A 274,892-nucleotide genomic window follows, 5' to 3' on the forward strand; every position below is an offset into this window, starting at 1 on the left:
ACGGTGCCGGTGCTTAAAGAATGAAGAACACAAACTTTGTCCAAAAACCTCTCATGTTTAGCTGTTTTCCACTTTTTCTTTGGTCATTTTAGCCTTTTTGGCCAGGGTGAAGGGAGTATCTGCCATCAAACAAGAAGACAGCCGCATGTAACTACGACGTGCTTGCTAGTTCACCTTACATGCATTATTGTAATAACGTGGTTAGCCTACTCAGTGTAAATTACACACGAACAACATTAAGGTACTCACCCAGAAAAGAACGGCTGCTGCTGCCATCATCGTCCGTCATCATTTCTGCTACACTGGCAGGGCTAGGGGCCAGGACTCTCCTCTTTGGGTTTTTGGGGGATGTTGCTAACTCCGGGTCCGATAACAGGCACCACACCCGCAGTAGATGTGCTCGGTGTGAGGTCTCGCAGCAAGCTATCAAATACGGTGCATTTCTCGGCTTTTAAAAAAGCGCTATGCGCCGCCAGGTGTTTCATCAGATTCGAGGTGTTACCTCCTTTGCACACCATCAGCTTAAAGCACTTGTTGCAGGCTGCTGAGTTTGCATCTTTTGCTGTGAAGTACAGAGTTTGACCGCTTCGCTTTGGGCGTTTTTAATCTGTAGCTCTGCTCTCAAAGAACGTTCGTACCTGGGCCCGCCTACTACGCTTGCAAAGGTAAAATGATTGGCTAAAATCCAAAGTGTATGACATCTCAGGAAAAAAAAGCACCGAAATAAAGCACCGAAATGTGCGCTGCTTTTCAGTCTGGTTACTACCGTTTATGTCAGAACTGGTGCCATAATGGCACCGGATACCAGTACCCATCCCTATTTATGACATACTTTAAATCTTGGATCCAGGTCAGGCATCTTTGTATTTTGTATATGGTTGGAGTATCTCATCACTCTAAAATAATAGCCCTTCTGCTGTATACCAAATGTCAGCTGTGCTACATTACAGCAGAACCAGTGCAATATGCTAGCAGCCCCCGGGTTCATGAGAGGCTGCTTATCGAGTTTATTAGGAGCAACACTAGCAGCCTGATGATGTGTGACATTCAAACAAACTTCCCAGAGTTTAGATATCTTTAGAAACACCTCTGAGTCTAAGATGTGATAATGCAGGGAAACTAGGATATGACTGACTGGGTGGAAGTTAGTGAAGTGAAGACAGGATGGGAAAACATGGGGAAATGGCAGAGATGGAATAACAAATGAAATGCGGGAGGCAGTGAGAAAGAGACAAAATGAAAGGAAATGCAGACTGATGGAAAAAACATAAAGGCTGATGGTAAAAAGAAGTATGATGAAGAAGCAGAGAATATGGTAGCTGGAATTTGGGTGTGTGTCTGTGCACTATTATTTATAGCTTCATTTCTACATTGTTTTTATCAGTGGAAAGAAGGGGGGGGGGGGGGGGGTAATCCTCCAGATCAACGGCAAAGAGTAAAACTGAAAGAGATGTCCTCACTTCCCATTAAGAAGACACCACATTAGTTTCTTGCTGGTTCTGAGATTAAAACTAAACATAGCAGGGTAGTTGCTTAATAGGCAACCATTCACTCTGGTCTAAAAGAAACATCGTCCAAACAAAATGTCTTGAAAGAGAAGTTAGAGAGGAAAAAAAAGACTTCTTGCACGTCTTTGGTCTTTTCTTGCTCCGGCTTTCAGTGTCTCCATCTTACAGCTTTTCCAGTCTTATCTTCTGTGTTACTTTCACAAGTGAACTGATGATAATTTTCTCCACTAGACTAAGCTGTCACTTCATACATTGACAGACGGCCAGTACTAGAAGAAAAAAGTGATTACGCATAAAATATATATGAGAAACTGTAGAATCAGATCTCAGCACAAGGCTGTTTTCTAGACTCCTCTGACAAACACAATAACAACAAACCAACGAACGGCCCTGTGAAAAACACGTTTTTTAATACTTCTTAGCTTTTGACTGTCGTCCATGACTTTACTAAGGTTTACACATTCAGACAGAAGTTCTGACAACTATAGTTTTCACGCTGCATTAATGACTATATTCCAATGAGGCTAACAGTAAAACTCAAAGATCGGTGACATCTTCAGGAAACACAGTGTTTAATAAACAATTTAAAAAACTGTACTATGAGTCCTTTTACACAGGAATGCACAGCTTCTAATTCTTTTGCTAAAGCTGTAGTTAAGGAATGCTGATTAAACGTGTGTTGTAATGTATTTTGAATGAAGTCTTAAACATCATTGAGCTTCAGCTACTTCAGAAAATTAATTAGGATAAAATGAACTGTCAGATCTTTAGCATTTAAATTATATGCTGCAAAATAAAAGAGATAATATTATTATTTAACAAAACAGGACAAAACCATTCACTAGTTCTTTGATTTGATTTTTAACCTGATGTTTGGTGTGCACGTGTCGTGTTGCTCCCCTGCAATGAACATGGTGCATGAAAAATCATAAAATCATAAACAAATCACCTCTCGTCCCAGTGGGCAGTCTTTTTCCTTCAAGCTCGGGTCCTCTACCAGAGGCCTGGGAGCTTGAGGGTCCTGCGCAGTAGCTTAACTAGGACTTTTCCCAGGACTGCGCTCTTCTGGACAGAGATCTCAGATGTTGTTCCTGGGATCTGCTGTAGCCACTCGCCTAGCTTGGGAGTCACTGCACCGTGCTCTGATTACCACTAGGACCACCGTCACCTTCACCCTCAACATCTTCTCGAGCTCTTCTCTGAGCCCTTGGTATTTCTCCAGCTTCTCGTGTTCCTTCTTTCTGCTGTTGTTGTCATTCGGTATCGCTACATCGATCACTACGGCCGTCTTCTTCTGTTTGTCCACTACCGCTGTGTCTGGTTGGTTAGCCACCACCATTTTGTCTGTCTGTATCTGGAAGTCCCACAGGATCTTAGCTCGGTCATTCGTCTCCCATTTTGACCTCAGGACTTCCAGGCCATATTCTGCACAGATGTTTCTGTACACTATGCTGGCCACCTGGTTCCATGTATGCCCTGGCTGCTAGCACCTTACACCCTTCTGTTATGTGCTGGATTGTCCCAGGGTCATCTTCACACAGCCTGCACCTGGGGTCTTGCCTGGTATAATAGACCCCAGCCTCTATGGATCTTGTACTTAGAGCTTGTTCCTGTGCTGCCATCAGAGTCAGTTCCTCTCGCAGTCAGTGATCCTTCCATCGCACTTGGGACTTGGTACCCAATCTCAGGTGGGGGTGATGATATCTCCCCCCTGACCTGTCATCTTGGCTCCCCCTTGCCGTAGCACTTATGTTGTACCTCGTCAACCTCTAGCCGTGAGAGCAGTTCCTTCTTCTGAACGTTGGGACACTAAGCTGGTAGTTGTTTTGCGACCAATCAGGATGCTGGGTATCGAAGATCCCATAGGTCCCTCGTCCTATTCATGTAACCTCTTCTGCTGGGGTTACTTGTGTAGTAGCATTCCGACAGCGCCCTGTTTTCGTCTCTTGCTGACCGATGCTGTCTTGTTCCAGTAGCCCACTTCTCATCAGGGTGTCCTGGTTCCTCAACACCTGATGCGGATCTTGTTAATCCGGGCGATGAATTAACATTCTTGTTAATCGTTTTCAAAATTCCAGTTATTTCTTTTTTGTTTTGTTTATTAATTACTTTAGTTTTCCATAACTGCAGTGGCATGTTGTTAATTTAAATTTAATTAAAACACAAATTAACATTTAAGCACAAAAAGCTGTTTTCAAATATTACATATTATGACTTACTAGATGTCTTACATTTAGATGTGCAGCCTGCTTTTGTTTTATTTTTGAGCTCCTTTCTCTGTTGACTTTCTGAGCACTATCAGTTGAGAAGGGGAGGATGAGTCCGTGTAACTCTGCTGAAATGGGTGAGAACTGAAAAGTCGAGCTTCTGCAGTCGAGCGAACTGCAATGACCTGTGAGGAAAATCTAAGACCTCTGCAACGAAATCAAGAAGAGCAACTTGAAAGAAGAGTTCAAGCTGAATAGCTAGTAGCAGGAAAGAATGGAAGTGTGGTTTGAAAAGAGGTCTGAAGAGAAAGAAATCGGCCCAGAGTCAGGAGGAAAGAAGGAATTTGTGTTATCGGGGCTTAAGGAGTTCTGTGCCGACTGCTGGCTCAGCTCCCTTCCGTTCTAATTCCCTCTCTGTCTCAATCACTCTTCTTCACCCTTTCCCTTCTAGACATTTAGTCATTTGTAGTTTTCATTGTCAAATCATATTGCTGAGGTAGAGGGGGCCTGTCAGTGCAGCATAGTGGGATAGTTAGAAGTCAACATTAAAGAGGAATGCCTCGGGCAATAAGCTGTAATAGACAGATCAAAATTTTGTCGCTCTACACTTATTCCAAATTGCTGTTGGACATGCTTTTTTCCCGCTTACCTCTTGTCTTTCATTTGCACATCACTTTTTTTTGTTTTTTACTGTAGCTAGTAGGCTTTTGTGTTACTCACTGGCTCGTTTTAGTATGACTGCCGGGGTCTTTTTCTCTGTCTGTGGTAATGCAAACCCAAAATATCCATTTGCCCTTGTGAGGAAAGAAAGATAAAAGGATAAAAGAGCCTGACAGCATTTTTTTTTAAAGAGCAGTTGTACAGAAAGTGAATATTGCTGAATAAAAATGAAATTAGTGTTATTAGTATTTCAATGAGGACAGACAAAAACAACACAAAACCCCACATCATTAGCTAAATTAGCACCGGTCCAACAAAAAGTGAAATGACAGACAAAACAGCTTTTATGCAAACAGGATTTATTGATTATTGTGCTAAACAATGCATCCATTTTGCATTCTTTGGTTTAAAATTTTGATGCAGTTTTTCTTATTCATGAAGAAAACTGCATTATACATTCATACTGTAAAGAATATAAATATCCAACAACATTTCTGTTGTGTTTTGTATGCCCATGACATTTTAAGTTCACACACGTTTAAACCAGTGATGTAACCGTGCTCTACTCTGGCATAAGATACCTGTCTGTGTCATAATACGCTATGTGGCAGGCAGGTTAGGACCCAATATGCAGGACTCTGGAGACAATAGGTCAACTCAAAAACAGCTTTAGTTCTGGAACTCATGGAGCAAAAACAGAATGAAAAACTCCAAACCCAATAACTGAAACTAAGAACTCAGAGAGTTCGAAAACTAGACACGGCAAAAACAAAGAACAGCACGGAGACATAATGACCTAAGGAGTACTCTGGAAACTAAAGACTAGTGAAAAGACTAACTCAGACTTTACCAAGAAACTAGAACTGATAACTCAGGTCTGAACCTATAAAAATAGAAGTAGAGAAACAGTCAAATCTTCAGATGCATTTACACAGAAGTAAACTTCTGATAGAGGCCCATTTTGCTAAGTCAGCTCATAAAATTAAGATGCTGCACAATGTAGCTACAGCAACCTTCCTTGATAATGGAATAATCAAAGAATATCACTGAAATAAAGCTTTTCAGTGGCCTAAAAACCTTTTTGTTTGGATATTTTTGAACTGAAGTGACTCTTTTTAATGTGGAAACTGCTAGTTTTGCTGCTCTCGCTGCTCTCAGCTTGGCTTCAGTTCTCCTGTTTTACATCAGCTAATAATGGGTATAAACAAACACTGGTTTGTTCTATGCTGAAAGTATGTCAGAACTAATAGACAGGTAATCCTGATTTCTTTAAAGACAATACATGTCAATGACTTAATATACATAAAGTCACACAAATTTCACTTAGAGAAAGACAGTGTAGAATTTTCGACTTGGTTGTGGGTTATCTGCACTATTACCAAACCTTTGAGCACTGAAGGGGATTATTTGATTCATTAATAAAACATTGAAATCTGCTCACTGGATGATCTGACTGAAGGAAGAGCAGTAATAATGAAACTGTTGTAAGAGGAAAAAAGACCCAACTGACTCTTTTAGACACATTTTTATGCAGTTATTCACTTGGTTACAACAAAGTCATGATTTGACTGATTTTTAAAGATATTACTACCCAAAGCTATTCAGCCCTGCTGTATTATGCTGGAAGTGGTGGTTGGAATGAAAACTCATTTTTACAGAACCAAAGAACGAGGACAAAATACTTCAGCTGGAACTTTTCTTGTTCCACACTGTATAACATATTCAAAAGTGAGGTGCTGCCAGCAGTCTTACTATCCTGTGAAATTGCTATTTGTTGCTAAATTGTACATTTTCCATGCCGAATAGACTGCAGAGTTTCATAAGAAATGAAACATGTCACGCTCCGTGGTTTCTCTTTCCTACTTTTTACAACAAAGCTGTATCCATCGGGGAGCACTGCCATTGTATCCACATCTGTGTGATTTCACTGATGCTGGGCTCAAAGTGGGAATACAGCTGAGTGGAGAGCAGTGAATGTTTGTGTTAACCAGCTCTCAGGCAGAGAACTATCAGGTTTATTCACACAGAGAGGGAATAATCAGAGCAGCATCAGAAGAGCAAATGACTGAGATAATTTCAAAGAGTTGGACAATGTTACCTACATGTAAGTTCATGTTGCCGAACTGGAAAAGAGGAAGGACATGAGGGCATTTGAGAAAGGCAGAGAGAAGCGCAAAGCAGGCTGCATGAAGAGAAACAGAGCGTGCGGACTCAATATACATTCTGCTCCAAACCAACTCTGAAAGGAGGGGACGGTCAGATTAATAGTTTCCAATTCGTTTTCAATCTCCTCTGGACCAACACATGTGGCTCTCTTTGCCACTGGCATAACTGCAGATGCGCACACGCTTTTACACAATTCATAGAAGTTACAGATTTATACACACACACACACACACACACACACACACACACACACACACACACACACACACACAACAATACTGAGTATGTGCGAGGAGGGGGAAAAAAGGCCTCTGTTTGACATCTTGCTTACCTGTTTGACTGGTCTGACCTACATACATCGGCTCCTAGTGATTTTCAATGATCACGTGATACGGCATATGTAGCTGCAGTAATAGGCACTAGAATTATAGAAGTTTTAAGTATGGCATGCATACATTAAGATAACTACATTTTAATTAATAAGCAGGGCTGTATCAGCTTGTGTAGTGGATATTCTCTCACGCCGGCTTCGTCCTGTGCCCTCTGTGTAGACATGAGTTTCAGCTAAATCTAATGCAAATTGACCGTTCTGGGATAGCTGTGAATTATCCTTTGGGTGACTGAATAATTACTGGATTAATGCAGCTAAACTGGACTATTTTGTACAAGATTGTCTGCTCAACTAAATCAGTGTACTGTAATTGCCAAGTTAATTCCCTGGCAGTGGCTGCAGGTGTGGTTTTTAATGATAATTTAATGGTATATTTTTGCTGAATAATGCTTGGTAGAGTATTTTGCCAACCTGTGTGCTCCCTCCAGCAAAATTCACTGATAAAACATATATTTTGGTTTAAGTGACAAATGTATAAATTAAAGATGGACCGATCCGATATTACGTATCGGTATCTGTCCGATACTGACCTAAATTACTGGATCGGATATCGGAGAGAAATAAAAAATGTAATTGATCCATTAAATATCAAAAAAGCACCTCACAAAACTTGCGACACGCCGTAACTCGGTTCATAACCGTAGCACGTGGGAGCAGTATGCGTCATGTGACAGAGCAGCTGTGTGTATTTGTAGCCTCGCTACCAACCCGGCATTTCATCTCCGAGGAAGTTATCCGAGAGAGAAGTAAAGTAAGTGTGTAAGTCCATCTCTGAATGTTTGTAAAGCATTCCCGTGTTAAGCTCAACAACCGATATATGGAGCGAAACTACAAAACTACATAGCATATTTATTATTGATTGAGCTGCATGCACACGTTATTAGTCAGGGAAGATTTTAACTATTATTCAGCCATGAGCTCTTTTTTTCTAAACTGTGGGAGTTTCTTTTTTTCATATCTTGTATTAAAAGCCTGGCTGAGTCATTGAGAATGCTGTTTACCAATGCTAACCTTTAAGAGAGAAGGAACAAGGCCATTCTGTACTCCTAACAGAGTAGCCTTGTAAGGATCACATCAACATTTGCAAGTATCTAACATTAAGGTTGTGGATAGACCTCTTCAAGGCAATTTTAATTATAGAGCCTGCAAATTCACCAAAATTCTCAAGCCTTTTAACCACTATACCAATTGGATGGCCATCAACATAAAGGGTTTTGTTTTTTGCAGGAGACAGCAAAATATAATCCAATATAAAAGCCTGTATCAGTGAGCATTAGAGCTCCATTAAGAGGAATTATATAACCAGTCCAGTTCCAAAACATTTCAGCTAACAGCACAACAGCATCATGTTTTCCTTTCCGCAGAGTTGGTCCAGTTGGTGGCAATGACAGTTTCATCAGAAAGAAGAGGGAATCATTTTTGTCTCAGAAGTTTACTTTCAAGATAGATGAGTGGGGACTCCTGTTTGGGTTTGAGCTATTTAACAGCTTTTATTTATATAGTGTGAAATATTGAATTTTGTTCTTCTTTTGTTCAACTTTTCTAATGTATTTTGTGTTAGCGTTTACATTAGTTATATGGCCTTAAAATGTTTTTAAAGTCAGCCATATTAAGCTGGATCAATTGTGCCTAAGTAAGACCAAATAATAATGGATTGCATTTATATAGCGCTTTTCTAGGCACCCAAAGCGCTTTACAGTTCCACTATTCACTCACTCTCACATTCACACACTGGTGGAGGCAGCTACAGTTGTAGCCACAGCTGCCCTGGGGCAGACTGACAGAGGCGAGGCTGCCATATCATGCCATCGGCCCCTCTGGCCATCACCAGTAGGCTGTATGGTAAAGTGTCTTGCCCAAGGCACAACGATCAGGAAAGAGAGAGCAGGGGGATCGAGCCGGCAACCTTCCGGTTACAGATGAGCTTCCCAATCCCCTGAGCCACAGTCCCCCCAAATGATACCAAATCATCGATGCTAGTGAATACGTGCATTCGATCTAATTTATCTTCCACTTTCTCCCTTTTTCTTCATTCACCTTAATACATACAAACTTGTGCCAGACATTTCTACTTATTTCTATATTTACATCTTAACAGTAAAGTGGAATACAAACCCACCCCCCCTGTAATAACTCCACGGCCGAGCCGTCCATGGTTTCATGCTTTTTAGCATCTTTATTATCACGGTTGCTGTTCTACAATCGGCTGCAGCTTTCCACCTCGCAGTCACACACACTAACAACAACAACATCAGGACCTAGTTCAATCTACTTAAGTGGTTGAGGTGTGATCGCCCATACCGTCCAGGTCTCTTTGGGGTTGTGTGAGGACAAACAAAACCTCCCAAATCAAACACATGGAGCTTCTTGGTGTGGTGACTAGGGCTGCTCGATTATGGCAAAAATGATAATCACGATTATTTTCACTGAAATTGAGATCTCGATTATTTGACGATATTTATTTAACCCTTAAAGACGTACCATAGAACCAAGTCCGCCAGAGCTTATATATATATTTTTTTTACATGTTGTAGTGCCATTTTTGGGAGCATTTCAAGTTGCTATACATCAATACAACTGTTATAGCCCATATTTTAATAATATGTATGCATTAAGTCCATAGTAATTACATTAATTACAAAAAAGTGCAATAAACTACAAAAAAATTGAAAATCATTTTTGTTTTTTTACATATATTTCTACTTGGAGAAATTTAAGAGGTTTATCCCTCAAAACTTTAAATACAAAAAAGTTGCAAAAAATAGTTTCCCACCACAGGAAATTTATTTTGAGTGTCTTCATAGTTTTATTTTGGAGATACAGCAATTTTTATATACTGCAGGAAAAACAAAAAACAATCCTATGATGCAAATTTGCAAAGAAAACAGCATGTGCATCAAAATAAACTATTTCCAGCAGTGCAATTCGAGTTCTAAGCATCCCAGAAACTATTCAGAAAAGTCAAACATGACCAGTATAGGCTTTTAAGGCCTACAAGTAAAAAACTACATTTTCCGTGAAAATGACATAACTTCCGGTTTCGGACAGGAAATGGCAGACATGCGATAGTTCGCGTTGTCGTCGTTTTCATTGTGGGAAGTGTTACGAACAGCTGATCGGATCGGCAAAGCATGTTTCTGGAATATTATGTTTTTGTTCCCGCAAGCGCTTTTTATGCAATTTTTGCAAAGCTTTATGTGGAAGGAAACCGTGACCGAGGACAAGCTGATGCCATAAGATGTAAGTACAACTCCTCTGGTTTCATATGCAAAACAAATTATTGCGCTAGCTTACGCGGTTCCGGTTCTACAGGGATTTAAAGGGTTAACAACAACAATGTATTGAATAATGACTTTAAAAAATAATATAAAATAGTGTGCAAATACTGATAACAGTGCAAATGTTTTGCAATATAAAAAATAAATGAAAAATGTAAACATCTATGTTTAGTGAACTTTGCAGTGTTGCTCTGTGGTGCAGCTATGACACCATAGCAAAGTTTACACACTATGTCTAATTGAGCCCAGTTCTAACTCCACGAACCCATAATGTTTCCACACCACTGAAGTTTTTTTTTACCTCTCTTTTCAACCAACGGCAGTCACTCTCCTCTCCAAATAACTTCTGCTTAGCTTTCCGAACTTCCCTTGGGTCCTCTAGTCTTAATTGTTGTGATGCGTGTTCGAAATGCAGAGAAGTGCGCTCGATTTGCCACACAGAGCAGCGCGAGAGTAAAGCATGAGGGAGGGGCTAATAATCGGCTCAGTCATTTGTAATGATCATTGAAAGCCCAGATCGTAATCGTGATTAAAATTCGATTAATTGAGCAGCCCTAGTGGTAACCCCTGGTGAAGAAGGGAGCAGCTTCTTTTAGTGTCTTTCTAACTAAAGCAAACAGTAGAGCTGGAGACTGTCTTGTCAGAGGGAACAAAAATGAGTTATATTCTTCCTGTTTGGGACACGCTACACTTGTTTTTAAAAAATCATTGGGATGACGGTGCTGAAGCTGCCCACGGTTGTGATAATTTAACGTTGTGATAATTTAAAAGAAAACAACAACAACATCATTATCTTTCTTTATCCCTGTTGTTTCTTCTACATAATTACTGCTTTTTCTTGTTGTGCCCCACATTATTTTTTTTCCTCTCTCTTTCACTTGCTGTCTTACCATGTGTCTCTTTGGCTCTCCCCCTTGCTCTCACAGCCGCAGCTCTTATGCTAATGCCAGTATTAATTATTATGCTAATGTGTCTGTTAATCACTATGCTAATGTCACTGTACCTACCTGTCAAACTGGTGCTAACGCTGCATGCAAGGGTCTGTCTTTTCCTGCTTTCTCCAACTCCCTCCATCGCCTTGAATCTTCTTTTACCTGTTTTATGTATTTAATCAGTCTTTAAATGTCTTTGAATTTGGTGGAAGTAGTTCATATTTCATATAGTTAGATTATGTGTCTCACCTTCGCTGCTTTTTGATTTCCCACTGAGCTTTTAAATGCTACTCTTTCTCCACTTTTCCTCCTTCTCTCACTGTTGTTTTCAGTTTCTTAGACACAACATTGCTGATGCTGTCCACAGACTAAAAAATGCGTTCCTCCATACTCCATCTCATCAGACTTACACACATTATATATCACTTCTTTGTTTCTTGCTTATTTATCCCCCATTCATTTATTTGTGCTGCCAGATGCTCGTGGAGTGCAGTCAGCTTCTTCAGCCAGTAGGCGTGAACCATATCAGGGCCTGGTGCTGTCCAACTTTTCATACTGGTAAACCTTTCTTTGATGTCTGCCACTGTGATGGTTACTGGACCCTGTTCAGGGGGGTTGCTGTGGTCTGCCCTCAGATCCACTAGCGTCCTTTTCCCGTATGCTCTTCCAGTATTGTTCCGTCTCCAGCCTTGGTGTTGCTGTTCTCATATTGTTCCCCTGTTTCCAAGGCCTCAGGTATGGACAGCTTGCTGTACATCGTACCTTCTTCATTGTACCTTTCTGCAACTCCGATAGTTGGCTAACCTCCCTCCGTGCTACCTTGATCTTAGCCTCTAGCCTCCTTCTTCATGGAGAGTACTGCCCCTTGTGGCTGTTCAACTTGTAGCCAAGCATCTCACTGATCACTGCTGCCGTATTGTAGATCAGCTTGTTAGTCTCAGTAATGGTGGCTGTGGGTATCGTATAGTACTGCATTAACATCATCTAGCAGACCTTCTGAGGGTACTTCACGTAGTCTTGGTAACGAGACCCTCACTGGATACAGACACCCCAGGTGGGAATCCAACTTGCGATCCTCTGCTCCAAAGGCGTGTAGTCTAACCACTACGCTATCCAGCTGCATATAATTTTGGAAACGGTTTCAAAGCTATATATACAGTGGGGCAAAAAAGTATTTAGTCAGCCACCGATTGTGCAAGTTCCCCCACCTAAAATGATGACAGAGGTCAGTAATTTGCATCAGAGGTACACTTCAACTGTGAGAGACAGAATGTGAAAAAAAAATCCATGAATCCACATGGTAGGATTTGTAAAGAATTTATTCGTAAATCAGGGTGGAAAATAAGTATTTGGTCAATAACAAAAATACAACTCAATACTTTGTAACTAGGGGTGCAACGATATTCGTATCGATATTGAACCGTTCGATACAGTGCTTTCGGTTCGGTACGCATATGTATCGAACAATACAACATTTGTAATTTATTTTATCAACTTTCCTTCTGACGATGCTGTCTGTGTTGAGCGCTCAGTGAATCTGCGTTCGACTACTCCGCCTAGGCTGCACTGTCGAGCGCAGATCCACTGAGCGCTCAAAACAGACAGCATAGTCAGAAGGAAGAGCGCAGGGCACCTCCCCCACCCTCATTCAGATCTGGCGTTTGGAATTATTTTGGTTTTCATGTGACGTATGACCCTGAAGGTAAGCGAGTCATGGACTAAAGTAAAACAGTATGTTGGATGTGCCATGCAATGCTCAATTACATGGGTGGGAACTAGTGTGTTAGCGCAGTTAGCTCGTTAACGTGTTGGCCGTCTAGCCCCATGCACGGGGCGATCGGCGGTAGCTCGTTAACGGAGATTTGCCGTGTTGTGGTGTTAAGGTCATTTCAACGAGATTAACCTGAAAGCACTAGTGGGAACACAACGAATATGACTGCACATTTACGCCGACATCATCCTAGTGCAAAGACAAAAACAACAAGCATGCTACTAACTTTAGCCGAGTCATTTAGACAGCTGTTAGCACATGATTCTCCTTATGCTGCTGAGAATATAGCCCAGAAGAAGCGGATAGTATAGCTTTTATTTTGGAAAGAGACATTTCTCTGTAATAAACTCTCTTTTCCAAAGATGCATGATTCCTCAATCAGATACAGGGCTTGCAATATCGCTAGCCTGACGTCCTGGGGCTAGCGATTTTTTCAGTCGGGCTACCAAAATCTATCTCTTCCCTGCCCGTCGGGCTATTGTAGGAAGGAAAAATATATGTCAATGCTTTTGCATTCTTTCAGAAATGTAGCTGGGTAATTATGTCATTGGCATCGGTGAGCCACTGTCAATATGTGACATATTGAAATCGCGTTTGAATTTGCGCTTGTTTTTTTGCTTTCACTTTGCAATCGTGAGAACTGTGTATAGAGAGCGACAGCACTGATCTGTGAGTGATGATAATTTGTGCACCAATTCCTCTGACATCGTCTTATTAATCGTTAGCTTACTATGCAAACATGACAAGTGAAATCTCCCGCAGCAAGCTTAAACATGTGAGAGGTTGATCACGCAGAGAATCGCTGAGCTTATGTGAGTGCGTGTGTAAAAGCAGCAGGATATATATTTGACTACGATGACCTGGATGACTGAGAACCTTCACAGACAGATATATATTTTAGTTCTGCTGAGCCAAATAAGACAGGTCAGGGTGAAGAAGTGACAGCCAAAGAAAAGCTTACCACAAAACGGAGAAGTTATGACAAATCAGACTATAAGGCAAAAAGAAGGTGCAGCTTTATGGTTTCATGGACAAAATAATTTCTGTGGCTGCAATATGACGAGCTAAATAACCAGGGCTGCACATAAGTGGTCCGCAGGTGCGCATTCGCTGTCAAAATAAAAAACACGCACAAGGGTTAGGGTTAAATTTAAAAACTGTATTTTTGAGTTAAAATATATATTTATAATTTTAATAAATGACAAATTAAAAAGGCATGAACATTTTTTTTGTATCGAAAAAATATCGAACCGTGACACCAAAGTATCGAACCGAACCGAACCGTGAATTTTGTGTATCGTTGCACCCCTATTTGTAACATAACCTTTGTTGGCAATAACAGAGGTCAAACGTTTACTATAGGTCTTTACCAGGTTTGCACACACAGTAGCTGGTATTTTGGCCCATTCCTCCATGCAGATCTTCTCGAGAGCAGTGATGTTTTGGGGCTGTCGCCGAGCAACACGGACTTTCAACTCCCGCCACAGATTTTCTATGGGGTTGAGGTCTGGAGACTGGCTAGGCCACTCCAGGACTTTCAAATGCTTCTTACGGAGCCACTCCTTTGTTGCCCGGGCGGTGTGTTTTGGATCATTGTCATGTTGGAAGACCCAGCCTCGTTTCATCTTCAAAGTTCTCACTGATGGAAGGAGGTTTTGGCTCAAAATCTCACGATACATGGCCCCATTCATTCTGTCCTTAACACGGATCAGTCGTCCTGTCCCCTTGGCAGAAAAACAGCCCCATAGCATGATGTTTCCACCCCCATGCTTCACAGTAGGTATGGTGTTCTTGGGATGCAACTCAGTATTCGTTTTCCTCCAAACACGACGAGTTGAGTTTATACCAAAAAGTTCTACTTTGGTTTCATCTGACCACATGACATTCTCCCAATCCTCTGCTGTATCATCCATGTGCTCTCTGGCAAACTTCAGACGGGCCTGGACATGCACTGGCTTCAGCAGCGGAACACGTCTGGCACTGCGGGATTTGATTCCCTGCCGTTGTAGTGTGTTACTGATGGTGACCTTTGTTACTTTGGTCCCAGCTCTCTGTAGGTCATTCACCAGGTCCCCCCGTGTGGTTCTGGGATCTTTGCTCACCATTCTCATGATCATTTTGACCCCACGGGATGAGATCTTGCGTGGAGCCCCAGATCGAGGGAGATTATCAGTGGTCTTGTATGTCTTCCATTTTCTGATGATTGCTCCCACAGTTGGTTTTTTCACACCAAGCTGCTTGCCTATTGTAGATTCACTCTTCCCAGTCTGGTGCAGGGCTACAATACTTTTCCTGGTGTCCTTCGAAAGCTCTTTGGTCTTGGCCATGGCGGAGTTTGGAGTGTGACTGTTTGAGGCTGTGGACAGGTGTCTTTGATACAGATGATGAGTTCAAACAGGTGCCATTCATACAGGTGCCATTCATACAGGTAACGAGTGGGGGACAGAAAAGCTTCTTACAGAAGACGTTACAGGTCTGTGAGAGCCAGAGATTTTCCTTGTTTGAGGTGACCAAATACTTATTTTCCACCCTGATTTACAAATAAATTCTTTACAAATCCTACCATGTGAATTCATGTTTTTTTTTTCACATTCTGTCTCTCACAGTTGAAGTGTACCTCTGATGCAAATTACTGACCTCTGTCATCATTTTAAGTGGGGGAACTTGCACAATCGGTGGCTGACTAAATACTTTTTTGCCCCACTGTATATAGCTTTGAAACCTTTTCCCAAATTCATATTCTGCACCATCTTTCAGCTCTGGCAGATCTCCTTTCATTCACAAGACAATTTGTGCTTTGGCAGAAGCTACAATCCATTGAATGGTTAACCTTTTCATAGTTAACCATACTGTTACATAAGTATAACTTAGTTCAAGCCAGCACTGGCAATGACATGGACAAATGAGATGGCTTAATGAAATGTCTAAAGGGCCAAAGAACAGAGCAACAGTATTCTTTAGTTTAATGAACTTGATTCTCAGTGGTGTGAGTAGAGGATAAAATGTGGGAGTGGGCCAGAGAGAGACAGAGAGATATAAAATTCGTTTGAAATTGGTAACTCTGAGCAGAAGCTTTTTCACACTGTCTAATTGACTTTAAATTAATGGCACTAAGTTTAGCATTTCGATCATTACTGTAACTGTGATGGCAGCCCTTTGGTTTTTATAGTGCATGCCACTGGGATGGGTATACTGAGATGTCAGTTTGGTTGTTTGATGAACTGCACTCTACATTACCACTGTTCTTTGAGCATAAATTAATACAAAGGGTAACTTTGTTACAGAGGGTGGCAAAGTAGAAAATGTAAATGTATCTCAAATGAATGCCTTCATGGTTACAGGATTTTGGTGAGAGAACACTGGACTCCTTGTCTGTGATGGATATATAGAAAGATGGCGAGCTCAAATTAGTAATGATACAGATGAAAATTAGAATCATTATAACACATTGGACAGTTATAAATCTGTTGCAAATACAGACATATTAAAAAAATGTTAAGAGATAAGATAGCCATCACTGAATTGTACCTGCTTGGTAATTAGGAGTTGATTCAATACCTTTTGCTGATATTTTCAAGCTAGTTTTCTTCAGTCTCACAGGCGTTAGAATATCAGCGTGTAGCCTTCATTGGGTAGGAGCTCAGAAACCTTGGGTAGACAAGGACAGTACAGGGAACAGGATAAATCATTTAAGATATACCTGAATCAACCCTGCGCCTGATTTGGCAATAAATCATACCAATTAAGTGAAGCATCTTGAAGGACCAATATACAACTAATCTGCAGTGTTTAAACTTGTTCGTATCAATTTACTGCAACATTTGAATTAATTCCCTGTCATTTGTTCTCTGCAGGCCACACAGTTCCTTTATCACGCTTGGCCCCTGTATTCTCATAGGTGAAGGAGAGCTGAGCAAAAACAGTTCTGTTCATCCCCATTTACTTTTCTTGGCTTGAGATTTCACCTACCTCAGCACCATTCCATGGATCAATTTTATGCTATTTTGGGCATGGCCTCTTTGAGATCAAGGGTCCTCTGTGGTGTAGCCTAGCAAATTCAATGCTGGACACCATGCTGTGTTTCGGCTGCTTGTTCAGAGGTGATCAATAATTCTACAGTCACACTGAGTTCTCTCTGACCTTGATTAAACATAAATCTTGATCTTATTCTTTTGATCACTATCCGCAAGTTAGTATATCGGCATCCATATTACTGCAAAATGCACTTTTCTTCACCAAATTTGGTGATACTCTCAAAAAGACAGTGTTATCCATTGTCGGGCTTTTTATACTGATTTCATAGCAAAGATAACTTAAATAAATATTTGTCGATATTGCATAGATATGTATCAAAGTTGAACTAAACATAGAACTTTAACTTCTAACAGTCGCATCATGCTGAGATATTGAGCCCCACAGATTTACTCATAGATCCTCACTGTGTGTTTTAATCCTCTTTGCATTTACCCCCTCTGCTCCAGACAGCCCCTTGCTGTTGATGCAATGTATTGCTGCACTGCTGTCATGCTGGTAGCTGCCAATATGCATTACTGTCAGAACAGCATCATCTGCTGAGCTCACAGACACTGAATTAACACACTTGCTCCTGTAGAGAGATGCCTAGGGGGTGTGCCACAGTTTTTGTGTGTGAGTGTGTGTGTGTGTTGACAGGTGTGGGATCATTCAAGGTGAGCTGAGGCCTTCAAAGTAACACAAAACCAGTGATTAGCACTCCAGGGTTTGTATGTAATGCTAGCTGAATATGTATGTGGGTGCCTATATCAGTGTTTCAGTATTACTATTATCACCTCTGTTGTTTTCCATTTTGTTTCCTCCTCCTCCTCCATCCTTTCATCCCTCGCTTTTGCTTTCCCGCACCTCACAGCCATCTGTGTCGCCATGGTGATGTATAGAAGTCAGGTGGTTTGACCTGTGCTGGTTATGAGATCCCTCAGACTTGTGTGTGTGTGTGTGTGTGTGTGTGTGTGTGTGTACATTATATTTATTTAGAACAGCCAGTCTGTCTATTATCAGAGGGAAAAAATAATCTGAAATTGAGCTTTAAGATAACATAAGTTTATCAAAAAGCTGGTTTTGAGTGTTTTTCTATGCGTGTTGCATAATGTAGTACTTGCAGCACCACAACCCCCAGAAAACAAGAAAAACAAACACAAAGTATTAAAACAAACAAAACATAGTTGTCTAGAACTCAGTACTCTTAGGCCGCTTTTGCTTCAGATTCGATGTTCAGAGCCACCTTCATCAGCAACTTGAAGTAATCATTTTCTGTATGACTTCATTAGTTTCTCACATTATTATGAAATTTTGGCCCAGTCTTCTTCTGATCATTGACGTTTGGTATTTAGTTATGTACAGCTTCCTTCCACACCCTTTCCATCTGGACTTTGGGCCACTGTAACACCTTGCTTCTTTTCTTCTTCAGGCATTCTGTTGAAGATCTGCTGCTGTGCTTGGACTCATTGTCCTGTTGCATGACACAATTTGAGTCAAGCTTTAGCTGTTGGACAGATTGGCTCACATTTGACTTTGGAATACTTTGGTATACAGAGAAGGTTGACTCGATGACTACATGGTGCCCAAGTCCTCTTGGTCCAAAACAAATCCAAATTATCAGCTGTTGGGTCTGTGCTTCAGCAGGCCCACTAGTTCAGACTTATTCCCGTGAAGAAAGCACGATAGAACAGCGATCGATCGGTTTTACTTGCTAGCAAGGGAAGCCTGGATGGAAACTTTAGAACAGCACTCTGACCTCGACCTCAGAAGACTCCGACCTCAACTCCCTCTGCAGCCTTTTTATTGAACACAGTTACAGTTTACACAAGCACCACCCATCCGAAAACCCCATGTGGTGTGTCAGGCACTGTATTTGTGTGTATGCATGTGCGAGAATGTGTGTGTGTGTATATGCACGTGAGTGAGTGTGTGTGGATGGGGGTGCGTTTGTGTGACTTCCTGCTGAGAATGTGCCTACAGTCACACTATAGCCCCCCTCACCATTCAACAGGCTGGGGAGGGGAACAGAAGAATGTCTTTGATCCTACAGTTTAAGGCAAGGCTTACAAATTTAAGTACAATAATGGCAACATTTAACAATTTCAACCTAACATCACCCCTCAACCACCGTGCTTGGTAGCTGGTATGAGGTGATTATGCTGATAATTTGGATTTGGTTGTTGTCAAATGTGGTTCTCATGTTTAGAGGTCATTGTTCCAGAAGTGGAAATAGAAAAAAGGCTCTTGGGCTTTTTTTTTTCTAGTATATTTGTCACCACTGACATGCTTTTCAGGGATATGATATTCAGAATGCTAAAATGAGTCGCCAAACTTACTCAGCCTGCGTAAGTGAACTCTATGTGGGAAACACTGAGGTTGCCTTCTTGTGCAGTCCTGTCATTGCTTCCAGGACTGCTGGTGCAGTATATGCGTGGAGCCCTTCCTACAACTCCAGTTCTGACCACGTGAAGCTTGGACATGCTGGATCTCCTCCACACTGTCAAAATAACAATACTTTAATATAAAACAACAAGCAGGGTCTGTGACATTTACAGAGTGTTGTTCCTCATTCTCCTGATGCCTCAGGATATTACAGAAGTTGGCAGTGTTGACAGTCCCAGGAGATGGATTCACACTGCTCTAACCTTGTCAATATCACAAAAATGATGAGGATGCTCCTGTTTTTGCTCCTGACCTGATGCAATTTCTTCTAGCTTGCATTCTGTGGCCTCTTTCACTTGAAAGTAGTTTTTTGTCTCTACTTCTGACTCACTACAGAATCTCCAGACTTAGGATCTGAGGCAGTATTTTATTACTAGACAAGGGAAGACAACCAAATAAAAATCAGGTACTTCACTTATTGGATGTTCTGCTTGTCAGAAAAATGATACCTTTGGGTTATTGTCAGCAACCAGACTGAAGTTCATCTAGTTCATCTAACTTGGGCCAATCAAGTTTTTTCTCTCTAACATTGATCCATCCCTCAGCTGCCTGTTCTATTGTGGTTTGAGAAGAAAGCACTTGCTATTGCATTAAAAAATCTGGCGTTCCATCAGGTGCCTTGTGAGCAATTATATTGTATGACTTGCCAAAAAAAGTAAAAAGTTTCTAAATATTTCATATATAATAATAATAATTGCTAACAAACACCAATAAGGAGGAGCAATTAACAAATACAGGGTTTTCTAGTATCATCATTGAAACCACTGCATGAAAATCATTTTTCACCGTCACACAAGTATTTTAACATATATGCTGCAAAATGCTCCTAATGAAGGCTGTCAACACTTTAGAGGGTTGCCATTTCGGTTGCTTTACTTCAGCCACCACCACGCCAGTGAATATTCACCAGTCTGCCATGAGGGCTTTATTAAATATGAACACAGCTTTGTAGGACTGTGACCACACATGTCACAGACCCTGCTCCCAACTTGGGAGTCATTTACGACAAACCCTGCAACATGTAGATTAAAATAGCAAATTTAGGCGCTATTATGTTTTCCACCAAACATATCAAGCAAATGTTATACAGTGACACAAGAACATTATTGTGGAGAAACAAGAATACAGGGAACTTAAACAAGGCAGTTACTTAGTACTAGTTAGGAAGTACTGAACAGACAGGACACACAGCGTAGAGGGAGAGCTCAACAAAGGACAGAAGGAAATGTAGACAATATATGCAGTGGAAGGAGATTAAGGGAAGGGGAGACACATGAACACTAAACTAAACTAAATCACAACCAGTGTTGGGAAAGTTACTTTTAAAATGTATTCCACTACAGATTACAGAATACATGCTCCAAAACGTATTTTGTAATGTATTCCGTTACGTTACTCAACGAGAGCACTGTATTCTAAATACTTTGGATTACTTAATATATTATCATGCTTTTTGCAACTACACGAGTGTGCTATTGCTGTGTGATTTATTACTATTTATTACTATTACTGAAGGTTACCAATACCCACTAGATTTTTAAATCTTAATATAAAATGAGTAATACGTATATAAAACAGGTCCGCGGCTCCGAACCGTAGTAAAGGGACCTCTGGCTAATACGTCGGGTTCCGTGTCGGGCTCGTAGCCGAAAACTAGCTTTACTTTGTTGTGTGGGTCAACTTTGCTAGCGAGAGACAGAGAGAGGCGTTGAAAGGCTGCTGCAACAGAACTTACTGTTTCGGAGGAAAACACGAACATACACCAAAATACCACCGTGTAATCCATTTATTTCAACAAAGTAACTCTATTATGAACACCACCTTTTTAAATGGTAACTGTAACGGAATACAGTTACTCATATTTTGTATTTTAAGTACGTAAAGCCAGTACATGTATTCTATTACTCCCCAACACTGATCACAACTAACAAAACTGAATATTGCACACACAAGACAGGAGACTATCAAAATAAAATAGGCTGTAACACACACACCGAGAATTTGTCGATGAGATTGGGGATAACTAGACATGGAGACATGGAGAGAGAACAGGAGTAAACACAGAAGATTACGGGAATAGGAAAGGGGTAAATACAGGGACAGGACTGCAGACATATTAACTAGATAAGACAGGGAAAGCAGACAGCAAACACGGAACATAGAGAGAACATAAAGAGATGAGACAGACACAGGGACATGACCAGGGAGACAGAAAGGATAACAAAACACGTAGGCAAGACTAGGACAGACTGGACATGAAACGGAACAAACATAAACAAACCTGAAATCAGCTATTATAAGTAGCAAACTCAGAAAGTGTAGAAATTAATATATTCGGAAACTAAAACAAACTTATACTTTCAAAGCGACAAATAGCAAATCCAGAACCAAAACTCAAAATACTGTGTCAAAACCCAGGGATCCTAACATTTTTGTAGACAAAATAAGATGGTGTGGTTTATTTTCTGAACATTAGTTTTTAATTTATGAAAAATGTATTAGGTAAAGTTGATATACTGCCAAATAAGCACAGAGTCAAAAACTGAGACACACTCAAATGAAACAGCTCTTCCAAGTTTGGTAAATAGCAGTCATTAGCCCATCATTAACACTGTCCTCCAATGATTGCTATCTGCACGCTGCTATATTGGAAACTGTTGACTGGCATGTCTGTGAAGGTTCTCAGTCATCCAGGTCATCGTAGTCAAAGGAGCTTGCAAAGGAAAGCGTCTGGACTTCTTAAGTTGCTTGAAGACGTTTCACCTCTCATCCGAGAAGCTTCTTCAGTTCTAAGGTCAAATGGTGGAGAGTCCCAGATATAAACCCAGTGGGAGTAACCCCCCACAGAGGGACAAAAGGACCCCCTGATGATCCTCTAATCGCCTGAGGCAAGGTGTGAAACTGGGTGTGGGTCCCAGTCAGCCAGAGTTTCGGGTGTGTTCATTGTGAAACCTGGCCCCACCTTATCATGCGAATACCTGAGGTCAGATGGCCCAGGATGTGAGTGGGCATTAAGGCGTCTGGGAAGGGATCTCAAAACTGGATTATAGATGGCAGAGAGTTGGTGTCGTAAACCCCCGCCTCTGTTCTGTTGACTGGCATGTGCTAATGTGTTAATGTGTTGCATTTGTGTGCACACGTGTATGTTTGTGTTGTGCTGTGGACTGAAATAGAAAGCCTCTTTACCCCACTCAAAGTGACACTTGTCCCTACAGACAGCACACTTTGTTCCTCTTGTTAAGATAATGAATATTAATGTGTCACCTTGTTATGTCTCAGCCAAATTATGATGATGGCAAACAAAAGCAAAATGCAGAGCGTTTTCAAGCACTCATTCTGACGCCCTACAGCTAATTGATCTCCATACATAAGCTGATGTTAGAGTGATGCTCGCAGACAGAGACGGCGAGAAAATACACCACTCGAAAAAAAAATGAAGTGAACACTTGAACCGCTTTAGGTTTGATTTTTGATTTTTTAAATTTTGAATGCAGCTGTCAGGCGATGGTTTTTATTTCCACTGACTCTGTTTATGTTACGTTCTGTCTCCATCTTCCAATCTATATCAGTAGATATTTTCAACTTGAATATTTCATTTATCAATATGTGATGTGTTCCCATAATTCTTTTGAGACTGCATACGTATGTATATCTAAAGGGCCAAGGAGGACAAGATGTTTAGTGAATATTAATGAAGAAATGTGGGTTGTAGGCAGTGTGGGCGAGATGAGTTATGTTAAACACTAATTAAAAAATGAAATGACAATCTATTCAACTTGGATATGGCAATAAAAGCAGACATCATACTCCTGTTAAAAATAATTTATAAGATCATTTGTAGATACGATTATTAGTCAATCTTTGCAGTGACATTTTGGCATCTTATTTTAACCACATGTTTTCCGTTAATGGATTCACCACCGAGCACTAAACTCTGTGGTTTGTTTAAGGGCTTTCTTATTGTGTTGTGTCTGATTCTGTTGTCTTTGAAGTTGTTAGACTGAACAAGCGTGCCTTGTTTGGAACTGTTGCCATTAAAAAGACTCTTCTATGTAAAACCAACTTTGCAGCACAGTTCAGACTTGCAAAGTTGCATCTGAACAAAACACAAGACGAATGAGATGAAAATGAGATGTTTGGTCATAATGCACAGCACCCAAAAACTGGGAACTCCTCTGGATTCCAAAGGATTCTAGAGCAGCGGTCCCCAAACTGTTTTGCGCCACGGACCAGTTTGATGTCAGACAGTATTTTCACAGACCGGCCTTTAAAGTGTCGTGGATAAATACAACAAAACTGTCCTCCTGAAATGCCCCAACAACATTGAGAGTAACATCCTCCTCTCTGCCCCTTAATACTCTCTGGTCGCTATGGTAATGCATAAATATTTATTTCAACATAAGACACCAGGGAAACCAGTTAATGCTAAAAACCCTGAAAACCATAAATTTCACACCCGAGCCTCAACTCTCGTGGCCCAGTACCAAACTACTCACGGACTGGTACCGGTTGGGGACCGCTGTTCTAGAGTCAAATATGAGGCCATTTGCCCGACAATTAAAGCTTAGCCCAATTTGTTTAATGCAACTTAACAATGCAAAATTGACAAATGCCGAAAAAGGAAAACGATCAGAGTACTGCAATTAACCAGCCATAGTCCAGACCTCAACGCAACTGAAATGCTGCAGCATATCCTTAGGAGAGCTGTGAATCAACACGTAGACCCAGACCTCAAAGAACTGAAGGATGGGGGTTGGGATGGGATTGGGGGGGTGGGATGGGGGGTCGTGGCTCCTACTGTGTTTCAGCTGGGCTCTAGGGCCATACACTGGGCCTGCAGAGGGGGAAACCTGACGGTTGTCGAAGTCCTGAAGAGCCACGGGGCTGATCTTAATGTTAGAGATAAGTTGCATAGCACACCTCTGCATGTTGCCACGAGAACAGGCCACACCTCCATTGTGGAATACCTGCTGTCTTGTGGGGCCTTAATCAACTCCAGGGACAGGGAAGGTGACACAGCCCTGCACGATGCAGTGCGTCTCAACAGATACAAGATAGTGAAGCTGCTCATAGTTGCAGGAGCTGACACAAAAATAAAAAATCATGAAGGACTGACAGCAGTGCAGCAGGTAAAACAATGGCAGTTTGACATCGTGGAGACCCTGCAGAGGCTTGAGAAACTAAGGAAGGTGGGAGTACTGTCGCCTTCTAACAACTCAGGGGAGGAGTGAACAGTGCAGCACAAAGCTGTGCATCTGTGCAAGGATCACCTCAGTTTACATTGCAACTGAGTGGTTTAAGTTCTGCCGCATTGAACTTAAAGCCAGCAAATATCCTGGGATTGTTGAGGCTCTCAGTGAGCTAAAATCCACCTGGTTGACGGTCCACCCTTGATTCATATTGTATATTCTTTCTATATCACTTTCTATGAGCATCTGCCTCAGGTTCTCTCTATATAAATATATTCTCTACTTCTATGTAGTGCTGTGTAAATGATATTTGCATCTGCGTTTCCAGGACGTTACTGTAAAACCTCTAAATCAGTCTGAAAATATCAGTTGGGAATTAACATTAATATTAAAAAGTATCTGCTTATTTAAAACAGTAAGAAAACAACTCACAAGTGAAAAAAACAAAGGCAGCCTCGTGATTTTGAAACGAGGTTTAAAAGTGCTTAATATTGTTACGAACACTGAATATTTCACATCTGATTTGGGATGCTTTTGAAAGTTAAATAAATCTGACAGAGATGGGGAAAAAAAAAAAGAACTGAAGGAATGTTGGAGAAAAAACAGTGTGTGCACCAATTCTCCCACCATGATGAGGGAGACTGAAAGTCATATATAACATGATTAATCCAAGTTATCACTACTAAAGATGGTTCTACAAGCTAGGTGTGCTTAGTTTTTCACTGGTCCGCCCTCGGAGAACTTTATTTTTCCACCGGACTGTAGATGACAAAACGAACAGAAAGCATGTTAATAACTGGATTATAGTAAACCAGTGGACTTCTGTCAGGGCAATGCAGGCAAGCAGTACCCAGTTATAAAACGGCACTAAAATTCTGTCATCTTAAACATGCATTCTTTACATTACTGCCATCCTGTGGCCACGATTCGCTATTGTCTGTGGAAGCAGGCTAACTCTGCTTGACTACCTATCCAAATGCTATCTGTGCATAGATTTTGATAGGTGTGTCTGTTTCTCATTAACATCGGCTGTAGCTGTGAAGCCTTGACTGTAGCATGCGCACTGGAGATCAGCTGACAGATACCTAATGGAAGAGAAGTATAGCTCCGCTTTCACTGTAGAAACAGATCTAGTACAAGCAAATAAACAAGCCTTGTGTAATTTATAATTTTGAATGATACGTTTTTTTCTTGCTAAATAACTTTTTTTTGATTAAATCTACTGGTCTTAACCACCTTTTTTGCTAATATACTGCCATCATTTTGATACATACAGTTAACCATGTCACACTGCTCAAGCGTTTTAATAGCGCTGTGATTTAAAAAAAAAAAATGTGATAAATATATTTAATTTACTTTTTTACATCAAGGTGTAGCCTTTTTCTCCTGAGCTCATGTAAAGCTATTTTCAGAGAAGGTGTTCCCCACAGGCCAGACACTTGAATCATAGTTATATAAAATATGATGCATTACAGTAGATTAAACAGAATGTAAAATAGTCCATTTAAAATGAACTCATCCAGCAGCAATATTCATCCATATAACACTGATAGTGAACATTTTTCTGCAATATAATTACTTTTACTTTTGATCCTTTATGTAGACTTTGGCCATAATACAGTTTTATGTATAGTGACGTGTTGTCATAATGTTTTATTACTGCTTTTGCTAAAGTATTAATCCTAAAAACAAATTCTTTAAGCACTCATAGCCATCAGCTAAAGATACTTCTGGCTTCTCCCTTGCCTGAAGGGTCGCCATAGCAAGTGTTTCATTTGCCAGTGTTTTACCCTGTATGCCATCTCTGAGACAACTCCAAAGTGAGTGTGTGTCTCTACCTGGAATTGAACCAACAACCCTTGGTTTGCCCAGCAAATATGTTAATACCATACGACACCACATAGAGTGCAGTAACCTGCAGGAGGCTGTCGGCACGTATAAAAGACAGGAAAAACAGTATTTTCATTCTGGTCTTATTTGTCCTTTTAAACAGTGATGTCATCAACTCAAAACTTAAAACACTTCAAAGTCACTGCATGCCACTTTGCTAAACCCGTAATGCCATTATTCAGCCACATATTCAGTAATGCGCATACATTCTTATATTTGTATATATATCTATTTATTCTTAGAAATCTCACATTCCTATTCTTATATTTTGCTTTGTTCTTATGTTTCTTGTGTTTTGCACACCTCTGTTGCTTTTGAAGCTTGCACACAAGAATATCACTCACATGTCCTGTACCAGTGTGCCAGCACATGTGATGTGACAATAAAAGTGATTTGATTTGATCAATCAAAGTTTCAACAATTTAATAACAAAAATTGGGGAATTGTTTCATATTTTTAATATTTTATTGATATCCTGATTTTAGTGAACTAGCCGTGCTGAGTTACTTGGTAGAAAGTATACCAGCCTTGCTACTGTTCTCTGTTCATTTCACATTCGCTATGAGAGAGTGTGTGTCTGTTATTTCCTTTAACTGGTAGACATCTCCAGTATTTTTAGCTCAATCAGTAGTTGCATTACGTAGTTGAGGGTCAGATTTTTTTCCCATTAGTTACACAAGCCTGGCAACACTGGAGGACGGAAATAGCATGCAACAGTGGTTGTGGGCAGAAGAGGAAACCTACCTACACACTTAACACCCATATCATATTACCATCATACTACACCAGAAGAAAGAGTGGATGGGAGGAGGAACAAAAAGGAAAGCACAGAAAATCCCACCGCATGGTCCCAGTCAGAAACTGTGTGTGCTTGTTTGTGTCTCCCTGTTTTACAAGCAGGCTTCTAACTGTAACTGTACACTGAGTATTTTCTTGTTGCTTCCATTCCCCATATCTGGCCATCGCTGCAGAACGATACATTATCTGGCAGCTGTTAAAAACCAGTAGAACTTCACCTGTCTCTCTCCATCCAATCAGTCCTCCATACTGCTGAAGTTTATTGACCTCCACCCCTTTCCAGCTAAATGACTCACAGTAGACTGACAATTTTGCCACACTATAGATTCTGTGTGGACAAAGTTTTAGACCTGTCATATAAAGTGTGTTCAGTCTTAAGTGGTATCTTCTCACACAAGCAAGACTGATAACACCTCATTAAGCCAAACCGTAGTCTTGTCAGATGAAATGCAACTAACTTAGACTTCCATTAACAAACTTTGGATCCTCAATTAAGATGTCAAATAATGGAACAAGGATTTAATTGGCCAGAGATCGTGTTATTCATGATATAAACGCATACGCACAAACCCACACACGACATGCAAATATACGCACACAACAGAGGGTTCCTAATATTTTTGTAGGCGCTGGTTGCCACAGCAACAGGGCAGAGCTTATCTTAAGGAATCGTATGGCAGCTGTGCATTGGACAGAGGGGAGGGAAAAAAAGTGGGAGGCACAGACAGAAAGAGAAGTCAGATATTTCTGAAGGTGTAAAGTTCAAGTATACTTCTTTTAATCTTTTTATCGGTCTGTTAGTAGAAGAAAGTTGGCCTCACAAAGGTTACTCCTAATTTGGAAGAAAACAGTTTCTATTTTCTCAGCTCCCACTGAGCTAGAGATGAAAGGAGAAAGTTATGACACTTACAAATGCATGATAATTCAGCAATATCAATTACTTGGAGTAATATGATTTCGTACTCTTAGGGTTTACCATGTAACCTTCAATAATTCCAGCAATGTTCTATTACTTATCACGTATTTTTAATTTTTTTATTATATACTTCATAATTATATAATGAGAATTTTGATGCTTTTTCCAGGGTGGAATGACTGTACAGCAAACATCGTTAATCACTTTAAAAAAGTACCAAAAATAATTGGTTAAATGTTCCTTAACAAGTTGCACCTTGATCAGATTGCATTCATAGCCATCAAGCTTCTAGCATACTCTTGGCTGGGTGTTTGACCTCTCTTCTCGGCACAATAGGGTTGAGGTCCTGGCTTTGGGAAAGCCACTTTCCGAAGCTTAATGTTAGCCTGCTTTATCATTTCTACAACCAGGTTTATGTGTGACGGTCATCAACTGGCTCCTGGAACCCAGTTGTTAGTTATTTTCAAACATGTAGCTGTTGATTTGACTTAAAGATGAAGAATTTAGAGGAAGTCCTTCTTCTTCATTATTCCATTCACTTTGTGAATTTATCACTAGTAAAACGCATGATTCTACCATCACCACACAGCTCAATCTTTCTCTTGTCTGACCATAAAACCTTTCTTCTGAAGGCATTTGGCTTGTCTATATGGACAGCTGTTAATTTCAGTGGAACTTGAAGGTGTTGATTTTGGAGGAGGGGCTTCTTAACCTGTCAGTCCTGCCTGACTGATGCTTTTACGTAAACTCGGTAAATGTAATAACCATAGTCACCAACAGAATCCATAGTTTTTAGTTGGGGATCTCCCATTTGTCCCACAGGGTGGTTGTCTCAGCTGTGATTCACTGATTCACAGTATGTGAATCATTCTATTTCAAAGCTTACTGAAGCAATGCAAAAAAAAAAAACCACATGAACAAATAGTAGCCTCCTGAACTATTAATGTTCAAAACTGTACAGATCTACTCTTGTCATGAATACTTAAAAATTCAAACCTATAATCGACAGAAGGTACGGGCAGAATCAGTGCTGTGTGTTGGCATGAACAGCTCGTATATCACACCTTAGTCAGACATCTCACTGAAATATTATGTTTACAGCAACATAATACAATAACTGTTTGTCATCCAAGTTCCAATCTCATCATATATAAAGGTTTCACAGTAATAAGTACGTATCCCCCAGAGTCTACAAGTGGATGGGGTGGCGAAGTCATCGAAACAGCATGCGCTGAATCCAGATAAGATTCCAAGTCTGACAAAAGTAGTGAATACAATGCTTTGTGAGACATTAGGTACCTGTTGTCATATCTGCAACTTGCTTTCAGCTTACACAGTGTTGTGTTTAATAGAATGAATCAGGATCTCTTTATTCTTTTATCAAGGCATCATGAATCCACCATGTCATTCACTATATCACTGATTCAGTCTCTCTGGCCACAGGGCAGAATGTTAATGAGCAATAAGAGCTTCACTGAATTAACTGATTAGTAAATATTGTGCCTTTATGTGTCTATGTTTCTGTGTGGAAACGCTCACTCCTCTGACCTGACAGCTGAAGGAAAAGAGAAGCTGACATGAGATGCTGTGAAGCATTACCATGTGATATCCCATGACATTTACTGCTGTCCAGCACACACACTGATATACCATCACACACAAACACACTTCGTTCTTCCTCTTTCCAGCCAGCTGTACTAGATCGAGGAACCCCAGATGGAAAATTCCAGGAAAGAAGAGACCTGCCAATGTCTGTGAATATTATGCAGTGAAAGAGGAGCACATGTGGAGAGTAAAAGGAGGAAGGGATGCGGAGAGTGAGTGAGTGAATGAAAAGGTGAGATGTAAAACTAGGAACAAAAGAGCCACAAACAAGCTTGTGAAAATGTTTCTACAGTTGTAGAATAAGTGGCTGTTCTGTATGTGCTCTATAAACACCTAGTGTTTACACACTTTCTGCTTTAAATCATTACTTTTTTTTCCAGTCTATAGCTCCGTTGTCTTTTGTCCTGTTTTTCTCCCCTCACCACTTACTGTAGCATTGCATATGGCTACCCCTCCCTAAGCCTGGATTTGTTGGAGGTTTCTTGTTAAAAGACAGTTTTTCCTTCCCACTGTCACCAAGTGCATGCTAACAGGAGGTCTGATTGTTGGGGTTTCTCTGTATTATTGTAGGTTGACAGTTATTGTGTTTTAGCGCTACAGTTGACCCCGGGGGGTTACCTTCCTCAGAGTGCCCGCGAATTCTGAAAAAACATACATTTTAGATGAGGTGAAAAAAGAACCTATAAATGCCCATTTTTATAGTTTTAACTTTTTTTTAAAAAAATATGTCTTAGGGCTTTAAGAAGAACAAAATGAAAATCAATGACAACACTCAGGAAAACACTAAACATAGCTATGCGCAGCAAACTTTCATGATGTGCTCTTGGATTGGTTGCTTTCAAACCGTGACCTCTGAGTACAGGGATATTTCACCATCCCAAGCTGTGCTTTCCTTTAAAAAAATTGCAGAGAATAGTTACGGTTCCTGTGAAATTGCTGGTTTACTGCAAGCAATTATTAGTGAGGTTCTAAAGTAAAAAAACAACTGAGACTGAGAAATCTTGCGGGGGTGTACTAATATAAATAAAATTGAATTGAACTGAACTGTATCCCAAATGTAATGAGAGCAGCACAGTTTGCATTACATAAGCATTTTAAGCAACAGGATTTCCCTTTTTGAGCCTACTAAACAGAGATGGGCAGTAACGCGTTAACGCGTTACTTGCGTTACAGTAACGCGTAACGCGTAATCTGATTACTTTTTTCAAGTAACGAGTAAGGGATTATTATTGCAAAAACGGTAATTAGATTACCGTTACTTTCCCGTAGGAACGCTGCGTTACTGCGTTACTAAAACCGTGATTTTTTTTTTTTGCGAGAATGTCTCACGGCGAGTGCGCCGTTAGTGACAACAGCTGTCTGCAGATCAACAATGGATCACATATCGATTGTGGGAGAGAGTATGAGCGTGCAGCGTTTAAAGCGTGGAAGTACTGACCTTACTTTGAGTTTGATTCCATAAAAAGTGACAAAAACATTAGCGTCCATTGTGCGTGGGAAGAAAACTTCTTTTTACAGCGAAAAAAAACCCTAAACTTCCAAGCAAGCACCGAGTGCGCAACGACGTGATGGGAAACTCACAGAGAAAGTCGCGGATTCTTCCACTGACCGCAGCACACCTGCACCAGGGTAAACCTCTGCCTACCGCAGTCCTGCTTTACAGGTGAAAATAGAGCAACAGGACCGCTGAGTCTTTGACTTTATTTATTTTCTGCTGTGTTTTACTTGCATCTATTTGAAAGACTGAGTGTAAAAACAAAAAATATTTTATTTTATGTGCTGGAATGTGTAGAAAATAGCTTTAAATGTTAAACTAATTTATTCAAGTCAGAGAATGTTGCATATAATTAAATTTTTGCTTGATGCATAAAGTTAAAAGATTAAAACTGATAAAACAAGTTAAAAAAGAGGGACTTTTCCATTTGATTACATTTTGTATGATGGATTATGTAGAAAAAGTAGAATTGGGCTGAAAGATCTATCGCTTTATCACCTATTCAGGTTGTAAATCGTGTTTTTAAAAAGTAACTAAGTAACTAAGTAATTAATTACTTTTGAAAATAAGTAATCAGTAAAGTAACGGGATTACTCTTTTGGGGAAGTAATCAGTAATTAGTTACTGATTACTTTTTTCAAGTAACTTGACCAACACTGCTACTAAACAACTTGGCAGATATCAGACTTTTTTTAATAAAAAAAATCAGGAGGTGATATCAATCTAGAATAAAAGATTTAAAAAAGAGAAAAAAAACATGTAGGGGAATGTAGACCTGTGTGGACGGGATTTCATGACAAATTAACTTTTACCAACCTGTCAGCACCTGTTTGGCTTTAGTGAGAAATGGCTAAGGAGAACTCCCACAGTTTTGCATGACTGTCTAGTTACAGGACTTAAAGTTACAGCAAGCTTTTTGCAACTCTGTTGTGTGCATTGTTCAGGGCTTAATAGTACACAGTGGAATATGTGAAGATAGACTAAAACAAACTTTTCTGACATTCAAAAATAAGATCTGTGCTATTGTTGTGAATATATTAATGATGAACATACTGTCCTTCACGCAGCGTCACGTAACTATATCGCCGCTCTGTTTCTCAGAAGTTGTTGAACTAATCCACTATTTTAAACTTCACACCTCCAGAACCTCCAGAGATTCTTGTTTAGTGTCAGTTTTTCCATGAATCTAAATATCACGCCTCTGTTTTAAAGCACAATCGTTCTGTATTGAAGCTTTTTTAATGAGGCAGAACATTTTATGTGGAAAGTGATGTTTCCAGCATATGAAAGAAAACCAGCTTAAAGACACCAAGTTACAAAATGAAATAACCTCCCCATAAACCCACCTCTTTCTCCTCTTTATTTCCCCGTTTCTCTCCATCCTTTTGTGCCAGTTTACTTCATTTGATAGTCGATTGGTTTCCATGGAAACCAGAGGTCGTTTGCCTCCTGCGTGTCTCTTTGGGAACAATAAAAACAAGGGAGGAAAGCAAGAGAGAGAGAAGGCAGAGAGACACTGAGGAATGGGTAGACAGAGTGACGCCATGCAGTGAGGTATTAAGAATTCATTTATCCCCCGCTGCCGCACACTTTCAGCCTCTAAGCTCTTTCCAGCTCTGTCACGCTGATGCTTTTGGCACATCCAAATCTTCTCGGTAGTGGTCTCCAGTGCCACTGCATTTTTATCTGGCCTTTTAAAAGAATCTTAGATTTGTTTCCTCCTGGCTGTATGATGTACTCTGTGAGGCTGGAAGAATGTAAAAAGGTTTAAGGAGCTGAAGACAGTCGATTTAATCAGTCAGTCTCAGAAGGACTATTTTGCAAGTGTTTCAAAATGAACTGATCAAGGATGCCTGTAATTTATAGGCTTAAATGTTTCCATCCTTTTAACAGTAAACATGAAAGCATCTTCAAGTAGGGCCGGGCCATATGAGGAAAATTCTATTTCACTTTTGTTTGTTTTTTTTAGTTTTTGCGATATCACGATGCGCAATATATATTGCAATATGTTTAAATAACCTGTTTAACCATTAGTGTTATATTTAACCACACGGAGAATATTCAATATATCGCCCACCCCTGTCTTCGAGCCAGTCAGTTGACAAGCACTGGGTAAGCATGTTAGTGTAATCACCTACTGTACAGTGCACATAATTGTGCTGTGTAATTGTACCTCCAGATCTTTTAATGGTGCTGTTTAGTGACCTGCATTGAATTACTGAAGGTGTTATAAGGAGCTTCTACTAGTGAGTGACAGCCGCTGGATGAATGCGAAGCAGACCGTGCTGAAAACAGCAGACGCTACTTTACAATTACTCCTGGAGAACAAAAAAAAATATGAAGGTTAAAAAATTCAGAAGGTGAAAGAGTTCTATGAAACTATTTCAGAGTTAATCTTCGAGCACCCGGTCTGTAATAGAGCTTTGCGCTTTGAATTTCACCTCATTTTCCTTCCAGTGTTGATGTGAGGTGCGTGTGCATGTCTGTGTGAGAGAGTAAAAAAAGATGGAGCCTCCTCCAAGGCACCTACACTAATTGACTCATTTTTCAGAAGTGGCGAGAGATAGACAGACACTTGCACATTGTTAAAGGCAGCTCATGTATAGGCGGAGTGAATTAGAAGGTAACTGGAAAGCTGGGCACTCCAGCAACACGCTAAAGAATGCATTTAGGAGTGAAAATGACCCCAGGATAATCCTAATAGTATTAGTCCAAAAGCTGTCATCATTACTTAGTGCGAGGAAAGAAGAAATGCTGACCTGCAATTTTGTCCAGCTATGCCTGGAAAGGCATTCGTGTTTTAGGGGGTGGATTCACAGACACTGCCTGGAGGTTCTCACATAGGCTCAGTGACACCTGAGGATGATATCTCTGTCCTCATTAGGAAGGGCTAGCTACACAAAAAGCTGAAGTGGTAAAAGTGTGTGTGTCTCTGTATGTGTGCGTGTGCGTGCGCTTGTAGAATGGTGATATAACTGGATTATTTGTTCCGTTACTGCATTTCCAATTGATTTTGCTACACCTCATCAATTATATTGATCCAAATATCAATAGCATCAATACCAACGCTGATATTATTATTGGATCGTGATATGATTAATACTTTATTTCTGTATTAATCTGTCGTCTAACTTCAGGATGCAGCTCACAGAGTTGTGTTAAATTCCAGATGTCAAAACACAGGAAAAGCTGAAAGGTGTGTTTTGCTGTGTTAACTCATCACAGTGATTTACTGGTCATTAAAATGTGTTCAGAATTTGAAAATTGATAATAATTCATCCCATAACTCCTGACACACTGCTCTCCCCTACACACGCTGCCTACATGTTAAGCGTATTGATGCTGTTATCATACTGATCATCATACAGCAAAAGTTACAAAGCTCTATACAGAAAAAGGAAAAAAGTAAATGGAATAAGAAAACACAGAGGGTCCATTAATCAGAGATATAATTATTAGTTCATGTTCAGAAGTAATCAGAATTCTAAAATCAATACTTAACAAGTCGTCTCTGTTTACCCTGCAATGACCTGGAATTTCAAGGATGGATGGATGGATTTCCAGTTAAAAATGTGAAATCTATTGTTGAAAAAAAATTGTAAAAGGATGAAGTTTGTTTTTTTAAATCCCTTTGACTTTTGACAATAATCTCATTATATTTGTTATATTTGTTAAATTGTAAGAAGAGAAGGATTAAATTAGATTATCTTCAAAACGATCAAAGAAAATATTTCAGTTAATACGGGAGTATGTGTTTGATTTATGAAAATTGAGAAAATGTCAAACATCCACATACACTGTGAAGATCATCAAGTATTTTTTATGTGTTTTCAAGCAAGTAGTGCATAAAGAGTGATTGAATCACAAAAGACCTAACCTATCACTGTGCCATTCTAATTGGTAGACACAGTACAAAGTTTGTATGTAATACTTGCCATCATGTTGGAACGTATAATTTCAAATGTTTCTATTTTTTTCCATATTAACAATGTAAAAATGACACATGCACATGTTAAGTGCCTATTTGTTACGCTGTTGTTGCTTTCAACCCTGGCTATGCATATAATACTCAGAACTTTGCATACAGTTATTTAAATATCATTTTTTCTGTGTAACTGTTTAAAAAGCTGTCATGCAGTTAATTGATCCATGCATTTGATGGTCTATGACAGATCTTTCCTCTTAACCATGTGTCATGTCTGCTTTGCAGCTGTTAGCCTGTTGGATGTCGATAATAAACATGCCACCCTGCGGTGAAAATTTCTCTTTACATGATCCCTGTCAGCTGACGCGTATTGACTTAATGTTTGATTTAATGTGAAACCTAATGTGCCCATGTGTGTGTGTGTGTACATGAATCTGTGCTAAAGTGTGGGCGGGTGATTTGAGTGTTATGTGTTTGAACCTGTTGGTTATTTTGCACGTGCATATGTGTGCGGCTTTCCGCTCATATGTGTTTGGAGAAGTGGGTGTTTGTGTGTGGCTCTCTGTCTTTGTGTTTATGTGTATGCATGTGCTTTGCCCACTCAAAGCCTATCTTTATCCATCCTGCGATATCTAAAGTGGTCCATCTTCTTGTGGGAAGGTTCAGGCAGGGCCAAGACGAGCGTGTTGAGAAGTTAATGTTTTCAGGAGACTCTCTGTGTGTCTTGCTGAAGCTGCACCTGTCCTGCTGACTGTGTATGTCAAGCTGCTCGGGGAGTGTTTCAGCTTCCTGTTCTGTATAGCCTCCAGGAGGGATTGGACCTCCTGGGCTATTACAGCACATCGTCCTTCTCATACTTGTTAGCTGAGCATTGCATTCCCTCCACGAACACATGGTGAATGAATTTTGAATCACTTCCTCTTGCTCTTTCTTTGCCAATACTGTTTGATTTTTCCTCTTCAGTCTGCTCCATTTAACTTTTCTCAGAACAAGTGTTGTTCAGTTTTTGGTTCACTCACAATATTCAGCATCGTCACACATTTTCTGACATTTGCTATGCAGGATTTTGATTACTCACGTCATAGAGGATTTTCCTATTAGAAACCACTGAAACAGTAGGGCTCCAGCATCTTGCTGGCAGACAGTAGATGGTGCCGTTCAGTTCTATGAATTGTCTCTGCAGCATCTGATGCATCTCATTTGTCTTTATGATTTAGATGGCTTTGGGGTGCATAAGTGAGTGTCAGCAGAGTGATGAAGTTAAATAAGAAAAGTGCATTTTTCATAGAGTATGTCATAGATATCGCGCATTACACTTTCTAATACTACCGCAGTCTCCTGTGTCGGTGAGGATTAACTTTTATGGAGCAATCAAAGAAAAGCTATGGCAGGTTTTTAAAATTGGATTTTCTTCTTCTTCTGTTATTGCCATAGTTTTCATAGCAGTTATAAAAAATAATGCTGACTCTGAGAACCCATCATAGAATATAAAAGCAATCTGCAGATATAAGAGTGTTGCTTAAAAAAAAAGAAACACTAAAAACACTATGGTAGGAATTGACTGCTGTTCTGTAGCAGAAGATGGACTGAATTATAAATTATACTATATTTGCACATTTTGCATCTTGCACGTCTTCGTCCTGTCTCGTCTACAATATCCTGACAAAAACTTGAACCTGGTATTCAATACCTACTGCACTATACATTTTGTATTGTTTCTGTCCTGTCTTTGTTTATTGTACAGTTATTGTACAGTTAACATTATAGTATTTCATAGCATTGTATAGTTAGTAATTAGTACCATTTTATCCCTTAATTTTACCGAAATTTAGCACATTATTTATTTGTAATTCCTAGTTTTAAATCATAAATCACATAAAGATATGTTTTTTATATTCTTATGATTACACCAAGGGGTGCTTGGGTGAAGCAGCATTTTTATTACGCTGTAAACTGTTGTATTGACAATAAAGCTCTTGTTCAGTTTAGACCATATACCTCCTTTCCAGTCAGAAGCTGAACATGCTATTAGCCATTTAAAGCCCGAACCATGAAATGATTGCCGGAAAAATCTATTTTTTTAAACGGAGTGTTTATTAAACCTTTTGGCATTTTAAAAAATGTTTGGCTTTTCTGGACAATTTGTTGGTTAAAGATTTATTCTGCAATTTATTTGTGTTTTTTTAGGGGGGGGGGGGGAATCACACATGTAAAAGTAAAAAAAAGTCATGTATGTACATGACACACTTGGCGTTAAGAGGTTAGTAGCTGGAGAACTGAGTTAGCAGAAAGGGTTACTTTTGTTATTTGTTTCTATTCTCTCATCATTTTTTAAATGAGGTGTCTTCATAGAGTTTCTTTTGTTTAAAGTACGAATGACCCATTTTCCCTTCACCGGAACATAAAGTCTTGGCTTTCCCTTTGTGAGGAGTTCTCCTTAACCAGATGTGTCTCTACATGGTTCGAACGTGTGAGTATGATGGTGATCCTTTTGAACTGTGTTACCCTGGGAATGTACCAGCCCTGTGAGAACATCGACTGCTCCTCAGACCGATGCCAGATACTACAGGTACAACGCAAACGTGCACGAAATCCACCCCTAGCTTGTAGCAACATCCCATATAGTCTCAAAGGAAACTGTATGTGTGCTCTTAACAGTGCCTTGTGTGTGTGTGTGTGTGTGTGTGTGTGTGTGTGTGTGTGTGTGTGTGTGTGTGTGTGTGTGTGTGTGCTATTTTGTTTTTATGCAATCATTTCATATGAATTCTACTTCCTATGGACACATGAACATGTGGTTCTGATAAAAATATGTTTGATCCCATAGACGTCTGTTAAGTAAAGCAATACAGACTCTTTTCTTTTGCTGCTTGGAGACGAGTTGTGTTTAGATGCATAGTCTCTCTCATGAGGTCCATTCTGAGCCAGGAAAATCCCTCTGATAACATAAATATTCCTTTTAAAGTGATGTATGAGCTACAGGTGTTGAGGGACCTCTTTAAAGGGTCCTAAAAGTCAAAGGGACCAGTTAGACTGGTTTATGTTCTGTATATTTGATTCGAATCGCACGGTCATATTGCAGAAAAGAAGATAGAAACACACACTGATACATCCAAACTCAGCTTTATCCCAACCTTACCTCATTTGCCCATCATGCTCTTCTTCCCCCCATGCTGGGCACTGTACCTGCTTGCACTGACTCACTGCTAGCTTGCGGTCTTTATGCTGCAGCGAGCATGACTCTGTCATGTATGGCACCTCTGCAGCTTCACTTATCATTTGGCAGGACACCGAATCTCTTCTCACTTATGTCAAAGGTGGCTCGAGTGGGTATAACATCTGTGCTAGAGCCTGCGCGCATATGCCTTCCGTCTGCTGGGGCAAAGAGCTTGCTGAATCACACGCAATGCACACGAGGCGCTGCACACATCATATAGCATAGCAGCAAACGTAGACGCACACAGTAGATTGATTCAAGTGTCTGTGGGGGGGGTGGGGGGGTTGTTGAGTTGGATCTAATAGAATTTCTCCTCCAAGTATCTATAGACCCTATTCAGTATGAGCATGGATTTAGTGGGCTACAGCCCCACAGTCAATACGCTGCTCTCAGAAAATCTACTGTTCAATAACATGATCTCCATGCTGGCTCAGCAGCGAAATCTATAAGCTCTAACAAATGTGGGCTGAGAGACCTTTGGAGGCTTAGGTGGCCACTAGCAGGCATTGTTGGATGATGGATGAGTGCAAGTCCATTGTTGTGCAAAAGTGTTGAGCTACCCCTCCTCTCTTTGGAATTTTTTGAAAACGCAGATTTTTCTATTTGTTTGGGCCTTTCATCCACACGTAAACGGCGTTATCGATCACTGAAAATGGAGATTTTTAAAAACTCCGTTTTTGCGTTTAAGTGTGGACGAGGAAAATGGGGATTTACTCATGCAGCATCAAAGTCGTCTTCACTCAGGATAGAGACAAAATGCTGTTGCTGTTAATCTGACTATCTGCAGTTTTTACACACTTACATAAACACACGCAGTTACTGTCCCTCCATTTAGAAAGACAGAGGTGTGACATAGCAAACTTCTACACTGGGGGTTCGGGGAGGGGAATGAAAAAATAAAGTCAGATGTTTTAGAGAGTTGCAGAAATGGCACGAGACATAAGTGCTTTTCACCATTTGCTAAAGTCTCCCTTGGGTTAGCAAACATTACCGAAGGTAGCACCACATCCATCTTTCCAGCAAAGGTCAAGGTTGGAAAGTCTGACCACTCCTCATTAGTAAGCTGGTCTGGCATACCTGCACTAAATAGGATGCATGTTTTCAGCAGCAAACAAGTCAGGAAACAAAGATCCACCTTAATGGTTCAGATTTGGATCACGTCGCTTGCAGTACGTCGCTCTGAAAATCAAATTACAGGCAACACTGAGCGTGTCAGTTTGTCTCTAATCCCCCAGTATGAACAGAAAGGAGCTCCAGCTAATCTAGGCTTTTTGCACACAACAGCATCGACGAGCTGAATTCTTGGATTTGTTTAAGTGTGTTTTTCTTTTCTTTTTTTATTAGATGCTTGATAAAAGATATGTGAGGTGTGAGGATTTCGACGTGAGGCTTACCTCTGATTACTGCGCAGAATAATCGTTTTCCATTACTTCACCTTTTAAGGAAACCTGTTGATTTGAGCTTGACGGCATTTGGATGATGTCATGGAAGAAGCGTCTTTGCTGCCATCAGTTTGCTTTTCACACACAACATCATCAAAAGTCTTACTGTGTGCAGACAAACAGTCTGTCTCATTCATCAGGAAATCTGTTAAATTTGTGCTTGTACATTAGGCATGTTACATTTAGAGGAAATATGTACTGTATAATGGATCTTTAGAGCTGTTGCTAAAGCAAACCAAAATACAACAAAATTCATTGATATTGAGTTTTACTGCCTGTTATGGTAAAAGTTATGGACCTGGAACCAATTAATGGAGGATTGTAGAAGAAGTGATAAATCATTTAGCACAAAATGAATAGATGAGTTTATTCAATTGTAGACATAAAGCCTAAAAGGGCCTACGGCCACTCAGAGGATCTAAAAACTGTGTTTATAATTTGTGTCAAAATAAATCTAGTTGGAACCTTAACTTCAATTTTTCTACATGTAGTGTTGATATACTGTATTTTCCACACTATAAGGCGCACTTAAGATCCTTAAATTTTCTCAAAAAACGACAGTGCGCCTTATGTATGAATTCTGGTTGTGCTTGCTGACCTCGAACCGATTTTATGTGGTACACGGCGCTCAAACATCTGTCAAAACATGTTTTAGTGTGACTTTGGTAAGCAAGAAGCTGCACCGCTTGATGGATTGTGGGAGCATTACGGCTACTGTAGTCAGGAGACTCGCGGAGTGATCTGGGTCCTAAACTCCGTCTGTTCAGGTCTCAAAGTCAAACGAACACTGCACACTAGGGTTGCCAACCGTCCCTTAAAATACGGAATCGTCCCGTATTTCGAAACAAAAGTACACGTCCCGTATTGAGCTAATAAGGGACGCACTTTGTCCCGTAATACAGTGAGAATCAAAAGTAGTCTATAAATGTTTATGGAATTAACGCTTTGTTTGAAAACATAATTCCCAGCCCCTCTCCTGCTTTGTGACCAATGAGCTGACAGCACACTTACGAGTATGACAATTCAGATTACCACTCATCTCATTGGTCGAGGAAAGGTCGCTTACGGAGAAAATACCGGAAGACAACAAATGACCACAACAAGAAGCATGGCCAACAGGGAAACAAACGCAGACACTGCGGTGCAAGTCTCGGACGACAGTAAACCTAAAGCTGGGCAGACACTGTGTGATTTTTTCAGTCACGTTATTCAGCTCCTGCTCAAACTGCACGATTGACTCGCAGGGGTTAGAAGTTGGTAGGTCACGATGCAGGGTCTCACACTATACCACCCGATGCTCTGATGCGACCTGAGTGCTCACACTGTGCCTCCATAACATGAAGGTTATAACAGAAAATCTGTCGCTCTCTCTCTCTCCGTCTTACACTCACACAGACACACACACCACCACCATCAACTTTGCTAAATTGCTAATGAAAAACATTGATCGGGCAGCTGTGATTGAGCAGCAGTGTAAATCCAACTGTTTTCACGGTTGTTGTGGTCGTGATAATTTTGTGATGCCACATCGAAAAGGCTCGGATGAGCTTTCCAAAGTTCTCCAAGTTGTGCCTCCGTCGCTTGTGTCCAGATCACACGCTGCACAGCCGTGCTGCTCCGTCTTTTTCACGGCGTTTACGTGTTTGCGCGCGAGCAGTGTGAGCGGCTCACGAGCGATTGATGATCGGGAGCTGGTCGTGAGGTGTTAATCACTTCTCGTTACCCCACGTATACTACACGACGCACGATGAAGGCCAAAATCGGTCCGATCACTCAAAAATCGGCTCAAAATGGGCCTAAAACCGCACAGTGTGAGCCCAGCATTAGAGCAGCAATGTTTGTTCCCCTCAGAGAAAGGGAAGAATGGGAAAAGGAAAACACCTGGCTGGAAAAAGTTAATATGGGCATGTGCAGTGAATATCAGCGCTATGTGGCCAGAAGTGTGATAATATAATTTATTTTGTGTAATAAACAACTGCAAGAATAGATGATTACAACAAATAGATGACTAATACATAAAAGTAATACATAGATGAATAATGATGATGAGTTATGATGCGTAATCATGGGAGCAAGTGGGTTTACAAACAGGAGCAGCTGATTAGCATTAGAAAAGCTGAAATAATACCTCAACTGAAGCCAATTGTACTAAATGCACTAAATGTGCACTGTTACAAGAATGTTTTTCTTTCTATTGTTTTCTATTATTTTAAGTTAAGCAGGACAGAGTTCTTTTAAAGAAAGATTTACTTATATTCTCAAAAGTTAAGCATGACAGGCTTCTGTTTAAGAAGGAGACCTGTTTTACTGTGTTAATGTTGTCATTTTGAGCTAAAAATAAATGGCTAAATGATCATTTGTTTCACATGTGTTCATATCACAAAGAATACACATCTACTTAAATCAAATTCAAGTCAAATGGTTAAAAAAATAATTTCACACACAAAAAAAGAGCTAGAAAATTCACCACACTGGGAAGGGTGAAGACAATTGGGTCGCCCGGCCCTGGCCACGAGGTGTCCCTTATTTATTTTTCAGGGAGTTGGCAACCCTACTGCACACTGTGAGTTAAAAACTGCCTAAATTCTTTCATCTTTAATAAAATGATCAGAGTTGCTGCTTCACCAGGTGTAACAAATAAGTTTAACATCCATGAAAACAGAATCTATTAAATTTAGCAGAGTTAGAAGTTAGCAGGAAGTTAGCTCGCTAGTTTCCACCTAAACATGATATACCATGTTCTGACTGAGGGATTTCTGAAAAAATTAAAATGTACAGCTCTGCTATCACTTCCAACATAAATGAAGACAGAAAACTAAACAGGCATTTGCCAAGTGGTTTTATTTATTTATCCGTGCATGTGTGTGTGTGTGTGTGTACATTTGCATCTGCTTGTCTATGAGATGCAAGGCCTTTTCACACACATGCATTATTTATTTAATGTAATCCGTTTTTCAGTGTTAAACCTATAAAGAAATGACGATTCTCCTGGTCACCGTTTCCATGAAACTTAAAAAAACAAGCAAAAAAAAAATAAATTGTGAGTTCAAACGATGATTAAAGTCAGTTAGTTTCACTTTTGCACGCTAAATTTAACAGACGTCTCTCTCTGTGATCTTTTTGTTTCCATCCCAACAATGATTCATCATTCCTGCTGCCAAAAGCAGCCAGAAATGACGTTTTTCCTTATGTTTTCCCTTATGTTTTCCCTTATTAACACCTCGTATCTCTGTTTCTTTTCTGTCAGGCCTTCGATGCGTTCATCTACATCTTCTTTGCTATGGAGATGGTTGTAAAAATGATCGCTCTGGGGATCTTTGGTCGACGCTGTTACCTCGGGGACACGTGGAACAGGCTGGATTTCTTTATCGTCATGGCAGGGTGAGGACCTTCTGTTCCATTTATCTGACTCCTCTTTCCACATCAGGAGACTCACACGGGTGGGAGCGCTGAAGGGTTTTCTCTCAAACACATGTCTTGACAGCTATAACATCAACAACAAAAACAAATAAATAAAATGTAAAAAAATAATAAAGGGAAAGTATGAACTCGTGCATTGTGGGTCAGTGTAATGCTAATTAAATACACCCAAAGGGCTACACTTAAACATTAGCTGATTCTTTTTCAGTAATTTTCACTGTTCCTCTTCGGTCTGCTAATATAACTTGTAAATGTTTCATTCCACATTTAAACTGGAGCTCTCACACAGAGAGTGTTTGAATTATTCGAAAGTTCAAATATTTAATTATGGTCAATTCTGTTTCGCTTCTGTTTAAAGGCCAGGTTCCAAATCCCTTTTTGGCTCATCCTTTTTTGTCTTCCTCTACAATTCACAATCCACTGTGCTGCGATGCGTAGCCAATCAAGTCGGTGTTACAAATGTAACATGGCAGTGGGTATTAACGTGTGGATAGTAGCTGGCTCTCACTTGGGACGTGACTGGCAGTAACACAGTGATGATGCGACTCAGCTGAGCTAATCATCTTAATGGAACCTATTGAATGAGCTGAAATTACCCAGCCACAAATTCTGTCAGGGTTACTGATGTCTCGAAGGGATACCTTTAAATGGTAAAAAAAAAAAAAGGTATGAAATATTTTTCTTTGGACAAAGTCAGCCATTAAATGTGTGTGTGCTTTTTTTGTTAACTCTACTGAGCTTTTGTGCAACTAAGGGATTACCGACTCCTGATGCTAATCCTAACCCACTCCAGTGTACCAAGTATAATTTTGTTCACTTGTCTCATTAGTAGTGATTTCCCACTCTCTGCAGCTTAGTTAAATCCCTTGTTATGACCATCTATAATGTTTCTCTTTTAATCGCAGTGAATTGCTCAGTTTCTTGGAGCACTGGTGGTAGAGGTGGGCCAGTCGATCCAGTAGTATTGATACCAACACTGATACTGGTATCGGATCGATACTAACGTGACAGGATCGATACTTTGTGTCTGTCCTCTAAGTTCATGATGTGCTGCACCCTGGTGAACCTTTTTGGATGTATACCCTGTAGCACATTTCAGTAACAGAAGTTGACCCAAAGTGCTTTAGAGACAGGAACATTTATATTTTACATCTCCAAAAAAATCCCAGTTTAAAATATACATGAGAAGTTGAAAAGTTTTGTTTGTGATTGTGTTCAGAATTTGCAAATTGATGATGATGAATCACGAATGACACATTGTTCTCTCCTACATAAGCTGCCTTTACAGGTTAAAAATGTTGGTATTTCTATTGGCAATACAGGCTCTGCATTTACTTGGTAACAGACTTATACCAAAATTTGCAGTGTCGCACAGCACTAGTAGGTTGTGGTTGGGGGCGTTTTGTTTTGTTTTTCTAATTATGTAATGTCTTTTTTATTAATATGATCTGACTGAAATGCCAATTTTAGAATAGATGTTTGCATTTGAAAGGACATGACGAGGACACTGCCTGTCTGAAAGTTACAGTTTGTAATGTTAACATTGTCGCCTCTTTCAAAAATATTAAGGATGTTTTTAAAATCTGGTTCATTTAGTTAATTTGGTCTAGAACTGTGGAAGGGCTGTTGCATTTTACCTCTCGTCCGCTTCACACCAAACATTTAAGTTTGGTTATTTTTTTCACCTATTAAAGGGTAATGAACAGCTGATTTGCTAGTCAGTGCTGTCGTATCATGAACAGAGTCAGAGCACATGGTACAACAGCAGGAAATACAATGTTGCTGTACTTTACCTTTTATGGTTTTAGAATTTAGCCATAAAGAGCTCATAATGTCTACACTGCACGTGCAGCTCATATTTAGAGAACAATGGTTGACGGAGACCAAATAGTAGGGCTGGGCGATATGACCCAAAATTCATATCTCGATATTTTTTAGCTGGATGGCGATATAAGATATATATCTCGATATATTTTATTAAATAATAATGCTCCATAAATAAAAGAAAACAATGTTGTTTTTGTGCATAACAAAAAGCTCACAATTGTGCAGTCAAAATGTAAACTAAAAGACGCTGAGCACAATAACAAAGACAGATTTCACAGCTGCTCTGTTCCCAACTTGTACTGTGTGACTGACAGCCTGGAGTTTGAAATCCGCTTCGCAACCACGTCTCTTAACAGGTGCCATTTATGGTCCTTATACACAGTAGGGTAATATTACGTTGAAGCACAGTACGTATCACTCCGCGAGGCTCAGCCGTAATCCTCCGACAATCCATCAAGCGGTGCAGCTCCGTAGCTTACCAAAGTCGTACTAAAACATTTTTGACAGATTGCTGAGCGCCGTGTTCCGCATAAAATCGGTTCGCGGCCATCAAGCACAACCAGAATTCATACATTAGGCGCGCTGTCAACTTTTGAGAAAATGAAAGGATTTTAGTCCGTGCAGCACCTCTGGGCTGCATGGCGTTAGCGTGGTTAGCTCGTTAGCGTGGTTAGCTAGCTAACACATTGACGCCGTCCAGCCCCACGCACGGGGCGATGCGCAGTAACTCGTTAACGGAGATTTGCCGTGTCCATCTTGTCGCTTCCTGCAGGTGAAGCGATGGGGGAGGAGGGGGAGTTGTGTTCAGTGAAGGAGAGGCGAGGCCGAGTAACGTTGCGTAGAGACGGAAGTGGACGAAAGAGAGGCAAACTTGCGGCTCCACAAGTATAATTATAACGTAACATAGACTATATCGATATAAAGGATATTGTCAGATCTTATATCTCGTATAAAAATATATCGATATTTTTTTAAAAACTCGATATATCGCCCAGCTCTACCAAATAGTGACATCTGTTGTTAAAGACGGATACGATAACGGCCAAAATGAAAATTATGATTATTTTGGACATTAGTGAGATCATGATTATTTATCTCAGTTATTGGTTGATTTGTTGAATTGTGCGTAAACATTTTTTCAGCCCTGCTTTTTCACCTAAAGTCGGTGAAACTCATACAATAAAAATAAAGGCAAATACAAAAACTGTACCAAGATTTTACTCAAAATTAATTTTCTGTATTACTTTCACTTTCTACATTATGCTACACTCCTGTTAATAAAACCATCTCTCCACACAGAAGGCCTGATCACCTGGTCTCTTAGAAGCAAAATATAAAATCTCTCTCTATTCCCCTCTTTGTCATGTTGTATACAGCACAGCTATTGGAAAAGTAATTGCTTGAGGGGATAATATGGCTTTTGTCCAGTGACTATTTTTCCTGAAGCCTTTGCTACTGAGAGTATTTAGTGTATACTTATCTTTGGCCATTATGTTGGTGATTTCAGTACATCTTTGTGAGATGGATCAATATGCGGACGTGCCACACGGGCTCGCATTTGTGGAGTTCTGTGCTGATGTTGGGTGATTCCTGTTAGCAGCCATTGCGTTGGTTTTCTTGGACGTGTGTTTGTAGTGTGCTTTCAGGTGGTAGGATAGCTCCAAACAATGAACGGTATTCCGAAGGACAAGCTCTTCACCTTCAGCTGTATCTGTCTTTTAATTTAGCATTAGTAGGACAGACTACAGCAACAAACATGGTGCATAGTGCAGGTAACAGCTGTGATTGGCACATATAGTGCATGCTCATTGTCAGGCAGTGACTTAGGAACCAACTTGATGTGATGAAGCACGCATTGTCACTATTGGTCTATTGCGTTCATTTAATCATGGGAAGCCAAAATTTGATTAATATCTGCTTATCTCCTGACACAGTGGGACATAATGGTTTCTAAGTGACTGATGCTGGGATACATATTAAAAAATTATGATAGCTTTTAATAAACAGCTGTAGCTCAGGAGGTGAAACGTGGTTGTATACTAGCTAAAAGGTTGGTGGTTCAATCCCTGTTTTCTTGGGCAAGATATTGAAGCTAAAGATGCTCCCGGTATGAGTGTGAGTGCGTGTATGAAGGTTAGGAAGCACTTCGATAAAGAAACAGTCCTTGTATTAATACGTGTGTGTGTGTGTGTGTGTGTGTGTGTGTGTGTGTGTGTGTGTGTAAATGAAGCATGTAGTAGAAAACCCTTTGAGTGCTCAGTCAGTTTACCATTTAATAACACGCTCAGATTTAATAGCTGTTACGCTATTCCATTTATGCTAAGCTTACATCAGCTCTTGCACCTAAAGTTCCTATTGAGCAAAGCCAGATCTTTGTTTTCAGGTCAGCAGTTATAAGGCTCCGGCTCACATTTGACTTTATCAGTTCAAGTTACCATCAGTTAATTATGGGTTTTCTTACATTATTTCAGACAGTACAAAGTTAGACATTTGTTTCTGTATACACACAGAAAGACAAGTAGCAGTTTATTTTTTTTACTGCATCTTGTCATCTGCTCTGATTAAGGCAGCCAATAGTGTTTTATTACATCAGAAGCTGGAGGCCGGGCTACGAAAACATACTATTACAAAATTGAGAAAAATCAAAACTCAGACAACATCAAAGCAACCAAGCAAACAAGGAAATTGACATAACACAAAATCCACTTGAGAGAATATTTACAAGGACAACTTCAAAGTTTCATAAAAATACATGTTATGTACATGTATGTTATTAAGGTTAATTCACAACCAAAAAGAGGAGAAATGTGTCCTGGCCTGGGTACCCTGTAATGCAGCTATCCAAAGGAAAGAACAGCTGTTCCTGAGTGACAGGAGATTACAGTGGTAAATACAGAGTTTACCCAGCATGGCTTAGTATTTAAAAAAAATACATTAAAATAAAAACTAGGCCAGGAAACTATACTAAAAATCGATAAATACTGGACATTTTATCACAAAAAGGAAACAAAAGACACGACATACGATGTTTATTAGTGCATCATTCTCCCAGATTTCAGGAATAATAATATTGGAGCCTAACATTGGAGTCTCTCAGACTCGCAGTTTCACTGGCAGTGCGAGTGGAAGGCAAGAAATTAGAGTTCATGGCAGAATAAGGAGTAAAATAAGCTTTGGCTAGAAGAACGTTTCCAAAGCTGGAGTGCCACGCTATCACTTAGCACGTAAGAATTAAAGTAATTAACATGGTTTGAAGCAATTAAGTTGTATCCTATTATTTTTATGTTCTCAGGATTTGTAAATATACCATTAGTTTGCTGCATACTGCCTCCATGATCATTCCCATTCAAAAACAGAAACAGGTTTTCTGGTGACACCTGTGTAAAAACATCTTGCATCCACAAACCTTAAGCTTTTGACAGATGCCTTAAGGATGGAGAATGTCCAAACATCAAAACTAGATTTGACATCCTTGTTGCTGACCAACAAAAACACAATCACGTATCTGGGTGACCAATGTTTTTAGGGAGTGGAATGAATAGAAACACAACACTCACAGTGCTGAAATATGTTAAAATCAATGACTTTGTAGACATTGACAGATTGTATTAACATTAGTCTGTGTTCTTGTTCCAAAAACCAAGAACTTAGCGTTTATACTAACCGGTTAAATTAGCTGGAACCGTGCTGTTGTCTGTAAGTTAGGGCCACTGCGTTTAGAGGCAATCAACAAAGGAGCTCTGAAACATCTGCTTCCTGCTGAATTTCACTGTGTAATCCACAAAGAGCAGCAGTCACATTAGAAATGATTGTGAGTTGTGATTCTTTTCTCCACGATTAGTCGTAGGGATTCCCCAACTGCAGAGTCTAATCCTAACCCTCTACAATGTAGGTATAGACTTGTACTTCAATGAGTACTTTTTAGTTTCTTACTAAGATTACATTTCATAGCCTGTACTTTTTAACATTTACTTGAGTAAAGACACTGCATTAGCACTTCAACTTTTAGTTGAGTATTTCAAACACAGGTATCTGCACTTCTACTTAAATGAAGCCACATCATTTCCTTAAAGATTAATAAAGTAGCATTCTGATTCTGATAAAGAATGTCTGTATTTTTGGCACCACTGGCCACAGAACATTGAAGTATGCTTAATTACACTTTCCTGTCCACAGGGTGGTACATTCTAAATTACAGTATTCACACGGTGCCAATGCTATATAATTAAGGATGCAGACTCAAAACTCTAAAAGTCCTAACTTCAGTAGATCCAGTCACTAAATAGGAAGTTTTCACAAAGGTATATAACAGCTAGGTGCCCCTAACAGCTGCACGTGATTAAGTGTGATCAGAAATCTTGGCACTTTGCTGATCTGAAGCATTCAGGCCTCACAATGCACCCTGGTGCCGAATGTGACGAAACAGCAAACAAACAACAAACTGTTTGAAACAAAAAAGGAAGAATCAAGGTTCCTGTGACCCAGTCAAAGTACAAATCTCAGCTGGACTAAAATGATTTGGTGGGACCTTAAGAGATCTGCGAATAAATGAATGGCCGCCAGTGGGCCATAATTCTTGCATAACGATGTGAGAGACTTACAAAGTCTTACAGGGCAGGATTATTTCAACTTATTGCTGAGGAAGTGCTTCTACAAGTTACTGAATCATGGGCTGTACTTGGTTTTTCCCAGGACCGCATGGAGTCCTGTTAAAAGTTTCTGCTTCACATCACTTTTGTAAAATGGGTTCCATCAGTTTGTCAGCTCCATTATGAGTAACTGTACCTGTTAGTCATACTTTGACAAGCTTCTCAAAATGTTACAATGAGTACAGACCAGCTTGAAAACAATAGTTCACGTTTAAAACTAAATAACCTGTACCTATACCCACTGCCTTTATTATATTTTTGTGTTTCTGTGGGTCCCAAATTATTTTTTGTGTGACCGTCTTTATTTTTTAATAGTCTTTCTCAAAAAATTAATAATCCAAAGAGCAAATAATCCAAAATACAAAAGATTTGTACAAAACAACAAAAAAGTTGATTCTCTTTGTGTTGGAATCCATGCTTATATCGTTGAAAGTTCCTATTACTAATGCATGCCAGTCTTCCTACTTACTTAATGTACTTTAGTTACACTATTATAGGAATTGTAAGTATTTTTTTTACAAATAATTGAAGATATCATGCTCACTAATACTTTAAATTGCTAAATTCAGTCAAATTGTAGCTTTCTGCCATAAAGTTTCCTTTTGTGGCTTTTTAATTTCCTCTGCATTCATCCTCTCCTTTTTTGATTTTCACTTTCAGAGAATGGGGCCAATTTTTCATTCGGTTTCACTGAAATAGTTTCTCCAGATTTTCCAGCTTTACAGTCACTGGCCCTGAGGCTACAGAAGATTCTGCTTCCACCATTGAGCTTCCTTTTAATATTTGATCTAGTCCTTTTTTCCTCAAATCCAAAAAATCAGCACACAATGCCTCATCATCATTTCTTTGCATCAGCCCGCAATGTTCATGCATGCATGGTATGGAAGAGATACTGCCATCATCACCAATTACTCCCTAGTCGTGCGTCCACCACATGCAGCGTGCTTAGCGACAAGGAGGAGGGGGGACATGATAAAACGTTGCACCCCTGGGAACTAGTTTACTGCAAACACAAACAGTAGGCGAGCTGCAGGGAAGGGATTAGGAGCAGTGTGAGGCTCACACCAGGCTCAGCTTAGCTTGCCTGTAGAGCTGAACCCTGCACACAGTTAGTGAGGGAATATTGTTCGAACTGCATGTTTTTGTGTGTTGACTGCTCTTGGATTTGGTAGATGCCAAAATTAGTCCAAAAGTTGCCTTTTTATAAACTCTCTTTAATAACCCCTTGCTCCAACTACATGCCTCCATTAGTGATGTGAAAGGCTGCAGGCAATCATCTTGTGTAAAAGATGTATTTTTATGAGGAAATGTTCTGTACATTGATATAAAGCTAAAGAATAAGCTCCTCAAACACAAAATCGACTCTTAAAAGTGTCTAAAGTTAAGCTTGCAAACCTTTCTTCACTTGTGAAAACCAGTTGGCAGGCTTTGAAGGGCAAATTGATAATAGATTGATTTGTGCACATGCATGCAGTGATGCCTCTTCTTTCACTCCTACTATGTCACATTTAAAACCTATTACTGTATATAATAGTGCTGAATACAGTGAAGTTTATGAAGCTAGCGTTGGTTTTTAGTCATTTTTCCATTCATCCTTATTCTTTGAGGCCTGGCAGAGCTGAAGTGGTGATGGAAGTCTGCGTATTAAGAGCACTGTATTTTATTTTTCAGTCTATCTGCTGAGAGACAGGAGAAGAAAATTAGCTAGTAGCTAAATCTGGCACATTGTGTTTATTCTGATTAGGCTTGCTGATTAGAGGAATGGTTTATTTGAAGAGTTTTAGCCAGGACAGTGCAGAAATAGTACTGGTGAAGGTTATGATGTCGTGGCCTGATAGATTTGTGGGAGTGGGAGTCTTTTTCACACATAAACGTTAGTCATGGATTATCGAATACATACTTCCCTTAGGCAGTAGTTTTCATTTTCATTGCTATGCAGATGAAACCTAAATTTATCTCTGAAACCAGAAAAAATAAATCAATTGCCATCATGGAGATTTTTGTTCTCTGCTGTTAAATTCTGAGTTTATTGGAGTTTATTTGGCACTTTTTCTTCTTCATGTATGCTGTATAGTGTTTTATAGTTTATACCTGACAGGTTTTGTTGTTCAGTGTTCTTGTTTCTTGTTTTTCTGCTACTGTGTAATGTGAGTTTAGTGTTTCTATTTTGATCCCTTGCGTTGTAGTCTAGCTTTCCCAGCATCCTTTTGTGTTTTGTCAAGTCCCCAACTCTGTCAGTTACTTGCATTAGGTTATCTTTTTCCATCTTTTTTGTCTTGTGTTTGGTTTCAATTCCTTTAAAAGTTAATTTATTAGTTTCGGCTCCGTCTTTCCACTCTAGTGTGTCATCTATACCTAATTACTTTCTATATCTATTTAAAGCCTCAAGTCGTCTTTGTTCCTTGTTGAGTTGTACTGTGTTCTCGCTTTGCTCATGTCAAGTGTGGTTCCCTGCATTGTTTTTACTCAAATCTCAGATCTTAAGTTTGGTGATAAAACATAGCTTGGCTCTTGGTGGCAGTAATAAAATTTCTTCCAATGAGTGACGCTGATCCTAATTCGTTGCAACGCTGCATTATTCCATTTGCCTAAAGCAGAGTGGACAGTGAGCGTTTGAGAGAATAAAAGAAATACACACTAAAGCAAATGAATGCATTAGCATTGGCATTATACAAGGTTGTCTTTACTGACTTAATGGCATCTGTCTCGTGTCTATTGTTCAGCATTAAAGCTTTTTTTCACTCACATGAGGAATGTGTTTGTCTGTAGAAAACTAAAGCTGGGTGCACACCTCACAAATGTCAGACTGATCATGATTGTGATTTGAGTGTATTGACTGATTCGGCTGAGCTAGATTGGGTCCTTTCCAGGTTTAGTTGATGTTAGCAGTTGACAGGTTAAGGAATTGAGTGTGTGGTTTAAGTGTAAAATAATTTCTCTCCTCCTCAACCTAGCCCTCATTAATCAAGCTGGAGTTTCTAACCAAAATTGTTTAGATTTCTGCTTTAAATGTAACTGGATTACTAAAGCTGTAATTTTCTCCATCGCGGCCCATGTAAGAGGTGAAGTGTATGCTTCAGTGTGAGCGTATCCTTCTGCGATAATGTGTTTTTAGGGATAATGTTAGAGAGGTTATCGGTGAACGCAGGCTGAGCTTTGTACCTCCTCTCTCAGGATACATTTAGTCTCTCAGCCCCATGTCCTCTATCTGTCTCTAGCAGTCAGCCAAGGAAGCATGACAGGAGGTAAAAACATGCTGTGTTTTGAGGATACGACAAGGGAAAAAGAAGAGATATCAAAGCTAAATGTCAGGGTTCATAAATTTACACATTTTACACTTTAAAAGCATTTCTTTAAAACCCATCAGAGGAATGACAACAAGGAATGTACATTATGTTTCTCAGGCTCTTGCAGGTTTACTTGACTGTTGTTCCAAACTTAGTTGAAATGCTCCTGTCAAGTCATCAGTTTGCTAATTGCTTAGTAGTGTGACTGTTGCTCAAGCTACAGATGTTTGCATGATTATCTCCTGATGTAAAAAGCTGCACACTTTCACTTGCTAAGACATTAGCCCCAGAAGTTTTAATGAGCCTATGTTCCAACTGACTGCCAAACTGCTTAGAGTTTGTCTGGTCTTTAAGGTAGAACTGGAAGATTAGTTTCTATAACTTTATGTGGTCTGATGCTTCACTTACACTGGACTTTTCCTGAGTTGTGGTGGTTCCTTGCCAATAGCACCACTAACAGTTAATGGTGGAATATCTAACGGGGAAGAATTTTCACAACCTGAGTTGCATCCTAATATACTACCAGTCAAATTCGGTAGACCCTTTCCTGGCACGGTGCATGGCTATGTGCTTGATTTTATGCAGTTATGCAATTGGATGAAAACACCTAAATTCAAAGATTAGGAGGTGTGGCACAATACTTTTGTCCATATAGTGGACAAACCGAGCTGAATGAGCTTGTGAGGCCCCAAGGCTGGATTTTGTGTTTCCTACCTGTTGCAGTTTAGAGACGTCTCATAACCACCATACTGTGAAAGGAATCTGTACAACATAGCTATTTCATATAGTCAATAAAATGTATGTCTGTCTAACATAATAACACTTACATCTAGGCAACATATTTGCTGTTGTTTGTATGGTTTAGTGGTTGGTTTTAGTTGAAGGAGCTCCTGAGATACTTGCATCAGCCTCCATCTACAGTGACAGCTGTGTCACGATGGTCAGATTATACTTGTCTAAACAAAGTTTCCCATTCTTTGGTCTTGCCATCTGTTTCTCACACTTCACATATTACAAATATGTAAAGCTTTGTTTTGTACGCAGTAGATTTAGAAACTGTGTAACAAGCGTATGTTTGCATTATACATCAGCCGTCTCCCCCGTGACATACACTGAAAGGTGGCAAACCGTACACTGGTAAGCACAGCAGATGGGAGGCCATAATTGATTCTTATTTACATTGACATGACTATATTTATACATATAGTCATGCCATATATATCACATGTTCGCCCTCTCGTTTGACTGAAATATGAGCTGTCCACTGTTAACTTTTCTCTCTTAAAAATGACTTAGCTTTTTTTTTTCCTGGGTTTACAGTTACATAAACACAATAAAAACTTTATGATGTGATGGAACATCATGTCACCCAAGGAAGCAAGCATCTATTCTTCTAGTACAACAATCCATCAGTAAATCTAAAGACTGGCAAAGGTATAGCGTTCAGTGTTGTTGAAAGAATTTCAAAGTGAAAGTGCTGCAGAGAGATACTCATTCATCTATTTGTGCTTTTTGTTGTTGTTCATTTCTTCTCACAAGGATATTTCTATTGATGCAAACATGAGTCAGGTGGCTTAGTAATAGAAAAACCAGCAAGTATAAAGAAAAAAGCTGTTGGGTTGTGAGGTTCCATTAATCAGATAAAACTCATTGCAGACATCTACCAGTCTGGGATATGTTGAGTTTGGAAGATGGGTCTATGCTTTAAACTTTATGCCATGTCTCTTTTGAGACATTGTGAGTGATTTTGCCAGTGCACTGTTATTTATTTATGTTTTAGTGTTGATACAGCTCACACCGATGGAAAGAGATTCACGATAATCATTAAAACTCAAATCACTTTTATCTGTATTATCAATATGTTTGCTTCCTACATTATATTTACCCGATACAGTGTGCAAGCTTGAGCAGCTTTAGATGTTTAGATTCTTTTCCACCACACAGTATCATCAGGGAGGCGTCTAATCCCAAATCCTTTCTGCAGCATGACCCCAAACATAGAGCTAGAGTCATGAAGAACTTTGTTCAGCATCAAGAAGTGCTGCGACAGATGGCCTGTCCCCCGCAGAGGCCTTATCTCCACATCATGGAGTCAGTCTGGGATTACATGAAGTGACGCAGGAACAGTTTTGCCAATGAACTGTCGCAATAAACAAGACCAGTTGATTGTTATTATTATTGTTGTTGTTGCTGTATTCATGCAGGTAAGCTAACTGAAAGTTTTACTTTGGTGATGGTTGTTCTAATTAACATTAATATAACTAAGTTCAAAATCAATCATTTCTCTTTGATATCAGTTTGATTTCAGGGTAATCAGAATGTTTCTATTTCTAAATTGAAGGCTGCTGAGGAGCAAAAATAATCTAGTTACTCTGTTCATGCTCATGAACATATGATAATATAATCAAGGCTTTGCCAAACCTGTGAAACAGTCTATTCCTCTTTACTGAATCTGTCTTCATGCTCTGCAGAGAAATAACTAGTATTTCTATGGTGGGACTCAAACATGGGGTGAACAGTCACTTGTTACAGAAACTATACATTCATTTATTTAGCATCTTTAGCTTGCTTCGCTAAGATATAGCTAGTATAAGGAGGTATGTAATGTATAATGTATGATCTTGCTTTAAACTTGACCTTCTGAAAACTATCAAGGACTAGGTGGGACTTTGATGAGACACCCCAAAGCCAAAGGGGTGAAGGCGAACAGCTGAATGAGAGACTTAAACACCCAAAAGGATTTCAGGCACCAAAAACTAGTTCATAAAGTTTAGACACCATAAATGACTTGGTTAGCTTTAGGTACCAACAGTATTAGAGTTGGTCCCTGAAACTACTCAGAATGTTGTAAAATGATTGTTTTGTGAATTTTCTAAACCCATATTTTATTCACAGTAGAACATGGAAATCTTTTTCGAGCCGTGCTTTATTGTTTCCTAGAATTGAACATTTTCTCAGTTTAAGGATTTTATTTAGTTCTGTGTTCTGTTGTGAAGAAAATGTTTTTTCTGTTTTTATTGACACAACATTTTTTTTTTTTTTTGAAATATGGTTGGAATTTTCATTCGAAATGCTCTTACTCTGAGTAAAAACTGTATCACTGTTGCCACAGACCCAGCATATCATAGCATGAATTCCAAATATCCCATAGAATGAGAATGTACTGGAAAAAACCCACAGCATGGTCCTATAACTTAAGAGTCAAAGCTCTCATTTACTTAGCACTATTACCTAGTTGCAGCCATTAGTCAATAAAAGTGTTTTTTTTAAAGAATTAAGAAACAAAAGCAGCTATTTCTTATTTATTTTTTAACACAAAGTATACATTGCAGCTTCTATTTTGTACCAATCATATAATAGACTAAGAAAAGCGCACAAAGAGAATGACACAAGCTCAAATTAACATCAAATAATGTCATATGATGTGACCTGACATACTAATTCAGTACATGTGCAATCTTTTCAGTGTACAAACAGGGGTACTGCTCTATACGTATTTTAATCAGGCACTTTCACATTAACACTGCACAGCTGGTGCTACAGGTGTCGTCAGATCAGTATACTGTAATTAGTTTAATTTGGAAATGACTCATGTGATTAGTGAGCTAATGATCCTCAATAGCTTTTGACACAAAGAGTACAGTAAATGAATCGTGTGAATCTTGTATCACAGAGCATCAACTCTCTAAACAGACATATGTATGTTCAGAGCTGATAGCATATCATTAATATATTTGTAGTTTATGCTTTACAGTTGACTTTACTTCCATATTACTGCTTCTGGACTGACATATTTAAATCCATAAGTATCATATATTTCATGCATTTCGAGTGACCCATGTTTGCACAAGTCTTTGTGGGGTTGAGTGTAAAGTGAGAACAAACCTGTGCACAGCTTTTCAGTCAACTGGTACTAAGAAGCAAAATATACAGAACCAGGTCAATGACTCTGTGCACATTGACAGTAGTTTTGCCTCTGTGCAGCACCACAGTGGATTTTAAATCAAACAAGATGTAACTGAGGTGCAAACCTTAAGCTTTAATCCAAGGGGTTTAACAAAAGTGTTGCATTAATCGTTTCACAGTTCTAATGATTTCAACACAAAATCCTCCATTTTCACAGGTTGAATTGTAATTGGACAAATTAACTTAATTTTAAGTATAAGGATTTTTTTTTTTTCTGCCTGTCCCATTTGGTTCTTTAGCCATCAGAATTGTTGTCTGAAGACCAACAAGGATACCCAATGGATTTACTTTGCCAAATGGATCATCGTGGCATTGCCATATTGGTCCATTTGGTCGATCTTTGTTTTTATTATTTATTATATTTTATTTTCAGATGTTACAGACGGGACAGACATGAGTGAGGGATAGGAAAGGGAGAAAGAAAGAGGAAGGAAAGGGAAAACAGAAGGGGAGAGGGACAGTGAGAAAGGGGGGGAGAAAAGAAATAAAAATCTCCTGGATCACCTGTTGAGAGAGGAATAGAAAACAAGCAAAAAAGACAAAAAAAACAAAAACAAAGCAACATACTAAACACAACACCATCGCATTAATCTAGCTAAGTGTAAACAGCAGTAAATACTAAATATTCAATGTTGTTGTGCAGCACGCAGGATAGATGTGCTTCGAAGTAGCAGCCAAGAAAGGTGTAATTTGGGTCTACGAGCAGTGAACACCCGTGTGCATACCTGTGTGGATCAGCGCGCTTGTATTCCAAAGGTTTCTCCATGTAACGATCTGCTAGGGAGTGTGGGGGGGCCACAGCCCTATCCTATAAGGATTATTTTTAATACTTGGATGAATATTTTTGTAATCAATAGAGTCTAGGTCACCCGATTTCACCCGATGTTGTGTTTCCTTCCTTGAGATACTCTGCCAGGCCTTCAGTTGTTGCTTGTTTGTGGCTCTCCCTGCCTTCAGTTTTCTCTTCAGTAACTGAAAAGCAAGCTCTACACGGTAGAGATCAGATGGCTGATTTAAGAAAAAAACATTTCTTTGCCTTGAGAAACTCGTGGGCTGCTTTTGCAGCATGCTTTGGGTCATTATATATTTCCACTGTGACGTGCTGTCTGATCGGCTTTGCAGCATTTGGATGAATCTGAGCAGAGAGTGTCAGTCTGTACACTTCAGACAGCATCCTGCCGTCAATAAACTCTAATGACCTGCTTACATGGGCAGCCATACACTGAAAAAAAGGCCATGTTGGATTTACTTGATTCAATAGTGGACATTGGTTGCACACAAATGTTTTGCTTTGGCAGAAACTCAACACAACTTTTTCATATTCAGTAAACCTGTGCATTTTGTGTTCATAAAACGCGATTGAAACATGTTTAGATGAAGTAAGTTGAGCTCTTGGAATATTTTAATCCTTCACAATTTTGTCATTTTATTTCAACACTATTCAATAACTTTTACCCCAATACTACTTGGTGTCTTCATATTACATAATGTTCAACAAAGTCTAGAGTCTGGTTACCATAAAAATTGAATGGATCTACAACAACTAACGTCGCCCTATCTTTATCCTGGTTGCTGGGAAATAACCCTGAAGTGATAGGTTACAAGGCAGGGTACACCCTGGAAAGCTCACAAGTCTATCACAAACAACCATTTGCACTTACATTGACAGGTAATTTAGAATCACCAATTAACCCTAACTGTAACAACTGCATGACTTTTAACTGTGGGAAGAAAGCAGAACGCCCAGAGAGAACCAAGTGCAAACTAGCCAGACAGTGGATTTGAACTCAGAATCTTCTTACTGTGAAGCAACAGCACTAACCACCACACCACCAATCCAGACTTAACAAAAGTAGGAAAGCTATGATTTCAAGGCTGAATTTTTTTGTACGTTTTTGTACGTTTTTGTTCTTGACAGGTTAAACCACAATAAATAGCGATAGCATACGCCTGGTGTGTGTGTAGTTGTCTGCCTCTTATAACTCCATTGATTTTCCTGCAGTTTGAAATCTCGTGCGATCTTGTGAATTTCATGAGTTCAGCAACTAACCACTCTTACTAGATTGTATCAGGTCATCTCAACAAGAACAAATTAAGTTGTTGAATTTCGTACAGATTCTTCATGATTTAACTACGTTCATAGAAACATGAAATTATTGTGTTTAAATTACAAGTTAGACTTTTTTAATGTAACAACCACCCAATTTACTTTTTTCTGTATACCAAACAAAGTAGAGGCGGCTGCTCGACTTGACTGAGATGGATGCCTTCCTGAAACCACGATCCAAAGCACGTGAGACTGAAATCCCGTGCAGTGTCGCAGAAAGTTATTGACTTACTTCACTCGAACATGATATGAACAATTTAATCTAGCCTCTCTGCATATCATGTAGTTTCTACATTATATAGTTACACTTAACTTTAAAGCATGGGGCACTTATGTTAAATACACGCAAGATTCTTACGTAAATCCAAGAGTTGACCAATCCCTTTTTGTCAGTGTACATGACCATGCCATATCATTGCCTTCACCCTGCTGTCTTTTATGCTTCAGATCATGATCCATTCCTTTTAAAGACTCTTTTTGAAAGTCTTTGGACAGTTTTTGGCTCTAGGTGTTTTCTGACAAACTCTAATATGAACCTCCTGCCTACCTGCCTAAACCCTCTATATTTAAATTCTTGATGGTGCTTATTAATTGAAGGACTTGACAGTGATACATCACCTACTCAGGACTTTTCTTGACTTGACTACATGTTGTGAAGTTGTTGTTTGTTTGTTTTTTTTGCACAAATCCATTTTATGCATTTGTTATGGTTTCATTTGCTTTGCAAAAGTAATATAAAATGCAAGTCCACCACTTAATGCCAGATTTAGTGAGTGAACAGGCCTCACTAAATGCAACACTTTTGTTGAACTAAAGCTGACGGTTGACACTTTAGTCGCACCTTGTTTGCCCAATTTAACATCTACCGATTTAACAGGCAACTCTACAAAAGAAGTACAAATGATCCAAAAACATATGTAAAGCTAACTGTATCCTGAAGTGTAAGAGGGTGTTAAACTTGGTTGAGTCAACACATGCTAACTTGTGCTAAACGAAGACATTAGCTTCTAATTTTAGATTTGCCAACTAAGTGTTTTTGCCCGAAATGTAACGTGTGAGACGTCTAACTGGAAGAAACAAGGAAAAACCAGTGAGAAATGGGTAATGTGTCCGCAAACAGCTTCAGCAGACAGCTGGCTTTTATCTTTGACAAGATATTCACATGTCTGAGCATATAACACACACATACGGACATGTGCGTGAGCATCTGTACTCTGCTTGAGATGTAACAGTAGCTTATTAGAGCTCTGACGCCACATGGCACACTGTGGGAATGTGAGAAAGGAAAATAACGTGCGCACCGAGAAAGTGCACATACACACACACTGACGATGGAACAAAACTGATGAAGAGCAAACAAAGAGGAGTGGAGAGACAAACTAAGTGACACAAGAGGAAGAGACTGAGGAGAGACTTCACAAGGTGGATTGTTAGCAGAAAGGATCAAAGTAAAGGGCAGGAGGGAAAAGGTAAAGAGAGTGGAGTAAATTACAGCATTTGTAAATGGCCGTGTCTGTTTTGTGCTCACGTCTGTGCGCTCCTCTATCTTTTTTGACTTGCAAACCACTTCTGGGACTGAAAATCTACTGCATCCATTAATCTCATTTTAATAATTGATGCCATCTTACCCAGAAGGAGTTTGGCCTGGACTGTTGGCATAAAATGAGACATTTAGCATGTTCCGGTAATTGCCATATTAGTTTATCCTTGCCTATTAGACCACATTTTAAGCCATTCAGTGAAATGGCTTAAAATGTACAATTTCTGTTGAGCTGCGTTGTTGCTGTCCAAGGCTATCTACTGCCTGAATCACCAATTATAGTTAATTATAGAGTTCTGCTTATACATGTTTCTTATGAGTGTAACGCGGGGAAAAAGAACTGTTGCTGAACAGCTGTTGATGCTGGTGTGCTGTAATATATGTCCATGAAGGAAACAGCTCTGAAACATAGTTGCTATACTACATGTGACTCGTGCAGGGTTACCTGCATGTACACGATATATTGCAGACTTTGACAAAATGCAGCAACTCATACAGAATTCAGTCAGTCTTAAGAGCTTTTTTCACACCTTGGCTCATCGGATTCAATTCATGTGAGTTAGCTTTGAGACACAATAGCTAACCCAAAAGATTGGCACTTACAAGATGCATACAGACAAGCAATGCTTGACAAAATGCTCTCAAAGAACAGAATGCTTAAATTTCACTTAGCAAGCATGTGTTGGCTTACTTGTCCTGTCAGAACACCCAAGTGTACAACTTGTCTTATTTGACGTGAAACACAAAACTAAGCTGTTAAAATCCAAATACTATGCAATTAAATATAGTAGATAACAATATACAGAAGTATTGAGTGGAGAAACCCTGACCCTTTTAGGTTTCATATCTTGGGACTCTAAATATTGATGAATGAACTCTGTACTGTTGTTACGGTCAGTCCTGTTTTTAAAGACTTGTTACTTAACACCACAAAATTACCCTAAAATCATCCTTGATTGCTGTGTAGCGTTCTAACGTGTGCTTCTTAAATTATCTCCAATATTCACACTTCCCCTCCAACCGAGAGGGAAAGCCTGAAGAAAATCACTCCCACTGTTCCACTCTGATGCCTCCTGAGAGAGTATTCCCCAATGCTAACTTAAACAGCAGAGACAGAGCAAGTTTCTGAAGAGAAGAGAGACACCAAAAAAACACAGAAAAATGGAATAAGAAATGTGTTTAAGATTCAGTTAAAAAAAATCCACATTCCCCCATCCAAGGCCACTTTGGAACAAAAGTAATCTAGTTACTCCACTGAAATATTCATGAAGCTATTTGGTTGGCGAGCGGTCCTAACTCAAACACAGACAGACACTAAATTTAGTTTGACTTGTGTGAGTGTATGCAAAGGTTTTGTGTGTCAGAGAGTGACGGCCAGTGTGTGTGTGTGTGTGTGTGTGTGTGTGTGTGTGTGTGTGTGTGTGTGTGCTACGAATAAGAGTGCATGTGGATTCACAGCTTATGTAACTACATACTTCAGGAGTGTGCATGCGTGAGTGTGTTTCATTGTGCAAATGAAGTGTGTGGCCCAGTCTGATGACTTAACACAGCTTTACGAGAGCCAAGAGTCTGCCCCGGGCATTTTCTCTACTTAGTGTGTGACTGTGTGTGTGTGTGATTTTATTTGGGTGTCAGACTGACTATACAAATGCTCAGTGTTGAAAAACTTAGGGTATACAGGCATAATGTTTACGTGTGTGTCTGTGTGTGAATTTCTATTGTCTGTTGTCTCTGGGTATCATTCGTTGCACACGTACGATTGTTTGCCTGTATCTCTCTCTCTTGTGTAACCACATGTGTGTGCCTTATCAGAAATTGCTGCAAAAAATTGCTGGAAAATGACAGATCACTATTATGTCCCCCACACCCCACTAGGGTTAGGTATCGTTTAGGTTTTATCTGATATCAGCTTATCAACCTTAGCTGTTTTCCACTTTTTCTTTGGCCATTTTAGCCTTTTTGGCCAGGGTGAAGGGAGTATCTGCCATCAAACAAGAAGACAGCTGCATGGAACTACAACGGTGTTTGCTAGTTCACCTTACATGCATTAATGTAATAACGTGGTTAGCCTACTCAACGTAAATTACACACGAACAACATTAAGCTACTCACGCAGAAAAGAACGGCTGCTGCTGCTACACTGGCAGGGCTAGGGGCCAGGACTCTCCTCTTCGGGTTTTTGGGGGATGTTGCTAACTGATAACCGGCAACCCACCCGCAGTAGATGTGCTTGGTGTGAGGTCTCGCAGCAAGCTATCAAATACGATGCATTTCTCGGCTTTTAAAAAAACGCTATGTGTTGCCAGGTGTTTCATCAGATTCGAGGAATTACCTCCTTTGCACAGTATCATCTTAAAGCACTTGTTGCAGGCTGCTGAGTTTGCATCTTTTGCTGTGAAGTACAGAGTTTGACCGCTTCACCTTGGGCGTTTTTAATCTGTAGCTCTGCTCTAAAAGAACGTACGTACCTGGACCCGCCTACTATCCTCGGAAAGGTAAAATGATTGGCTAGAATCCAAAGTGTACGACATCTCAGGAAAAAACAGCACTGAAATAAAGCACCGAAATGTGCGCCGCTTTTCGGTCTGGTTACTACCGTTTATGTCAGAACCGGTGCCATGATGGCACCGGATACCGGTACCCATCCCTACACCCCACACAATGTACACACTGAGACTCATGCCTTATCAACACGCTGGAGCACAGTGATTAAAATAGCAACACGAAACACTAAGTCCAGTTCATTTTGTCCCTTCTTTCCCACTCGGTGCTAGCCATACTGTTAGAGTACATCTTACCATACACTCACACAACAACAACAACAGCAGGCTAGGATGTGCCCACAGTGTGCAGACGATTATTTTTGATCATTTTCTTGAAAGAAAACAAAAACCCCCAGTTCAGACCTTATCCCCCCACTGAATGGCTGTTATCAGTCCCATGCAGATCACAGGTAGGTGGCCTCCACCTCCTCCCAGTGGGTAGTTCCTTCGTCCATGCTTACTAGAAGTGAGAGGGTTTTTTGTTTTCTCATAAACAGCAACAGAATATATCCACCAGACTTTTAACGAATGCACATGAGTTTGGCAGTTTTTGTTTGGGTATTTTGTTGAGGAGGAGTAGACTCAGTTTTTGCTTTTCCTTGAAACCTCTGTTAACTTTTGTTTTTCATGTATTTATTTTTTGGAATAATTGGATGGGGTTAGGAAAAGATTGCGGTTTTGCCATATGGGGCAACACAAAAGCAAACTACAGCCACTATACACATTACAAAAAGATAAGGTAGTTAATAAGGTTGGACATCTGGAGCACATAGACTCTTTATTTCCAAGCTGAAAAACATTGAAATTTATGGATCTGGTAAGATTTAAATGACAACAACAAGGAGTATGTGCTTAGCAATCTGTGGTGTGAGGGTCTGAAAAAATGCACAACATAAATCATTTATAACATGTAAAGCAGGGTGTTAAAAACTGATACTTGTATATAATGACATATTTTAAAAAGCAATACCTCTGAAGAGGTGTAGTTAAATAATTACACCTGTACGTGTATATGAAATGGTCAGCATTTTTTCCCCGTGTGGATATGATGGCTTTCACTGATTTGTTTCTTTTTATGTTTGTTAGCGTTATATTTTGAAATAAAGATTTGATCAAGTGTTTATTCTGCTCCACTCCCCCCACGGAAAAGTCCCCTGACAAATTGGATCACCAGCCTGTGGTCCCACATAGATGCGCTTGTCTCTGAGTAGTTTGTGAACTCTGACCGTTATTTTCATGGTCAGCGTGTTTTACTAGAGTATTTTTGCCTGATTTGTGCAGGGAGCTGAAGCAGTCCTCCGCCGCCACCTGTCACCCGCCAAGGTTATGGTAATATAATAGCAACAAGAGAGATTCATATTTCACGGCTCACCGGGTTAGATTCGTACCTAACGGATGCAATCAAGCGTGGGCAGAGGTTTGGACACCGGAGACAAGTTTTGTCGCTGGACCGCAAAGAATAAAACAAACTGTTTTGCTCACTAGGTTCACCTTTGACCTACTGTGGGCTGAGTTTGTCAATTTGAAAGCTCTGACCTGGTCAAGCATTCCAGGCTTTATGATGATAATTTTCCCCAGCTCGACATTTGATAGAAGTCAGCAGCGCTTACAGTTCTCTAATCCCGGCAGGACTTTGACATCCAGGTTAGATCATTACAGTTTGAAACTTGTTTGAATTTTCCAACTTTAAGACCTCGCAAACATTTCAAACTGGGACACTCCCTCTGGAGCATCACTACATTCCTGCACTACCGTCAGTTTTCCGGTTATTGCACAGTCGTGCGTTAAAGGCTCTCCTCCAGGTGTGCAGGTCGAGAGGTCGAAAGTGAAAAATGTAATCTGGCTCTTTAATCACTTGAGAAAGCACCTGCTAGGCTCTCTGGCTTATCCTTGAAACGAGCATGTTATCACGGAGCTTGAATATCTTAGCAGGAGCAGAATATTTGTGTCAAATACCTGAAACTTGCCTTAGTTTCTTTTACCACGCTCTCCTGCGTCTTGATAAGAGTCCACCCCCCCACCCCAACCCTTTCTCAGCCAAAGAGCAGCTTCCTTCTGTTCAGTCAGGTGTATGCATATTGCTCTCTTCTCCCTGCCTCTCTGTTCCCAGCGTTGTAATTATCTCAAACACTTGATAAAACCCTCAGGCTCTCTCTTTCTTCCTCTCTCAATCTTGCTTTATTGCCTTCATTATAATGCACTTAATCAACCCTTGGTGCTTTCCTCACATTGGTTTCTGACCTATCCGTCACTTTCTCACGTTTTTTTCACCCCTGCCATCTCTGGCTGTTTCTCTTGCTTTCCGTCCTCTGCCCCCCACCCCCACACACTCCATTCCTCAGGCAAAAATATATTTTCCAAGTGATGAATTTGTTAGGACCAGGTGAAATAGCAAAATTCTCGATCTTTTCTTCACCTTTCTCTGTCTCTTTTATGCCATACCTAGTTTAACTTCAAGCCTGTTTACTCCCTCCACCTCCAGTCTTTGCTCCCTCGCCAGGCTCCGCTTTCATCTCTGGTGGTTGCACGTTTAATCTCGCGCACTTCATGCTTGTGTACACCTGCCAACCAACCGGTATGCACTTTGATGCATTCGCTATGTGTGCTAAAAGGTGTAACCAGTTTCCAGGGATGCTGAAGGTTTTCAGCCGTGGCTTAACATCTTTCTCCATCTCAGTCAAAAAAACACAAAAAAGTCTGTTTTTTACTGCTGGAGCAGGACTCTGCAACCTCTCCATGTTTAAAAAAAATGTATAAAGACTCCTACATTCATTATTATTATTAATGTTCGTCTGCAAACTAATGAATGTCTGTTTTGTAATTTCCAACACAGTTAAGATAATGTTACAGTATTCCACTGACCCCGTTCTTTCTTTAAATGTCTTCCATTATTAGATACACATGTTCCAGCTCATTAATTCATATTAGGCTCCGCACAGCAGGTGTCCAGCTGTGCGAGGATGTGAACAATCTTCTGTTTAGGCTTTTTTAATATTAAAAGCCCTGAAAGGAGGAGAACATTAACCCTCCTGCCTTCTTGGGACCTTTTTGTGCCACTGCTATGTGTTAAATGGCTGCCATTTCCACTGTGTTCAGTGGAATATAAACAAACTTGCCACAGGATAGTTTTTACCTGTCAATGTTAATATTCCAGTGTGAATTCCTTAAATCAGCCTAAAATGGCTGAGCAGCAGAAATCCCCACACCCATCACCCTGGGGACCATTTTCTGCCCATTGACTTCCATTATAAACGCTATTTTTCAACCCCAAATTATCATCATATGATTTTATTTTTTCTTCTTTTCTTGGATGTCAATGAAGACTCAGGGCCTTGAAGTTTTAATTTTTAAATTGCAAAAAAAATGCAAAAAAAATAATGGCAGGTCAAAATGTATGTTGGTGCCAATCTTTGGTCCATCTAAAGGCCTACTTATAATGACAATCACATATTACTTCAACTGGTTTTTTGTGGAAATATTTAGTTTCGTTTTTTGGTTTTTGGGGCTTATAACACAGGGCGCTCATGTAATAACACTGGGATTTGAAGGGTTAAAACAACGAAAATATAATTAAAACTTTACATGAATATTTCAGGGAGAAGTAGTTTTACAAGGTTGGCTAATTTAAAGTGGAATAAAATATGGATATATGGTCTTTTTATGGCGTGGCTGAGAATGGTCCCTAGGGTGATGGGTGTGAATTTTTTAAAGGATGGCAGGAGGGTTAAATCAACTTTAGCTGGAATTTCAGATGAAACTGCTTTTCTGTGAGGATCAGAGACTTTTTGGGTTGTTTTTTTTTTTTTCGGTTGGTCTTGCAGCTGTAGAACTGCAGCTGTTTTGGGAATGTTGTAGTGTGGATTTTTAGTGTGTGTTTAATTTGGATGCTTTTTTTCCCCATTTTCCAGGATGGTTGAGTACTCTCTGGACCTGCAGAACGTCAACTTCACGGCCATCAGAACAGTGAGGGTGCTGCGGCCACTCAAAGCAATTAACAGGGTGCCAAGTAAGTCGAGTCCTATAGACTGTGAACACATGATAGGCAGCCATGGCTGCATCTCCATCACTATTTTACACAAAAAGCTCTCACACCTCTTCTCTTCAACTACTCATTTCACTCTTGAAACAAACAAATTGTAGGATGACATCCATTCATGTTTTGCCATCTGTGGCTCTTATTCAGCACCATGGACAGCTGCCTGGTGAAGAAGGCTGCCCAGTAGCTGGAAAGTGTTAAACATGAGTCACTGAGCCAAAAATACCTTAACAGGGAACATGTTTGGGAGAACAAGCTATTTACTATTTATTAGCTACATTGATTAGGGCAACAATTAATTTTTACCAGTCAATAGCTTTCAAAAAAACATGACATGACATGAAAAAGGAGATGTATGGTTGGATCCCACTCCAGCTGGCCATAGTGGTTATATTTAGATTTGAGAGTAAAGTTATCCGCTAAGGTTAGCAGGCATCCATAAACTGTACCCGTGTATATTCAACACATTAAAGCAGGTACCTGTTATTTGGTTGTAAGACTAATAATGATACTAGGATGTGAGTCACCACAACTGGAGCACAGACTTGTTGGATTGGCTGTATTTCACAACAGGTCACGGCATTTGCCATACAAATCAGTTAAATTGCCCTAAAAGGCAACAAGAGCACCAACAAGGTGATGGTAGGGAAAACTCTCTATATAACACTGTCGGTGTACATGGTCCCCAAGGTTTGTGGCACAGATATTTATAAAAGCTTAAGGGAAGCTATCACATACTGTACTTTGATTTGAAACCCACTCTTTCTTCGGTTATCACTCATTAGTTTGTTTTGCCATGCGACCTCCACTTCATTGTTCGTTCATCATTCACTGTAGATTTCCAGCTAAAAAGCTGCCCTGAATGTTTAAATAAAACACAGCTTCTGGGTGGGTGCGTTCGTCGCACACACCAAATCCTGCAGCGCTGAACACGTGCCACACCATTCTTCATTCTGGAGCAAATGAGCTACATGAGAGCAACAAAACTGCAACTGTGGCCCCATATATACAACACAAACCAGCCAAATGCCTCAGTGTCTTGGATGTAACTGTGCCATTTGGATCGTTTACCTGTTGTCTACGCAGCCGGGCCTTGATGTACTACCTTTGAGAAGATGCCTCGTGCATTTTGAAACAGATTTGGACAACTGCATAAAGCAACGAAATAGAAGAGACGATTCCAAAAGGAGGTTGGGGTCATGTTTCATCTTTGTTTAGCTATTGGACAGCATAATAATATCTGCCTGTAAGTGCTTTCATCCTGTATGGAATTAGATTCCCGAGGACACCAAGTGTGCATGGCTATTTAAAATCCTAAAAAGTAATTTCATCCACACTCAGCTGTGCTAATCCCCCTCCCAGTCAAAGTCCTCAGCAACCCAACCTGTCAGGAAATCACCAGACATCACTGAAGTATTTTGAGTTACTAACCTTGTCACTTTGACTCCAAAAGTGCTGCTTAGTCCTTCTTGATGAGAGTAATCAGTTTGCTGCCGGTTGCTTCTGTGTCTAAATTGTGCCTAGCAGGCAATCATTTTCAGAAGCTATGAGTACTCTCTAAGTCAGATATGCTGGTGCTTGAAGTTAATGTTGTTCTGCTTCCTTTGTAATTGCTAAACCTCCCACTGCTCATAAATCTGCAACACAAACCATGCAATTTGGGTTTTTTTTCTTTAGTAAAAGCAGGTGTAACCATCTTGGTTTGTTACAGAGAATGTATGTTGATTTCTATATTTGTCACCTAATATACATGAACATGAATAAGTCATTGCCACTCATTTTTAGTTATGACTATAGTTGTTTGATGTCTTTCTCCATCCTCCCTCTCTCTTTGTCCTTTTGTCTGTCTTACTATATCACTTGAGGTAAAAGGAGTTCTTAAATATCCCATTATTTTCTTTTTATCTTCTTTTTTCTGTGATCTCTCTGTCATGTTTCTGCTCTGAGCTCTTCCTTTATCACAATGTTCAGTCAGTTTCCTCCTCCTCAGTCAGTAGAGCGAGATCCCGTCTCAGATCTCAGTCATTCCCCTTCCTCCTGCTCCTTCCGCTCTTCTTGCCTCCTGTCATGTACTGTCTATTCTTTTCCATCATTTATACCTCCCTTTCTCCAAAAGCAGAAGTATGTCTTGTCCTTGCATGTCTTTGGAAGCATTGGAAAACCCTGGGATTGCACAATAACCACCTTTGTTAAACTGAAACATGAAATGACAGAAATGTCAGTGAAAAATCTAAGGCTGTCAATGTTAACGCTTTAACGTGGATTAATGCATTGTCACGATTAACGCGATTAAAATTTCCAATGCAATTAACCCATCTGAAGCACAAAATGACTCAAAATCCGTGAAATGTCCCTGTCAATTCATGTCGGGTAGCTTGTTCAAAGTTTGTCCATTCTGCACTCCTGATGTTTCCACTGCGTTAAAAATTTGAATTGCGTCAATCGTGACGCCGGATTAATCAAAGTTAACGCGTCAACGTTGACAGAAAAAACAGATTCTGTGATCTCTTTTAAAAACGTTTCACAGCAGGAACAACATTATCACAACTACTCTGTTATTTATGTGTGTTACAACTTTCTCTCCATGTTGGAATTAGAAGATGTTTGAGGTCATGGCTTAATTTTAATGACCCTGCTTTGGGGATCTTCCAGATTTTCCAAATTTTATGTTGACTTTAGTCCCGAGACATAGATGGATGGATGGATGGATGTTGACTTTTCTTATAGAATAAGACTGAATAAGGCTATTCCAAATAGAATGAAAAGGAAATGGAAATCAAAAATAAGAAAACAAAACAACCATAAATCTAATATAGAGGTTGCTAAAAAGGGACCAAAGAAAAGTTAGAAAGAAAAATAATTTCAGGATGCGCTCTTAGAGAGTGGGTCTCTAAGGCAAACTACCTCACTTGGTTGGCCTTTGCAAGTAATACTCTCTGTGTTTTCAGAGAAACTGTATTAGTGAGTCCATAACTAGTGTTAGCTCACTAACAACAAAATGAACTATTGTGTAAAATCCATTTGAAGTGTGATGATTTCCTGACTATAATTATATTGTTATTATTGAAGTCCTGAAAATGAAAGTCCCTGACCTTTGCAAAATTGTAAATTATAAACTAAACCATTTTTCCCGACCTACAATCAAGTTGTTCCTGACCTAAACAAACCTTACCCAAAGCACAGTCCCAGCAGGCAATTTTTAAGAGTTTTGGGAGCTGCTGACAACACTGTTGTTCTTCCAACAGAGACGTCAACTCAGAGAACACTGTATTCTACCAGAAATGACTCAGACGTGTGTCAGAACACAATGATTCTTCTTTTTAATCAACGTTGGTGTCTGCGCCGGCTGTGCACAGTCATGCAATGAAGCTTCTTCATACATGTCACTTTTTCTTCCATCCATCAATCCACATTACTTTTCCTTTTAAAATATTAACCACAGCCAAAGTCTTTGTCAGTTCTATCTCAGTTTTTTAGATTTATAGACATGGTGGATGTTATGAGTCACTGACACTAAAAATACAGTTTTTATGTGGAAGAACTTGTTGTTTCAAAAAAGTTGTCAACTTTGCACTTCCGCCCAACAAATTAAATGTCTTAAAATGACACATAAAGTTCCAAGCTTGAAGTTTTGGTTTACCAAAGTTTGTGTTCTGAACTTTCATTGCATCCCTTAATGGCTAGCAGTCTGTTTGTGCAGGGTGGACTTAATTTGCCCGTGAATGCGTTTTTTGCTCTGTTGGCAGGGAACACAAACAATGATGAGTCACTGAAGTCTAAACCATGTTTGCAGCTGTAATCTGACATTTCTGTGAGCAGAGGGGACTTTTCTGTTCACTGAGCTTCTTCCTCTCTGTCACTCCAAAACAAAATAAAAATAAAATAAAAACAAAAAAAAAGCAAATTGGTTCTTTCATGGTGAAATGTCTAGTTTGGACACAAAAAGAAAAGAGGCGGTATAGAAAAGTCACCCGACACTTTATACAATGTAGAGGATGTCAGAAAAATAAATCCCCTCACATCGGATTGATGCTCTTCTTGTGGTTTATTCTCCACCATTTCAATAAGAACACTGCATCTGGGTTAAGCAAGGATAGGAAAGAAAGACAGGCAGGTGAGAGGAGAGGACAAAAAAGGCAGCAAGAGAGATAAATGAAGGAGGGAAGAGGGGATTATCCAGCTCCATAAAGGATAGTCAAAGATGGACGAGAGGAAGAGAGGGATGATGAGAGGAGAGATGTGGGGGGACTCAGATGAGCAGGCTATTATGATGATAGATACAGCTGTGGAAGTGCGAGCGATGGAGGGAGTCGCTGGAAGAATAGAGATAAAAAGGAGGCAAGGGACGTGGAAGACAGGCACCTGGAGAGGGGAAGATAACATGAGAAAAGGGAGGTGATTACATAGAAAAAGAGAAGAAACAACATTACCAACCCACTCATTTTCAAAAATTATAATGTAAAATGTTTTCTACAAAGTCTGCATTTCTTCGGCAGGTAGAATTAAGCAAACAGGGAGGTAAATAATATCCCAATAGCTCAGTCTGAAACCTGCACAATAACATGTCTTATGTCTGCGTTTGGATGGGTCAAAATGTATAATCATTTATAAATTATAATAATTTCATTTTGGGGAAAATATTTGAATGTGATTGCATTTTACTGTTTATAAAGGTGGAAAAAATCTCCATTTTTATTATATGTCTGTGAAGGTTCTCAGTCATCCAGGTCATCGTAGTCAAAGGAGCTTGCAAAGAAAAGCGTCTGGACTTCTTTAAGTTGCTTGAAGATGTTTCACCTCTCATCCGAGAAGCTTCTTCAGTTCTAAGGTCAAAATGGTGACCTTAGAACTAACTAATGTTTAATAATCCACATTTGACTTCAGAGCTCTATATGTCATTAGATAAGACAAGAAGTGGTCAGTGGACAGCGGGCGACTTTAGGAGTTGGCTGCTATCCAGACAGCAAATCAGAAGATAGAATATATATTACTAGTTTTTCTGTGGCTAAACATTTTATATTAACTTTTGATTATATGTGCAAGGATAGATCTGTGTCTGTGAAGGTTCTCAGTCACCCGGGTCATTGTAATCCAAGGAGCTGGAAAGAAAAGTGTCTGAATTTCTTTAAGTTTCCTTCTTTCAGACAAAAACTGGTTCATCCCAAAGAAAAAACTCCCAAACACAAACTTAACAACATAGTGTATGCTGTACAGTGTAACAAGGAATGCTCAGACCTCTAAATCACCTCTACACCTCTACCAAACAGCCACTTCATAAACGCATGGCACATAGAAGAGCCACGTCGACCAGGACAAGACCCGGCTGTCCATCTTCATCTAAAAGACAAAGGTCACTCCTTCGAGGACACCAGTGTTCACATTTCTGTACAGAGAAGACAGATGATTTGAAAGAAGAGTGAAAGAAGCCATCTATGTCCACTGTGAACGACCATCTTTGAACAGACGTGGTGGTTTGCGACACCAACTGTTTGCCATCTATAATCCAGTGTTGAGATCCCTTCCCAGACGCCTTAACGCCCACTCACATCCTGGGCCATCTGACCTCAGTAAATCACATGATAGGGTGGGGCTAGATTTCACAGTGGGTTCTCCCGAAACCTTAGCTGATTGTTACCTACACCAAGTCCAGATGTTTTTCTTTCCCAGCTCCTTATGTTAGATCTACTACTTTTCATAGCTACAACCAATATGGAGGAACTCATATTACTTTCAAAGGGGAATTTCTATCAGCCTCAGGGGAACTTTGCGTTTTCTTCTAATTGGCACAAATGTGCTTGGTCTTTGTACACATAGACTTTAACTAACATCAGCAAGTTAATATTTTTGTTACCACACATAAATGCTTCCAGCATAATTTCAGCCTTTCCCTAACTCTTTATTATGTTTTTCAGTTCCCTTTTTTATAAAAACAATTAGATGTTGAAAGCACAGCATATTTTCAGTAGATTGAATAGATCTATTAATGCTCAAGTATTGGCAACACAATTGTCAACATTAACATTAAAGCACCAAGTTATTTTGTCAAGCACAGCAACACTATCCAACGAGTGAGAAGGCCAGGTTGTAACAGTGCCAGCATCGGCTGCCAAAAGCCAGTTATTTGACTCCTTTTTATTTGTTGGATGATAAAGATGCAGTTCTGTGCTTTGAATAAAGACTATTTACTGGAAAGCTCTTCGCTCCACATTGTTGGCTTTATGAGTGCAGACACACCAGTAAATGCATATGTTGTGCAGGCAGTACATGTCGCAAAAGTGCAACCAACACAAAGCCACTAAGCACTTGTGTACACACACTTTCAGGCACATAGTAACTAAGCGGACACTCTCGGAGGACGATGTGAGAACTGAACAGAGGAGTCACTTAATGGCGCTAATGGAAATTATCCATGTCGGGTTCCCACTGGTCACAGCTTAAAGGACTGGGCCTGTTTACTACATTACCCTCAACACCTCTGGGAGACATCGTATTAGCTGCCAGGGTAACGGCCATCAGGGTATTCTATGTTGTTCCCTTTTCATTTACATTCTATTTGATTCAAATCATTAAAACTATGAAGGAAACACTGGTCCTTCAGTGTAGTCAAAACTTGTGTGACTAGAACAAGTCCACTATTTTAATTTAGAATTGCTGTTATTTTGTATGTCTCGTTGTACATGTGACACATTCTCCTCTTTTCCTTTTAATTAACTGTTTTAAATGTTAATATATTCACATTAGGGTGCCTGATTTGATATTGCAGTGTTTTAAGCTTCTAGCAACTTCAAACAGACTTAATCAATCTGAAATGGGGCGTCTGTTTCAATTTGCTCAAAGAAAATCAGGTTCTCTGATTTTAGTTTGACTGCAGCTAGAATGTACTTATAGTAACTTCATTTAAATAGCATTTTTCAGGGGTAGCTAAAGTCATTAATTACAAAGGCCAAAGTAAACACTTTATTTTAAAAAAAAGAAACGTCTTATCAGACACCTTGTTGTCTGGTCGAGAGGAGAATGCTTGAATTTTTGAAGAATTCAGTACCCGCATATCATCAATTATTGACATCAAAAAACCAAACTCAGCCTATATATATATATATATATATATATATATATATATATATATATTAGGGGTGCAACGATACACAAAATTCATTTTTAATTTGTCATTTATTAAAATTATAAATATATATTTTAACTCAAAAGTACAGTTTTTAAATTTAACCCTAACCCTTGTGCGTGTTTTTTATTTTGACAGCGAATGCGCACCTGCGGACCACTTATGTGCAGCCCTGGTTATTTAGCTCGTCATATCGCAGCCACAGAAATTCTTTTGTCCATGAAACCATAAAGCTGCACTTTCTTTTTGCCTTATAGTCTGATTTGTCATAACTTCTCCGTTTTGTGGTAAGCTTTTCTTTGGCTGTCACTTCTTCACCCTGACCTGTCTTATTTGGCTCAGCAGAACTGAAATGCTTTTACACGCTCACTCACATAAGCTCAGCGATTCTCTGCGCGATCAACCTCTCACATGTGTAAGCTGCGGGAGATTTCACTTGTCATGTTTGCATAGTAAGCTAACGATTAATAAGACTATGTCAGAGGAATTGGTGCACAAATTATCATCACTCACAGATCAGTGCTGTCGCTCTCTATACACAGTTCGCACGATTGCAAAGTGAAAGCAAAAAAACAAGCGCAAATTCACATATTGACAGTGGCTCACCGATGCCAATGACATAATTACCCAGCTACATTTCTGAAAGAATACAAAAGCATTGACATATATTTTTCCTCCCTACAATAGCCCGACGGGCAGGGAAGAGAAAGATTTTGGTAGCCCGACTGAAAAAAATCGCTAGCTCCAGGACGTCGGGCTAGCGATATTGCGAGCCCTGTATCTGATTGAGGAATCACTCATCTTTGGAAAAGAGAGTTTATTACAGAGAAATGTCTCTTTCCAAAATAAAAGCTATACTATCCGCTTCTTCTGGGCTATATTCTCAGCAGCATAAGGAGAATCATGTGCGAACAGCTGTCTAAATGACTCGGCTAAAGTTAGTAGCATGCTTGCTTTTTTTTGTCTGCTTCCACTTGTCTTTGCACTAGGATGATGTCGGCGTAAATGTGCAGTCATATTCGTTGTGTTCCCACTAGTGCTTTCAGATTAATCTCGTTGAAATGACCTTAACGCCACAACACGGCAAATCTCCATTAACGAGCTACCGCCGATCGCTCCGTGCATGGGGCTAGACGGCCAACACGTTAACGAGCTAACTGCGCTAACACACTAGTTCACACCAATGTAATTGAGCATTGCATGGCACATCCAACATACTGTTTTACTTTAGTCCATGACTCGCTTACCTTCAGGGTCATACGTCACATGAAAACCAAAATAATTCCAAACGCCAGATCTGAATGAGGTTCAATTTGCCTGTTGCAAGTAGAGCTTAACTTCTGTCTCGCTAGCTTGCCCTGCGCTCTTCCTTCTGACTATGCTGTCTGTGTTGAGCGCTCAGTGGATCTGCGCTCGACAGTGCAGCCTAGGCGGAGTAGTCGAACGCAGATTCACTGAGCGCTCAACACAGACAGCATAGTCAGAAGGAAAATTGATAAAATAAATTACAAATGTTGTATTGTTCGATACATATGCGTACCGAACTGTATCGAACGGTTCAATATCGATACGAATATCGTTGCACCCCTAATATATATGTATATGTATCCAGCTGTATGTATGTGTGTGTGTATATATATATATATATATATATATATATATATATATATATATATATATATATATATATATATATATATATATATATATATGGGAACCATGAAGAGGCCGCTAGAAAAGCTGCAACCACCAAGTACCTGCAGAGGGTCAGGCAAGTCCTGAGGAGTCAGCTGAATGGTAAGAACAAGATCCGGGCCATCAACACGTACGCCCTGCCCGTGATCAGGTACCCTGCTGGGGTAATAGGCTGGCCAAAGGAGGAGATAGAAGCCACTGACATAAAGACAAGAAAGCTCCTTACCATGCATGGAGGGTTTCACCCCAAGTCCAGCACCCTGAGGCTGTACGCTAAGCGGAAGGAAGGGGGCCGGGGACTGGTGAGTGTCAGCACCACAGTCCAGGATGAGACAACGAACATCCAAGAATACATTGGGAAGATGGCCCCAACTGACCGAGTGCTCAGTGAATACCTCAGGCAGCAGAAACCCAAGAAAGAGGAGGGAGACGAGGAACCATCATGGAAGGACAGAGCCCTGCACGGTATGTACCACCGGCAGATAGAGGAGGTGGCTGATATCCAGAAATCCTACCAGTGGCTGGACAAAGCTGGACTGAAAGACAGCACAGAGGCACTAATCATGGCAGCACAAGAACAAGCTCTGAGCACAAGATCCATAGAGGCTGGGGTCTATCACACCAGGCAAGACCCCAGGTGCAGGCTGTGTAAAGATGCCCCAGAGACAATCCAGCACATAACAGCAGGGTGCAAGATGCTAGCAGGCAAGGCATACATGGAACGCCATAACCAAGTGGCCGGCATAGTGTACAGGAACATCTGTGCCGAGTATAACCTGGAAGTCCCGAGGTCAAAATGGGAGATGCCCCCAAGGGTGGTGGAGAATGACCGAGCTAAGATCCTGTGGGACTTCCAGATACAGACGGACAAAATGGTGGTGGCTAACCAACCGGACATAGTGGTGGTAGACAAACAGAAGAAGACGGCCGTAGTGATCGATGTAGCGGTTCCGAATGACAGCAATATCAGGAAGAAGGAACACGAGAAGCTGGAGAAATACCAAGGGCTCAGAGAAGAGCTCGAGAGGATGTGGAGGGTGAAGGTAACGGTGGTCCCCGTGGTAATCGGAGCACTAGGTGCGGTGACTCCCAAGATAGGCGAGTGGCTCCAGCAGATCCCGGGAACAACATCGGAGATCTCTGTCCAGAAGAGCGCAGTCCTGGGAACAGCTAAGATACTGCGCAGGACCCTCAAGCTCCCAGGCCTCTGGTAGAGGATCCGAGCTTGAAGGATAAACCGCCCGCAGGGGCGTGCTGGGTGTTTTATATATATATTAATTAGGGGTGCAACGATACACAAAATTCACGGTTCGGTTCGATACTTTGGTGTCACGGTTCGATATTTTTTTTCGATACAAAAAAAATGTTCATGCCTTTTTAATTTGTCATTTATTAAAATTATAAATATATATTTTAACTCAAAAGTACAGTTTTTAAATTTAACCCTAACCCTTGTGCGTGTTTTTTATTTTGACAGCGAATTCGCACCTGCGGACCACTTATGTGCAGCCCTGGTTATTTAGCTCGTCATATTGCAGCCACAGAAATTCTTTTGTCCATGAAACCATAAAGCTGCACTTTCTTTTTGCCTTATAGTCTGATTTGTCATAACTTCTCCGTTTTGTGGTAAGCTTTTCTTTGGCTGTCACTTCTTCACCCTGACCTGTCTTATTTGGCTCAGCAGAACTAAAATATATATCGTGCTGCTTTTACACACACACTCACATAAGCTCAGCGATTCTCTGCGCGATCAACCTCTCACATGTTTAAGCTTGCTGCGGGAGATTTCACTTGTCATGTTTGCATAGTAAGCTAACGATTAATAAGACGATGTCAGAGGAATTGGTGCACAAATTATCATCACTCACAGATCAGTGCTGTGGCTCTCTATACACAGTTAGCACGATTGCAAAGTGAAAGCAAAAAAACAAGTGCAAATTCAAACGTGATTTCAATATGTCACATATTGACAGTGGCTCACCAATGCCAATGACATAATTACCCAGCTACATTTCTGAAAGAATGCAAAAGCATTGACATATATTTTTCCTTCCTACAATAGCCCGACGGGCAGGGCAGAGATAGATTTTGGTAGCCCGACTGAAAAAATCGCTAGCCCCAGGACGTCGGGCTAGCGATATTGCAAGCCCTGTATCTGATTGAGGAATCACTCATCTTTGGAAAAGAGAGTTTATTACAGAGAAATGTCTCTTTCCAAAATAAAAGCTATACTATCCGCTTCTTCTGGGCTATATTCTCAGCAGCATAAGGAGAATCATGTGCTAACAGCTGTCTAAATGACTCGGCTAAAGTTAGTAGCATGCTTGTTGTTTTTGTCTTTGCACTAGGATGATGTCGGTGTAAATGTGCAGTCATATTCGTTGTGTTCCCACTAGTGCTTTCAGGTTGATCTCGTTGAAATGACCTTAACGCCACAACACGGCAAATCTCCATTAACGAGCTACCGCCGATCGCCCCGTGCATGGGGCTAGACGGCCAACACGTTAACGAGCTAACTGCGCTAACACACTAGTTCCCACCCATGTAATTGAGCATTGCGTGGCACATCCAACATACTGTTTTACTTTAGTTCATGACTCGCTTACCTTCAGGGTCATACGTCACATGAAAACCAAAATAATTCCAAACGCCAGATCTGAATGTTGCAAGGAGAGCTTAACTTCTGTCTTGCTAGCTTGCCCTGCGCTCTTCCTTCTGACTATGCTGTCTGTGTTGAGCGCTCAGTGGATCTGCGCTCGACAGTGCAGCCTAGGCGGAGTAGTCGAACGCAGATTCACTGAGCGCTCAACACAGACAGCATCGTCAGAAGAAAAGTTGATAAAATAAATTACAAATGTTGTATTGTTCGATACATATGCGTACCGAACCGAAAGCACTGTATCGAACGGTTCAATATCGATACGAATATCGTTGCACCCCTAATATATATATATATTCCCACCAAAACTAAAATCACAGAAGGGGGATTTCAATTCTCATTAGAAATGAATAATATTTTCCATGTGTGACTTACCACTTCCTGCAGCTCTGAAGAAGATTTTATACAAGAAGATAAAAAAAAATTGAACTTTGTATCCATCACTAATAGGGAAGATTCTTTCATGGTCAGACAGAAAATATACATCAGATTCAAAACACAGCTTTATTTTATATGGAAATATCACTTTTACTGTAAACACACGGGTCAAGTTTCCAAGTCTTCTGCTTGTGTACAGCTGCACACCTCCAGTGTATGCATTCATCAAGTAAGACATCCTTTTTATTACATTATATAATGAGATCCCTGGAAGAGGATCTATGGATGGCCTTCCCCCTGACTAATCAGTTAAATGTTGTATCAATCTTCAATCCATTTTACAGATAGAATTTAACCCATGGTTTAGTTTCCCCAAGTGTTTAGCCCCAAAGTAATTGGCTGTGAGATTAGAATTAGTGAGATTAGTGATTGATTAGCTAATTATGATAATACGACGAGTTATATAGAAATGGTTGTGTAAATTTCTGCACCAACTAAAGAGTGGGAGGGATGGCAGAGAATGTTTTAAGACAGGGAAAGCGATAGGTGAGACGAGGATTTGGAGTCTGTGTGCACTAATTATACAGATCCAAAGATTTTTGTGTGTTTGTGCACGTCTTCCATTTTCCAGTGGAGCATAAGGGTATGTTGCTCATCCAATTTTAAAGCAGAACACAGAATTATCACAGTCAGCAGTGCTGCCTCTTATAAAGAGCTTAGTTTTCAAAATATAACAAAGTTAACAAGATTTTGGTAACTGAATGACACTTTAAGCTGGCATCATTAGATCTTTTTCTAGAAAGTTGGAGATTGCTTAACCTCTGTTAGAAGGAAACATTATAGTGAAATACAAAAACTGTTTGATTAGTTCTTACCAACCTTTTCTTTCCCACACTGTTGCTGTGCTTCCTAAAATGCTTCAGTCATACAGTACGGTGCAAACGCCTTGATTTTGTGATCAGTAATTTAGTGAAATTTGGGTTAAAGTAAGGGTGTGTGTAATTCTAACGAGCATGAATATCAATATTAGGTATGATCGCATGAACTCTCTTATGCAAGATATCTTATAATTTCCCTAAGTCACATACCTGTGGAGGCATGGAGATATCCAGGAGAGAGGGGAGTCGACTTATTGACAAGAGTGTTTAACACAAGCTGGGAGAGTGAGAGGATGCCTGAGGAACGGAGAAGAGGTATACTGATACCAGAGGGATAAAGCTGATGAGCCATACACCGAAGCTGAGAGGGAAAGAGTTGTTGAAGTTTGTTGACACCAGGTGAAGAAGACAGATGATGATCAGTGAGCAGCAGTATGGCTTCGTAGCACTACAGATGTTTACTTTGAGAGTGTTAATAGAGAACTATAGAGACCATCAGAAGGAGCTGCACTGTGTTTTTGGAGCTGTGGTACTGCACGAGGAAGACATGAGTGGCAGAGAAGTATGTGAGGCTGGTGGGACATTTACAAGAACAACAAGACAGAGCTGAGGTATGAGGTGACAGATGAGGTCACGGTAGGGGTGGGATTACATCAGGGATCGGCTCTGAGCCCCTTTTTGTTTGCATTGGTGATGGACCGGTTGGCATATCAAGTCAGGCAGGAGTCTGCGTGGGTATGATGTTTGCAGATGACATTTTGTTGTGGGAGTAGGGGGCAGGTGGAAGAGAGCCTGGAGAGGTGGAGGTATGCTCTGGAGAGAAGATGAATGAAAGTCAGTAGAAACAAGACAGAATAAATGAGTGTGAATGAGAGGGAGACAGGTGTAACAATAAAGCTGCAAGGAGCAGAGGTGGTGAAGGTGTGCATGAGTTTAAATACCTGGGATCAGCCAAGCAATAAACAGAGTGTGCAAGAGAGGTGAAGGAGGGAGTGCAGGCAGGTTGGACTGAATGGAAAAGAGGTTAATTGTAACAGAAAGATAACAGTACTTGTCCAGTGTCCTTAATTTTTTAAAGACACAGTACAATGCTCACATGTGGCAAGTTTGCAGCTTACTTTGTTTGTAAATCACCTTGTTGGTTACTTGGTTGATAGTACAAAATACTATTTTATGCCAACGTGTGTTATCTTTGGCATTTTTTTACAGGTCAGCTGAAAAGAAACAAATAATGTGGTTTTACAACAAGCTGCCAAAAACAAAGGTGGTTAAGGATACAATTTGTATATACTTTTTTGCTAAGTTTTCTATCCTGAACAGAAACAACCTGGGTTCATGCCCTGAGCTGCACTAAAAGTGGTCAGACACAAGGGCTGGACTAAAAATGAGCAGCCAATGTCCAAAGAAATCCTTTGAAAGACTCTTACAAGGTTTGAGAAGACAAATAATCTCTTGACTGTGAACAAAAAGGTTGTTTTGTGTTTTTTGTGTTTTTTTTACTGTTTTATTTAAGTCAAATAGGGATTTGGGGCAAGAGTAAAGTCATTACTAGTAAATCAATAACAGAACTGCATCGATGCTTTCCAAGCTCGTAATGCTTTGTAGTGCTAATATTACTGCTGTTCAGCTCACAACAGTTCACTAATTAAGGTCGGTTTATTACTGTATATGCATAAGTCAGCTGTGATTCGGTGCTCTCCTGCTGGTGTGTAATTACTTATAGGTATTTTTTCTCTTCATGCTGCAAATAAAATGAGTAAATGATTCCTCCTCTTTCCTCTTGTGTGCTGTTCTTTACCTGTACACAATCTTCCTATAAAGCTTCGTAGCAAGTGGATGGGAACGCCATTGCTCCGTTTAGATCATAAAGTAAAGTCAGCCATAGAGCTGTGCGGGATGTGTCATCACATAAGTATTTGTCTGTCTCTCTCCAGGCATGCGTATCCTGGTGAACCTGCTGCTCGACACACTGCCCATGCTGGGTAACGTCCTTCTCCTCTGCTTTTTCGTCTTCTTCATCTTCGGCATCATAGGAGTGCAGCTGTGGGCAGGGCTGCTGAGAAACCGCTGCTACCCCGAGGAGAACTTCACACTGTGAGTCACCGCCTACTCCGTCTGAGTGTGGAAAAGAGTGTGAGACCATGTGATGCACATTCTGTCTTCTTGAACATTAATCCCTCTGACAGGGCGTGTGTGAGTCTGACGACTACACACTGTCACCTCTGTGTGTGTTTCTTTATTACGGTAATTGTGTCAATGATGTAACTTCTTGAATAGCACATGAATCAAAATACACACTGTACCCGCAATTTATACGTGTGTCAGTTTCTGTATGTGTAAATAGGTCTGTCACCTCTCCTCTCATTACCTGCCCTCCCTCTGCGTGACTCTAGAAGATTAATTACATCATCTATTCAATTCACTCATATTTCCATAGTGTGAGATTAAGCCTCCCTCTGGCCCCGTCTCTCAAGTGCTAATATAATGAGGCTGATGGCAAACTAAAATTTGCACAAAGCAAATATCATTACCTCATAATCAAATCTGCCACTTAATTAAAAGGCTGACACTCTTCTTCACTGCTTCTCTCTCACCCATTTTCTGCCAAGTCATCAAGATTGTATCAGCGTTTCTGCAATAAACTGCAGAGACGTAGGATCGAGAAATTCCAGGTACTGTAGCTTAAACATGTTTGGCAAAATGAAATAGATGGAGAAGGGGTGACTGAACGTAACTCTTTTAGGTTTCACAATGCTGTAATATTCAAACTCACCAGACAAGGAAAGGTTATAGAAGTATCTCTAAAGACTTTAGATTCCAACACACAACCACAATTCACAGAGATCGTCTATAAATGGAAGAAATTCAAAATCATGTTCACCCTCCACAGAAACGATCGACCAACAGAGATCACACAAGAATGCGACATGTACCAGTCAATCCCAAACAACAAGACCATATTTGAACTTATTGGTTTGAATAAGATGTATTCTGTTTGAGGAAATAACACCAGTTGTCATGGAGCACTGAAATCTGAGTCATACTAGAAAATGCTGAAGGAAATGTTTAGGACATGTGCCATGGGCAAGACGGCAATTCTTGGCATATAAGTTGCACTTCAAAATCAAGCGTTAAAGTACAATATAGTTAAAGATACAGTGTCTAAAATCTTACCACTAGATGTCAGTAGATTGCAGTCAACTGAAGTCTGTTCTTACCATTCCTAATTCTCACAGTAATTTTCTCACATTACTCACAAATAACTCTGTCCACCATTAATCTGTAGTGATGCTAGGCTGTAAGTCAGCTGTTTACCTCAGCTGTCAATATTCCGAGTGTCAACATATATTTATTCTGGAGGAGGCTGTAACACTTTGTGAAAGGAAAGTGATACTGAGGTGAGCTGTTGAGGATATCTTGAACTTTTCTGTCAGTAAGTGCTGCTGTTACCACTTGTTAGCTCCTGTTGGCCTCTGTTAGCAGGTGTTAGCCTCTGTTCGCTGCTATTAGATGGTGTTAAACTGTCTTTGAAGTATTGCTAGCATTGCTGGCATGACATTTAGTGAATAAATTCTCATGTGATGTGAGAATGTAATCAAACTGTTTATCAGAGGGACAGCATAATGTTAGCTGCTGTTAGCTGTTGTTCAGACTTGTTCTTGTTCTACTGACAAGTAATTGCAGCGATATCACGTTGTCACTTTTGTTAATGTTTTCACTTCTTGGGTGAAGGGGACCTTTCTCAGGTGAGAAATTACAGTTGTGATCTTTCATATCTTGCGAGTGAAGGTGCAGGCACGAATTCAAATTTGCCTCCAGTGCACATAAACACTTACGACTTCTCTTCTTCCCCATCTTTGGAGTAATAGATATGTGGCCGGTCTCTAGCCACATACATACATATTCATCACAGCCACTATATTCAAGGTGGTGAATAGCAAAAGACTGACTGTAACTGAACTTCAGAGTGACCGAGTCCAATTTTTGGCCTTTAACCAGCAGAAATTTCAAAGGAGATGAAGCAGTATAATTGCAATAAAGTTATGAATCTGAAATCGTGAATGGGAGAGCAAGCTTATAAATACATTGCTTGCAAATATATAAACAAAATGACTGCGTATGTTGTGACAAATCACCCCCTGCTCTTCGCACCCTTATTCATATACTCATCCCTCTACTTTGTAAAAATTCAAACAAATATTAGAATATTAGAAAGGGTGCAAGAAGAAAACAAATAAAAAAACTAAGAACTGATACATGCACACACTTCCTAGCTGTACAGAGTACTGTATCTGAATTTCAGAAAAGGTCTAAGCTTTAGGTGGACTGTGCCTTTATCCTTTTGCTGTTTCTTAGTTAACCTCTCTTACTACGGCGTTATTTTTGTGCCACTATTCTGAGCGCACGTAAAATAAGTTGCAGGTGCAAGTGTTGCATTTTGAGGAGAAATTTATTTTGAGCAAAGAAAAGCTAAATCTCAGTGAACAAAATTCATTGCTGCATGCAAAAAATGTATTTCAGTGTTTGCTATTATCCACACACACACACACACACACACACACACACACACACACACACACACACACACACACACACACACACACACACACACACACACACACAATAGCAGCCCCTGTCGCTCAGTTTTTGCATTTGCACTTGCTCGCAATGTGTTGCTTGCGCTCTCAACATTTCTGCCTGTGCGCGCTCAACTCTTTCTGTACACCGTTATATTTGTGCCACAAAACCAATCACAGACTTGGATGCAAAAAAAATCTGATTGGCTGTTTTGGTCTCCAATCGGCTCGAAATGACAAAATGCAATATCCCAGAATCCATTTCGTCCAAAACTCAAACGAGGCAGTGGCGGAGGAACACAGAGTGGCGGAGTTTGAAATATTACTCTGTCTGGGTCACAAAATAAACTTTTAAGATATTTTCATGCGAGAATGGTGCTGTGTAAACTTCAAATATCTGCTCGATTCATCAAGACATCTCATATTTGCATAAGTGCTCTAAAGTTTTCAGAGATGCCTGTTACCCACCAGCTGACCGGGTGGTCACTCGGGTTAAACATGATATATAAGGCTGAACTGACAAAGAAATCACCAACTACACCACCAGGTAACAGGCATCTCTGAAAACGTTAGAGCACTTATGCATAGCACACATTCTCGCATGAAAATATCTTTAAAGTTTATTTTGTGACCCAGACAGAGTAATATTTCAAACTGGTTTTGTGGCACAAATATAACGGTGTACAGAAAGAGTTGAACGCGCACCGGCAGAAATGTTGAGAGCGCAAGCAACACATTGCGAGCGAGCGCAAATGCAAAAACTGAGCGAGAGGGGCTGCTGTTGTGTGTGTGTGGATAATAGCAAACACTGAAATACATTTTTTGCACGCAGCAATGAATTTTGTTCACTGAGATTTAGCTTTTCTTTGCTCAAAATAAATTTCTCCTCAAAATGCAGCACTTGCACCTGCAACTTATTTTACGTGCGCTCAGAATAGTGGCACAAAAATAACGCCATATCTTACCTGTATAGTTTAATAGTATTGCACAGTTTATTGTATTTTTCGTATGATTTTTTTTTTTCAAGAGTACTGTTCCGTGTCCCAATGGTTGTGGGGTGTTTATTTTGGTTGGCGGTATCAGAAATTCAATTACTCTTCTGTCATGTTGCTTTAGTGCACAGCAAAATCTCCAGTGTTAAATTAACACTGGAGAGTGTCTATATGGGTCCACACCTCTGAGTGTTAAATTAACACTTTTGACAGTGTTATATGTTTAAAAGTAACCTAGTCAGTTTTGAAGATTAACAAAGACTAACACTGAGCAGTGCTGATTTTCTAACACTGGAATATTTCTAACATTTTGAGTTATTTTCCAGTGTTAGAAAATCAGCACTGCTCAGTGTTAGCCATTGTTAATCTTCAAAACTGACTAGGTTACTTTTAAACATATAACACTGTCAAAAGTGTTAATTTAACACTCAACAGTGTTGTATTTAACACTCAGAGGTGTGGACCCATATAGACACTCTCCAGTGTTAATTTAACACTGGAGATTTTGCTGTGTGAAGTGCAAATGCTTTGTAGTAGATTTAGGCTCATTCTCTGCTCATGGAGTACTACTTGCTTTTTTGTATTTCTGGGCATTGGACTGTGTAATGCATGTGTTTGTGCAGAGCAGCAGAAACACCAGCTGTCACTCATATGTCAGCAACCTTCAGCTTCTACCCAAAATGAAAAGTTTGGTGATTTAAAAAAGCTTGTCTTGATGCCAAGTTCTTTAATTCAGCAATTTCACAGTTCTCATGCAAAAATGTTTAATAGTTAAATTATTTTAATCATGTGTCTTTTTAGTGTAATTTCTTGAGACTCACGTGCAGACTTGATTTGATTTTTCTTTTACACTTTAATTTGGGTAGATTTAAAAAGAGACCAGAGTTAGGTTTAAGACATGCAAATGCATGGAGCAAGCATCCTCTCCATTTTAATGCCACATCTGAGAACATCTGGCTGTGGGGCCATAGCATTTGTTCCAAACATTCAGGACCCTCTGTTTAAGTCACTGGACTACATCACATGTTGAAAAATGATTTTTTTTTTTTTTTTTTTTTGTGTGTCCCGTTTGGATCTTTAGCCATCAGAATTGTTGTCTTAAGGCCAAGAAAGATGCCAAGCGGATTTATTTTACCAAGTGGATCATCATGGCCTTGCCATATTGGTCCATTTGATTGACCTTTATTATAATTATGAATTATTTTATTTTCAGTTGCTACAAACTAAACTAAAATGAAAAATGATTTTCGAGTGGTACAGAGTGCATTTACATGTGAGGGAGATGGGCACCGGGGCAGTTCGTTCTGTCCATCTGATGTGAAGGTCAAACAGCAGTCTTACAACACATGGTAACCTAGGCTGTTGTCAGTATATTTTAATGCCTTTTGTTTTTGGTAGTTGTTGTTATTTTAGAAAATTGATACTACTAATACTAGTAAGGAATATTCTTTAAGTTTCATACTTTTTCTAGTTGTGAGAACCTCAGTAACAACATTTTGTGTGTTTGGCTCAAGATTCCTAATATGTGTTGTTTTAAAGTTGAATTTTAATTGGAGGCTGAATTGCCTAAAATTAATCTTAAATGCATTGGAATATTGTTAAAATCAGCTGTAAAGTAGTACTGTGTATTTAAAATCAGTTAATTGTGCCTAAGTTTGTAAGCAGTTGTTGATTTCTTCCTTTCCAGTGGAACTTGCTCCCAGTTTGGCTTCAGGAGTCAGACACCGTCTACTTTAAAGATTGGAGTTAAAATCTATCTTTTGATTTATTTAATAGGCTTAATCCAGGAACTCTGAACCATTCCTTATTTAAGTTGCTATTGAGGTTTTTCACTTATGTCATGCAAGTGTTGTCCCTTGGACATGATATAACCACCGGTTACTAGGGAAAAATGTGTATTCCATGATTGGTTGGTAGTAATTCCTGGAGGTTGCGAGGTGAAAATGATTGCAAAGAAAGTGCTGTACCAAAAACTCCTGATGAGTGACAGACTGCCAGGATTGCCTGTACTTTTACTCCCTCAGCTGATGGGTGGGAGGCGTGAAGATCTAAGTTGGCAATTAATGTGATGCGATGTAGGAGCTTCAAATTGATATCATAGGTGAAGTTACTAAAAATAATGAATGACTTTGATTTTCACTGACATCAACCTCAAGGTTAGAGGTCATGTTTTCTGAAATTCTTGTCAATGCAATAACTAGTGGACAAGGCAACGTAGAAGATTCAAATTGATACCATAGGTGCAGTTACTAAAAATCTGAGTTTGAAACTCAGTGATCTTGACTTTAAGGTCAAGGTCAGAGTTCAAGTTTTCTGAAAATTTTCTGAATGCAATAACTCAAGAACACGGTGACCAAGGAGTTTGAAATTGACACCATAGGTGTGTGTACTACGAGGGAGGAAGCAAAACTGAGCACACTATACACAAGAAGAGCAACTACCAAAATAAAACAGGAAACATGACACACAGATTAAGATGCGGACTTGACACCGGAACTGGGGAAGAACAGACATGAGAGCATAACTGACTGGACGTGACACGTGGAACACAAGGCACAGTAACAAAACCTAAAGACCAGAAACCACAAAACACTAAAGATGAAAAACACTAATAAAAAACACTAAATGAGACGAAATGCAAAAACCAGGAAACACAAACACTGGGTTCCTAGATCCAGGACACCTTGAGCTGAACTGCCATTATACTTAATTAGTTGAAATGAATTAGATCCTTTTTGTTCACTTTTTATATTGTCATGATATTTTTGTGATTTAAATGTTATCTCCTAATACTAATACTGTCTCGGAACGCTTGTATAGAAAAGAATGATAAAATAAAGTGGCCCAAAGGTAAAAAATGACCTAATACCAGCTGGCTTTTATTCATTATCTGCTCACTTGTATTTTTCACAGCAAAATTAAGAGATTTTTAATAGTCAGCGCTTCTTAATTAGTCATAAATTATGACAGTTCATTTTCCCTGGTAGGAAATAGCAAATCAGAATTAGAAGCTTAAAGCTAAACAGGTGTTGTTTGTTCCTAACCATGTCTATGATTAAGAGTACAGCTAATACCACTGTGCAAACACAGAGCTCAGACAATAACTGGGATTCTGTTAGCGGTAAGGAAATGCCTGGGGAGACCAGATCTGAGGCCAAGCATTTGATTGGGCCAGTTTGGCTGCACAGAGTGGGCTGGACGACGGTTCGCACTTACAAGCCCGGAAAGAAAATAATGATCTGATGAGAGGCTTTGGGGTAGGTCATCACCATAGTAACCAATTCTGAGATGAAATGGAGAGGGGATGTAATCATGGGATGCCCTGATCTCCCTGAGTAAATCTCAATAATGTCATCCAATTTTGGTAAAACATTCGCACAGGTACTCTTTTTCCACCCCTTTTTTGTCAGAGAGCTGATGTAAACAGTGTGTGACGGTTGTAATTCACACTGCCAGGTTTCCAGAAACAAGAGCAAGAGGTATGAAACAGCTGCTTTAGCTGGTGCCTCTGCTGTCAGGAGTCCAACATCTCTTCAGCTGTGAAATGACTGCTGTCTGTCTGACACTCTCTGGTGACGAACATAATCACCTCGGTATACAGGAACACACAGCTGATGTCCAAACTGATAATGAGCGAGGCTGTGATATCTGCTGTCAGCGGATGTTGGCTCAGTCGTGCACAGAGGTTGGGACTTGTGGATGGTTGGCTGTCTGTCACATTTTTCTCATATTTACTTGTTCTTCTCATACCTCCAGTAAGGACTGTGAAAAGGATGAACAACACAGGGGTATATCTGGGAACACATGCTCATTTGTGCAGACAATACACTGCACATTTACATCCCTAAGAGGAACATGAGCATGGAAATACCCCTAAAAACTAATGTCTCTGTAGTGAGATGTCCAGAGAGAGTCAGTGAGATACTTCATATCAGTTTTATTTATATAATGGCAAATCACAATAGAACTAGCTTCAGGATGCTGTATATTGTAAGATAAAGACCCTACAATAATACAGAGAGAGCCCCAACAATCAAACGGCCCCCTTTGAGGAAGGACTTGCGAACATTGGGAAGGAAAAACTTCCTTTTAATAGTCAAAGGAGCTTGCAAAGAAAAGCATCTGGACTTCTTTCAGTTACTTGAAGACGTTTCACCTCTCATCCGAGAAGCTTCTTCAGTTCTAAGGTCAAATGGTGGAGAGTCCCAGATATAAACCTATTGGGAGTTTCCCCCCACAGAGGCCATCTGATCTCAGGAATTCGCATGATAAGGTGGGGCCAGGTTTCACAGTGAGCTCACCCGAAACTCTGGCTGACTGGGACCCACACCCAGTTTCACACCTTGGCTCAGGCGATTAGAGGATCATCAGGGGGTCCTTTTGTCCCTCTGTGGGGGGATACTCCCACTAGGTTTATATCTGGGACTCTCCACCATTTGACCTTAGAACTGAAGAAGCTTCTCGGATGAGAGGTGAAACGTCTTCAAGTAACTGAAAGAAGTCCAGATGCTTTTCTTTGCAAGCTCCTTTGACTACGATGACCTGGATGACTGAGAACCTTCACAGAGACATATTCCTTTTAATAGGAAGAAACCTCCAGACTCAGGGAGGGGCAGCCATCCTCTGACCAGTTGGGGATGAGGGAAGTAATATTTTTGAGTGAGATAAAGCTGCCTCTTTTGTACTTTTAGATATCTAGCATGCATTTTCTTAGTTAAATAAACTGAAAATTTTAAGTTATGCGAGGAGCACACAGCATAACAGGGAATTCAGCAGAAATGACACAATATTTGCTGTCCACTGACAAATCAATCGTTCTGATAGACAGCTTTATCATTCCTGTGCTACGATGTGTAAATGCATGGTATAAGTATATCTTGGTAACACTATATTAGGTACAGATTTATTGGGTTATTATCCAAGACAATATGAGGTGGCAAATATCTACTGATGATCTGATATTTGCTTAGGAGCATGCTAACAGAATTTTATGAACCTCTGCTGGTAAACCAGAGACTCTACAGTAAACCGAAGCTAAACTGAAACAAAGTTTAGCTTAAAACACACTTACAAAGTTCAGTGGAAGGGCATACATGGTTAATACCTACCAGAGCTACTGTCTTAGCTTCAGACATTTGGGTTAAAAATACCTGTTTCAACTAGAATCATGGACGAAACCTGGTCAAAAATATCCAGTGTTATGCTGGATATATGGATCATGTTTTTTGGCTTGTTAATAGCTTCTTTTGAGCCTGCAGTACGCAGGGACCGAGTCAGTGGAAGCAATACAAAGACCTACAAATACACAGAGTGTGTTAGACAGAGAGTAGTTACTATGCTGCTTCTATTGAGTCATCATAAATACCAGGTCAATTGTAAATGCTAACCAGTATGTCGTTCTCTGGTCTAGAGCAGGGCGATATGGCCAAAAATATTTATCACGATATATATTTGAAAATTTGCGATAACGATATAACCGACGATATAATTGATGCGAGACAAAATACAACTCCACAACATTACTAGCGCAAAAAGACAACCTTCCATTTATTTTCACTTAAACAAGAAGCTGGTTTTTATGTACATTAAAGCTTTATAAAAATGTAACAGTGCAAATGCAAATTCCTTGCTGAAAGTTTAACCAAAAGGCATTTCCAGTAGAAATGGGCTGACATATCCTGAGCATAACCATGTATAATATCCACTGAAGTTAAAAAGAGGTGCTTTGCAACATTAAACTGCAGTGTGCAGTACGCATTTTTCGGACCATAAGGTGCACGGGATTATAAGGCACATTAAGCGAAACAAAGCAGTCAGATAAATCAAACTTTATTAAACTCATTCTTCTTGCTTCCTCCACTTCTGTACCATTGATTCATTAATGTTGAATTCTCTGGCAGCTGCTCTATTCCCATGTTGTTGCAGTCTATTAATGACTAACCTCATATTGTGGATGGATTATCTCAGTTGTTCTCCTGACTGAAGTTTGGTCCGTTTACAGTATCCTGCCATGCGATTGCATTTGTCTCTAACCATGAAGAACCTTCACGTTAACTTTTATAAGTGGAAAAGTGTTAGTGTTCGTCCTCCAGCTTCACTGTTTATGTTATGCTAACATAGCTGTGTCGCTAGCGATCACGTAGCACATCATTATATACCAGCTAGCCCAACTTCAGTAACCCTACAAACGTCACTGCTGTTTAGTTTCCTGTCTTCATTTATGTTGCAAGTGGTTGCAGAGCTGTACGTTTGATTTTTTTCAGAAATCTCTCAGTCAGAACATGCAATATCATGCTTAGGTAACTAGCGAAACTAGCGAGCTAACTTCCGCTAGCTTCCTGCTAACTTCTAACTCCGTTAAATGTAATAACTTTTGTTTTCATGGATGCCTGGAAGTTAAACTTTATAGTTACACCTGGTAAAGCAGCAATGCTGATCGTTTTATTAAAGATGAAAGAATTTAGACAGTTTTTAACTCTAAGTGATGCTGCAGTGTTGTTTGACCTGAAGCATACGGAGTTTAGGACCCAGATTACTCCCAGATTTAAGAGCATCTTAGTCCGACAAATACGACAATAACAACGGCCGCTTGCATGTTCTGCAAAAAAAATGTGCTTTGTTGTGTATCTGACGGACAAACACCAAACCAGTTCCACATCACGGAAGTTGCACCATTTTTACAAACCAATTCTGGTTCATCTGTTTCACTCAACAATCGGCCATGTGCGTATGAAAACAAAGGCACTGCGCATGCGCGTTTTACTCCCATTCTATCGCGATATTTCATTTTCCTATCGTTGCCTAACATTATACCGGTATTACCGTGAACGGTATAATATGGCCCAGCCCTACTCTGGTCTGCCTTCTAAATAGCAACCCTACCTCACACTGAAATAAAATCACACACAGCTTCGCTCTTTTTTTCAGCCTCTATCTTTTCATTTTCCTAATATTGCCAAAACGATCACATTTACTCTCTTCCTCCTCGTGTTTGGTTTATTGTCTTCTCTTTTCATCATTTCAGCTTTACTCCTTTGTCAACTGCTTTTGTATCGTGTGTCTTACATTTTCTTGGTTTCATTAAACACAGACTTTTTCTTGGATGCAGCTAATCAAGTCATAAATTGAGAAGTAGCATCAGCGTTCTATAACAGGCAGAGCAGACGGTCACGCTGAACCAGACAGCAGCCTGCTGCATAACACCAGCGCCAGACCGCATTAGCTTTTCTTTTAAAGTCTGCTTATCTAACGTCTTCTTGTCTGCATTTTCTTCATCTTGTCATGCACCCTGCTGGACGAGCTACCAAATTAGAATTAACTGTCACGGAGGAGCAGGGAGGACTCGGCGCAGACTGAAATCTCAGAAAAACAGGTTTATTTACACACTCCAGGTGCACTATATACAGGTGAAGGAGAAGGGGGCCAGGGTTCCCAGGGGTGCAGAGAGGGGTCGGGAAAAGTGTCCAGAGTCTCCAAACCAAGCACGAGAAATCTGCATACAGAGAACAAGAGTTAGCACGGAACTTTCACGGACAGAGCTCAAAACTGGCTGTCCAGCGGCGAGGTGCTCTCAGTCACTGCCTTAAGTAGCGGGAGCAAACAAGGTGAGGAGCCACAGGTGATTGCCTACAGGTGGTGGAGGCCGGGAGCTCACAATGAGTTCCGCCCAGGCAGCGAGCAGAGAGAGAGGAGAGAGAGAAAAGACAAAACATAACATGTAGCCACACAGGGCCAGCCGAGCAGGCACGGGGACCATGACATTAACTGAGGAAAAAATGTGCTGCTGATATCAGTTTGCAGGCTAGATCGTGAATAACATGTTTAGCACATGAAAGGTGGTCGAAACATGGCCACAGTTTGGTCTGGTTAGGTCCTTTTTTATTAGTGACAGTAGCTGCTTGTGGACTTTATGTTTGGTACCACTAATAACATGCTGTCCCCACATTACATGTAGGCACTGTCTAGTACTTTGTATCTTTCCTTCATATCACTCAGAGTTATTAAGAGTATTGAGGTCAAACAAATATTAATATATTACTCCCAGAAGAAAGTAATATGTTACACTAGCCATTAGTTTACTTTTGCATTACTCTGTAACATAGACATATAAATAACACTCAGGTTATAAGACCTCACAGAACCCTACTTACTCTGTGTTAGCGTGAAGAGATGTTTGAAGTAAAGTTTGCTGATCATAGCAAGAGGCGCGTTTAATGCAAGCTTGAAAGAATCCTTAGTAATGCAATGAATGGCATAATTGAAACTGTAATGTGATAAATGCGACTGTGGTACTCAAAATTGTAATCTGATTACCATGCTTTTTTAAAGTTCTTGTACTTGTTTTTAAATCTGTAATCTCTTTGTGAACTTTGTGAACCCTGGGTTTGCTTTATAAATAAAACTGGTCACATAGTCCTTGGGCTGGCTGAGATAAATGTTTGGTAAATGGTAAATGGCCTGCATTTGTATAGCGCTTTTCTAGTCCCTAAGGACCCCAAAGCACTTCACACTACATTCAGTCATTCACCCAGTCACACACACATTCACACACTGGCGATGGCAAGCTACATTGTAGCCCAAAAACTTTTTTCACGTCTATGACGGCGCATTTTGTTTTTTGCTTGTCTGGCTGTCTCGCTAAATCAGGAACTCTTTGAAAGAATTTCTTAAAATTTTGCACTTGGAGTCAAAACAAAACTGATTCGATTTTAATGATCAAAGTCAAGGACACAGTTCCACACAAACGTTCAACGGGATACAATAATACAGTGATGAAACTAGTGCATATTTTTTATGTCTAGACAATGGTGATTTTAGATTCTTCCTTTTAAAAGGTACTTTCAGCTGCTCCCTTCACTAGGGGTTGCTGCAGTAGGTTGCTCCACAGTTTTGATTTGCTAGCTTTTTAAGCCTGATGCCCTTCCTGATGCAACCAGCGGGGGATTTGTACTTCCTCCTGACATCAAACCAGCAATCTCTCGCTTCTTACGTATGTGTAAACTCTCCACTATTCGGTTTCTTCTATTTAAAAAAAAGTATTTGCACTACATTATAAAATCCCATCATACTCCTTGACAAAAATTGATTTTAACACTTTAAAAGTCACGCTTTAGAAGGTGACACAAAATAAACTTGTCAGTCAAAAGATTTTTTTCAGCAAAAAGCACTATAAATCACACTGCTGTGAAATGTTTTTAACAGGTTTGAGTCAGGCTTTGAACACATTGTTAAAATTCTGTTTGCATAGAAGACTTTAAAGCCTCCAATATTTTTGTGTTTCTGTAGTTTGCAAAACACGAAAAGAAAAAATCCAAAAGGGAAATTTCACATTCAGTGTGAGAAACACGCAGATTGCTGGACTGAACAGCGAGTCTGACGGCTTGTTCTCGGGCTGCCTTTGTAGCCAGTACATGATCAATCTTACATCAAGAAAAATGTTCGTCACACGGAAACGGTGCGCCGCGGACAGACAACGGCTGTCAAACAGAGTCAGACCGCAGACTGTCAGCTAGATGTGTCAGGGTTAAAATGTCTCCATCACTACCACCCTGCCTCTGTGTCTGTGTGCGTGCGTCTGCTTGTGGTGTATTTCTTTCAATTTTACTGTTACACACATAATCTTCTCTCTCTATCTCACAGTACAATAATATTGAATGGGTTGCATTGTTGTATTTTGTCATGTTTCTCAGGTCTTTGTCTGAATTTCTACGAACATTATTGCTAAGGATTGTCTTATTGCATTGGAGTCACACTGGGTTAAATATGTACACTTGGGTTTTAAGGGGTATTTATTATTTTCTTCTTTTTTTTTGGGTTGTATGGAAGCCCCAAACGCAATTTCATTGTTCTTGACAATGACAATAAATAAATAAATACTAAATACTAAATACTATCTCTGTCCTTTCATCCACTCATCTCTCCACTTGTGAGCACTCATATAACAAACTTAAAATGCACTATTACACATGAAGCTTTGATCTAGGCTCGTGTGCATCTCTTTGCATGCCACTATACTTGTAAAGAAACAGATGGATGAGAATGGCAAGTTTAGAGATGATTTTGTTTTCTTCTTATCTGATCATTTATTAGATATCTTCATTAAAAAAATACCTCGAAATGGTATGGTATATGGGTGAAATTCTCTTTCACCCATATAATATGACTTCTGTTCTGCCTGGTTTAAATGTGAGACTTTGTTGATGAAATACACTATTCCTGTCTATAATACACACATTTTATGCTGATTTTACTATGACTGGATGTTTAATACTGCATGTCTTTGACTCTGACAAGCAGATTTTTTCACCATTCAATTCATAAATATTTAAGACTGATTTCAGATTGTCTTTCATCTGTATCTTTTCTTCAGTTTTTTCCTTTTCCCTCTTTTTTTGACCCATTTCAAAGTGTATTTATCATTTTTAACATTACGTTGTACAAGGAAATGTTTTGTTTTTAGGATACTGTTGTAATCATCGTCTCCTTCCTGGACTCTTCCAGCAGTAGCGGAGTCAGTCTCCCTCGGCCTTACTACATGGCTGATGAGGATGACGAGCGTCCTTTTATCTGCTCCCTTCCTGTTGACAATGGCATCATGTCTTGCTCCGATGTGCCGGCCCGCCGAGAAGGAGGCAAGACATGCTGCCTGGACAAAGATGACATCCTGTATCGCCAGTCTATCGGTCTGAGCCCCGAGCCCCTGGCCAACGGCAGCGTCAGTGTAGCAGGGCTCTGTGTGAACTGGAACCAGTACTACACCAGGTGTCATACTGGGTACAGCAACCCCCACAAAGGAGCCATCAACTTTGACAACATTGCCTTTGCCTGGATTGTCATCTTTCAGGTGGGTTTTTTTGTTTTTAACCTGAGGCTGTACAAGTAAATCGAGTAATTAAAACACTGTTTAACTGTGTGATGATTCATCCTCTGTCATTTTTATAATTCATGATATCTGATGCTGTTAAATAATACAAGGGAGACATATCCAGGTGGCAGTGTGTTGGAGTGATTAGCAATGTTGCCTCACCAAAATCAAGGTACTGGGTTTAAATTAGGCTGGGTGGGGGTTTATATATGGACTTCGCATGTCAGTGAAGGTTCTCCAGCTTCTCCCACAGGTTCAAAAATGTGTGGGTTTAGGTATTAAGGTAACTGATGATTGGCCTCCTGCCATCCTGCCTCCAACCGTGTCACAGCTGGGATGGACCCCTGCAACCATGATTTGGCTAAGCAGAGGAGGATGCAATGATCACAATGCATATAAATATAAATGGATATGAATGAAAATAATGGAAATATTTATATACTGTTCAAAAACAACAGCAGCAAAAATAACCAAGAAAACATTCAGAGTATTACATCAACACACTGAAGTGTACTGATGGCTGTGAAACAGCTGATACCAGTTACCTCCCTGCCATTGCTTTCTTGGTTACATCTATATCTGAGCAGGAGTAATGAATTAAATTTAATCTACCTTACTTTTTAGAAATAAAAACTTGGGAAAATGTCTGTATGCTTTTTCTTTTTCTTTCCCAGCTAAGTACAAAGACTGGAAACAGAGAAGCTTGCATATCTCTGTCCAAACATAACAACACCTAATCAGCACTTGAATCAACATGTTTAAACTATATTAAAATAGATTAATATCAAGTTGTAAAAACACATTGTCTCCATTTTACAGAGAGTTATGGGTTGGGTTGTAGTGGTAGTGGACACTTCACTCTGCCTATCAAGGAGGCTCCTGACTACTTCCAGCAAGGATCCGTCCACAGAATAACCCTGTTTAACATTTACAAATCATCATGTTTGCATTTAGAGCATACTGTCTATACGTTTGTGAGCATTTGTGATGGATCATGGCACCCCAACCGGTCGCAGCAGGTGGCCGCCTGGTCCTGCTGGAGGTTTCTTCCTGTTAAAAGGGAGTTTTTCCTTTCACTGTTGCCAAAGTGCTTGCTGAAAGGGGGTCATGTGATTATTGGGGTTTTCTCTGTTTTCTTTGTATTATTGTAAGGTCTTTTTATACAATATAAAGCACCTTGAGGCAACTGTTGTTGTAATTTGGTGCTATATAAATAAAGCTGAACTGATACCTTCAGATAGAGACAAGCCAGATGCTTCTTCTGGTTTCCAGTTTCCATTCAGTAATAAAAAACTAAATAACAGATACTGTCAAATGTCTTTCTGTTTGTAGGTGATCACTCTGGAGGGCTGGGTGGAGATCATGTACTACGTGATGGATGCTCATTCATTCTATAACTTCATCTACTTCATCCTGCTTATAATTGTAAGTAAGACATGGCTTTGCTCGTATTTACAACAACAGAGTAAATGTGGACACGTTAGAGTCAGTGCTCAGGTGCTTCAGCATTTGCTTTAAGGAAACTTGCTTAAAATGTACTTATTGAGGTTAATTGCTGATGTATTTGATTTTTGTGAGCATGATATATGACTGTGTTGAGATACCTTCCTTCTTTTTATACGACACACACACACACACGCACACGCACACACACACACGCACACACACGCACACACACAGAGCTGTCAGTGACACAGTTGAAAGCTGAGCTGAAGAATCCATAATTTTTTCTGATAAAGTACTTTTTAATCTCAATCCTTTTGTTTCCCTCATTGTATGTGTGCCGCAATATATTCATGCTTTTTGTGTGTGAGCATTGGTGCATGTTGGTGCAATATATTTCTTTTTAGCCTGTCTCGCGCGCGCGCGCGCGTGTGTGTGTGTGTGTGTGTGTGTGTGTGTGTGTGTGTGTGTGTGTGTATTTGAAAGTGTTATAATGCAGCACGACTGCCAGTCCCGACTACTTCCCCAACCCAGGGGCTGTCTTGTCTTTTTATTATACTTTTAATTGCCTGCCTTCAGATTCAGACAGGAGCTTTTCCTCTTTTCCAGTTTCCTCTTCGAGCCAGTGCGCCTTTCATTCTATACCTCTTAATTTATTTTAAGATTACTTTCTACATCCTTCTATCGCCTTAAATCTGCCAATCTCTTCAAGCTGCACCCTGTGTTTCTTACCTTGTCCTGTCATAGATCAGTCCATGACTCAGTTTATTCTACCACTACCCCTCTCTACTTCATCCATCTTTCCTCACTCATTCCCTCTTTTCTTTAACCTGCTTGCAACTACCCTTTCTTTTTCTGTTTTTTAAATCTCTACCACCTCCCGGCTTCCTTCTAATACTCACCTGCTGCTTTCATTTGCTCTCCTCTTTCTCACTGATGTGTATACTGGGCAATATTCATGTATCGGTCACTCTGCTCGTTCTCATTTATGTAGAAACACACAGCCGAAAATTGCCTAACTACATCCCAATTTGTGATGTAATGGTTGCCTTTTCAAAAAAAAAAAAAAAAATAAAATATATATATATATATATATATATATATATATATATATATATATATATATATATATATATATATATAACTGATGAAGAGTGGAAGGAGGATGAAAGGAAGGAAGGAAATAACCAAAGGCTGGAGTGAGGGTTAGTAGATGATGAAATGTGAGAGAAGGGGCGGTGGGTGGATGAGGGCTGGGAGTTGTTAGACAGATGGAGTTGAGGTGTGGAAAGTGAGGAGAAGGACTGCGAGCAAGCTTAAGAGAGCAAGTGATGAAGGGGGGAGGAAGTGAAGGAAGGATGGGAAGAGGGTGGATGGATCGGTGACAGGGAGAGCAGGACTAGATGGACTAGAATGTCAGCATGAAATCAGAGAGAGGATTGGAGGACGGGCGAGAGGAAGCAACCACATGTTGGTGTCTCTCTTTGATCTTAGGTGAAATCCAGATAATTAGAGTGAGTCCCTCAGGGCTCACGTATTGAGGGAGATCACAGTACAAGGTTTAACAGTGTGTCATATGACATGTCTGTCTGTCCCTCACCAGTGGAAATTAACATGACAAACTGCACAGCCCAGCTCAGAAATAGGAAGTTTAGTAAAAACACTACATAGAATATATAGAAAAAAATACTGCAGGGAACTCTTAAGCAACATAAGCAAATGTCATTCATACATGATCTAAATGAGGATGCAAATCTCCATTAATTAAAGTTTCTCAAGATGAACGTGTTGTAATTCATTATGTTGTTGACTAAGCATCTCTGCTTGATTTTGCTCCCTGGAGTTGTTGCATATGTCTTCTCTAGGGATGGGTATCGTTTAGGTTTTATCCGATACCAGTACTTTTGAAACGGTGCTTAAACGATGCTCGAACTGGTGCTTAAAGAATGAAGAACACAAAATTGGTCCAAAAACCTCTCATGTTCAGCTGGTTTTTTGTAAAAAGATAACAATGTTAGCTTTTTGGCATCACTCTTGGCTGGAAGCAGCGCTTAAACAATGGAAAAAAAACACAAACTTTGTCCAAAAACCTCTCATGTTTAGCTGTTTTCCACTTTTCCTTTGGTCATTTTAGCCTTTTTGGCCAGGGTGAAGGGAGTATCTGCCATCAAACAAGAAGACAGCCGCATGTAACTACAACGGTGTTTGCTAGTTCACCTTACATGCATTAATGTAATAACGTGGTTAGCCTACTCAACGTAAATTACACACGGACAACATTAACCTCCTAGGACCTGGCGTCCACATATGTGGACATCACATTTTGGGTTATTTAGACCAAAATACTCAATTTTGCTCTACAAGGGCCTGATATCCACTTACGAGGACATTATACTGCTCAGAATTTTAAACAAATATCCTCATATGTGGCTCTTATTTTTCATAAAAACAAAAATAAGGTAAAAAAATAAGCTGTGGTAATTCTTTGTTTTTACATTCATCAGGCCCCAATATGCCCAAATATCAAAGAGAAATTAAAAATGCATGCCGTGGAAGATTTTGGGTCTTAGGAGGTTAAGGTACTCACCCAGAGAAGAACGGCTGCTGCTGCCATCATCATCCGTCATCATTTCTGCAACACTGGCAGGGCTAGGGGCCAGGACTCTCCTCTTCGGGTTTTTGGTGGATGTTGCTAACTCCGGGTCCGATAACAGGCAACCCACCCGCAGTAGATGTGCACGGTGTGAGGTCTCGCAGCAAGCTATTAAATACGGCGCATTTCTCGGCTTTTAACAAAATGCTATGCGTCGCCAGGTGTTTCATCAGATTCGAGGTGTTACCTCCTTTGCACAGTATCACCTTAAAGCACTTGTTGCAGGCTGCTGAGTTTGCATCTTTTGCTGTGAAGTACAGCCAGACTTTGACCGCTTCACCATGGGCATTTTTAATCTGTAGCTCTGCTCTAAAAGAACGTACGTACCTGGGCCCGCCTACTACGCTTGCAGAGGTAAAATGATTGGCTAGAATCCAAAGTGTATGACATCTCAGGAAAAAAAAAAGCACCAAAATAAAGCACCGAAATGTGCGCTGCTTTTCGGTCTGGTTACTACTGTTTATGTCAGAACCGGTGCCATTACCGGTACCCATCCCTAGTCTTCCCCCCATAGAGAAAAGATTTAACTGCCAGCCTCTTGTTGGCTTTGTTTCGGCATGTTTCAAGGCTTGTTTCACAAACAGGCTTAGTGGAGGAAAGTGATTTACTATCTACATGTTAAAAGTTCTGCTCACATCACAGGCGTGTCCTCATCTCCCTGGGAAACAGATGAGGAGACTTTTCATCATTCTTTCTTTAATGCTGCATGACACCATGTGCTGAGAGATGGAATACAGCAAGCAACAGCAATCAAGACCGAGAAAGACAGAGGTGCCAGCAAACGAGAGAGATATAAGTTCAGGTTGCGTTTAGATGCTTTGATGATTTCACTCACGTAACATGCATGCAGATTAAGTGTGCAAAATTGAATTGAACTGAGAGCGCAAGAGAGTGAGTACAAGAGAGTGCTAGAAGGAAGCTAGATGAAAACAGCCGTGAGAGAGAGATACAGAGACCGAGTGACAGATGGAGAGACAGATGAAAAAAGTGAGCTAAAGATGGAGAGAGTTAGAGAGATGCTTTGCAGTGATTACCATCATGTAGAGCAGTTTAGACAAGAGGACTCAGTGGAATTAAAGGCTTTGCATGGAAGATAGTTTGGCCCTGTGGAATTAAGCTTTGACATCTACAAATGCCATCCTCAACCTGTTTTGTTGCAAAACTGTAAAGCGTAGTAATCCTCCTGATTTGACACTTTTTAATCTCACCTTCTGTGTTCGCTTATACCTGGTATTAACATCGAGCTCGTTTGCATATATGGACATGTGCCACAACACAACAAGAGAGGATGTCCTGTCCTGTTACTGTATATTTTTAAGGAAAGTCCACAGAGTCATCAGCAAAATGTAGTTAAAATATTGTGTTTTTAGGAGGAATCCACCGAAATCTGGGCTAAAAACATAGTTTGTAATGCCCACATATGCACATTGTGAGTTTAAAACAAATCATTTAATACACCTCATCTGTGTACCCCTTCTTCTAACAGATACTTTCAGTGTCTGCAATAATCTGCTTCAGTCCATGCGTGTCCTGGCGATCCCTTTCGCATAAAAGAAAGCAAGAGACTGGTTGTTATATGTCATAACGTATGCTCAAAAACAATAACTCCAGAGTTCAGCACTACATTTCTGAATCACAATTGGACCTGAAGGCCTTGCAGAAGTTGCTTTATTACACATCACAGCTTTTTTATCGTCGTGTTTGTTTTTCTGAAATCATTTGTGTGTGTTTATTGCCTGGGCACTGGAACTATCATTATGAGGTTCACAGAGATGTTGATGCAGAAAACCCCTCAAAGGGCCTCAAAAAACCTTGATACAAACAAATAATAAAAAGATTAATTTGTTTCAATATGAGCAGTTTAATAATCTGTCAAATATGACGCAATGTTCTGCCATGGGCATGTATGGCAGCCATACATGCCCATGGCAGAACATTAATAAACACAAGTGACCAGTTAGCAGATTCTACAATTCTGCAGTGTGCAGGGTGCACTCTGTGCTCAGATTCATCCAAATGCTGCAAGCCTGATCTGATGAAGCTTTACAGTAAAAATGCATAATGAGCCAAAGAAAACAGCCTCAGCTAATGTGGACTTCACCATTTTTGTTGGTGGTCATTTGATTGCGTTCATTTCGGGGATATCACTAAAAAGGAGTCTTTTTAGCACTGGCTTGATCTCGGTTAACGCTGTGTCTTTAGCAACAGTACTACACATCTGAATATCGTTACTATTTAATCATTAGATTTGTCTGTCTGCACGTTGGTACTCAGTGTTCAGTGTGTGCTGGAACAAATGCAAACTGCACCATTGGAAAACTGCACTGTACCGAAAGTCCATTTTGCCGTGGCTACCATTTGGAGTGAAAAAAGCACAAAACCAAATAGTAAATGTGATGCACTCCCAAAGGTTTACAAGCCTTTCACATGGTCTTGTTTTTTTGTAGAAAAAGGCCCCGAGGAAATGGTCAGAAAAAGGCCCCCAACCGGACATGACCGGGGTAGCGGTCATGTCCGGTTGGGGACCTTTTTCTGACCATTTCCTCGTGGCTGCGTGCAGCGGGGCTAGGGGAGGGTCTGTGGTGATGGACGTGGGTTACTGACCTGGTAGCCTGTCTGCCCCTGGGTGGGTCCGGGATGGGCGTGAGGGTCTGGGGGCGCTCCATCTCTGGGCCGGGGCCCTGGCTGGGCCTCGGGGCCTTGGGTCCTGGTTTGTGTGTTGCCGGGGTTGTGGGCGGGTGGGTGCATGGGAGCCCATCCCTGGCGCAGGGTGCCGCCGGTGTGTCGAGTCGCCTGTGGGGCTCTTCAACCGGTGGGGGAGATTGTTACACCTTGCAGGAGCTTTCTTCCCCTCAGGAACTCTCTGCAGGATGGGGAGATACAGGAGAGGTGGAGGAAGATCTCAGCCTGGGCGTCTATTGTCTCATGTAGTCTGGAAGACGAGTGGATGGTGGGGTGGGTGCAGTTTTCTCTGTGGTGGGGTTGGGTGGACTGTCCCGGGCTCTGTGGGGCCGGGGGGCGCTGCTGCGCTGGGCCCCGGTCTGGATGGGCCTGGGCCCCCCTTTCCCTGGCGGGTCGCAGAGTGTGGGAGTGCCTACTGGGGTCAGCGGGGGAGCTGGCCCCAGGGAGGGGTCACCTGCCCCTCCCTTCCTTCCCTCCCCATCTCCAGCTGCCTCCCTCCTCCTGCTCCACCACAACCACCCACACATGCAGGGCCTTGGAGTAGGGGTATGTCACCAGGATGCAGAGGAGGCTACCCCCCCCTCTGTCCCCTTCTGGCTGCCTCTGCCTCAATTTTATCCCACAACTTAGACATTCACATTACTCACACCCTCATTACACATACATATAGGATCTTGGGGGTGGGCACGATACACGGAGTCCAAGTTACCATCAGGGTGTACGCCTCACCCCTGGCGTCGTTGCCCACCTCTCAATTTTAAATACATGTAGACATTGAGGGCTAGCAGGAGGGACTATGCGCTTACCTGCTGCTCTCTGGCAGGTAGCTCCATGCCCTCCTGGGTTTTAATTGCACCTTAGAACACACATGCATCAACACTACAATGAGCGGGTGGAGGGAGGCTTGGAGTCTTCTCTCACCCCCATTCTCTGCGGCCTACTGGAGCGGGGGGGGCTAGGAGGAGTGGGCCGTCCGACTGCGGTCTGGGGCCTCCCTGCTGCTGCGGAGTCGGGGCGGTCTGCCTCTCCCCACCGCAGGGAAAAGGGTAACACCACCTGGGTCTGGGTGCAGTTCCCCCCTCCAGGGGCAAGGGTACCTAGACCCGGTTAGTAGAGTACGCTTGGGGAGTGTGATCGTCCCTTTATGTCTGTCTCCACGTCGGTTGAGTGTGAAGTACATATGAGAGCATGAGGGTGGGAATGGATGTTTGTGTCTGTGTGTGCCTGTATGTCTGTGTCTATATGTCAGGTTGGGTATCAGACGCCACCTCTCTGGGGACATCTCGGGCCCTCCAAGGTTTGGAGGCCTATCTCCACCCACCACCACTTCCCCTGCCGGTGGCGGACTCCCTCAGGTATCGGTGCGTTGGTGGTTCTTTGTATCTGGGGGTGGGCGTCCAGGTACACACCGGCTCACTCCTTGGCGGCCGCTTATTGGGGCTCGCTCGGGCCACTTTGGAGGTGGGGTGCCCCCGGCCTCTCGGCCTGGGGCTCGGTCACTCAGGCACAGCTGGCTGCCGGCGGAGCTCACGGGCGCGTCACTGCAACTCCCCCTGGCTTCTGCTCCGCGGCTGCTGAATGAGCTCTCATCTGGGACTCTCCTTAGCTCTTACTGGGACAGTGGCGCGGCTGCCCCTCTGTGGGTCTTCCTTGGTCTCTTGTGTTCTGGGGGCCTCTGGATGTCTGGAGTTTTGATCTCCTCCATACCTGCTTGATACCATAGAGGACAGGGCTGTGGCTCCCCACACTCTCTAGCAGATCATTACATGGAGAAACCTTTGGAATGCAAGCATGCTGATCCACACAGGTATGCACACAGGTGTACACATGGGTATTCACAGATGCGGACTACAGCTTTCTTGGCTGCTGCCTCAAAGCACACTGTGCGCTGTCTATCTTGCGTGCTGCACAATATCGTTTACTATTTAGTAACTATTGATATCTATGACTAGCTAGTTTATTGTGATGGTGCTTTTTTTTTTTTTTTTATTATTATGTTGCTCTTTGTTGTTTGCTGTCTCCCCTGTTTTTTTTGTTTTTCTTTCTCTCCATACAGGTGACCCAGGAGTTTTTTTTTTGTTTTTTTTTTTTTTCTCTTCCCCCCCTTCTCACCGTCTCTTCTCCCCTTTGGTTTTCTTTCTTCCTCTCCCCCTCTTTCTTTCATTCTTTCCCCCTGTCCTATTAAAAAAAAAAAAAAAAAAAAAAAAAGGATGACAAAGGATGAACTGAAGCTCCGCCATCACGTGATGTCACATGCTGCTGTTTCTGATGTCACTTCCAAAAAAAAAAACATAGATTTTTGCAGCTTTCTTGTTTAGAAGGCAACGTAATTATTTCATTCACTATTCTTCAAACACTAGTTGCCTCTCACACCTCTGCTGCAAACTAAAAGTGCACACACCGAGACACACAGACTAATCTAATTGTATTTCAGCCATTCCAGCAGAGTGTGAGCATAAATATTTGATGGGATCAGCGAGGGTGCTGAGCGGGTGCTGGGACCCACTGCCTCCCTTTTAGTACGTGAGTCCAGTGAACTGGCATGAACCAGTCTGACCACAAATCTCTGCTTTGAATCAATGAAAAGGCAGTCTCTACACTAAAACGGACACACACGTACATTCTGCTTTCTCCGTAGTCTTTGTCGCAGTGGTTTAGTGAGGTTATGGGGCTTACAATCACTATTGATCACAGCCTGCAGAGCACTAGGCTTAATTTCCTCCTGTTTTCTTTCCACATCAGCTTAGCGTTTCTTGGTGACCTTGACCTATTTTGTCATCTCTTTTTTTCCCTTTTTTTCTTTAAATCTGTTTTACCAGTTGTGTCTCATGGAAAATGAGCCTAAAACATCTAAATAAAAGTGTCAATAGTGGCTGAATGATATCAGTGGTTAAGCAGGAAAACACAACCTAAGGTTTTAGTTAAAGGAGTGATGGTAAAAAAAAACTTTTCTTCCCTCTTCTGACCTTTCTGCTCTCAGTTTTTCATGTATCACACCAGAAATGTGTTTCATTATGAATCGTGCATTACAATGTTCAACGCCAGATTTCAGTTGGGGGTAGACACCTTTTCCTAACAGTCCCAATACGCCTACAAGCTTTTTATATATTGTGCTGTAGCTGTATGGAGGTAAGTTTGGTAGTTAGCAGACTGCTGAAAGCACAGACATCTTAAGAGATTCCAAGTCAAGGTTAAACTAAGCTGAATATTCTGTTACCAGTTTTCTCCATAAACACCAGACTCTACCTATTGTAAGTTCAGAAGATGTAAGTTTAGCTACAATACACCTCATCAAAGGAGCTTGCAAAGAAAAGCGTCTGGACTTCTTTAAGTTGCTTGAAGACGTTTCACTGAAGAAGCTTCTCGGATGAGAGGTGAAACGTCTTCAAGCAACTTAAAGAAGTCCAGAGGCTTTTCTTTGCAAGCTCCTTTGACTACGATGACCTGGATGACTGAGAACCTTCACAGACAATACACCTCATCAGACTTCACGAACTTCTCCACTTACTTTTTTATGAATGCAGGCTTTTAGCAAATGCACCACAAAAACTGATGATCAAGACAGGACAGGGTATGTGACGGTGTCTAAATAAGTTCCTCTGCTTTGCATCTCTGTGATAATGTGTCTGCCTTTAGAAGATGTTGTCTTAGTATCAAGATTTTTCATTCCTATGTTCTGTCCTTGCATACTGTTCGGGTCATATCTGACATATTTTGACATTCAACAGCAGTAAAAAAGTCTCTGACTGTTAAATATATATTCTTTGATGAGTTTGACGCATAAAAGTAAAAGAGATGCACTGGGGGAAAATGACACTGTAAGTTAATGCTAATGAAAAACGCACATGTTCAATTGGGTTTGAACGTGTTAGTGAAGAAGATGACCTAATCTGAAGAGGGAGATGATTCCAGAGTAAACTGTGTGGTCACAATTGCTCCATAATATGGATGAATAAATATGTAAAATTATTATTATTATTACAGAAAACCCAAATTACAGAAAAAGTCTCTAAGAGCCTTTGCCGGGCAGATTCTGGCCCCCGGCTGCATGTTTGACACCCCTGTGCTTGAGGGTAACTCTTCACAGGCTGGAGAGCTACACCTGGAATGACAAGCAGCTGTTTAAAAATATACTGAGAGCTAACTGAGATTAAAAGAGATCATAACAGGGGTTGGGTGGGGCTGGTTGTCCTACCAGTGCTCTATAAGTGCAGAAACTAGTTTTCAACAAGCAGCTGTTTATTGCCACGTGTTGTAAATGTGTTTTGTATTAGTGTAAAATGATGTTGAACTGATACTGATACATGGTAGTTTTGCGGATTTTTTTGTGATAGAGCAGTGATGGTGATGATGGTGTTTAATAGTTGTAATAATTACATGTTTATATGAATAAGGTATCAGCATTACCAGAATGTTGTTGTCATTTTCACTTTCAAAAATATATATTTTCATGCCTTAGGGTAAAAAAGGATAAGATACTGTGTAATTGTAGTTTTTGTTCTCAACAAATCAGTGTTGTAAAACCTAAAGAAAGAAAGAAAGATAGATGGATGGATGGATAGATAGATAGATAGATAAGGCTTGTCTCGTGTGATCATAGGTTTTTCTAAAAGAAAGTTGCTAATTATTACAGCTACAACAGCATCAAGCCACCTAATATGTTAGCTCTCCTCTCTTAGTCATTGCTTGGTTTGCTGGTTGTAATACTAAAAAAAAGAAGTATTTTCAGGATGGCACTGGAGCAGATTTGTTTGTGAACATATTGTATAATGTGTTATGTCTGGAGTTGTCCAGCCAAGTGGACTAACAAGCTAGAGGTAAGAGCTACACTGCTCTGGCATAAGGCCATCATGCTGAGAGTTTTGTATTCAGCGTTATTAGCTGGCAGAAGCTGTCGACTAACAGACCAAATTAGGGGTTTCCAGTTTCATGCTGGAGCTTCCAACTGTTGCAGATCATTATATTTAAGAATGATTTATTACCTTTTTATTGGATGGGAGTGTTTTAGGATTAATAATAGGCCTTTAAAAGGGTTCTTTTATTACAGATAAACAGACAAAAGCCCTGTGAAAATAATTACATCTCATTAGTTTGGATTCTCACAAGTAAACACTTTTTCAGCACTGGGCAGCTTGGGGAGGAACGTGACAGTCAAGCAACACGCAGCTTTAAATTTTGTTTATGTAATGTGCGCATGCCTGTCATCCTCCCAGGTCGGTTCCTTCTTCATGATCAACCTGTGCCTCGTGGTCATTGCCACCCAGTTCTCAGAGACCAAGCAGCGGGAGCATCAGCTGATGCAGGAGCAGCGAGCTCGGTGTTCATCCTCCTCCACCCTGGCCAGTGAACCTGGGGACTGCTACGAAGAGCTCTTCCAGCTGGTCTGCCATTTCCTCCGAAAGGCGAGGAGGCAAACTGTTGCCCTTTTTAACACCCTCCGGGGGAAACCTCGTGGCTTTCATGGTGTTGGAAGAGGAAGAGGAGGCGGGGAAGGAAGGGAGAGGAAGGCCAATGGACGTGAAGGACGTGACAGAAGAGCGGGGTTAAGACATGGTACGTAACTGTAAGAAAGTAGTATTTATCTATTTGATTTATAGGATCACCCTTTAATCTCTCCATCTTGCATTTTGTAAGGCCCGCCATGTCCCCATCACAACAAACTAGGCCATGCCTCATCCGCTGAGCCTGTGGCCCTCACTGCTGCCTCCGCCACAGACGGCTGCCCTCAGTGCGCGGCAGCGCTGGCGCTCTCTGACGGGGTGGGACCAGTTCGAAATGCAGCGAGTGACGAAACAGAAGAGGGAACTGTGGAGGAATCAGACAGGGATGGTGTACAGTCCAGTACTAAAGGGAAGGACAAACAAGGCCATGAAGGTGCAGAGTCTTGTTGTAGTCCGAAGAAGGGATGCAAGGAGCTGTGGTACGAGATCAGGATGAAACTGTGGGGCATCGTGGAGAGCAAGTATTTTAACCGAGGCATCATGATCGCCATTTTGATCAACACCATCAGCATGGGCATTGAGCACCACGAGCAGGTACAGCTGGCTTTTTACATTTGTTCATGTTCCCCTCATTTATTTCATTATTTAGGAAATCTTTCATTGTTTAATTAAATATTTAAATATCTTAATTATCTCTCTCAGTCTTTCATATATTTGAGGGTTATGCACTAGAGTGCAAAAGTTGTCAGACAGTACTCGTTTCTTCATGTTTCTTTATACTATGTTCCCATTTCTTTATTATTAGTTTCAGCTAAAGATAACACAGTTTTACAGGCATGAAGTATAACTTTTGCACCAACAGCGTGATTTCCAAACAGTTATTAGTTGCAAACTTGACATATCTCAGCACAGTGTGTCCTTTTAAAGAATTCAGGAAACTGGACATGGAGACGACAAAAGTTGACAGGACTACAAATCTATCGACAGCAGATGAACAGTATCTGAAAGTCACGGCCTTAAGAAATAGGGAAAAAAATCAGCACTGACACAGGACCTGAGAGATGCCCTTCAGGTGGTCCATCTATTGTTCGCTGATGCCTCATCATATAGTCTCAGGTGGAAAGGTGACAAGGAGCCATTTTCAAGGAATGGAAACAGGAAGAAAAGATGGAAGTGTGTTGTGTGTCTGTATAGGTTTTCAGTCATCCAGGTAATGGCGGTCTTTATGTTTGCATGAGTCTTTAAAAAAGGCGTGGGTGATTACCTTCACCCTGTGTGACTCACATGATCAGTAGTGGGTCAACAATCCTCAGGACACTTTCCAAATGAGACAGCCCGCACTAGGGGTTAAATACTGCTCTCGAGGGTTCTGATAAAGTTTCATAGATGAGAGCTGAAGCGTTTTTGCAAATATAAAAAAGCCTTTAACACTGAGGTATGACAAATTACACAAGAGCAATGGGTCTTATGAAGTGATGAATCTATGTTTGATTCAAATTGTCATCAGCATTGTTCGCATCAGTGGGTCGGGAGAGACGTACAACACATACTTGCACATACTTCCCATTTTCCTATTAAAATGTAAAGATATAATGGTGACTCAAGACTTTTGCACAGTACTGTATATAGATTTTTTGTTGTCTATCAGCACGGACACTTACATACTGTCAGCAAACAATTCAACAAAAATAACTTTACAATCATTTATAACTTGGACAATTTTTGATGACTTCTAGAATTGCACAACAAAGTTATTTGTTAACATTTAAACTGTTGTGTACGTATCATTTGACTGTTACGTTAGATGCTGTTAAGACATTGGATGCATGTGCTGCAGATTTTCTCTGTAATAGTTGTTATAGAAAGTAAAGACAGCCCTGTTGGCTCCTTTGGAGATTACAAAGTTGCTTCTACCTCGTTCCTGTCATTGCCCTGCATGTCCACACTCCTGCAGTGTAAAGCTCTTCCCCCATTCGTACAGGTGTTGGCTTAATTTCGTCTTTATAGTGTGCTCCCCCAGTTTATGCAACAGATTGCATCTAGGATCATGACATCATATTATACAAGCGTGAACTTTCGTTTGGATCGCACTGATTAAATTCTCTCCAAGCAATGAAAATAAGGCACTTCCTGTTCTTTTTCAACTTTCACTGATTTTTCTTCTTTTCTTCTTCTTTCCTCTCTTTTTCTGATGCTCGGCTTTGTGAACTCTTTTTTTTCCCCCTATCAATATTTCTTGCTTTCGCTATACCATCGCCCACTCACGCCTGCCACCGCCGCAGTGGTGGGTCGTCTCTCATCTCAGGGGCTGCTAAAAATAGAGGCAGAACGAGAGAGGCAGAGAGAGAGAGTCTTTGCTGCTTCAATGGTGAGGAAATAGTGAGCTGAAATGTCTGTGGTTCCACTGCCTGTTTAGCAAACTGAAGTCATGCCTCCCTCTGTTTGAACAGTGAGTATCAGAGGCTTGATCTGCCTCATCACTGTGATTTTCCACCTGTAGAGAAGGGAGGTGCTTACACCTGTCCAAGGTTTTGTTGTTGCTCGGGGTGGTTTTTCCTTCTTTCTTTTTTTTTATATCTGGCAGCCACTATGGCAGGAGACCAGACGTTATTCGGACAGTGTAATGTCCAAATGTCATCCTTTGATGCTATCAGTTCTGTAAATATGTGTTGTATAGGCTGTTTATAAATTCTATCAGAACATTCTAGAAATTCACAGACAGTTACTGAGAATGGAGAGGGAGAAAAAATGAGAATTAAGAACTAACAAAAGGGTATATTTCTAATAAAAAGGCTAAACAGGGGACCATAAATGGGGTGGTTGCTATCATATAGACCATGTGAGAAGATGTGTTTGCCAGGATGACGTCTTCATTCAGGCATCCTTGTTGATGAATTTTTGATTTTTCATTTCCGTTGTATTTATATAGCCCTTTAAATCACAACAGTCAGCTCAAGGCTGTTTATATTGTAGTGTAAAGACCCAACAATCACATCACCCCTTATGAGCAAGCACGTGGAGACAGTAGGAAGGAAAAACTCCCTTCTAACAGGAAGAAACCTCCAGCAAAACCAGGCTCAGGTTGGGGCAGGCATTTGCCATGACCGGTTGGGGGTGAGGAAAAGAAAACAGAAGGTTGGATCTTTTTCCAAAGTTGACATGCAATCTATTTTAGTGCCAGTCCTCCATCAGCTCGTGGCATGTTGTCCTCTTTGTCTCTTGCACCACCTTTAAATCTCCTCATCTTTAGTTCTTTTGGCCTCAGATAGCAATGTTTAATACCCAAGCTCAGCGAGGAACAGAATTTTCAGCTGTTTTGGCCAGCTGTCATCACTGAGGTTTGTGCTGTGGAAAGCCTCTCAACAGAGCAGATTTGAATCTTTTTGCTGGCAGCTTTTCTTGATCATCCTTAGTATGTGGTCTTGAGGACCTGGTAGTAAAACTGACAGGTTGTGCCTCTCGCTTCTAATCACTGTTAGTTCATGTGGACACCCTGTTCCTTTCATGATGGCCAGGATCCTGTCATCTTCCAGCTGCAAATTCAACCTTCCTCCTCTTTTGTCCCAGAGAACAAAGTAAAAGGCCTTTATCTACATAACGACGTATATATAGTAATTAGAATAGCGAGTCACTGCCCGGATTTGGCACTTGCAGATGGTTCAGCCCTTTTACTCTCTTTCTTGTGGGCCAGGATTTGGGATGGAAGATGCCAGAGAAGGAAGCAGTGAGATAACCTCTGTGGCCCATCTCAGCTGAAACTCCATTATTTGTTCCCTTTGTGCAGTAGGAGGCTAACTTCACGCTGGGACACTCCACTGGAGTAAAGTGGTGAATCGGGCATCCATTCCAGAAAGTGTTTGTTTGAAAGTGCTGAGCTCACTTTCTTGTTTTGCGTCAGGTAGAAAACCTGCAGCTTTTCTTGCGTGTGACTGTTTTGGACTGACAGAGAATTAACTGAGGAACTGATTAAAAAAAAAAACTCTGAGTGGGTTCCTTGTCTTTAGTTTTGTGAATGAACTCAAGCAACGGCATTGAACTGAGATCATGGACTATTTGTGCGCTGAATTTACTAGTTGATGGTATTTTATATTGTTTTTGTGTTTGGGTGTTTTGAATATATTTCTGTGTGTGTGTATTATAAATTGCATTAGGTTTGTTTTCAATCAGTGTCCAGGGTGTTCGGTCTTAAATGTGCAAACACTCTTTGTGTACTTTGCATTTAAGATAAATCGGCCTTACATGTCAGGGAAACCTGGCCAGCACCCCAGAAGAAGACTACCTTGTTGAGCGTCCTTGGCTAAGCAAACCATCACAATACCACTGCCAAATCTTTTGCCCACCAGTGTACGCACCTAATAATGTCAGTCCATCTACTTTTTTAGCCAGTTAATATCCACCGCTGAGCTTGATGAACGGCCCAAGTGAGATAACATATCAGAGAATAATAACTGCTATTTGAGAATTAATGATGCATCAGCATGACAGACGGGGGATGATGAGGGAGGGGGGTGCATAGCACTGCTATATGATATATGTTATTGAAATTGTTATTAATTATTTAAGGTTGCCATACCCAAAGACAACACAAGGTCCTGGATCAGTGATAGGCCCCATATGTCAGTCTGAAAAACTTACTCACATTTCTGACCAACTTGGTAACTAGAAGAGCTTATTGTAGCCAGTAATGTTATATTTAGCTCCAGCCCGGTAAACAAGAATAATACTAGAATACTAGAATAATAAATAAGTTACTTTGTCCATGCCATCTCTGCAGATTTCACTCAAATTTATCCTTTTTTTCAACAAACCTGAAATTTTAAATCCTGTTTACACATGGGCTAAATGCAATTCCAATTGCAGTTCCACAATTGATGATTTATCAAGTCAGACTGCTGCAGGGTGTCCTCCAACGTCTGTCTGTAGCAGATGTGGGTGAGGTCAAGCTTGCAGAGAATGCATGCCGGTATTCTTAGTAAAGGGAATTATTAATGAATCACCCTCCATGCAATGCAGAAAAGATAAATACATTGAAAAAGACAAACCAAAAAAGCATATTTAATAAATTGAATAAATCATGTTTTCAAGGACCCTGTGTCTTATTAAGAGGAGACGAGCTCCTTCTGGCTCCCCTGTAGTTCGCACCCTGCAGAAATGGCATTCCTGATCCCTGAGAATGCAAACACTGCTACTCCGGCATCATCAGATTGGATCCTTTCTGTTTGCCTTTAATTCTAACATTCGGGCAAAGACAGACAATCATAGAGCAGCGCTGTTTGATCTCTGTCCGTAAACTTCTTAATTATTAAATAAAGTAATTACCAAGAGAAAACACATGTTGTTATTTTGAGATAACGAGACAAATGAAAGATCATTGTGGATGTTTTTAGCTTCTCTACTTTAGTTCATGAAAGTGGGCCTGAGAATAGATGCGGCCTTAATAATACAGTACATAATAATACAGAGCATTTGGAAAGTGTTCACAGAGTTTCAGTTGTTCTACATTTTTCCATGTTGCAACCAATGTTCCCTCAAATTGTTCATGTGTCTGAGCAAACACACAAACTCCCTGAGCGGTCCCTTGGACCACTGTGAGCAACAGCAGACGTGTGCACTGTGGTCACGCCAGCATCGCTTGCATCCAAGTTACATGGTTTATTAAAAGAATCAAATTGCAGTATTTACATGTCTGTAAATGAAGTGCTTTAGCCCACGTACAATGAAAATTACAAAAATCTTGTTCATGACCTGTGTAGTATGTTAACGCTATTGAAAGTCTAAATATTTAATTTTAATTATGGCAAAACATGAACTGCCAACCAAACCAAACCAGCTATAAACTCCAATTTTGAAAGCACACTTCACACTTTTACTTTAAAGCTCTGACTTGTATTATGAGTGTGAGCCAGAGTGTGAAGCTCCTGGTGTGCACTGCCTGAGAGGGTCGTACTGAGGTCTGGGAGAGAGTCCTGTAAAGGTCCTCCGTTCTGGTGCAAGGCTGCTCTGGAAGAAATGAGACATGTACACCTTTTAGAGATAACATTTTGTCATGATAAAATTAAAACTTTCCCATTTTGCACAAGGACGTGTGCTGTAGCAAAAGCATGTGGTTCTGTGAAAATTCCATTAACTCTGTAAAATATTTAATTACACAGTAAAATTTCTGCTACTCATAGCAATAGCATTTAATGATTATTGACCATTATAGATGAAAATTCTTATAAATGACACTAGAATAAGCATAAAACTGATTAAGAACTTAAATTTCACCTAAATGTTTCCGTCTGTCCTTCTCACATCTCCAGTGGTTGTACATGTTGTCATTAGCGTGTCTTCACTCCTCATCAGCCACACTGTTTTGCTAGCTAAAACACCAGCCGGAACTGCTGGCTGACTTCTGGCATGGTAAGTGGTACGTCATCCAGATATGGGTCAGGCCTGGCGTAGATGGCACTGTTTATGTGATGGTATGCCACATCTGGCCCGATTCTGGTTTGGTGTATGTGGCCCAGGCTCATAGAAAACAGGTCTGGCCCAGATCCAGCATCAAGCTGGCACTTCTGACTGACTGGTGTCATGGCAGGGTGTATATCAACCAGCTGTGGGCCAGATCTGGCAATGATGGCACTATTTATGTTCTTATTTTCCTATTTTAGTTAGAAGATCCAAATGTCATGTTGCAATACTATACTGCTATGCTAGCCAACGTTTCAGATGCAGGTTTGACAGGTTTGTGAGTGTACACTTTATCCAAAACCTAGTGAGGGTTTACTCACGTTTACCACCGGGTGGTTGTAGCTCAGGAGGTACAACAGGTCGCCTACTGAAGGTTAGTGGTTTGATCCCTGGCTCCTCCAGTCTGCATGTCAAGAGTGTGAATGTGTGTGAATGTAGTTAGGAAGCACTCAGTGTAGAGAACGTGTGTGATTGGGTGAATGTGGCATGTTGTATAGAGCATTTTGAGTAATCCGCAAGAGGCGAGGAGAGGAGAGTAATCCTGGTGCCTCTGTCAGTGCGCCCCAGGGTGGCTGTGGCTACAGTGTAGCTTGCCATCACCGGTGTGTGTGTGAGTGTGTGTGTGTGTGAATGGGTGGATGACTGGATGTGTAAAAGCACTTTGGGGTCCTTAGGGACTAGTAATGCACTATACAAATACAGGCCATTTTAGAAAAGCGCTATACACAGCAAAATCTCCAGTGTTAAATTAACACTAGAGAGTGTCGTGGGCGACCGTGGCTCAGGGGGTTGGGAATCGCATCTGTAACCGGAAGGTCGCCGGTTTGATCCCTGGGCTCTCTGTCCTGGTCGTTGTGTCCCTGGGCAAGACACTTTACCCTACTTGCCTACTGGTGTTGGCCAGAGGGGCCGATGGCGCGATATGGCAGCCTCGCTTCTGTCAGTCTGCCCCAGGGCAGCTGTGGCTACAACTGTAGCTGCCTCCACCAGTGTGTGAGAGTGAATGAATAGTGGTATTGTAAAGCGCTTTGGGTGCCTTGAAAAGCGCTATATAAATCCAATCCATTAATATATGGGTCCACACCTCTGAGTGTTAAATACAACACTGTTGAGTGTTAAATTAACACTTTTGACAGTGTTATATGTTTAAAAGTAACCTAGTCAGTTTTGAAGATTAACAATGGCTAACACTGAGCAGTGCTGATTTTCTAACACTGGAAAATAACTCAAAATGTTAGAAATATTCCAGTGTTAGAAAATCAGCACTGCTCAGTGTTAGCCATTGTTAATCTTCAAAACTGACTAGGTTACTTTTAAACATATAACACCAGAGATGGGCAGTAACGCGTTACTGTAATCTGATTACTTTTTAAAAGTAACTAGTAAAGTAAGGGATTACTATTGCAAAAACGGTAATTAGATTACCGTTACTTTCCCGTAGGAACGCTGCGTTACTGCGTTACTAAAACCGTGATTTTTTGCGAGAATGTCTCACGACAGTGACGTAAGCGAGTGCGCCGTTAGTGACAACAGCTGTGTGCAGATCAACAATGGATCACATATCGATTGTGGGAGAGAGTATGAGCGTGCAGCGTTTAAAGCGTGGAAGTACTGACCTTACTTTGAGTTTGATTCCATAAAAAGTGACAAAAACATTAGCGTCCATTGTGCGTGGGAAGAAAACTTCTTTTTACAGCGAAAAAAACCCCTAAACTTCCGAGCAAGCACCGAGTGCGCAACGACGTAATGGGAAACTCACAGAGAAACTCGCGGATTCTTCAACTGACCACGGCACACCTGCACCAGGGTAAACCTCCGCCTACCGCAGTCCTGCTTTACAGGTGAAAATAGAGCAACAGGACCGCTGAGTCTTTGACTTTATTTATTTTCTGCTGTGTTTTACTTGCATCTATTTGAAAGACTGAGTGTAAACACAAAAAATATTTCATTTTATGTGCTGGAATGTGCAGAAAATAGCTTTAAATGTTAAACTAATTTATTCAAGTCAGAGAATGTTGCATATAATTAAATTTTTGCTTGATGCATAAAGTTAAAAGATTAAAACTGATAAAACAAGTTAAAAAAAGAGACTTTTCCATTTGATTACATTTTGTATGATGGATTATGTAGAAAAAGTAGAATTGGGCTGAAAGATCTATCGCTTTATCACCTATTCAGGTTGTAAATCGTGTTTTTAAAAAGTAACTAAGTAACTAAGTAATTAATTACTTTTGAAAATAAGTAATCAGTAAAGTAACGGGATTACTCTTTTGGGGAAGTAATCAGTAATTAGTTACTGATTACTTTTTTCAAGTAACTTGACCAACACTGTATAACACATCAAACAGCCATCCTTTTTTGCGGTGTGTGGGCCATATGTAAGCACTTTCTGTGTCGCTATGTGGAAATGTGCTGTTTACTGGGGAGTGACTTCTGGCCACTGTACCATACAAGACTTAAGATTGTTGTCCAGTTGGATATTTTGAGATCAACTCACTGGATGGTGAACTCTAGGAAAAGTCTGAGGGCTTCCAAATTTCTCCTATTCACAGATGATGGAGACCACTGTGCTCGTTGATTCATATCATTGATTCTCTGATCTCTGAAGTTCAGTCGTTCTCAGTTAAGATCTCAGATCAGAGTACTTCTTCAGATGTTATTTATGCAGAATTGACCAGCTCATTTCAACAAGAAGAACCCACTAAGTGCTGGACAAATTAGATTAGGATGGCACACACAGACCTAAAGACGATGAGAGTCAGCAGCACCATCTGACAAAGCTAATTGCGTATAAGCATCCAATTTATGTGCGTCTCTCTTTTTAAGCCAAAATCAGAAAGAAGTTCAATGGGCTACAAGAATTTGCGATGCACTGAGTTATTGCATGACCTCATTTAGTTGAAGATTCAAGGTCAAGTTTGATTTCCTCCAACAGTGTGCCAAGGACAAGTGCTTTGGCATTTTGCCATTTCAAATAAATTGGCTCAAATGGTGAAAATTTCCTTTCTTTTTACCCTGTTGCACCTGTTTGCTGCATTATTCGCTAAGAAAGTTACTACTACGAACCCTGGTCTAACTGCAGTGTATGATTGATTCGAACACCTTTCCTTGACAAATTTAGACTTGACTGCCTGATTACAGGTATTTTTAGAGCCCAAACTACTAGTTCACAAGTGAATTCTGCTTACTTTTCTAAGTCAACCTGGAAGTCCTCAGTATGATAGAAAATCCCTGCTTTTCTAATTTGATTCCATGTATCAGCTAACAAAAAAACTCAAGTCTTTAGATCTGTTTCCAGGTCTGCAGTAATGAGACAGCAGTAATGGATCTCCAGGGACTGCCAGCACTGTTTGGCTGGTCTGGACACTGATGGGCATACATCATTAGCCCATGTTTTCACACTGCAAACAGTCATTAGGCGTGACAAACACACACAGTATATAGGGGTAACAAAAAGCTGCACACATGCGCACAGACATGTAAATATGATAAACACAGTGCTCATTGATTCTGGGATGTTGAAATGTCATTGCTGAAGTTGCAGAGGAGCTCTGTGGAATAGAGATGTGCTGGAAATCACGAGTGTGCCAGATTTAGTGCTTTGTATGTGTGTCTGCGTGTATATATATGGCTGTTCTTCATCGTATTGAGCAAATCTATACAAAAAGCCAGAAAGAGAGAGATGTGTTCAAATGAAACAGAACAACATTAGACGACAAGAATATATATATATATATGTATGTATAGATACATAGATAGATATGTTGCAACGGCATATGGAGGATTGAAAATGAAATAAATAAAACAACAAAAAAGAAATAACCAAATGATTGTGCTAGTGTGTTAATAAGTTGACTTATTATGATTAATTATGGCTAGTGCAATTACTATGATGGTAAACTGACAACTGAAGACCAAAAAGATACTGTATATGAAATCTGAGCTCTTAAAGACATTTTTTGGATATAAATGTGGTCTTTCAGCAGTCTTCAGGGTGGACTGAGTAAATTCTGTTTCTTTAATTAATATCTGCAAAATGTATTGATGAGCTTTATAATTGGTTTAACTATTGCCTGCTGCTGTTTGGGATTGGTGCAGACAGCAGATTACAGACTATTTGAACATGCCGACGATATTTTACTGATTGTCAAACAAACTGAGACCTTCAGAAGACAGATCTTTATTATCTTTAAACTTTTAAATTAAGCATAATCACACTTTCTTTTTAGCTAGTAACTAGAAGCTTGACTGTTTTGAATGTCTCTGCCTATCATCCTTATACACAGGGGTGCACATAAGTGGTCCGCAGGTGCGCATTCACTGTCAAAATAATAGACGCGCACCAGATAAGAAGTTGCAGCATATAAAAGGCAAAAACAGTGCCTTTTATATGTACGCGAACGCACGTTGCTACTTCTTATCTGGTGCGCGTCTTTTATTTTGACAGCGAATGCGCACCTGCGGACCACTTATGTGCACCCCTGCTTATATACCTCTCTTTCATTTCTAATTTCTCTTACTTTTATTTGTCTCTATGCTAACAGCCAGAGGAGCTCACCAATGTTCTGGAGATCTGCAACATCGTCTTTACAAGCATGTTCTCCTTGGAGATGATCCTCAAGCTCACAGCTTTTGGCTCTTTCAACTACCTGAGAAACCCTTACAACGTCTTTGATGGAATCATTGTCATCATAAGGTACTAAAACACTGATTGCAGTTGTTACGTACAGCTTTTAAAGGTTACCCTTATGTGTGGACAGCCATAGATATGTCAGAGCTAAAGGTAATTTTAGAGTTTGAATGTCCTCAATAGCACAAGAAGACGGAAGTAGGCTTTGGAGAGTAAAAAAAACAGTTTCTAATATAGTAACTGATGTAATTTAGATATCGGCTTTTTTTTCATTTGCCAGACGATTCTGGAAAGAGAGCCTGCAGTTTAATTATTCATACTTTGTCAAATTGTCATGTGCTTTCTATCTTGTTCAAATGTACCACCTGTATGGATTTAGATGCCAAAGCGTCAGAAAGCAGCAAACAGATTTTGTCTTTTGTTTTGTGTGCCTGGAAGCTTCAGGTGAGTGGCAATGCCTTTGATCTGCTGGTGTTTTTTCCCCCCAATTCATCTGGTTAGGCGCCTTTGTGTGTGATCCCCATTATAACCCCGAGATCAAATACACATCAAAGCAACTAAAACTGAACAAGATCAAATGTGCAACCCATCACAGAAGATACATGGTGATTGAACATATCTGCATCTGTCTTCTTATCTCTTGCCCCGCTACCCATTTCCATCTCTTTTTCTATCTGAACGTCCTCAGCTATTTATACTGAGCTGCTATGCAAGGGTCCCTATTCGGTCTTTGTCAATTCAAAGCCAACGCTATTTTGATGTGCTGAGTGAGGCCTTTGAAAGCTACCAACCCGAGGAGACGTGTTTCTTTAAAGGCATATTTGAGAACAGCTCTCTGTTCACGTTAAATATCCGTCAGAATGAGAAAGAAAATAGACAGCAAAACTTCAGCCATCACGTTTTGTGAACTCATGTACAAATAAAAGCATTTAGAGCTTCACTTGCAATCTCAAGAACCCTGGTAACCTGCTAGTGGACAAATGAATTACTTGAAGATTAAAAAGTGACCACAAATTTAACATGGATCAGTTACTACACTTACTTGAGTTGATGGGAAAAGAAATGAGAAATTAGAATCAGTACTGATTCCCTTAAAGGTTAGGGACTTGAAGGTGTATAATAATGAAAATGAACACTTTTGGCCTTGTGCTGCAGCAATAATTATCTGCAATATTGCTTGAAAATGATCTTGAGCAATATTTCTCCAGTCTTTCAGAAGGTCTTCCAAAGTCTTCCTTCGGCCATTGGATTCAAGATTTTCAATTCATTGCATGTACAGGGTTTGCAGTTTCTCTCTCAGTCTAGTATAGAAAGAGATCATTATGAAAAGATAAAAGGGAATATAAAATAAATCAAGCCTATGTGCATTAGTGCAGTAGTGCAAATGCAATAGCAAAGATGTGTTGTGTTGAGTCCTTGTGTGCGACCAGCTAAGATAAACCTCTTGAATGTGTTACAGTCCAGTGCTAGTGTGTGTTGAAAATGGACGCTTTCTCATTGATTTTCAATGCAGTCCTTGTACTTGACTATTTTCAGAGGAATTTTGTTAAGGCACTTAACATTGACCTTTGAATCATGCTTTAAAATAAGGCACCTAATGCAAGTGATGAACCAGTGCTGTGTGTGCACACGATGGACTACAGAGCGAAGAAGCAGTTAGAAGTTGTTTTCTTAGGCATAAAATATGTTCACATTTAGTTCCCATGAGCCAAAATGTTTCAGCCAGTTTTTTCTACTCTTGGCTGTGTGTGATGTCAGTGAGAGTGGATATTCATCATATGGTCATCTCAGGCAGGGCAGGTGTAGTTGCAGTTATAGCCACTGTTGAAACGTGTTTGCAAGAAATGAGCAAAATACAAAACAAAACAATTATTCTTCGTCCTCATAGACTCGCAGTAAAACATAAGTCTTATTAAAAATATTAATATTAAATATTAAAACAAAAGATTTGTTTATTTATATAATTAATTGAGGAAAATATGCTCTGTATGAACTGAATGTATCATGAAATTTAAACTTTTTATTGTAGTTATGTAATACAACCAAAATGTAAATGTTATTGTAGTTACGTGTAAAAGGGCATTTTTTCATTTATGCTTTATGTACATATGTAAGTGTTTTTTCTGTACATGCTATGTTAAAATGGACATTTAGCAGCATTTTGTGCTTCACCCCTCAGTGTGTGTGAGATTATCGGCCAGTCGGACGGTGGTTTGTCTGTTTTGAGGACCTTCAGGCTGCTGAGGGTGCTGAAACTGGTGAGGTTCATGCCAGCTCTCAGGAGACAGCTGGTGGTCCTGATGAAGACCATGGACAACGTGGCCACCTTCTGCATGTTACTAATGCTCTTCATCTTCATCTTTAGGTAAGGTGTACACACTGTGTGATCATAATAAAAGAAGAAGAATGTAAACGGCTCGTTTGATCCGTTTCTTTCAGCTGTGTTTTTAGTTGGTGTCAGGAACAGTACTGTGAGTCAGATCTCTGTTTCACCCTCTACTTTCATGGTGTGGCACGTATTGGCTTTAGATCTGCACAGCTGCTTACCAGCAACCATTGTAGCACAGACGGTCACAACATTCCACAGCAGCTATTAACCCTGGGTACAAAATAACAAGCAGACCCTTGATGATCTGGTTAGATTTTAACAAGCATACACTTAAGTGAGTAGAGCAACAAGGGCACATTTGTGATGCTCAAGCACTGCCACAGAACTGCTTTGAGAGTTAATAGGTCCTTTAGTGGGTGTTCAGTGTACACAGTATTTGTTGTCTTTATTTATATACTGTTTTCAGATTTGCATGCCACTCACATCCCTGTAATTTTGTTTTGTAATGTCTGAGGAAAATGACCCTGAGATCTCAGTGTGCTTTAAAAAAAATCCTCTGTGTGTCTGTTCAGACTCATACACAGGGTTAATGTAAAAGGAAGTCATTGTTAAATTAGATGTTATTTTACATACAGTGTTAAAAAAAAAGTAATTAGACAACTTCATTTTTCCATCGGTTAGATTTTTAACAGCTAAATTTAAAACTTTTCTCTGTAACGCCACATTTAATACCCATAATGGCAACGTGAATGCTTTTTTTCTTCAGAAATGTTACTAAATGAAACGTTTGAGACTGTTGGTGAATGTTTAGTTTGGTTCTTTACATTTTAAATGGTCGCTGGAGCGGATTAAATCTCATGTAGCCGTTCCCCAGCGTCCAACAGCACTCAGGCATTTACAGCCATCTAATTTATTTCAGCTCGGAAAGTCACACAGTACAAAACAAATGATGACACTTAAAAATAAATAAATAAATAAATAAAACTGAATTTACACAGTTAGGAACCTTTAGGGTACAGATACAGCTTAATTATCCAAAGCGTCTTCGTGTGTGATTCTATAAAAGATGATTGTATTTGTATCATGCTTAAATGGATTTAACAAAGATCTGAATTTAATTATTAGTCAGGTATATCAGATGACCGAGTGTATGTTGTGTGGTATATTGTATTGCAGTATCCTTGGGATGCACATTTTTGGATGCAAATTCAGTCTTAAGACGGAGACCGGAGACACAGTACCAGACAGGAAGAACTTTGATTCCTTGCTGTGGGCCATTGTCACCGTTTTTCAGGTATTCAACATATCATAGCTTTGATTTATATGAGCACAACATGCCTCAAACTACAGGCATGCCTCAAACCTGACCCTGTCAGGTTAATTGTTAACCTGACAGGGTCAGGTTAACAATTACATGCCATCACTTTGTGATAATTCATCAGTTAACTGTGATAATCACATTGAAACAGTCACATCAACGTTTTAAATTCAGAGTACAGCCAGAACCTGATATGTTTAAAACAGAAACTCTGAAATGTTTGTACAAATAGTGACGTAGTTGCTGCCGGGAAGGAGTTTCTTGCTGTTGGCAAAGTTAGCAACCAGTTGAGTTGACTCCGTCAAAGAGATGCAGTGGTGACTGACTAAAATTGGTTGCAAACGGGGATCCAGTGCAGTCACCTTGCAACCCAAAGTGGTCACCCATAGCTTAACCCTTTCATCCATGAGTTATGACAACCTGGATATTTTTATTCATCTTTAGGCATGAAAAAACCACAGGCATGATTTTTGAACTTCATTTTTTAAACATGTACTTTTCAAAGAGTTTTTTACACGTCCACTTAGGTGGACAACGCTGGCTGCCCAGTGGGTGGCAGGGTATGGAGTGACACATCAGTGTCCAATGTAGTGGTTTATGTGCAAGTATACCATCAATACTGACACAAATACAAGAAAACAGCCTTCAGTGGAATAGCTGTCCACTGTAGTGACCACTATGCGTAAGAGGGTTAAGGGTGCTGCATCCTCAACCTCTGGCCAACCAGCTGGTCACTGTAACTATTTCCAGTTGGTCAGTAAAAGTGAAAAAATTCTGTTTAACCAACCAGCCAAATTGTTTTATTGGTCACAAGGATGTTGCAGTTCTATTTTTACTCCAGCATGACTAGAGTCGTTTAGCGCTTAACAATCAGTAGGCCCTTTTTGTGTTACTAACCTCCTACGTCTGTCTATGCAAATCTCAAAGATTCTGACCCAGGAGGACTGGAACGCAGTTTTGTACAATGGTATGGCAGCGACCTCACCGCTTGCTGCTCTGTACTTTGTGGCCCTCATGACATTTGGAAACTACGTCCTCTTCAACCTGCTGGTCGCCATCCTGGTTGAAGGCTTTCAGGCGGAGGTAAGGGGCATAGGTCAACCCGATGCTGACTGCTGCCACATTTCAAACTGCACAATGTAAGCTTGTTCATCTTTTAATTGTTACTCATCTAAAATTATTAATCCAATTCTGTGTTCATCAGTAGTGAAATATTTCTAATTATTATTGTTGTATTGGCCTCTAACAGCCACCAGAGAAACTCAATAAATGAACATGATTATGTCTGGCAATAATTTAACTAGTTTATAAGTCCAAATTATACCACGACTCAATGGAATAATCGTATAAATTGATGGAGGAGCACTTAGCTTACAGATATTTGAAAACATCCACCAAATAAGTGCCACATCTCTAATATTGTAAAAAGCACGGCCTCGTAAGCTGTTTGGCCGCCTGTGATTTAGATACATTTCCAAACTTTGGCACTTCTCTATCTAACTTGACCCGATGCTTGCACTCCCTGCACAGTGATCTCTTGCGTGGTCCACTGATATCAGTCTGTCTGTGTCTCTCAAACTGAAGAATTTAACCTTTGGCAAAGACCTTCACAGCTAAAATAAACCGAGCTGTTGCCCTCTGTTGATTTCCATAATCACTGAATTGAGCAGATTTACATGTTTACAGCATGTCTACACAGTCAACACTTCGACTGTTTTTCAGCCATCCATCTTATGGCATTTGACAAAATGGATTAAATTCTATTTAAATCAGACTGTCTGCACAGTCCATGTAATACATGTAATGTATTGCTTTCATTTGAACACAGCTCAAAATGTATTTTTGTGCTTTAAGTCTGTTTTTTTCCGTTTTATGCATACAGCTGCAATGACTGCGTATTGAGCTGCCAAAATTCGGGTGACCTACAATCTAATGTGCCTCAAGTGCAGTATGGATATTATGCTGCATCATCTTTTATCATTCCTGTTACATAATAAACTCAGCAGAGGGGCTTTGCATGCTAGCTTCTTTACATAGATGTGTAAAACCTCATACATACAAGTTGACTGTATTATCAGTCAGGCAAGGATAGACAAACGTTACACACATAATGTTCAGAGTATTTGCTCTGTGCACTAAATATGGTGACTTCTATCAACATTAAAGCCATCACATCCATAAAAAACGTATTTCCTGCAATACTTCTTCTGAATGTCAAACTGTTATCACAGTACAAGCAGGAACTGAAATGATGTTCAGTGGGGGAATCAAATATTTGACACGCTGATAAAGAAATAAACAATCTGTATTTTTTTGGTAGGTTAATTTTAATGGAAAGACACCAAATTTCAATCAAAAATCCAGAAAATACACATTACATAAAAGTTTTACATTGATTTACACACCACTGAGTGAAATAAATCTTTGATCCAAAAGATGACTTAGCGCTTGATGGAGAAACCCTTGTTGGTAAGCAGAGGCGTATGATGTTTCTTATAGTTTTTCAAAAGATTTTTACACATCTCGGGAGAGTTTGTGTCCTTTTTGTTTTCTTGGGTGACTCTTGCAACTTGAAAATTCAGCTCCCAGATTTTCTGGGCTTCACAGATTTTCTGTAGGACTGATGTCTGGAGGCAATGCACCGACCTTAATGTTCTTCACCTTTGTTGCCTCGGTTGTATGTTTTGTGTTATCGTCATGTTGGAAGACCAATCAATGATCCATCTTCAGGATGGAAAAAAGCAGAGCAGAGGGAGGGAAGGAGGTTCTCATCCAAGATTTTATAGTACATGGCCCCATCGATTGGCCCCTCAATACGGTGAAGTTGTCCTGTATCTATACGGGCCCCAAGGCATAGTTTTCATCTCTGTGCTTGACTGTGGGGTAGGCCTTCTTTATGTCATTCTCAGCATTTTTCTTCCTCTGAAGATGGCGGGTCAAGTTTATGCCAAAGAGCTCAATCTTGCATCAAGCTCCAGGCTGAGGAAGGTTGATGGTCATTTTATATGTCTTCCATTTCTGACTAATCGTACCAGCAGCTGTCAGCTTCTCGCCAAGCTTCTTGCTGAAGGTCTTGTAGCTCACTCCAGCCTGGTGCAGCTCCACAATTTTGTCCCCGACGTCCTTTGACAGCTCTTTGGTCTTGCCCGTGGTGGAGGAGAGGCTAAAATGGAAGAAATTGACTCTGTGGACAGCTGTGCTTTATACACATAATAAGTTGAGATCAGGGGTGTCTATAATTCATTGATTAATGATTACTTGATTGTAATACGTGTGCCACATGGACACACAGCTAAAGAGGGAGCCAGAAGTATAAATAAAACTGAATTGAATTGAATGAGAATTCTGGCTTGGTTGTAGGGGATCAAATACGTATTTCACTCAGTGACAAATGTCTAGACATTTTGTTGATATTCTGTCTCTTTTCATTAAAACCAAACTACAGTGAAAATTTAGACTGTTCATTTGTTTGTAGGTGAGCAAACTTGAGGTTTGAGAACATGAGGATCTAAATATAGTAAAAGAAATGAACAAAAATCAAGTTTAAAATCTGTTTTGTGCTGTAGAAAAAAAGAGTGATGATATATATTATAGTATTGGTCCTATGTAATAATAATTAAATACAGCAGAATTTCTGAAGCCATCCCTCTCAGTGGAAAACACTGCAAAAGTGATGCTGTCAATCTGCCCTCAGCTGTCAAACGATGTCAGATGATATCACTGGAAAATTGTAGTGTGGTTGAGTAACCCAGTTGAGTTTTCATACACAGATCAAAGCATTACCATATTCATGGCATGTAGCTATGATGTGTGAGTTGGGAGGGAAACATTGACACAAATCACGCGGCTCTTGATTGATCTTTCTGAAATGCCAAAACAAAACCCTGCCATCAGTCATTCAGTCTGTCTCTCTTCCTGCCTTTTATTCTCTCCTTTCTCTCGCTGTCGGCCTTTTCTCCTCCAGCTCGCTCCCCTTCCTCCACTCATCTGTTCTGGGTCTACAACTGCGACACACTAGGGATTATTGAGCCAATTTACTCCCTCAGTGAAGACTGTAGGGGAAATCCCATTGGTCTTAACCAAGTCTGAGAGGGCTCCTGGAGTAGTGTGTCAGTACTTTGAGGGTTTTACAGACTTACAGAGGGGCGTCGATCTAAGATTGTCTGATAGTATGTTTAAATACGTCTGATAGCTGTTGTGAGGGAGCACTGTTTTGCCCCGGAGATTAAAGGCTGGCGTATGACAAAATCTGAAAAAAAAAAAGTCTGTGACAAAAATCTTTTAGACCACGAGTCCTGTCTGATAGATTTTTTTTATCTACAGGGTGATGCAAATCGTTCATATTCAGACGATGATCACTCCTCCTCCAACTTTGACGAGAGTGAAAAACGTGACTCCATCAAGTTGTCTGGTAAGAGCGACATCCAAACTTTCTGATTACACTCAGCTGCCATGTTATTAGTACCACTCAGCTAAAAAAGGCCTGAAGTAAGATCGACATGCATGAGGTCAGAATGTTTGGTTTTGTTAAAAATGTTTATTTTTAAGGATTTAACGCTAATACCTCAATTCACATACTGCATCATTTATCTCAAAATGGAACAACGTGCTCGAGAATCTGCCTGCTCATCGAATTTTAGCTCTTTGTTTTTCACTGAGGCTTATCCAAAGGGAGGTTAAATGTGCTCAACTCAAACTAAGACGGAAGCATTTGCCAAAAGCTTAAAAACTTGTAAAATTGCAGAAAATAGCCTGTAGTCAACAAAGATGAATGGGCTCTGTCTATATCCAGCCTCACAGTAAAATTGTTGAAGCAGTACAGACTTCCTCAACAGATCCAACAAACAATGCAGTTCAGAGAGGATTAAATATGAGTTCAGAGGCTGGAGGATCGCTTCTATACCATCTGAGTGGGCTAAGTTTGCACAAAAGATCTGGTCTCTGCACTGTGGTGCAGACAAAAAGGGAAGCTTGTAGACTCCGTCTTCATAGATGGGAAAAATGCAAAATTAAAAATGCAAAATTAATAAAGTATACCTCTATCCTGTCTGAATAGATGCAATCCATCACAGAGGTATACTTTGTTTGGCTTCAGCCTGTTCATATGGGTACATCAAGTTTTCTAATGCATCTGTTTCCTGTTTGTCTCTCCCTGTCTGTCCATCCATCCAACCAGTTCATATGAATCCATATAACTCTTGAAAACTCTTAAGTTTATTAATACTCGAGAATAAAATGAGTATATTTTAAAAGACAATAGGTAATTATGAAAACTAAAATATCTAATAGGAGAAAGTATAGGTATTTTATGTTCAAAGGTCACTGCAACTCTTAGTGTGAAGTCCCAAGACACAAGTACAACTGACGTGGGCCCTTATTAAATGGTAAAGGCCCAAACAGACCTATCAGAGAGCAGAAACGTCAGGAGTGGCCAAATCAACAATCTGGTGTATTCTTAAAAAAAAGGAATGCAGCAACACAAAAAGACCTCTGAGACCAAAGAGAACAGCTAAAAGTGTACGATTGCAGAATTTTTATCTTTGGTTAAAAGCACCTTAAAAACATCAAGACAAGGCAAAGACACTCATTAAAAGTTCAGTGTACCACTGTCGTAGGCTCCAATGATTCATAAATGTCACTAAAGAGGGTTTATAAAAAGACATGAGATAGTTTTCCATCACAGGGAAACAAAAGCTCCAGAGCAGTGCTAACAACGTAGCCACGTCATCAATCACTAAAGACTATTTTTGTCATGGTCCTGGGTCCTTTTGGCCCAGCCGTTTAAGTTTCCTTTGTTTGTTGTCATTTTTTGCATTATGTTAAGGATTATCTTGGTTTCCTACATTATTCTGTCCACCCCCTGGGTGTCTGCGTTTACATGGTTGTATGAGTTCTTGTGCCATCTTGTTTTCCCCAGCCTGTCATGTCTGCCTCTCTCCCTCGTGCTCCTCATGTTCTCTCTCCCTCTCCAGTGTACGTCTCTTTGTACTTCCTGTTTTACTTTGATAGTCTCCGTCTGTGTCCGTCATGTTGTGTTGCTCTTCCTCAGTCTCATTATTATCATTATTCGTGTCAGCTGTGTTCCCTGTGTGCTCCTACGGTCCTCGCAGTTCCGTGTCGCATCGTCCCTCGTGGTTGTGTGGAATTCTCTGTGTGTTTCTCGAGTGTTTAGCTAACTAGTTTTTCCCAGTTTAGTTTTGTATTGTTTGTTTCCCCTTCTGTAAATAAAGACGTTTTTGAGTTACATCCCATTTCCATGAGTCTGCTTCTGGGTCCTCTCCTGCCTGCACACAGCCATTTTCATGACAATTTTGCTTTGGGATCACAGCAGACAGGAGACCTGGCTAAATGTGCAGGTGCCAGTAGATAGCTAATCAGTAGAATTTACTACACTTGTGTTCAGACTTGGCCTTCATTTTTAACCCAGCTGTGCACCTGCAAATTGAATATGAATATGCCTCCAAAACCACCTCTATATCACCCATAACCAACTTAAGAGTGTTGACAGTATAAGGTTTCTAACTTATTTAGGACAGGGTTGGAGCACAAATTAGAGCCTATTTGTAACATCTGCTATTATCCCCAGCAGTTTATAAAGAGATCAAATTAATATTGAGCAGAACTAAGTTGAGCATGTTGGTTACAGCCGTCACAGTAATACCAGTGTCTCATGTTGCCGTTTCTTTATTATTTTGTTTTTGTTATGTGTCTCCATCCCTGGAGGTTTTCAAATGGAAATTTAGTAAATGTAAGGCACCCAGAGACAGCTTGAAAAGAAATGTGTCGGCTATGAGAAAAGAATTGCAGTCTTATGACTGAATCCCAGAAATCAACTGAAATTGGACTAAGTATATGAGAATAGCTTCTCATGTCTTAGCAGTCAGGCATTAAACTATGACTGAGGGAAGTTTGGATTGCTATCACAACACTTTTAACCCATCTGTTATTTTCCATTCTAGACCCGAGGATCTGCACCCTGACACCAAACGGCCACCTGGAGCTGGGTGCCCTTTCAGCACCCAGGGGATCCTACTCCTCGGAGAGGCGGAGCTTCACCATGGATTCTAGAAAGAGCAGCGTTATGAGCCTGGGCAAGAGCAGCCTGGAGAGACGCTCCCTCTCCCTGGTACTTTATCACACTGTCATACCACAGACGGTCGTGCACACACGTAAACACAACTTCTCAGCCTATTCTCAACAAATCATGTGTACTTTATGGTTTACGTTGCCTCCGAGCACTTTTCAACCATTCCTGTTATGACTCTATGAGCTGTTTGCGGCTTTATACAATGATAAATATGTTTTCCTCTTTAGCAGAACTCCTTGGTTTCAAGTTTATATTTAGCGTCGACGATGTCTGTTTACAGATTTTAAACTGGCCCAAAATATGCAATCCATCACAGTGAATGTGTAGTTCAATTCATTTGAAATGTATTTCATTATGTCAGGTTACGGACACAGATGCTTGTAATGAATGTTAAAATACTGACTATAATATAATATAATATAATATAATATAATATAATATAATATAGTATAATATAATATAGTATAATATAATATAATATAATATGATATAATAATACTGAGATGTCTCGGTTCACCCTGTATAATGACTTTATTCTATGTATGTATATGTCTGGATGAACCTTATTTCCTCCTTAACAGGTGGACCAAGGTGAATGAAACTTTGAATGACCGTCATCATTCATTCAGCGATTAATAGCATTTGCATGTTTTTAAGAAGATTATTATAAATTCCGCTTCCCTTCATTTTCATAGATCTAATGTTCAGTATTTCATTACCATGTGCTATTGATGTTAGGCTCTCTGTTTTCATCTCTTTCACGTGTCATGTTTAGCATGAGTCACCCATCTGTAAGTATGATGCACATGTTAACACTCCACTCGCCGCTAGTACGCTGTAACCCACCCCTTTAAGGAGATCATCCCTTGACCGTGGATGCTATTTTTAGATTGATCTTGAAGTCCTTTTCTGAGCACTTCAAGGATCAAGGATGAATGATCTTAATTAACCCTGAGGGGCAATTTGTTGTACGGTCAGCAGAAACCACAAAAGCATCAAGCCAACAATAAAAACTAGTGTTAGCGGCGCTAACGGCTGCAGACAGGAAGATACTGCCAGCACCGGAAACGTGCTCGTCATCTCCGAGCATGAAGTAAGGAGAGCCTTCAAGAGAGTGAACACCAGGAAAGCAGCAGGACCAGACGGCATCCCAGGTCGTATCCTCAGAGACTGCGCATACCAGCTAGCTCCTGTGTTCACTGAGATATTCAACATCTCTTTATCTCAGTCGGTGATCCCCACATGCTTCAAAGAGTCCATCATTGTTCCTGTCCCGAAGAAACCCCACCCTGCTTCTCTCAATGACTATCGCCCTGTAGCCCTCACCTCAGTAGTGATGAAGTGCTTTGAACGCCTGGTCAGAGACTTCATCATTTCTTCACTACCAGACACACTGGACCCACTACAGTTCGCTTACCGTCCAAATCGTTCCACAGACGATGCCATCTCTCATCTCCTCCACACATCACTCACTCACTTGGACACTAGAAGGGGGAATTATGTTAAAATGCTCTTCATAGACTACAGCTCTGCATTTAACACCATAATTCCCTCCACACTCACCACCAAGCTGGAGCATCTGGGACTCAGCTCATCTATGTGTCAGTGGATCTCCAACTTCCTAACTGGCAGACCACAGGCAGTAAGGATGGGCGGACATGTCTCAGCCTCCACCACTCTCAGCACTGGAGCCCCCCAGGGGTGTGTTCTGAGCCCCCTGCTGTACTCTTTGTACACATATGACTGTGTGGCCACTACCAGCTCCACCACCATCATCAAGTTTGCTGACGACACCGTCGTGGTGGGCCTGATCTCTGATAACAACGAGACGGCCTACCTGAAGGAGATTAGGAATCTGGAGAACTGGTGCCAGAGGAACAACCTCCTTCTAAACGTCAGTAAGACAAAGGAGCTGATAGTGGACTTCAGCACTAAGCAGGAGAGGAACTACCAGACCCCCGTCATCAACGAGTGCCCAGTGGAGAGAGTGGACAGCTTCAAATACCTCGGAGTTCACATCACGCAGGACCTGTCATGGTCCTGTCACATCAACACCGTGGTGAAAAAGGCCCGACAGCGTCTCTACCACCTCAGACGCTTGAGAGACTTCCAACTGCCCTCCAAGGTGCTCAGGAACTTTTACTCGTGCACCATAGAGAGCATCCTGGCGGGAAACATCTTAACCTGGTTCGGGAACAGCACCATGCAGGACAGACGAGCTCTACAGAGGGTTGTGCGGTCAGCTGAGCGCACCATCCGCTCCGAGCTCCCTGACCTGCACTCAATCTACAGCAGGCGGTGCTGGACCAAGGCCAGGAAGATCGTGAAGGACCTCAGCCATCCCAACAACAGACTGTTCTCTCTGCTGAGGTCAGGAAAGCGATTCCGCTCCCTGAAGACCAACACAGAGAGACTGAGGAGGAGCTTCTTCCCGCAGGCGATACGGTCTCTCAATCACACCACCACACAGTACTGACCCACACATATGGTTCTTACACACACACTGGACTTTCTGGACTTTGGTTTTGCACAACACTGGTCACTATATTCTTCATTTCCGGTTAATACTTGTACAGCTGCTGTTATTGTGTATATATTTATTTATATTTAGATTTCTTCATACATTCTTATATAGTTCTATATTGTGTATTTTGTTGTACAGTTATTTTATTTTCAACTTTAATTTATATATTTTATCTTATTCTTCCCAGTTAAATTTACCCTTCATTCTAATTTGTGTTGTACAGTTATTTCATTTTTAACCTTAATTTATATTTTATTCCTTCCTAGTTAAATTTACCCTTTTTAATTTTTCATATTTATTTCCTATCTTATTCATAGCCTTTTCCTTTTTTGTTTTCTTTAGGTCACGAGCAGTTGTCCAAGCATTTCACTACATATCGTACTGTGTATGACTGTGTACGTGACAAATAAAATTTGAATTTGAATTTGAAAAACATAATAATTATACCACTAAGAACACACTAAATAAGACTTCCAGAATAAAATATCACCATTAAAAACAATTATTTATTTAAAAGAATAATGGCAGCTGACCCAAATGAGACCCGACCTGCAGGCTAGCAAGCAGCTTGAACTACTTGGATGAGGGTTGGCTGGGAGTGACTGGGCCTAACCTTACACAAGAGAGGGAGGTCATTCAGGGTCACATCTTCCAGTCCGTTCTTGGTTTTGAGGTTTAGTGACTTGTACCGCCTGACCAACCAGAATCTAAAAAATGAGAATAAAAAAAACTCAGAGGTTCTGCCGACATAACAACCACGAAGCTCGCAATAAAAGTACATGTGTTGGTCAGCTTTTCTTTAGACAGCATCCACCTGAAGCTCAAAAGTGGAAAGGTGTTTACTCTGCTGTACAAACGCCATCTCTTTAGTTTCTGATGCATTCGTGTCCAAGAAGGACAGCTTACCCACTCTGTGAAATCCCCCACCGCAGGGTCATCACTACTCGGAAGAGACGCAGTGCCTGTTTTGTCTGCAAACTTAACAAATATGGCCCACCGTGTATTGGATTTGACCTCTTTTGGTAAAGAGCAAGAAAATAAAAAGAGGCAAAAGAACTCTAGTGTGTCAAAATACCAACTCTTGAACTTTAATTTCATTTTTGGAAGTTGAAAGGATCTAAATCTGGCCACGAGGGCACATGATGAACGATGTCAGTGTGCTGTTAGCAGGGGCCGCACGCCATAGCTGGGCTCATTTTTTTGGCCAAATGTTGATCCTCAAATGACTGAGCACAACAGGAGAACTCAGTACTGAGTGCTTGAATGTTGAAAAGGTATTAGGAGCAATAACCTTTCTAACAGGTCACAGTTAGGGCTGGATTGGGTGAACCTTAGTCATGCTGCTTCCCATGATTACACTGAGCACTTCCTGTCTTTTGCAGCACTAGTTTTGTCCTGTTTATTTTTCCACGGTGTCTCTGTGTTCTCTTTTTGTTTTTTCTCATCCCTTTCCCCCTCACCACCCGAGCAGCCTCAGGAGAGACAATATAAAGTGCCTCGAGAAAACCGCTGCTGTGAATTGGCTCTATATCGATAAAATTGAACTGAATTGAAATGAATTGAATTCACTGTGCACAACCCCTTGAAAGTCAATAAACCAGTGTGCATGCTTCTTGCACTCTTGACCTGATGTATCTGAAGCACCAATAGTAATAGCATCCATGCTGCAAGCAGACTTTATGACCACACCTCATGCAGTAGGCACATTCTTGCAAATCTTATTATATGGCATCTTAGAATTTCATAGCACTCTTTTACTATTTATTTATGGGTGACATTTATGTGTGAAAAAAGCTTGCAATTAAGGCTAATAAATGACAATTTATTTGCACCATCCTGTAAACATTCAGTAATATATATATAGTATACAAAAATCCACAGCAGGAATTCCCCTATTGTTGTGTCCACTGAACCAGAACTGAAGAAAAACTGAAACAGTTCTACAAGGGCTGGCTCGGCATACAGTTGCCATGGTAACTTCTATTAATTGACTGTTCCCTTCTTCTGTTCATCCGCAGAGAAACTGTGGGAGAAAGAAGGGAAAAAAGGCGACAGGGAGAAGTAGAGGGGAGGAAAAAAAGACGGAGCAGAGAGAGAGAGATGGTGATGGAGACAAACAGGAAGGATGATTCAGTAATAAAAAAAAAAGGGCAGTGAAAACATGTGAGATGAAAGTCTGTGGTTTAGCAACCGCAAAGGTTACGATGTTAAACACGGTGGGTGTGCGAGATCCACTTCACTGTGAAGTCTCCTCCTCTTCTCTCACAGCACTCCAGGTTTATTGATATCAGTAGGCACCGGTTACATCACTCAACTAATAAGCGTTCGAGAGAGCTGTGTATAAATGTTGTGTTTTTGGTTGAAGTTTTGTCAGGAACCACTTTTTATCTATTTTTTTCCCCCACGAAATGACACTCAGACTATGAGATGATGTGTTTGTCGGCTGTGATGGAAATTCATCACTCTAACGTTGTATATTGCTAGAAAAGAATGAGCCTCAACACAAACGTTCCTGTAGAGTGTTTGCATGTTGTTTAACTGTGCAGTAGATGTGTGTAATCTAATGTGTGTGATATAAATGTATCGTTCATGTGGTTATTTGTTTGCTTTGATGACAACTATCTATAGCCAGTGACCTTTAGATCAGATTTACAGAAAGTTGTAACTGCTACAATATGCTTGCAAGTGAAGGCAGCAGCTGGTGTCTGTCACTCGCCGTTCTTCTTGGGCGATCTGCAGTGCAGCTCTGTGTGGACTCAAGTGTTACTTAACATTTAGCTTTCATGCTTCGCTACAGTTTATTTAGAGGACGATGCATAGATTCTCTGGCTCGGGTTTTGATTGGCAACATGTACATTTCCGAGGGTAAAACATATAATTAGAACCATCAGGCTCAGAGGATTAGACATGCGGAAACAAAAAGAACTGTTGGTGTTCCTTTAAGTGGAACTGGCACTCTGGGGTTTGTATATTAAAGTAGATGACAACCTGCAGTGCACTGCAATCTTATTTTTAAAAAGCTCAATTTATACTTCGTTTGTTCAGCTGTTTTATATTTGTTGTTTCATTTGTGGATAATTGACATACACTAACAGCCGCGCTCTTGTTTCCGTTCCATTTTCCTTTTAACCAATGTTTTAGTGACATTAGTCTCTGGCTGGAATACTGTAAGTACCGAAAAAGTCATTGCAGAAAGAAAGTCGATCGCTCTAGAGGTGATACAATCATCCATTGAATTAAAAATATTAAATTCTAGGAGTGAACAATTTTTTTAGGACTTAGTTTTTATTTGTCATTGCTAATTTTGGGGTGTTTGGGTCTTTGACACCTCACTGAGAGACATTCAGTGGATCAGAAACTTCTCTGAAATGCTGCGTTTCTCTTTTAGCGCCACGGTCGCAGTTCCAACTACCACAACTGGGGGCGTCCGTTCCCTCCGCAGTCTGGATGGAGTCGCAGGTACACAGTTAAATTCAGTTGCAACCACTGATTCCAGCTGTTGTCTTAATGAACTTCCAGAACCATTAAGCTGTAATTACCTCCTTGGAAACATCAGACCTTTGATGTTATTTTATTTTCCTATTAGCTTCGAGTCTAAATGCTTAGCACATAAAACTTTATAAAACAGTATTGATCGCCTTCTGTTGATACAGTTCTACTGACATTTTACAAGCCGTTCATGAATATGTATGACCTTTTAATTGTACCTTTAATCACTTGTGCTCTGCAGGTCTAGCTCAAACAGCCTAGGTCGAAGGAGCTATGGGTTCAGCGGATTACCTCCAGTGGGAGGCAGCCTCCGCTTGCACAGCACCCGCTCGCCCCACTCCTACACCTTTGCGCCAGAGCAGGAGTCCCTTCTTTCCCACCCAGCCCACTCCCATCATCCTCTGCCCCCTCATCATCCACCTCCGCCCCCATTTTTCCTCTCCAGGCATTTTGCTGCAAGGAGAGATCGGCGGGCTCTTTCCCTCGAACTCCCTGAATTGTTTCGGGCAGGTGGACAGCCGCCAGGCCTTCCTCCCATCCACCCAGACGCTGGCAAAAGGAGTGGGTCTGGAGCGGGGGGCTCCATTACAGGAGGGTCTGTGGCCGGCAGCGGTTTAGGAGTGGATCACCGGGACTGTAATGGCAAGGCACCAGGTCCCCACACTCAGCTTATGGTTGAGGTTTTCCCTCAAGTCAATGCACGCAAGGACAGAACAGACCTTGATGAAGAAACAGACTATGTAAGTGGTTTACTACCAGCTCTCTGAAGCGCAGTGGTTCATTTACTGTGATCGATTTTCAATGATAAGCAGCAGGTCCTTGTTATAGCTGTATTGATAAACAGGAATAACCATAGAAACTCCCTTAATTCTTCTTTATCTCATTATTACTCAGAAATCCAGGCATTAAGGAAGACGCATGGTTGTTGGTGAAGGAAAGATCTAGCTAAATAGCAAACTGTAGACTGTAATGATATGAGGTGACTATAGTAACTTTTTTCCAACTTCTGCTCCAGTATTTATACTATTGTCATGTTAGTGGATGGGTCAAGTTCAGAAACCCTAGCAACAGCAGCTCATGGTGCTGAACCCATCATTAGCAGTTTAACCATCTAACTTCAACGTTTGCTGCTTAGTTCACACAAACTTTAAGATAATATGGTGCCACTTTAGTTTGGTAATGCTATAGGTGGTGCAGAAGGTGTCAGGTAGAGATGAGAAACGAAGGAGTCGAGAATGTGTTTGTTGTTGTTGTTTCTGCAGTGAAATAAGAGAGGGCCTTCGGGGCTTTGCTCAGTCATGCTGCTTGTGGTCGATAAATAGAGATTCTTTATATAAATAGAGGTTTTCCCAAAATGCCCTGATTATACTGAAAACCAAAACAAGACATAAATCATCATTATTTTAGGATTTGGTGCAGGAATTTGTGGCAGCAGTGACTTTGCACTTACTGTTACTTTGTCTACAAACACACTGAAGCCATCTTAGAGAATAGTAATTCATGTATTCTACTTTGGTTGATATTAATAATATTAATAATAATAATAATAATAATAATAATAATAATAATGATGGATTGCATTTATATAGCACTATTCCTGATAGAATAAGGCATATATTCTGACCAGAAAAGTATCAATATTCTAATAATTCAGAGAAATCAATGCTAATTCCTCTTCTGTATTTTCCCTCCTCTCCAATGAAGAGTTTGTGCTTCCGTATCCAGAAGATGATGGAGGTGTATAAGCCAGACTGGTGTGAAACCAGAGAGGAGTGGTCAGTCTACATGTTCTCCCCTCAGAATAAGTGAGTGCAACACAGATTTAGGTGCAAATTCAAATCTAATGACAGGGTTGTTTGCATGTGCTGCCAAACCAGAGTCGGTCACGCAGATCGAACGCTGTCCTGATGACGTGTTTTTTTCAGCTTTTTATATTTAAACTGAGAAAAGAAATCTTCCCGAATCAACTTCTTTAAATGACTGTAGAATTCAAAACATTCTGTATGTGGGCTTTGAAATGTACAACAAATGCAACCTTTTAGCGAGAGACATACAAAGAGACAAGCATGTCTCTTAATGTGCTAATACTTGTAATTGTTTGCTCTGGCAAAGTGGTTTTACCAAGGCTCTATGGAGACAAAGAGGGTGTGGGGAAAAAGGCTCATCAAGCAAGACCAATGGCCCTGAAAAATAAACGTCTGCGAATGTTTTCAGCTCTAGCTGGATAATGTAGAAGAACAACAAGATGCAGAGCCAGAGTGTTGTTTCCACAGAGAAAACTCCTGGTTTCACAAATAGCTTGTTAAAGTGATGTCACTGTGTTATTCTCCTCCTAAAGCATTTTTTTTCTGAAGACAGAGCGGTAGTCTGGGCTGTGTTTTCCGTCAGAATTCAATTCATTGCCGGTAGAAACTTCCCTGAAAGCAACATGAAAGAAAAATCACTCAGTCTTTCGTTCGCTCACTCACTCGATTCCCTGCGTGCTGATAGCTACTTAAGGGAAGCCGGGCCCCAGGGCTGTGTTTTGGCATCCTGGCAGGTGCCATCTGTCAAGCAAAGGCTGTGTGTATGTGTGTGAGGATGGCGTCAGACCGTATCGCCGGTAAAGTCTTGTTGCTTGGTTGTACATGTGTTTGGATGACTTTGCATATGTCCGTGTGGGAGCGTGTAAGCGTGTGTATGTGTGTGAGTGCACATGTTTTGTCAAGATCATTTGTGTTCACTCTAACAAGCAATAGAGGCAAACATACTGAAGGAGAAAGAAACCAACATTAAAAGTTGTGTCTCGGGTAGGGTAAGTGCTTACGCCAACACAGCCGCTGGTGATGATCAATATCGGGGGGACAGAGTTGCCAGATTTGAATCAATAGATAAAGAGACAGAGTTGCCAGGTCTTGAGGAAAAGCATTCAGATTAGCACATCGATCTCCTCGCCAAGAGAGCGAGTGCAGCAGTCGGTGTATTCAGTTCCCATCAGAGCCTGCAGATGACGTGAGATTGGGTGCGTGAGGGCTTCACTCTGGACCCGCATGTTTTCTTTACTGGTTCTATAGCTGACAGTTTGACCACCCGGCACCCTTCCTGTAACTTTTTTGGAGCAAACACACAAATGTGCAGTGCAAGTCCCCTGAATACTGGTCAGGCTATTTAAACAACTGCTAGTACTCAAGATACTGAAGATATAACAAGGGAAGAGTAAACAAGTGAACTAGTGCTAATAACTACTATAAAGTCTGGTAACTCCTGGTATTGTCCCCCAGATCATGAGGCCAAACATTTTTTTACGTTGTTCTTCATTCTAGTTTCATTCACGCTAATATATCTACATAAAAAATAACCTACACTGGTTAATAAGATCCGTAGTAGTTGGAAGGAACTTTGCAGCTTTTTATGAGGGTTAAGATGTTGACCAATGAAAAAAAACCCAGATGATTTCAATGTGATGAAATTGCGTTATGGATGAGTTCTCTTGCTAGATTTGCATCACATGAAATACTGCAAAAAGATAAAATTGTGTTTTCTTTCACTCATAAAATAATTTCCTTTGGGATTTCTTATATGTGACATATGTTAACAAAGGAACACAAACTATTGGAGAAAATCTGTTACCTTTTCCCGTTTACATATCTTTTATGTTCTGTCATGTCAATTTTGCTTTCCTTTTGTTAGGTTCAGACTGCTCTGCCAATCTGTTATTGCCCATAAACTCTTTGACTACGTGGTGCTGGCCTTCATATTCCTCAATTGCATCACAGTGGCTCTGGAGAGGCCAAAGATTCTTCAAGGTAGCCTGGTAAGAGGAATCGCTTTGAATTCATGGTGGATATTTCCAAATACTGCTACTCAACATGTACTAAACAGAGCAAGAAGCATGCTGTGTATGTGTGTGTCTGTAGATTTATATGTACACGTGGGTGTTTCATTTTAATGGAGAGCGATAGATCAACCAAAAATGCAGAAAAAGATACTTTACATAGAAATTCTAAAATGATTTGCATGTCATTGAGTGAAAGAAGTAAACAAAACATGACTTGTGCTTGGTGGAGAGACATTGTTAGCAAGCACAGCAGTAACACATTTCTTGTAGTTGGTCACCAGATTTGCACGCATCTCAGGATGGCCCACTCCTCTTTACAGAACTCTCTAAATTATTTAGGTTTTTGACCTTAACGTGCCGCTTCTTTATTGCTGGGGTGGTGTGTTTTAGGTCATGCTGGAAGACCTATCTACATTAATGTTGTGGCTGAGAGCAGCCAGTTCTCATCCAGGATTTTATGGCATTTGGACCCTCGGTGCAGTGAAGTCATTTTGTACCCTTATCAGAAAAACAGGCCCAAAGCATAATGATTCCTCCTCCGTGCTTCACCATAGGGATGTGTAACTTTATGTAGTGTGGGGCTTTTTATCATTTTTTGGTGATATTCTGTCTTTCTCCATTGAAATGAAACCGTCATAAAAATGAGAGACTGCTCGCTTACAAAGAGCAAATGAACGTACAAATAAAGCAGGGGAATTGTTACCATCCAGGTAAAAGTACCTTTCACTCCTTCGTTGACAACAAGCAGTTAAATATAGAAAAATCAGTATCAGAATCCCACTTACTTTAAGTTCTTACTGCATTCTGGCCTCAAGCCACTTCCTGTAATTAAGCAACACTGAATTATTGAACAGTGAGCCCTTTGCAAGGAAAGTGATCAAGTGAAATGAAAACTTTCGAATTAAAGCACAGCAACTCTTACTTGTTTGGCATTTCATTTTGATGGAATTTTAACAAAACCCTGACTAATGCGATCAGTGACAAACATTGATTCGCTTGTGTCCTTCTTAAAAGCCTCTCACTCAAGCCAAAGTCATCATTTCTGAAACGGCTTTTTCTGGCTTTAATCTGCCACCTCTGCTTGTCTCTCTTAATCATTCTCTTCTTTTCTAATAAATCAAACAGTTTCTCCTTGATTTTTTTGTGCCCCTTTTGTTACAGGAAAGACTGTTTCTTACCATTTCCAACTACATCTTTACTGCCATCTTCGTTGGGGAGATGACTCTCAAGGTAAAACCCCTTTTGCTCTTTTTTCTTGCTCTTTTATGCCTTCCTTACATATCTCGGTTTCCTTCTTTGACATCCTATCCAGTCTCTCCTCTTTTTTTCAGTCCATCTCTATTATTCTGCTTGTCTTTCCCTCTTCCTGAAATCTTCTCGTCTCCTTTCTCACCAAAATGATTCGTCTTTCATCTCATTTCCATGCTACTGTCCACGTTGTATTCTTTTTTAAAACATTTGTCTCATCCTGTGGATTCTTTCTTCTACTGTTGTCTTAAAAAATCAATCTTTACCTTCCTTTCCTACTTCTTTCTGCAACCTACGTATTAATCAGTTGCACATGCCCCATTAGCGATGCACATCCAGATAATGAAGTTAGTTAGAAGGCTATCACTCTTAAGCTATCCTTTAGCTGCTCCTGGCCTTCCAATCAACCAGTGCACATACGCATTATCTTTTTAATCCACTGATCTGCTGTCCAGAAGACATCATCCATTATTGAGGCCCATGTGTCTTCAGGCCTTTTCCACAATGGTAGAAATCCTGTAGTGATTTATTTATTACCAGGGATAATGAGGGCATGTGCAGCACAATGATGTGGAGATCATCTCATTGCTGTAGCAGCGCAGAGTTCACATGTGCACATTTATGCAGCTGCCCCAGATTGAGCTGCATTCGCTGTTATGTATCGTACATCTTCAAGTTTTTTTCTTTCTTTTTTTAACTTCCATTCCTTCATTCAAATCTCCGCTCTTCAGTTTCTTTATCTTCTGTGCGACATTCATTTGATTAATTTCAAATTCAGGGCCTTCCTTTGTAATTTAATTAGTTTAGCTTTATTTTTGTCTTTCCATGTGCTGCTTATTTGCACTCTCAAATGTGTTATGAGCTTGCTCATTTTCCTTTTCCAAACACTTTAAAATACTAATGAAGACAGCTGCTGTTCTGGCAGCATGTGAAATCTTCACGTTGCACATGTCGCCAGAACAGCCTGGCTGCACCTTGGAACACCATTTTTCCCAAACAGATCTTCCATCTTTTAGTGTTTTGATGATGGAGAGGTGAGTGTTGCCTCTCACGGAAAGCATATGTGTTTAACAGTGTTTACACTACAGAGCACAATGACTGAAAAATAAGAGTTATGTAGACAAGTCTGGCTTTATTTTGCATTTGGATTTTCTCTAATCCATTCAGGGTCAGATAGATAGCTAGCTAGCTAGCTAGATAGATATTGTAAGGTAGACCTACAATAATACATACAGAGAAAAAAACAACAATCATATGACCCTCTATGACCAAGCACTTTGACGACACTGGCAAGGAAAAACTTCCTTTTAACAGGAAGAAACCTCCGGCAGAACCAGGCTCAGGGAGGGGCGGGGCCATCTGCTGCGACCGGTTGGGGTGAGAGAAGGAAGACGGGATAAAAGACATGCTGTGGAAGAGAGACAGAGGTTAATAACAAGTATGATTCATTGCAGAGAGGTCTGTTAACGCAGCGGTCCCCAACCTTTTTTGCACCATGGACTGGTTTATTTTCAACAATATTTTCACTAACCGGCCTTTAAGGTGTGGCAGATAAATACAACAAAATAAGTACCTGTACCAAAAAAAAGAAGATTTATTCATAACACATGGGAAAAGACCCAGGGAAACCGAGTTAACGTTAAAAACGATAAAAAAATAACTCTAAAAAATGGGGAAAAAACCCGCAAAAACATAAATTTCACACACGAGCCTCAACTCTCCCGGTACCAAAGACTCACGGACCGGGATCGCTGTATTAACACATAGTGAGTGAGAAAGGTGACTGAAATACTCAGTACTCAGGTTTGACTGCTAGAGTTTGTCTTTTGCCCTTTGGATTGTCATAAATCAGGGAACTAGTCTCTGAAGATCACATAACATTATTGTTCAGCTGTATTTGTTGGAAGCAGCACGGTGGCACGGTGGTTAGCACTGTTGCCGCACAGCAAGGAGGTCCTGAGTTCAATTCCACCATCAGGCCGGGGTCTTTCTGTGTGGAGGTTGCATATTCTCCCCGTGTTTGCGTGGGTTCGGGTACTCCGGCTTCCTCCCACAGTCCAAAGACATGCAACTTGTGGGGATAGGTTAATTGGATAATCCAAATTGCCACTATGTGCGAGTGAATGTGTGTTGTCCCTGTGACAGACTGGCGACCTGTCCAGGGTGTACCTATACATACAGCTATGACAGCTGGGATAGGCTCCAGCGACCCTGAAAAAGGATAAGCGGAAGCGAATGAATGGATGTATTTGTTGGATACATAAGATTTATTTTAGATGTAGTTTGTATTCCTTGATGTATGTGTAGCAGTGTTTATTCTGTCTGAGCACATAGTTTACTTTAAGAAAATGAAAGTGAGAAGAACAACATAAACACTTTTCCACATTGTCTTGGCGGATGGCCATTCATAACAGCTATGAACTCCAGCGTCACCATATTGAGCAGACCTATGTTTTCTTATCTCAGCAGACAAACCTGCCCTTTACAGACTTATTTATTCAGTTGCATTCCCATAAAGTGTAAACGCTGTTTATTGTTTTGTCGCTCTGGTTACACTGTTTGTTCCTGCCAGCGTTGGATGGGTGACGTCTGACTGTTTTGGGGAAGGTCTTCACCTCTGTCTTCTTTCCTCTTTTGACAGTTTTTTTCTGTCTTTGCATTTCTGTTAATGCTTAGAGGGAAAAAAAAGATTTCCTGTAGTGCTGTGTGCTTTTTCTTTTTATAATTATTTGAGCAAAACGTCACATTAGACTGTCTTGTCCTTTTCTGTCTCACCCTCCCGTCATCTTTTCTCCGTTTCTCTTTCCCACCCCTCCTGTTGCTGTCTAATCTGTTGTTCCAGTCTGGTCAGTCTGATCTCTCTCAGTGGAGCTCTAATCAAGCAACCACACTAATTACAGTTTCTTTTTCTAAACACGCCCCATCACACACACGACCCGCTCTCATCTCCTCACACTCACACACTTGCGCACAGCCCATACATGAGTAGCAGCAATCAGTGTAAACACTGTTACCTGCACACGGCGAGCCTGACCTTGAACATCAGACTCTGATTAGAAACAGGGGGTACATCTGTTATCTTTCGCCCTCCCAGTTCCTCTCCCTATCTCGCACACACGCACACGCACACACACACACACACACACACACACACACACACACACACACACACACACACACACACAGAGGACTGTGTTTTCATTACTTCGGGAAGGATTTATGACACTGGCATCGTTTTTTTTAAAACCTTACCGTTAATATAAATTGTGCTTGCATAACTAATCCCTTCTTTAACCCTAAACCCAGTGTAAGAATCAGCTGTGATTCTGTAAACTACTATAGGACTGATTTATTTTTATGTATTCAATTTAAAGTCACTGTGTTTTTGTTTTGTTTTTCTCATTGCAACGATTCATATTTCTTACAATTTCCCCTTTTGATTGATTTTTCTTTTTTTTTCTTTTATTTCTTTTTTGCTTCTCCCAGCACGTCCAGCTCTGAACTGAACAGCATCAAGCTTTAAGCTGATGCTACACATTAGCAATTTTTTTTCTTTCAGAGCCGCTTCGTAACACTTTCTTAGCAGCTCACTAACAAAGGCTGAAAGAAACTCTGTCAAAACAGGCAGACTTCTTAGCTCTAAGTAGCATTACTCAGCAAGTTTTTCTGAGCTATATCCTGACATAAGACTCTCTATATGTCTCTATCTCGAATCTAGGCACAATGAAAGCCATTTACTAAAGTGCTCTCCAGCATCTTCACAGCATTTGCTTGTCAGAACTCCTTCCATTAGGACTCTTAAGTTGTTCTTCTTTTTGGTATTAGCAGACTAATGTTAGCGCCAAACATCCTTCAGTTTGAAAGGTGGACTGAGACGTGCACAGCCAGGAAAGATTAAAGGCAATTTCAGGTTCATTTCAACTTGCTATTTTTCCCATTAATGTAGCAATTATTGTGTTCTTGTGGGTCTTTGCACTCTACACCCCCATTACTGAAAATTCAGAGAAACGAGGAGTTGCCCAAAACAGCATGTGAGCGTTCTGTATCAGGGGACCTGAGTACTATTTCCCCCAAAAATGTTTTTTTTAATAAATAAATAAAGCTTCAGAAAAACTGGAAATAAGTCATTTAACTTGTTAATGTGTGCTGGCACATGACTTCAATTTGAAGGGAGATGGCTCTGGGGAACTCCTCATTGTTTCACGTACACTTGTAGAAAGCCTAAGAGAGCGCGAGAACAGAGCAGGCAGCAGTGTCTCTGTCAAACACTCAGGGAGGAGCTGGTTTGTAGTGTGGGAAGGCTAAAGTGGGAAATAGTGTACTAAAACTATGCTCAGCTTATCATTATGGTTAAAGTATTGTGTTAAAGTATTTTGTGTTTTTACTGAGGCGCAAATCCATGACAGGCTAATACAGCTGTTAGATCCCAGTAACCCCAGTACTGAAACTCCAGACCGGCTCTGTTTAAAGGGTTTCTGATTCTGTGAGTGTCAGCACAGAAAATGTGCACTGGGGGCTTCATGACCTGGGTTTCTGTGTGTGAGCAGCTCCTGTAGGTGTAATCAGAGCTTCCTTTTTAAACAATCCATTTAAAAAACGCTGTAGCAACAATTACAGCGTTTTCAGCTAAATTTCAATTGGAATTTGAGTGTAAATAAGAAATGAATTTACTGTAAAGCTGTGAGCTGGATAACAGCTGTGAGAGGAGACAAGTATGCTTTGACAATAGACCTACTATCATTTTTATTATCGTATTTAATCTGCTTAATGGCAGGTCCACAGCACTCCAGTAGTCCCACGGGGGCCTCCGTGTTGCTGGCTGCTATTAATACTATAACAGTTGATTTGTAATTCTCAAAGCATTAACATAGACCGAGCACAGAGGACATGACCAACTTGTTGCTGTACATATCTCATCTGTGTTAATCCCCAAAATATATACTCACAGTCATGATTTACACCACGTTAGCTGAAGGACAGGCTTCCCATATTTTTATTTAGTGTGTTTCTTGTTTTGTTTCTGTCATTTGAGTTTTTGTAATGGTGAATTTTAAAGGTGCCAATTAGGGCTCTGGTTTCACTCAGTGGTTAAGCAGGCGACCACATGCCACAAGCCAAGTCCAGCAGCCCAGGTCTTATAAAAGTGAGAAAAAGCCCTAAAAATAAACTAAAAAGAGATGAAGCTGCATGTAATGTACTGATGTGACGCTCCAGCCAAAACAGAATAGAATAATCCTTGAATTGTCCCACAAGGGGAAATTTGGGTGTAACAGCAGCAAGAAAGACACATATACAAACAAACAGGACACAAGACACAAAGACACAGAACAGAAACATACACAATTTTTACATATTGTGTATGTAAAAGTAACAAGTAATAATAACAAGTAATAAGTAATAATAATATCCATCCATCCATCCATTCGCTTCCGCTTATCCTTTTCAGGGTCGCGGGGGGCGCTGGAGCCTATCCCAGCTGACATAGGGCGAAAGGCGGGGTACACCCTGGACAGGTCGCCAGTCTGTCGCAGGGCTAACACACAGGGACAGACAACCATTCACACTCACATTCACTCGCACATTCACACCTAGTGACAATTTAGATTAATCCATTAACCTATCCCCACAAGCTGCATGTCTTTGGACGGTGGGAGGAAGCTGGAGTACCCGGAGAGAACCCACGCAAACACGGGGAGAACATGCAAACTCCACACAGAAAGACCCCGGCCTGATGGAGGAATTGAACTCAGGACCTTCTTGCTGTGCGGCAACAGTGCTAACCACCGTGCCACCGTGCTGCCCCGTAATAATAATAATAACAAGTAATAATAAAAGGATTCTTGTTGGACACAGCTATGATAGGCTGGTGGTGTAAAACTGTCAAACTACCTTTTTTTTTTGTCCTGAGTGACACTAAGTTTCTTCTTCTTTTTTAAACGTATTTATTTATTTATTTTGAGGCAGAAAATGATGCCACCACAAAAATGCCAGAAATTTAAACTCCTGGTGAAGCCACTTGAGCCTGGCTTTAAAAGTGACCCATTCCTCACAGCTAATAGTGGCAAAAACAGCACCGACTGACCAGAAAAAATGTTTGTAAGCGTCGATAACTTGATGTGGTGTGGACACATAATGACAGCTGAGATAAGCAGCTGGAGTTGTTTGTCCTACAGTGATCATTGTAGTAAAATAGTAAAATAAATGCTCTGCCTGAAAGACTTTACTTGATACAGAATATAATGTAAAAGCGTTCCAGAATCTGGCAATAGTTATATTTTCTGCGTCTCGCAAGTTTTGCTGTGAAATGACAGCAACACCGAAGTTGCTCCATCCCATGAAAGCATTTGACAGGTGTCAAATGATGTGGCTTACACCCATCTGCCACGCAACTTTTCTTTGAAAGTCAACTCTTCTCCCCCAAACTTTCCAAATGTCTTTTTGAGCCACTTCAGGGGCTTTTCACTTGCCCTTATGTCTGTCTTTCATTCCACCAGCTGGTAGTTTTCCCACAGTTTATACAAGATTCTTGATCTTCCCCACCCACCTCACTCGTTTCCTTTCTTTGTAGTTCAGGAGTTTTCCTACGACTGTGAGTTCCCATCTCGCTGTAACTAGAAGTTGATAGAACAATCAACCAGAAAAAACAACTGCATGACGTTCATACCTCGATTTCGACGAACATCTCTTCTTTATGTTTGGGCTTCTGTGTCCGGGCAGTTAGTAAAGCCGAAATGTGGAAGTGCCTGACATAAGAAGATTTGGCCAGACTGCTGAAGTAGCACATTGCACTGTCAGCAGTGCAGACTACTCTACATCTAAATGAAATTGTAAACTATTTTCCTCGAGTTTTATTCATAGACTTTTGCTCCAGTCACAGTGGTCAGCAAGATTCGGTGTCAACATGAAAGCTGATTAACGGCACAAACAAATAGGGTTTTCTTTTCATTATGGAATCTTTATTCTACTCCCACTTTGAAGTATGCTCATGATTTCTGCCTGGTCTTCTTTTAATAACTGCCTTTTATTTCTTTCCTTGTGTCCCTTCTAACCACAGTTTCGCTTACAAACCAACTGTTTTATTTTTTTAAGTCTCTTCTCCTGTCCAATATGAAATGAAATACCTGTTTGAGAAGCTAAGTAAGCAATTTGAATATCAAAGAGTGTGTGTGCCTGTGTACATCTGCTCACATCTGCATTTCCTCATCATTTCTCCCTTCATCTCCCCAGGTGGTGTCTATGGGTCTGTATTTGGGGGAAACTGCCTATCTGAGAAGCAGCTGGAACATTCTAGATGGTTTCTTGGTCTTCGTGTCTCTGATTGACATCGTAGTGTCCATGGCGGGTGGGGCTAAGATCCTCGGGGTTCTCCGTGTGCTCAGGTTGCTCAGGACACTCCGTCCTCTCAGGTTTGAAGGACTTTCAGTTATTTTTTCACATTTCCCCACTGCATGCCCCATCAGGATGGTTTCTAAAAAGGAAAAGGACAGTTTAGGAAAATATTTGCAATCTGAAGATCAATAATACTCACTTAGCTTAGTTAGCTTAGCATTAGGTAGCTTTACCTGAAACATTAAACCTGATCAACATTGTTCATAAAAAGGGACTGTATCTAGGAACGGTTGTGAGACCATTTCCAAACAATTTGGAATCATTTCCATCACCCAGTCACACAAGCACTTTTGCATCATTTTACTGCAAGAACGATTCACCAGGAGGAAGCAGTGTGAGAAACTGCAAAAAAACAAGAGCTACATCTCAGACTCAGGACTGAGAAATGCTTTAAAAAGAGTGGGACAAAATTCCTAATTAGTGATCTGAGAAACTGATAAAATAAGAGGTACAACACAAATGCTGCAGCAAGGGGGACTCAGGGCGACAGGTCCGAGGGGAGATATCATCACCCCCATCTGAGATTGGTTATCAAGTCCCAGTTGTTCCAAGGGTGGTGGAGAATGACCGAGCTAAGATCCTCTGGGACTTCCAGATACAGATGGACAAATTGGTGATGGCTAACCAGACATAGTAGTGCTGCACAAAAGAAGAACATGGTCGTAGTGATAGACGTAGCGATACTGAATGACAACAACATCAGGAAGAAGGAACACAAGAAGCTGGAGAAGAACGAAGGGCCCAGAGAAGAGCTGGAGAAGATGTGGAAGGTAAAGGTAACAGTGACCCCCAAGCTGGACGAGTGGCTCCAACAGATCCCAGGAACAACATCCGAGTTCTCCGTCCAGAAGAGCGCAGTCCTAGGAATGAATGAATGAATATGTATATATATATATATGTATATATATATATATATATATATATATATATATATTAATTAGGGGTGCGACGATACACAAAATTCACGGTTCGGTTCGATACTTTGGTGTCACGGTTCGATATTTTTTCGATACAAAAAAAATGTTCATGCCTTTTTAATTTGTCATTTATTAAAATTATAAATATATATTTTAACTCAAAAATACAGTTTTTAAATTTAACCCTAACCCTTGTGCGTGTTTTTTATTTTGACAGCGAATGCGCACCTGCGGACCACTTATGTGCAGCCCTGGTTATTTAGCTCGTCATATTGCAGCCACAGAAATTCTTTTGTCCATGAAACCATAAAGCTGCACTTTCTTTTTGCCTTATAGTCTGATTTGTCATAACTTCTCCGTTTTGTGGTAAGCTTTTCTTTGGCTGTCACTTCTTCACCCTGACCTGTCTTATTTGGCTCAGCAGAACTAAAATATATATCTGTCTGTGAAGGTTCTCAGTCATCCAGGTCATCGTAGTCAAATATATATCCTGCTGCTTTTACACACGCACTCACATAAGCTCAGCGATTCTCTGCGTGATCAACCTCTCACATGTTTAAGCTTGCTGCGGGAGATTTCACTTGTCATGTTTGCATAGTAAGCTAACGATTAATAAGACGATGTCAGAGGAATTGGTGCACAAATTATCATCACTCACAGATCAGTGCTGTCGCTCTCTATACACAGTTCGCGGGATTGCAAAGTGAAAGCAAAAAAACAAGCGCAAATTCAAACGCGATTTCAATATGTCACATATTGACAGTGGCTCACCGATGCCAATGACATAATTACCCAGCTACATTTCTGAAAGAATGCAAAAGCATTGACATATATTTTTCCTTCCTACAATAGCCCAACGGGCAGGGAAGAGATAGATTTTGGTAAACCGACTGAAAAAATCGCTAGCCCCGGGACGTCGGGCTAGCGATATTGCGAGCCCTGTATCTGATTGAGGAATCACTCATCTTTGTAAAAGAGAGTTTATTACAGAGAAATGTCTCTTTCCAAAATAAAAGCTATACTATCCGCCTCTTCTGGGCTATATTCTCAGCAGCATAAGGAGAATCCTGTGCTAACAGCTGTCTAAATGACTCGGCTAAAGTTAGTAGCATGCTTGCTTGTTTTTTGTCTGCTTCCACTTGTCTTTGCACTAGGATGATGTCGGGGTAAATGTGCAGTCATATTCGTTGTGTTCCCACTAGTGCTTTCAGGTTAATCTCGTTGAAATGACCTTAACGCCACAACACGGCAAATCTCCGTTAACGAGCTACCGCCGATCGCCCCGTGCATGGGGCTAGACGGCCAACACGTTAACGAGCTAACTGCGCTAACACACTAGTTCCCACCCATGTAATTGAGCATTGCGTGGCACATCCAACATACTGTTTTACTTTAGTCCATGACTCGCTTACCTTCAGGGTCATATGTCACATGAAAACCAAAATAATTCCAAACGCCAGATCTGAATGAGAGTGGGGGAGGTCCATGTTAAAAGGTGAGCTTAACTTCTGTCTCGCTAGCTTGCCCTGCGCTCTTCCTTCTGACGATGCTGTCTGTGTTGAGCGCTCAGTGAATCTGCGTTCGACTACTCCGCCTAGGCTGCACTGTCGAGCCTAGGCGGAGTAGTCGAACGCAGATTCACTGAGCGCTCAACACAGACAGCATCGTCAGAAGGAAAGTTGATAAAATAAATTACAAATTTTGTATTGTTCGATACATATGCGTACCGAACTGAAAGCACTGTATCGAACGGTTCAATATCGATACGAATATCGTTGCACCCCTAATATATATATATATATATATATATATATATATATATATATATATATATATATATATACATACATACATACATACACGTTAACGCACCTGGAGTGCAGAATGACTCAAAATCCCAGAAATGTTCCTGTAAACGAGCGCACATTGCAAAGCATGTGTGCTGAATAGGTAATTGGGGGGGGGGCTGTAGCTCAGGTGGTAGAGCAGATCAGCTACTAACAGTTAGACTAAAAAGTTTAGAAAAGTACTTGTGTGATTGGGTGAATGAATTAGTTGTATAAAGCACTTTGAGTGCTCAGAGTAGAAAAGCGCTATATAAGAATTGCGATTAATTACAGAAAATTGAAAGATTTTAGTTAATTTTTTTAATCTATTGACAGCACTAATATATATGAGAGAGAGAGAGAGAAGATTTGGCATGAATTCAGTTCCTTCTGAACTTGCTCATATTTGCGAACCATAAAACAGTTAATGTATCAGCCGTAGCACTCTGGACAACACAGGTGCAGTCATTCTCACACAGGACAGTGGATTAATGAAACGGCCTCCCCCTATCAGCAGTAAAGTGTTCTACTGTTCTACTGAAATAAAGTGTCTCTCTCTGACTGCTCTCCACACCTCCGCGCAGATTCATATATTAGGAAGGATGATAAATAAAAGTGAAGTCAAGTGTTTTATAAATGGATCTGTAATTCTGAACATGGAAAAGTGGTGACCCCCCACCCCACCCTCCAGCTGCACAGTGCAGGAATCAACTTCAGCAGCTGATGTTTGCTAGAATGTCAGATTAATGGCAGCATCTCAGTGAAACTGTTGGATAGCTTCATGGATAACCAGATAAACAGACTAAGACGTTAATGGCTTCTCCATAATTATCCCCGGATCCTGAAAACCGAAATTATCTCCTTGGGAGAAATGATCTTGAGAAATCAGACGTTTATTCTTATTTTAATTTTCTTTTGTCAGCTGGCGAGTTAAATTAATCTGTTTTCTTGAGATAACAAAATAGATTATTGGCAGTTTTTGGGATGCCAGCATAAAGAAAAGTGACTGAAATGACCGCAGTGTTTTAGACAAAAGCTCTGCAGTCACGTTGTTCTTTTTCTTTTTACTTTCGCTTCTAAAAGATGCTGTGTGTCGTTTTTTTTCTTCCTTCTTTCTTCATCTTTCCATCCCTCTCCACCTGTTTGTCCTACAGGGTGATCAGCAGAGCTCCAGGACTGAAGCTGGTGGTCGAGACCCTAATCACGTCCCTCAAGCCCATCGGCAACATTGTCCTCATCTGCTGTGCCTTTTTCATCATCTTTGGCATCCTTGGTGTTCAGGTAAACATATTCGTGTCCAAGTCCAAGTTGCCCTCCACCTAACATCTTCTGCCTTGCTATTTTTTTTTAAATCAGTAAGGGAATATCATCACAAAATCTAGTTTATCTTTTTAACTCTACAAGCAAGTTTGCAAGTATGGAAAATGTACAGCTGGCTCCTTTATATTTTCATATTTTCTTTTGCACCTGGTTGTCAATCCCACCCTGCTATTGCACACTTCATTTCATGTCATTCTCTCTGCATCTGCTGTTATGCATTCTTTTACCCACATCCCTCTTTGATGTTCAGTGTGAGTGAGAGTTAAAAACGTCTTTTCTCGGGAGGAAAACCACACTGTTGATATCAAGCGCTCGTGGAGTCTTCAATAAAGCTCCATGTATGCACTAGTTACAAACACTAATTGTGAAATTACTTCAAAAACCGAGTGAAAGAAGTGGCTATGCAGAGAAGGTTTTTTTTTCACTGCTCTGTCGTGATTTATCTTCATGTGCCTCTGCCTGTGTCTGTTTTCCTTCAAAGCTTTTCAAAGGAAAGTTCTACTACTGTGTGGGTCTCGATGTGAAGAATATCACCAATAAATCTGACTGCCTGGCTGCCAACTATCGATGGGTTCACCACAAATACAACTTTGACAACCTTGGACAGGTACGAGATAGAATACAGTGTATGCTTGGCATCCTGGCAGGGCTGTTTCCCACATATTACCCTAGAAGTACACACAAACTACACCGCACACAGAGACACTGTACTATGCTGTCGATCCTTTAAATGGTCTTAAAGCTGGAGAAAAAGCGACAGTTTGATTCATGAATGCGAAAAAAGAAATGTAAAGTGCCTTTTGCCCACAATAGAAGAGATGGTTTTCAGTTAGCTACAACATCCCATCGTACAACAAAAAGAGGTGGAGAATAACAGAGGAAGGACTCACACGGCTGACAATGCTAATTAATGTTTTTAATATTGTACCACTGATGTCTATTACATAATAGCAGTTCATGTTTGTTGCTCTGAGCACTAGGCGATTAAAGTACTTTGCTTCATGTCTGTGGTTTGATCTACTAACATCTTTTCTTTGTCTTTTTTTTTTTTTAATAAATGCCAGCTGTTAGATTTAGCCCATTATACTATTAGCGTTTTGTTTGGATGGGTCTAAATCAGGGGTCTCCAACTCCAGTCCTCGAGAGCTACGGTCCTGCAGCTTTGAGATGCATCCCCAGTCCAACACAGTGAATCAAATGATTGAATCATGAATGCGATGAAGTTTGGCAAAGGCCTGGTAACAAGCCATTCATTTGATTCAGGTGCATTGGATCAAGGATACATCTAAAAGCTGCAGGACAGTAGCTCTCGAGGACTGGAGTTGGAGACCCCTGCTTTGTTTATTCATGCTGTTGCTTGTGTCCCTTTCAGGCTCTTATGTCCCTGTTTGTGCTGGCATCAAAAGATGGCTGGGTCAACATCATGTACCATGGACTAGATGCAGTGGGAATTGACCAGCAGGTAATAAATAATATTACCGTAAATACCTATGCTCATGCTTGTGGTTATAGTAAAAAGAAAGTCTACACTCTTCTCACACCTAATGATGATCAGTTAGATGTGTTTGATTTGCAGCATCTTGCTGCTACTTATCGTCTTAATTCCTGTGGAAGCAGAAAAGCTGTGCTTGTTTCAGCATTTTGAAATACTTTTACAGTGGGGCAAAAAAGTATTTAGTCAGCCACCGATTGTGCAAGTTCCCCCACTTAAAATGATGACAGAGGTCAGTAATTTGCACCAGAGGTACACTTCAACTGTGAGAGACAGAATGTGAAAAAAAAATCCATGAATTCACATGGTAGGATTTGTAAAGAATTTATTCGTAAATTAGGGTGGAAAATAAGTATTTGGTCACCTCAAACATGGAAAATCTCTGGCTCTCACAGACCTGTAACGTCTTCTGTAAGAAGCTTTTCTGTCCCCCACTCGTTACCTGTATGAATGGCACCTGTTTGAACTCATCATCTGTATAAAAGACACCTGTCCACAGCCTCAAACAGTCAGACTCCAAACTCCGCCATGGCCAAGACCAAAGAGCTTTCGAAGGACACCAGGAAAAGTATTGTAGACCTGCACCAGACTGGGAAGAGTGAATCTACAATAGGCAAGCAGCTTGGTGTGAAAAAAATCAACTGTGGGAGCAATCATCAGAAAATGGAAGACATACAAGACCACTGATAATCTCCCTCGATCTGGGGCTCCACGCAAGATCTCATCCCGTGGGGTCAAAATGATCATGAGAACGGTGAGCAAAGATCCCAGAACCACACGGGGGGACCTGGTGAATGACCTGCAGAGAGCTGGGACCAAAGTAACAAAGGTCACCATCAGTAACACACTACAACGGCAGGGAATCAAATCCCGCAGTGCCAGACGTGTTCCGCTGCTGAAGCCAGTGCATGTCCAGGCCCGTCTGAAGTTTGCCAGAGAGCACATGGATGATACAGCAGAGGATTGGGAGAATGTCATGTGGTCAGATGAAACCAAAGTAGAACTTTTTGGTATAAACTCAACTCGTCGTGTTTGGAGGAAGAAGAATACTGAGTTGCATCCCAAGAACACCATACCTACTGTGAAGCATGGGGGTGGAAACATCATGCTATGGGGCTGTTTTTCTGCCAAGGGGACAGGACGACTGATCCGTGTTAAGGACAGAATGAATGGGGCCATGTATCGTGAGATTTTGAGCCAAAACCTCCTTCCATCAGTGAGAACTTTGAAGATGAAACGAGGCTGGGTCTTCCAACATGACAATGATCCAAAACACACCGCCCGGGCAACAAAGGAGTGGCTCCGTAAGAAGCATTTGAAAGTCCTGGAGTGGCCTAGCCAGTCTCCAGACCTCAACCCCATAGAAAATCTGTGGCGGGAGTTGAAAGTCCGTGTTGCTCGGCGACAGCCCCAAAACATCACTGCTCTCGAGAAGATCTGCATGGAGGAATGGGCCAAAATACCAGCTACTGTGTGTGCAAACCTGGTAAAGACCTATAGTAAACGTTTGACCTCTGTTATTGCCAACAAAGGTTATGTTACAAAGTATTGAGTTGTATTTTTGTTATTGACCAAATACTTATTTTCCACCCTGATTTACGAATAAATTCTTTACAAATCCTACCATGTGGATTCATGGATTTTTTTTTCACATTCTGTCTCTCACAGTTGAAGTGTACCTGTGGTGCAAATTACTGACCTCTGTCATCATTTTAGGTGGGGGAACTTGCACAATCGGTGGCTGACTAAATACTTTTTTGCCCCACTGTATTTCACTTGTATTGACATACATATGGTATAATATATCAGGTTTTGCAGTTCACCTGACATTGTATTTACCTAATGCGAATGATCACATTCATTGTTTTATATCCAGATACTTAAAAGCTTTTTCTGTCTATCTATCTGTCTGTCTGTCAGTCATTCAGTCAGTCAGGTTCACTGTTCAGTGGTAGTAAACTAAGCAGAGTGGCCCACATGCCTGCCTAAATCTCCATCTACATACTCAAACCTCTTTGAGGGAATCCCACATTTCTTTAACAGATGGGATATAAAATTCCTCCTTCTGGTCTTCTGAATATTCAACCCAGTTGGATGTTCCCAGATCTCCTCCACAGGGACGTGTCTTAGTGTCGTCTGTTCATATCATTGCAATACTACAAATGTTTCCTGTAGGAGCAGCACCTTCTACATCACCTTCTCCTTCTGGATTTTATCATTGGAATCACATTTAACCCTTTCACACATAGTGGTCACTACAGTGGACAGCTGTTCAAAGGCTGCTTTCTTGTATTTGTGTCAGTGTTGATGGTATACCTGCACATAAACCACTACATTGGACACTGATGTGTCACTCCATACCAAATTCATAAGTCAAAACGTATGATGTCCACCTAAGTCGACATGTAACAAACTCTTTAAGAAGTACATGTTTAAAAAAATGAAGTTCAAAAATCTTTTTTCATGCTTAAAGATGAATAAAAATACTAACCAGATTGAGGTTGTCATGCATGAAACGGTTAAATGTGACGGCCCAGTCCTCTGAGATCCCTTTGTTAGTATATTTTATTTGAAGAGCTTTACTCCAATGTCCCTATTATGCTGTTTTTAAGTGCACTGCCTGTGTCTTTGCTATAATGCAAATACCCTTTTTTTAAATTTAATTAACCCACACTCCCTCCAATGAATGTTATGTGAGCTGAATGTTGTTCATAACTAGTTTCACATAAGACTTTAAAATTATGATTGAAGGTGAGAGTTGAGCTATAATTGGAATGTGAAATTAGGAGCTTTGCTTGAATGCTCTATCAGAGATACTATAGTTATCTAATGGAAGCTAAAACGTTCTAATAAACAATCACACCTGAGGCCAGTCACGATCTTAAAAATGTATCTTTGCTTCCTAAATTGGAGAACACGCTGCTTACTGTCTCCTTAACCCCACAAATAATATACACAGACGACAACACCATCCAATAACGTGATGCAAATTAGTCTTCTATAGTGGCTACAAAGTGAACACGTTCCTTGTAGAATTGGTTTATTTGAAAATCTATTAGAGAATCTATTAAAAAGAGTGGGCATTATTCTGGATGATTCAGTTTCCTCGCCTCAGGGAGAACCCTCACTGCAGTCCAACATGGCTCTGAATGACTAATCCCATTTACACTCCACCCAGTGCTTTCAGCTCTCAGCGCTCCCCCAAATTGAAAATCTGACTCTCATCTCCAGCTTTATTGTCACTGAACTTCAGAGTTTTTTTTCTTTATTTTTTGTTTTGTTTTCTAATGACTCTCTCCCAAAAACTACCTCCACATCCAATCAACCCACGTTGTCTCCATTCTCTGCCTATTCCTCTGTTTACTGTCATCCTTTGAGATTGCTGACAGTCCCCAGATTTTCAAACTGTACTGAATATGGACACAGAGTGTCAGATGTATTCTTTTCTCTCAAAAAAGAGATTTCAATCTGGTTTTCGCTCATGTCACAGTACCGAAACTGCTCTACTTAAAGTCACTAACGATCTTCTAATCGGAGCTGACTCTGGTCTTCTCACCATTCTCGTCCTTTTAGATCTGAGCTCAGCCTTTGACACCATTTCTCACTCTGTCCTTCTAAGCAGACTTTCCTCTCTCGGCATCTCTGACACACCCCTCGTCTGTTTTCAATCATATCTCCTCGACCGCTCCCAGTTTATTCAACTAAGATCATTCCGCTCTCGTCTATTCCCCGTCACCTCTGGTGTACCCCAAGGCTCAGTTTTAGGCCCTCTTCTCTTTATAATATACATCCTCCCTCTAGATACCATCTTCCGCAAATTTGATCTTCAGTTTCACTGTTTTGCTGATGACACCCAGTTATATCTCTCTTGCAAACCTGATTCCTCCCTCCCACCTTCTTCCCTTACAGAATGTCTATCCGAGTTAAAATCCTGGTTTACCTCTAATTTTCTAAAGCTCAATGAGGATAAAACTGAGATCCTCCTTATTGGCACCAAATCCAACCTTTTGAAGGCAAACCATTTCTCACTCACCATCGATAACTCCACAGTTTTCCCTTCTCCTCAGGTTAAGAGCCTTGGTGTCATCCTAGACAGTTCACTTTCCTATAAATCTCACATCAATAATCTCACCCGTTCTGCCTACTTCCATCTACGTAACATTAACAGATTGGTTCCTTCTCTTTCCACCCAGTCTACGTCCATTCTTGTACATAGTCTTGTTACCTCCCGTATTGACTACTGCAATTCTCTTCTGCATGGTCTCCCCCAAAAATCCCTCCATAAGCTTCAACTGGTTCAGAACTCTGCTGCTCGCATTATCACCAGAACCCCCTCCTACCAGCACATCACCCCTGTTCTTCAGGAACTTCACTGGCTCCCTGTGAAATTCCGGATAATTTTCAAACTTCTTCTGCTCACCTTCAAGGCCATTCATAACCTCGCTCCTTCTTACCTTTCTGACCTGTTAACCACCACTTGTTCTGCCTGTTCACTTCGTTCTTTTTCTTCTATCCAGCTTACTGTACCTTCCTTCCGCCTCACCACCATGGGAAGCAGAGCTTTCAGCGGCTCTGCTCCCAGGCTGTGGAACTCTCTGCCCCCTGAAATAAGAAATATTGGTTCTCTCCTCCAGTTTAAATCCCAACTCAAAACTCATCTGTTCAAATCTGCATATTCACTGTGAATCCACTGTTTGTTCATTTTATCTTGTGCTTGTATTTTATTGTTCTTATTCTGCCATTGTTTTACTAAGTGTTTTATCCTATTGTAAAGTGTCCTTGGGTGACTTGAAAGGCGCTCATAAATAAAATTTATTATTATTATTATTATTAAAACGAGTTGAATAGATGTGTAACCCTAAACATTTAGAACAGTGTCAAACTTGTCCTGGAAGTGATTCTCAGCGATCACCATATTTCATGTACATACCAGCTAAAACAACCGGGCCGCTGGACATCAACAACTAACCTTTCCATTTTCAGATGTTAATCAGGTCACATAAAGCACATAGCAGGAAATAGTCTGTATTGAATACTGCTGTAAGCTTTATGTAGTGATTTAAGAAACTGTCTGGTGACACACAAGACCCCTACTTGATAAAGGTGAATGCACCAGATTATTAGCTGAGCGTTTTGCCCATCAACGCATCACACAAACTCAAAAGGAAAGAAAAAAGTCAGAAAAGTTTGAGTACATCTGTGAAAAGGGCTTTAAACTTTCCATTCATAGTATTTTTTTGTATTTAGATTAAAATGAGGCTGCTCAGAGGTGGCTGGAAGTAGGTACTTTGAGCTCACCCGTGGATTATTTATGTTTTCCTATTTTTGTCTACCTTTTTTTAATGTTACATTTCCCTGTGTCCTCTAGCCGATGACCAACAACAACCCATGGATGCTGCTCTACTTCATCTCCTTTTTGCTGATTGTCAGCTTCTTCGTCCTTAACATGTTTGTGGGTGTGGTCGTGGAGAACTTCCACAAATGTCGGCAGCACCAGGAGGTGGAGGAGGCCAAAAGACGTGAGGAGAAACGCCAGCGTCGCATGGAGAAGAAAAGGAGAAGTAAGATCCAGAGAACAGGAAGAAGCTGAAGGGTGAACGTGGGATACGCAGGAGTTGGGAGGGAGCTGAGTGCCTGAAGCACTGTAAAGATTGAGGGGAAAATAATTAATAAAGAAAAGCAGAAAGATGAGACGGAAAATTTAACGAAATAAAAAAGAAAGTAAAAAAGGACGGTTTTAAAAAATCAAGTCATGTTGAAAAAAAACATACATGGAAGGAGGAGGACTGATGAGATCCAAAAATCTATTGGGAGAGGAACAAAGACTGAGTGTACAGAAGAATAAAGAGAAAATCTAGCAAAGAGATGCAAACGGTATACAGTCTATTATATAAAAAATGCTCACCTCTTCTCTCATACTTCCAGTTTCAGAAATCTTATATACAGTATATGTTTAACTTAATAGATGCAATCTTTTAAAGTCTCCACTCCTTGGGTAAAATCCACGTGGCATATGCCCAAGACTTCTAATTTGATCTTTTATATTACACATGATAATATGACGTTGAATGAGTCATTTTTTTCAACTCATTTAAAGCTACTTAACCTCTCTCACACATTTATCAAATTCTCTCTTTATATAAGCACAGAGTTTATCTCAGTGTCTGACTTTTCTTCAGCTGCTCTGAGCGTCATTATTCTTTCCCTCTTTTGGAATAAATTCACTACTGTGTAAAAGCCTTGAGTCGACTTTATTTCTCTATATTTTGTTAGGAAACTGGGAAATAGACATAGTGATTTAGCAAAATCATCTGCAAACATAGATGGAAATACATTATATGAGGCAAAAAAAGAGTTTGTGCAATTCTAACATGCTTGAAAGTCAATATTTGGTAGGACTGTCTTTATTCGTCCACAATGCCTAAACTTTCTTACGCAAGCCTTCTTGTACTTTCTTGTAGTAGACTTTAAAAACTTTTATTTGGTCTCAGGGCCTCAGAAGTCAAACCTAGGCTGTTGCCCCCTGACCATCCACACCAATTGCGCAAAACCGGTAGACCTTAAGATGGTCCCACACTGCTTTAATAATGTTGGGGTCTGGGCTCTGAGGAGGCCAATCCATGACTGATAGTGTTCTATTTTTTTCTTTCTATCCAGCATTATAGCAGTATGTTTGGCACCACTTCCTGAAAATTTAAGCCATTGGTAAACAGGAACCTTCCAGATAGCATTGCGTGGTGGAACAACGTATATACTGACAACAACAATTTGAACCAAAGGTTTCAAATTTGGATTCTTCACTCTAGAAGAGCTGTTGCCACTTATTTGTGTTCCAGTTCTTGTGTAATTTAGCATGCCTCAGACATTTTCTCCCCGTTTCCCCTCCTTAAAAGTAACTTCTTGACAGCCAGTCCACCATTGAGACCATTTCTGATGGGACTTTGGTAACTTTGGCAAGTAGATCTTATGTCTTGTGTCAGGTCTTGGCTGGATTGGATCAAATTAATGTTTTTCTGACAGGTTGCTTGTAACAAAGTTTCTAAAGGTACATTTTAAAATGGGTTCTCAGTTTATGTTATATGTAGATGCAATATTCCGCAGTCTTTGAGGTAGGTGTCTGTTTTATGCTTGAATCATTTATAGGTCAGCGTTAAGCGGCTCGACAAAAAGAAAAAAAAACCCAAAACTAGTACTGTACTATAAATGAGTGAAAAAGCAGCCAATGTCCAAATAAAAGATCCTCAGCCTGAAGAAAGCCTCATAACCACTTACAAATATAGCCTAGATTCTTGGAAGCAAAGTATGAAGAAGGCGTAACTCAAGACTGAGTGTACAGCTTTTATTCACTGTTTGTCTAATGAAAAATTTTTGTCTGTATATTTTCTTTTTTGGTATTTTGTCATTTTTTGGTCATTTGTTTTATTCTACATTTTTCTAATTTGTCTTTCACTCCCATTTTGTTTTCCTTCTGTCATTTTTCCTTCTCATTCATTGACCCTAAACCCTAATTGTCTTATTTTTTTTTCTTCCTCTATCCAGAGGCACAGAAGCTGCCCTACTATGCATCCTATGGTCCTACACGCCTGGCTATCCATGCTCTGTGCACCAGCCACTACCTGGACCTGGTCATCACCTTCATTATCTGCATTAATGTCATCACCATGTCTCTGGAGCACTACGACCAACCACAGGTGACAGCCTTGCTTGAGGAGGATAGAGCGATGTTTTGAACAAATCTGCTGTTTCTTTCTCAGTCTCATCAAAAGCTTCTGAGTAGGTGTTGATGGTTAAAAGTTGCCATTTCCTGAGGGAAGTGGCCAGCCCGCTGCTCTGAATCAGCAATAAATACTGCCAAAAACTAAAGCATATCTTGAAGTGCTGGAATATAAAAAAAGTAAGAAAAGGCTCTTCACGTGTTAAATGGATGGTAACAGTTGACTTTTTTATGCCATGTTCTTGCTACCCTAATGAAATAGCATAATCAAATGGTTTAACATATGATCACTAAGGAGGAAATGAAACTACCAGAGCAACCCACTCAAATCAGTCAGGATCTTTCCCTGTGGTGTTGCCCCCACTGTTTCCTCTCACATTTCTGACCTGTGGCATGTAGGCTGTATACGACTTGTCGTGGTGTTCGGTCTCAGTGTTGAGCTGAAAATGTTCTTATCTTGAGAGACAATTGTGGCAAACATATAAGGTATTAGCCACTTACATAGCTGTACACAGACAGCCCACGGAGCTCATTATTTTCAGTTGACTGTGTGAATTGCCATTGACATCCAAAGGCTATCGCCCACACATGCGACGCTATCGTCAAAGAACTGCAGGGTTTATGGCTACATAACACTTGACTGAAGCCCTTTGGGAATAAAGGAAAGAAATGTAGCTGAAATGGTATTATAAAGGCTGCTTAAAGTGGAAAAGTTAAAAACACTGGCCTTTGACTTAACTCGTTTAACAATGAAAATAATTACATTTTTGTCTTCAGAGCAGAACTGCTGTAAAAATGAATGGTTTTGTAAGAGCTTTAACAGTAAAGTAACCTGACAAAAACACATTTTGAAAAAGATCTATATTATAAAATAAGTTATAACGGTTATTTTTTTCCTTTATCTGAACCTGAACAAACAAAATTGTTCCTAGTCCTATAAAGCTATGGACAGTTAGTTTTGCCTGGTATAAAAACAGAAAACAGGGAAGAAACTCCCCAGCCACTTTTTCATCATCCAGGTCATCATAGTCTAAGGAGCTTGCAAAGAAAGGTCTCGACTTCTTTAAGTTTCTTGAAGACATTTCACCTCTCATCCGAGAAGCTGTACAGTGTAGCGAGGAACGCTCAGACCTCTACATCGGAGAGACCATACAGCCACTTCATAAATGCACGGCACAGCATAGAGGAGCCACCTCGACAAGACAAGACTCGGCTTTTCCATCTGCATCTAAAGGTCACTCTTTCGAGGACGCCAATGTGTAGGCGCCTTAACGCCCGCTCAGATCCTGGGCCATTTGACCTCAGGAAATCACATGATAGGGGGGGGGCTAGGTTTCGCATTGGGCTCAAAAACCCAAAACCATGGCTGATTCTGACCTATTTTTACACCTTGGCCTTGGTGATTAGGTAGAGGATCAATAGGGGGTCCATGACCCTCTTTGGGGACAGTCCCATAGGGCTTAAAATCTGTGACTCTCCACCAGTTGCTCTTAAAACTGAAGAAGCTTCTCAGATGAGAAGAAATTTCAAGAAATCCAGACGCTTTTCTTTCCAAGTTCCTTAGACATCCTAAAATGCTTAACCTTTTAACATTATGCACTCCATACTGTATATAAATGCCACTTGTTTTGCACATATTCAACTCTGTATATTTTATATATTTTATTATTATTATTATTATTATTATTATTATTATTATTATTATTATTATTAATTTATTTATTTTTTACTATTTAATTTGTAAAAATGTGTATACACACACACACACACGTAGGAAAATATTTAGTATACACATCCAGAAATGCATACACTATTATATATTGTACATATATTTATTAGTTTCAGGTTGGCCATTCTTGTATTTTGCTCGTTTGTGTTGTTGTGTTTGCACATCTCTGTTGCTTGTGGGGCTCGCACACAAGAATTTCACTCGCATGTGCTGTGCCAGTGTGCCTGCACATGTGATGTGACAATAAAAGTGATTTGATTTGATTTGATTTGATTTGAACCTTATAGATTAACACGACTAATTCTGGAAATCCTTCAGGTATTTTCTGGTCTTGATTATCTGTGTGTTTTAAGCTGTGATTTTGTAGCACTGTGGCGACCAGAGAGGGTAGATGGCCAATAGCATTCGCTGATTTCAAATGACTTATGGGTAAAAAAAATAAATAAAGGAGGTTCTGAATTAAACTTCTCTCAACTTCAACGCAATTGATTGAAGCAACCACCAATGAGAGGACAGGAAATCATCTGCCCTGAAAATACGTTACCTAGACAACCAGAAACATCCTCTAGCAACCAATTGTCAGCATGAAGGCATGCACAATGACCAACTCACTCTCTGTTTGGTCTCAGCTTCAAAACTAGTACTAAAAGTATTTTACCACAAGTCAAAAATCTACAAAGATCATTTAAAATAGCATCGTTATGCAGTTAAAGTCCAAACATCTGTTTGAAAATGGCAAATTTCTACTACCTCTCAACACACGCTTTGTTAATATGTAATTAGACTTGTTGTGGATAATCTGGTTTAATTATGTGCACTGAACATTACAAATGTTTGACTTGTGTAGCCCTTTTTTTGTCTGACTCATTAATACCAGCGTAGTAGAAAAAATGCTCTCTGTTTCTCCCTAGAGTGTGACATAATTTAGCTGTCTGTCTCAATTAAGCTCTCCTCTATTAAAAGAAATTTGTTGGCAAGTGCAAATGTTGCTGACTCTGGCAAAACGGATTCACTGAACAACAATTCTCATAACTTGCTGTGTTATTTGCTTCATTCTTCAGTGAACTGATAAAAAGACCATTTTACTGGCGTGAAAAAAGATAACAAATGTGCTTGTAATAGGTCACGGGAGAGGTGATATTAACTGTCTGCTGTTGTTGTCTCAGTTCTAACCTCTCTGTCCATCTTTCACCTCTCTTACTCCCAGTCTCTGGAGACTGCATTAAAGTACTGCAACTACTTCTTCACGTCCACGTTCGTGATCGAGGCCTCTCTCAAACTGGTAGCTTTTGGCTTTCGGCGCTTCTTCAAGGACAGGTACAGTCCCGGCTGCACTAAATCTTTGAAGCATGCAAAACTGATAAAATCTGTTATGTTATACTATAGCACCAGCAGCAAGTTAATCCTTGTACAGTCCATATTCTGGTATTATATACCACAGCCTTATCTCTTATATTTCTTCCTAATAGAGAAGCAGCTGCTTGCTGTGGCCAGCTAAGCTCTGAGAGACGACAGGAAAAAAATACAAGATCACAGATTCAAGGGCAAAACTTACACACGCAGATTACTTTGTGATTATGTCTTCCAGCACTCCTATACCTTCTTATAAATTGAATCATCTATTAAATGTACATAGAACCAGATTTGTCGTTAGTGAAAGCCGCCGTGTTCCCCCACCATGTTTGACTACAGTGGCCGTGATGGACATCTCCCTGTCAACTAATTGTGTTTTACGTATTTGCCTAGAGACCGACTATATATGTAAAACACCAAAGGGGAAGGAGAAGTTATAGGTGTTTGCATGCGATGGAGCGACATTTTAATTTGTGTCTGCAACTTCCGACTCAAGATATGAAGCATCATACCTATGTTTTATCTGCAGAGGAACTAACACGTGAAGGAAAGAGACAACGTTACCAGCAACTTCATCAAATATCATCCTCTTCCTCCTCTCAAGTCAGACAAACATGCTTATTTATTCCCAATATTGTTGCAGTCAGTTATTGTCTGCAAATTAGATATGCAACACTCCTGTCTCCGTACAGCTACCAGCTGTTGTTAGTGTCCTAAAAATTACGCTTTCTCTCTGACATACATTTTCATTACGTTCTCGCATCATATTTATTCAGGTAAGTGTCTCAAGAGTTCAACAAGTCAGACAGTTTCACCAACACCTGCTAATAGCAGCTAACCCTGTTAAGTCTAATTGTTGAATGTTGTCATTGGGCTTCTTAAATTTGTAAGTCTGAGTTCAATCTATAGGATCAAGACATCCCTTTGATCCTGACCACCTCTCCAGCCACTCTGTGCTGGGGGAGGATTTATTGTACATACATCCTATCTGCAAGATCTGTTTCTTCTGTTGTAAGCTTCCTGCTTTTATGACCCTTTTGGTCAGCAGGAGGTCACACACACGCACACACACACACATTCTTGCACATGCATATACGTGCTTACACATACACACACACACACACAGTGCCTTGTCTTAGAACCACTGGGGGTTTTACAGAGGGAGGTGCTCGTGCTGTGACGTGTATTGTAACAGTTTGTCAATAAATAGCTGCGAGGGAAGCTGCTCTTGGGGGGATTTTGGGCATGAGACAGGTTAGGAGCGTGAGCTCCAAGAGCTGGTTCTTGACCAAAAACTTTCCTCGTTAGCGAGTGAAAAACCGGTTGTAGATGTTCTGTTATGTCTTGATGTCTTCATGATGAATAAGTCTCTAAACTAGCGGGGCTTGTGGAAACACAGACCCAACAAACCCCAGCTAACAGTGGCTAACAGAAGCAGAAACAGACAGAAACGTTCTGCATATCCTCAGGAACTCACCTCAGTATGTCTGTCATTGGCCACAAGTCGGCTTCTTTGACTCATTGACTCAGATCAGACTCCTTTCACAAAGTTTTACAGCCTCTTCCAGAGTAAATAGACGTGGACGTTTCTCACCCTGCATTGACAGCTGAGGTAAACGGTGGACTCACAGCACTCTACTGAAACTCTGGGGAGAATCAGGTCCAAACAGTTGCAGAAACATGCCAGCTGTGGTCATTATGAGTACAAATTGAATGTTTTTGCTCTCACAAAAACATGTTTTTCCTACAGGAATATACACTTGAATTTGGAACACAGAACTCAGTTTACTGCTATCTACTGACATCTAGTAGTGGAAATTTTATACATTGTACCTTTAAGAAAGATTGTTTATGTTTGGCACTAACTTTTGCCAGAAATTGTCAATCCACAAAAAAACAGCCTACAGTGAATGAAAATAGGGACTGTAACAGGTATCATACAAAGAGCATAATATGCAATCTCAAAAAAGGTGAAGAAGACCATTTTTAGAGAATGCTTGCTTTCTTATTCCACACGTTTCAAGTTCTGCACTTCTGTTCAGGTTGTTTATTTTCTCTTCAGGCTTTTGTGCCTAATTAGAACCACAAAGAGCTAAATCCTGCTTTAGATATCATTGGCAGGTATTTCCTGTGTGAGAATGCAGTGTCGGTGAGCCTGCTAGTATATTAACAGCATACACTATGAAGTTGCTAAGAGACCTGGTTAGATCTATGGACAGATGGATGGTGACAAAAATGTGTTGTTTAAATATAACCAACCGACTATGCCAGCACTGTGTAAAGAGAATAAGATCCAAGCCCCTTTTACACAAGTTTTTGATGATGTCATCGGTCAATTATATGGTGAATGTTTAATTTAAAAACACGATCCAACTGTGCAGGTGCAGAAAGTCTTGAATTTTTAACTCATTTCCATATCTTCACCCAGCATCATAGCAATCCTGCAGGGCTCTTCTCTCAGTTACGTATACAAGACCGTGGAGCAGCTGTGAGAGTGTTGGCGAATATTATTCGACCCTACTATGTAGATTTATTATTGCTGCTTCCGATCCATTTCAAGAACTGTGCTGGAGAAAATTGCTATTGGTTATTTCTGCCCCTCTTGCTTTCAAAATTACTTCTTCCGACCTATTTGAATGTCCATCTTTCTATGTGTCTCAGTTTTAGTTAGTCACGGTATTTCTTCTAGTGTGCATTACATTTCATGGCTCTCTTTCTCTATGTCCTTCCTCTCTCTTCTTTTGCAGCACCTTTGTCTTTTTCTGTCTTCACCCTTGTGTGTCTTTTTGGAAACCCCTGGGTTTATTAGGCAACCCTGTTTTGAGTGTGTTTACACTGTGTGAGTCTGTCTGTGTGCCGCTTCTTGTTGTTCCGGCACTAAGATATTGTCTAGCGTGAAACGCAGTGGGGAAACATTCCCCCGGGCAATAATTTTGCTGTAACCCGAGTGAAAAGTGAAGGAAACGTTGCTACATTTAAAAAAAAATAAGGGGGGAATGTATATTTAAGGAAGTGCACATGTCATTTAAAGTAAGAAAGGTCAGGTCTCTTTCATATATAAGGGTTTTAAAGGTTCTTTCATAATATAGCTACTCAACAACAATATAACTGAAGAATGTCCTCTTTATGTTTGTTGTCTGATGAGATTATGCGATGCTTGTTTCAGAATTAGCATTACAATATGAAGTTTGCATCAAAACTTTGACAAAAATATCAAAATCCACATTATTTATTTAACTTTACATTCATGAATTCTCCCACATGAGCCATTTAGTAACTCTTTTTTGACCAATAAAATGACAACAGGCTACATAAATCACTCAGCAGATGTTGTTTCTTTGTCCAAGTTTGCATTGTATTCAAACTCTTATCCTACTATTATTATAAATATTCATAGCTGGAGCAGGCCTTAGGGTAATGGTGAGCTGTTACCAATTCTTCTGCCAAGTCAGTTGTGCGAGAGTAAGGCCAATTATGCACAAATGTGATGTAGAACATTAATATTCATTGGGAAATTAACATGACACCGACCATGATGTGTGCAGTCATGAAATCCTGAGCAATTCATCCTCGTTCTCCTTTTTTTAAGACTCACATTATATTCCGTCGGGTTCGGTATTTTTCCGGTATGTTGAAAAGTCGTTGTGCGTGTCTGTGTGTGTAGGTGGAACCAGTTGGATTTGGCCATTGTGCTGTTGTCAGTGATGGGCATCACCCTGGAAGAGATTGAGATCAATGCCTCGCTCCCCATCAACCCCACCATCATCAGGATCATGAGGGTGCTCAGGATAGCACGAGGTATACCACAACCCACAGAGGCACACGTCCTTAACCTGCCCATGGTGTTTTCTTATGCCTCAAACTTCATCTTACATTACTTCTTTTATTATTTTATATTTTTATACATGTGCTTGTCCCTTACCCGTTTCCTAATTTACCATTTTTCCAGAGAAAATTAGTCAGAGGTTTTGTGTGTTTTGCTTCTGTTTCAGTTTTCTGTAGCTGTTGTTTGAGCTATAGTGTGCCCAGCTGTTCTTTAATATCACCCAGCAGTCGAGATAAATTAAAAGTCATGTATATTTCCACATCGCTAATTTCAATTTAGTTCTCACAAAATGATTGTGTTCATTATTTTTGTAAATGAAGCTTTTGAAAATGAAATCAGAGGAGCCTAACAGAAGCTTAGCAGGTGTAATCTCTCATGTCCTGGAAGCTTTTTATGTTAAATATTACAGACATGTTCATTTTTGTTTGATTTAACTTGTGGAAGTGATGAATGTTTCTTTATGTGTTTAATTCAATCTATGAAACAGCATTTAGGGAGCCTTCAAACCTACCACTGAACGAAGACACATGGATAACGATGACTAGTTGTGTTGACTGCTTAAGAATTTTAGACTGGCCTACTGACTGACTGAGTAACTTGAAAAAGAGGCTCACTGAGGTTGATATCAGTATCCAGATATCACTGAGATTTGCTCTTGTTTTTAACTTGACTCTCATTTTGCATCTGTGCTCTAATAAATCTGGGGAAATTGAAGGACCAGTTCTTTGGGCTGTCCTCTTAACTTCACACTGTGGGGGATAAAGGCTAATTACATCAATCTCACTTAATCCTCGCCCTCTCTTACCATCACCCTCTGCCCTCCATAATTCTGTTCAGGGACCTCTGAGTGGACCCATGGGTAATATGCTAACTAAACAGCAGCCAGTGGTAATTAAGAAGCAAGTGGGGTATTTGATGATGAGTGTGAGGGCTACTGGTGACTTTTAGTCTTTCTTCTCTTAACATTTTTGCCACTGTGTATGAATGTTAACTAATTTGTAACTGTGAGAGAGAATATTAAAATGTTCCACAGTCGTTTCATACAAGTGGATTAATTCCAACTCGCTAGTGGGATAATACAATAGAATATTCATCCGACTGTTTTGTTGTATGTTGGCAGTTATTGTTAGTTTTTCTCTAAAAGTGTCCAGTACAATGAAATGTTACAGCAACATTAAAAGAAAAATATTATTGTTCATTTTGAGATTAAACTCTCAGAGTAAATTCAGAATGTGGAGATGAAATTTGTCGTTTCAAGTCAAATAACTGCCACAGCGTTTATGCCGTCTACTAAATGCCTGTGTAGAAACAGCATGATCAGCTGTCTTTTTGTGTCTTGTTGTAAATCATAGTGTGACCATTAGTAATCTGCCCATTGATGTTTCATTTCATTGTTTCATTTTGCGCAAATCTGGCCAAATTTCTGTGGTCTTTCCTACTGACTATATGCATCTTTCTGTCCTTATATTTGTCACCACACAGTGTTTATGTGCTAAAAAAGAAAGAATTTATTTGTACTAAAAGCAATTCTAAAGTACGATTTAACTAACCCATCTAATAAAACATTGTAATTATTTTCAAATTGTTACTTTGACTTTATTCTCAAAATGAATAATAACATGTTTTTTTCTTAATGTGGCCCTAATACTCCTTCAAAGTCCAAGGACTGCATTTGAACAAATAAAATCTCATTTAATGTTTTTAGCATGACCCAGTATAATAATAATCTACCCCACAATATAATGACCGTGCTTGTGAATTATTAGCTGGCAGGGATGCTAGCTTTTCCCTTGAACTAATGGTGTAAGCCTTAGTTTTTCAGTGTTATAAACTCTTTGTAGGCTTGACATTTTTAATGAACCAGATGGACACATTCAAAACAGTCAGTGAACAAACAGCTCTACCAGCTAGACTTTGAGTGTAAGTATTGCCTAGCTGCTACTCCAAAATAGTCAACAGGTATATAGAAATGAGAACGCTATTATTTGTGTTCATTTTATATTTTGTATAAAAATAAAACCCAGAGAAGTGAAAAAAGAAAGATGACAAATGCAACCATTAATTTGGAAGTGTAGCACATTTAGCCTCAGAAGCAGTCTCCCAGAGAAACTTTTTCCTATAACTTGGAAAACAAACAAAAACAAATACTGGAAATAAAATACTGTTACTATGCAAATATGCTCAAATTTATATATAATTTAAAAACTATATAAATTACATGTTTTTTACAATACTCAGTTTTTAGCTAAGTATTTACTGTTGTCTGATTCTTAGCTAACTGTGGACGAGCTGCAGTGAAGACAGGGGAAACCAGTCTGTCTGATCCACGTTCAGACTCATTAAATTCCCTTTCTGCCTTACTCTGATGCTGGACTTGAAGTTCAGCAGGTTGTTTCAACCACGCCTATCAGCCTAAACACTTAAAGTTGCCAACATGTGGTTGGTTGATTAGATATTTATGCTAGCAAGCAGTTGAACTGTTGTCCCGAACAAAGTGACCAATGAGGATATATAGTGTTACTGAGCAGTCATAATATCAACCACAGAACTATAATTTATATCCTACAGATACCAAATTAGATGTAATATGAAACCTGACATTGAAATAATGTACAGCCATGCTTTTTTACGAACTGTAGCATTGCTGAGGCTAATTTCCAACCAGGTGCCAAAACAATCATCATATGTCATAGTTCATTAGACAGAAGTCCTCCTTCAGAACTGTAGATATTTAATTGCAGTACCAGATCTTACAGGACAAAGTCCCAGCGGTCAAAATATAGTCAAAGTTATTAAAATGATTGGCAAACAGCATTTTTTTTAAAAAGTCGCTGTGATCGAGCATTAAAGACTCTAAAATGTTTTCAGCAAATAAAGGCAGCAACTGCCTGTAAGTAAAGCTGTTGGCTGTATGTTTTGGTGAAAAGGTTATTAAGAGTTGTTCTCTTCGTGGGCTGTAACCACTGCTTTCACCCTCTCTTTGTCACGCACTGTGTATCTTCACTAAGAACTGTGAAGAGCAGCCCATCTCCCAGGAGGTTATATTGTTCCTTGCTGTTCTCTGTGAGAATACTCTCATGTTTTCCTCTGGCTCCAGTAATTACCGAGTTCCTCCAGAAATTGGACATCTGGGAATTGTCGAAGGTCGCTTATGATGAGCTGGGAAACCTGTTCCATGTATTGATCGTTTACTGTCTCTCTTTCTCTCTCTGCCCACACCTTATGTATCTATCTTGACTTTTCTCCTCCATCCCTCTGGTGTCTTTAGTCTTTCTGTCTTTGGTATTACTTCTCTTCACTCTGTAGGTGTTGTTGGTTGTTTATCACCCCAACACGTAGGTCAAGTGTCACGTACAGACACAGACTTATGCAGTTTTACCCATGGCTATAGTTTTCTCTGACCCTGTGTGATCTCTCTTCAGTGTTGAAGTTGTTGAAAATGGCAACGGGGATGAGAGCTCTTCTTGACACCGTGGTCCAAGCTCTGCCTCAGGTATGAGTCATCACACACACACACACACACACACACACACACACACACACACACACACACACACACACACACACACACACACACACACACACCCCAGAGCTTATCTCAAGAGCACCCAGGAGTTAATTAACATTTGTGAAATGATAAATGACCAGAGTCGATAAACGCTCTCTGAGAATAAGAACTTTTAAAAAGTCAGGTTATTAGAAAAAATTTTGCCCTTAATCTTATGACACTTGGTAAATTTCCATGGCTGCTCTAATTTATTCAGGAATTTAAAAAAAAACACCAACACACACTCGCAGCAATAAGTTAAGATTTCTTTTTTTTTTTCATTCTTACCACCGTTAATGGGAACAGAGCAGCAAATGTGCTCTGCTCCCCTGTTGCACTGAAAGACTCTTGGTCTCAAGCCTTTGCTGATATTAATGGATGGTTTTGTGGAATCTGAGGGGACACAGAGACACTGTAGATCGACTATTTTAGCTGGGGATGTTTAATAACTTATTAGGAGTTCAGTAATGTTGAGATATTTTACCAGCACGTACTCCAGTCACACTCTGCTCTTTTGGGACTCAACACAGGTTTATAATTTTGCTTCTGTACACCACCACAGTCAGTTCAAACTGAAATGATCTACATTTGCTTGAAGTGCAGACTTTAAGCTTTAATTCATGGCGTTTAACAAAACTACTTAACCCTGCAGGAATTACAGCAGGTTTTATACCCACACTCTCCCATTTTCAGAGGCTCAAACGTAAATGGACAAAGTCACTTTAGATTTATGGATTATTATTATTTTTTGTCCTTTTTTGATCCTTTGGATCTTGGCTTTAATATCTCATTTTTCTGTCATGACAATTCTTGGGTTGCTTTTGCTTTCACCTCTTACCCATGTGCACTGCAAAGAGCCATAAAGTCAGCTCTGCTGAAGCTGAGCAGAGGGCGTAGCCCATCAGCTATCACTTCTATCATGAGCTGTTTTACTCCTTCCACATAATTTTCTTTTCCAATCATTTTGATACAAATTAGTCTTCATCAAAGATTTTTCTCTAAAACTGGGCGTCTCCTTCAGATGTTTTTAGTCAAGTCTAATCTGACCTAATCTCACCTTGTTGTAAATCCTCTCGATTTCATCTGTATTTCTATGTATTTCATCTCTAGCTTGTAGACTTGATGACAATGACAAAGGGTTTTTTCTTTACCACGACTATAATTTACAGTTATCGATTTTATCTTTTTTTCAATGGTCTTTTGGTGTTGCCACATTTTTTTCCTTTTTAAGATTCATTTTGGGATTTTAGCCAAATGATGGCCTCTTTTTCTGGCATCATCATGTTTTGGAACCTCAGATTGAGACTTCCAGTTAGCAGCTACCTTTTATCTAATACATTTGTCATAGAATATCAAGTGAACGGGATTTCTTTGACCATAAAACTGCTTGTCAGTCACTGTGCAGTTCATTTTGAGCCTCTGAAAATGAGCGACTAATAGATAAAATTGCTGCAATTTCTAAACTGTTAATATATGAATTACCTTTTAAAACCCGTTGAATTAAAAATGAAAGTTTGCACTTCAGTCACATCTTAAATCCACTGTGGTGGAGTACAGAGGCAAAATGACAAAAAAAGCTTATGGATCTAAGCATGGGTCATATTTAACGAGATATACAGAAAATTCTAAAATGTGTAAAGTGTCAAGGTTTTTTAAAAAGAAAATTGGTCAAACTAGAGGGGAAAGAAAGCTGTGATGTATTGGAACTGTCAACTCTTGGAAACATATCCTTATTCGAGGCATTTCTAATGGAGTGAGTCAGCAGCAAGAAGTTCTTTCTCCTGGGTGTCTGGGAGGATTTTTGTCTCCCTGATGTTTGGATTGCAAAATTTGTGCACATATATAAATTATAGTCACAGAAAATGTCTCTGCTTCAGTAAGCCTCGCATTTATAAAAGCAAGCTCTTTCATTTTCAGTTTCACAAAAACAAAATCGACATGAACACACACAAACTCAAGGTTTCATTGGTAAATAGTAAATGAAATACTGTTAAATTCAAAATGCTGGCAGATATTAATTTAATGCCATTGTTATTTTTAAGTGTCCAATAAAAAAAAGCATAAAAAAGCCAAATTATCAGCTGTTCTCTGAAAATACAATAACAGTTGAGGCTTCACTGTGATGCATTATAAATAGCATACTACTGTGTATTTATATATTAGTAAAAATGGGAAGAAAGCATTCAATCGTATAGATCCTGGAAGTGTTCCAGTATCATTTCATCTATATTTTTTCTTTTTCACAGGTCGTTTCATGATAGATTTATTGCCACTGTGCTATGACACAAAAGCCATTAGTTGATCGTTTGTAATGTTACTGCAACTCTGTGTAGAGCAAATGAAGCATGTAATTGGCATTGTCTATACGATATAGCAGTAGGCTCTGTTGTTAAATAAGTTCATTTTGCAGCATCCGCACATTTTTCATGAGGTCAATTTTACCTTTTGTAAAGTGAGCACGTAACAAGCCAGAACATCAATGTTTTCTTCAGTAGAGCACGTCTTCACTGAAGCCAGAAGAAAGATAGCTTAATAGCAAGTATGCACAGTTATGCTTGCACAGTAGAAAAATCAAATGCATGAGTGTGCTGTGACCTTTTTTTTCTGGTCCACCTAGAAATTGTCTCAGAATTTCTCTCAATTACACCAACTGGCATCCCTCTGCTAGGCACCAAAGAAATATACAGTGGTTTTAAAAATGCCTATATAAGAAGAAGTAGTGTCTTGTGACCTTTTCTGCTTGTGTTTTAAATGTGTCTCAAATACAAGTTCTTTGCTTAAGGACAGAGAACAGTAGGAGGGTTGTGCTCCATGGTTTAGCGATGTCTTTGTCCTTTACGGTCTGTGTCTGTAAAGAAAACAAATCATCCTGCTTGTTTTCAGTTGGGATTTGAAGTGGGTGGCCTTGACCATATGCCAGTGTTTCTCATATCACATTATGGAGAAAGAATTTACCTTGAAGAAAAAAATGTTCCTCCCAATGGCACCAACAACATTTTCAGGACACACTTTTAAAATGTAGTAGATGGCTTTAGATTTTAGATTCGTTTACCGGAAACCAAAAGATGTACACGACACAGGATGCTCCAACTTCAGCTACCTTGTTGATCATTGTGTTGCTTCCTTAGCATTCAGTTGTCTGTTTCACATTGTATAGCAACACTGCTCCTGAAGCTTGCTTTCAGTCTCTGCTCAAGGAATCCAAAAACATCAGATGGGTTTAAGTTGCAAGCTGCAGACTGCTTCAGGCCGAGGCATGGATTTTTTTTTACATCTATCATGAGAAGAACGCTCTCCTCAGGCATTGCCTAACCTCTCCTCTGTAGTGTATATACATTCATTTCTGCTTATCTCCTTCTCTCATTATATGCAGTCCTCCACTGTGATCTCACCTCCTGTAAAAACTAAAACACATTGTATGCTATCCCCAGCTTCTCTCAGTTCATTTGACTGTCTAATAGAATCCTACATTCACCTATTTAAAAGCACCCCACTGCCTTCCCTGTGAAGTGACTTAGCTAATGGTGTGATGCTAGTGCCTACTACTGCACCCACAGGGGCCCTTTATCCATCTACATCTACACTGTGACCATCCACATCAACCGATTCACACATATTACAGTGTCACCCAGAACTGTGCAATACAATGACGATGCTGCGTAAACCTGCCTTGCAACTATTTCTGAGCCAATGAAATTCTTCTCCAGTCCTGGAGAAGCACCAAACAGGAACAAACAGGAACAAAACTGCAGTTAATCATGTTTCATCATGAGACAGACAAGGCCTTGCTGTGTGATTCACGGATGATAACAAGCAATGCAAAAGGAACATGAAGGTTCTGGTTTCAAATATAAACTCATAAATAGTGAAATCCTGTTATATTAAGTACCGTTATCTCTGAACTCTGACAGGGGAAATAGGAGGAGGAGTTGGAAACTACTGAGTCAGTTTGCACAGTGGCTGAGCCCCCCTCACCTAACTGTGGAGGTCCACGTGATTCGATTCCACAAATGAATATAAGAAATGAATGCTTTTTCTTTATGTTCCAGGTGGGGAACTTGGGCCTACTCTTCATGTTGCTGTTTTTCATCTATGCTGCTCTGGGTGTGGAGCTGTTTGGAGAACTAGGTGGGTCTTTCAGACACCACTTTTGTTCCTACTAAAGGCTTTTTGGAGCATGTTTATCAAATATAATTAGATATCTGTAAAAACACTGCAATGAAAAACGCAGCATACAAGGAATGTTTGGATTTGCCTTTTTGACCTGGATTCATCTCCATTTGTACCACCTGCTCATTTGTTATGTCTCACTCTATGGACAGACGCAAAAGAAAGATACAACTGACTGAGCCACGATTCACTCTTTACCATGTCTTGCTCATTTTGTTTTCTTTCCACTTGATGTTTGGTCTCAGTGTGTAATGCTGACTACCCCTGTGAAGGAATGAGCCGCCATGCTACCTTTGAAAACTTTGGAATGGCCTTCCTTACGCTCTTCCAGGTTTCAACTGGCGACAACTGGAATGGCATCATGAAGGTACTTTTGTTCTTCATCCTCATTTCATCATTTTGGGCTGGGTTATCTAATGGACCTAAATGATTGTTTTTCACTCCGCTTTACCTCAACTTGTCTCCAGTGGCAGTGTTGGACAGATTTTTTTAGATGAGACACCGTTTGAGCATTTCTAATTCTATTCTAATAACACATACATGCTTACGTTGAACTGGTTGGCTGATCGTATATAAGCTACTCCAACCTCAGCAGAGAAAGAGGATGAGAAGCTGAATTATAATTGAAGGTCTTTAGTTCAAATTTGTGGACTAGACCGTATTTAGGTTGGGGAAATGAGTGCGTAATGAGCGTGTCCTTTAGCAAAGATGATCCTGAAGATGTAAATGTGCACTCAGAGTCTACAGAGGATGAATGAAGATTCAAATTCACATTCACAAAAAGTGACTATTTCATCTGCCTCTTCAATTTCATCTATCACTTCAATCTTACTCTCCAATCACACCCAAGTACCCCGAGTACCTGGAGCTCTTAAAATTTTATCAGTGCTGATTAGGCTCTCTAAAAAGTGACTGTGGCTGAAAAGCAGATTTCTGGAAGTGTGAAAGTTTGACAGTGTGTCATGTTAAAACTAAAGAGTATTAATTGATTGATTGGTAAATGATGGAAATGAAACTGGGCAATATGGTCACATTTTCTAAGCCCAACTCTGATTTAAAATAATTATTTCTAGCAAATATTTTGTGTGTTTACTACATATAAAATCTTCCTTATTTGACTGATCTTTTCCTCTTCCCCTTTTCTTTTCCCTACTTTCCTGCTATTCAGCTTTATCTGCCGAATCCTCACTATTTTTCCATTTTATCCACTCACTCTTTCACTGCTCCTTTACTGCCTTTTCATGTGTTTGACACTTCATTCCTGTCTCCTTCCTCAATCCTTTAAAACTCTCTCAATACCCTTTTATCCATTAGGACACCCTGAGAGAGTGCCCGCCTGATCGTCCAGGAACCGACTACGGCTGTCATGCCGGACTGCAGTTCATCTCCCCGATGTATTTCGTGTCATTCGTGCTCACAGCTCAGTTCGTACTGATAAACGTGGTGGTTGCCGTGCTGATGAAACATCTAGACGATTCCAACAAGGAGGCACAGGAGGATGCCGAGATGGATGCAGAGATTGAATTGGAGTTGGCCCAGGGAGGCCTGTGCTGCATGATGGGAGGCATCGGAGCTATCGCTGGGGCCACCGTTGCCACTGCGAGCGGGGCGGGCGTAGGTGGCGGAGTGTCTGGCGCAATTACAGCGGGAACAGTCGGAGGCCCAAGTAGCGGATTGATGGCACCACTTCGAGATGGAGGAGGAGGGAGCGCTACTCATGAGGGACACACTCACCCTCGATGTCGCCTCTACTCCCCTGCACAGGTGAGTGGACTTTCAAATATTGAAGAGAGTAATTACTGCTGAACAGAGAGCTCTTGGGTTGGGTTCTGCATGCTGGCTATGTCAAAATCACACTCATCTTTTAGAAAAACAAAATAGTTTTGTAAACCTGTTTATACCTTTTCTTACGCAAATCATGGCAGTGGAAAAAATAATTATAAATACTCATTTGTTGAAACCAAAGGTCAGCAACCTGTGGCTTCCAAGCCGCTAAAAAGCTGCATGTGGCTTGGAAGCCATGGGTTAGGCTTAGGGTTAACTGTAAGTCAGTTACATATATGTATATGTATTTATTCAGCCTCTACCAGTTACAGCCGTCACAAAATGATATTGAAACCTGTGGTTGTAAGGATTTGACAGACACCGTTAGTCTGCACAACTCTTGACTGCAAAGTCCGTCGAGCACGATGCGTCATCAGCCGCCAAATAGCTCATTCAACAACTCAACAGGATTGCCTATCTGAGTTACAGTGTAGAGCCAGTTTGCATAGTCACGGCCTAAGACGTGTTTACTTCTGTCCCTTAAGGTAACATATACTACTCCTTTGCCCAGAGCAAGGGAGAGAAAAAAACACTAGTTTCTGCTATTGTAATAAACCAGTAATGCAATCGGAGTAATTATCATTAAGTGGCATTTTCAGGGTTTGCTTTTTGATTGCTTTCTCTGCTTTTCATGGTAAATGGTAAATGTCCTGTATTTGTATAGCGCTTTACTTAGTCCCTATGGACCCCAAAGCGCTTTACATTCAGTTATCCACCCATTGTATTGTAGCCACATTGTACATTGTAGCCACAGCTGCCCTGGGGTGCACTGACAGAGGCCAGGCTGCCGGACACTGGCGCCACCGGGCCCTCTGACCACCACCATAACTAAATTTTCAGAACTAAAGAAAGCTATTTGCACATGACTGGTTGGGCTTCTAACCCATGTCCTTGCCAACATATACTAGTGTTAGCAGTTCTTCAATTAAAAAGGTCTTTCAGCTGCTCCTTAGCGGTTAATGGACTGGCTCATATATCTACTCTCCTTAAGCACTCAAAGCAATTCATACAACATACCTCCTTCACACAAGCAGTTTTTTATGCTTTAGTGCTTGCTGTCTAACATTCACAGACATTCACTCTGCAATGAATGAATCAGGGAGTAACTTGGGGTTCAGTATCTCGCCCAAGGATATTTGGCATGCAGACTGCAGCGGCCAATAATCGAATCACCAACCTTTCGATTAGTAGATGACCTGCTCTAGCTGAGGGGTCACAACTGGGCATCACCACAGCACTTGTTTGACTTTTTCACCAAATGTCCCTTAGTGTCTGTTAGGTATTTTAGTACCATGGTAGCATTTACTGGATATTGTTTTATAGTGACATTATGCAGGAAAACTCTGTCATTCAATAAGGCCCCTTTGTTTTAGTTATTTTTCTCTTTGACCCAAGAATTGATGTGTGAGAATCACAGGCTGGTACAAGGTTGAAATACCACAGAGATCACTCCCTCAGCTACATTAGTTTCTTAATCTTTTAGACGCCTGTTGAAGGCCAAATGGTTTGTTTCAGATTTCACTAATGAAAGAACTCTTCGTTTTGTGCCTTGAAAATATGTCGCTGAGATAATCACAATTGTAGCTGAACTGATAAACTACACAAAGGATGCTTCTTCACCCATGGGCAGGAAGACGCTGCCTTATCTTGGTCTGTACTGGTTTAAACTGATAAATCTGCTGTCTCATGAATTTTACCCTCTATATAAACTGTTGTACTTGTGAATAAAGTTGAGTCAATTTGGGAAGACAATCTGAAGCAGTCTCTGTTTTCTTGTTCTCCCAAGCTGCTCCCGAGCTCGTACTAACACGCTGAATGGCATGCTTGAATATTACTTGAGAATATATTTGACTGTGTTACAGACTAAGGGACATTCTCTGCTGATAGGTGAAGGTACATTCTCTGCTGATAGACGTCCACGCCTCGAAGGAAGTCGATCCACGGATTAGGCCCTGGAAACCGTTTCCTTCAGTGTCCCCTCCCAGACTCAAAGCAGGGATCTTTCACATGTTAAGCCAGCGGTCCCCAACCTTTTTTGCGCCACGGACCGGTTTATGCCCGACAATATTTAAGGTCTTTAAGGTTGTAAATAAATACAACAAAATAAAACTAGTACCGGTACTGAAAAAAAGAGGATTTATTCATAGCACACGTGAAAAGACCCAGGAAAACCGAGTTAACGATAAAAACGATAACAAAATAACGCTGAAAACCGATAAAAACCCTGAAAATTATACATTTCACACCTGAGCCTCAACTCTCGCGGCCCGGTACCAAACGACTCACGGACCGGTACCAGTCCGAGGCCCGGGGGTTGGGGACTGCTGTGTTAGGCAACTGAAGCCACTTCATCAATTAATGAAGGATAAAGGTTATCAAATCACAAAATACTCATCAGAGTATAAATTAAGTTAACACTCAATCATCTGAGTAATATGCAATGTCACTCAAACCTCAAGTTTGAAAAGCATGAGCCATTGGAAAGCCCTTTTACCTCTTTTGGTGAAATGAAAGTGACAACAAGTGAGCTGGAGAAGCAACAACAAGACAAGCCCCAAAAGGGGAGTGGTTAGGCAGGTGGTGGCCACAGACCACTTTTCTCTCCTCCTTCCTCACTGACTTCTATTTCTAGTTTTTCTTTATTATCACTGTTGGTCACATGAGACCTGCAGCCCATTCAACATGCACCTATTGCACATCTGCACACGCCTGTGAAATGAATTCACATTTTGCTCCCTAATGAGAGAGACCGATAACTGACTTTGTAGACGTTTTTAAACAGCGTAGTTGAAAATACCCTTTTACATTGTTCAGTTTTTTTTTATTAGCTGATCACTTATTGCTTCATAAAACATGAGAAAAGTAGAAAAGAACATCCCATTTTTGTAGAAACTGCTGTAGATCTTCTGTCACACAGTCAAAAACACCCACATTATTTGATTTTCTTTAAAATACAGAGAAGAGGCAAATTTTACTCTTAATTTTTATCTAATTTCTTCATTCAGAGAGAACAGTCCTCAGCCATCCCAACAACAGACTGTTCTCTCTGTTGAGGTCAGGAAAGCGATTCCGCTCCCTGAAGACCAACACAGAGAGACTGAGGAGGAGCTTCTTCCCGCAGGCGATACGGTCTCTCAATCACACCACCACATAGTACTGACCCACACATATGGTTCTTACACACACGCTGGACATTCTGGACATTTGTTTACACTAGTGGCCACTGCACAACTACACTGTGTGGTCATCTAATCGAATCACTTTATCACAAGTCACTTAAATAAATCACTTTAAGCATATTTGCACTGCACAAGACACTTACACATGTGGATTGCACAACCCTGGATATTATATTTCTTCATACCATTTAGTACTTGTACAGCTGCTGTTATTGTTCTATATTTCTTCATATATTCTTATATATTTCTATATTGTGTATTGTGTATTTTGTTGTACAGTTATTTTATTTTTAACTTTAATTTTTATATTTTATTCCTTCCTAGCTAAATTTACCCTTCATTTTGATTTTCATATTTGTTTCCTATCCTATTCATAGTCTTCTTTTCTTTAGGTCACGAGCAGTTGTCTAAGCATTTCACTGCACATCGTACTGTGTATGACTGTGTACGTGACAAATACAATTTGAATTTGAATTTCATTCATAAAGTGATAGTTGCAGCTCAAACTTGAGCCTGGCTCATATTAAAAGTACTCAAACAGGCTGTGAATATATGATGAACTGTACACGATTAGCATGTTTATTCTGGTTATTTCAAGACTTCATTAATTTAATCTACAGTGGCAGTTGGTACCGCAAGCATCCGTCAGGCTCAGTGGGACTGCACAGCAGCTGGAGTTGTTTTTATTCATGAAACACCGCTGCCCTACTTGTGTGCATACAAGGTGTTAGAGGTGACTTTTACACCCACACATAAAGATATATTACAGTTTTTCTCAAATGTTAAAACACAAAAGCCAATCCTGTAACCCAAATGACCAGTAGTCTAAACACATTTACTAAATGTAGCCACCATATTCCAGTACCATAAACACATGTCGCATGAAGACACAATTCACAAAACACAACCCTCTGTACTCATAAATCTAAACACATTTTTCCTTGCTAAAACACATGTTGCAAAACAACTCTGCTCATATTCTCAAATGAAAGCCCATGTGATGCAAAATGCTTGCCACAGTCACCAATCTTTGAACACAGGGAACACACCTGGCGTCATTCACTACACACAATGACTCAAAATTGAAGACACTTGTTGCTAATGCTGTACCCACATGTAAAAGCAAGTTCAGAGTGCACAGTATGCTGAAGATTCCAAACAAACACAATGGATGAAGGCAGAGTCAGGGGAAGAGGAATTTGATGCAGAGGAGGGAGAAGAGCTGGCCCTGGAAGAAGAGGAGCAGGCCAATGAGGAAGAGGAGAAGGCCAACATGGGAGAGGAGAAGGTCCAGGAGGGAGAGCAAGACAACCTCGCACCATCATTACGGACGAGATGCGAGCAACAGCTCAGCGACATGATGCCGCACAGTGATTGTGGTGTGTGTGTGGTGTGAATAACGTAAATAAAAAAACTTCACACCCTGTTCATGTTTTCAAGATTACTGTTGTGTGCAATAGATTCTGTTTTTGCATTGAGTTGTGTTACAGTAGTGTACGTACATGCAGGATTTTCTATAGATTTATACTACTCATATGAAACTCACAAATCTAAATGCCTAATCCTCTGCAGAGATCTACGACAATCCGTTACTGTATAGTTTCTAAAATATGCATTGGCAGTTATGAAACAAAGAACCTTCTCACAAATTGAGCATTGTGTTTTCAATTGTTTTGCTGTAGTGTGTAATGCTGTGTATAGTGTTTACAGTTTTGACAGCTTCGAGCTCCTCTCTTGGTGTGGGAGTTTGAGTTTTGCAGTGGGAAGGTGTGGTTGTGTTTATGTAGCTTTAGAGAAGGGTGTTGTGTTTGGACATTGGGGGACCTGGTGGTAACGTTTGTGACATGTGTTTTAGCATTTGAGAAAAACTGTAAGGCACATAAATCACAAGACTGAGACGTATACCGAGAACTGCCGCGCACATGTGTAAAAATATTAAATGGCCACCATCTTTACCAAAAAACACCAGCAGTGGGGGGAAAAGGATGCCAGTCAGTAGACGCCACATTTCTAATCCCACTGGAACTGTTGCACCTGCAGACGAGAACAGGTATTTTTAGACGTGTGCCTGCTGGAGCAGAAAGAAAGACACATGTAAATAAGCAAAGGTGGCAACAAACAAAGAGGGAGGGAAACAAACAAAGGAAAAATAGAACAACTATGTGGAAAAACTGAGACGGGCTGGGGAGGGAGAAGGAGCACTAGCAGTTTGGGAAAGTGAGGGAGTGAGCAGAGAAGTGATTGTTGCATCAAGTGATTGAGCAAATGCTTGAATGAAGGGTGACTGTGTTTGACACATTGAATAATTGTGTGGAGGAACTAAAGGTCTGTTTGCATCCCGCAAGAATCTGCTGGAGTGTTTACTTCTGAGCTTAACTAATTTGTTTGGACTGGTGGCAGCAGCGCCAAGTGAGTAAACTGCAAGGTGGCTCATTAGAAATGATTAGAAGTGACCCTGTAAACACAGACACTGTTGTTGGCATCGATGCCAGCTGTTCTTAAAAAAGAAACAAGAACCCTAAACAGATCTATTACCCACCTGAATGCTAGGCTGTCCTATTCTCTGAGAACACACAAGCATATTTCCAAATGATTATGCAGAATAGAGTTACGAGTACAGGAAGCTTTCTGGAAGAGCACTATGGACCCTCGCCGGGCTCCTGGTGTTAATCTTTTTTGTTTCATTTATTTGTTTTATTTTATTAATCGTGTTCTTATCAGAGTAGTTATTATGGTAGAGCAGACAGGTTGGTGAGGGACGAATTCGTAATACAGCCATTCACACTGATTACATCATTTTACTGGATTAATTTGCATCCAGTGAAATTATAAATTAGATGTTTGTTTGTTTGTTTGTTTTTTTAAATAAATAGAGCACCAATCAGACCAATAGACCAATCACAATACTGCATTTGCCAACGAGTGTGCTTGTAGCTCAAACTGCATTTGAATATGGAAATAGTTAAATAATAACTTATTTATTTGTTTTGTATGAAAACAGTAAGTAGACAGCTTTAACTTCTGGGTCAAACCATGAAATTCCCCCTGCTCCTGACATCTCATGACAATCGGATGAACCCACAATCTCAGTTTCCTCCTTTTCTTGTTTAGAACCACATCATCAGCACTTGATGTCAACATTTTTTGAGAACAAATTTGAATGTGTCTATAGACGTGACATGACAAGTTGGGATCTGAAAAATTCAACATTTCTGTGTGTAATGACCTTTATAAGAATATATATGTGGACATTTTTGTAATTTTGGTTAAAAAAAAAAAGATTGTGAAAATGTTGAATTAGTCAAGTGTATTTGGGCAAACAGTGGCTCATTCAGTAACGGGAAGACTGGGGTCAGTCCCTGGTCCCTCTAGAAGCCCCAGAACTGTCCCCGATAAGTCACTGTAGCATGAAGTTGTGTGTGGACGTCAAATATATGAAGTCAGTGTGTCTCACACTGAATGAATGGGTGATTTGGTCGTGTAATGCAGAGTGCTTTGAGTGGTCAATAAGACTGAAAAGCACTATGTAAATTGGATCCATTAACTGTTTTGTTCAGTCCTAATGTAAAATACTGATTATAGAAGCTTTTAACTTAAGATTGCTTAGTGACTGTGCCATTAAATCTAATTAACTGTATATAGTAACTAAACTTGCACTCCCAGCACATTGTGCTCTTTTACTTCTTTTTTTTTTTTTTGCTGCCTTTAGCTTAATGAACCCTTTAAGTTCTTTCTTGCTGAGGCTAAAAAAGACTTAAAACTAGATTAAAGAGTGAACTGAGATGCACTGCATTGCTAAAAAAAATGCAACTTTTATACAGGGACAGCCTCATTTTACTCATTTTTATTAACTTGTTCACCATGATTATAAGTTTTATTATGTCTAATATGTTCAGAGGCAGATCCACACTGTCACTATAACATTTTTTCTTCTTTCTCCTGTTGACATTAAGCTCAGATTACTTTTAATAACTCATGTCCCCCAGCTTGTACCAATAATCAACCCTGCAGGTATGATGCATCTCATTCCTTTTGACGATCCTTACAGATACTGGAATCAGATTACTTTTTGGGCGCTGTGTGGACCTAATTAACCCAAGTGATCTTCTGTACTTTGGCTCATCTGAAAGGAAATTAACATTGTCACCCATCTGAAGAATGACATTGAATCAAAGGGTAAGCAATCAGAGCCGAGGGAACGGTGGCAGAGGCTGACTTTGGAATGGTTAAAGACACAGTGAGCTTGTGAGTGGGTGGCGTCTCATTGTGCTTATAGCTCATTGTCTGTCAGCCTAATGTTATTTTTAACCAGAAACGCAGTAAAAGATGGATGAAACGGGAAAGGGGAGGAACTCTTTTCATGAGCCTTTTTTTAGCTGCACTGTATTATTAATCTTCATTCTGATTAGCAGGGAAACAGCTTTTTTTTAAAAGAAATTAGATCAAAAGCACCAAGGGCCTGTTCTTATGTGTATTTATATTGCCACATTCTTTGCAATCAAAAATGCAGTCATAGCAAATATGACTGAAATAAAACAACTGTATTTTGCCAGTAAGACATTTTTAAGCAATATTTTTTAAGTATAAAACCATAAATTAAAGTTCAGAAACCCAAATCGGGCCTCATTCACACCGGCTTAGAGACCGGTCGCAGCAATCATAGCATGAGAGAAAAGTGTGTATTCCTGATTGGAAATTATGGAAGCTGTTGGCCGTCATTACTGACTAAAGCCTCTGTTATGCACACCTAGAGACCTGTGAATGACATCCTGGCAACGACCAGTTGCTAGCTTCGTGGAATGAATTACCATGGCTGAACAGCTGCATCCAAGCCTTACGCAATGCAAAGTGTCGGATGCAGTGGTGTAAAGCACACCACCACTAGACGCTAGAGCAGTAATGAGCGGAAATCCTAATCTAAAGAACGACTCTGGGTTTAGTAGTTGGAAAACGGTACTTGTCTGACTGCATGCTGCTAATTGTAAAGTTTGGTGGAGGAGGGATTATCGTGTGAGGTTGCTTTTCATGAGTTGGGCTCAGCCTTTAGTTACGTTGGAAGGGACACTTCAACAGACATTTTGGTCAATTTCATGCTCCCAACTTTGTGGGAACAGTTTGCACATGCCCGCTTCCTGTTCCAGTGCGGTCATGTTGGAAAACTACGAAGACTACAAAGAACCATGTTAAAATTTTGTCAGGATGAAAAAGATTTGTATCGTGACCAGTGCCAAAAAGGTTCTTTTCTTATTGCTATACGAAATGATCTCCTTATATAAAAATGCACGATTTTCATAAAAGGAAATGTTTTTAGATGATAACATACAATACAATAACATCCTCTTAACACCGTCTGGGCCCAGATCATGGCGTGAGCATGGTTTAAATTTGGTTCTGAAGCTTTATTTCTTTTCACACTGTTATTTCTGGCCTTTGTAATTAAAAAGCTATTAATGCATTTCTGTAAAATGTAAATGAAATCAAATAATGGTAACCAGGCAGTTATTATTTATCACCCCATAAAAGTGTTTTTCACTCTTGGAGCTGCTGACTTTCCCTTTCCGAGGCCCTGTGAGATTCATACTGACTAATTACAACCCAGCGTGCATCCACTTAATGACAATTGATTGCCTTTTTTTTTCTCCCAAATGTTTTGTTTTCAAATCACCATGAACATCTAGTAATGGAGCCATTACAAAGTGAAGTCTTTCTGAGAGCATGAATAATGCAACAGTAAAATAATATTGTTCTGGCTTTTTTTTTTTTTAAGTGTTTTATTTGAAATTATCTCAGTCCAAACGCTCTACTCTTTATGTGAAGTTTAAGCACATCTTGTATGGCTGTACTCTTCCCTGCATGTAGGCTGTAAGGTAAGGCTGGAATTCTGCACAAGAGCTGTTGATTTTTATCATTATTGGTACATAACACCACAGAGACAGGCAGAAGAAATTTGCAGTGATGCAGCATTATTTCTTTTATGGACTCTCTTCATGTGAGCTGTACATCAATTTCATAAAAATACCCAACTGTCTCCACAGGGAGCCTAGACTCTTTCAGACAGCGATTCTGTGACCATTCAGCATGTATGCAGTGATAAGACTGAAATACATTTTAATGAGCATTGTGTTTCTCTTGGCTTGTTTTCCCTCTTCTGTTGTATTTTTTTTTCATTTCCTTATCTGTAGGGGAATATACCATATGGGTCTACTAACTGCTGATATGTGTTCTTGTTGGTAGGCACTCTACTGTGTAAGCTCTCACTGTGTTGTTGCTATTTGCAGCAGAACTAAAAATATTAAATAAATAGGGCTGCAGCACTCCAATGCCTCTCTTTTTTTTTTTCGCCTGTCCCGTTTGGTTCTTTTGCCATCAGAATTATTGTCTAAAGGCAAAGAAAGATGCCCAATGGATTTACTTTACCAAATTGACCATCCCAGCCTTGCCGTATTGGTCTATTTGATTCACCTTTGTTTTTATTGTTTATTTTATTTTATTTTCACTTGCTACACACGGGACAGACATGACTGGGGGAAAGAAAGGGGAGAAAGAAAGAGGGAAAGAAAAACAGCGGGGAAGAGGAAAGTGATAAAGGGCAAAAAACAAAAACCAACAAAACAAACAGACAAAAAATACCTATATCAATCACCTGGATCACCTGCTGAGAAAGAAAAAAGAGAAAACAAGCAAAAAAAAAGAGCAATATAATAAACAACATCATCGCGATGACCTATGTGAATATAACAGTAAATATTAAATATTGAATATTATTGTGCAGCACGTAGGATCAACAGCGCACAGTGTGCTTTGAGGTAGGAGCCAAAAAGGGTGTAGTTTGTGTGTGTGAGCACCCGTGTGTACACCTGTGAGCATGAGTGCGTTTGTATTTAAAAGGTTCCTTCATGTAATGATCTGCTAGAGGGTGTGGGGAGCCACAGCCCCGTCCTCCAGGGTATGAAGCAGGTATGGAGGAGATCCAGGCTCCACACATCCAGAGGCCCTCAGAGCACAAGAGACCAAGGAAGACCAACGGAGGGGCAACCGTGCCACTCTCCCGGAAAGAGCTGAAGAGCCCCAAATGAGGGGGGGTTGCAGTGACGTGCCCGTGAGCTCTGCCTGCAGCCAGCTGTGCCAGAGTGACTGAGCCCCAGGCCGAGAGGCCGAGGGCACCCCACCCCCCGAAGGGGCCCGAGCGAGCCCCAGGCTCCAGGCCCTGACAAGCAGCCACCGGTGCGTACCTGGACGCCCATCCCTGGACACCAAGAACCACCAATGCACTGGCAGGGGGAGTGTTGGGAGGAGATAGGCCTCCATACTTTGGAGGGCCTGAGATGTCCCCAAAGAGGTGGCGTCTGATACCTGGCCTGACATATAGATACAGACAAACAGGCACACACAGATACAAACATCCATTCCCACCCTGATGCTCTCATATGCAAATACTCAGCACTCACCCAACGTGGAGAAAGACATAAATAGACACTGTACACACAATCACACTCCCCAAGCGTACTCTATACCCCAGGTCTAGGTACCCTTGCCCCTAGAGGGGGAAACATCACCCAGACCCACATTCCAGACCCCAATCGGACGGCCAGCTCCTCCTCCCAGGCCCCCCGCTCCAACAGGCAGCAGAGAACGGGTGTGTGTGAAAACTCCAAACCTCCCTCATACACCCTGATGGTCATCTGGATGCCGTGTAGCATGCCCTCCCCCAAGGACTTATATGTATGTGTTATGAGAGAGTGAGTAATGTGAATGTCTAAGTTGTGGGATAAAATTGAGGCACAGGCAGCCAGAAGGGGACAGAGGGGGGGATGCCTCCCCTGCACCCTGGTGACACAACTTTACCCCAAGACCCTGCATGTGTGGGTGATTGTGGTGGAGCGCGAAGAGGGAGGCAGCTGGAGATCCCCCGCTGACCCCAGTAGGCACCCCCATACTCTGGAACCCACCAGGGCAAGGGGGCCCAGGCCCATCCAGACCGGGGCCCAATTCAGCAGCACCGCCCAGCCCCACAGAGCCCGGGACAGCCCACCTGACCCCACCACAGAGAAAACTGCACCACCACCCCGTCATCCACTCATCTTCAAGACTACACAAGACAATAGACACCCAGGCTGAGATCTTCCTCCACCTCTCCAATATCTCTCCCTCACCTGCAGAGTGAGTTCCTGGAGAGAGGAGACCTCCTGCAAGATGTAACAGCCTCCCCCACCAGTTGAAGAGCCCCACAGGTGGCTCGATACACTGGTGGCACCCCGCGCCAGGGCTGAGCCCCCATACACCCACCCGCCCACAACCCCGACACACCAGCCAGGGCCCCAGCCCGGAGATGGGGTACCCCCAGAACCCCAGGCCCACCTACACAGCAAAATCTCCAGTGTTAAATTAACACTGGAGAGTGTCTATATGGGTCCACACCTCTGAGTGTTAAATACAACACTGTTGAGTGTTAAATTAACACTTTTGACAGTGTTATATGTTTTAAAGTAACCTAGTCAGTTTTGAAGATTAACAATGACTAACACTGAGCAGTGCTGATTTTCTAACACTGGAAAATAACTCAAAATGTTAGAAATATTCCAGTGTTAGAAAACCAGCACTGCTCAGTGTTAGCCATTGTTAATCTTCAAAACTGACTAGGTTACTTTAAAACATATAACACTGTCAAAAGTGTTAATTTAACACTCAACAGTGTTGTATTTAACACTCAGAGGTGTGGACCCATATAGACACTCTCCAGTGTTAATTTAACACTGGAGATTTTGCTGTGTATGGGCAGCCAGGCTACCAGGTCAGTAACCCACGTCTGTGAGCACAGACCCTCCCCTGGCCCCGTTGCACGCATCCATGAGGAAACCATCACCTAAGAGCCAACAGAGCCCTTAACAGGCCATGACCGCAACCCTGGGTTGAGCCCTCCCAATGCCTCTTAATTGAATAGTTTAATTCAAGCCTCAATCACACAGGTGTAGAAACTGGTTGCTACGGAAAAATATGTATTCCCTAAGCAGTTAGCAAGTGGTTGCTGCAGGTTGTGCAGCAAACACTCGCTGGGCCAACATCTGGCTGTCCCAGATGTTGGCCCAGCCTTTAACACTTCAAGGTTTAGGAGTCCCATAAGGTTGATTGTGTTTATCTGGACGTAACGTTTTCAGTAGGAGAAACATTTCATCACTCATCTAAGTGACTTCTTCAGTCTCGGCTAACTGCAGGTTTCCCCAACCTTATAAACAGTACATTTGCATAATGACTGAAACTACCCACTGAATGAACAATGGGCTGTGAGGTCAGTTCCTTAATCATTGATATGCAAACTATGAGACCATTGCTCAACAACCAGTGATCATAGCCCATTGATCAGTGGTTTGAATGAGTCACAAAATGTTTCTCTCACTGAAAACGCTACGTCCAGATGAACAGAATCAACCTTTTGGGATTTACGTACCTGGATGATTGAGCATGCATCAAGACAAGGTTTAGGAGTGTTTATGGGAATCTTTGACTATTCTTAAGAAGCACATTTGTGAGGTCAGATACTGATGATGGACCAGAAGGCGTGGCTTGCAGTTTACACACTGTTAGAATGATCAAAAAGCTGACTTGGGTTAGAAGAAATGGATCTGAGTGTAGGGCACAAAATCTAAAGAAGGTTGCACTAAGTCCTGTTCAGACTGGATTTCTGGATGAAAGAATATATACAGAGAAAGACATTGAGTCAAACAGCATCATGGGCAGCATTTACCACAACCAAGGACCCCAGCTGAGCCAATCAATCAGACTGCCTTACCCCATGCTGCGCATCTGTCAGCACATGAAACAATGTGTATGTGTTGCTCACAGTATATCAGTGGGTGCTGCCACAGACTGGCAATCAGCTGCGGTTCACCTCTTCACCTCACACCCTTTATCAGGTACTCCTATATGAAGAGAAATGGGAACAAAAAGCAGGTCCTGGAGGGAATGGGGAGTCTTGAACTTTTGACATGCGGTAAGGAGACTTCGGGGTTCAGGGCTAAGAGTGAGAAAGTGAGTAGTACCCTGGGAAACAAGACAAAGTGAGAGAAATAATATTTAAAAGACAGAAAAACAAAGGAGGAGATGCAAAAGAACAAGTTGTTTTTCACAGATTTAAACAGGATTGTGTTCATCAAAGGGAGAAACCTCTGAATAAAGAGACATTTATTTTTTACGTACAGTAAGTCTATCATCAAGGGTGTAATCAGTAGCAGAAAAGGCCAAGCCAGTGTTGGACGGACCTTAAACCTGCTTTTTTTTAAAATGCCCATGTCCTCTGGCTGCAAACGAAGGTCTGTTTGAATAGAAATTGATGAGAAAATTACCCTACTGACCTCAGTAAAGCTTTTACTATTGAAGTTACAGCCTCATTTGCCTGTTTCAGATCTTGTAACAATCCTCATTACTTTTAATGATTATGGCTCTTCTTCTGCTTCTTTCGGTTGCTTCCTTTATGGGTCACCACAGCAGATCATCTGCCTCCATCTCATCTTATGCCGACCATCCTCTTCTGTCACACCAACCCTCGGCATGGCCTCCTTCAATTCAATTCAATTCAATTCAAGACCCTTTGTTCAGTATATTCACTATCCCAGCTCAGCCTTGCCTCTCTAACTTTCTCTTCATCTGCTCAACCTGAGCTCTCCCTCCAATCTGCTCTTTTCTAATCTTGCCCAATCGGGCCACTCCCAATGAAAATCCAAACATCTTCAACTCTGCCACCATCTCAGCCTCCTGGCCTTTTCTTAGTGCCATCGTCTCCAAACCATACATCATTGCAGGTCTCACTACCATTTGTAAACCTTCGTTTTCACTCTTGCTGCTATCCTTCTGTCACAAATCATCCCTGACACTCGGCTCCACCCACACCCACTGTGGACTGTTACTTTGAACAGTTGATTCCAGGCATTCGAGCTCATCTCTCGTCACAATCTCTACTGCTTGCATTAAACATATGAAGAAAGCAGGCATATACACCTTAAAAACCGAGAAAAATAACTTTGTTTTTATCAAGTTTTTTTAATCAGCTTTCAATAATTACATCATACTGTCTAAAAATCTGTTAAATACTCAAAATTTTGGGAAAGTGAGAAAAGTGGGAATTTTAAGCCAACTAAAGCTCTCATAAAGCAGAGCCTTGTTATCTTAAAGGGATTATGTAATTCATCTTATAATGGTGACATTCATCTGCCCCTTTGGCTCAGAGCAAGGTGGGAAAAAGTCACACATCTCTGTCTGTAACCTGCCAGCAGCGGCTGAAAATAACACCAGCTTCAGTAAATGGTGGTTAATTAAACAACACACCAAAGGATGGAGCTACTTTAAGCTAATCTATCAATTTTTAAAAAAGTCAGTAAGAGGTATTTAATATCTGAAAAGCTGGAAGCAAACGTAAGGTAAAAGCTGAATTTGCCTGACAGGAAGTGACTGAGTGACTTGAGTCTTGAGAAATGAAAAGATGGCGATTCAACAGGAAGTCTGACAATAGAAAAGAGCACAGCCAGATGTTGAGTTAACTTGACACAAAGACAGATGTTTGCAGTATTTGTAGTAGTTACTGACAAGGATGTTTTTTAATTATTTAAAGTAATGAAGAATGATGAAAATGGTTAGATGTTATCTATCTATATTAGATTTATCAAGGGGGAAATAATAAAGTAGTAGTTTTAAAAATATGAATATTACTCACTCTTATCAAACTTATTAGTAATATTGTTTGTAGCCGTAATAGAAGATTGGAGAGTAGGAGTGATAGTGGAAGTACTATTTGCATTAGTATTACTATTTGTTTATTTATATACAAAAGTGCCAAAAGTACAGACATGCACTTAAGTAGAAGTACAGATACTAGTGCTGAAAACTACATGTGATCAGCTGTCCCGGGCCACCGCTCTGAGGTTTACTGCTGTTTCTGGACATACACAACTGATTTAACAAGATGTGAGCGGATGTTTTATAAGTGTTTGTAGTTGATTTCCATCCTCTACACTGACAGCACACTGTTTATTCTGTCTTTGTAATAAACAGTTTTTAGTTGGTATGAAGATCGAATTCAGTGAATCAATCTAAGCATCATCAGCTCAACTTCAAATGTATCTATGCTACACTTGATGTAAGCTAACGCTGACCATGAAACCACAGCCACCGTGCACCAGTTCTTTACTTTAAATACATCACATTTGTTTAAAAATATATTCCTGTTCCCTTTTTTTCTTCAAAAAGGGAGTAAAAGTACAAAGTGGTAGAAAAACCCTACTCAAGTAAAATACAGATACCTGAAATTTATACTTAACTACAATAGCAAAGTGTTTGTATTCGTCACTTTGTTCCCATCTCTGATTATGTATGCCAAATATCAGTGCTGTATTTGTGTGTCTGCATTGCAGGAGAGCCAGTGGCTGGACAGCGTCTCTCTGCTAATTAAGGACTCGTTAGAAGGAGACCTGATCGACAATCTCTCCGGTTCAGTTTTTCACCACTACGGCTCTCCTCCTATCTGCAAAGACTGCAAGAGTCACCCTCAAGAGGTTATCAGCGCTCCACACACACAGACACTCACAAAGCACAACCCTAAACATCTGCTGCCTTCATTTCAAATTTACAAGTCAGTAATAAAGTGCCACTACATCAATTATACAGATGCATATATTCTAAACACTACTAATGCACACACATACAGTGCATATGCAGTATAATGTTTCAGCAGTAAATAAACTGCTGAGCATGTCTTCATTTCACATCACACACATTCACAAATTGGTGAATGTGGCACACTGACTCCTTGTTTCATATAAGTATTTTCCCAGATGTGCAGTAAGGGGCTCTAGATATACTATTACAGTGGTTCCCAAACTTTTTTTGGTAGGCCCCCCTTTGTTTTACAAGAAAAATGTGATTATTCATTGTCATCTTTAACACTAAGGAATTAAAGTAGGAAAAAAACGTTGCATAAGCTGCTTTTATATAAAACACATCATAAATGTAAGTTATGTTTGTCCGAGTGAGATCCCAGCAAGGTTCAAGGAATACAACTTACATATTTTTGTAGTTCTGTAAATACAGATTACACGGTGTGATTGCACTGCGGTGCAATCAAAACATAGTACTATACTGCATTAGGATTTTCATAGCTAGAAGTGCAGCTGAAACTATGTTCAGAATGTCAATTTTTTAGATCATGTGCTCATGAAAAACTGAGAAAATCCATTTTTTTATTCCTAAAAGGACTTTTTTTAAATACTGTATTCAATAAATATGTATTGTATGCAATTTAAAATGTATTTTCTATTATCCAGTTTTTATCTGATTTAATCCCATTGAAAATAAAATCAAACACAGTTCTTGCAAAATGTAATTTGCTTTAAAGATAGAGCAGGGCTGTGTTTATTACTACAGGGCAGAATTTGCCTTGTATTAATTTCTGTTGTCTGTAAGGATATTCTTGACATTTCCCCCCCTTGTATAATCATGCCCAAAGGATATACATGGCACCACCAAAATGATGTATGAGTGAGTGAACTCGTCCTGAGTTTTCCTGTAATAGCCATAGCTGTGAAAATCATCAATCACACATGAGAACAAACACCAGTTTCAGCTGAGGTTATTCTTTGTATTTGATATATATAATCTGCAGGGTATGAGTTTCATTTCATGCAAGTGTGTACGTGTGTACATGTATGTATGCGTGTAGGAGTGTAAGTCATTGTATAAGTCACAGTGGTGTGACGCCTGTGTGCTTTAGATACTGTTTCTACATTTCACTCATATCCAAGTCACCTTTAAACTAAAAACTGTATATAAAAGATGGGCACAACCACTGTGACATTACTCATGGGTTTGTGGATATTTTAAGGGCAGTATTGACTGACAATGACTTTTTTTGTTTTTGTTTAGTTTTTTTTTACTGAGAAGCTAACATTAGCTGGTAGCATTCCATGCTAGTCGGTTCTGTTTAGACTCATACATGCCAACCCTCCCAATTTTTCCGGGATAATCCCAAATTTCAGTGCCCCTCCCGTAAATCTCTCGGAGCCACCATTCTCCCGAATTTCTCCTGGTTTTCAACCCGGACAACAAAAATAAAAAAACACATGCCAGAATTCATAGCGCGGCCCAGCCAATTCCAGTTTCCAACAATAGCGGCAGCTACTTAGTTTTAATATTACTCATATTACTCTTTCTGGGTCGCAAAATAAACTTGTAGCATATTTTCAGGCGAGAATGTAGCTGTGTAAACTTCAAATATCTGAGCCGGGGAGAACAGTGAACTCCCGGCACATCGTTTTCAAACCCCCGCGGTCTTTCGCTACTCAGGTTAAACATGATATATATAAGTCACTTAGATAACCTAAAAATGTTATTGTTTGACTTTTTTCAGTGTTTCATTTGTTCCTGAGTAAATCAGGAACAAATGATTTTGAATGTCTCCCTAATTCTGAGGTCTCAAGGTTGGCAAGTATGTTTAGACTACCATGGAATGCTACAAGCTAATGTTAGCAATGCTAGAATTTCCAAAGCCTGTATGTACGGGGGGCAGTTGCTGCTGGCTTTTGGCTTCATCATTTCACATCCTGTTGTCAAATTTCAGCTTCAACATTGGCTACTGTGTATTTGTGGTACAGGTCCGACTGGCAGAGGTGGAGCAGGCATCGCTGATGTCAGAGCAGCTGTCCGACAAGTCATCGTCTCCAGCTCTGCCTGATGACCTGAGTTTGGATGAAAACAGCAGCTACCAGCTGCTGGTCAGAGACAGCCAGGTATTCTCACACTTACACACCAACACATATGAACATATTCTGTGCTTGCTTGCATCTCTCCCACTTGTATTATACACATGATACACAAGTAATACACAAACACACCAGTAGTGTGGTGACTCTTACAGAAAGTCAAGCTGAGACGGTTCCCTTTACATATTTTTGGGATTAACAGTACTGGTAAGCTCATTTCAAACTGTATACTCAGTTTAATCTAGAGTAATGCATTATATTCTGTAAAATCACATTCATAGTCTGCGTCCTGTGAGGAACACATATCTTTTTTAAGCTGTTAATGATCTCAGAAAAGCAAGCCTACATCTTGATTTTCAAAAGAAGCATATTAAAAAATATTCATAGCAAAAAAATCAAGTGAGTTTAAAGGTGTGAGCAATGTGTGACATATTTATCTATCAATGTGTACAGAGGATTAGAAATATTAATGAAAAGCGTGTTGGCTGTTTAAAGTTACTAGTATTTTCTTGCTAATCTGAAAGTGATAGCTGAGCCTGCACATGTTCAACTTGTCTGTTTTGATATGTCGACGTTTATTTCATGTCTCTTTTCTATCTTCAAGTTTATCCTTGCTATGGTGCTAAAGGAGTTATTTAAAATGTTTTTCTTGGCCAAGGCGATCAGTAAGGAAAAACATCTATTTGCTGATGCTAGCAACCATGAAATTAACCCTGATAAGTGGGACAGAAATGAACATTAGCTCTAATCACTCATGCCTACACACACACACAGGTAAAATCATGTCATCATAGCCCTTAGGTCTTGCTAATCATTATTAATGACTATTTACATTCTTTACTGCCTAATTAAAACACATGCCTCGCACTGTGCTTTTGACATTGGCACATGGGAGTTTGTACGTATGTTTTCCTGTGTGTGTGTGTGAGTTCGTGAGCATGTCTTTTATATCTCCATCATCACATGAATGCTTCGCTCTCAGCTCACCGACGTTCCACCTGGTCTGTTTCATCCCTGTGGTATTGAAGGCCAGCTCATTTGATCCAGTTTACAACCAACAACAACAGCCAAGCAATTTGAAGCTTTGAAGCCTGCCGTTACTTTCTTTTAACCACCTCCAATTTTAATCAGACTTGTATAGATGGGACATGAAAAGGGAGCTTTTTGAAACTGAAAAACAAATGCTACTCAGATTTCCATTATGATAAGGTGAAATGAAACTCCTCAGTTTGGTGTCTCTCTTGCTCCAGTGAACATCAGTGCGCCTGGATATTTATTCTTTCTAGGTAATTTTTTCCCATCTCCACTTTCAGTCAATCTTCTCCTTTCAAATTCTGCTCTTATTTTCTTCATCTTTCTTTCAGAGGGGCAGCAGTGACTCCCGCAGTTCGGAAGAGTTGCCCAGACAGGCGGGTTACAGAGGGCTTCGTCCCTCCAGCTCAGGAAGCGAGGAGGGTGTTCAGGGACTGTTTGAAGTGGGCATCCATCATCAGTGCAATCCTGCCTCACCGGAGCAGAAAAGCCCTGCACATGACAAAGGTACTGGCATAAACAAGATGACAGCGCAAGATCAAGGAAGCTGCATGTAGCTCGTAGTGTCCTTCAAAGTGACTACATGTGTGATATACTCAGTGGCAAAATCTACTGGCTTCATGATTTCCAAAGTACTTAAAGTACACTGTACTGTATGTGTAGTTACAACTCATCACTTGTCAAATATTTGCCTTTATTTTCTGTATTTTTATCATTTTTTTCTGTATGTAAACTGTGGATTCGTTTTAAAAGTTTCAGGGGTTTTATAAAATAACAAGAAGCAGCAACGCTGAGCTGCCTGTGAAGAGCTGCAGGCAACAAGATGCTCATCTCTAACTTTTCATTCCACCTGCTCCGTGCTATCGACAGCAAATTTGCTCATGCTGTTTACGCCGTGAAACAAGACTGCAGTCCTTCATGGCGCGTTACAAAATTATTGACTGCTTCTTTAAAAATGTTCAACTTTGTGCAGCAGTGCTGTAAATAGATAAAGCAGTTACTCTGTAATTCTGACTGAGTAGCTGCACAACGGGAAGCACTGGGAATTCAGGGAGGTGCGCTTTTACATCACAGCAGTTTTTCAAAAAATATTTGTTCTTTTACACGTAAAGTGATAAACACCTTGAGAGAGAGAAAGTGAGTGGTAATGCATCTCTACCACCAAAAAAGATCAAAGTTGCAAAAAAAACCTTTCTGTTAATTTCTGTTAATAGTTTTCAATTATTAAATAAGAGACTGCCAAGCATAGTCTAAAAAATAATCGTTCTGTAAATCCTACCTTTGTAGATTGTTTTTCATCCAAATGGTTCAATGTAATCTTTCATACACACAAAACACAAAGCAAAAAATAAAGAGTAAAATCAACGGACATATGAGCTTCCTTTATCACACTTATCTGTGCTCTTTCTGACCCTCATTGGTATCAACCACTATGATTTCATTAAGACATGACTTTGGCATTGATGTTAACATTTATAGAAAAGTAAGACTTTTTTACTCGACATCTCTCACATCCTGCATAGTTGATCGACTTCCACTGCAGTTAAAGAAGTGATCGATGAAGCCAGACATAAGGCAGACAGATATGCTAATGAATGACAAGTTAAGGTGCAATTCAACATTGAACACCCCCTGTAACATAACTGCCATCACCAGAACAGACATACTAACTCAGAGGGTCCATTCCATTAATTATTAACCCTCTTACTTACTTATTTAAAATATTTATTCCTAAATGCTCAGATTGGGAGATGAAATGTTTTCACTCCACCTTTAATTTTTCCAAATATGTCTGTGATGTTTGGATGCTCAAGGTCTAATTTGAAATAGAATCCCGTTACAACTTTAATTTCAAGACGATATATCCCTGTGAGAAACTCTCATCTATCTTGAAAATGTAAAAATTGTGTTTGCAGAACAGACAAAATGCAACTTTATCTATATACTTTATCTATATCTATATATATATATATCTATATATATATATATATATATATATATATATATATATATACATATATATATATATATATATATATATATATATATATATATATATATATATATATATATATATATATATATATATATATATTAGTTTATTAAAGTGTGAAAGACATTTAATTGCTTCCTGATAACTTTTAACTTTGAACAGTTCATTGTACTAACTGTATTAATGTCTTTTTGTTCATTTTTCTTATAATATGGTGCAATAACATTTTTAATTAAGTAAGAAAAGAGGTGCCCTGAATGAGGTGTTCAGAATTTAATTTCCGAACAAAGATTACCATCAGATACTTAACCCCACATGGTGGTGTTAGCAGAATGTACAATGAGGTGTGACATTCTGTCGTTTGGCTTGTTACCCTGAAGCTGAAATAATAGTTTCTTCTTCATTTAGATTAAGGACACGTTGAGCCATCAGATCACTAACTTGTAAAATGGTTGTGAAGATAAAATATAAAGTTTTGTCCATGTTAAGGTGGGAAAATTGAGCTATATTTAAATATATGTGATAATATATTTTAATTCTTTATACATCACTTTCTATGTTGACAATAGAAGAATAGTCTTTTGTAAGTTATAAGATTAGAGCTTTGACCAATTAATCACAAGTTTAACCTTGAAGACTTTGGTGGATGAAGCCAAGTTTTAATGGAATATTAACATGACCCTGCTCTACACGTCCACAATATTTGATCAGAGTTCATTTAAAACTTCAAGCATGACAAAATGACGCACACACATACAAAAGCTACCAAAAACATAACCTCCTTGGCTCAAGGTAGAAATCTTTTTGGGGGGTCTTGCAGCGTAGCCAGTGAGTATCCAGGCCAAGACTTCCATTGGTCAGTGTTCACAAATGTCGATGTTCCAAACAAAAGCTTAGAAAAAACTAAACTGCAGGAAATGTCTGATGGTTTTGAGGTTGGACTTCAGTAAAAGGATTCTTTTGCTCTCCACTGTGATTTTTTGCATGCAGCCAAAACCTGCTACAGCATGATGAGTCATTATAGTAACAAAAGTTTCCTTCATTGCGTAAAAATTCTGCAATTGATGCGTCAACATTTGTTTATAGAGATTGTTTGCAATGTGGTGGAAACATAGATAAGACGGTCTAAACATTCATTGAATATTTTGTCACTTTTCTGTGAGGAAATAGTGATTGACTGGAACAAATCCTGACACTGCTGAGTAAGTGTGGGGAATCACTTTGGCTGACATCCTTATGAAGGAAACAAGGACAGGAAATCATACAGAAAAAGACTAAATCTATCCAGAGACAGAGAACAATTCCCGAGTATTCACAACTGCCTCTGTGGTGGTTACCACTCCTGTCTCTACAATAAAAGATGCAGAGAGAGAGGCAGACTTACAAAGTGATAGCAATATGAGTGTCAATGCCACAGCTGGATTAAACTGCAGCCTTCCCTTTACAGATGATGATGGAGGAAGCTGCAGTGGAGGTGCTCGTGAAACTTCACCAGTCTTGCATCTACCGGCAGATTTCTTCCACCCAGCTGCTGCAGCTCATCCAAACAGTCCTGGAAACAGCGTAAGCCCAGGAGACAGACGGCCTTCCAGGTCGGCCTCCCCAGCCTCCTGGGCGTCCCTCCGCTCACCCAGAGCCAACAGCAGGCCGTTGGGCTCCCAGGTATTACGAGCAGATGAATGGATTCGTTTGTGTCTGTATGGCTGGCTGAACAGACGACATCAGCATTGCTGTGCAAAACATCAGTGACACGATAGAACGCAGTATAAACGTGTCCTTTATGTCAATGCTCGGCGATGTCATGCAGAGGTTGTTGAGAGGCAGACGTGTTTGTGAGACTGAATGAGAACATCTGGGAACCGAAAACTGTAACACACATCACACCAGGGATGTCAAACTCATTTTACGTCATGGGCCACATACGTAGAGTCCACACTGATCTTACCTGGGCCCCTTTCTGTCAGGGGAAAGATGTTTAACTACATGTTTCATAAAGTTTTTGTTAATTCACAGAGTTTTTTTTAAACTTCTCTGTTATTTAGCTGTTTATCTACGACTGAATTCCTTGAATTTAGCATGAATACATGACCGAATATAGCTCTTTATGAAGAGGTAGACAGCTTGTCAGTAGGCCAGATTGAAGTCTTTGCTAGGCTGACACCCCTGCCTTATATCATATAGTGACACTAGATGTTGGCCCTAGATATTGATTTGATGACATTGTTACAGCTGTGGGTGTAATAAACACTTGGAATCACTTTAGTTCATTAGAAATCAACACTTGAGTAGGAGTGGCACAGTTAGATGTGACACAGCAGCCTCTTCTGCGATCTATCAGTCAGAATCTAATTACTGCGCGCCAAATCGTGAATATACACGTATCACCACCCTCCACTGAAGTCCTACTGCAGTGTGGGACTCCAGAGAGTTTATTTAGTCATAATTAAAGCCAGCCTCTCTTCCATACTGAATCTAACACCTCCCCTATGCTGGCTCCTACGTGAAACAAACTCGAATGGGGGAGAAAAATAAAGCCCTTATTTTAGTTCTTGTTCCTTTTGTAACCATGGAGACAGATTTCTCTTTTCACCTCTACCTGTTTGGTTTGTTTAGCTCGTGCCTGAGTGGCTCTGTGATCCTCCGCTGCTACAGTAATGCTTTGCGGCGCTCAGCTAATTAGCCCGGCCAGCCCCGAGCCTGATACCGACTCGGCACTCGCTGTTGTGCTTGGCTCGCGCTTCTCACATTCTCCCGTGTCGCTTTTCTGTTTTCCTTTTTCTCCTCTCCTGGGTGATCCTCTCTATCCCTCTTTGCTTTGCGTTCGCTCCCTGCCACTATGTTTCTGCTTTTTCGTAATCTCTTATTTTAGTACTGGCAGGATTAGAAATAATGACTAAATCCCTCCTGCATACAGACATATTGGATTAAACAAACGCTTCCCCCAAACTCAGGGCGGGGTCCTTCAAGCAGGGGGAATTACAAGCGAGGTGGTTTCACGGTTTCATATTATTAGGACTTCTCTGAAATTGGTTAACCGAGAATGAGTTCAAACCAATGTGTTGTCGTCCCGGGGCAGATCCTTCCTTTCCTGTTGCACAACTGTCCTTAGGTACTGGTCACAGTAACATCAGCCAATAACAGCTGGTTTTCTTTTCTTTATTGGTGTTTTACTTCAATGTTATCTAGGTAACAATAGCTCCAGGAAATTCAGAATTTTTGGGATCTGAACTTGTATCTTGACATGAAGCGATGATGAGCTGGTCCTGATGTTTTCACACGGATTACATGTGTCCGATGTGTAAAGACATTAAGCTGTAACTGTAAATTCGTCTGTGTTTTTGTTATTTTTTTTTCTTTTTGGTTTTTATCTAAATTCTTATCCTCTCTTCCAGCACCCGTCCCACAGTGACTCCTCTTTGGCCACAGCCAGTTCAGAGGGCAGCCTGCAGGCAGCACTGGAAGAAGGGCTGAGCTTCAGCGTCTCCTCACCTCGATATCTGGATCTCCCCACACCCCACCTCTGCCCTGTCCCCAGCCACCCCTCGCAACGCCAGACACCGACTACAGGAGACCAGGGCTGCTCTTTACTAAAGAGACACAGTACTCCTTTGACCCTCCAAGCCACCCGGAGGCACCAGAGGAGCCAGAGCAGCAGCAGAGGCGGCAGCACCAGCCCCGGTTGCCCCCAGCAGGACTCCGTGGACCCGTCAGATGAGGATGTTGGCACGGGGACAAACCGGGATGACTGCCGTCAAACCTTCAGCAGCGAGCACCTGTCAGAAACACTGAACAGTCTCTCCCTTACGTCACTGTTTACCCCGGACTCTTTGGCACCCCCGCTGGTGAAGAAATGCAACAGCACAGGGTCTCTGGACCTAACGAATCTGTCTGCCCGGAGTAAAGATGGCCACCACTTTCATGGCATACACGTCCATGGTTTCTTATCCAACCCCTTGACAGAGGGAATGGCAAGAGGTGAAGAGCAAGACATCACAGGCCTCAGCATGAAAAGCAGGCGTCAGACCGCAGACACATGCTCCAGGAAAAACAGATGAAACACTTGTTGCCTCTCTGTAGTGGAACTCTTTAACCATTTGCATTTCTGGACCTTGAACAGAACAGGGAGAGATTTTTAATACACGTCCTGTGAACCGGAATCTGAAATTCTCTCTTGTCTTTATTAAATCATTCGTTCTCTCTCTCTCTCTGTTTAGGATCAGTCATTTCTCAAAAGATTCCAGTCGCTTCTGAGTTTTAGCATCATTTCTCTTACACAGGATATACGATTGCTCTTTGCTAGGTCTATACAATAATGTCAAGGAGCTCAGCTTTTGTGTTAACAGGACTGAGCCTTTGAGATGTGGCAGATCCTGGGTTTTATATTATAGCCATCTTGAGAGAATATTCAGAAAGCCATTACAGAGACAGCCCTGAAAATTGCAGTGATTTGTGAACATTACAAAGGCGGTGTTTTCTAGACGAAACTGTTAAGAAGTTCAATCCTCTCTAAGGACCGGGTTCACTTTACTCAATGCGGCCTGAACCATTGTCCAAAAACCCTGTTGTCAAAATTGGACGGATGGCAAACTCGGAAGCTTCTTTTGAGGAAGAACTGAACTTTGTACAGTTTTCTTTTCGTGTTTTTTTGTAATGTCCATGGCTAATAGTAGCATCAACCTTTTTTTTCTTTGGAAGATTTGGCGGGTGATGGAAAAGTTGTCTTTTGTTTTGTTTTTTCCAACTTCAACATTTTGAAGTTGCGTGAATGTACCCGCTTCTGTCTCCATTTGTGAGAAAGAGGGAGACCAAGACAAGCAATGAGCCTGGCCAGTCTGAACAGTGACAGATGGCCTCTTTGAAAAGAAGAAGACTGTGAATGCTGCTGAGAATGCGTGTGGGTAAGTCATGGAAGCATTGGCCACTTTCAGAGTGGACTCTGTATTTTTTGCTTTCTGCACACCCATGAAAGGGCTAAAATGTATTTAAGTGTAGACCTGGGCCAAATACAATTGACAAATAATCTTTTGCTACTATACCTAACACCACGTTTGACAATGGCACATCCATTCCTTAATCAGACCTCTCTGATGCTAGTAATGTAAAACAGCTTTGAAGCTAAAGTGAGCACTGACTTGGGAGACTGGAAGTTGGATGCTAAGTTAAATGTCTTTAAGACTTCCAAGCACCAGCTTCCTGCTGACCACTGAATCAGAGCCTATAGAAGTATACTGAGTCATACCAAAACAAAAGAAGATTTCCAAAAATTGAAGTTAATCTGATTGGTTATCTGATAAACTTTCAGGATGATAACTAAGTCCCAAAAGCCCCGTCTGTCTATACAAGTCAGTGTCCCCAACAACACACAGTTCCTGTTCTGGCCAGCAACCATATTAATGTTTTATATCCACATGATGCTCGTCTGCACAATGAAAGTGTATGCCACATCCAGCCGATTGACCTCCTACAGCTGGTACTCGTTTGCACTGCTGCTGCTCCTGGTTTGGACGCACAAACAACTGAAACATTGTGGAAAAACATGGTCAAGTAATATTAATGCGATGTTCCAGATGTACACCACACTCAAGTAAACTGGTCGGGACTCCAGTGAACCTCATCAGTCATACTGCACTGTGTCCTGGGTGTGTGTATAAACGTTGGTAGTAAGTGTAGTGAGTGTGAACGTAGCAAAAAAAAGAAAACTTTGAACTTTTGGCTGGCATAGGCTTGTTAAGTTGTACTTTGAACAAAGTGTCTATCTTTGGATAGGCTCTGCTTTTGTACCCGCAGCCTTAGCCCGCTGACACGCAGCCACCTCTTCAGTTCTATTATTGTCACGAGTACAGGCCCTTGTTTGAGTGCCCTGTGGCAGGGCTAATCACTAGGTTGGTAACACGTCAATAGACCGTCCCTCGTTTGAGTCACCCAGAAGCACTCCTGTTTCAGTCTGAAACAAAAGAGCACCTATTGTCTTATACGTGCGTGCTGTTCTCTGGGCCGGGTGTTGGCATTTGAAGCAAACCAGACGAGATTTAACGCAGTCTTTAAATCCTTCCGCCTGTTTTAAATGTACCTGAGTCTCTCAGTAGTGGAGCAGGCTGCCTGGCATGTGCATGGGAAACCCAAGGGATGGTTTCTTCTTAAAGAGTCGGTGTACAGATTAGCGGGAATTCAGCAAATGGAAATCACTGTTTTGTTTGCTGCTTTAAACCCAAATGTTTATTTGACTCAGGTCTGCTTGAGTGTAGCAAGACAGTAGAAAAAAAAAAAATACTATGACAAGCAATGTGGTCCACGTGGATGTAGTTTGAGCACATGTTTGTAATTTTATCAAATTGTGATGATCATCATAGAATAAATCCCGAGCAGGTAGACCTCAGGTGGACCTATATGCACCTCATGCATTGCATCAGCACATATAGCACACACACACATCCTGAAGCACATACACACACACGCATATCACACAAAGATGTCAGCGTCAAAACACTGCAGGATGCTTCTGTGGCTGTTTGAGAAGAGGCAGAAGAAACCTCGGTGTTTAATCTCTTTCTCTACTTTGTCTTCATTCCCCTTCTTACTCCCATCCAATCCTATTATCTCCTTTCCACAAGAAGCCAGAGTACTAAATGACTATTGACTACCCACCTCTAATCGAGATATGCAATATGCTACAGTAGATGTACAGTTAGATGTATGGGATTCATAGAGGTAGGCAATATGGTGAGAGAAGATTATATTTATGAATTCATGTATTCGAATAAAATGTCACCAAGATTCAAAGGTCACTGAAAGGATGATGTATTCATGTATTCCAGAGTGTGTGTTCTCTCTTTTTTCCCTCCATCTCCTCGACACGGTTTTCTTTTTCCCAAATGCATGTAGGTTATTTTTGTTTTCCAAAATGTCATTCTAGTGTCATATAAAAGTGAGATAGCTTTTCAACAACCTCCGACTCCTGAAGTTGTTCTTTCGAAATGAGGTTTGAGTGAATTCTCTTTCTCTTTCTTCAAGGTTAGGGTTAGGGGGTCAGCGATTAATGCGAGCCTTTTTCACGCGTCACTCTTTAGTTCGTCAGTCTGGGACTGTGCTCATAAGGATGATAATATCTGGAGAATGATCTAGCACGAGGTTTAAGTGCATTTGTTTGTTTTGATTAACTTTATTTTGAACAACAAAACCTGATATTTGCATGTATTATAAGTCATGCAGTACTAATACCACAAATAACCCGCTGTAAATGCTCTGCATGCACAACCTATCTAAAAGATTTAGAAAGTCTTTTTGTTTTTTATCCCCAACTTTCCCATTGAATCTTGTGTGTTTGCATTAATCTCTGTTTATTTCTCTTTTGATTTTTACAATTTATGAAGCATTTCTGCTTCAGCGTGTGAGGGGGACTGTCGTTGAAAGCGTGTCACGGGGTCAACTGTTTGGTCTTTGTTGTTCAGCGTCATCGTGCCTTGTTCTCACACCTGTGGGTTGGTCAACTCACAATAGAAATTGTCATGTTTCTTTTGGCAACTTCGGGGACCTCCAAAAGCCAGCCGAGTTCCGTGGAATATGTGCTCAAAATCCGGAGCGCGCCACGGCTTCCAGCGGAGCTCCTCCTTCAGCTGGGCGAGGGCTGCCTCCCGGCGCTCATATAGCTGAGAGCGGTTTGCTGGGTCCATGTAATGGTCGTAGTCTTCTGTCATGTTTCGGCTGTGTGGCAGGCAGGAGAGGACCCAAACGCAAACTCACGGGGACAGAACTTGAACTCAAAAGCACAGCTTTAATTGCTGGAAAAATAGAACACAGGTAATACAAAACTAAACTGGGAAAGCTAATCATAAAGTATACCAGGAGACACGGGGAGAATCACACACAGCATGAGGGAGACTACGACACTGACAAAGAGAAACACAGGGCTTAAATACACAGAGGGATAACAAGGGAATGAGACACAGAAGGAGGGCACAGCTGGGAGTAATCAGGCTGGACGAGACAAGGGAAGCAAAACTAGAAACACTCACATGAGACATGGACCTTCAAAGTAAAACAGGAAACACACTGACTGAACTCTAAACATGCAAACTTAACAGCAACTGAGAAGACAGACTATAGGGACCAGAAACATGGTACAAAGAGGTCACAGTAGACACAACATTGAACACAGGGAAGCCATATTACAAAGCCAAAGAACTAAACCTATGATAACCATAACTGAAATCTAGGGAAACAAGAAACAGTACAACAAAGGACTCAAAACATGCTCCATAATATAAAAAACACGAGATTTCTTCAAAATAAAACAGGAAACATGAGAGGCAGACATGACAACATAAGACAACAGACATGAAACACATGAAGGGCAAGGGAGACTTCACAGGGGTTGAAAACACAAGTGGGAGCTAATAAGCAAATGAACATAGGAAACCTAATAAGCTTAAACATACACTATGAACATCAAAATGAACTAAAACTCAAAACACTGGGTCATAAGACCCAGGATCGTGACAGAAATGGGCGCTTCAGAGAGCTGACACGCTTACCTAATCCAGTTTAATAAATGTCTGTTTATTGAGTCTTTCATTTATGTGCAATACTGTGCAAAACTTTTGAGCCACCCCTCAAATTTTTTTTTCCCTTTTCATTTACAGTATATAAAGCCAAACCAGAGTCAGTATAATTCTAAAGTCAGTGTTGCCTAATATCTCTTTAGAAAGCTTTCTTGTAATTCCTTTAAGTAGTCTTCAGGAATAGCTCTACATTATCCTTGAAAGACATTCAAAGCTCTTCTTTGGAGCTTTGAAGCGTTTGTTCCGTTCCAGTCAAGATGATCTCACGCTGCTTCGATCATTTTAAGGTCCAGGCTCTGGGGAGACCCGTCCAGGTATGCTTTTACTCCATTGGAAGTGTTTTTGGGTTCATTGTCAAAGCACATTGTCCTGTGCTAATCACACACGGCTGCCTAAAATCCTGCCCCGAACCATGACCGTAACATCCACGAGGTTGGCAGAACTCGAGGTTTCCCAGTAGAACATTGCCCAAAGCATCACAACGCCTCCAACAGCCTGCCTTTTTCCCAGAGTGCATCCTGGTGTCCCCCAGCTAAGCAAAAGACATGGAACCAGAAGGGTGCCTGGTCTGATTCAGACCAGGCACCCTTCTTCGTTGCTCTGCAGTCCATTGTTGGTGCTTTAGGTGGCAAACAGCATCACCATGGGTACCCTGACTTGTCTGCATTTGCAGCATCTTAAGAAACAAACTGTGATGCTTTCTGTAATCTGTCAGATCCACATTCACATTTTGGGCAGTTTGAGCTCCATTAGCTCGTCTATTGGATCAGACCACATGGGTCAGCCTTCGCTCCCCACCTGCACCAGTGAGCCTTGGCCGTTCATGACCCTTTTGCTGGTTTACCATTGTTCCTCTCTTGAATGACTTTTGATACACACTGGCCATCAAAGACCAGGAACACCCCAGTTTAGAGATGACCCAGTTGTCCAGGCATCACAGTTTGACATTTGTCAAATTCACTAAAATCGTTACGCTTGCCCATTTTTCTGCTTCAAGCTCATCCAACTTTGAGGACAAAATGTTCAGTTGCTTCCTAACATATCCCACCCAGTAACAGGTGCCATGATGAAGAGATAATCAGTAATGCTATCACTTCACTTCTGATCCTGATTTTTTTTTTTTTTTTTTATGTATTTTTTGCATATAGGTCGTGCCAGATCTTTTCTGTTCTGTTTTATTTTGAGGCTGTCTTGCATGCACAGCATGTTTATATCAATTTTCACTGACATTCAAGTCAGAGGACTGACTGCCGCTCTAAAAGCTTTCACTTTCTGGTCTGACTGAAGCATTTGCATTTAGATTTTGCTTATATTTGGCAGACTCTCACTAAATCCCCTCAGATGTAAAAAATAAAAAATCCCTAAATCTGTGCACGTCACATGTAGCGCTTGCGTACACGCAAAGTGGATATTTCTACCAGCATCATGTGGACACAGCACTTAGGTATGATGCCCCATGTAACATTGTACCACCTCTCCAATCACTGGGGATCGATTACATGGTTATGGTTACATCACATGGTTATGTTCTTCATCTGCTTGTCACATGTCACAATTACTTTTTTCCACTTATTTAATTATAAAAATGTATAAATATTTAACCTTCCTGCCTTCTTGGGACCTTTTTGTGCCACTGCTATGTGTTAAATAGCTGCCATTTCCACTGTGTTCAGTGGAATATAACCAAACTTGCCACAGGATAGTTTTTACCTGTCAATGTTAATATTCCAGTGTGAATTCCTTAAATCAGCCTAAAATGGCTGAGCAGCAGAAATCCCCACACCCATCACCCTGGGGACCATTTTCTGCCCATTGACTTCCATTATAAACGCTATTTTTCAACCCCAAATTATCATCATATGATTTTATTTTTTCTTCTTTTCTTGGATGTCAATGAAGACTCAGGGCCTTGAAGTTTTAATTTTTAAATTGCAAAAAAAATGCAAAAAAAATAATGGCAGGTCAAAATGTATGTTGGTGCCAATCTTTGGTCCATCTAAAGGCCTACTTATAATGACAATCACATATTACTTCAACTGGTTTTTTGTGGAAATATTTAGTTTCGTTTTTTGGTTTTTGGGGCTTATAACACAGGGCGCTCATGTAATAACACTGGGATTTGAAGGGTTAAAACAACGAAAATATAATTAAAACTTTACATGAATATTTCAGGGAGAAGTAGTTTTACAAGGTTGGCTAATTTAAAGTGGAATAAAATATGGATATATGGTCTTTTTATGGCGTGGCTGAGAATGGTCCCTAGGGTGATGGGTGTGAGTTTTTTAAAGGATGGCAGGAGGGTTAAAGAAGCCCACATTTATACAGCCTCTTTGCTCCAGCGGGTTACATTTCATACTTTTGACTGCAAACAGCTGTAAAACGTATTCTCTGTATCCCCCTTATGTAACTCCCCATCCCTCCATCCATCCTCAGTTCCATTCAAATCAACATTAAGCACCTCCACTCTTTTCTCTGATGCCTCTCTCCCTTTCATCCTTATTTTCCTCTCAGATCTCGCTCAGGCCCAGGTCATTACAGCACAGAGCTGCCAACTCTGAAATAAATGTCATTAGTGAAATATATTTGACACAGCTTTCCTATCACATAAACCCCAGTGGAAATTAATGCTAACTCTATTTCCTGCTCATTTCTTGGTGGTGGGAGAACAAAGCAGCCAAACTTTTCTCATATACCAACAAACGTGGAGTTGAGCTAAACTAAGATGCACAACAATGTCTCTTTGGTCAGAAGAATAATGCACTTACATTTGTGGGCATGGCTGGATTACAGCACCAAGGTGCTTTGGAGCAAAAGTGTGATATGGTCCTCAGAGCATATCACACTGTATGTTTCCTGTTTCCTACAGGTACAAAGAAAAGAAAAAAGAAAAGAGGAGAAAGAAAGAGGGAAAGACAAACAGCGGGGAAGAGGAACAGTGATAAAGGGCAAAAAAACCAAAAACCAACAAAACAAACAGACAAAAAATACAAATATCAATCACCTGGATCACCTGTTGAGAAAAAAAAGAGAAAACAAACAAAAAAAGACCAATATAATAAACAACATCATCGCGAGGACCTATGTGAATATATCAGTAAATGCTAAATATTAAACGTTATTGTGCAGCACGTAGGATCAACAGCGCACAGTGTGCCTTGAGGTAGGAGCCAAAAAGGGTGTAGTTTGTGTGTGTGAGCACCCGTGTGTACACCTGTGAGCATGAGCGCGCTTGTATTTAAAAGGTTCCTACATGTAATGATCTGTTAGAGGGTGTGGGGGGCACAACCCCGTCCTCCAGTCCATGAAGCAGGTATGGAGGAGATCAAGATTCCAGACATCCAGAGGCCCTCAGAACACAAGAGACCAAGGAAGACCAACAGAGGGGCAGCCGCGCCACTATCCCAGAAAGAGCTGAGGAGAGCCCCAGATGAGGGGTCACTCAGCAGCCGCGGAGCAGAAGCCAGGGGGGGTTGCAGTGACGTGCCCGTGAGCTCCGCCGGCAGCCAGCTGTGCCAGAGTGACCGAGCCGCAGGTCGAGGGCACCCCACCCCCCGAAGGGGCCGAGCGAGCCCCAGGCCCCGACAAGCAGCCACCAAGAGTGAGCCGGTGCGTACAACATCCAACCCGGCTTAAAAAGTATTTTTACTGTACACAACGATGGGTGAAATGTTGTTAACCCTTTTAATTAGTATTGAAGGGTTAATCTGCTCTGAGGGACAAGTTTTATTCACATGAACAATGGGCCAAAAACTGTGCAAATGAACAGAAAATCTGAGTACATCATGGAGGAAGCATTGGAAAATTTTTAGCAGCTTTAATTTGAATGAATGAAAAGCTGGCTGGCTGCTTGTTGTGTCCCAATTTCAAGATTATTACCCCTCTTAGGTCTTAAATGGTGATAGGTGCTAACCCTAACTCTACCCTGCCCCTACAGTTTGAAGGACAAACAGATTCTTTTTCTTTTCGTGTCAGCTAGAATAATGATGTTCTTGGTTTCCTGATTTCCAAGACATAATTTCATAAAAGCAAAAAATTACATGCCATCATTTAAAGTTAAGATTTTATGTGAATTACAGTTTTTCTTTTTTGTCTTGCAGATGTCCATCCATCCATTTTCTTCCCTCTACACGGGGCCGGGTCGCGGGGGCAGCAGCCCAAGCAGAGAAGCCCAGACCTCCCTCTCCCCAGCCACTTCCTCCAGCTTATCCAGGGGAATACCAAGGCGTTCCCAGGCCAGCCGAGAGATATAATGTCTCCAGCGTGTCCTGGGTCTGCCTCGGGCCTCCTCCTGGTGGGACATGGCTGGAAAACCTCACCCTTGCAGACGTTTACAATTTAAAGCGTGAAAGATGAAATGTTAGAGAAGCATACAGTATATGGACAAAAGCACTGAACCACCTACACATTACACACGCAGGACTACTCTTCTGCAGGATTTCTGCCCACTCATCCAGAAGAGCACATCCAACACTGCTGTTGGATTTGTGGGCCGGGCTCACAATCTCTGTTTCAGTTCATCCCAAAGGTGTCCAATGGGGCTGAAGTTTCTCCTTCAGGCTCTCGGTGGGCCAATCAAGTTCTTTCCAACAAAGAACTTGAAAAAAGCAAAAAACCTTTTGGTAAGCTTAAGCAGAAGTGGGGCTAAAACATGAAAATATCACATCTCAGTGATGGAAAAATTCACAAAAGCATCACAAAAATGTTTGTCCATACTGTAGCCATGAGGAGCTCTGGTCAGTTCGGCTATAATCATTACACTTATAAGAAATCCCAGCAGAATAATACATATAGCTGTGTTGATAAAAGCCATCTTTCTCATTTGTGATTAAAGCAAACTTCAAAAGTACAGCCAGTACGGGCACATGATTGGACGTTCTTTTGACAAGGACAGTACGTGATGACGACAGGCGAATGCGCTGTCAGCGAAGCCAACATTTCTCATTCCATATTATTGCTTTGGTCCCAGGACATAAAAAGACTGCGCTAGTTCAACAAAGTCACATCTCTGAGCAAAGTCAGTCTTATTTGTTATTCATGGAAGGCAGCCGCTACAGGCACACGAACTTTAAGGGGCCGCTTGTGTCCACACCAACCCAACTCAGAATTAGTGCAACCCAGAAGTGCATGAAGCAGACCTCTCCTTGCACTCACACTTTTTTTTTTTTTTTTTTTTTTTTACAACTTTATTTATAGTTTTCCAACAAAACAGTCCAGAATTTCTTACAAAAGTTGCGAACCCTACCCCCCACCCCCATCCAGGTGGCATCCCCACAACCAGGAAGCACAATACACACAACACAAAAAAAAAAAAAAAAAAAAAGGGGGGGAGAAACACTCAAACCAATCTGTGACAGTCATTATAGCACCAACAGCCGGACCCCGGCACATGAGAGAAGAAACAAAGAAGAAAAAGGGATTAAAGAAATCCCAACAGTCAAAGTACGGGCATTGAGGAGACTATGGACAGCAGTCCGAGAAGAGAGCAAGAGCATAAATTACCAACAAGTAAAGAACAATAAATCAGGCAAAAGACAGACTCTTGACATGAGTTATGAACCGTGACCAGGTTTTGTCATATTTACTCTCCAAGCCGCGCACGGTATACCTAATTTTTTCCAGAGCTAATCCCAACATCACCTCTCTAATCCAATGGACGTAGGAAGGAGGGTTCGACGCCTTCCAGCTCAGCAGTATCAGACGGCGGGCATGCAACGAGGCAAAGGCTATTGCGTTTTTGTGGAGGGGAGAGAGTCTCAGCTCTTCCCGAGGTACACCGAAGATAGCTATCAAAGAGTCAGGCCGCAGTGTTTCACCCGATATAGCTGACAGTGATTGAAAAATTGATGTCCAGAAACCATACAGGGAGGGACATGACCAAAACATGTGCCCCAAAGAAACAGGAGAGTAATCACATCTAGGACAATTCGGTGCAACATCAGGGTACAGTTTAGACAGTCTGTCATTAGAATAGTGGAGCCTGTGGACGACCTTAAATTGAATCAGGCCATGTCTAATACAGAGAGAAGACGTATGTATACGCTGTATGGCTTTCTTCCAGATGTCTTCTGAGATGAGTTCTCCAACCTCCCCTTCCCACGCCGCCTTAGGTTTGTCCCATGTATGAGGGCAGCTTTCAAGAATCAATGCATAAATCTTCGATATTGCTCTTTTAGTGGGCTGACTCACATTAAGAACTAGATACAGTAGGTCCTTAGAGGGCAGAGACGGGTACCCTGGGAGAAATTTAGAAGCAAAACTCCGAGCCTGAAGGTATCTGAAGTAGTGAGACTTTGGTAAGTTATGGTCTTCACACAAATGTTTAAATGAGACAAAGCCATCCTCAGTGAAGAGATCTTGAAAGAAAACCAGACCGTTTCTGTGCCAGACTGCAAATGAATGATCTATTTGAGATGGTGTAAAAAGATGGTTGAACATTATCGGAGAAAAGCTACAAGTATTTGTCAAGTTAAAATGTTTCCTGAATTGACCCCAGATCTTAATTGAATTTTGTACCACCAAATTGGAGTTCAGCCCAGATGCTTTGACATTCAGTGGGAGAGGGGCAGTTAAGATCGAAATCGGAGAGATTGGGAGTGTAGCTCTCAGTTCCATATCTGCCCAGACTGGACCCTCCCCATCCGCAAACATGGTTATCCAATATGTCAGCTTGACAATGTTAGCAGCCCAATAATAGAATAAGAAATTAGGTAAGCCCAAACCACCATCAGCTTTAGCTCTCTCCAGGCTCGCTCTCCTTATGCGTGCAGGTTTTTTGTTCCATATGAACAAAGAGACAAAGCGATCCAGCTGGGCAAAATAGGATTTGGGGAGAAAGATGGGGATCATTTGGAATAGATAAAGAAACCTGGGCATTACAGTCATCTTCACCACATTTATCCGTCCTGCCAGCGAAAGTGGAAGTTTTGACCACCTACCCAGATCAGATTTAGTACTGTCCAGAATAGACCTGTAGTTATACTGGAAAATAGTCTTAATCGAGCCAGCTATTTCCAGTCCCAAATATGTGAATTTGTCATTTTCAATTTTAAAAGGCAAATCGTCATAAGTGGTCTGTTTTGCCAGATTGTTCAATGGAAACAGTAAAGATTTTGATAAATTAACCTTATACCCCGATATGTTGCTGAACTCCCGCAGCCAGCGGAAAAGGTGGGGCATACTCCCAATTGGGTCTGATATCTGCAAAAGGAGATCATCAGCATAAAGCAGAGTTTTATGAGTTACCTCACCCCTGGATATACCTTTAATCCTCTCATCAGATCTGATAGCAATTGCCAGCGGTTCAATCGCAATGTCAAACAGGAAGGGTGACAGGCAACAGCCCTGCCTCGTCCCCCTGTAGAGCGAAAAATATTCCGAAATCAGACCATTTGTCCTGACTGCAGCCATAGGCGTTGAATATAGGACTTTAATCCATCTACAAAAAGTAGGTCCCATGCCGAATTTCTCCAGAACTGTGAAAAGGTAGGACCATTCGATTCTATCAAACGCCTTTTCAGCGTCAAGGCTCAGAATAACTTCCGGTTGTATTGTCGAATGGGGGGAGAATACCACATTAAACAGTCGTCTCACATTAAAAAATGACTGCCGTCCGGGAATGAAGCCCGTTTGGTCCTCATTAATAATGGTGGAAATAATAGGGTCCAACCGTAGTGCAAGAGTTTTGGTTAAAATCTTATAGTCACAGCACAAAAGACTTATTGGCCTGTATGAGCTACACTGTACAGGATCTTTATCTTTCTTTAGTAAGACTGAGATCGTGGCCTGGGTAAGCGTCTGCGGCAGATTGCCAGTAGCAAAAGATTCAGCATAAACTGATTCTAAAATAGGTGTGAGCTTCGAAGAGAATTCCTTGTAAAACTCCATGGGGAAACCGTCCGGACCTGGCGACCTTCCAGTCTGAGATAATTTAATAGCGTTCGTTATCTCTTCAATCGACAACGGCTGTTCCAAAGGCGACTGAGCGTCCGGAGAGAGCTTGGGAAGATCCAGCGAGTCAAGAAACGAGTAGATCTCGGATGAATTACTGCCCACCTCTGATTGATATAGGGTAGAGTAGAAATATTTGAACTGGTCATTAATGACTCGGGGGTCGTGAGATATCGAATCAGCACCTATTTCAATTCCCGAAATCACGCGCTCAGCTGACCGCTGTTTGAGCTGAAGTGCAAGGAGCCTCCCCGCTTTATCTCCATGCTCATAATATACCTGCCTGGATTTAAAAATATTTCTTTCGGCTCTCCATGTCATAAGCGTGTCAAATTCAGTTTGCAACAGTAATTTCTCCTTAAAAAGATCTGGCGTAGGTGAAAGAGCGTAACGCCTATCCATATCCGCAATCTTGTCAGCCAGTTCTTTAAGTTGTTTAGAGCGCTCCTTGTCTCTGTGTGCCACATAAGAAATAACTTGGCCCCTAATATAGGCTTTCATAGACTCCCACAAGACTCCCCTCGACACATCCTGAGTGTCATTAATTTCTAGAAAGAAGTCAATCTGATTGCTGAGAAACGTTTTAAAGCGTTCACATAAAAGTAATAGGGGGTCTAGCCGCCACGTTCGTTGGGGCGCCACATTACCTGGAAAAACCAGACCCATCTGCACAGGGCTATGATCTGACAGCACTATACTGTGGTATTTGGTGCTGGAAATTAAGGGAAGTAGCTGGTTATCGACAATGAAGTAATCAATCCTGGAGTAACTATGATGTACAGGGGAAAAAAAGGAAAATTGCTTCGTAGATGGGTTTGTTGCACGCCAAGGGTCTGATAAGCCGTAAGAACGAAGTAGGGAATTAATAGCCACTGCTGCTGACGAGAGGGTGTTGCTCGACCTTACGCTTGATCGGTCCAGCTGGGGAGAAAGGACACAATTAAAGTCTCCACCTAGAATCAGTTTATAGGAGACAAGGTCCGGGAGAGTCGAAAAAAAATTAAGAAAGAACTGTGCGTTGTCCCAGTTAGGTCCATAAATATTAGCCAGTATTAGTGGTGTGTTAAACAGCTTGCCCACTACAACAACATATCTGCCATTAGGATCTGATATCACTTCAGAGTGTTCAAATGGAACCCCCTTCCTAATTAAGATTGCTGTTCCCCTGGCTTTGTAGTTAAAACGTGAATGATATATTTGTCCAATCCACTTACAACCTAGTCTTTTTTGGGAGTTAGTATTTAAGTGTGTCTCCTGTAGAAACATCACGTCAGGTTTGAGCGATTTCAAATGACTAAATACCTTGCTTCTTTTAACCAAATTATTCAGCCCTTTGACGTTCCAGCTAATGAATGAGACCGATTTCTGTTGATTATTCACATTATCCAGAGTCATAGTGCCACAATCGATAATAGACTGATCCTGCACGTTGGTTATATCTCAGTGTTTCAGTGCCTGTTTGAGCCACAACATAAACCACAGATAAACCCAAAGCAAAACTAACAAAAACAAACAGATAAACATAGATAAACCTCTCACCATCCTGGACCCCTGGGCTGGTCTTCCACAAACCTGAGACTGCCCTGAAAACACTCCTCTCTCTCCTAGGCATATAACACGTTTACACTAGCTTAAACTCTTACATGAACTCAGCAAAGACAGAACAAAGTATAATAGGACCCTTGACTCAGCATCATTATTGCCGCATGCATGTCGGCACCCATCCACTTACAGGCCGGTACGGCTCTGAACACTCACGGTTGGAAAATAATCCCACAAGAAAGGGGTAAAACCCAATAAAAATAATGACACTGGTGATAAGAAAAAGGGGATTAATTAATCAGAATACATCAAAAAGCAAAATAAAAGCACTGTTGGGGTTATGGTGTCGGGCTGGAACTAAGACCAATGAGGATACCGAAGATATTCTGAAATAAAATATTCCCCAGGCCACATGACATCCACAGAAATCCTCAACATCTTATAGCTATACTGTGGCGGAGGCGTGGCCCCGGGCGCAGCTGCAGGGGAGGAGTGGAGCGGAAGGCTCAACGGGGCGGCGCCGCGAGGCTGGTAAGAACAGCTGATATTGTTTATGGACTAATGATGGTCTCCTCCGCTGTGTTTATAGTGAGACGAGGAGGAGCGGCCAAGAGGGATCAGCTGGGCTCGAGCTGTCAGACGGTGCGACTGAGTCAGCTGTCAAAATACAAATATATCAATAAACGTGGAAGTTGGCTATACCTGCCTGTGTGTGCGTGTGTCTGTGCTGGGTGTACTCTACATATACCTTGTCCAATCATAAAGGGCATCCAACCGTAGCGTGGCGACGTTCACCAGTCAATGCACAGCCTGTGCAGACTACCTCAATGGTAGCACGCAGCGTGTGATACTTGTTGTGGTCCGTGAATTAACTGTCACTCTCCCTCCGTCTCCCGTGGGCGCAGATTGGTCTCGACGTAGTGCCTTGCCTTGATCGGATCTTCGAAAGACATCTGTTCGCCAGCCGGGGTCGTGATTTTCAATGTAGCTGGATACAGGAGACCATATTTCACCCCCGTACACCGGCGAAGCAATCTTCTCACCTCGGTAAAGGCCGATCTCTTCTTTCTAACGGTGGCCGAGAAATCTGGGTAGATGTAGAAACGCTTCCCATTACGGGTAATGGGACCTGCCCCCATGGCCTTTCGAAGAACATCCACTTTCTCCTGAAAATAGTGGAACTTGACGATTATCGGTCTCGGGGCATCTCCATCCTTTGGCCTCGGCTGCAGGCTCCTATGCGCCCGATCGAGCGTCGGCGTATAGTCGAGGGCCAGCGCTTCCTTCAACAATTCAGCCACGGCTTTCTCCGGTCGAATATTTCCGAATCCCTCTTCCACTCCAATTAGTCTGCAGTTATCACGACGTTGCCGGGACTCCAAATCATCGGCCTTGTCTGCCAACCGGACGACTTGGGCAGATAGCGCATCAACTTTAGCTTCCAGTGCTACAACACGGTTAGCCTGGCCATTAGCTTCCTCCTCAAGATCATCAGTGCGGGTCGAGAGCGTGGCGTTTTCTTTCTGCATGTCTTCGATAGCCTTCGCAAACTCTGCGCGCACACTCAGGACCTCTGACCTTAAATCACCCGCCAAGTCGTCTATTTTCTTGTGTAGTTCACCTGCAGCTGCCATCACAGACGAGTCGATCTTGGCTAGCACATTCTGCTCCGTTTGCTTTATGGCAGCCATGATTGTGTCGAGATCCGGCCCGGCCCCCACCCCCGCGGCCGGATCCGCACCAGGCAAGTCCGAGGCATCAGGCCCCGGCTTCTGCTTGAGCGATTTAGGCATGTTGAACAGCTTTAGACTACAAAATACAACTGATTCGAAAGATTAGGCACTTGTGAGACGGGTTCGCGCCGGGATGTACTAGAAGGGGAGCGGGAAAATTACGCAAATGGTCAATCTAAGCAGAGCTCGCAAAAACACGTCTTCACATGTCGCTGCTCTCTCCTTCCCCCTTGCACTCACACTCTTGGAGATCTCCAGGGACAGCTCTGCTTTATCAAACGCAGCAAGTAAACCTACTGTCAAAACCTAATAAACCATTAAACCAGTGTCAAACTGCTGCAACAGGAGTGATCTGACGCCAGGGAGAAATATATAGAACCAGCTGGGAGGGAGGATTTGATTCAGCTCAGTTCAATTCAATTTATATCGCATCAAATCATAAAAACAGTCACCTCAAGGTGGTTTATACTGTAAGGTAAAGACTCTAAAATAATAATAGATAGTTACTGATAGCTGAGACCAGGTGGAGCAGCATCTAGCACAGACTGAGGACACATGTCCACCCACTCTATTCCAAGATGTGAGAATATATTTCAAGCATGTGCTCTTTTTAATTCTCAGTTGTATGCAATAACCATAGGATGTATGTTTGGTAATTATCTCTCAATAAAGCTGTTTTCTTTGTTGGAGTTTGCCAGTACCACAGTGGGTCCAATTTATCTTCAGGCACAGGAAGTTATGATCGTGTACTCCAAAGTCATTTTTTCATAGTAAGCTTTACTATTAATTAGTTTTTATCCATCAGAAGATAAGTTGCTAATGCAGTCCAAGAGTACTCCTGTAGCTTTTATCTTCAGAATTTTCAAAGGCTGCTCCTAAAGCTGGATTTACAGTCTGAACCGCACGACTGTCCATCATCTCTATGAGGTTAGCTGTCAGTCAGAGCCAGTTTGAAAGATTTTTTCCACACCACATTTGGAAAATGGTTTTATTTATTGTATAACAACCAGTCAGTAAACTGTTTTTTTTTTTTACTGGAGAAGGGTATTCTGTGTGAAAACATGGACAGTGCCCTTACTCTTAGACATCTTCCTTAGAAACAGTGGTAGTGTTTCGCTTAGCTGTACACAAGTAAAGAGATGCAAACAGCCGAGCAAAAAAAACAAACAAGAAGACAGCTAGGGAAGCTAGTTCACAAAGTTTCTAATGCTGTCCTAAGATCCAAAGTGTTTTTATATCCAATGTTATTCTGCTTAATGGTAGCATGGATACTGAACAGCAAACATTTTATGCAACCGGAAGCAACAACTGCAGTAAGGTATGAAATGAAGAGCTCTCCAGCTTCACAGCAATATAGCCAACTTCACACTGTTACATGCTACAACCACACACTAGCAACAGCACTGTGTCCACAGAATAAAAGATGGAGGGAGAGCTTGTGATGCCACACAGTGGCTCTTGAAGCTCTATTTGAGGGCGCAAGATCAGCTATTTGGTGGTATCGGATTGCCAGTTTCGTGGTCTGGTTGTGTTACCACAGTAATCACAGTCAACCCTTATCTTTCTTCTGATTGGCTGCCTTGTAAACAGAATCTTTGCACAGCGCATGTGTGTTGCTACCATGTTCACAGTCAGACCTGTACAGAAGAAGGAAAAACATAATAGAGTCCCATTAAACAGTAGATGCCTGCCCCTCGCTGAGCCTGGCTCTGCTGGAGGTTTCTTCCTGTTAAAAGGGAGTTTTTCCTTCCCACTGTTGCCAAAGTGCTTGCTCATGGATGTTGGTCTGATTGTTGGGGGTTCTCTGTATATTTGTATGGTCTTTACCTTACAGCTTGTTGTGACTGCTGTTGTAATTTGGCACAAAATAAATAAAATTGAATTGAATTCATTTCAAATGAAAGCGATACAAACAGGGTTATGACTGTTAATGACTCAAACCTATTTCCATCTTCATATTTGCAGATGGGAAACTATTTAATCAAAACATGATTTTCCTTTTTTTTTTTTTTTAACCAGTCTCCTAGAAAAAAGCTGAACAGACCTTCAAATCTGACAGAGAGCTGGAAGGCAGCTCCCAGCTGCAGCAGCCTGCCAGATGTTGACCAGCTGTGATGGTTGCAGAGCTTCATGGGTATTTTTTCTGTTGATCTGAGTTTCACAGCATACATTAAAACGTGTGTTCCTGCCACTTCAGAGGAGATCACCTGCAGTGGGTTTCACCTCCTAACTGGGATCTTGAATTTTAAAAAAAAGTTAATTAGCTGTTGTCACCATTAAACGTTAAATTTCACACGAGTCAGTAACAAGTGGTCTTACACACACAGTGTGAATGTCACTCTTCACAGACTCTAGACTCACTGACTCACTGACTCACCGAGTCAGGTCGGGCACTTGAGCAACCAGCTTAACTTCTGAAAGACTCAGGCTGCATAATGAGAATTAATTGCTTCAAATGCCCCTTGAAAATATTTCCCCCAAAGAATAATTCAAAGACTCCAACACACCAGCTTATTTTCAAAGGCAGCTCCCATCCTGCCATCTGTGACTTTGCAGCTCCAGCACTGAATTAGAACATAACACGATAACCAAAAAATTACCCTCTTTTGAAAAATGTACCAGCTCTACACAGTGGAGTAACAAGAGTAGAATCACAAATTTAATTTGTTTTTGAATTCTGTCGTTGTCATGTCAGAAAAGACAAAGCCAGTGAAGGGGCCGGCAGTGGTAAGCACCGCTGTTATTTCTTCAGGGAAATACTGAGATAGTTTTAGCTATGGAGGAAAGGAAGGCAAGTCACAGACGCATGTGTGACAAATCATGTGTGACCACTCTATAGAATTTACAGTGCAATAACAAGATAAGAAAGCTCTCAATTTAATTTGTATTTCCATTAAGAAAAGCATTTAACCGTCAGAGAGTGAACTTTCAGTCAAAGATAGCCAATTAATCAGTGAAATGGCTGCACGTGTGTTTCCTTCTCTGTCTGCTGTACAATAAGACGCCATCAAGAGCAAAAAAAGGAGGAGGCTGTACAGCGCGACATGCAATTACTACCCCTACACCCCCGATCTCTGGCTCAGGCTTAACTTAAAGCTCATAAACCAAAGCCATATTCAGCACGGTGTAGGCTGAGACAAAAGAAGAGGGTTCTTAAAATGAGCTCTGTGGAAGCGCCAAGCACGCGCGTGGACTGGCACAAAGGCTTCTTCCTTCTGCAGCCAACGTGGACTGGGAGACAATGGAAGAGTGATGGCCTCTGTATCTCTGCTGGCACAGGCAGATGCACCGACTCGTGCACGTATGGACACATTGAATGTGCTCGTACGCTCTTACAGAGCCCGTCACACAAACCGACAGCTTTGCTCTTCTGTTTGTTTAGAGATTGTATTTACACATCGGTGTATACCTTGTAGCTGTGAATGCGATGATTGAGACCCGCTTCTATTCTTGTCAACCCATATGCATTTCTACCATCCACATAGATGCTTTTAGCATCGCAACGTGTGAATAATGCTATAAAGAGTTGTAAAGTGTGGGTCTTTTGTTTATGTGCACTGTCAGTTGATGGAAATTATGGTGAATTATGGACGTGTTCTTTCCTATTACAACAAAACAACAACCGAAGTTAAGAAAAGGAAATATTTCAAGATCAGTTACAGTATATAAGGAAATGCTTCACATTTAAGGTAATAAAACACAACATAGTAGTTTATGGTCGAATTTATGTTGGCTCCGAGAGGTCAAGCACACAACAACTAGCAGTTTAGAAAACAGAAAAATGCTACAAAAGCACACAAAGCAGAATGGAAGCTGAATAAACCATGATGAAAATAGAAAAAAAAATGTTGTAAAAACTTTAAAGAAAACCTCGAAAAACAAAAGAGAAGTGATTTTGGGGAGAGAATAGTAACGGAACAGCTTTGCCAGTGACAAGATAGGTAAGATAGCTAACAGCAATATGTGTATCATGGTTTGTCTGGGTTAGGTTTGTCTGGAGGAAGGACCCAAACGCAGAACTCACAACATGGGAGGATAACTGAAAACAGCAGCTTTATTGTTAGAAAATTGACGATGGCATAAACTCAGAAAAATAAACAAAAACCCTGAACATATTAACTATGGACTGAAACACCGGAAAACTAGAACTTAAGCCGGACCACAAGAAAACAAACCAGGAACCAAGAAGCTTGGACTCTAAACAGGAACACAAGGGACACACACAGCAGTGAGAGTGTACAACACAACAAAGGGCAAAGGAAACACAGGGTTCGAGTAACGAGTTAAGTAACGAGGAAACAGGAAACAGGAGGGAAACACAGCTGGGGCTAATCAGACATAATTAGGGGTGGGTTTTGATAATCAATTTAGCGATTAAAATTGATTCTGGCTTGGATAACGTGATATCGATTCATTAAAATCCTGAATCGATTTTTTTAATATTAATTTATTTTGCCCGAAATGCCAGAATCTCAGGTTAAACCTCACGAAATTTCAAGAACCACCAAACAGCTAAAACAGTAAATGAGAGCAGGCAGATTCTGCACAAACATGTAAACACAAAGCTCGACCCGCCGATGGATCAGAATCAGTGAGGTGTCGCCTTTCTCACCCGACGGCACGGACACGGTCGGGGCTGAAAGCCGACAGCTCGCTGATTCCGATGTTTCGGCGGGTCCACGCTTTGTGTTTACGCCCTTTTTGCGCTGATTCTAAAGCTGTTAGTTTTATCTCTCTCCAAACATTATTGACCGAACCAACAGCAAAAGAAGATCCAAACTACGCTTCACAAAAACATTGTCATGAATTTCCTCTTACTTTTGCTGTTTTGCTTCCACCACAATAAAATCACACTTCATGAACAGCTCTCTCTCTCTTGCACTCGCTGTACTTCAAGAACAGTTTCCCGTCTAAAAATCTGTTTTCTGCATTATTCGCTTGCTTGTTACGCACAAGTCTACCGTTGTTTACAGCGCTGTCGGCCGCTGTTTTTTTTCCCTTTTAGTTACTTCCGAAAAGAAGAACTCATTTCTGCTGTTCAATAGGCTACTGAACAAATGTAAACTTTTTAAAATTATGCAAAATGCAAAATGCTGTGTCTCTAATAAAACCGCTGTAACGTCAGAGGTAACGTTCATGTGTTGATTAATGGTTTTCTTTCGTTTTTGATGTACTGCAGAATATTTTTATAAAATCCCAGGCCAGGAAAATCACCTTCATGTTTTTCTGTGTTTTATCTTCAGCTACTTTGACACAAAGGCATCTGCTGTGATGCTCACACCTTTGATAAAGTCTGGAAAGTGTCAGCTTCCTTTTTATAGATACAAAAATATGTAAATGTACTGATCTGAATTATAATATTTCTGGCTGTCTGAGGCAAAATTTCACAGATTTAAATCGAATCGAATTGAATCGAATCATGGATCGAATTGATTCGGAGCCTTGTGAATTGGAATCGATTCTACAAATCAGTGATGATACCCAGCCCTAGACATAATGAGACAAGTGGAAGCAAAACTAGATACACTGCGCACAGGAGAAGGACTATCAAAATAAAAAAGGAAACAAGAGACATTCACAAAGATGCAGACTTAACACAGAGACAGAGCTGACTGGGGAGACATGGAGACAAGATGAGAAACATGGAACACGCTGAGTGGAAAGAAACAGGAACCTAAAGTCTAAGAACAAAGAATATAAATTAATCCACAACCACAAAACCCTGACAAAGTATCTACAGTCTTATTGTCCATCTGAAGGGAGGGAGAATGTAACTGGTTCCTTTTGTCTGTTTGTCTATTTGTTAGCAGTTTAGTTTAGTTTTAGTGCTGTCAGCATTAATCTTGTTAAAATGACGTTAACGCCATAACCGCAGCAAATCTCCGTTAGCGAGTTAGCACAGATCGCCCCGTGCATAGGGCTACACAGCATCAACACGTTAGCGCGGTTAGCTCGTTATCGTTGATGTGGTTATGGCGTTAACGTCATTTTAGATTAACATCAACAACACTATTTTTAATATATAATTTTTACATTTTGTGTGATGATAGATACCAATAACAGCGTGGGCTGATTAATTTTGGTGAAAATCGGTCAAGGTCCCACCAAATGTGAAAACCAATTAAAAACTCCATAATACCCACAATTCTTCATCAATTGTCTTCAAACAAATCTTTTAACTTAAATGTTTTAACAATACACAAGGGGGTGAAGGACAGTAGACCTCGAAAAAAATCTTTTCAGGAAACCATATCTAGTAATATATCACATTGATAGAACTGTAGAACACACTTTTTATTTTTTCAGTAGAATACCCTACAACATCATAACTGATTGATGCCAGCATGTTGTAATAAAACATAAAACATCAAAGTTTTAGTACAGCTCTTGCCCTTCGGGGGAGTGGCGCTCTCTGAGTGCTCTTTCATGAATGATGTGATTAAAATACACATTAGCTGCATCTTTTTCTTGCTCACTGATGAATCTTCTGCTTTTTTTAAGCATGTCTCAGTTCAGTGTTTGATTTCTGTCACCTCGGCAGCTGGTCCGTCTCCAAAGACGCTTGTGTTGTGTTTTGTGAGATTTTGCAGTTTTCTTAAGTTGCAGTGCAATTGCAGCTTTACAGAGTGACATCCAGTACAGTTCCAGTCGAACTTATTTCCAAGTCATATTATAGGAAAAATGTATACAGGGTGGGCCATTTATATGGATACACCGTAATAACATGGGAATGGTTGGTGATATTAAAGTCCTGTTTGTGGCACATTAGTATATGTGAGGGGGCAAACTCCTCTAGATGGGTGGTGACCATGGTGGCCATTTAGAAGTCGGCCATCTTGGATACAACTTTTGATTTTTCAATAGGAAGAGGGCCATGTGACACATCAAACTTATTGGTAATGTCACGAGAAAAACAATGGTGTGCTCGGTTTCAACATAACTTTATTCTTTCATCAGTTATTTACAAGTTTCTCTTTGTTCACAGCCATTGACATGTCGAAGAGGTTAACACGTGAGGAGCAGATCGAAATTGTGTTGATATCTGGTGAACGCAGTAACCGGGTCATTGCAGCAGATTTCAATGCAAGACCACCTGTCATGACACCACCCATCTCCCATGCTACAGTTAGCAAACTGCTTGCTAAGTTTCGTGAAACTGGTTCAGTGTTGGATTTGCCAAAATGTGGACGCCAGAAAACTGTCACTAATGACCCTTAGAACTGAAGAAGCTTCTCGGATGAGAGGTGAAACGTCTTCAAGCAACTCAAGGAAGTCCAGACGCTTTTCTTTCTAAGCTCCTTAGACTACGATGACCTGGGTGTCTGAGAACCTTCACAGACATATGTCACTAATGAAGAAACTTCAGTGGCTGTCTTAGCTTCATTCAGCAAGAGCTCACAGCGTAGCACTCGCTGCATGTCACTGGAGAGTGTCATTAGTCAAACATCCCTTCGGCAGATATTAGCTACTCACAAATGGCACCCTTACAAACTCCAGCTACTGCAGCATCTCAACGAGGATGACCCAGATCGGCGCACAGAATTTGCAGAATGGGCAAAACAAAAATTGGAAACAGGATCCTCAGTTCACGCAGAAGATTTTGTTCAGTGATGAGGCAAACTTGTATGTGAATGGTGAAGTTAACAAACAAAACCACTGCTATTGGTCTGACACTAACCCACATTGGATGGATCCCTCCAAGACTGTTGGAACAACAGAAGTGATGGTTTGGTGTGGTAAATGGGGTACAACGATATGGGGTCCATTCTTCATCAATGGAAACCTCAAGGCCACTGGATATTTGAAATTGCTAAATGATGATGTGTTTCCCTCTTTGTGCACTGAAGCTGGCACATTGCCTGAGTTTTTCCAGCAACATGGTGCACCACCACATTATGGGTGCCAGGTCCGAGCATTCCTAGATGAACAGTTTCCTGGAAAGTGGATTCGTCGTTGTGGGCCAGTTGAATGGCTGATCTGACCCCTTAGACTTTTATCTTCGGGGTCATCTGAAGGCAATTGTCTATGGTGTGAAGCTACGAGATGTGCAGCACCTGAAACTATGGATACTGGATGCCTGTGCTGGCATTTCTCCTGCGGTGTTGCTATCAGTGCGTGAAGAGTGAGAGAAGAGGGTTGCATTGACAATCCAACACAATGGGCAGCACATTGAACACATTTTACAAGTGGTCAGAAACTTGTAAATAACTCATGAAAGAATAAAGTTACGTTGAAACCAAGAACACCATTGTTTTTCTTGTGACATTACCAATAAGTTTGATGTGTCACATGGCCCTCTTCCTATTGAAAAAACAAAAGTTGTATCCAAGATGGCCGACTTCGAAATGGCCACCATGGTCACCACCCATTTTGAGGAGTTTGCCCCCTCACATATACTAATGTGCCACAAACAGGACTTTAATATCACCAACCATTCCCATGTTATAACGGTGTATCCATATAAATGGCCCACCCTGTACAAAAAAACCTCATAATCTTTCACCCTTGCAATTTTTAATAAACTGAACTTTTTCAAGTTCCACCAGCTGTGGAAAGTGTGTATGTTCATTCATACATACATGGATGGGGACATGACTAAATCTCCAATCAGAAAAATATCCATGCTTTTTTTTTTTCTTTTTCATTTTTGTATCCTCTCCACATGTTAATGTGTGGCACTGCAGTGTTCAGTGAAGGTCTGTTTCTATCCATCTGTCTTTAAGGGATGCAGAGCTCTGTGTCGATTCACTTGTTCTCTGGGAGTTTCCTCTGCATCTACATTCCTCTCCACAACACTCAACAGATGTTTGCTGTTAATTAGCAAGCTGACATGGCATATGTAGTGGTCAAGAGCCATCTCACTGAGCATTAAAATAGGTAAAGTGCTGTGGGTGCTGGAAATGAGTGGTTAGGTCATGGGAAATGCACGGTTGTCTGTGCCGGGGAGGTCAGGGCAAAACATTGTGGCCAATTAGTGGCCTAACAAGAGAAAAACCTATTTGCCGCCCTCTCTCAGTTCAATCTGTGGTCTGTCAATCTGCACCCAAACAATACAGGAGGGAGTTTTAATAAAGAAGGGGAAAAAACAGCCTACAAGACTTAACGATGAAAATGACAATGACAATTTTATTAATACAGCATATTTGATTATATGAAAACTCAATGTGCTTATTGCAGAAAAAGAAAACATGAAAGCCCCGTGTAGGTTTCCAATAGCATAAAGCGGTGAAAAGAGCAAGAGAACAAAACAACAGCACCTATTAAGTTTATTTCAAAGAAGCTTCCTTACATCTATTCATTATTCAAAACAAATTTTTTGGAGAGTTGATACATGCAGCCAGGAACAGCTCCCACAGGAGAAGATAACAGAGGCAGATAAAAGTGGGGAGGAAATAAGACGAAACCTAAACCAGAATCCATCTCTTTCTATCTAATCACACATCTATAAGATGAGAGATTAGATACAGTTAGAGGCTTTTTCCTCCTTAAATTAAAAGGCAGCCATGAGCAGAGCACGAGCTCAAAGACTGCGAAGATGTTATATCATTCGTGCTGTGCAACACCCTAATTAACTAGCTAACCACGGGGAGCAGGGGAAAATATTTCAGTTAAAGTTCATTTAAGTGGAAAATATAAGAAACTAAGTCCTTTGCCCAAGGCGCTGATGGTTTTGCTGTGTCAGAAATAACATATAAAACCTTTGGTGTTTTGTATATAGCTTTTACACGACCCCAGAGTGTCATATTTCTACTTATACAGCACTGAAAACCATCGAGTTTGGCAGCACTGTGAGTATACTGATTTGTGTCCTGAATTTTGCTAGGATCTGAATTTCAGTCACCGTAAAAGACTGATTCTTAACGCAGGGCTTCACACTGACTGTGTAAGTTTGCAGGACAAATTTTGCAGTGTTTATTTTTTGCTTGAGTTTTCAGACTTTTTTGCAAGAAAATAGCAGATCTGACCAATTAGACCACTCCATCTGGCAACAAGTGCACTTGTAGCTCAAAACTGACACCTGCATGACTATAGAAACAGTAACATAATGCTATTTTACCTCAGAACAAAGCTAGTTTACAGACCCTTCCAAAAATGAAACTAAGACTGAGCCAGTAACAGTAATATTCCCTTCACCCTGTGTGTTAGGAATCCTGCAGTAAGTTGAGGAAAAGCTCAGAATTTTCCAAATTGTCACTTATCAGTCTAAACACAACCGCCTGCGTCATTCAGTCACACAGTCATAATCTTATAGACATATTTTTTCACACATTTTCTTAGTGCCTTGGGTGTCATTTGTCGGTTTGTGGCTCAATCATATGCCTGTTAATAATACCTTCTTGAAGTTACTGTGACACAATCGTATTCAGTGAAGGATTAAGGCTGTCAAGCTTTCCCTCTCAAGACATGACCAAGGTCAAGCACACCATCTGTGATCTGAATAGGACTGAAGAGTCCTTTTGATTCTTGTTGTTAACAGCTCGATGACGGCTAAACCCTGTCACCAGCACCACCACGCATCCAAGATACAAGAATAACAAGACATCCAAATCCGGTTTTTGAACATTTCTACACATAATTCTGCATTATGACATCCTGACGGGCTGTGTATGGCACACACACACACACACACACTGCACTGTAGCTAAACCACCTCATTCTTATGCCTACACAAACACACGCAATTTGCCTACGGAAGAAAAAAACAACAACAACGGGGATGTCAAATTGTTCTCGTGGTGTTGTGTGGGAGTCATTATCATGTAAATAGGAGGAGAGGCTACACACAAGAGAAACTTAGACCCCTTTTTCTCATTTAGCTGCACTGGACTTCCTGGACTGATGCTTTTGTCTTTGCCATTAGCATGCAGCACTGCAGCACTCATCCTCCTCTTATTCCCCTGACAAGCTATTTAGCCTGGGAATTACAGTTTAACTGGAATTACAAATTATGTGACAGGGTTTTCAGAGGGATGCCCTCACCTCTCCATCTCACTGAAACGAGCTGGCAGGCATGCACAAGCACAAATTCTTATTTCTTTATTTTTACCAAAGCCAATGCCCTGTGTGAATGCAAATCAATAGTCGTTTACATTCTATGTGTTACACTCAAGTATAGTTTGAGTAATGGAAATTTTAATATTAATGGCCACTGATAGGACAAAAGTGGAAGTAGATTTTGAAAAATGAAACTAATGTGTAACTGTCTTTAATTTACATCTTCTTCATAGACAGCAGGGGACAGCAAAAAAAAAAAAAAATCCATAGAAGTTCATAAAAGTTGCATAAATTCAACGAGAAAACAGCTCTCTGCTCCCTGTTCTGGGACCTGATGGGCTCACTTGTTACTTTCAGGTGTTACTGAATAGAAAATTAAGCCAATTTTGTAAATAACGATCATTCTATGAATCAGCAAGGTGAACTAACGTCATGATTTTTCCAGTTGTTGACAAATGTTCCAGCCCTCACGTCCTAGTTTAAAACATGATGACAGCTCAAGGCTGCATAACTGGACCTTACCAACCAACGGACCAATGACGTCGCTGTAGCTATGTCAATCTTTCCCACTATCTATGGGGTGAACATCAGGATGGTGTCCTTGTAGTGTCCTGGGAAGTAGGACATTAAGAACAACTACTCATCCCTACGTGAGTGTAACGGTTCATAACCTTGCAATCAATCGTTTATGTAGAGCCTCTCTGCTGGCAGATTTGATTGGACCCTTTAAATCCTGACTTCTTCTTTGCACTTTAATTACAATTATTCCTCAAACCTTGGGGTGTCAGTTATTAAGGAGGGCATGGAAATTTAGACTTTTAACTGTATTTTGACAAGTTCTCAAACTGTTGGTGCTTGTGGTTGTGAAAACACCAAAACTCTGGCAATTCAGTTCAGTTTTATTTATATATTGCCAAATCACAACACCACTCAACTCAAGGCAATTTATAATGTAAAGTCAAGCACAGGGAGAACCCCACCAATGACCTCCTATGAGCAAGCACTTGGCAACAGTGGGAAGGAAAACCTCCTTTTTAACAGGAAGAAGTCTCCAGCAGACCCAGGTTCAAAGAGGGTTAGCCCACTGCTGTGTCTGAAATTGGAGTGAGAAAGACAAGATAAAAGACACACTGTGGAAGAGAGACACAGATCAATAATAACTAATGATTAGGAGAGAAAGAGTCTAAATAAATATCAACACTATTGAAAACAGCTGTACGTAATGGTACAAGTCTGAGGCTACGTCCACACGTACCCGGGTATTTTTGAAAACGCAGATTTTTCTATGCGTTTGCACCTTTCGTCCACACGTAAACAGCGTTTTCGGTCACTGAAAACAGAGATTTTTAAAAACTCCGGCCAGGGTGGATATTTTTGAAAATTCCGGTTTTGCATTTACGTGTGGACGAGAAAAACGGAGAAAACGCAGAAAACACACCGTCAAAGGTGTGCGCCTTTTTTGACGTCACACTGTGCGCCACGTTATTGTTTTGGTGAAATGAATTTCTACAATACGGTTACTGTTAATTGTACTCTCTGCAGTGCTTAAATACTTACATATACACACACAGTTACTGTCCCTCCACACATACGACTCGGTTCTGCTTCTATGCCCCATCCTTGTTTACTATTTCCCACCGAGGCTTCTAGACTTCTGATTGGCCAACATTTCTACACGGTTAGGAATATATCACCACCTGTTGCTTTGGCATGTTCCTAGCAGCGTTTTCCTCAATTTCTGCGTTTACGTGTGGACGGGATTATTTTTTAAAACGAAAACGGAAAATCTGCGTTTTCAAAAATACCCGTGTATAGCGATTTCTTACATTATAGTCCACGTTTCCCTAATTTAGTCAAGATTTTTGAATTTCTTTCAAATCAAGAGTCTAAGGACAGGAAAATAAAATGCACTTTTTTCTGGCTTGGGTATCTGCTGAGGTTGCTTTTAAGATTTTTCACTGTCGCAGCTACAGACAACCCCACAGATGTAAAGAAAATCTGAGATAAATCCAGTCATGGTATGACCTTTTTATGCACACAAAACAATAATCCATTCATTTCCTGCCACATTCTCTGTCTACTGTGTGTTTCTGTTTGGAACGGTGAACAAACATATGAATATATTATATTAAACATTATTACAGAGCTCGCAGTGCATAGCAACCCCAAACAATCCCTGACTTTTTCACCAAGCTCATGAGGGGATGCATTAACATGGAGAAGCAATGGGAGAGAGGGCAAGCTCCAAGTTCAATCAGATGTAATTTTTGTCACTAGTCAACTTGGTGTTGTTTGATGAGAGCAGACGGCCTCTGTGCCTGAACCAATCAGATCAGTGAACCATGACTTCACTGTTCCCAGAACCCCATAATTCAGTATAATATCAGCTTATTGACTTAGCATCTGCAGGTCACCTCAGTCGCTTATTTTGCTGCAACATCATTTACTTACAAGATCTGAGTTTTTAATGTCAGGTGTAAGTTGTGCATCTTTAAAAATGAAATATTGTCACACTGACATGAGCAATAAGGAAGTGTGTCAATTCCCTTTAAGTACAACAAGTTCTGGAGCTTGTACTTTTCTTGTAATTTTAATTTTTGTCCAAATGGTAGGTGGACAGCAGCAGCAGAAGATCACATTCTGCACTGCCTGAATAAAATCTGCCAAATTGCGGTGCTCACGCTCTTGACAACAAAAGTTTCCGATGGTGTTCACATGTTAAATAAGATTGTCAGCTTGTCAAAGTGACAGATGCTGAACTTGTCGCTGTCAGCAGCTGCTATTCAGCCAATGGGGAGTTTGTCACTTACCTTCCATCACAAGTCCTGGCAAGAACTGGATGAAAAGTGGATTATAGCCATTAAGAGTGCTCTGCATCATTCTGTTGAATTACAGTAATGTTGGGCACATAGAGTTTTTTTTCCTTCCGTCAATGCATGAAACCAACTTAGTATCTACTCTATGTAGAAATAATTTATAAATGTCAAGCCGCGAAGAGAAATATCAAAGGGCAAAAAATAAAGCTTAAAGTCCATCAGCTCATAGTGCTGGCACCTCACAGTTACTCTGTGAAGGCATTATGTATGTGGAACACATGCTTTTTCATGGAGCAGCTGTTGCACTATGAAACAGGCTAGATCAGGGATAGTGGCATAGGCGATCCATCTGCTCCTTGGAGATGCATAAAAATGTGTCTGCTTTCTTTTTTATATTGGTGGTTCCTGATTCTTTTACATAAAAATAGGTCATAAAGTTTTTTTTCTAAATGAAACTAAACAGGAAAAAACACCTTTTTTTTTTAAATTGGCAGAACAAGCTGAGGGTTGCTTAGTAACTGTAACCTATTCATAATCCACTGGAACTGGTTGAAGTTTCTCATACTCGACAAACTCAGTAACTTTCTGTAAGTTTAGAGCAGTACACTGGACCAAAACATCGAATAAAGAATTCAGTGCCAAAAGGACGGCTCAGTTGCCTTGTTTCGCCCTTTAAATAAGAAATAATTTCTAATTTGTGTTGTACAGTTATTTCATTTTTAACCTTAATTTATATTTTATTCCTTCCTAGTTAAATTTACCCTTTTTAATTTTTCATATTTATTTCCTATCTTATTCATAGCCTTTCCTTTTTTGTTTTCTTTAGGTCACGAGCAGTTGTCCAAGCATTTCACTACATATCGTACTGTGTATGACTGTGTACGTGACAAATAAAATTTGAATTTGAATTTGAATTTGAAATACGCAGGCAACATGGTGGCTCGGTGGTTAGCACTGCTGCCTTATGGGCTAGAAATAAATAAAACATTCTACTGCACAGCCACTCTGTGAACAGACTGCATATACAGGGAGTGCAGAATTATTAGGCAAGTTGTATTTTGAGGAATAATGTTATTATTGAACAACAACCATGTTCTCAATGAACCCAAAAAACTCATTAATATCAAAGCTGAATGTTTTTGGAAGTAGTTTTTAGTTTTAGCTATTTTAGGGGGATATCTGTGTGTGCAGGTGACTATTACTGTGCATAATTATTAGGCAACTTAACAAAAAACAAATATATACCCATTTCAATTATTTATTTTTACCAGTGAAACCAATATAACATCTCCACATTCACAAATATACATTTCTGACATTCAAAAACAAAACAAAAACAAATCAGCGACCAATATAGCCACCTTTCTTTGCAAGGACACTCAAAAGCCTGCCATCCATGGATTCTGTCAGTGTTTTGATCTGTTCACCATCAACATTGCGTGCAGCAGCAACCACAGCCTCCCAGACACTGTTCAGAGAGGTGTACTGTTTTCCCTCCTTCCCTCCGTCTGAGTCGGACTGGAGCTCTCTGCCCTTTACCAATCCAGCCACGGGCCCATCCATCTGGCCCATCAAGACTCACTCTCATTTCATCAGTCCATAAAACCTTAGAAAAACCAGTCTTGAGATATTTCTTGGCCCAGTCTTGACGTTTCAGCTTGTGTGTCTTGTTCAGTGGTGGTCGTCTTTCAGCCTTTCTTACCTTGACCATGTCTCTGAGTATTGCACACCTTGTGCTTTTGGGCACTCCAGTGATGTTGCAGCTCTGAAATATGGCCAAACTGGTGGCAAGTGGCATCTTGGCAGCTGCACGCTTGACTTTTCTCAGTTCATGAGCAGTTAATTTGCGCCTTGGTTTTTACACACGCTTCTTGCAACCCTGTTGACTATTTTGAATGAAACGCTTGATTGTTCGATGATCATGCTTCAGAAGCTTTGCAATTTTGAGACTGCTGCATCCCTCTGCAAGATATCTCACTATTTTAGACTTTTCTGAGCCTGTCAAGTCCTTCTTTTGACCCATTTTGCCAAAGGAAAGGACGTTGCCTAATAATTATGCACACCTGATATAGGGTGTTGATGTCATTAGACCACACCCCTTCTCATTACAGAGATGCACATCACCTAATATGCTTAATTGGTAGTAGGCTTTCGAGCCTATACAGCTTGGTGTCATGGTCCTGGGTCATGCGACCCAGTGTTTTGTGTTTAACCTAATTTTAATGATTATCGTTTATGGTTTGTTTAGGTTCACTAGGTAGTCCAGCTAGTTGTATATATTAAGTCTCCCTTGCCCTTTGTGTGTTTATGTCTGTGTGTCTTGTATTGTCAAGGTCATGCTGTCAGTTATGTCATCTCCCCTGTACTACGTCTCCCCGGGTCATGTGTCATGTCTAATCTCCATGTTTCCTGTTTTACTTTGAAAGCCTGTATTCACTGTCAGTGTATTCAGTTTCACTCCTCCTGTCCTGTCGTTAAGTTCATGTGTGTCAGCTGTGTTCCCATGTGTGGCCACTTCCCCTGATCATCCCTCATGTGTATTAGTCTCTGTGTTTCATACAGTCTGTGTCGCGTCGTCTGTGTTCCCACCCCCCTGTGTTCCGTATCTCCAGCCATAGCCTTTCCATAGTTTATGTCCAGTTTAGGTTTCTGTTGAGTTATACTCTTATGCTGCCCTCACTCTGGTTTGTTCCTTTTCATCAGCCATAATAAAAGGCTCGCTTTTGTTTAATCCACTCCTGTATCTTCGCTTGTGTTCGCACCTGGGTCCACCACACACATTTCCGCACAGTCTGCCTCCGCAGATCATGACACTTGGAGTAAGACAACATGCATGAAGAGGATGATGTGGACAAAATACTCATTTGCCTAATAATTCTGCACTCCCTGTATTAGGTGCTCAATGTAAAATGTCAGAAGAAACAGAAAGCATAACTAGCACAAATGGAAGAACCATGACCAGGTCGGGTTAAATTTTTTTTTTCAATATAAGGCAGGCCATTATGGTCCTGGTGTTTAGTTTTAGTAGGGATGCATTGATCCAACCTTTTTCAGCTCCAGCATGATACAGATGTTTGGTTAATAGTGTTGAATTACTAAGTTATAGTCCTCAATATGAAGAAGAGGCTGGGAATCATTCTTTAACCTGTAAGACAATAATAGGCTCAACTAAAAGTTCCTTAACTTTGTAAATTAGAATGTAACAAGTAAAAACTCGTCTCCTTTTAGCTCAGTGTGAGAGTCATATGCCACTCCATATTAAAGTTAATTATAGTCAAGCTAGTTTCTCCTAGCACACATCAAATGTTTTGTGGTGTATCCAGAGACAGCTGAAGTGCAAAACCCTTAGTGGAGTTAGAAACAGCATACTCTGTTACCATGCAGTAAGAACTCAAAGTTTTTTTTACCAGCATTAGTAAAAGTGTCTTTGAAGTGGACTGCTGCACTCTGATGCTTAGTGAATAAGTGCTCATAGGATGTGAGAATTGAATCAAACTGTTTATCGGAAGCCAAGTGGGATCTTTAGGATGCATCCCATATTGTTCTGTCCCACTTTAACCCCCAGTGCCAAAATACTATTGAGCTGTGATGGACCGAGCAGTGAAGGAAAGTCAGACACAGGTCAACGTTTATATTTTAACCCCAAAACAAACTATTATTAAAAAAAACAAACAAACAATTATACAGAAAAAACTAAACCTTGGGCCCACAAAAGAGGTCAAAGTAACAGAACGCTATTCAAAAGCTAACAACAATCAATACTACCGACACACACAAACTAACCTATCTAAACAAGACAAAGGGGAAACTTAAATAGTGGCTGATCAGACCCCAAAAACACGAAAAGGGGTAAAACACACAAAAACCTAACTGAAACTAACATAACAAATTCCATTTCCCCCCATGTTCCAGGGTTGTGGTATGACCCAATTTGCAGGTCTGCATATAAGCTTGCTCCGCCCCTTTTTCTACCTTTTAGCTGATAAACCAAGGGACTGGGAGCAGCTGCCACTGAGGCAATTCAGAAAACAAAAAAAGATTAAATCATACATTCATAACAGTGTAAATTCAAATGTGTGTGCTTATTTTAGAACACAGTATTATGTGATTTTATAAGTAAATTAATTCTAAACCAAAACAAATTCTTTATTAGCCTGTAAGTTAAAGCACAGGTGTTGAACTCCAGCAGGTTTTAAATGTGTCCTTGATCCAACACAGCTGATTTAAATGGCTAAATGACCTCCTCGACATGTCTTGCAGTTCTCCAGAAGCCTGATAATGAACTAATTATTTGATTCAGCTGTATTGGAGTAGAGATCTAAAAGCTGCAGGACGGTAGCTCTTGAGGACTGGAGTTGGACACACCTGCTCTGTTGTAACACTGATGTTTGATAGATATTACCACTGTGTGGCTGTAACTGCAGCCATCACATCAGCCTTTGCAGGGTTTGTTGGTTACCATCCTGATGACACAAAGAAACCTTTTACAAATGATCTAAGTTAATACTTCTTAGTTTAATTTTAACAGTTTATGTCTTGAATGCTTTCAGAAGAATCTCTTAATAGGGAGCAACCTTTATCTCACTTATTGGGATTTTCTTCTTTCCCTTTTCCTTGCAATAGCACATTTCTTCAGGTATAAATAAAAAACCAGCACTACCACTTGTGCAATATGACACACACACACAAAGGATATAGTGTAACACTACTTACATGCTAGTCTTCCTCCCTTCTTTTTACACTATGAGTAATTTGCAACACATCACGTAGGGTTTAAGCCTCGTCCCACACTTCACATTCTGCTGCGGCAGCATATATGGGGGCTTTTAGTATCTCCCTCTGTCATGTGGATGGGAATCATTTTTCTTCCTCATTACATAACTCAGATAAACCTCTTAAAAATGCTATGCCTCTCAGTGTGGAAATTGCTAATCTATGTGGATGCCTTGATGGCAGGCGGTAGCCAGTGTAATTTTCAATAACAGTTAACATGTTAACATTTTACCAGTGGTGGACACTTTTATCCACGAGGCTTTCAAGTACTGCATTCATAGCATAGTTTGCCCGGCTGCCCTTGGCTTTCACAGTTGACACGCAGCAGTAGTTGCCTTCTTAGCGAACTTCAAAGCGAGTTACGTTGTGCTTGTTAGAGCCTATGTTGGTGACAGTTTATACAGATGAAAGAGTCAGAATGTCATGTTAGCAAGTCAAATGCAATCATGACATGATCATTTTTGTCTTACTCTCCAGCTCTCCTGCTTTTGCACTTTTCTCAGCTCATATAGCTGAGAAACAGCCAGACACTGTCTTCTCCTCCCCCCCATTTTTTACGCCTGCTTTCTCTCTTTATTCTGCCATTAATACGACATTGGAGGAATGCTGCAGAAAAGTATAGATGAGTGGGACTGCACTCCAACCCACATCCAGTGTGGAGCTTACAACCACGAACACAGAAGAGAGAAAATGGATTAATTTAGAAGATTAAGATACTTTATAATTATATCTCCAAAGTTTTTCTCTGTGCACTATTTACATGCTGATCGCACCACAATAAAACTTAATTCAGTCTGTTCTATTAAAGGAAGCATGGCAGCAATATGCTGTCGGTCTTTCTGCCTCGCTCACACTTGCATGCTTCAGTAAAAATAGGCCGATGCTTGATGAATCTGCCTTATGTTGTGGCGAATCCTTTATCGATAGTGAAAGCCATTATTGCTGCAATGAAGGCCATGTGGATTGGAAGAGAGATGGAGGGAGGTGAGATCTTGGTGATGATAAATGCACCAGGCAGGGGCAAAGTAATTATTTAGCTGCTGCAAAGTAATGTTAGAGGCGCCTCCCACAGCATCAGTTTCATCTTTCTATCAAAGTGACGACAGAAAGAGGGAGTAAATGGTAAATGGCCTGCATTTCTATAGCGCTTTTCAAGTCCTTAAGGACCCCAAAGCGCTTTACACTACATTCAGTCATTCACCCATTCACACACACATTCACACACTGGCGATAGCAAGCTACATTGTAGCCACAGATGCCCTGGGGCGCACTGACAGAGGCGAGGCTGCCGGACACAGGCGCCACCGTGCCCTCTGACCACCACCAGTAGGCAAACACGGGGTTAGTATCTTGCCCAAGGATATTTGGCATGCAGCCAGGATGCAGCCTGGGATCGAACCACCGACGTTCTGATTAGTGGCTGACCTGCTCTGCCACCTGAGCTACAGCCACCCCAAGTGGGGAGAGTTTAAGACTTTGCTCATTTCATCTTCAGGCTGATTTGAGAACCTCGTGTTTGAAACACTTTAAACGTACGCACAACAGAAATGAACCTGCTGAGGGGGATATCAGTGGGTGTGAGGTCTCTAAATGTTATTGTGCTTGTTGCACATGACACGAAGCAAAAATGTATCATTTATGCATAATTTATAACAGGGTCACTTACACTTTTTACTCAGGGGTTAAAGTGAGCCAGAACAACCCAGGACAGTGTTTTTGGCACAGATGCCCATGACTGTATTTCAGTATCTAGCTAGCACTACAATAAACGAGCAAACATAAGTAAGGAAGTAACTTTTCAATGTGGCAAACACAACGTTTCTGTGAAGTCTGTCACACTGTGTGTGTGCTAGCTAATGGCACAGCTTCTATATTTGCCAGGAAGAAAAAATAAGGTGAAAAAAGTTCCCTCCAAGATGGAGAAAACACAGGACGGGAGAGGAAAAGGATAGATTAGTTTGAAAGTTAAAGACTGCTCAGTGACGTTAAATGGACTGAAAATTTAAAGCGTAGATGAGATTCAGTTTTGCCTTTTTGAGCAGCTGTTTCTCAGGAGGTAGAGCAGCAGCTAGCTACCAATCAAAAGGTTGGTGGTCCAATCCCTGCCTGCTCCAGTCTGCATGCCAAGTATCCTGGGGCAAGACACTAACCCCAAGTTGTTCTCCAATTGAAATATAAATGTATTTTTAAGTGACTTCTGCAGACAGTCCATGCTCTGAAGATTGCATGATGTCAAACGACATTTTGAAAAGTTCAGTGTCTAAAACACAGAGTCTAAGTCAAATCAGTCTCAGTGGGTTTACCTGTAGAGTAAACCAGATCTGAATCAGAGTTTATATGCACTGCAGGAAAAGCTTAATGGATACAGATGAGATCACACCTGGATCCGTTTATTTCCCAGCTATCCTTTCAGATCCATCAATAATCACTCATTTTGTCCCAACATGATCCCTATTCCTTTATTTTACAAGTGTCTCGGTGTTCCAGAATGCCACTGAAATTCACAGATCTATGATGATCTTTCTGTATGTTGATCTTTGACGAACAAGCAGAAAGCTCTATAAGGCACCCACATTTCTCACAACATGTTTGCCTTTATTAATAAAACTTTACATTGATGAAATGTTAGACTTGTCCAGTATTTTTTGAGCTGACTGTGAAACAATTACTATGTCTGACTCAGTAAAGCATCTCCACTCTGTAAGAGAGCGTTCCTCTAGCACCGAAGCTGATATTAGATCAGATTAGAAACAGTCAAACTGGGGGACATTAAAGCAGAGTTTTCATGTAAATCTCATCAAGTGTTTTTATCCAGTAATGGCAGAAAAAAATGAAATTCACTATAAAAATGTGCTTTTTACATCCCATCAGTACATTAAATGTTTATTGAAAAATAAGTGAAAAAATGAAAAGGTCATAAACTGCTGCAAAAACAACTTGACGGTGGATGCACCTCAGAGTGTATTACTGTCAAGGAGTCTAATATGACGGGTGGATCACTAAACTGCGTCTGATCCGTTTCTCCACATTTTAATCTTTACGGATAAAAATGTACAAATGTAAATGGAAAATTAGGATTCATCTGGTGAAACAATCAGGCTGGGTAAATAATGACCAAACTATAAGTGAAAAAATATAAAACATATAATTGACCTTCAATCTTATCCCACCTAACCAAAATGTCCATTGGCCTTATGTTGTATGATATGATTTTCTTTGTATAGATTAAGTGGTGGCAAATAATACTGTGTTAAGAGGTTGTGATCTGTCTGGGTATTTCTCTAAGACCAGCTTGTTTCCCACCAGAAAACAAGCTGAAACTGACAGAAAGTCTCATTATTTCAGCTGTTGATCTCCGGTGACAAAGCCAAGAAGCTTCAGGTCGCTGTGTCGCTCCTCAGTTACCTTTTAGGAACATGATAAAAACAACACAATGTAAAATGTGTATAACCACTGTATATAGTATAGGCCATGTGAATAACAGATGGTGATACGAATAGGAACATCGTTCAGGAGAAGGTCAAAAATTGTTGCCTTAAATTGCATGTCAGTGTCTCCCTCCTAGATAATACAAAGGTATTATGTCCTACACTGGTGTAGCTATTGTTAGGTTATGGGGGGTATTTTTTTTTCTTTGCCATTGAATGGATACACACAGAGACACACATACTTCCACTGATCCTATCACCACTTACTGTCTAGTAAAAGGGATTTTTAATAGCCTGAACCTATATTAAGACAGAGCATGGTATATTACCCTCTTAATGCTCCTCCAACGTGCAACCATTTCTTTTTTAGGTTGTTTTTTGCACGTTTGTCAACAGACACATCCTATAATGAGAAAACCTGTAGCTAATAACTAATTTTAAAACATAATATTAATTTATCATTTCTTTCATTGAGATAATTTCATCACTTTATCAGACATTTAATTGAACAATGTTTTGTTAATTAAACTACATATTTTGATTACTGTTTGGTCTGCACATTATTTCACATAAACGAGGCATCCTGGTAATACAGAATTATTGTTTTTAATTTCAGCTCACTGTGAAATGTAATAAATTGTTACTAATAGAAACAGAATACTGTTCCTGCTGTTCAACTGGTGACACACAGAATTAGCTGTAATTCTGAGGCAGCCAAAGAAAAGGGTATATATTTTTCAACAACAGTATGATCAGTGTTGCTTTGGCCATATAAAAAATTAATGTATTTCCCATGGTTTTCTACTTTTAAAAAAAGTAATTGGTTATTTACAATTTTATTTTTTAATCCTTATTGACAGTAATTCAGTATACTTCTCATTTCACTACTTTGCCTTTGATACATATTTACCACTATAAACCGCATGTTATATTTTAACCTTAGCTTAAACTGGTATTTCATCATTAAAGCCAAGTAACTGCCAGAAAACTTAAGAAAAATGTTACAATTTTAGAACATTTTGTTTTTAATTGAGTGTTTATTAAAGCTTCTGACAATTTTTAACCTTAATTAAATGTTATAAATGATATGCTAGGGGTTAGGTTAGCCAGTTAGCCATAAAGCTAATAGCAATGTTGAAATGTGCTCCAAAGAGTAGTTCTTCTGTAGACACAAGTGGCTACCAAACTACATTCCTGACTATTCATCACTGCTTTAATAACCGATTAGAAATCAACCGTTTGAGTCTGATAGCATTTTAGATCCAACTTTTTCAGAGTTAGCTTGATGTTAGCATCACTGAGTTAGATTAATGTCTTGCTTATGCAGATAGTTAGCACAGATATCCTGTTAAGAGAAGCAGCAGTGCATAGTTATTTCTGGCCTGAGCTCAGTTTGCACCTTACTATTCACGTTCTAGTTCTTTTGTGAGAAATAAATGAATGTACATATATATGAGCTCTTTTCCTTCTTCGTGTGAGCTGAAGCTGATTGCAGTCTACAGGAAGATCCAATATTGATGATTTTTGTTTCCCCCCAGCTTGCATGCTGGTAGTTGAAGAACTTATGTAAAGCAAGTCACAGCATAATTGTTTGCTTGGGTAATGTTATTACCCAATTTGTAAAATGTTATAGCATTTCAGAAAACTGTAATGTGGTTACCGTAATGGGCTATTTTGAAACACGTTACGCTGAACTTTGAGTCGGGCCTAATTACCATCACACACTGTAGGTCCACACAAGCTGGTGCTCAGGCTGACTTCTCTGCAACCCAAGGTTTATCAGTAATACCATTCTCTGAATTGCACTGCTAAGATATTTACATGTAGTCGCCTTTCACAAAGAACCGGTAGTGTGAACAACACACTACCGGAAGCAGCATTTTGGAAGCATCCACAGCTCTGTACACAATCACTATTCTTAATCGTGCAAAACAAACCATAATACTGTATGCATATGTTGCACCCTCAGAGAGACATGCCTCCATTCTCCTTTTTGCAACTTTATTCTCCTCAGTTCAGGGGCCCGTTCTTCGTACCTCGCTAAGTAGGTTAGCCGGATTAGATTGTTGACGATTTCGCGTGATCCTGGATCAGTCGGTTCCCCGAAGCTCATCCGGGACTTGCTGTCATAGCAACAGAGCCGTAAGCGTAAACCTGCTCGGGAGCAGGTTTACTTTATGTAAACAGGATTAGATCGCGGCCACGCAGGTATGTCCGCGTCATCATACGAAAGCAACAGCGATATTCCACCACTGTTTCACCATAAATAAATAACATCAATGTAACTAAAGACAATGCAGCACCTGATCCATTTATTGATTTCACACAGGTCATTTCCTAAAAAAGGGAAATTTACTATTAACATTCTATTACATGTATGTGATTATTACAGATTTAATTCATATTTCAGAGTAGCAATTGTAAATTACTTCGTGTAATCAAGATGAGAGACCACGGCTATAAAAGCGAAGGTGGATTTGGGAAGCCTGTCGCAGCCATGTCCTGTCCGTATACGCGAGCCACCCATTGCGGAAGGTGCAAGATTGATAAGGAGAGTCCTCAGAATTCAGCGTATATTGCGGGATAGACAGGATCCTTTAGCTCAGCGCGACAGTGTGCTCATAGAGAGATATCGATTTTCCCGTGAGGGTATTATTCACTTAACCAACTTGTTGACGAGGGGGTGCAGGACCACCACCTGTCTTTTTTTCCTCTGTTTATAACAGCAACCAAGAAAAGGGCAAACAGATTATTCCAGGGTCTCTTTCCAAGAGACTAAAAGCAATATAAGTGATAAATATTACCATTCTGTAGGATATTCTTATATTTCACTTTTACCTGTTCCCATGTTCTAGTGGGTCCTGTCGTGGCTCTAATGTGAAAGAGGATAAAATATAACATATTATAATATAATGTAATATAATATTGGATAATATAGTGTAATATAATAAATCTACCCTACCGCCTACTGGTGTTGGCCAGAGGGGCCGATGGCGCGATATGGCAGCCTGGCTTCTGTCAGTCTGCCCCAGGGCAGCTGTGGCTACAACCGTAGCTGCCTCCACCAGTGTGTGAATGTGAGAGTGACTGAATAGTGGCATTGTAAAGCGCTTTGGGTGCCTTGAAAAGCGCTATATCAATCCACTCCATTATTATTGTTATTATTAAATTACTTACGAGTTTAATTTGTCAGCAACTTCCTGCCAGCCCTCGCTCCTTGCTTTTGCAGCCTTTGCAGTGTTCCCTTGCGTTCTGATTAAACTCTGAAACTCCTGAAATCCCTCACTCAAGAGTTCTTGCTCTGCTGCCGAAAAATACCGAGCCGAGCGCGCTCCGTCGACATTTTCGCCGACCAATCAGAGGGTTGCCGATCAATGTTTCTACTATCGATGCGTGGCCCCTTTTACGACACCCAGTGATGTCACATTACTGCGTCCAGCTGTACTAATCGTCAACAGCAGGTGTGTTCGGGGAACCGGATTAGCGAGCTCACGGTTAGCGCGATGATTTGATCTTGGATGTGTCATTTGATCTTGGATGTAGTAAGCGACGTACGAAGAACGGGCCCCAGGTTTGGAGTTTACGGGCAGCATAGCGTGTCATCAGCAAAACATTGCTCTCACGTCTCAGACACTATATCACCTTCCCTATCCCTCCTAAAGGGAAAGAAGTCCAATTTAAAATCTTTAATAAAATTTACCCGACAAATAGACTCCTTGGTGATAGATTCAAAATAGAAACGGGTAATTGTGTATTTTGTGAAACAGAAGAGGAGGATTTGGACCATCTATTCTTTTTGTGCAGTTTTATACAAATATTTTGGTTTGATTTTCATACCTGGCTTTATTCCAGTGGGATTCAAATTACCCCATTTACCTTAAATATGATAATGTTTGGAGTGTTTTTGAAAGAAAAGAAAACTAATTATGGTGTTAATATTAATATAATATTAATATATTAATAATGTGCAAGCAATTTATACATAAATGTCGTTTTTTTAAGACTAAAGCAACACTAGCTTACTGGAAAAACCACTTAAACCAGTTGGTTAAATCTTTGACCTTAGTTAAAAAGAAAAAGGCTGCTTTTTTGTTTCCTTTGTGGAAGATTTTGATTTAGTAAGCTAATAATCTGTTAAATGATGTGACCCCATCTTTATATTTTCTTTTTCCTATGTATGAAAGTTGTTAATATGTAAGAAATGTTTATTCTCTGAATCTGTAATATATGGTGCATTTTGTTTGTATGTTAATATTACTAATAAAAAAAAAACTTTGAACAGATAAATAAATTAAAATAAAGTTAAAAAAAAATAAAAAAAACGTCTCAGACACTGTTTTTTTCCTTTTTCTGTGCTTACTGATGACATCACACGTCTGAACTCTGACCTCCTGGAGCTAGTAAACTACAAAAATTAACTAGAAATGTGTCCAAAAACAAAACACAATTAAATAAGAATAGTCTTTAAAGATTTTCCCAACGATTCAGAAAAATGTAAGTTTTATAACTACTTTTAGAGCGCAACAGATACATAAAATAATCACTGCCTACAAAGACGGGCAAGTTGATTAAAATGCAAATATGTTTGTGAGGCGCCTTAATCTATTCAGCCCTTCAGCTTGGCCCCTGGCTGACTGACACAACTTAACCTCAACTTTCATGTGCACTGGAAGGCAGCTGCTAGCAAGCTTCTTATATCCAGTATGTGTCTTTCCTTGGCTCATTGATCATTTCAGCATAACTGTCAGAAAATTCTTAATGTGGCCTAGATACTCCTGCAAAAAATCCTTAAAATACACCATATTGTCAGAAGTATTCACTTGTCTGTCTTCACATCCCATTCTTAATCCATAAGGTTTAAATGTAACTGATGTTGATGAAACTGTTCAAAATGTCTTGCTCTAGAGTCCTTTACACCACTACGTCCGACGCTTTGCCTTGCATCTTATAAGCCTGCTAGCAGCTGACTGTGGAGTATTTAGTAGTGAGGACTGGACTGTTGCACAGCTGCCATCCAATCATGGTAGCACACTGGAATTCGCTGAGAACGACCCATTCCTTAACAAATGTTGCAAGTTGTCTGCATGCCTGGATGTTTGATCCTGTGGCCATTGAGGAGATTGGAACACCTGAATTCAGTGGGTAAGTGAATCATTTTAATATAATTTCAATATAGTATATAGTCCCATGGTCTAGTACCACCATCCACATACTGGTACACTGACACTGCACTGCATGATTGCCAATACCTCTATAAACAGAAGGGAAGCATCATTTCATGTAATCCCTGTGGCATGTCCCTCTGCATCAATTCTGTTAGCATAGACATAATGAAAGACAGACTGTAAATAGTGTGTGTGTGTGTGTGTGTGTGTGTGTGTGTGTGTGTGTGTGTGTGTGTGTGTGTGTGTGTGTGTGTGTGTGTGTGTGTGTGTGTGTGTGTGTTCTTTACGAGCAAGTGTGTAAACAAAAGGGGGGAAACATATTCCAGACTAAGTATATGAATTAGGGGTGAAAAGGGCGTTTTTGAGCTGAAAATGGAGATGTCAAATTCTTGCTTCCGGGATGTAATTAATTGCATGGCATCCCACAAAGATGCCTTTATCTTCCTCGTCTGTTGCTCCTTCCATTCTAATGGAATATGGATTTATGCACACATTTGCTTACTGTTGTTTATCCAGAAAGAGATGGTTGGCTCTTTGTACACTTTGTGCAAGTTTAATAAGAGAAAGAACCAAGGGATCTTTCTGGTTTGACGCTGTGATAAGATTTATGATCAAAATAAAAGACACAGACAAAAAAAAGGAATATGCAGTAGGTTTAACACACTTCTGACAGAGATTGCAGGCGGTCGATTGCCTTTGAAGCTTCTATTGGAAGCAACCATAAAACTGTGACAACAGTGTGACAGAGCACATTCAATTCAACGACTGTCAAATATCACATATGGAAGTTAAACGAAAAGGGAGTTAGCACAGTACCAAAGTAAATGTACTCTCAGATGTAATGCAGTATTTACTCAGAATACAATGAAACAATACAAAATACACAACAGTTACCCAGCAAATTAGGCTGCTGCTCTGTTCTGAGTTGCATTTCTTTCTTCCAATAATATTCTGTGACTTCACATAGGAAAACATGAACCTTTTATGAGAAGTGGTCATTATGACCATCTCATCCAAACTGGCTGGAGTCAAGCACAGTGGAAAAAGTATTTTTCATTCATAAAATGAAAGTAGTCACCATTACCCATCATTTAAAACACTGTAACAGCTCATCTCATGTCCTGTGGGATTCATTAACTGGCTGGAATCATACTGTCTTTTTGCCATCAATAGACTTCCATAGACTTATTTACTCTGATTTCTATTCTGGGAAGTTATTTTTTCCATGCTGACATTGTTGTAAGACAGCCAAGAGGCGCTGCCATTCTTGAAGGCAACAATGGCAACTATGAACAAGGTGTTATGAGAAACAGGCTACATTGTGATAGGTCATACAATTAAACTATATGTAATGTGCGATGAAGACATGGTGGCTAAATCTGTGACTGTTGGCACACCTCTCACAACACCACTGACAACAATGGTTCCAGTTGTGTGTTCAAGAAGTTGTGCTTCCGTGCTGGTTCAAGCATCAATCTTTTCACAGCCAAAATGCATGAAGCTGTATCTAGATTGGGCACTGGCCCTGTTTTAGGTTTGCTTTCATTTTAAGCTGATGAAAGTTTAGCTTGTGGGCTTGAAAGCCAAAATAATGAGCTAAAACTGTGAAAATAAGGTTGCTTGAGAGTCATAATTCCTGAGGAGGATTGACTGCAAGCATCTTGTAGCACATTTCATTGGGAAATTTGATGTATTGTTGATATTCAAAGTATTCATAGTGCATGTTAGTGTTAAAGGATTAAATAACAAATGCATCTTACTGAAAAATGGACCACCTATGCCTATAGAAGGATCCACAGTATTCTAGGTGCATACATTAATGTGCCACTCAGGTGACACAGTTCCCCTGAATAAAAAAGATGAACAGGAAAAGAACACAACCAAGACTGCCTTGCTTATTTGTTTTGCTTAATTCTTCCCCCAAACACGACTGGAGGCGAGCTGTTGAATTATGCAAGCATGAAAGTTGTTTCTTAAATCAATTTCAAGCATAGATATGAAAACACAGGAGTTGTTTCTGTTTTCCACCTCCCCGAAACTTTTAAATATCAGGTGTTGAATCAAATACCAGTGCACACGGATTTCAAACCTCTACACATGAGATGTGTTTAGACTCTGCAGATGAAATGAATGTGCATGAAGGTGGACAGATGGTTGCTTTTTCCATCAGCTTGGTAATAATGTGGTAACAGTAGCTTGTGTCAACAGTGTAGCTAGTTAATATTCCACTGAAATGTATACAATTAGGTGATAATAGGCCAGAAACTAGGAGTAATGTGGTAACAACGATGTAATAACTGAAAATCTAGGACCATAAAAACATGTTTGTATTTGCTAAATGTACACATCGATATGAATCCATAAAGATTCCCTGATCACACCATAAGACAAAAACAATAAATTCCCATCGTTTAACATCCTGAACATAAATTACTGCATGCATTTATCACACTTCTTACAGCTTTATTAAAAGGTAATTAACAGAGAATCAGCATTTTGCAGACCTTATTTCTGGTTATTAAAAAGAAACTATTACACATGTTTCTAAGCAATAAGCCACAACATTAAAGATAATATTTACATTGTTCCTAACTGAGTTCACCTCATAGGCACATATTTGCTTCTACATTATTACTCCCAGTTTCTGTAACATCAGTACCTAATTACATGTAATATTGCTCAGCTACAACTACTATTGATACAAGATACTTACTTTGATATCACCTTTGTAATTAAATGTTTCATAATGTTCCATTTCCACATTACCTTCTTGTTGTCACCTTATTGTACCTATTACTACATTATTACTATGAGCTGTACTAAAAGCAGAAATGAGATGTGACAGTGACTGCCCTCTGATCCTATCATTTAACCTCATTAGTTCCACTTTATTAGTCTATTTTAACCAGATGGAGTCTTAACAAAACCCCACAACTATTACCAGTGCCATTTTTTAAGAATGCTGTGACAATAACACCGCATATTTAAATAAATAAATAATGTAAAAAAGGTTTTTCTGATGTAAGTACAGTTTTAACAACTAGTTGCTTTTTCCCTCTGATTTCTCCACCCTCGGTTAATTGATAACTGACGATTTCAGCCACATCACAGTTAACTAGAAACGCTCTCGTTCTTTGTGATTCAGCCTGCTTATATGGGTGTATTTCTACAAAAAGTGCGTAGTGCAGATTTAGGGGAGGAGGGGTTGCTGGGGCAGACACCTGGCTTTTGCTGACAAGACATCGTGTAGATGAAGAGAAGACAAGGGGCCCTGAAGGAGGCAGAGCGGGGAGTTAATGATCTTTCTGTATGCAAAGGCCACGGTTCAAAAGGCACTGGGATGATAGGAAGTGGCAAAACCCCATTAACTCCATGACAGAGTCTGCCACGAGTAATATGCGGTCTTCCGGCTTTGTTCTTGTCTACTCTCTTTTGCCTGTTGCCCAGTCTCTGCCTCTCACTCCGATCCTCTCCCGTCCTGTCTCTCTTCTCCATTCTGTTCCTGCCTCATACTTCGGATGTGTCTCTGTGTCGTTCTTTTAACACCTCATCTTTCATTTTCCCCTAGTTTATCTTCATTACTTGTGTTTTCTTTTCTTTCTGTTCAATTCTGTGGCCCTTCAGTGTCTCTCAGTGTGTTTTCCACTTTTCCCAATTTAACCGTCTGCCCGTCTGTTCATTTCTGTATCATGTCTTTGATTGTGGTCCTACTTTTTACCATTTGACTTTGAATAAACATGATTTTTTTAAAATAAACTGATGTCATGCCTCATCCTTAGTATTAGTGGTGTGTATATGGCTACACTTAGGAGAAAGCATATTTGTCATGTTTGCATATTTGTTAGACCTGAAGTATCTGCGAATTGTTAATACAGGTGTACATGTGGGGCTGGTGGGGATGCACTCCACGGAAGACCTTTTTATTTGAAGTTGGAGAAGTTACTAATATATTTACCTCAGTAAATATATTAGTATTTACCTCTACCGCTCGGTAGAGCAACAGGTGGCGTCCTTCCTCCAAAGCAAGGGGATAGAGATGGACCTGGAGCACATAGAAGCATGTCACTCACTGCCCAGGAGGAGTGACAGACTGCCGGCCATCATTATGAGATTTGTCAATCGGAAGAACAAGGTCGCACTGCTGAAACAAGGACGCAAACTGAAAGGCACGGACGTTTTCATTAATGAGCATCTGACACGAAAAAACGCAGACATCGCGAGGAAGGCAAGGCAACTGAAGAAGAACGGTAAAATACAACATACATGGGTAACAAACTGTAAGATTTTCATTAAGCTAAACGGGACACCAGAAGAGGCAAAAGTACTGATAGTGAGGAACATGGAGGATCTGGACAAGTATAACTGACACCAATGTATCAATTACACCAGGAAATGACATGGACACGTTGAAATTAGTTCTTCAACAGAAAGTAATTGATCTAGATTGTGAATATAAGGAGCATAATATAATAGATCCAGAAATAGATTCTGAAAGTAACTTTCTCTCTTCTTTTGTTAAAAATTGTAATTATTTCACTCAGGAACAATATGAAAAAGAAATTAACCTAGACGGGAAGCTCTCATTAATTCACTTTAACAGCAGAAGTATGTACTCTAATTTTGATTTCATTAAGGACTATTTGCAACAATTTTCTCGCCCCTTTAGTGTTATAGCCATCACTGAAACTTGGTTCAATGTCGATAAAGGAATAGATTTTTGTTTGAATGGATATGATTTAAAATACATGAATAGATTAAATAAGGCGGGCGGCGGGGTTGCTATATATGTTCATAACTCTATAAAATATAATGTTGTAACAACTATGTCTATGGCTATTGATGGAATTTTGGAATGTTTGACTATTGAGATTATGAATGAAAAAAAGAGAAATGTTATAATAAGTTGTATATATCGGACACCCAGTTCAAGTATTGACACTTTTAATGAATGGATAGAAAAAACGTTTGCTTCGGTGAACCAAAAATTACTATTTATCTGTGGTGATTTTAACATTGATTTGCTAAATCCAACAAGGTTAAAAGCCATTGATGACTTTACTGACACAATGTACAGCTTATCACTATATCCAACAATAACAAAGCCAAGCAGAATAACTTCACATAGCGCCACTATTATTGACAACATTTTTACTAATGTCATGAATTTCCAAATTAATAGTGGTCTGCTTGTCTGTGATATAACTGACCACTTACCAGTTTTTACTTTGTGTGACTGTGATTTAAAAAAAATAGATACCAAGATCATGATAGCAAAGCGAACAATAAATGAAGAAGCAATTCATGCCTTCAATTTCGATTTAGCACAACAAGATTGGAGTTCGGTGTATGAAGAGTCAGATGTGGACAAGGCTTATGATAATTTTCTAGATATTTTTACTATGTGGTACAATAAACATTGTCCTGTAAACGAACACATGACAAAGAAAAAAAAGATAAAAAGTCCTTGGCTCACAAAAGGAATTATTAATGCTTGCAAAAAGAAAAACAATCTGTATAAACAGTTTATCAAAGTAAAAACAAAAGAAGTGGAACAAAGATATAAAGCATATAGAAATAAATTGACTGATATTATAAGAACGAGCAAACAACTTTATTATAGAAGAAGATTATATGAAAATAAAAACAATATAAAAGGAACTTGGGATGTGTTAAACAACTTAATTAAACAAGGATCTTCTGGAACATCATATCCTGAATATTTTACTGATGCAAATGGTGAAAATCACAACATGAGTAATATTGTCGATGGGTTCAATAAATTCTTCATAAATGTTGGCCCTGAACTAGCAGCGGACATCCCGTGTCATAAAAATGAAAATATCAGTAATATAAAATCAAATCCCTTTTCACTGTTCCTCTCAGCTACAAATGAGCAAGAAGTAATAAATATCACATTAAAATGTAAAAGTAAGTCTTCAATGGATTATCATGACATAAATATGTCTGTAGTTAAACAGGTTATTCTGAATATTGCTAGTCCCTTAACATATATCTGTAATTTATCATTTCAGTCCGGTTGTTTTCCAAAAAAAATGAAAATTGCGAAAGTAATACCACTATATAAAAGTAATGACAAACACAGTTTTACCAATTATAGGCCTATTTCTCTACTGCCTCAATTCTCAAAAATTCTAGAAAAACTTTTTAATTCAAGATTAGAAAAATTCCTTGAAAAACATCAAATAATAAATGTTGGTCAGTATGGTTTCAGAACGCAAAGAACCACTTCAATGGCGATAATTGAGGCAGTAGAAGAAATTACTGATACACTGGATAAAAATAAATATGCAGTTGGTATTTTTGTTGACCTCAAAAAGGCCTTCGACACAATCAATCACTCAATTTTACTGGATAAATTGGAAAGATATGGTATTCGAGGGAAAGCTGGTAACTGGTTAAAAAGTTACCTAACAGGTCGGGAACAATATGTTAGCATAGGGCATTACCATTCAGAGAAACTTGGTATTACATGTGGTGTTCCCCAAGGGTCAGTGTTGGGACCAAAACTTTTCAATGTATACATAAATGATATTTTTGATGTTTCTCAAGTACTTAAACTCATACTGTTCGCAGATGACACCAACATATTTTTCAGTAGCGATGATTATACTGATCTTGTAATGACTGTAAACAGGGAGCTAAAATTAATAAAAAAATGGATGGACATAAATAAATTATCATTAAATATAAATAAAACTAAAGCAATGTTTTTTGGTAATTTAAAATATAATATAGAATTACCAATTATCATTGAAGGTGTACCAATTGATAATGTGAGTGAAAACAAATTTTTGGGAGTTATAATTGATAACAAAATTTCATGGAAACCCCACGTCAGACACATAAAAACCAAAATTTCCAGAAGCCTCGCAGTTTTGAACAAAGTGAAACAATTCCTTGATAAAGATGCACTTCGTACTCTGTACTGTACCCTGGTTCTTCCATATCTTCCATATTGTGTGGAAGTGTGGGGAAATACATATAAAAATACAACTAATCCATTAGTCACAGTACAGAAACGAGCACTGCGTATTATTCACAAGGCTGGTTATCTAGATCATACTCACAAATTCTTTCTTCAGGCAAAGTTACTTAAATTCCAGGATCTGGTTAATTACAATACATCCATAATTTTGTATAAAGCTTTTACTAAACTTTTACCGGCAAATTTACAAACTAGATTTGAAATTCGAGAAAAGGTTTATAATGTGAGAGGCTTTGGAGAATTCAAATTACCCAGAACTCGAACAACCTGTAAAGGCTTTTGTGTGTCTGTATGTGGTGTGAAAATCTGGAACAGTCTGAGTTTACAATTGAAACAATGCAAAAATATTCATAGATTTAAATTTCTCTACAAACAGTTGGTCTGGTCACAGTATACTCAATGATGGGTTTTAGTGTGCTCTGTAATGTCTGTCCTCTTACCATTGCTGGTATGGATTCCAAAATAAAAAATAAAAAATAAAGTGTGCGTATGTATGTACATATATGTACTTGTGTGTGTAGATATATATGTATGTATATGTATGTGTGTCTGTTACTTGTAGTTATTACTGCCTGTTACCTGTGGTAATGCAATTTATAATTTATATATTCTGTATTCAGTTATGAAGGCTCTAATTGTTGGTTGCGAGCTGCCGCTTAGATGCTTGTATCTGCCCGGGGCTGTTGATGGGTCTGTATGCAATGATGGGCGTAGCTGCGGGAAGTTTATTGTTTTTTTTTGTTGATGAGTGAGTATAGGGGTGGGATTTAATAAGTTTTCTTCGTCCCACTCCTTTTTCAGGCAAGTTTTGTTTTTTGTTTTGTGTATTTTATGTTCAATATAGGTATTTGTTGTGCCTGAAAATGAATAAATAAATGAATGAATGAAATGAATGAATGAATGAAATGAATCAAAAATGTATATAGAATTCCATTCTTTTGAAATCACTAACCCAAATCTCTCACCATAGTTTATATCATTGACTATTATAGGCTTCACCATGGGAAAAGTGCTTTTAAATAAATGTCATACAAAAGATCAACAAAAAGAATTTGATGTGATCAAATTCCCTTATATTCCATAGGTTCCTCTTGTGCTGCTGAAACAGTGCTGACCCGTCCATGGACAAAGGACCTCCGGGGATATCCTGCGGCACCAGGGTACAGGCAGCAGCTCGTTTGAGCCCTGGACTGAGCTGTTTATGCTTGATTGTATTGTGATGTGGTTTCTTGATCTTTTAACAGTTTTTGCAAAGGTGCATTGCTCTGCCGTTGGGAAGGTGGGCTATAGGTTAGCTGTAGCAAAGTTTAAAAGTAAAAAATATGTTGCAATGAGAAGATTATTGTTATTTACTTCACCTGTCAGTAGTTTTTGTTTTGGAGATAATCAACATACAGCATGTTACACATAATACTAACCAAATAAGAATATATTAATGAGAAAAATGCAGCTCCCAAAGTGACACATTGATACTGGTCCCAGTTACGACAGGATGTTTATTAGCGAGCTTTTGTGGCGTAGTGGTTTAAGAACACACATTTTTGTCTTCGGTGGCATGGAAAACAGTGAAAGGGACCTTTTCCATCTTTGTGGACGCAGGTCACCAGAACTTCTTGCTCTAATACTTACACAGCGTTAGAAAAGCCAACTATTTCCAAATTACAGCTATTGGGGGAGCACTCTGCAACAATTTCCTTGTCATATGTGAATGACTGTCTTTATCGTCACTCAGTTTTTACCTCTCGAATAAAGACTTTTTAATCCCCTTACGCACACTAGCTACATAAGTCTAACAGCCCAACAGAGTGAGCCTGGGACAGTCCAGTCTAAGGATAAAGGCTGCCCTATGCTGAGATATGATGGACAATTGCTATAATGGTATTTTAACTGTATTACTGCATATTCTTCTTTTTAATCACGGTTTGCCTAACCCGTTTAGAACATTGCTCTTATTAGACATGTACACAACGGGAACACAGAGAGGCAGATCTGCAGTGCTGCAGTCACATCAGCTTAAATGTGCAGTTGGTGTAGCAACAACCACCCACCAGACTTCATTTAATGAGGCCTGCTGAAGAGTCATTACAATAGCTCTGCATTACAGAAAGTTCTGTAACACTCTGAAATGAGTAAGTCTGGTTTACAGCAGAATCCAACAACTGAAATAAAACCAAAAAAACCAAAGAACCTTTTAGAGGGATTTTCTGAGTTAAGAACCCCCGCTGCTGTGAACCACACAGGCAAAGACTCTGTGATATTTTCCTGTAATTCACATAACACATGCTAGGTAAACATGGTCATTAAACAGCAGTTGCACTTTAAAAAGCAATCTATTTGTTGCATCTATATGTGTAGCAGTTAGTTCAGAGTGCCATATTTACATACTGTGTGCTACATATGATCTTGTCGGCCTGATTTGTGTTGACAATTCCTGATCAACTTGTTCTTAGGGCTCTCAGTCCCAGTGAGGCTACCAGCTCAGTGAATGACAGTCTTTGCCTGCTTGATGTGCTTTTATTTCTGCTTTTACCCTTGATGCCTGCCAATACGGTTTTCTGCCTGCTAGTGCCAGCTCCTGATTGCCTCCTGTTTGTTGGATTTTCTAAGCGCTGTAACCATGACTGGTTGTACCCTTCCTGACATGACGTCAGAGTTGAGCACTGTTAAAAATAGAAAGTCTTCAGCTGTTCGATTATCAGTCCACATTGATTTCAACTTTCTTGGACTCCTGTTGCTTAATCTGTGGCGATATATCACATAACAGTCCAGACTCAAAGGCAGGGCCACGCGCAGGGCATGATATGTCAGCAGCACCCAGCAAGACACATACTAATGGCCTGGACTTCCTGCCATTTAGTCCCTGTCATACTCAGTGAGCTTCAAAATGCCACCAACTGCGTGCATATAAATCATCAGAGGGAGGTGCAGAAAAGGGATAAAGTGGGCATTTTTAGCTCCAGTTGTTGTTACAGATAAGGGGAGGATTTACAACCATATATGAGACTGTCAAAATGTAATTATGCTATAAAGAGTGTAATGCATGTTGTCACTTTGAAGACTACTGGGGCAATAAGTGTCTGCTGAACTGATTAACCTTCAAGTGACCAAGTTGGTTTACTTTATCACCCCAGCCCTCTAGTTAAATGTGGCACTCAGATGTATTCTTCTTAGTTTGTTGTGTTACAGCGTCACCAGTTCATCTACAGTGGCTTGCAAAAGTATTCGGCCCCCTTGAACTTTCCCACATTTTGTCACATTACAGCCACAAACATGAATCAATTTTATTGGAATTCCACGTGAAAGACCAACACAGAGTGGTTTACACGTGAGAAGTGGAATGAAAATCATACATGATTCCAAACGTTTTTTACAAATAAATAAAGTGGGGTGTGCGTAATTATTCAGCCCACTTTAGTCTGAGTGCAGTCAGTTGCCCATAGACATTGCCTGATGAGCGCTAATGACTAAATAGAGTGCACCTGTGTGTAATCTAATGTCAGTACAAGTACAGCTGCTCTGTGACGGCCTCACAGGTTGTCTAAGAGAATACTGGGAGCGACAACACCATGAAGGGATAAAGTTACTGAGAAATTTAAAGCAGGCTTAGGCTACAAAAAGATTTCCTAAGCCTTGAACATCCCACGGAGCACTGGTCAAGCGATCATTCAGAAATGGAAGGAGTATGGCACAACTGTAAACCTACCAAGACAAGGCCGTCCACCTAAACTCACAGGCCGAACAAGGAGAGCGCTGATCAGAAATGCAGCCAAGAGGCCCATGGTGACTCTGGACGAGCTGCAGAGAGCTACAGCTCAGGTGGGGGAATCTGTCCATAGGACAACTATTAGTCGTGCACTGCACAAAGTTGGCCTTTATGGAAGAGTGGCAAGAAGAAACCCATTGTTAACAGAAAACCATAAGAAGTCCCGTTTGCAGTTTGCCACAAGCCATGCGGGGGACACAGCAAACATGTGGAAGAAGGTGCTCTGGTCAGATGACACCAAAATGGAACTTTTTGGCCAAAATGCAAAACGCTATGTGTGGCGGAAAACTAACACTGCACATCACTCTGAACACACCATCCCCACTGTCAAATATGGTGGTGGCAGCATCACACTCTGGGGGTGCTTCTCTTCAGCAGGGACAGGGAAGCTGGTCAGAGTTGATGGGAAGATGGATGGAGCCAAACACAGGGCAACCTTGGAAGAAAACCTCTTGGAGTCTGCAAAAGACTTGAGACTGGGGCGGAGGTTCACCTTCCGGCAGGACAACAAGCCTAAACATAAAGCCAGGGCAACAATGGAGTGGGTTAAAACAAAACATATCCATGTGTTAGAATGGCCCAGTCAAAGTCCAGATCTAAATCCAATCAAGAATCTGTGGCAAGATCTGAAAACTGCTGTTCACAAACGCTGTCCATCTAATCTGACTGAGCTGGAGCTGTTTTGCAAAGAAGATCGCTTGAACAGTGCTCCGTGGGATGTTCAAGGCTTAGGAAATCTTTTTGTAGCCTAAGCCTGCTTTAAATTTCTCAATAACTTTATCCCTTCATGGTGTTGTTGCTCCCAATATTCTCTTAGACAACCTGTGAGGCCGTCACAGAGCAGCTGTACTTGTACTGACATTAGATTACACACAGGTGCACTCTATGTAGTCATTAGCACTCATCAATCAGGCAATGTCTATGGGCAACTGACTGCACTCAGACCAAAGCGGGCTGAATAATTACGCACACCCCACTTTGCAGTTATTTATTTGTAAAAATGTTTGGAATCATATATAATTTTCGTTCCACTTCTCACGTGTACACCACTTTGTGTTGGTCTTTCACGTGGAATTCCAATAAAATTGATTCATGTTTGTGGCTGTAATGTGACAAAATGTGAAAAAGTTCAAGGGGGCCGAATACTTTTGCAAGCCACTGTATATTTAGGTGTTAAAAGGGACAAGCATACAATAACACGGACTTCCGGTTTAGGTGACTATGGCGTAGGTCGCACCGAGCGTAGCTCCTGCAGAGTCTAGTTATTATCTAGCATTTCCAGGCACATTTTGACGGGTTTTTTCTTTTTGTATAGTTCCGAGACAAGACTGTTTTTGCTTTTTGTGTTTACAATGTCGCGTAAGGTTAATAAGAGCGCAAGCACCTCTCAGCCGAACTTGCGGCCTGCTGCTAACACTGCATCCCCGCCTCGTGGTAAAACTTCGCCACTGCCTGGGTCACCCGACACGCCGCTCGTCGATACGGAAAAATTCACGAAGGCTGAACTCCTCTCTGAACTTCGTGAAGAAATTTCAGCACTGTTTAAAAAGGAACTGACGGCAGCGTTTGCGGAGAATCTCACGTCTATCAGGTCCGACATACAGCAACTAAAAACGGACCTTTCCTCAGATATAACTACCATGCGGCAGGAATTCGCTGGCCTCAGGAGCACAGTTACGGAGATGGAACAGTCTCTCTCCACATGCACGGATGATATTGTCCACCTCCAAGCCAAAGTGGATGCGATGTCAAAGGAGTTGGCCAAATTGGAGAATAAATGCGAGGATTTGGAGTCCAGGTCTCGCCGCAATAATATACGCATTGTTGGTGTGCCAGAGGAGAACGTCCTGTCCGCTACAGATGTGTCCGTGCTGTTGATGGAGGCATTTCAGCTTGGGAAGGAGCCGCTTGTAGACAGAGCCCACTGAACTTTGGCCCCCAAACCTAACACCGGTGAATGCCCCCGTGCTATGGTTGTGAAGCTGCACTATTACGCGGACTGTGCTAGGATTCTCCAGAAGGCCAGGGAGCTGCAGAGGGTGCAGATAAATAATATGACCATTTCTGTGTTCCCCGACCACACCGCCAAGACAGCGCGGGCCCGTGCGGCTTTCAATGAGGTCCGTCGCCAGCTTCGCGGCATCCAGGGAGTCCGATTTGGGATCCTCTATCCGGCAAGACTACGGATCACTTATCAAGGAATGCAGCGCGACTTCGTCTCGCCAGATGAGGCCAAGGTGAGTGTGAGTGTGTTTTTCCCACTTGTTCTTTCTTTGGGGGTGAAGAAATAAGTATTTTCTCTTTTATCTTTCTGCAATGACCAGTACTTCAGGTCAGTCCTTAGGCAATTGTGGTATTAGATTTTTAACTTGGAATGTCAAAGGTATGAATAGCCCAATTAAACGATCTAAAATATTCTCGCATCTTAAACGTTTAAAGAGTGATGTAATGTTTTTGCAAGAGACCCATTTGCGAAATCGGGATCATCTTAGGCTCAGGTGCCCATGGGTGGGTCATACTTTCCATTCAATGTTTAATTCAAAAGCCAGGGGGGTGGCGATCTTAATAAACAGAAGGGCACAGTTTACAGCCTCTGAGATTAAAGCTGACAAAAACGGGAGATATTTGGTTGTTGTAGGCACCATGTACAATGTACCCGTCCTCTTAGTCAATGTGTATGCGCCAAATTTTGATAATCCAGGTTTTACAGATGCACTTTTGAGTAGTCTCCCTCCCCTTGATACTCATCTTTTGATATTGGGTGGTGACTTAAACTGTGTTATTGATCCTGCCTTAGATCGCTCGAATCCTCGGACCCTGACCCAATCCTCTATGTCCAAGTCTATTTCAGAGTTTATGTCTCAGAATGGTTTTGTAGATCCCTGGAGGTTTTCTAACCCTACTACCAGAGCGTACTCTTTCTTTTCTCAGGTACATCAGTCCTTTTCGCGGATTGATTATTTTTTTGTGGACGGTTCCCTTATTCCAAAAGTACTGTCATCTACATATCATCCTATTGTCATTTCCAATCACGCACCACTTAGCATTGACATCAAGCTCATAGCCCAGTCCTCTTTTTCCTCACCCTGGAGATTTAACTCTTTGTTGCTTTCAGATGAGGGGTTTGTTACCTTTATCAAATCCGCAATTGATGAATTTATGGTGTTTAACGACAGCGATACTGTTACGAGGTCATTGCTTTGGGAATCTCTTAAGGCATAGGTGCGTGGGCAAATAATTTCTTTCTCTGCCCATTCCACTAAAAGCCACAAAGCCAAACTTCAAACTTTGACTACACAAATTTGTGACATAGATAGACAGGTTGTTGACAGTCCCACTCCTGATTTGCATAAAAGACGACTTGACTTGCAGACCGAATTTGATTTACTTTCTACAGCAGATGCTGAACGACTCTTACTTCGTGCGCGTGCGACTTATTATGAACATGGTGATAAGCCCAGAAGGCTTTTGGCCCATCAGTTAAAACGTCAGGCCTCTTCTCGATTAATTTCTCAAATTAAAGATGCGGCAGGCAACTTGGTCTCTGATTCAAAGGAAGTCAACGAGGTGTTTAAGACGTATTATTCCTCCCTATATGAATCTGAATCTGCTGCTGACGCCTCTGAGATGGATTTCTTTTTTAACGGTCTTATAATGCCCACTGTCGATCCTGTTATAGCTGAACAATTAGATGCCCCTTTTAGGTTGGATGAAATTGTGCATGCAATCAAGACCATGCACAATAGTAAGGCACCAGGACCTGATGGGTTTTCAGTTGAATTTTTAAAAACATTTGTAGACAAGTTAGCCCCACTACTTCTTTCAGTGTATAATGAATCTTTTGAACGTGGTCTATTGCCCCCTACATTGTCTCAAGCACTAATTACTGTTCTCTTAAAGAAGGGTAGGGATCCTACGTCTTGCACCTCGTATAGGCCTATTTCACTGCTGAATGTTGATGTTAAAGTCTTGGCTAAAATTTTAGCAATTCGCCTTGAAAAGGTTCTTCCTACTATTATTTCAGATGAACAGAATGGCTTTATTAAAGGCCGCCAGCTGTTCTTTAATGTCCGCACGCTTTTGAATGTCATTCTTTCCCAACACTCGACCACTAATTCAGAAGTAGTTATCTCACTTGATGCTGAGAAAGCTTTCGATCGTGTGGAGTGGAGCTTTCTCTTTGCGGTCTTGCAAAGATTTGGTTTCAAGGACAGATTCATTTCATGGATTCGACTGTTGTACAAGGCACCCCAAGCCAGTGTCTATACAAATGGTGTTTCCTCTGGCTACTTCTCATTGTCACGCGGCACGAGACAGGGTTGCCCCCTGTCCCCCCTACTTTTTGCTATTGTTTTTTTTTCAACATTATGTTTATTAAAGTTTTACATATATACATATATAAAGTACATACACAAACAAATTTACACAATAAACGAAACACAAGGTACATTCAATGAAAGCACTTGAGTCCATGAGACCTCTGACAGATTTTAAAGAATAATTTTCAGATTGCAGCATATGGTTGTGGTCCTGTACAGGGAATAGCTAGGCTGTCCCTGTCTCACACAGTAAACCAGATAGATCTTTATTCCCAATATACTGGATGTAGCGCCCCCAAATTTTCTGGAAAATTTCTTGTTTATCTTTTAGAGTATATGTAATTTTCTCTAATGGTAAACATAAACACAATTCTCTGAACCAATGTGAAATACTTGGTTTGCCAAGACTCCTCCACGTTAGAGCTATCACTCTCTTTGCTTGTAGTATTCCCATGTTTATGAAGATTTTTTCAAAATGATCTATGTTACACCCTACAGGATATAATCCCAGTAGGAAAAGTTTGGGATCCATCACAAGTTTAATTGACAAAATCTCCTTTATCATTGCTCCAACCTCTTCCCAAAACTCCTTTATTTTTGGACATGACCATAAACAGTGGAGCAATGTGCCCTTATCTTCTTCACATCTATTACAGATATCAGGAATCTGCATATTAAATTTGTTAAGTTTTTCTGGTGTTATGTACACTCTCATCAACCAATTAAATTGTAGCAATTTTAGACATGTGTTCCACTGTCAAGTCCTCCTGTAAGTCATACCTCCAAGCTTCAAGCTTAGCAGCAGATGAATCAGGAGAGGATGTCATCATCAAGTTATATAATTCTGATATCATCCCTCTACCACTGGGGTTTTTGGTTCTCTAATGTGGACAGCGGGGGAATATGTGTAAAATCATTATGATAAGACCTGATAAAACTCCTAAACTGTAGGTATTTGAAAAAGTGCTTTCGGGGAATATTAAATTTAGAGATTAGTTGTTCAAAACTTAAAAGTCTTCCATCACCCCCGAAAGCATCCTTCACCAGTCCCAGCCCCGAGTCTGCCCACATTTTAAAACCACCGTCCGCCCTACCCGGGGCAAAATAATTGTTGCCCCAAATCGGGCTAAAAACGGAGAGGGGAGATTTTACGTTTAAATATCTTTGAGTGACATGTAAGATATAAATCATGTTTTTAACTATAGGATTAAGCGTAATGTCTTTGAGTTTATTATATTTATCAGAGTATACATATGTAGGAAGTGGAAGCCTAAGAGAGAGAGACTCAATAGTTCTCCATGCGGGGGGCTTTTCTGCAGCATAATAGAACATTATAGTTCTTAACTGGGCTGCCCAGTAATACCAAACCATGTTAGGACATTGCAGCCCTCCTGCATCAAAGGGCAAGTACAAAAGTGATAAGCGAAGTCTGGGACGCTTGTTATTCCATAAAAACTGATTAAACAGTTTTCTTATTTTAAGGAAAAAGTCTGAGGGGGGTGGCAAGGGGATATTCTGAAACAGATACAGAAGCTTAGGGAGCACGTTCATCTTTAGTATATTTATTCTACCAATCAGTGAAATTTGGAGACTCGACCATCTCTCCACTGATTTGGATATGTCAGTCATAATTGGACTATAATTATGGTTCACCACCTCTTCCAATTTCGGGACAATCTGAATACCTAGATAAGTAAACTGATTCACATTTCTAAAATGGCAGGTGTATTTAGGTGGATTCATCCTTTCTTCTGAGTTCAAAAGCATTATAGAAGATTTTGATTTATTGATTTTATAACCAGAAATATGTCCAAATTTTCCAATTAGGTCTAAAATGGCTGGAATAGATTTTCCCAGATTTTTAAGAAAGAGGATCACATCGTCAGCATAAAGAGCTATTCGATGGTCGAACCCTCCGATCTCTATACCCGTGATCACACAGTGTTCTCTTACAGCAATAGCAAGTGGTTCAATTGCAATTACAAATAAAAGGGGGGATAGGGGGCAACCTTGTCTACAACCTCTTCCAATCTCAACTGGTTTTGAGATAACATTATTGGTAATTATTTCTGCATATGGGTTATTATATAGAAGCCTGACCCAGTTACAGAATCCCACTCCCAAACCAAAGCGACCAAGAACCTCAAGCAAATAGGGCCATTCCACCCTATCGAAAGCCTTCTCGGCATCTAGTGCCAAGAAAGCTGTATCTGAAGACCCCCCTTGCTCGTGTAAAATATTTAACACTCGTTGAACATTGTGGAATCCCTGACGCCCAACCATGAACCCATTTTGATCTTCCTTGATGATGTCTGGCAAAAGGCCCTCCAGTCTCTTTGCTAGAATTTTACAGAGTACCTTTAAATCTGAGTTTAAGAGGCTAATTGGCCGCAGGTTTTCACATTTATCATTAGATTTTCCAGGTTTGGGAAGAAGTGTAATTAAGGCCCCTCTCAGAGTGGGTGGGAGTATCCCCTTTTGAGCAGATTCAGAAAACATTTCCAAAAGGGGTGCCTTTAATTTGGATACAAACTTCTTATAGATATCAATTGGCAGACCGTCTGGCCCTGCAGCCTTTCCAGAATTCATACTCATTATTGCCTCTGAGATTTCGTCCAGAGTCAATTTAGCCCCCAGTCTCAAGGATTCCTCTTCTTCTATTCTGGGGATATTCATATTGTCAAGAAAAGAGAAAAAATTGGGGTCTGGTTCACCTGGGTTTAAGTCAGAACTGTATAACCTTTCATAATAGGCCTTGAAAGAGTCACTTATTGCAGCAGGGTCAGAGATCGTTTCCCCTTTATCATTTTTAAGTGCAGTGATTGATCTTTCCAATTGGAATTGTTTTATACGCCAAGCCAGAATTTTACCTGATTTCTCCCCTTGATCAAAAACGGACTGCTTAAGTTTTAATAAGTTAGCTGTAGCTTTTGAAGCTGAGATTTCATTATATTGGGTTCTTAATAACAGCAAACTTTGGTGCAGCTTGGGACAGGGGTTCTTAAAGTACATATCCTCAGTAGCTTTAATTTTTGATTCCAATAATTTCAGCTCTTGTCTGGCCTTCTTAGATTTTGAGCTTGTGAAGCTAATTATTTGGCCTCTAATGAAGGCTTTGAATGCTTCCCATCTAATACACGGAGATGTTTCAGAAGTATTGAGCTCAAAGTAATCAGTAATTTGTTTGTCAAGGTACGCCAGTAGGTCTTTGTCCTTTATCCATTTTTGCTGAAATTTCCATTTTGGGGGATCTCGTACTAGCCCTGGATCCAAATAGACCAGACTGGCTGGGGCATGGTCTGAGATAAACCGCACCGGTTTGTCCTCGTAGAGTATTTGCTTTTTGATTTTGGTCGCTTTCAGCACCATTGCCTTATCCCTATCGCTCAGGAATTTCATGATCAGTGTTCTTGGGGGGGCGTTTGGGTCGTTTCTCGGGCCGATTCGATGCGCCCTTTCCAGGAATAGCTTTGATTTCAGCAGAGGGATGTCCAGCGTCTCCGGGATCCAGGTTTCCAGAAATGCGCAAGCATCCGTTCCCTCCACCTTCTCCGGTAAATTCACCAGTCTCAGGTTAGCCCTCCTGGCCCTTGTTTCCAAGTCCATTACTTTGTCCTCCATATCTCTGGTTTTCTTTTCGAGACTCTGGACTTTTCTCTGAAGGCTATCGACCGTGTCCTCAGTGTCGGAAATGCGTGTCTCGACATTTACAATACGCTCCTTACACTCTCCGACCTCGTTTCTCACTCCCTCAATTGCAGCCATTATTCCGTCAAACCTGTTGGAGAAGTCGGTTTTCAAGTCTTTGATAGCTTCAAGAATCGGAGCGTGACTTGGTCCTTCCTCTTCAGCGCTAATTGACTCTTCCGACATGGCGCTAGCTTTAGCTTTTCCACTTTGTTTAGTTGGTCCGAAATCAATTTTAGGTTGTGAGGGTTTACCACGACCCCTGCCCGATTTACCTGGTGCAGACGACATAAAAGAGTCCTAAGCGCGGATACCGTTAGAGTTTAACTTCAAAAGTTGATTTTACGTTAGGTGTCTTGGCAAAGATTCACGGAGGAGGGAAGTGTGCGTCTAGCTAACGCGCCGCCATTTTAGGAGTCTACTTTTTGCTATTGTAATTGAACCCCTATCTATAGCTTTGAAGGCTCTTCCTCATTTTCGTGGTATTTCCCGGTCAGGCCTTGACGTAAAATTGTCTTTATATGCAGATGACCTGCTTCTATATGTTTCTGATCCCTTATCTAGCATACCATCGATTGTGTCTCCATTAAACAAGTTCGGCTCTCTGTCAGGTTACAAAATAAATCTTCTTAAAAGTGAATGTTTCCCCATAAATTCTTTAAGTCTTACACTTAAACAATCTGACATTCCTTTTAGACTTAGCCCTGCCGGCTTTAAGTATTTGGGAGTTAACGTGACTCGTACTTTGTCTTCTCTATACTCTTCCAATTTCTCCCCTTTAATGACTCAAATTCAATTGGATTTTCAGAGATGGAAATCGCTACCTTTGTCCCTAATTGGTCGGATCAATGCTGTAAAGATGAACATTTTGCCTCGATTGTTATTTCTGTTTCAGAGTATTCCTATATTTTTACCTAAAGTTTTTTTCAAAAAGTTAGACCAGCTAGTTACATTGTTTTTGTGGGGAGGGAAACACCCCAGGGTGAGGAAATCATTATTACAGAGACTGACATTTGATGGTGGTCTTGCCTTGCCTAACTTTTTATTTTACTATTGGTCCTCTCATGTTCACAAATTGACCCATTGGCTTGAATCTCAAGATCTGCTGTGGTGCAAACTGGAACGCCTGTCGTGCACTTCCTCATCCTTAGAAGCTTTATTGTTCTCTCCACTACCACTTAAGCCTTCTCATTTCACCCAAAATCCCGTGGTACAGTCTAGTCTAAGGGTCTGGTCACAATTCAGGAGTCATTTTAAGTACATCTCTGCGTCAGTACACATGCCCATCACGCAGAACCATCTGTTTACTCCTGGCCTCATTGATGGTACCTATGTACAGTGGAAGCTTCATGGTATTAATACGTTTAAGGATCTCTATAAAGATGGTACTTTCTTAACTTTTTTAGACCTGTGTTCAGAAACAAATCTTCCAGCTACCAATCTATTCCGTTATTTTCAGGCACGGCACTGCACTTCTGCTCTCTTCCCCTCCTACCCTCTTCTTCCAAATGTCCAACCGTGGGAGGAATTCTTATCCCTTAAACCCAATAAGAAGTCAATTATATCTTTAATATATAAACAACTTATGGATTTAAATGTCCATTCAGTTGCTAAAATTAGGGGGGCTTGGGAGCGGGAGTTAGGAGTAATTTTTTCGGATCAGCAATGGGAGAAGGCAGTATCCAATGTCCGTTATAGTACGTCCTGTGCCAGGTTACAACTTATCCAGTTCAAGGTGTTGTACAGGGTTTACTATTCAAAGTCTCGTCTGTCTGAGATTTACCCACAAGTGATGGATCAGTGTGAGAGATGTCATGCCACCCCATGTGACCTAGGCCATATGTTCTTTCTGTGCCCAAGACTCCATGGCTTCTGGAGTCAGTATTCAGTTATTCTTTCCAAGGCTCTTGGGACCCAAATCTGCATGGACCCTTTTCTAGCTGTTTTTGGGCTTCCAGTCAACACTGGTCTAACCGACCCTACACAGTTCAAAATTTTAGCCTTTACATCACTTTTGGCTAGACGTTGCATCTTACTCCTTTGGAAATCTTCAAAGCCACCTTCAGTTTCTTTTTGGTTTAGAGATGTGATGTCATTTCTTAAATTGCAAAAGATAGGCCTTGTGGCGAAGGGCAAATACAGAGAATTTTATCGTATCTGGGGCCCCTTCGTAGACTATTGCAAGTCATTACACGCTCTACCAGCTGATTAATATCATATCTCTTCCCCCCCCCCCCCCCCTTTTCTTTTTTTCTTTTTTTTTTGTGTGTTTTGGGGTTTGTTGTTTGTGTTTGTTTTGGGTTTCTTATTAGGTTTTGTTTTGTTTGTTTATTTAAGCGTGTGTGTGGGTGTGCCTGTGTGTGTGTGTTATCGTATCTGTTCATGTAAGAAAAACTAAAAAATATGTGAGGGGAACAGATTGTATTGTCATTGTAAACCACTGTACACTTGTCTCTCAATAAAAATATGAGAAAAAAAAGCATACAATAACACATACTGTATTTGTCTAGAGTTGATCCACATTTTTTTAATATTTTGCTGGGAAAAGGGGAAATTTCTGATTATTAAAGTGGAAATATACATGTATGTAAGGCATGGGACAGCTTTCTTGTCATTTCATTCAGGAACAGTTCTCCAGGCTTCTTGAAAGAAATTCAAGGCTCCTCTTTGAATGTTTCCTTTTTTTGTTCTCTTCTCTTTGCAAGATGATCATAAATGAATATTGGCTCAAGACTTTTGCACAATGCTGTAATTTCCTCAAGCATACATTATATTGTCAAAAGTATTAAATCGGTAATCTAAATAATTGAATCAATGTATTTCAATCACTTCCACTGTCACAGGTGTATAAAATCAAGAATGGGTTGAGCTCAGAGCTAAGTGAGTTCCAGCATTGTACCATTATAGGATGCCATCTGTGCAACAAGTTCATTCATGAAATTTCCTCACAACTAAATATTCCACAGTCAGCTGTTAGCAGTATTATAACAAACTGGAAGTGATTGGGAACAACAGCAACTCAGCCACAGAGTGGTGGGCCATGTAAAATCATGGCAGAAGGTTGCAGAGGTCACAAACTTTCTGCAGAATCAATAACTACAGACCTCTAAACTTCATGCGGCCTTCAATTATAACATGGCGGCGCGTGTAGACGCAGCGACCTCACGCTCTCCTGAAAATGCGATGTTTTGTTCGTCAAGTAAGTGTCTTTCTGCAAGTGTTTCTCGCCAGTCCACGTCGGAATATGTGTACAGTCGTCAGGCTCTCTTACACATTCGGAGAAGCAAGATTTGCCAAGTTTTGAACACTAACGTTGAGATGCTAAGGGAGATAGGACTTCTGCGACAGCCTGCTAGCTGGCCTAGCAACTCACCGGACTCGCCTGCTAACCCTCCCCGGGCAAGGAGGTGTCGAAAGCGGTGCGCTAGGACAAGGAAGCGGGGCAAGCGCGGAGGTGTCCGAGTCAGGCTTGAGGCTAAGCCAACTCGCCCAGCCATACCATCGATCCTCTTAGCCAACGTACGATCTCTGGACAATAAAATGGACAATATACGACTTCTGAGATCAGCGAATCGCAAAGTAAGTGACTGTTGTGTGCTAGTTTTCACCGAGACATGGCTTAATGACAACATTCCGGAGTCGGCCATACAACTGGAGCAGCTAGCATGCTACAGAGCCGACAGGGCTCTCGTAGACGGAGGCAAGACCCGAGGTGACGGGGTCTGTGTTTACATCCGTGACGAGTGGTGTCGTGATGCCACTGTAGTACGCAAACACTGCTCATCACTGGCGGAGTTCATGATCGTGAAGTGTCGCCCTTTCTATCTGCCCAGGGAGGTAAGTTCGATCTTGTTGGTCGCTACCTATATACCTCCATCTAGCAACAACAGCGATAGAAATGCGGCGCTGAACGAACTGTATCAGGCCATCAGTGAGCAACAAACAGCACACCCAGACGGTTTCATCATCCTCGCAGGAGACTTTAATCATGCTGATCTTAAAACTGTTCTCCCAAAGTTTCATCAGCATGTACATTTTCTAACAAGGGGAGACAACATATTGGACTTGGTCTACACACAGGAAAAAGGAGCATACAAAGCCATCCCCCTCCCCCACATCGGCACCTCTGATCACCTCACTGTTATGCTAATGCCAGCATACAGACAGAGAGTGAAGGTCATCAAACCTGTTATGAAAGAGGTAAGAGTGTGGCCACAGGAGGCCACCTCTGCTCTTCAAGACTGCTTTGGGTCAACTGATTGGGACATATTCAAGGAAGCAGCCACCTACAATAACATCATAGACATCGAGGAGTACACAGACACGGTGCGCTCATACATCACCAAATGCATTGATGATGTAACACAAGTGAAAAGTATCACAACTCGAGCCAACCGAAAGCCATGGCTAACAGGAGATGTCCACAGGCTGCTGAAGGCCAGAGACAAGGCCTTCAGAGCTGGGGATGAAATAGGCCTGAGAACAGCGAGAGCCAACCTGTCCCGTGGCATCAGGAAAGCGAAACAGGACTACACACACAAGATAACCTCCCACTTCAATGATAGCAAGGATGCAAGAAGCCTATGGCAAGGCATCCAGGCTATTACAGACTACAAGCCTGTAGCGCATAGCTGTGAGAGCGACACCACTCTGCTCAACAACCTGAACAGCTTCTTTGCACGATTTGAAGCACAGAACAACACACGCCCACAGAAAACACCACCACCTCCACACGACCAGCCTCTGTGCCTGTCTGCTGCCAGCGTGAAGAGGACACTCATCACCATCAACGCCTGGAAAGCAGCGGGTCCAGATAACATCCCTGGTAGTGTGCTGAAAGACTGCGCAGAGGAGCTGAAGAATGTCTTCACAGACATCTTTAACACCTCCCTGAGGCAAGCCACTGTCCCATCATGCTTCAAGACTGCCACCATCATACCTGTGCCAAAGAAACCATCCCCAGCCTGTTTCAATGACTACCGCCCCGTGGCACTGACACCCATTATTATGAAGTGCTTTGAACGACTAGTCATGTCACACATCAAATCCACCCTACCTCCCACCCTGGACCCACACCAGTTCGCATACAGAGCGAAACGATCCACAGAGGATGCAATCTGCTCTGCCCTCCACCCGGCCCTAACTCATCTGGACAAGAAAGACTCATATGTGAGAATGCTGTTCATAGACTTTAGCTCAGCATTCAACACCATAATACCACAACAACTCATCTGTAAACTGGACAGACTGGGCCTCAGCACCTCCCTCTGCAACTGGCTGCTGGATTTCCTCAGCCAGAGGCCTCAAGCGGTGCGTGTGGGCAACAAGGTCTCAAACAGCATCACCCTGAGCACTGGGGCTCCACAAGGCTGTGTGCTCAGTCCTCTGCTCTTCACCCTATTGACACATGACTGCACACCAACCTACAGCTCCAACCACCTTGTGAAGTTTGCGGACGACACAACGCTGGTGGGGCTCATCACCAAGGGCGATGAGACCCACTACAGGAAAGAGGTTGAGCTCCTGACCACGTGGTGTAGAGACAACAACCTCCTGCTAAATGTCAGTAAGACCAAGGAGATTATTGTCAACTTCCAGAGAGGCCACACCTGTCACCCCCCATTGACCATCGACGGCGCTGCGGTGGAGAGGGTGAGCAGCACCAAGTTCCTGGGGGTGCACATCAGTGAGGACCTCTCTTGGACCACCAACACAGCATCACTGGCCAAGAAAGCACAACAGCGCCTCTACTTCCTGCGCAAACTCAAGCGGGCAAGTGCTCCACCACCCATCCTGACTACATTCTACAGAGGAACTATTGAAAGTATCCTCTCCAGCTGCATCACTGTGTGGGGCGGTAGCTGCACTGACTATAACAGAAAAGCTCTACAACGCATTGTGAGAACAGCTGAGAGGATACAGTGGGGCAAAAAAGTATTTAGTCAGCCACCGATTGTGCAAGTTCCCCCACTTAAAATGATGACAGAGGTCAGTAATTTGCACCAGAGGTACACTTCAACTGTGAGAGACAGAATGTGAAAAAAAAATCCATGAATTCACATGGTAGGATTTGTAAAGAATTTATTCGTAAATCAGGGTGGAAAATAAGTATTTGGTCACCTCAAACAAGGAAGATCTCTGGCTCTCACAGACCTGTAACGTCTTCTGTAAGAAGCTTTTCTGTCCCCCACTCGTTACCTGTATGAATGGCACCTGTTTGAACTCATCATCTGTATAAAAGACACCTGTCCACAGCCTCAAACAGTCAGACTCCAAACTCCGCCATGGCCAAGACTTGGTGTGAAAAAATCAACTGTGGGAGCAATCATCAGAAAATGGAAGACATACAAGACCACTGATAATCTCCCTCGATCTGGGGCTCCACGCAAGATCTCATCCCGTGGGGTCAAAATGATCATGAGAACGGTGAGCAAAGATCCCAGAACCACACGGGGGGACCTGGTGAATGACCTGCAGAGAGCTGGGACCAAAGTAACAAAGGTCACCATCAGTAACACACTACAACGGCAGGGAATCAAATCCCGCAGTGCCAGACGTGTTCCGCTGCTGAAGCCAGTGCATGTCCAGGCCCGTCTGAAGTTTGCCAGAGAGCACATGGATGATACAGCAGAGGATTGGGAGAATGTCATGTGGTCAGATGAAACCAAAGTAGAACTTTTTGGTATAAACTCAACTCGTCGTGTTTGGAGGAAGAAGAATTATGAGTTGCATCCCAAGAACACCATACCTACTGTGAAGCATGGGGGTGGAAACATCATGCTATGGGGCTGTTTTTCTGCCAAGGGGACAGGACGACTGATCCGTGTTAAGGACAGAATGAATGGGGCCATGTATCGTGAGATTTTGAGCCAAAACCTCCTTCCATCAGTGAGAACTTTGAAGATGAAACGAGGCTGGGTCTTCCAACATGACAATGATCCAAAACACACCGCCCGGGCAACAAAGGAGTGGCTCCGTAAGAAGCATTTGAAAGTCCTGGAGTGGCCTAGCCAGTCTCCAGACCTCAACCCCATAGAAAATCTGTGGCGGGAGTTGAAAGTCCGTGTTGCTCGGCGACAGCCCCAAAACATCACTGCTCTCGAGAAGATCTGCATGGAGGAATGGGTCAAAATACCAGCTACTGTGTGTGCAAACCTGGTAAAGACCTATAGTAAACGTTTGACCTCTGTTATTGCCAACAAAGGTTATGTTGCAAAGTATTGAGTTGTATTTTTGTTATTGACCAAATACTTATTTTCCACCCTGATTTACGAATAAATTCTTTACAAATCCTACCATGTGAATTCATGGATTTTTTTTTCACATTCTGTCTCTCACAGTTGAAGTGTACCTCTGGTGCAAATTACTGACCTCTGTCATCATTTTAGGTGGGGGAACTTGCACAATCGGTGGCTGACTAAATACTTTTTTGCCCCACTGTAGTTGGTGTACCACTCCCCTCCCTGCAAGACATTTACACCACTCGCCTCACCCGCAAAGCCATCACAATTGTCAACGATGCAACCCACCCCGCGCACTGTCTGTTCAGCCTCCTGCCCTCTGGAAAGAGATACAGAAGTCTCCACTCCCGCACTACCAGGCTCACCAACAGCTTCATCCACCAGGCTGTGAGACTGCTGAACTCTCTTCCCTCCCGGCTCCCAGCCAGCAGAATCACCAGATTGGCAGAAGTATAGGAAGACAGAATTGGACTCTACCCCCCCCCCCCCCCCACCCACGCACACTCTCCAACAAGGAAACACTCTCTGAACCAAGAACTGAAAACATTCCTGACTTGCATTGCAATTGCACACACCTGCTGCTATATATATATTTTTAGTATTTCTTTTAGCACTATTTATATTATTATATTACTATTTATTACTTTATTGTTAGGGCTGTTTTTGTTGTGCATCTGCACCTTATTGTTGTCAATGTCTACGCATGGGACAGTGTGAAACGTAATTTCAATTCCTTTGTATGGCAAGTACATTTGAAGAAATTGACAAATAAAAGTATTCTATTCTATTCTATTCTAATTAGCTCAAGAACAGTGCGTAGAGAGCTGCATGGAATGGGTTTCCAAGGCTGAACAGCTAAATTCAAGCCTTATATCACCAAGCTCAATACAAAGTGTTGGATGCAGTGATGTAAAGCTCACTGTCACCGGAATCTTGAGCAGTGGAGACGTGATCTTTGAAATAACCGATACCACATCTCCATCTGAGTCTGGGTTTGTCGGTTACCAGGAGATCGGTGATTGTGCAACTGGATGTGCCAAGTGTAAAGTTGTGTGGAGGGGGGATTATGGTGTGTGGTTGTTTTTTAGGACTTGGGCTCGGCTCCTCGGGTCCAGTGAAAGTAACTCTTAATACTTCCGCATACAGGGACGTTTTGAACAATTTCATGCCTCTAACTTTGTGGGAACAGTTTGGGGATGGCCTCTTCCTGTTTCAATATGACTGCACACAAGTGCACAAGTAAGGTCCATAAAGACATGGATGAATGCGCTTGGTGTGGAAGACTTGAGTCCTGACCTCAACACCTTTGGGATGAATTGGAGCAGAGACTCTGAGCCAGGCCCTCTCATCCAACATCAGTGTCTGAGCTCACAAATGTGCTTCTGAAGAATGGTCAGAAATTCCCATAAACACTCTTAAACATTGTGGAAAGCCTTATAGCTCCAAAGAGTTATAGCTGCAAAAGGTGGGCTGCTGTCATTGTAAATGAACTAAGGTGGGATGTTACTCAGGTTCATGTGTGTGAAGGCAGCCAAGTGAATAATTTTGGTAATATAATGCAACTTGAGATTAACAATAATAATAAGAATGTTTAACTTTTTATGAAAACTAAGAATTTTTAAAGAAGTAATAAGCAAGTATTTTCATGGAGATGGTGTTCTGTCAACTCCTTTTTGGAAAAAGGAAAGAGTACAAGTAATAAACACTGTTGTATAAAATACAATGACAAATCACAAATAACTCCAGAGATCTTTACTATACTGTGACTGGGTCAAAGAGGTATCAAACATAAAAATAACAGATACGAGACACAACTGTCACTGCTTTCACTCACAATAACAAAATCATCTCCTTAATTAATTTTTATCTATGAAAAAACATTTGATTGAAGTTGTTCCTCAACACATCTTGTCCTTCACTGACACCAAGTTTACTCCAAATCAATTTGCTGCTGCAAAGCAAACCCAAAACTTGACAGCTTTCAGATTCCAACTCAACAACTGGCAGAAGAAAAAGAAGATTTAGGGACTGAGGCATTAGAAAAATAGACAAACGACTCACTGCTGGAGTGGTGTTGACAAATGAGCTTGGTAAAGGGGCATTAGCCTTTTGCTGTCACAGGGAAAATCCGCCAGTGCAAAATGACATCAAACCCTCACTGACTGTCAAATCGGCCTAACCATTATCTGTCTCACTTAGGGAACCAAATTAGGAGAGTGAACGTTCGGGTGTAAGGGAACTTTCCTGCCATTATATTTCTACAGATTATCATTTCCTTGGGAAGTAATGGGAAGACTACCGAGGTGCTGATTAGTCGTGTAATCAGGCACCCTCCCACTAGCCTAAGCATCTAGCAGGGCTTCACACTC

At 40.6% G+C, this 274,892-nt stretch overlaps 1 protein-coding gene across 1 annotated transcript; it reads left to right on the forward strand.

Annotated features, from left to right (window-relative positions):
* The first annotated feature begins 37,653 nt into the window (after positions 1-37,653).
* Positions 37,654-206,489, forward strand: LOC308396365 (voltage-dependent T-type calcium channel subunit alpha-1I-like). Its single transcript, XM_080881602.1, has 36 exons — positions 37,654-37,756; positions 43,091-43,224; positions 67,091-67,188; positions 81,883-82,042; positions 96,018-96,360; positions 97,714-97,806; positions 108,373-108,712; positions 108,794-109,194; positions 119,598-119,749; positions 121,863-122,048; positions 123,189-123,306; positions 124,258-124,413; positions 127,654-127,741; positions 130,290-130,456; positions 136,330-136,400; positions 136,672-137,170; positions 138,135-138,235; positions 140,100-140,223; positions 141,409-141,477; positions 148,723-148,901; positions 152,782-152,908; positions 153,429-153,554; positions 154,320-154,409; positions 159,808-160,000; positions 161,979-162,130; positions 165,090-165,199; positions 168,900-169,033; positions 172,484-172,554; positions 176,658-176,736; positions 177,024-177,145; positions 178,093-178,542; positions 194,183-194,323; positions 196,418-196,552; positions 197,890-198,064; positions 200,998-201,212; positions 202,943-206,489. Exons 1-36 carry the CDS (start codon positions 37,664-37,666, stop codon positions 203,603-203,605), a joined length of 6,555 nt encoding a protein of 2,184 aa, XP_080737728.1. The 5' UTR covers positions 37,654-37,663; the 3' UTR covers positions 203,606-206,489.
* The last annotated feature ends 68,403 nt before the right edge of the window (positions 206,490-274,892 follow it).

This window comes from Rhamphochromis sp. 'chilingali', assembly GCF_963969265.1.
Source record: "Rhamphochromis sp. 'chilingali' genome assembly, chromosome: 4".
Lineage (NCBI taxonomy): Eukaryota > Metazoa > Chordata > Actinopteri > Cichliformes > Cichlidae > Rhamphochromis > Rhamphochromis sp. 'chilingali'.

Bases quoted from the DNA above. Each gene is read 5' to 3' on its own strand.
- LOC308396365 (XM_080881602.1), top strand. From the start codon at position 37,664: ATGATGGTGATCCTTTTGAACTGTGTTACCCTGGGAATGTACCAGCCC. The intron at 82,043-96,017 runs GTGAGTCACCGC...GGACTCTTCCAG, and splicing joins CCCGAGGAGAACTTCACACT to CAGTAGCGGAGTCAGTCTCC. The intron at 137,171-138,134 runs GTAAGTGGTTTA...TCTCCAATGAAG, and splicing joins TTGATGAAGAAACAGACTAT to AGTTTGTGCTTCCGTATCCA.